The sequence below is a fragment of the Protomyctophum parallelum genome (assembly GCF_964188405.1).
Source record: "Protomyctophum parallelum genome assembly, chromosome: 17".
NCBI classification, from domain to species: domain Eukaryota; kingdom Metazoa; phylum Chordata; class Actinopteri; order Myctophiformes; family Myctophidae; genus Protomyctophum; species Protomyctophum parallelum.
The window spans coordinates 24,584,762-24,839,343 of record NC_139719.1 but is presented as its reverse complement, the minus strand read 5'-3'; the positions used below and the strand labels follow the sequence as shown (position 1 = coordinate 24,839,343).

The 254,582-nt window shown below is 42.6% G+C and overlaps 10 protein-coding genes across 15 annotated transcripts in view; 4 read left to right on the top strand and 6 right to left on the bottom strand.

Annotated features, from left to right (window-relative positions):
* Positions 1-13,675: 13,675 nt before the first annotated feature.
* Positions 13,676-39,386, bottom strand: eef2k (eukaryotic elongation factor 2 kinase). 3 transcript variants are annotated; one of them, XM_083787749.1, is made up of 19 exons: positions 39,098-39,386; positions 36,451-36,716; positions 35,332-35,385; positions 32,921-33,021; positions 29,976-30,036; positions 29,144-29,181; positions 25,916-26,087; positions 24,931-25,080; positions 24,586-24,718; positions 24,070-24,197; positions 23,750-23,960; positions 23,311-23,378; positions 22,459-22,536; positions 20,649-20,726; positions 18,965-19,096; positions 18,280-18,468; positions 16,282-16,406; positions 15,382-15,560; positions 13,676-14,928 (listed from the first exon to the last, which is right to left on the bottom strand). In XM_083787749.1, the coding sequence occupies exons 2-19, from the start codon at positions 36,691-36,693 to the stop codon at positions 14,813-14,815; spliced, it is 2,256 nt and encodes a 751-aa protein (XP_083643875.1). In that variant the 5' UTR covers positions 36,694-36,716; positions 39,098-39,386; the 3' UTR covers positions 13,676-14,812. The 3 variants fall into 3 exon arrangements, with proteins under 3 accessions (XP_083643875.1, XP_083643877.1, XP_083643876.1); XM_083787751.1 differs by lacking the exon at positions 20,649-20,726; XM_083787750.1 differs by lacking the exon at positions 35,332-35,385.
* A 4,857-nt stretch (positions 39,387-44,243) lies between these two features.
* On the bottom strand, positions 44,244-82,034 carry LOC310874221 (neurotrypsin-like). Its single transcript, XM_083786936.1, has 14 exons — positions 81,880-82,034; positions 75,624-75,666; positions 63,125-63,367; positions 61,606-61,744; positions 58,760-58,944; positions 57,426-57,573; positions 55,278-55,456; positions 54,581-54,722; positions 49,871-50,091; positions 48,115-48,256; positions 47,665-47,952; positions 46,398-46,520; positions 45,505-45,773; positions 44,244-45,064 (listed from the first exon to the last, which is right to left on the bottom strand). The coding sequence occupies exons 1-14, from the start codon at positions 81,949-81,951 to the stop codon at positions 44,355-44,357; spliced, it is 2,904 nt and encodes a 967-aa protein (XP_083643062.1). The 5' UTR covers positions 81,952-82,034; the 3' UTR covers positions 44,244-44,354.
* A 13,038-nt stretch (positions 82,035-95,072) lies between these two features.
* Positions 95,073-100,537, bottom strand: LOC310874662 (extracellular calcium-sensing receptor-like; the record flags this gene model as incomplete). The annotated part of the gene is made up of 6 exons (XM_083787523.1): positions 95,073-95,986; positions 96,085-96,208; positions 97,052-97,272; positions 97,569-97,758; positions 98,698-98,967; positions 100,358-100,537. 6 exons carry the CDS (start codon positions 100,535-100,537, stop codon positions 95,073-95,075), a joined length of 1,899 nt encoding a protein of 632 aa, XP_083643649.1.
* Positions 100,538-107,635: 7,098 nt separating this feature from the next.
* On the top strand, positions 107,636-119,322 carry LOC310874499 (cerebellar degeneration-related protein 2-like). The gene is made up of 6 exons (XM_083787320.1): positions 107,636-107,812; positions 108,785-108,897; positions 112,162-112,310; positions 112,783-112,947; positions 115,819-116,014; positions 116,984-119,322. The coding sequence occupies exons 1-6, from the start codon at positions 107,728-107,730 to the stop codon at positions 117,635-117,637; spliced, it is 1,362 nt and encodes a 453-aa protein (XP_083643446.1). The 5' UTR covers positions 107,636-107,727; the 3' UTR covers positions 117,638-119,322.
* A 7,410-nt stretch (positions 119,323-126,732) lies between these two features.
* Positions 126,733-149,097, bottom strand: polr3e (polymerase (RNA) III (DNA directed) polypeptide E). Its single transcript, XM_083787794.1, has 21 exons — positions 148,907-149,097; positions 146,895-146,997; positions 146,352-146,402; positions 145,980-146,057; positions 144,333-144,448; positions 144,131-144,213; positions 141,794-141,901; positions 141,547-141,596; positions 141,320-141,439; positions 140,931-141,016; positions 140,682-140,726; positions 140,378-140,469; positions 139,922-140,042; positions 139,114-139,195; positions 138,924-138,983; positions 138,648-138,805; positions 136,804-136,865; positions 135,677-136,179; positions 130,039-130,116; positions 129,694-129,819; positions 126,733-128,632 (listed from the first exon to the last, which is right to left on the bottom strand). The coding sequence occupies exons 2-21, from the start codon at positions 146,931-146,933 to the stop codon at positions 128,576-128,578; spliced, it is 2,115 nt and encodes a 704-aa protein (XP_083643920.1). The 5' UTR covers positions 146,934-146,997; positions 148,907-149,097; the 3' UTR covers positions 126,733-128,575.
* A 4,112-nt stretch (positions 149,098-153,209) lies between these two features.
* Positions 153,210-165,649, top strand: tap2t (transporter associated with antigen processing, subunit type t, teleost specific). Its single transcript, XM_083787812.1, has 12 exons — positions 153,210-153,416; positions 154,558-155,097; positions 155,322-155,436; positions 155,687-155,817; positions 156,290-156,495; positions 156,942-157,139; positions 159,115-159,243; positions 159,516-159,704; positions 160,545-160,718; positions 160,928-161,075; positions 164,153-164,289; positions 164,889-165,649. Exons 2-12 carry the CDS (start codon positions 154,560-154,562, stop codon positions 165,075-165,077), a joined length of 2,154 nt encoding a protein of 717 aa, XP_083643938.1. The 5' UTR covers positions 153,210-153,416; positions 154,558-154,559; the 3' UTR covers positions 165,078-165,649.
* A 257-nt stretch (positions 165,650-165,906) lies between these two features.
* On the top strand, positions 165,907-197,855 carry acsf2 (acyl-CoA synthetase family member 2). 2 transcript variants are annotated; one of them, XM_083788142.1, is made up of 16 exons: positions 165,907-166,031; positions 169,104-169,299; positions 172,604-172,732; positions 173,122-173,175; positions 173,461-173,579; positions 174,008-174,170; positions 175,877-175,972; positions 176,659-176,810; positions 178,613-178,704; positions 179,463-179,539; positions 190,848-190,955; positions 192,253-192,401; positions 193,328-193,469; positions 194,791-194,901; positions 195,282-195,350; positions 196,334-197,855. In XM_083788142.1, the coding sequence occupies exons 2-16, from the start codon at positions 169,204-169,206 to the stop codon at positions 196,382-196,384; spliced, it is 1,608 nt and encodes a 535-aa protein (XP_083644268.1). In that variant the 5' UTR covers positions 165,907-166,031; positions 169,104-169,203; the 3' UTR covers positions 196,385-197,855. The 2 variants fall into 2 exon arrangements, with proteins under 2 accessions (XP_083644268.1, XP_083644267.1); XM_083788141.1 differs by lacking the exon at positions 165,907-166,031 and adding an exon at positions 167,351-167,536.
* chad (chondroadherin) lies at positions 181,925-187,206 on the bottom strand. The gene is made up of 4 exons (XM_083788143.1): positions 186,209-187,206; positions 183,065-183,228; positions 182,760-182,905; positions 181,925-182,091 (listed from the first exon to the last, which is right to left on the bottom strand). Exons 1-3 carry the CDS (start codon positions 186,995-186,997, stop codon positions 182,764-182,766), a joined length of 1,095 nt encoding a protein of 364 aa, XP_083644269.1. The 5' UTR covers positions 186,998-187,206; the 3' UTR covers positions 181,925-182,091; positions 182,760-182,763.
* Positions 197,856-207,671: 9,816 nt separating the features above from the next.
* Positions 207,672-226,649, bottom strand: ndel1a (nudE neurodevelopment protein 1-like 1a). Of its 3 annotated transcripts, none has more exons than XM_083787869.1 (10): positions 226,550-226,649; positions 222,605-222,701; positions 217,763-217,916; positions 214,918-215,066; positions 214,221-214,357; positions 213,841-214,014; positions 212,740-212,834; positions 212,434-212,579; positions 211,555-211,592; positions 207,672-208,764 (listed from the first exon to the last, which is right to left on the bottom strand). In XM_083787869.1, the coding sequence occupies exons 1-10, from the start codon at positions 226,560-226,562 to the stop codon at positions 208,754-208,756; spliced, it is 1,014 nt and encodes a 337-aa protein (XP_083643995.1). In that variant the 5' UTR covers positions 226,563-226,649; the 3' UTR covers positions 207,672-208,753. The 3 variants fall into 3 exon arrangements, with proteins under 3 accessions (XP_083643995.1, XP_083643996.1, XP_083643994.1); XM_083787870.1 differs by having other exon boundaries at positions 211,555-211,589; XM_083787868.1 differs by lacking the exon at positions 211,555-211,592.
* Positions 226,650-248,543: 21,894 nt separating this feature from the next.
* tex47 (testis expressed 47) overlaps positions 248,544-254,582 on the top strand; it is a 10,703-nt gene continuing 4,664 nt past the window's right edge. Inside the window, exons 1-8 of the mRNA XM_083786670.1 lie at positions 248,544-248,658; positions 249,060-249,132; positions 250,552-250,655; positions 250,771-250,835; positions 251,243-251,321; positions 251,462-251,590; positions 251,861-252,008; positions 252,416-252,475. Coding sequence (XP_083642796.1) covers positions 248,569-248,658; positions 249,060-249,132; positions 250,552-250,655; positions 250,771-250,835; positions 251,243-251,321; positions 251,462-251,590; positions 251,861-252,008; positions 252,416-252,453 — 726 coding nt within the window. The 5' untranslated portion in view covers positions 248,544-248,568 and the 3' untranslated portion in view covers positions 252,454-252,475. The remainder of the gene's footprint in view (positions 248,659-249,059; positions 249,133-250,551; positions 250,656-250,770; positions 250,836-251,242; positions 251,322-251,461; positions 251,591-251,860; positions 252,009-252,415; positions 252,476-254,582) is intronic.

Below are 254,582 nucleotides of genomic sequence, written 5' to 3'. Positions count from 1 at the left end.
AAACCAAATGTAGGCTACTGTACATCCCTTAAGGGATGTATATTAGCCTACATTTGATTAAACTGAGGTTCATTTGGTTTCATTTTACACTCTCAAGAGTTAAATAATTGTTACAATTATTTAAAAATTCTTGTAAATGTTTCACAAGAAGTCTACACAATTAGAGAATGCAGAATATTCTTTATTTTGATCGTTTGCCTGTTTGCCTATCCCAGTTTTGGGCAGATTTCCACCCGACAGATGTAATGTAAAGATGATTATCCTGTGTTGTCAGTAAGGACTGTCAGTTGGATAAATAGGGGGCTATGCCATCTGTATATATCTGTTACATCATCACAATTGACAGAGGGACCAACAGCTGGTTAAGGAGCTTGAATGACAACAAGGAACAGTCGTCTACGGCTACTGTTGAGATTTCTTTCAACATGGCACTAAACTAAACTCGTAATTTGTATTGGACATGCATTGGACATGCATTAGACATAATAACCAGGACACATATCACACACACACACACACACACACACACACACACACACACACACACACACACACACACACACACACACACACACACACACACAACAGTGTGGGACTGTGGGTGTGTGAGGCAAATAAACCAAAGAAACATAAATCCCACAGTAAAAAAATAATCCACCCTGCTTGAAGTCACTCAAATGTGAATAGATGTGGATTGCCAGTTGCCACTATACACGCACATACCGTACATACTAAATTGGAAGGCGGCATGCTTTTATTACCCTGTACCTACTACCTACTGATGTTTCCCCTATACTGTACCAAAACAAAACATGGTACATTGCCTCCCCCATCTGTTCATCAGGCCAAACTGCATCACTTTTACAGGTTCTGTACAATAATGCTGCCATAATCTAATTTAAAATATATTTTCAAGAATTTTGGCTGTCGGTTATAAAAGCAGTATATTAGCATGTGAAAACTGGCCAAAGGATATTGACTATTTAATCTGTCATAATAATAGTTATTTCCTGTGGAGTTAAAGACCTCAATTTAGTAAAATCAACATACCTTAATTGTTTTGTTCATCAATGACGTTTCTCTGCATTTAGTTTGATCTGTCTGATGTCTGTGAATTTTAATTGAGAGTGAGAGAGAGTATTAAATAAAACCATTATATTCTATGCATGATATTACCAATCAATCATGAGCGAGAATACAATCAGAGAATTCACGAATAAGTCAGAGAATGTGTGATCTCTGTATACTGTGTAAGCATGATTCACTGTTGAGTTGTGTGATAACATTATTGTTATCAGAACAATCTCAGTTTTATTGTTTAAGGTGGGTTTATGGGTGGAAAAATTGAGCTAATTATTCATATTTATTTTATTTTCAAGCTCCCATCATTCTATAGTTTTCAGGAAAGGGAAAGAATGCATGCATAAAGTGAGTGGCAAATTGAGTGTCAAAGTGAGTTTAATGCAATCAGATAAAATCACAGGGTAAACATGCAGTAAAAAGGTCAGATAGTCAACTATTCCTGATATAGCTAGAGTGAAATATACACAGCACATACTGTATTCAGCAGTGATGATGTTGTGGTATATGGGTAAGATAATAGCAATATAATACAGCAATAGAATGAAGTGAAATGTATTAAGTCGTTATGCCAATTAATTCCTCCCCACATACTGTACATTTCTGTGTCACTGCTGTTGTATCCTCACATAATATGCACACATGAGGCGGTAACATACATACAGTTGTGGTCTGAGAAATTCAAGTTTAAGCATTAAGACATCTACTATATACTTCACTCTGTTCCTTTGACCAGCATCTCAGCTCTATTGGGTTCCTCCTTAGGACCAGACTGCAGGAACTGATTTGTAGACTGTTGAAATGTTGGAAAACAAAACACTTCTGCCTGTTTGAGTCTCATACTTCTTCACATATAAATATATGTCCTGTAGAACATCACATCGATACTTCCCGTGTAACCAATCATCATCCCAGTCAATAAAGGGGAAAGTTTTGTATTCTCTACGTGTTTCTTCTTCCTGTTCTGCGGCTTCACATATGAGCTTCCCTATGGGAATATATTTCCCATAGGGAGTTGACACTCCGCCAAACTGTGAAGACAACGATATGGTTTGGCCAATCAGGGAGGCAATGCATAACAATCATTTCTGCCTCTTTGTAGGACCTGCAGACTGACAGATACAGATATCCATTCCGGTTCTCTGAAACCGGTGGTCTGTGCGAACAGCAAGCGCTCTCACTGTCACATACTGCAGGGCCATCTCTACCGACCTAAGATAAACTAGTCTCCCTAGGCTTGCATTGAAATGTGGCTGGCTACGTGAGACTTGAGTCTTCTAGAGACCCTGGGAGAGTTAAGGGATAAAAGGGGAGTTCTGCTCATCTAAGGGTCCGGATGCTGTTCAGTAAGTCTGGTTTGAGAAGAGCAGGGCTCTTCACACCGGCAGCGTCGGTGTCGGGCTGCACGGCCGGATCCCAAGAGAACGTCAGCAGAGCTGCAGGGACCAAGTTACATTGAGCGAAGGCTACTTCTTCAGACTCTTGTAGCTTGTGGGCTCCAGAAGCAATGAGCTCAAAGGGCTGCCAGCCATCCACCAGGGACTCCCGTACAAAGCTAAACAGCGCCGGCATCCGGTCCCAGGCGTAAAAGGTTCCTTGCAGCAGATTCCCATCAGGTAGTCTGATTCTCAGGACAGTGTAATTGTATTTCCTTAACTCTCTCTGAATCTGCTTCTCTCTCATTGCCTTGGTACGCAGCATGGTGATCTTATCCACCAGCTCACTCCTCTCCTGCTGCTCCCTCTTGAGTTCCTCCGTGGTCAGGTTGTATAACTCGGGAGGCAGCTCGAAGCGTGCGGCGTCAGGAGGGGGTCTGAAGGCCTGAGGCCGTCTGTCCAGCTCTGACCGGCTCCCCTCTCCGGAGGCGATCCATCCTCTCCACCATGAGCTCCAGGGCGTCATCAGTCTGCTCTGGCAACACCAGGAACTCCTCGTCCTCCTCTTGTCCCTCCAGGGGCATCATAGTGCTCTGAAAGCCCAAGGCCTGCAGAAACTCTCTACACCCCTCAACACAGTAGACTTCTCTTCTATAGGGTGCTTGGACACATTCTCAACGTACTTGTTTATGATGTCCACAGCAGCCTTCACTTTGTCTCTGTGGTTGTTGAAGGTGTGTATCATCATAATAGAAGCCTCCACCTCATCCTGCTCAAATCTCTTCAAAATGGCCTCTTTGAGGCGTATTTCTCTGTCACTTTTAGTTAAAGTTGCTCCAGTAAGTGGACAGCTAAAGGTCAGTGGACAGGTAGAATACAGAGAGAGAAGAGCAAAGTCCTCCACTGGCACAATCCTTGCCAGGGCTGCTGTTCCTGCCACCCTCCGTGCCATGTCATCAGTGGGTGCACTTTCAATACTCTGCCCCACGTGCAGGGGTTTTGCATCTGAGAGCTTCTTCTCACGTCCCATAAATGTGGATATGACAATGACTTTATTAGGCTCTTCTCTCCTCTCATACTCATTCTCCTGTCTGTGCTCTCATTTATTTTCTTCCTCTCACTCTCTCCCATGGTCTATCATCTTATTTTTCTTCTTCACTCTCAATTATTTTTACCTCACCGCTATTTGAGCGGGCCATGCAACTTCTTCCTTTCCTCACCATTTCACTTAGTGTTGGTAGTTTATAGAAGAAGCACAGCAACAATAATTTGATCAAATCCTACATTCTTAATATATACCTTTGTCTGATGTCACAAACAACCCAAACCAATGCCACTAATAATGGAGATTTGCACATGCGCCGATTTGCACAGGCAGACATTGACATTTCATGACATTTTTGAGGGGCGGGGCGCTATAGCCCCTCCTATATACAGCTTTTGTCCCCAGACGTCTCAATATTTGCCATTGACAAAGAAAGGAGAAATTAGGTCAAATGTCCGCCAAATATGACGTAATTTTTTATGATGACAAGAGTGCCCCTCACTTCACACAGGTTCAAGTTTCAAGGTTCAAGGTTCAAGTTTATTTAGTGTCCCCGAAGGGCAAATTGGGTTGCAGCATAGACAGTACATTAAACAATGAATGAAACAGTACAGACAACAAACAGTTCACATAGCGGATACCAGAGTAAAAGGTGCACATAACCATTAAAGTGCAGGCGTTTAAAGTGCTATGTGCATAGACATAGGCACAAGATAATACAGTAAAAAGTAAAAGTGCTCATCATAAGGTTATATCCTCGATCTACGCACAGCAGCATTCAGTGTGTGAATAGAGACCGGGACAAAGGAATGTTTGTGCCTGTTTTTTGTGGCACAGGGGGCTCGCAAGCGAAGGCCGGATGGGAGAAGGATGTACTCTCCGTATAGTGGGTGAGCAGCATCAGATCGGATACACAGGGCTTTGTACCTGTTTCTTAAAGATCTGGTCTAGGCCGTTCATTTGTGAGCCAATGATTTTTGAGGCCACTTTTACAATTCTCCCTAGGGATTTTTTGTCTCTGATGCAGAGATTACCATACCAACAGATAATGGAGAAAGAAATGACGGACTCGATGTAGGCACTGTAAAACAGTTTCATCAGAGTCTTGTCGACATTGAACTTAGCCAATTTCCTTAGGCAGTTGTCATCAATAATTGTGCCTAGATACTTGTAGCTGGGCACAATATCTACAGTCTGTCCATTGACAACACTCTTCTGGGGGGATTGTGGGGAACGTCTAAAATCTATGCATATATGAAGTCGAATTATGTGGATTACAGATTACAGAGTTTCTTCCCAATTCGCGTCCCCATTTCATTTAGTGTTGGTAGTTGATAGTACGAAAAACACAAATCTTATGTAATCAGATCCTACGTTTCCTTAATACAGTATATATCTTGTCCACACACACAACCCAAACCATTGCCACTACCGACGCCGATTTGCACAGGGGCCGTTGCAGTCGAAACTGCTGCAGCAAACAAAAACAACACTGTCAGTGCCTCGCTCTCTTTATTTCTCTTGCTGTCTCTGTAAGGGCAAATTGTAAATAAATAGTGCTTAATTGATGTTTCTTGAAGATGGGGATCCCGAAATGCGAGAGACAGCAAGCTTTAGGTCATAACCTAAATCATCATAACCTTTATACAATTGAGGGGCAGGCCCTCATTTTCAATGTAGCCGAAATACAAAACACAAAATCAACAATATACATTAAATACAGCAATATCAAATATATGAATTGGAAAACAGAAAGTATTCAAAACTAAAATAACTGAATTAAAACAGTTACATTGTTGAACAAAAGTGCTAGAAATTATTTCCCTGAATTGACCTAGATCAGATTTTTAGGGACTTTTGGAAATGTTTCTACAACTAAAAACTAAAACAAGCAATACAGTATGATTTAGGGTTTTGCTAAGTTGAAATTGACAAGATGCTATACCAGAGACAACCATAGCAATCAGTATAGAGACGGAGCAATGTGTCTCCCCGCCTCCTCTCTCCCGCCCAACAATGGTCACTTCCGGCTGCCATGATGGTAGCATCCTACTGTACATATATGTATGGATAATAATATCGCTACGCAAATTTGCAGAATCAAGGCTTCAAAACAGATTACGTCATGGGTAAATCTGACGTCAGCATGACGGATATAAAAGCATCAGTCAGGCCAACACAAGTAGTTTCTCTACACGCTGATCCCAATTGTCTGGTAGCGAGCAGCGACTGCTACATCAAAGGGGGAAATGGCCGCCACCATGATTGACACAGAAGGAGCCCCAGCACCAAAGATTATCCCCTTCTTCCCAACATTTCAAAGTTATTTGGCCATGGGAGATCAGTTGTACCAAAAAGGGCACTATATCAAAGCTATAGAGAGCTATTCCATGGGATTAATTCTCAAGGCGGATGACAAGTACTGCCTCGCTGCACGATCTAAATGTTTCCTGAAGATGGGGGATCCCGAAAATGCTTTAAGAGACGCTGAGGCTTCTCTTAAAGAAGACAAGACATTTTACAAGGGATTATACTGCAAGGCAGAGGCAATGTTCGCCATGGGTGATTTTGAACATGCACTGGCGTATTACCACAGGGGAAGGAAACTGCGTCCAAATGTGGCAGATTTCAAACTCGGCATCCAGAAAGCAGAGGAACCGTTGGAAAGGAGTGTACAGGCAAAACCTTCTAGGGTTATTCATCATCTGAAGAGTGACAAAGAATATCTTGAGAAGTTACTTAGGGATCAAACCATAGTAAACGATAAGACGGGTGGTGGTAAGAAATTAAAGGAGGACGTTGTGAAATGCAAATCATATCTTGACACGCGCACCGAGTTTTGGAAACACCAGAGATGGAATAAGACCCGTCAAAAGCCACCTACAGTAACTCACTTTGAGAAAGCCGCAGACCATCGCGACACGTGGCGGAAAGAGAAAGAGGATCTGATTAAGCAAAGGCAGGTGTTAACTGGAAAGTTCCACGCTGCACAGCAGAAGATTAAATCTCTGGAGGAACAGCTTAAAGTGGCCGCAAACAAGATTGATAACTCTAATAACACCCTCACCACCATCCTGAGGGGCACCAGAATGGATCTGAGAACCAAAGAAAATCATTGGGAAAAGGAACATCAAACCATGAAAGAGGCCTTCTTAAAGGAGCTGCATCAGACGGAAGCGAGCAGGGACAAAGAAAGAAGGGAAATTCAGGGGAAAAAGCAGTCTTTGGTCAAGGAAAAGTATGATTATCATAGAAAACTGCACTTTACACGGCTGTCGATTAAAGATCTGCTGGAACAGAAGGAACAAGCAGATCATGTGGTCCGGGAGACAAAAAGCACCCTCCTCTACAACCTAGGTGAGCTGGAGAGAAAGTTCATCAGAGAGCTCCACCGGGGTGAGATGGTTACAACAGGACCAAAGGTTCTTAAACAGTGTTTTGCCAAACTTGACTTAAAAAGAACAAGACTAGGTGAAACCTACAAGTCTGTTACAGTTTAAGGACACTGCGATCTGTTTGTTTTTTTGTTATTTTGTGTGTAGTCGTGTAGTCATGTATTAGCCCTTTCTTGTGCACACCAACAATAGACAATGGAAGTGAATCGCTGGATATTTCTCAGATATTGTGAATATTTTTTAGAATTGAAAATGTTGAGATGACTGATGTCATAGGTGACTGAGAACCACACAGAATTCACCCTGTTTTTGACCCTGTTTAAGTTTTTTGTTAAACTGTGTCCCTTTTATGTCCATATATGGAGTTCTTTGTCAGGCATGCCCAAATATGGAGTCTATGCAGATGTCAGAACATGCCAGCTCCATATATGGAGATAGGGGTGATCAGGTGTGATCAATTGGCTAATTTTGGTCCTGTCCAGAGCCTGGGCAGAGAGGCCTTTTGTGGCGGTTCTTAACAACCATGGGTCCGACCGACTCAGGGCACTGCACTCCCTGTGGTGGTGTGGAACGAGTGTGTTGAATTTGAAGTCGGCGGGCGTCCTTGAGTTATGTGGATTACACACACACACACACACACACACACACACACACACACACACTTTTTAGATTACAGCATCTATAGATATTGTTCTTCTGATAAACTTAACCCGGACTTGTCACTCTGCTTCTAATAAGCTTGACATCGACGCATTTCCATACGACATGGCTCGGTTTCGGATACGATTCGTAGGAACTATTTTGGCTGCTCAGGAGGTGGTACTAAACCTTCTTCATTCTGGGAACCCAGATCTCAGAGGTTATACTTTCAAACGTTTTAAACTCTATCGCAGTTTGAGAAGTTATGGGTCTTTATCAAGAGCATACCAGCGGGTATTGGAACCATTTGGTTCCATTTTGGTGGATTTTATAGTATAGATTGGGGTCCCAGAGATAGAATATTATCATATTATTATCATATCGTCTGTGGCCTAAAGAACCTCTTACAGTAGACCAATGATCAGCATGAACAAAAAACAAACGCATATCAAGCCAATACCAACCAAATAAGTGTGGCAGAGATGTACTTTGGGAAGTGTTCCGTAATCAAATGAAGAATAAATATAATGTTTGAACTAAAATCTAAAGTTGTTCATTTGAAGTCCACACATCATATCGAACAATAATGTATAAATTGAATATATATGATGTTATGTGTGCGTGAACAAGAGAAAGGACTAACGGTGAGGAATGAGCATAGGTGGAAAAGGTGAAGGAATATAAATGCCTGGGGTTAACTATCCAAAGTAATGGGGGAGTTGGTGAATACAGACAGGATGGAGAAAGTGTCAGGAGTGACTTGTGACAGAAGGGTCCCGTTATAACGCACTTTTAAAAAGTAACTCTTCTAAGTTTTCTTAGACTTTAATATATCAAAAACCTTACATGTCAAACAAAAATAATCACACCCCTGTGAAGTGAGGGGTTCTCTTATCATCATACATCACATTCCGTGCTCAGCAAATCAAATCATGACAAATGGCATTCCAGTCAATCACTTTTGGCATCTTGACTTTTCTTCCCTCACTTTTATCTTCAATATCAGAGCCTTAGATACAGACATAGTTACACAAACTGCGTTCACTTCATGGGGCCAGTACAATGGCGGCTCTCCTACATAGACTTCTGTTGAGAATGCGGATAACCAACTGGGCAGAAATGCACTGGACTCAGGCAACAGCCCAGCTTGCCCAGCTTTAAATCCCTAAATAAAGGGATCTTAAATCCCTTTATTTTAGATTGTTTTGTAGTAATAGTACAACATAAACATTAAAGAGACTTTAGTTGTTACTGTACAATACTTTAAACAGTTGTCATGTTGCACACATGCTTAATTTGTGCCGCCCTCGTTGAAAACAATGCATTCCAACTCCAGCTTGTCTCAGTTCAGGCTGCATGAACAGCGCTCAAGCACTCGGTTTCTGCCCCCTCTATATCGTAACTCTTCTAATGGCTCTGTTCAATCAAATCATCGATATGGGGTGATCAGCCAATCACAAGGCAATGTTGGTGTTCACACAAAACACGGAATGGTTAACCTATTCTGTACCAACAGAATACATACTAATTTAGAAAAATGAAAAACAGGAACAAAGGGAATAGAGATTTAACTCACAACCTCACAAGTAACAAGTTCCTTTCATAGGATGCGGGTTGGGATTCATTCAGGTAATGTCAATGAAGCCACAGTAGGTTCTGTCCAGCTGACATTTTAGTAAGCACAGTAAAGCAGATGAGGATTTTAAAATGTGTAGGTAAATTGAATATTTAACCCCATTCAGTATTGACATAACTAGTACTATTTGATAGTATAAAAAGTTCTAACATGGCATCTGGCTGATCAAGCCTGTGTCCACCCATCATCACTCAACAGACTCTACTCCGTTAACTGTGAGATGAGATCTTATAAAAACAATCATTTAGCCAGTCTATTGGGCCCCATTTGTTGTTGTATCCTACCGTGAGTGTGCATGGTAGGATAGCTTCTTTGGGCTCAAAGAAGGCTCAAGATAATGTCAAACATCTTTGGTATCACTGGGTGCACCAGAAGAGAGCAGCTGCCTCGAGAGCTTGTAGATTGGCTATTTTTGGTGGTTTAACTACTAAGCCTATGAGCATGGAGATCTCTAGGCCTGTCCTTGTTTTCCCCTGGTATTCCCATGAGCCTAATATTGTTCCGTTGTTCCTTATTGTTCCGTTCCATTGTGGTGTCTGTGTGCTGCTGTCTAAACCTCACTTGTAATTGCAGCAGACACTTCTGTGAGTGTGCTGTCATTGTCTGTACCTAGGCCTACATTCAGTTTGATCTGGTTCACCTCCGCGTTGAGAGCAGCTATATCTTCACTTCCGTCATCTGCATCCAGGTCTATTGTGAATGTTGCGGTTTATATACTTCGTAGAAAAATATGTTTTGATTTTAAACCAAATGACGATGAGCTATATATGGCGACGCGTCGCGCTCTAACTAACATGGCTTACTGTAACCGGCTGCCCCGGCAGGGCCATTCCTTGGCACGGTTCGCCTCATACAGACCCATGCTGTGAAAAAAAGAATCTACAGAATATAATGGGAGACTAATGTAGCAGTCGGTACATACAGAATATACGGTTACACCTGGCACAAATAACAATATGTGCCATAAGAATCTTCTCAAGTCAAGTTATCTTTTCAGCTAGTCCTTGCAGCCACTGCCTGCTGGTCATCAGTTAGATCTTAATTTCCTACAAAAAAGTAATCTTCATCCTTTTGTCCCAGGCTACTGCAAAAAACCCCACTGTTGGCCTACATCACACAGAAAGAAATTGTAAAGAAATAACAAAAAAATAAAATAAAAGTTGTCTTGAGGGTGTCTCTACTTCCGTTTCTTCTTCTTTTTTTCCAGTTCTTCAGTCACGTCCTGGAGCTTGATCTGGAGGTTTTTGATTCTAGTGTCTTTTGCGTCCATTTCTTTAATGTATTTTGTGTCAGTTGTCCTCTGCTTTTGAAGAAAGTCTTCCTTTAGTTTTCTATTCTCTTCTATACTTTCCTCCAAGGCCTCTTTTCTTGCCTCGAGGGCCTCGTTCAGTTGCTTCAATTCATTCATTGTAGTTTCAAGCAATCTATTTTTTTTGCTTAGCTTTTGCGTTATAGAGTTACACCTTTCAGCCAGCGCGTTATTTTCCCGGACCAGTTTTTGTCCATGCTTCTTCCAGGTCTTGTCTTTCTCAGCCAACTCATCCCTGTAGCCATCATGCAATCTTTCCTTCTCCTCTTCCCAATTGGCTTCTTTGGACATCAATTTATTTGTGGTAATGTCCAGATTTGAAAGGATCCTGGCATTCTCTTCTCTAGTCTCCTTTAGGGCCTGTTGGCTTGAGGTGAGGGCTTTTTTCACGTCCTGGAACTCAGTCCTTAATGTGTCCAGTTTTTCCTCTGTGTCCTTAGCCTTCTGCACAGCTTTGTTAAACTTTTCCTGCAAAGCCTTGTTTTCTTTAGTTAGTTCCTTTCTCTCCTCTTCCTGTTCCTTGTCTCTCGCAGCCATCTCATTCCTGAAATACTGGAGTTCTGACATCACCTCCTTGAAGTGCTCTTCGAAATCTTCCCTGGTTCGCTTCTGATCATCCGTCATCGAGTTAAATATTTTCTCAAAGACACCTACAAGGTTCTCTTTCACTTCCTTGGTGGTCGGCTCCTTTGTTGCAGCTTCCAATTTTGACAAGACCTTTTCGTTCGGGAACGAATCTTTCACTTCCTGGAACATGCCCATTGCGTTGTTCATCATATCCTTCATGTATAGAATCAGCTCCTGTTTCTCCTCTTCCAATTTGCTATTCTCTGCGATGACCTGGTTAATATGCTGTGCTGATCCCCTGTAAGCTGTGCTGAGCTCCTGTGCCAAAGCCTGATTTTCTGCCATCAGCTGGCTCTCCTCGTCCAGTCCAGAGGTGCTGCTGGACAGCCCATCCGAAGACGACCTGGAGAATGGATTGAAGGGTGTGATCTGGTTTGACTCTGCTCCTCTGTCCTCCTGCGTCTCTGTCATCGGTGTCATCTCTGCTGCTGTTCCCTTGTAATCTTCTGGTTCATAGTTTCTCCAGTCAGCCATCTCTCCTAACTTGCGACCTGGTTCATAACTGGGCAGCATTCTAGAGAAGGACGGGTTCATTCCTCCATTGTAATCCGATCCACTGGCCCTCATCATGCTTATCTGCTGTGAGAGTTTGGCATTCCTCTCCGCCAGAACCTCATTGCTATACAACAAGGGGTTGATACCGATACCTTTAGAAGTCCACAGTGATCCTCTTTTTGACATTCCAGAATAGCCACTGACGGTCTTCCCATAAATCGATGTAAACTTGACACAACGGGCATCCCATATCTTTTTGTTCAAGCGCTGCTTCCTCTGATGGGAAACCACAAGTTGGGGATGCTGGGTCATCATTGTGGCATGCATGGACAAAACATGCAGGTTGTATCTTATATGAAGACCTCAAGAGCTTGTTGGTGACGTCAACACTCAAATTAGTTCAACGTCACTCTCACGGCTGTGCTGATTGGCTGTCACGTCCGGTGAAAGCTTGCCTCAGTTTATTAGGTCTGGCCGCATCCCAGTAATTCCCAAACCAGCTCAAAACCCTGTCCCGTCTCTGTACTGGTTAAGACATATGATGACAACCTATTCAGTCCACCCATGGCTTGCCAACTTAGCCAATGCCTTGTTTCAACCAATAATATGATCTGATGACTGGCTCCTGTTAAGCCCATAGCTCACTGTCCCTCTTCCATACGGAGCTGATTCCTTATGCAGAGACTAGAGGACGACGCTACTCTATTTAATCTACTTTAATCTGGCTGCTGGACAGTGCATTACAAAGGTTCTAATTTTAAGTAAGATTGCAGGATTTATCGATTTATTTTTGTGACATTTTTGAGCACAGAGGACTTTCCGACATACAGTCAAAGCATCACAGAGAATGAAAACACAAGAAAGCCTTTCAATGTATTACTTACGCAAGCAGAGCGTGCAAGTATGAAATTGAAGTGATTTGCCAAGTATTTTGGGGACCCTCTTACAATAACCTTTACGGCCTACAGGTTTGGAATCACTGCTAGTGCCACCCAAAAGTCAGACTTTCCACTTGCGTGTCAGATATCTCAAAAATCTAACTAACATGAAACTTGTCCATCCAACAGTTCGATCCAAAACAAGTTAAACAACACATCCTGTAAACAGCTTTGTGATCTTGTCCTGTAATTAAGCCTTGTTTTATGGAGGAACTAAGAAGGGAAACATAAATATGTTTAGATAACACAAGCACGTGGTCGTGGCAGTAGGACTAAATCTATTTTCCAAACACAGGTGTCTTCACTGCACCGGCGAAAGGTGTCTACCAATTCAATTTCTTCATTGTAGGTGAAGGAGCAAGTCATGCCACAGTAGCCTACTTGTTTAAAAACAGCCAGCATATAGTTGTTGCCTATGGACATCAACCTACCTATTTTGTTAACTCATCGAATGGAGCCTCACTTCTGCTGGAGGCAGGGGATGTAGTCTATGTGAAACTCAAGCATAATACATGGATACATGACAGCTATAATCACCATAGTTCTTTCAGTGGCCATCTGCTGTTTACAGTGTGAGTATCAACACCCATCCGCACTTTCAACACGGTCTGAGCTGCATTTGACATTTACCACTGTCCCTATTCTGGGCCAAACATCCAGTGAAAATAGTTGATCTAATGTAAACTTCGGCAGTTATCAGCAAAGATATTTGATGTTGAGGGACAGTATATACGAAAAAAACAAAAAACATGTACTGTAACGATACCTGTAGCCAGCAGACCGAAGAATTGCACCAGTATACTGGAGTCCTTCCATAAACTGATGTACCACAGTAGGTACATCTCTGCTGCTACTACTCCTGTTTAAATAAAAGCAACAAGTTAGTGCATGTATTATTATTTGTATATTTTAATGATTTTATTCTCATGTTCCGTTTCTTTTTTATGTATATGAACCCAACTCTGCCAATACATATTTGATATATAATCACAGATTAAGTTATGGCACTCTTTATTATACTATTAATTCATATTCATTACATGTATGCCCTTCCATAAAATAATTATTTCTCTAGTTTAATCCTTTATTTAAAATGTTTAGGAAGAAATCACAAATCAACACAATTTACCAAGACGATGGAATAAAAAGTTTATTTACACTTTCTAAATGTAGTAACATACAAACAAAACAATGAACCATTGTGTTTTTGATTCCTTAGATATTGTTATTTTTTTAGCACCAAAGCAGCATGTATGCAACATACAATTTAACCCAGGATTACACAGGCATACTGTATAGACAAAGAAACAGAGGCAAAAATATTAATTAATTCGTTTTTAGCCAGTGGACAATTTAATAGGCATATCTCGATTGCAAATCTTCCTACCTCAGAATGTTCTTCTTTTAACTTTTGTGTTTTTATTTTGCTATTTCAATGTCTCATGTGTTTGAACTGCCTTTTCTTTGTAAACCTCGATGTTCTTTTTGAGAAAGGTTTCAATCAATCAAACCGTGCCGTTTATTTTGTTCGAAATATACAAAATATATTAGAAATGTTGCTGCCATTCGATGTGAAGTAGATCTGCAATTTCCTGCTGTCTTTGTTACTCATCATATGACTAAGTTTATAGGCCCAACACCAAGTAATCTAAAGCCTGATTCTGAATGGTCTTCTTTGTCTTTCAAAGATACCCTTTTCATCATATGCTCTATTGCCCTACGCACCTGTCACCAGCCTTTTGAGGTGTGCATCGGCCTTTTTCTGCATATTAGAGATAACACACACGCACACGCAGACAGACAGACGCAGCAGCAGAATTTGGAACAACAACAAAATAAAAACATGTCATCAAAAATAATGTAAACGTAACATTCAGGGTGGAATCCTGAATCATTCAAACAAAGCCCTTTTTGACATATTGTCTGTCTGGCTCTACATTCCTTGCAATAATTAGCTACAAAAAGTCATCTCTGAAACTCGACAAATCTCAGAAGCAGGACTGGTAGCATCTCAGAAGCAGGACTAGTAGCAGGTAGAAGGAAGGCACTGGAGCATCTCAGACAGTTTGAGCCTTTTTTATTTAACAGGGTGAAAGCAACAAAATGACAACGTTTCGATGTATCCGTCACATCTTCGTCAGGTCATGTCAGGACCTGACGAAGATGTGACGGATACATCAAAACGTTATCTCAAACTGTCTGAGATGCTTCAGTGCCTTCCTTCTACGTGTATTTATATATTGTAATAAAAAGATATGTATCCAGTTTGTAGTTACTCCTCCTCCTCTACTAGTGCCCAGGCCTCTTCAGCTTTCATGTAGTACTGGTTGGCCAGGCGGCCTTTCATGGCCTCCATGGCCGCGTCGGCTGCCTCTGTAAACAGATCACCTGGAGGGAGGAGGAACACATGACATCATTCTAGGGGGAAATGTTCAAACTTATGCAAACCTTAGACATTTTCAGATAAAACAAAACAAAACAAAACGTTAAAGCTAAAGAATTGCTGTCACACAAGCTAACTACATGTCTCAATGCAATACTTTGGGTATTTTCTTGTGTGACAAAGTACTGATTAAAGCTGCCACGTCCCTGTGATACTTTGTGTGTCACTGTGTCACTAAGTCCTCCAGTGCCCCCTGCTGTGGTGCCAGGAGATTGCAGGGTAACTTCCTAAAAATCACACTATTTTGATTTCTCTTTAGAAGCGTTATAATATTGTAACCACAATGAAGCATGAAGTCAGAAATGAGCCCAGAACACCCCACGTTTTGATTCACGTTTGGCTTTGATTGACATTTTAATGCTGTACTAGTCTACTTAGGCCTATCTGTTTTTCCACACCTGCTTTCTGTGGGTCTGCAGTGATGCCGTGGCCTCCCTCCTGGAACATCTCTGCCAGCCTGGCCAGCAGCAGGTGGCGAGGCTCTCCCTGCATGCTGTCATACTCTCCCACCTCGTCGTCCTCTGTGGTGTTTAAACCCGTCTCGTACCAGTGCACCGCCTCCTCCCAGTCTCGCTTCCTGAGGACGAAGCAGGAAGACCTTCTGAGACACTTAAAAAGAAATCTAGATGTATTTAGTTGAACGTCAATTACACTTCTAACAGTGGTAGAGTGCAGGTGTTTGTTGGAACCGATGACCTGTCAAATAAACCAGTGCTATACACTTCGTTTTAGACATACCAATGAAGCCACACATTCAGTGTGGCTTCATTGGTATGTCTAAAACGAAACATACTATTCTGTATGCCAGTGGTTCTCAAACGTTTTGACTCAGGGTACCGCTGCCTGTAAATACCTTTTTCATCCACGGCAGCCCTTGAATTTCTTGAATCTTCTGCCATATTACCGTATGTAAATATAAAAATCTTTCCCCCTCAGATACAGTATGCCACAAGGAAAACGTGAGAGATTGTCTGTTTCCATTATAGCATAGACTGAAAATAACCACTTGAACGTTCTCCAAAAATAGACAAGCTTGTAGATCTGCTATTTTTGGAGTGAGATTTGGTGTAGATTGAAAAATAACTCACCAAGCACAGTGCAACTCGGAAGTGTAGAGGGACTAAGTGGTTAAACCGAAGTGTTACCGATACATTCCAAATATTATCGAAGTGTTCTGAGGCACCCTTGGACTTGTGTCACGGCACCCACTTTGAGAAACACTGCCGTATGCACTCAAAAGAAGGTTGAAAAGTGGAATACTGATTAGTAACTATGTAGCATGTTTGTTTGTCACTGACTTGTCGACAGGGAGACTGTCTCCGGTGTCAAAGGCTCTGGCCATCAGAATCATACTTTGTCGGTCCCCAGCCTGGGCAGCCTGCAACAAGTACTTGAAGCCCTTCATCCTCCGTCCCGCGTTGTCCTGTACACACATAAACAACAGGTGTGTGCATTAACATGAAGTGTATATATATAGAGACAACATGTGTGTGCATTAACATCAAGTGTATATACATAGAGACAACATGCGTGTGCATTAACATCAAGTGTATAGACAGTGACCGCCTTAGGGTTCGGGATGCCCAATTCATAACGTAATATGATTTTAATAATTAATACTTTTTTTTACAGCTGGCCTGCAAGCATTATGTAGGTGCTAGCATTTATTTAGGTGCCAATACAAAAAGTGCTGCCCCAACGACTTCTCCTTCCTCTGCAGCTTGGTTAAAATATAATTTTACTTCGTTTTGAAATTACCAGTACAACTGAATTAGGCTTTAACTGGCAGGCTGTCCATGAACACACGAAAACACATCACCGTCGGAAATTCACAGAAATTTATGTTGTTGAATTGTTGACGTTTGTGCCTTACTGCCTTTACTCATTCTACAGAACAGAAAGCTTGTTGGAAATGTCTCATCAAATGGAGTCTGTACGCCTGAAGATAACTGAAAACATGATGTCGGTCAGTGGGAGAGGAGATATGTTTTGGAGAAGCAGCAGCTTGGTGGGGGTGTTCCCCCACTAAAGTTGGTATTTTGGTTACCCGTCTAAAACACCTCCGTTACCCGTTTATTATGCATAGGTGTGGTTTGGGCGTTACACAATTAGACCAATCACCAGTCCACGTCCCATTGCCTTTAAGAGATCCCTTATGCGTTGCCCTATATTGCTTCATAGCCTCAGCCCGTTGCTGCCTTGAAGTCTCACTTGTTTTCCCAAATGTGTTTGACCAAAATAGCAATTTAGGGGAAAGCGTGCCAGCACACCCATGACCACACCTCTAGGCGCAAATACCGGTGTCGGCAAAAAAGATAGCAGGTGACGCTGGACGAAAATACCATTAAGGGACAGAGAAAGCTCCTATATTCGTAATTTTCGGGCAGCGGCTGAATTGCGGACCGCGTTGCGGGTAAAGTCGGAGACGAAATTGGAGCCCTATGTGTCCACGGTCGTAAACCTTTATGATTAACGTCTTGCTTGTGCATCTCCCTCTCGTTTGAAAGTGTCTGTGGGCTGTGGCATATTTTAACTTGTATTGATAGAAATCGTTTTAACAGTTTAAATCTGCATACAGGCACAACTCTCGAGTCTCGACAATTACGCAGGAACAACACCACTCCTGCATCCTGTCGCCCTTTCACAATAAAGTGTCTCCCATTTGCCTCCCAATGCTGCACATTTTACCCAGGTTATTAACAGGAAATAGGTGTAAGTTGTAACTTAACACAATCCCCGGCAAAAAACGTAACCTACGTTAATTGTGCCTATGACGCTCTGTTGCCTCCCACAATTTACAGTTGCGCAAATTTGTTCTAATATATGCAGTAACTACGAAAAAAACTAAACAAAAACAACAACTGATCAATGGGTTTGTGTTTCAACTGCTCAGTCAAATGTCGGCACTAATTGTATATCTGTTCTTGAGGTAATTAATATTTTCCCTTTAAAATCACGAAGGCTAATTTGACCGCTGGGATACACAAATAAGGAGGTAAGTCGGTGTTCAAAAATGTAGTTACTGCACTTTGGCTTTGTAGGGCAGTATAGCTTGCTACAGAAATGGAAATTCTAAAATAAAACGTGAAAAGATATTTTAAAATACATTATCGTGAACGGAAATGACGAACTGATGATAGCTTCCTGTCTTGGCTTTCGGGATATGTAGTTCCAGACTATATATATAGCATTCGGAGATTGTGGAATAGTGAGGTGGAGTGGTGAGTCTTCAGATTAAGATGGACATTTGGGAGTGAGACTCTGCAACGTGGATGGGACAAAACGGTACAGCTTACCTCCACCTCCATCTCTGGCAGTATGTGATGGGGCAGCTGCATGTAACACCTGCCCAGGGCTACGATGGCATCCAGCTCCCCACACATAGCAGCTCTCTCCAGATGGTACATGGCCGACTCCTGGTCCCACTGCTCGTCCTTCTCACAGAAGCGGCCCGCCTCGTGGTAACGCACCAACGCCAGGTGGACCTGGGAAACAGGTTTGAGGTTATTCTTTATCGTTACATCTTGAGAATAGGTACTTACTGTATGTACGTGGAGTAAGTGCATGATTTCTTTTTTTTTCTCCTTTTTTAAAACTTACTAACTTACTTGACAATAGTAATCATTTCTATAAAGATAGATGTCTCCCATATCTCCTTAGAAAACAGAAAATACATTTTCAGGCCAGGATACCAGTTTTATCCAATCACAAATTCTCTAGTATTCCAGTTCCAATTCCGTCTGTTTATCTTGTTTTTCACTTACAATTTCACACTTGTTTACCCTGTATTGAATATCCTGAAATGGATATTCAGACCTGAAAATGGTAAACATTAATTCTAGAGCTGGAGAGACCTCCGTTACTGACCAAACACTATAGTAATGATTGCTAATCGAAAAACAAACGCAATTGAATAAATTGATATAATAATTGCAAATGAACTCATGGGTAGTTTTATGATGTCAGCAGGCCCTCGCTCACCTTCCCCAGGACCGACTGGCCCAGCTTCTGCTGCAGCAGATTGCACAGTCTGGTCACCTCCACGTCCACACAGGACGAACGGTGGACATGAGACCGGGAAGAATGATAGAAATTCCACTTCTCCTCTGTCAGCTTCATCCCGAACACATTTAGAGCAGAGAGGACAACCACGGGACAGGGAAAGTCAGACTCACCACCCACGGATTAAAGATTAGAATCAACAGTCAAAACAGTCTTACTCACACTTCACACGAAGCGGATTAATACGACAACAAAGTCTATATGCAACAGTTTTTCTTTTCAGTTGAAAATATTACATATTTGTAATAATTTGCTTTTGTGTGGGTACTCCATCCAGTGTTTTAACCTCTTGAACTAGACTGGAATATTGGCTCTGTACTTGGTCTGCTCTATTTGCCCTCTACACCAAACGCCTTTGCCAAAAATAGCCGATCTACAAGGACACAGTTCTGTGACATGCAGTGAACTTCTAGATCAGAACTATTTTGGCAGAACCATTTGGTCCCCCCAGAATTGGGATGCTAGGGTTCAAGTGGTTAATTGAAATTGAAATGGTTAGGGTAGTGGTCCTCAAGTAGGGGTCAAGGGACCCTCAAAGTTCCTTTTTTGAAGGGGGTTCCAAATGGTCTGTAATTCTGAGAGTGTACAAATTCCATTCCATTTGTACACTCAAGAGTTATCGGGCTCTGTGAAATTAGAATGGTTTGAGAACCACTGGGTTAAGGTTAGGGTTGTCAAATGTGTCAGCCTTTAGCAGAGTACTGGAGGAGTACATGCCTGTTGGCATATGCCACACAATCATGTTTAAAAGCAGGAACAGGATCTTGGTGAGCAAGCAGTCATTATAGCTGATTATTGTCAACATGTTAATCAGGCCGTTTTTGTTGATCAAAACAGCCAAAACAGTGAGTAGAGTGATGAGGAGTGTTTGAGGTAGATGGTTTCAGGTTGCTGGGTAGACTTTAGTTTCTATGCAGATGAGAATGTAACCACTTAAAGCCGGGGGAAGTGTGATATATTTGTTTAAATAAATGCTTGCTAAAAGGTTAAAGCCATATTCTGTCATCACTGCTATAGAGTTGTTTAGTAAAAGCCTGTGGTCTCTCCGTCTCTCCTCCAGTTCTTTAGAAAACTGAAAATATCTTTTCAGGTCTGGATAACAATTTCATCCAATCATGAGAGATTTATCAGCTCCGATTTTAAGAATGTTCCAATTCAGTCTGCTTATTGTTTCATCACTTGTTAATCCAGTTCTCTCTCCTGATGGGATATCCTGACCTGAAAATTGTATTTTCTATTTACAAAATTGCTGTCACTGAACAAACACGCTGGACAGACAGGGAGACCGCTGTCACTGAACAAACACCATGGTAATGATTGCTATTGAAAAATAGGGATATTTAACACTTTGACTTACACCACCCTTAAGCCCAATTAGACACATTTTGGCCTGACATGACATGCCCAGAACAGACAGCAGGGTCGTTTTCATCTGCTCACTCAAAAATAACACCAACATAAAACTGCCAGGCACTACAGCACATAACAGTGGTGATCTATAGATCACATCACTGTATAGATTAGCGCATTATGACTGCACCACAACACACAGCACAGCCAGAGGCCCTGGTTGGTGGTTATGGGTCTCTGAGAACATATTCACCCTGTCCGTAGTGTCACAAGGAGAGTAACTCTGTAAAGTGACGATTGCATTAGATCTGCTGCGAGCAACCATCTTCCTCTATGTGAGGGAACAGAGAAAGGAAAGGAAAACAGTGGTTCTCAAACCAATGAGGGTGCCCAGTTTGCTATGCATTATTAAGCCATACTCCCAGCCACTCTGAGAGTGCACATATAACATCTGTACACTCTCAGAGTTGCAGACCCATAAGGGTCCATTTGGTTCCGAGTTATACATAATTTCACTGTGGATCCCCTTCAAGGATCCCTGGGCGTCCCTGGACCCACCTTTGAGAACCACTGGACTAAAAGAGGAGAATCTAGCTATGGGGAGAAACCAGTGATTGACAGACAAAGAAACCAAGGTTATTATAGTTAACTAAAATGGCTTGTTTGTAGTGTAGTGTAGTTGTTTTTTAGTGACTTAAAAAAAACGGCTAATCAACATCTAAGCTAAGGCTAGACTGATAAAAAACTTTATTTTTTAGACCAGTTATAGCCTGGTTTTAGATGGACGTCTAATACTATTGCTCAGTGGGTTATTTTCATCTTTGTCAATTTATTTCATACTTTGGGTGGACTCAAAACTGTAATAACCTTGGAAGAGAGAGAAAAAGACAGAGAAAGGGTGGCTTGATTAATGGTGATGATTATTTAGGGTGATGAAGGCACACTTCAGTCCTGATGGTTTACCAGTCTGACACTGTCCTCGTCCGACTCGGAATAGTGTCTGGTGAAGCGAGCACGGCCCTACATGACGATATACAACATACATTATCACTTATCAGACACCTAGTCTACAACATGCATCATCATCCAAAACCAGACTATAAAAACAAAATTCAGTCGTATGATTTCAGTTCAAATCTGCACGTTTTGTTTTGTTGTCGTCGTACTAAACCTATAGTATGTACAAACTGCCAACCAGTTGAAAGTCGCAGACTGACTCTTCCATCGCCACTAGGGGGCGCAAAAAGGCCCTGACTGCCAGTTTCTATACATTTTTTTATTTCATTTTTATCTTTTTTTTGCCCAACGTTATACACGTTTTAAAAAGGCGTTAATGGCGTTGTTGGCGCTGTGGGAGTTGATAAAAAATAAGTTAATTAAGTCCTTGGCAGACATTGAGTTTGTGCTTTTGTGACATTTATGAGGGTTTTACGGAAGATTCACCTGAACACATATTCTTTTGCTAGTCCAGTTCATATGCTCCCTGCCAAAAACCAATTTTTCCCCCCAATGGTGCTCACTGAACATCTTTTGACATCTTTTTGAGTTTTTTGTTTGTCCACTAGATGGCACCATTGGCTAGCACATGGTCAAGTCTCACTGGGGCTGGTACTGTAGCTGAGAAACCTGGTAGCAAAAGTCTCCTCGCCTTTTTTCACAACAGATCTTTTTCAGAAAGCACAACAAACGGCTCTCTCATTACCAATGATCCGGTGTGCGATCTTAATGAAGATGAATATTCTAAAGGTGAGTAAAATCACATGGAAGGCAATGGTGGCAAATGGAGAACAGGGGTCATTTGGCAGTGAATGTTAAATCTTAAAATAAAATGTTTACTGTCACTGTAGGGCTTGACCTTTCCCAGCCAGGTTCAAAGTGGAAGTGTTAAGGTTACAAGCCAAGAGAAAGACATGGAGATAGGCGCTATATACAGTAAAAACATGGAGAAAGGCACTACATACAGTAAATGGAGTCCATTTACTATCTAATCCCCAAAACTAGTCAGACTATAGTTTTAAGTTGAGACATATGGGAGGAAGGGCTGAATGCCATTATTTATTTACCCCATCAACATGGTCACTTTCATCTCCTTCACTTCTCCTCTCGCTGGGGTAGCCACTGTCTCCACCACTCTCTGACTCCTAAAGGGAAGAAAAGGAAATGTGAAAAACTTTTTTTTGTCTTCACCAGGTCAGGTAGGTTATTGTGGCCTCTTGTCCCTATGTTCTATAATAGGCCATTGTGAAAAGGGTGCCATTTCTTCTTATGCTTTTGATTCGCTATAACAGGCCAATATGAAAAGGGTGGGATTTATTCCTCTGTCTAGTAGGAATGTGTGTGCAAAATGTCATGTAAATTGCACTCTGTGTTCATGATTTAAGGCATTTTGTTCAAAACGGGACAATCCTGTAAACTTTGGAAGCCAATGTCAGCCAATTAGGATGGAATATGAAATACCGGACAGATCCATCTTCATCACATGACTATAGAGATACTGTGTAGCGAGTTGCAGGTTTTTCCTTGGCCTCTAGGGAATGTGCATGCAAAGTTTCACACAGATCGGTGCAGATGGCAGACGTTCGTCATTGGCATCCAGGGAGTGTACATATCTGTGCACAGTTTGGCATCGACCGGGTCAACGGTGCCGGAGATAAGCTGTACACAGATGGACGGACACATGGACGGACGGACAGAGTGCAAAACATACTCTCCTCCCCCAGGCCTTCGGCCTGGTGGAGACAAATATCAATATTCTTGTACATAGCAGATGTACATCTGCCATTTTGGAATATTCATGACAAATCTTGAAAGTGTGAGAACTGCTGATTTAGAAGGCATTTTTGTAGAATCGGCCTTGGGCTTTGATGTGGTTGGGAGAATGGGAGTATTCAGTGTAACAGGGTGTGCTGACTCACAAGGCTGTGTTCATTGGTGCTGTCACTGCGGTGTCTCTCATGTTCTCCTATGCTACTGCAAAACAAACCTGGGAGAGGAGACAGACACAGCACAACAGTAGAATAATTATAGGGCTGCAAGTAACGATTACTTTTTTGATTCATAAATATATGTTAAAAAATATATATATATATGAACACCGTTAACCACATAAGCATTATTTTATGCTTTGGTATTCAACCATAGTGACAACATTATAACAGTTTTGAAATGTTTCTAAACTTTTTGACTGTGATTACATGCACAAAATAGGGATCGATTAGTAACTCATTTTCCAAGGGCGTGACGGGGAGTCATCGCACTTTGAGAACCGGGTACAGGTATGGATCCAGGTATGACTTACCATAAGGGGACCTGCTGTAGGAGCCGGGTAGCGGTATGGATCCAGGTATGACTTACCATAAGGGGACCTGCTGTAGGAGCCGGGTACAGGTATGGATCCCGGTATGGAGATGTGAGGGGAGCAGGGGAAGGAGTCCCCTTCGCCGTCGTCCACAGAAGACGCCTCTGACAACGGGGACAACTGAGGCAGACGACTGCCTGAAATGGTTCGCGTACGAGGAGAGCCAACCACCTCCTCACATCCCCGAAGCACTGTCTTGGCTGACTTCTGTAGCATTGTTAGGGGGGGAGGGGGGAATAAAAAAATGGTACATTTAGCTTTTCATTTATATTTCAAATAGCGAAAATAGCAGTACTGTATGTGAACAGTTGCTGACCAGCAGTTGGTTAATGCTGTCCTGCTGGTCGGCCTCTGCAGGCGAGAGGTCAAAGGGCGTTAGGCCCATGACCTTACAGATCTTATTGCACATGTGGGACTGGAAGAACAGCGCCATGCCTCGCACACCTGAAAGATACAGAAATATCCCAGACCATTAGGGTTTCATGGACTGTGCTTCTGAATTCTGTATTTTGTTTCTAGTTTGACCCATTCTAATGCTCTTTAATCTCATAACGATGACTTAATTTATATCAATCGTGGCGACTGAGAACTTTAATCCATGCGAAGCTTCTCCGGCACAAACCAATTTTTTTTTATGAATGAACAGGAGAGATTGTTTATGTGGGATTTCTCATGTGAACTATGACCACCAGCGAATGGCCTATATTCACAAACACTGATTCACCCCATTTTTTATTTCAACAAGTCTGTCCATATTTCAATAAATGTTACTGAAAGACAAGAGAGAGAGAGAGAGAGAGAGAGAGAGAGAGAGAAATCAATAGAATTGTACCCAGATTTCCGTCTCCAAAGTCAGTTCCTTGTTCGGTGTGGATCTGTGGGTCGGTGTACAGGTCTCCTACACCCTGGATGTCTACCACAATGAGCTGATGACCTGAGCGCTCAAACGTGAAGTGACTGAACGCCTGGGACAGAGGGGGGGGGGGGGGGGGGGCAGGGCAGAGACAGCTTGTCAGCAGCCGTACTGACGGACACAAACAGGGAAGCAGTGGCTCAGGAAGTGGGTTAGTGTCGAAGTGTCCGTGAGCAAGACAAAATAAAAATAAAAAAGCTAAAATCGATTAGTTCGACTAATTGTTGCAGCCCTAAATGCTATTAATAAAATAACACTGCCTACCTGTGGGGTGAGGCGGATGTTTTCGTCTCTCACAAAGCCGGAGTTGGAGTTGTACTTGATGTACTTTCCCTCGATGTAGTGCTCCAGATGGAACATAGGCTTCTCAGGGCGGTCCTTCATCTCCACCACACACACCTGCATGATGTCCAACTGAAAACGAGCATTTAAGTGTTTCAACTATGTTTTATTTTCCTTTCTTTTTTTTTTTAAATGATGTGTTTACAAATGCACTGGTTCCCAAACATTGGGTCGGGACCCATTTGTGGGTTTTCAAAAAAACATTCCCAAAAAAGCTAAACTCATGAATTAAGAACAAAAATGCAAAAACAAAATGCTGGGGCGCCTGGAGGGGAAAGGAACTGGTTGGAATAACGTGTTCCATCCAGGCACTACGTCCAACCCGGGAAACTACCCCGTCAGGTGAAAATAAGTGGCTTGGATTCCTCATGCATAGAAGGAAGCATGAGGTCAGCTCTCTTTTTTTTTCTTTTTTTTTTTAAATTTTTATCCCACGATTTTGTAACCCAGTTTTCTTTTCACCCAGTGCCAATTATCTAATGTAATCCTGGGCGCTACACTTCCTCTGCCAACCTGGGGGGGCAGCGGACTGACCTCATGCCTCTTCTATGCATGAGGAGTCCAAGCTGCTTCTTTTCACCTGACAGATGGGAATTTCCCCGGCCGGACGTAGCGCGTTATTCCGACCATGTTTTTGTGAGGGTATCTACCCTAGGGGACACGGGGAGAACATGCAAACTCCACAAAGAAAGGCCCTATCGCCAACCCCCGCCTCAGCTCTCTTTTCTAATGTCAGGATTACATTAGAAAATCGAGGTGAAAAAATTGGGTCATAAACAATGGGTTACAAAAACGTGGGCATATATTTTCAGTGGGCTCTGATCCAGAAAATGTTGGGAAGCACTGGAATATTGCTACGGGCCTTTTATGGGGCCTACTGTCTGTCTGTGGCGTGATTGTATTATACCTGTTTAGGAGGCCTGTGGCGGTTGTATTCCTCCCCCCACAGCTTCGCTTCGTTCTGGAGTCTGACGTCTTCAAAGTACACATTTCTGTCCACTGGCTCCATGTAGCTCTTGGTCACATAGTTACAAGCCGACTTCCAGTCTCTGCTGTGGGAGAAATTGGACAGCTTCTTCCTGGAGAGACGCAAAAACAAAAAGACAAGACGTCACTATGGTGAGCGACCTGTGATGAGAGAACGACAAATCCTAGAGAGTCCTTTCAGATGGGCAGGAATGAATACTGTGAAACTCACTCCCAACTCACATCAGAGCTGCCCCAGCCCTCACCACGTTCAAAAGCACACTCAAAACCCACCTTTTTAGACTCACATTCCCTACATAAATCCCCTACCCACCCTTTTTACCATAGTTTTTTTTTTTTTTTTTAAACAATATATTTATTGAATTTTTCTTTTTTTTACAAACAGACAATACAACAAAACAATACATAATACAGACAATACAATACAATTACTAAAAAATATTAATTTCCCCAAATTGGGCTGAATCGAAAACTGGGTTGGATATCCAAAAGATAAAGTCTGACATCCTGCCAAACTTTAATCATGTTTTTAACAATAGGATTAGCTGTGTATTTTATCAGTTTTTTACTCGAATTAGAGTAAAGATATTCGGGCAGTGGGAGCTTCAAAGAGTATGATTCAATGTTCCTCTTTACCATAGGTTTTAACCTTTTTAACTCTTACAACTTCCTAATAAAGTTGTTTTTATTCAATTTATCCTGTAAAGCAACTTTGAGTACCTAGAAAAGCTCTATATAAATCGTATGAATTATTATTATTTATTAGCATATTTATTTGTCTCAAAGGTCAAAGCAGCCTTCATGATTTTGAGAGATGAACAATTACCTCATGATCAAATACAACTAGTACAATATCACATATACCAATGTGTGTGTGTGTGTGTGTGTGTGTGTGTGTGTGTGTGTGTGTGTGTGTGTGTGTGTGTGTGTGTGTGTGTGTGTGTGTGTGTGTGTGTGTGTGTGTGTGCGTGTATGGCCTAGGGTTGGACTAGGGTCATTTAGGTGACAGGCTATCTTTGTGTTCTGCATTTTGTCAGAAAGGAATGTTCTGTAGTGCTTTACATCCTGCTGGACTGCTTCAACTGGGGATAGACTAGACGGATGTCTGTACAATTTGTTTATATTTGTGTTAAATTTACTGTAAATGATTTATTGTAGAATATTGGGGCCCTGATTTTGGAGCCCTAGCCCACCTATTACAGATGATTTGACTGACATTTTAAGTCCAAACTTTCCAAATCAATTTGAAAAACAAACATAACTTTTTGAAAGATTAAAAAAGGGCATACTAGATAAGAATTGTGGGACAATTAACAATTAACTATATTAAAATATTTTACGTAAATTATACAACAATATGAATAAGCAAACGAGGAAATATAACATATCGTTGATGTCCAGAAGAAACCACTTAACTAAATGTTAGATTGTTTACTTTTGTGTTGGTTAGAAATAATATTGAACGAATGGAAAGTATTACAAAGAAAGTACCAATGGAAAGTTAGGTGTTTTCTTCCAGTCAGCAGCGATATTATATGGACTCAGGTTGCCTGAAGAAATTTGGCTTCAAAGCCTCTTTAAAAGCAACTTGGTATGCAGCGAAGACTGCAAGGCATGGAGAATGAACAGATCACTGGCTGTGAACTGAAGCTAATCTGCCCAGTTCGGAGGAGCTGTACACGCAGCACTGCCTCAGGAAATCACCCAACCCCAAAACCGCCTGTTCACCCAGCCAGCTGCCACCATCAAGGACAAACAGTACTCCAAAAACACACACCAGCAGTCTGGACAGCTGTTAATAAGTCACCTCAGGAGTTAGTTCTTATTAGTTTGACTTCCTTAGTTCTTATATGGGACAGACTTTGGGGCAACCAGCCAGTGCAACATTTGGAGGGTATTTCCTCTCCCATCGCTGGGGTGGACTTTGCCAACCTATACAGCAGCATACTCAAGTTTTATTGTTTCAATGAGGGTGTGGAAGAGAGAGTAGCAACAGAGTACTGTAGTGTACACTCACTGTACAGTATGCACACATACATACTCCTAACCAACTTTGGAAAATGTTCCAAAGTTGACAATACACAATATCGGCCAAACCACCTTTCACGCCCTTTTCAATAATGTTCAAAAATGGCAGATAAATATCGTTTAAACAGTTCAACATTATCTCCTATAATGAGATGCCCAGATTGAAAGTGGTAAAACAATATGGACACATCGGCTCGGCTGCACGGCTGCGTCAAAAAAGGCCAAATAATGGCCAAAATATTGTCCAGATCGATATACTGTAGTATGGAGGTCAGGTTTTAATATCCGGCCTGCAGTGTTCAGAAGGTTTAGTTTGCTGGGTTCATCATCTTTGTCTTCATGTGAGACTGAGCCGTCAGAGAGGCTGGCCTATACTCTCTGTGGGTCAGGGTCAGGGTGCATGCCTGAGCAGAGCATGCTGTGTGGAATGTATACAGTGGTGGGAAAAGTACTTAGATTGTTTTACTTCAGATTGTTGTACTTCCAGTATCAATACTGGAAAAAGTCCGGGATTCAAAATGCACTTGAGCAAAGTACACTATATATATTTAAATGGTTTTACTTTAAATATCTGTTTTTAAACAACAAATATGAAACAAATCTAAGAATTCCATGAATTAAGACATTTTAAATAGTGAAAATAGCTGATCTACAAGCTTGCAACACGGAGCGAAGCAAAATGTTGTGCAAACGTCTAATCTCTCTTTTGGTTCTCGACCTGAAATGTTTGGGAACCACTGGTGTATTACATCACACTGGTTCCCAACAAGAGGTCCGACCGTCCGGCGACCACCAGGGACCCAATTGGATCGTTATGGGTCTGTAACTCTGAGTGTACAAACGGACCCGTAACCCAGACTGGGGGCCTTCGAAATCGAAAAGATTATATAAAAGGATATCATTAGGTTAAGACAATAGCCTGTCAAAAAAGAATAATACCATGGCCCACTTTCAGTTCCTTACAGTCAGCGTGAGAGAAACATTGGGTTAAAAAAGGAGATATCGCTCCACATCATTGACATTGCATTGAGATTATAGCCGGAACATCAGGGCAATAGCCTCTGGCCTTTGGATATCATTAATTTCAATATTTTTAAGTAAAAACAGAGAAGGGACTTACGTTCTGAAACACTCCCTCATGGCTCCTTTCCCAAAGGGCTGTGGGAAACCAAACACAGACCAATTTAGTCCATTGAGTTTTTTTTATCCTCAGATAAAGTTGTCTTGTTTTTCTAGAAGCCTTCGGCTAGCCTGGCAATGGCCAGACTCATAACGTGGATTCACTCACGCTGGGGGACCGTGTGAGTGAATCCACGGTATGAGTCTGGCCAATGCCAGACTATCCTTTGGCCACCATACCTTGGAATAAGGCTGCACAATATATCGTTATCGTATCGAGGTATGAACATGTGCAATATCAGTATCGCAAAACGGCAACGGTATCGCAATATAGATATATCGTCCAAATCTAAAAACTCAGTTTTAGGCTGTGCCCCTCGGAAAATTAACCTCCGTTTCTCCCTCTTCACTTTACCTTATTTGTTTATTTAGACGGGACAATGCATATAAAATGCAATGTAAATACACCAGATTTAGCAATATGCACATTTTTATCCGCTAGTCCCCACATAAAAACATAAGTTACAAAGTACAGTACCTTACATTAGGAAACAAAGCATTTGAAAGCATACAGTGCGTACACACTACACAAGGGAAGTACAAAGGTGTATATAATTATATATTTCATGCTCCTGTTGCTCTGTGTGTGTGCCCTGGTCCAGTGCGTTAGCAAACTCACTAACTAACACACTTCCTTTAAATAATGTTTAATTTTCAATGTTGCAACACTTAAAATATAGAATATGACATTTTAACCGTAATATCGTATCGATATCACAATATTTGGCATAAATACCTAGATATGAAATGTTGTCCTTATCGTGCAGCCCTACCTTGGAAGACATCTTGATGTGAACCTCATCTTCAGACCACTCCCCAGTGATGGCATTGTACCTGAGAAGGACAACAGGAATTGATTGATTGTATACATTATAACAGTTTGCATGGACAAGCACTAAAAGGATGTATCCAAGAAAGCTATGGCTTGTTTCCATTGGGGTCCTCAATTAATTGAAGGGAAGGAAACCAAGTCAATGAAACATGAACTGGATGTATGCTGTTTGTTCTTTTAACCACTAAGACCTAATGCTGCGTTCACATGGGTTCAGGCAAGCAGTAGACGGCAAACAGCACCTCCTGCTGGACGGCACGGAACGGTAAAAAGATTCAATATTTTAACATTGATGCCGTCTGCAGTTACTGTCGCTGCCAAGCTGCCATGCCGTCCTGTTCCGTTTACCGTCCTGCTCCCATCCACTAACATGACTTCCGGTTTGCAGTCTACCGCTTGCCTGATCCCATTTGAATGCAGCATGAGGCCGATTCTAAAATGTTTTAAACTGTTTTGTAAAAAACTATACATATGTTGCTATATCAGTGGTTCTCAAACTTTTTTCATGTCAAGGACCCCCAAAATTGTATTTGGCCGATCTTTTTGAAAAAAAGATGGGGAAAATGGTAAATATATAAATGGAAAAGAGGAGAGTTAAGAAATAATATGAAGAGGTTAAAGGTGCCCCCTGTTGAAACATTTGCACAAATGCAGATCTGCAAGCTCGGATCACTGCACAAAGTGACATGCTACGAGCTTGTATATCTGCTATTTTTCAATAGCCAAAGTATAAACCCAGTGGTTCTCAAAGTGGGTGGGCTGGGGATCCACGGGGGGGGTCATCAAAGGGGTTCCAGTTTTAAAATAACCAATCTACAACCTCGAGGTATTTTTTTGTCACTGCAAATTGTCGTCTGCATTTATCCCGTCCTAACGACTACTAGCAGTGAGGAAGTGCCTTTAATACAGCACCCGGGGAGCAGTTTAGGGGTTATGTGTCTTGCTCGGGAACACTAGACCGGCGGGAACTTTCCTTTTCCCTTACGGCCTCTCTACCCATTCAGATACTATAGCCGCCCCCTGCCGACATGCACACACACCGTCTGTGTTTGTCTTCAGCCCCTCTCTGTCTACACTAGGCTCGGTCAGTTTCTAGGGTCCCACATGGGAACGTGGCTCCAAGGTAGATCTCTGACTTCATGTGTCATTTATGACTTTTGTCGTGTAAAAGACATATATGGCACGTGACTCCGATCAAAAGCCCTGCATTATAACAATTTAAGTTTATTATTAAAAAAAAAGTATAAAACATTATATGAAAAAAACAAACAATAGTGGAGTTACTTCTGTGGCCTACTGGCAGTGTACAGTGTACACAAGACATTAATAAGCACTGATCGGTCCAACGGTTTGCGAGTTTAGCTCCACACACTCTAATTATATAATCAAAACACATCTGTCAAGTAACTCTGAAGGCTGGTTGACTCTATAAGTGGATCATGTTTTACGTCACAGTGAAGACCCCATGACCCTGCTGTCTGTGCAACAAACAGCAACACAGCAATTTCAACTCTATTACATGGGAGCATTTAGAAAACGGGCCTGGCACAGCCTGGCTCCAACCCTGAATCGCTAGCCAAATCACCAAAAACATGTTCTGGAGTTAACAAAATGAAAATTTGAGAGTGTCAGGCTAGGCCTAGCAGGTATTCAGACTTGAATACCTAAGGTTATTTGACCCCAGGGGTCAACTGGGGACAGGGAGGAACTCCTTATATAGCACACTCTATAGTAGATTATCACAACAAAACAAAAAAAAGTGATATTTGAGTGAAATCACTGAATATAAAGATCTAATAAGGGTCCATCTGGTTACCAACTCTACATCATTTAGCTGGGGAGTGGGACCACCTGGAACCCCCTCAGGGACCACTGGTGGTCCTCGGACCATTGGTTGAAAACCACACACCATAATGTGTGGGATCAGTGTGTCAATGTCTGACTTGCCTCTGAGTTAATGATTATTGTCATTGCATAGGCAGGTGCCATTTTTCCCAGTCAAAACAAAAAGGTAGGGCCCGACCGATTGGTTTGGACCATATATCATTACACAACACAGGTCAGCTATTCTTGAGATTTTTGGAATAGGGTTTCCAAAACACACACACCACACACCACACACACTCCTAGTCTCTCCAGAACACTGTGTGTACTGTGTACCGGAACACTGTGTACCGGTGTCACTCTGACACTCTGTGAATCTCTTCATACAACAGGGAGCGCGGTGGAGGGGTGAAAACGGTATAGATACAGTACATTTACATGAGGAGGAGAACAACAGGCAGCACATTCCAAACCACATCTGCTCTGCGGTCTCGTCCAGTGGCTGTTATGTAAGAGCCACATGGACGCCCGCCCGGTGAGTCACTACACAAACAGGGAAAAGCGCTGGCTGTGCACAGGCAAGCAAAGGAATTCTCATCCCGTTTCATTCCTGATACTACTGTGCAGTAGTTTGACCATAACCGCTGGTTTCAAAACAGTGGGCCACGACTATTGTCTCCATTTTAAAAATAGGACATAATGTGTTTTTGTAAGTTTTGGTACCGGGAAGTGGGGACACATGAAAATGGATATTTTGGGTGTTGAGCCGAGTGAAAAGTGTTTGTTATGTTGCTAATCTTCTTTGTTCTTGTTAACTTAACAGTTTTGCTGCATAACCCACTTTCCATGCTATTTAATCCATGTTTCTCTCCTGCGTAATACGCTAAACCCGCTATTTGTTTAATTCACTGTTTTTTTTTATAATTGCCATTTTGATCACGTCATCACAACAAAACATGAGGTTACGTAGGTAACTCTGTATTTCGACTATTCGTGATATTTCTTCGGCCTAGATACGGCCGAAACCGAATAGGCCGAAAATGCATTTTTAGCCATTTTTACCTGTAGCGAGTGCATGCCTCCGTTTTATTCTCTTCCAGATGAAACTCTGTCCAGGGGTCAGGCATCGTCTTGGCCTTCTCAATGGCTGTTTTCCATCGTGCCTGTGAGTGACCACAGAGAAACATATCAGTCAACGGACCTCAGATCGGGAGCAGTGAGTAGCCTACTATAATCATGATTTGAATGAACTTTTGAACAAAAACAACAACAGGAAATTACAGCCTGCCTCATCTCTGAGGCGCATGCAGAAAAAAAGTGAAAAGTTTGATAACAGAAAGAGAAAATAGCAAACATGATTAAGAAGATTCAAAGAAAAAAATATGAAGAGATTGTGAAATAATACATGAGTATCAAGCTAGGGAGGAAGCTACACCCACAATGGCCACCAGGATTAGTTAATCTATTTATCGCGCATTGCCAAGGGTTTCCGCTTGCAAACCTTATTTTGAAGAGCTAAATATCCATAACCGGGTGTTACGATGACATAATGCTGTGTGTGTCTTGACCGGTTGTTGTCCTCTTTCTCTGTGCAGAAAAAACCTGACCGCAAGTATCACAGCGCCTGCTGTTGGCCGTTGAAAAACCTTGTTTTCACCAGAAACGACATTTGGATACAGGCCATTGAAAGCAGCACATAGAATGCAAGTGGATGCGCACGCATCTTCAAAATGGCCACGGCCACTGTCCCACTTACACTGTTATGCTAACGAGCGGCAGCTAACGCTTCGATCGGATCAAAACATCGACTAAAGTATATAAATCCTAGAAAACGTAGGCTACGGTTCTGACAGGGGCTGCCAGACAAAAGTCTACGCTTACTACGTTTATGGCGGGCTCTTAAGTTACACATCAGCTACACTCACTCAGGGTTTCTGCAAGTCAGATTTAAGACCAATTTCTATCAATAACAAAATATAGCACACAATGACATGTGGGCTCGATTTTGTCCCAATATTTAATTAACTATTTAATTAGTTAACCAAAAGGGTTGAAAACAATACAAACTTGCCCTATTTTTTAAATATGGCTTGGAATTAATTGTGGTACAGTATACGCAATATTTGGGAGTCAAACAAGGGCCTTCATTTCATAATAACAATAACAGGCGGTAGCTGAATTTGATTCCATCTAGTGCATGGACGCAGACCCAGATATTTCTAGGAACTAATCCTGATCCAAGTGTGACCTACAGTAGCACTAGTAACCTTACCCTAACCCTGCCCTTTATGCAGCACCACTACTCTCTCTGATGTGATTGGTTGCCTCTCCTACTTGAAATTCTAGTACAAGTTATTTTTAGAGGGAACTATTTACATGTGAGATACACGGAGGACGATGTGTGTGTTTTGGGGAGACAACTAGGACATCATCTCTGTTTGCTCAGATTTCACACGACAGTGTACAGTACAGTACAGTACGTGATCCTTCCATCCCTATCCCATGAAGAAACACCATCACTTCATCATCACATCTTGTGATCCAAACTTAGGGATGGGAATTATCGATTTATTCATTAATTGATAATGGCTACATTTTGATAACCTTATTGATTGATTAACCGGTTAATTGATAAGCGGCATTTTTGTTAAAAAAAAATATTTCATAAAAAGATTAAACTTTCCTTGGTAAAATCAAGGAAAGTGTGGTGTATATATGTTATTGAACAGATATGTCCCAGCTCCAGGTGATCATTCACTTCAAAGTTTCCATACCTAATTTTTCAAACAATCCCATCGGTCCCACCCTGCTCTTTTCCTCAGATCCATGAATACATTTAATTTAATTTAATATTTTCACTTTCTCCTACTGCTGCGCTGTCATGTCATTGTCCCTCCCTACAACACTACTGTTGTTGCACAACAGGCTTCACGTGGGTATTTTAAACTTTGATTATTAAACTGCCAAAAACGATATGGTACAGTAGGCCTACTATACAGTATAATGACAATTAACACATTTTTACAGCCATTTAATTAGTGCAGGACAGTTACAGGAGAAATAAAAACAGTGCGCTGCAAACAAAAGCTAAGGAAGTAAAGGGAAAAGAAATTACCAGAGAGGTTGAAAAAAAAGGAGGGAATTAATGTTAGCCTGGAAAAGAACTACAGCTAGCCAGAAGTATAGGAAGACAAGTACAGGAATAGTCTTGGTAGGCTGGACAACCCGTAGCCCTGCACTTCCGGTTAGACACTTTCGGCAGCAGTTCTTTTCCAGGCTTCATCTCCTCATGAGCTGGAGATCATAAGGTCGGAATGAGGTTAAATTAAAGGTAAAAGAAGGTGCGAAAAGGGGAAAAAATATGCTTAAAGGAATAAAGTGTTAAAAGGGAAAACAATGGTAGAAGGACAGAGGGCGGTGGAGGTGGTTATTGCTGAAGGCGGTCGGTAGATAGAATGTCGTTTGTAACATACCCGAGCTTGTTCAGATACGTTTGACCGAGGCTCCATCACTGTTTCAGTATCATTCTACGTAGAGGTAAAGAAACTGACTGTTTGTCAACATAACATTTGTGCTCCAGTATAAAAGTCGACATTGAATGCTTCACACAGGAAACATTTAATTTTTTTTACATTGTTCATGGTCCCTACAAAAAAACAAGTAGTGTAGCCATTCCTTTTTTAAATGCCACACTGGTCAAATAATTAAGCAATATTACCGTGATTATTGGCACGACAGTGATGCCGTAGTCGAGTTCCGCAAGCATCACTGAAGTGCCAATAATCACGGTGAAGCACACCCTCGAGTGTAATTGTGCGATTATACAACAGTTACCAACAAAACAAAACACATAAAAATGAATTCATATTGTGGGGAAATTCACTATGTAAATAAAAATATATGTTTCAGCCTCCGTTTCCCTGTAAATAGAAGAGACATTAAATAGTCCCCATTGATTGAAAGTAGCTGTGCTCTGAGGCTCCGTCTCATCAACACAGCGGAGCTGTCAAAGCTGATGCAGTGGGAGGAATTCAAGATATGCTCCATCGTAAAACCGTGTCGCGTAGCCAAAATAACTGATCTACATGCTTACAACGCGTCGCGGTGGCGACACGTTGTGAACTTGTAGATCGGCTATTTTCGTTACCCAAGTAGTTGACTTTGCTGCTGTACGGACTTCATTCCTAGAGTTTTCTAAGTTATTGAGGTTTGACAATGCAACTGCAACATATCTCTCGCTGTTCTTCTCCTTCTCATCCTCTTCTTCCAACCATTCATCCACCAAATAAATCAAAATGAACAATATAATCAATTTCTGAACGGGGCAGGCTACTGGCTATTTGTTGTTTTTGGGTTTCCCTCCAGTAGGCTAGGACAGCACGACGCAGGCGCACAGCTGTTCCATATAATCAGGTGCGGACTGCAGTGCGGAGTAATTTATTTAATGTGATTAGGCCCAGGGCTGGGTGTTCCATCATGCTGGTTTGAAGCACAGGTAGCTATTTCAACCAATCGGATTGCTTTGTGATCCTTCGTCGGAAACTACCTGTTAATGTATAAATGACAATATCGACGTTGCAGCCGTGGCTCACCTGGAAAGTAAAGCTGCTCTTTGGGAGGGAGCTGGACAGGGACTTGGAGAGGACCAGTGACTTCAGATAATCACAGATCCCTTTGGAGGGGTCGCCGAGGATGGGACAGATGACGTAGTCTTCGTCGTCGTCCTCGCTGACAGAAACGCTCCGCGGCGTAGACACCACGGCGGTTCTGCGAGGAGCAGGGCGGGCCCGCTTGGTGCTGAGCTCCTCCATGTCGAACATCATCTCATGATCCATGTTGGCGGGGGGTTCTTGTGTCACTGCAGGAAGAGGAAGAATTGTGTGTCAGAATTATACTTTTCGACCTTCACTTTTACCGTATATAAACAATACGATATTTTGCATGAAATAACTTAAGAGTCAATGGGCTGTATTTTGCGTGTCTTAAGTACCAGGTCTTATTCCCTAACTTGAGTAAACTAAAGACCTGGAGGCGTGATCAATGCCATTTGGCTATTCTGAGTGGCCAAAGAGCATTGATCACGCCTCCAGGTCTTTAGTTTACTCAAGTTAGGGAATAAGACCTGGTACTTAAGACACGCAAAATACAGCCCATATGTCTTCGCTTAGACAAAACAGCTATCATTTTAGTACAGCTTGTCAACTACTGTAGTACAGCTTGTCCTAGTGATACGTCTGATCCCTGTGTTTGTTGACCGTGCTACCTTACCGGCGATCTGTGTACTCCTAATGTCATTAAAGCACAACCGTCAACAGACTCACCACCGCCGGCCCTTTATATAAGTGTCTCCGACTCCTCTTGCAAAGGCATAAATTACTGACTGAACCAGACTGAATCCATGACACATTCTGTACCAATCAGGATGTCTAGGCAAACGAAGCCGGAGTGTATTTCTAACATGTGAAGTATATTAATTAACACATGAGGTGGGGGATTGACTGTTGAGGGTATGCGCATGCATAAAGTCAGTGGTAAATCGAGCGGCAAAGTGAGTGACAATGTGAGTTTAATGTTGTTTAATGCAATCACATAAGACTTTTCTGTTTGGATGTATGGGCTGTCATGGCCGGAAAGTAGTTTTTTGCCACTCAGTAGGCGTTCTTACGTAACTTCCAGGTATGAGGATGATGACATGCGCATAACCTCTATGCGGCTTAAGTGGTGAACATGTCGGAAAAACATGTGTGTACTTGTACATGGCATGGTCATGGGTCTCACTCTAAGGCAGCTTTGTCAGAAGTAAGAACAATTTGTTGGAGGGGCTCCAAGAAAAAAAAACAGTGATTGATCATAACAATTAAACCAGGGCAGTATGGAGTGACACCTTCCAACATGTGGCACTAAGATTACACACATTGCACTCAACAATGGAAATAAGCTCTTGCTTATTTGCGTTTTAATATTTTTGATAGATTATACAAATATTATGTTCATGTATATTTATTTCTGTCAATAAAGACGTCGATCAAATCAATCAATCAATCAATCATATCCATCATGAGAGCTAGGATTTACCAAACAGTATAAAAAAATAAGTGGCTCTTAACCTTAGTCTAGTCTAGTACAGACCTTCAAAGGTCCACTTGGTTCCTATTCCTAAGTATCATTCACATAGCTGGGCATCCCCTGGAACCCCATCAAGGACCCCTGGGGGTCCCTGGACATCACATTGACCTCTTTTCCACCAGTTGGTTCCCAATGGGAACCGATTCAGTTATTTTTGGTTCTTAGTCCATGAGCCAGAGCCCCCAAATTGGAATGTTAATGAATTGAGCGTGCAAAACTATTCCTATATTAAATTGATTATAGGATCAATATCAGTAAATATATGATAACCCCTCAACAGTAGTAGCTTTTTCATATTTTCTATTTTTTTTGTGTGCATATTTTCCTAAATAAAGCCTCATTTGCATTATTTACAAATTAAAAATGTGTAATAATCATTGTCTTCGTGTAAGTAATTGCAACTTGGGAAGTTTCATGGTGATAGCAATCTAATATAGGTATGGTTTTGCCTACTCAATTCATAATTAATGTTCCAATTTTGGAGTTCTGGCTCATGGACTGAGAACCAAAAAGAACTGTGGTTCAGTTATTTTTGGAAAAGGGGTCATTGAGATGAGAACCATGTCATGCTTCTAGATATGAACGTGACAGACATGTGTCTGGCCTGGCTGCAGCTAAGGTGCAATAAGCCAAGGGAGGGGGTTGCCAGGAGACGAGGAGAGCCATACTGTAAGTAAATAAACATCAGTTTCAAGTTCATGAGGGTGTGGTTGGCACTAATATGCCAGAAGCATGGGCGGGTCTTAGAGGAATCATATCACCCAATAATACAAATATTTGTGTTCAAATCTCTGAAATTATTTGGTGGTCATATTATTAATAGGCAAATCGATTAGTGAACGCACGGTAAAAATGTCGAGTGATTAGTATTAAATTGTATATCTAAATGAACCATGAACAAACGTATATCTAAATAAAGTGTTATTATAATTGTGAAATGGAAATGTGCATGATGCACGTTCAAAGTTCAAACATATTTCAGAACATAAAGACTACCGCCGCCCCTGCATGATGAGTAAGTTCCAACTGCACAAGTAAGGCATGTCACTTACCGCTACCGGTATGTTATCCAATATGCAATAAACAAATAAAAGAACATCCAGTTCCACTCACCTTAACGTGACAGCTGTTGATTATTTTATTTATTTTCCGTTTTGCCTTTAGATGACGGAAGTATATAGTTTATGAGCTGCACTGTCTGCAGTACAACGTTTCCAAGCAAGTCCGAGGCACCCCGGTCCCCGTGGGTTCGATCCTCCCAGCAGAGCACAGAGGTTCAAGACAAGGCAGTCTGCAGTGCCAAGTGCCAACAAGCCACTGCACAAGCACACAACACGCCACGCACGCGTACGCACGGCACCATGAACGTATGATCACCCCGCACGTACCGTCTTCATTATACTCTAAGCTTCAGCCCCCCCGCAGTGTTTGGTTTTTTTGCAAATGTATAAAGCTAGAAAATATAAAACTTCCGGTGGACGTTGTATTCAAAATAAGAGTAAACCTACCCTCTAGTAAACTGAATCCATGTGACCATGTATTAGTCTAGAGAATGGAAAGGGGGGTCCACGTGCATATAGGGTGGATTTTTTTAAGCTGTTTTTTCCCTCGAGTTGATGGAAAGCCTGGTTGATTGATTGATTGAAATATTGATTAACAGTTTGCATAATTACAGTACATTTCAAGCACAAACTCAATACAAAGACTGTTAACTGTGAGTGGACGACCAAATTAAGCATTACACTTGTTTACAAGAGGGTCCACCATGTTCAATTCATCAAAACATTTAGAGACGTACAAATAGACACTTCTATATAGTCAAAGAACAGAACAGGAATTCATCATAAAGGAGGTAAAAAGGGAAAAGAAACATTTACAGTGAGGGGAAAGGGGGGGGATTCAGATTTGACGGGGGCCAGTTTCGAATTGCAGCCGCCCTTTGAGAGCGGTTTTGAAGGAGTCAAGGGATTTTCATGTCTTAATGACTTTTGTCATAGGGCGTTTCACATTTTGGTGGCATAGGAGCGAAAATAATTTACTCCCTTGTTTGTGCCGAATCTGGATTGTACATGGTTCGTTGGTGGGCAAGGTTAGGGTATATTTTAAGATTCTGCCAGATACCAAGAAAAAAAATGCCCCAATGGGTTCATTTGTAACCCTTTCTTACCCTAAATTTGCAAATGAAGAGACAAGAGAAAACAGCATAATTATTGACATAACAACCTACAAACAGGGACAAATTGTTTCCATAGACCCAAGGAAAAAAAAAAAAAAAAAGGTTATTATGAAGATTCAAGCAGTGGGAGGTCAAAAACACCCCAAAAATTTGCTGAAAACGTTCAGACTATACTTCTGTTTACTAAATTCTTAGGTGGATTTTGACGTTGCAACAGTTATTTTCTTAATCCTTGAAGGGTGTATTTTAAGATTCTGCCAGGTGCCAAGCTGAAATAATGTCCCATGTGGTTCATTTTTAAATCTTTCTTACACAATCCTACCTAAATCCAAAAATGGAAAAGCATAGTTCTATTGATATAAATTATAAACAATTAACAGATGTTTCCATACAATTAGGACCCAAGGAATAGGCTTATACTTTACATAGAAATGGTTACTATTAAGATTCAAGCACATCTTGACTCTATTACAGGACAAAAACACCAAAATAATTGCTGAAAACATTCAGATCACATCTGTGATGTGTATACTGCAAGGCAAGCTGAAATAATGTCCCATTGGGTTCCTTTTTAACCATTTCTTACACTAGGCTCTGGAACAGTGGGGGCTACTTGTAACAGAGTATTTCTATATTGCAATATTGATTACTATTTAAATAAATAAAAAAGCTTATACTTTTCCCACCACAGATTAAAAAAACAAAACAAAAAAACAATAGGATATCCGAGTATAGGCCTACTTCTACCAGTACACTATATGAGAGCACACAGAGACCAACAACACGGATCTGTTCTCACCAAGTATTATGCTTTAATACCATGATTTAGCATATTAACACTGAGGTACAACAGACTGGTCTAACACAGGTCAAGTAAGGCTTACATCACAGCAGTAAGTAAACACCCTCGCTCTCAAGCCACGGACACATTTACAGGTTTTAAATGAAATGTTTTGCATTTTAACCACATGAACCCATACATAGCGTCCGTCATTCTGGGCCTAACGTTCGGTGAAAATAGGATATCAGCAGATCTATTACAGTAAGCTCTTGCGTCACAAGATCGGCTATTTTTCGCACAGATGTAAGTGTAGAGGCTGGGGAAAAAGGACTTCATTAGGCCTATTCATACTCCAGTTTTAGGTGATGAGGGTCACCGTCACCGAAAACTGGAGTATGAATTGGCCGGACGGTATAGGCCCTACGCTTGACCGGGTTTAAGTAGTTAAAATGCCAAAAGTCAGCGAGGGGAAGGATAGCGACAGGCTGAGTTTATGTACAGGTATATAAAAACAGGCGTTCAGGGTTACACAATACAATGCACACACACACACACACACACACACACACACACACACACACACACACACACACACACACACACACACAAGTCCATTCAAGGCAGCCACAGAGAGACAGTATATAAAACCAACACCAGAGCCATTCTCATCCACACCTGCAGCTCTGGTTCAAATAGAACAATGTCGCCATCTACTGGTTAAGTCACATAATGTCCGTCTGGAGAACATAAATAACAGAACAAAGACATCATTTCACATTAAAAAGTTTGAACAATTTAGCTATCTATGTCAATCATACAACAAATGCATTACTGTACACGGACTAAACTAGTAACTAGTAACCAGAATACTGGATATCTATCTATTTTATTCATCTGACTAACTATCTAAAGCCATTCATTGGAATCATATTTAAAAAAAAGAATAAATAAATTGTGACCCCACCGCAGGCTTCCAATGGCTTTGAAAGAGGACAATTGTCTGGTCCAGTTTAATAACATACTGTAGCATTGATGAGATATGGTCGTTATCATAAGGAAGTTATCTAAATCAGTAGTTCAAAGTAAGGTCGAGGGACCCTCATGGTTCCTTGAGAGGGTTCCAAATGCACCCTTACGGGCCTGTAACTCTGAGAGTACACAAATTTAAATTTGGAACATTTGGTTCCATTTGTATACTCTCAGAGTTATGGGGGGCTTTGAAATGAAAAGGTTTGAGAACCACTGGTCTAAATGTCACAACAGCAATGCCCACCGGTAAAGGTATAGGTCCTATGAGGACATGAACCTCAAGAGACGAACCGCCGTGTTGTTGAAGGCTTGGATATAGTAGTATAGTTTTCCTATAGTAGGTATACATCACCCACGACTTCTGTTTCTATCAAAGCTGAACTAATGCACAAATGTTAGGAGTCGGATGCCATGCAATGAGGTACAGTAAGAAGAGATAAATGGCTACACTGATGGATGTTTGTCCCCTACGAACGGGCCTTTTCCCTCGGCAGCCATACTGACAAATACTAGTCTAATGGTAGTTCCTTCACTGTGTTACACTGGTAAAAATGCAAGTGAAGCAGTCTTTCCAGAAGGGATGCACCGATATGGAAATTATTGGCCGATGCTGAAGTAATAATTTAGCCGACGTCGATATTTGTTTATTTCGTTTTTGCCGTTAATTCCCCCTTTGGTGCCAGGAAGAATATATATTAGTTATAAGAAATAACTGTTCAGAATCTACAGGTTGGTAGGTTGCAGATGACCAACACACCAACATAGCAGATATTGACAAATAATGTCAAATATGGGCCGATACGATATGTATATATATCGGTGTATCCCTACTGTCCATTGAGCCAAACAGCAGCACCCTGACTCTGTTTGACCGGAACACAAGCTTTAATTAGTATCGTCGGAAACCTGTGAGGTAACCAACACACAACTGTGTCAACATGCTTGCCATGAGAAAGGCCTATTACAGCTATTATAACATCAGTTATTATCATAGCCCTTATTTCTAGACCCCAGCAGAATACTCATTATTTGTGGCATACATTAAAAGGTCTGTGATAATTTAAAGTCACCCCTCAAAAAAAAAAAATACTTACATACATATGTACATTTCTTTTGGCAAAATGTTATGCCAGCCAAAGCAATACTTGGATCGTTGTGAAAGTCCAACATCGTTGTGTTGAAATGTCTGACTATAAGACCCATTTTTAGGAAGAAGCCTTCCTTAGGTGCCCCCGCTAGTCCTCGCCCTCCCCACTCACATGAAAGCATCACACTGATTCACACATAATATACTGACAACGCAGTGAGCATGTCAGTGCCATCGGGCAGAAACCTTGTCATCTCCCCGTTTCATGTATTGCCCTATTTTATACTTATATGGAATTTAGGTACAGGCTGAAGTGCCCAGAGAGGTTCCAACACAAACATGATATTCAACCATCAGGTATGCGGCCAGGTTCAAGCCTGGCTCAGGGAGGAGGACGCCCCTGCCATGCATAGTCCAGGGTCACTCCCTGCCCTGGTGAGAAAGGGGCGAATCACCAGGCCAGGATGGCTCCCAGCTGAACACCCTACAGTGTCTTGCAAAAGTAGTGAAACTAGGCGATCTACACATAAGGTCACAACGCGCCGGCTATTTTGAAAAAACGTTTGAACATTTCTCAATACTCTCGCCATTTTTATTTCATTTGTCCAAAACAGCAATCATTTAGATTTAAAGTGATTACCGGTAAGTCCAATGAAAAGTAAAAATAACTACACTGGATCCATTGGAACCTGAAAAGAGTTTTGGTCATATACATTACAAGGTTTTTGCCCCACAGCGGTCGATACGCTCACATCGGCACTATCACCGGAGGAGAAGCAATCACAAATGTCTGGTGATGAGTTCACTTATAGGTAGAGTCGAGTTACAATGAGTTGAGATGTGAGTTGAAGTAAGCACAGACACCAGGACGGCCATAATTGGTGCTAGCTCATAATCACTGAGTGTAAAGGAGTCTCTGTCTTCTCCTTCCCATTGCGATCTTACTCTCTCCTCTCTAGCCAAATTCCAATACCCATATTTGTGTCTCCTCGCCGCCTCCTCAACATGGCAGCGTTACAGTGAAATTGGTGACCTGATGAAATTGGTGACCTGATGAAATTTGTGACCGTCTTGTGGAGGTCATTCACATAAGGTTAAAATCAGAACGTAATTCTGTACATGTTTGAGCGTGTCACCAATTTCACCGTAACACCACCATACTGGAGGACAGAGGTGGCGAGGAGACAACATTTGGAATTTGAATTTGGCCTCTGACGTTGAGCCCTGTCCCTTTTCTCCACCTCTTCCTTCATCAGAGTCACATGGCACAGATGGTAAGCCCATGGCACGACCTCAGTCAGACCAGGGCGTGCACGTCGGCAGCGTGAGGAGGACGTGTGTTCTTAGTGTGCACGTGTGGGTTATGGTTGTGCACGTGTTTCGCCCCGACCTCGTTGCCGTCGCCGGAATCTACGTGCTGCTGATCGTGCGTGTGTTTGAGCTTGCTGTGCACGTGGGGGTATTCATCTTTGACCTCGGCGCGCGCGCGCTCCTCCTCGCGCACATGCGTCAGGTCATTGTCGACGAGCATCACATCGTTGGCGTAAACCAGGTCGTCGTGAGCGCTCTCATGCTGGGTGTGAGAGCCCTCCTCCGGCGCGTCGCTGCGCGTCGCCTCCTGCGAAATGCGGAATGCATGCTCATTCCCTTGAATGCGCACGCTCGGCTCTTCTGCGCGAGCGTTGGCGGGTTCCTCTCCGGTGCTGCGTGTTTCAGCCACTTCCTGGATCCACCCACGGAACCTGCTGACTCGCGTGTAGAGTGCCGGGGAGGTGGGGTCGCCGCAGCCATAACCGCCGGCGACCACCCCGGTGAGGACCCAGCGCCCGCCCTCACCCTGGCACACCAGCCCGCCTCCGGAGTTGCCCTGACAGCCGTCGCCGTGGAGACGGCTGGTGTCCGGAGGGCTGCCGGCGCACAGTGTCCCATGACTGGAGTAGCTGTCGCCGTAGCGCTTCTTGCATTGCCATGATGACATGAGAGGGACCCAGGTGGCGAGCGTGGAATCTAAGAGGAAGAGATTGGAAAGGTGGGATATGAGATCAAGCTTTAAGGATCCACTGTGGTAAATTGTGTGTAAAATACATGATCAAGTCTAATAATAATAATTGTGACGCTTCATTTGGATCTCCAGGCTAAGACGTCAGTCATCTATGAAGTACATCTACTGTATGTAGTATGCCTCCAAATTCGTCAAGGTTTCAGCCCGATCGAATCAAGGTTTCAGCCTGATCATCTCCCATGTTAACTATAATTGAAGTATAAAAGAAATATGGAAAGTAATGCATGGAGGTACATACGTACATCGTAGGTACTTCTTTGTCCTAGTCGAAATCTGGCTCTGATTGTTCCAGCAGTTTATAGTTTAATAGTATAGTGGAAATAGAGAGAAGGAGAAAAGCTGCTGAACCACAGAGAACACGATGTTCAAGAATAAAATACAGTACCTGGACCTTCCCAGCCCGTGGTAACCGTGGCGACGCAAGAAGACGGGGCCTTCCCGCCCGCCGTGTCTGGCGTGGGGAGGCAGGCCGCGTTGGTGCTGGGGTCAAAGGTCAGACAGTGACCCTTGGTGCTGCTGGGCAGCTTCACCAGGGCCAGGTCGTGACCCCCGCTCTGGCCCTTGAACTTCCTGTGGACCACCACCTGCTCCGGGGTGACGCTTCTCCCCGACGCCCCGACGTGCACCACGTACCTGGAGGCATCACTGCCGAACCTGAGGAGACAGGTTGAGCACAGTATTGATTTTGACTGCAAATTTTGATTTCGTTTTAGTCATAGTTGTTTTGCATTCCTGAGGCAATAATAATAGTTTGCATGTTCTCCCCGTGTCACCTAGGGTAGGTAGGTACCCTAAACATGCAGTAATCCTCGTCTCTAAACTGCCTTCCCCTGGTCAGCCGAGGTGCCTGATGGAGGGGAAAGGAACTGTTTGGAATAACGTGTTCCTTCCACGCGCTACCAGGGAAACTCCCCCCTGTCAGGTGAAAAGAAGCAGCTTGGACTCCTCATGTAGTGAAGGCAGTACTGAGGTCAGTCCATTGCTCTCCCCAGGTTGGCGGAGGGAGTGTAGCGCCCAGGATTACATTAGATAATTGACACTGGGTGAAAGAATGGGGGTACAAAATCATGGGATAAAAATCTAGGAAAAAGGGAAGGGTGAGGGGCACCCTGTGACATGCCCCATGTCACAGGACAAAGTCCATAGAATTGGCTGCCACATGACGTCATGTCTGAAAGCCAGATGTTGGAGAGGGGCCCCTTAAAAATTATTTAGATTTCCCTGGATGATGTATTGTCTCCGAGGCGAGAGGGGAATCTAAGCACAGACAGCAAGTACCTGTTGAAGCAGTCAGCTGAGGTGAGGACCCAGCAGGGGCTGATGAGGGTCCCACTGCACAGAGGACCTCCATCTTCTGCCTGGGACTGAAGCCACACCGACACCTGCCACGGCCACCAGCTCCTGCAAGGGACAACACCACGTCTTAACCAGAGATGTACTCATACCATTTTTTCATTCCTGATACATTCCAAGAACTTGCGTATCGGTCGATACAGAGTATCGATCTGATACCTCATACCAGTGTGTAATAAAAAAATAATAACAAAAAACAAACAATCACACTCGTGTGAAGTGAGAGGCGCTCTTATACATCATCACATTCCGGCCAATCACTTTTGGCGTCCTCACTTTTCTGACCTCACTTTTTATCTTCTCTTTTGAAGTCCTCAGCCAATCAAATCATCGCTATGGGGTACACACGCACACACAAAGCTGGGCATGGGAGGGGCTAGCGCCCCTCAAAACAATTAGGACTGTGGTTCTCAAAGTGGGTTCCAGGGATCCTCATGGTTTCTTGATGGGGTTCCAAATGGACCCTTATTGTCTGATTGTCTGTAACTCTGAGTGTACAAATAGAACCAAATGGACCCGTTATGGGGGTCCTTGAAATGAAAAGGTTTGAGAAACATTGATCTAGGAATCAATTAAAATAATCCATTAATAAATGCTAAAGTGCAGCTACAAGTTAGTAAAATACAAAATAAAAACGTCTGCATTTCCGAGGCTGGTAAAATACTAATGTAAATAGTGCAGTAAGAGTATAATATAATCGTGCAACCACTGCAACATCAACTGAACCAATCAAAATATTACTGTAAATAAAATATATAATAATATATATATCAAAACGTTTAGAACAATTTATGTACCTATACATTGATATAAAAAAATAACACTAAGTCAGTCATGTAACATAATTTGATCCAATTTAATTAAATAGGATTAAACCTTAGATTTAGGCCAATTTACTTACTGACTTACTCCTGACTATGTCACAAAACCATTAGGCCAAACAAATTGCCTATTTTGACCAAAATACAGTGGTAGGTTGAGAACCACTGCCTTATATACAACACAGGGTACAAGTGTGACCTCTAGTGGCTGAATGTTCCTTTAAATGTTTAACATTTAAGTGTCAAAATGGACCAGGCCATTTGGACAGTTTATGTTTATTTAAATTATTTTATTTTATTTGGGTAGGGCCCAGGTGTTCCTGATATTAATTTGGGGTTCTTTGACATGAAAAGGTTTGAGAACCACTCACCTAAGCATGTCGTCACCTCCTTGGCTCTCCTTCTTGCTCCCTCCTTCCTCTGTGATCTTCCTCAGGCCGCAGGTCAGCTGGTGCGCCATGGCCGGCTCCAGTGGCCTGGTCTTCTCTGGGGTGACGTCGCACCTGACGCCGGCGTCCTGCCGGCGCCTGCAGCCCTGGAGACTCTGTCCCAGAGAGGGACACTCCCCGAGGAACTCCTCCTTGCCCGTGCAGCGCACCTGGTCCAGGTGGATGGGACCCTTGCCCTGGCCGAACCCCCCCGCTGCCACGGCCCCACCGCTGCAGCATTAGTAGTAGTGGATGAAGAGTTAGAGAAGGACGTTCTCTCTCTCTCACACGCGCATGCTCTCAGAGTAAAACAGCACGCGGGCACACAAACACACTCACACACTGTGACACACACACACACACACACACACACACACACACACACACACTGACCTGTGGCCCAGCTGTCGACACACCACGGCAGCGTTGAGGTTGTTCCAGCCAGAGTCACAGATGCTGCCCCAGTCTCCATGCAGGTAGACCTCCACACGGCCCTCCTTCCTGGTGCTGCCTCCGGCCAGACGCACCAGAGGACCTGGACAACACATCACAACACATCGGCATGGGACCGTTCACTCAACTCACCATAGCATTCCCATCGCAATACTACATGTAGGTTCACTTCAGATTTTTCGCAATTTCTTTTAAACACACAAAAAAAAAAAAAAAAAAAACATCTCTATTTTAGTACACTAAACCTACAGTTGATGTAGCACTTTGACCGTGATGGCACTGAAATGCCCGATTTATACTCGGCTGCAATGTGTGCCGAAAATAGCAGATCTACAAGCTCACAACGTCTCGTGTCGCACTGGGACACATGAGCTTATATATCGGCTATTTTCAGAGAGTGACACCTGCACACAATCGAGCATAAAATGACTTCATAAAATTACTTGGCATTTAGTTCTACTGGACCTCTTCTCCACTAGTCCCTCCATGATATTTTAGTCTATAGTTTTTATTTGTCGACGAAATTGTCAGTATATTTAGTCATAGTTTTAGTCCTCAGGCTTAGTTTTCATTTCGTTTTCGAAAGACAAAAAAAGGTAGTCGACGGAACATTTGTGTGTGTGTGTGTGTGTGTGTGTGTGTGTGTGTGCGTGTGTGTGTGTGTGCGTCTGTCCGGCGGGTTGAAATGCCACGTGTTGACAGCAGAGGAGAATAAAAGAATAAAGAGGTGTTTACAGTGTCTGTATCCCAGAGGTGTGTGCGGACAGTGACACACACTCTATTAGAATTAGAATGGAGAGCAGACCGCAGAGGACATTCACACCTTTCACTGGACATTTAGCTGTGTGACAGCAAACATATACGCGCCGCACACACACACACACACACACACACACACACACACACACACACACACACACACACACACACACACCAGATTTAAACCATTAGTTTCCGCCCTTGTGGCATTGTTGTCCTCCTCACAAAGGATGCATACACAGACAGACAAACATGAATATGGGCAAGGCAAAAACAATGAGTTGGAACACTATAAAAATTAAGCTGAAAAACTGTTTCTTAACTGGCTAGACACTCTACATAGCAATCATTAATATCATATCATTAATATCGGAATGTTTGTTTTAACCCAAAAATATCACTTTTAACTCCTATTTTATGTTTTATCATACATTGGTGTCATGCAAATAGCCAGTCTACAAGCTCTAAACGTGTCACTAACAGCTTGTAGTACGTTGGCTATTTTTTGTGTTTTTGTAAATCAATTGAATTGTTATTCAATAATAATACTAAAACCATTATTCATTCAATAATAATAATAAAATAATTAATTTTTGAGTGTAAAATGAAAATAAATGGTAAATGGTGCATTAATATAGCGCCTTTATCCAAGGCGCTTTACATAGATTGTGCATTACATTCACCCATTCATAAACAGATGGCAGAGGAAACCATGCAAGGCACAAGCCTGCACATCCGAAATAGGGGTTCAGAGACTTGCTCAAGGACACTTCAACACTAACTCTGGGGGAGCCCGGGTTCGAACTGGGAACCCCACGGTTCTTAGGTCTGAGAGGCCTCAAAGGTCTCAAATGCCGAATAATGAACCTGACATGAAACGGGTTGAAAACCACTGGATTAGTTTGATTAACCATCACACCCCCTTTCCCTCTCTTACCCGTGGAAGGTGCGATGACCGGCACCTCGTTGGTCTCGGGGCCGGCTCCTCCCCTGCAGCGCACGCCCACGTCCTCGGCGTGGGAGCAGTCTGTCCGGCCCCAGATGCCGTGGTGACAGTCCAGCAGGGAGGTCTCGGACCCCTCGCACTGGACGTCGTCCATCAGGATCAGGCCCACACCCTCGCCGAACGTACAGTCTGCCACCACCTCGGCGTGGCCCCTGCAAGATGTGAGTGAGTGAATACTTTTATTTTTGTATTATTTTAAGATGTTTTTGGGGCTTTTTCTGGCTTTATTTGATAGTGTGCTGTACAGTAAGTTGACAGGAGATGGGGAGTGACACGCAGCAAAGGTCATCTCGATCAGGAATCACCTGACGCGCTGTCAGGCTGGATTAGCAGCCTAGGTGTCCGGACGTCTACGCCAGCCGTCCGGGTCGATTGATTGAATACTTAAGCATACTTAATCGATACTTCCATTGTGGTCCTATAATATAATAATATTGTGAGATAAGATGAGATGAGATTAAATTTATTGTCAATGTACAGTACAAGTACAGCACAGCACAGCGAAAAGTATTTTCGCATCTCACCAATGGTGCAAACATTTCAGTAAGGAGGATACATTATTTACAGTAGTACAGTAGTAGCAGTAGCAGTAGTCATTTAAATAAATAAATAAATGATATGAGAGCAGAAGAAAAACATGATCTGTCCATATTGCAAGTAGCCCTTATTGCACATGGCCCAGTGCACAGTGTGCTAAACTAAGGTCCAGAGACCATGTTCCACAAGTCCAGTGGCCATATGACACAAGTCCACATAGTGTTTGTAGACTAGGATGAGTCCAGAGTCTCGGATACGACAGGGATGGTGGATGGGTTGGGGGGAGGGAAAGGAGTGGATGAGGAGTTTAGGTAGATGACAGTGGAGGGGAAGAAGCTGTTCCTAAGTCTGCTGGACTTGGAACAAAGGCTCCTAAAACGTCTCCCAGAGGGGAGGAGGGCAAACAGACTGTGGTTGGGGTGAGAGGGGTCCTTTATGATTTTGTGGGCCTTCCTCAGGCACCGACTGTCATACGTAGATGGCCTTAATGACAGGCAGAGATATTCCGGTGATGCGTTGGGCAGTTTTCACCACCCTTTGCAGTGCCTTCCGGTCAGAGGCTGTGCAGTTTCCGTACCAGACCGTGGTGCAGTATGTGAGGATGCTCTCGATGGCGCAGCGGTAGAAATTCCCTAGGATCTGAGGAGATTCCTCAGTCTCCTCAGAAAGAAGAGACGCTGTTGGGCCTTCTTGACCAGAGACCCGGTGTTGAGGGTCCAGGAGAGGTCCTCAGAGATGTGGACCACCAGGAATTTGAAGCTGGGGACCCGTTCGACCTCCGCTCCGTTGATATGAATGGGAGCGTGAGTGACAGCCCTAGTCCTCCTGAAGTCCACTATGAGCTCCTTGGTCTTCTTGGTGTTCAACGCCAGGTTGTTGTCGGCACACCACGACGCCAGATGCAGGATCTCCTCCCTGTAGGCCGTCTCATCGTTGTCTTTGATGAGACCCACCACCGTTGTGTCATCTGCAAATTTGATGATGGTGTTGGTGCCGTGCATAGGGGTGCAGTCGTGGGTGAAGAGGGAGTAGAGAAGGGGGCTCAGCACACAGCCTTGTGGGACACCAGTGCTCAGGGTTAGGGTGGAGGAGGTGAGGTTGCCTATCCTAACAGACTGAGGCCTGTCAGTGAGGAAGTCGAGGATCCAGTTGCAGATGGAGCGAGTGATGTCCAGGTCCTTGGTTGCCACAAGGTCACCAAGCTTAGTGATGAGTTTGGATGGGATGATGGTGTTGAATGCTGAACTGAGGTCGATGAACAGCATCCGAATGTGAGTGTTGCTCTTGTCCAGGTGAGTGAGGGCACAGTGTAGGGCGGAGGAGATGGCGTCATCAGTGCCCCTGTTCTCTCGATAGGCAAATTGATGACTGTCACACTTCATGATTGTAGAAGTGAGTGCGACAGGTCGAAAGTCGTTAAAACACTTCGCAGAGGAGTGTTTCGGCACAGGCACGATGGAGGTGGACTTAAAGCATGCAGTAGCTTGGGTTAGGGACAGGTTGAAAATGTCCGTGAGCACCTCCGTCAGCTGCTCAGCACAGCTCATAAGCACCCGACCCGGGATGCCGTCAGGCCCAGCTGCCGTGGGTTGGTCCTGCTCAGTGCGGCGTGTACATCCGTGGTGGAGAGAGTGAGGGGCTGTAGATCAGCAGGTAGGACAACCCTGGTGGGCGTCTCCCGGTTGTCTCTGTCGAAGCGGGCATAGAAGTGGTTGAGGTCGTTGGGGAGAGAAGGGTCGGTTGCAGGGGGGGCGTTGGAGGGTTTGTAGTCCGTTATGGCCTGGATGCCCTGCCACATGCGTCGGGGGTCGTTGGTGTTAAAATGATCCTCAACCTTGCGTTTGTGGCTCTGCTTGGCCTGCTTTATGGCCTTGTTCAGGTCAGCCCTGGCTGAGCAGTAGGCCTGCTTGTCACCTGATCTGAAGGCGGTGTCACGTGCCTTCAGCTGCAACCGGACCTCGCTGTTCATCAACGGCTTTTGGTTGGGAAAGATAATTATCCGTTTGGTGGTGGTGACACTGTCGATGTTGGAGCTGATGTGAGCCAGGACAGAGGATGTGTAGGAGTGAATGTCTATGTGGGAGTCTATGGTGGCCTGGGTGGCAAACAGGCTCCAGTCTGTGGGTTGTAACAGACGCTGTAGCTCCAAGTCTGCCCCATCAGGCCATATTTTCACAGATCTGGTCAAAGGCTTAATCCGTTTGATAAGTGGCGTGTATTTGGGGAGGAGGAACAAGGATGCTCTGTATGCTCTGTTGATGAATTGAATCCATATAGGAATGGACCACAATGGGAACAAGGACCCAGGACTTTAGGGCTGTATTTTGCGTGTCTTAAGTACCAGGTCTTATTCCCTAACTTGAGTAAACTAAAGACCTGGAGGTGTGGTCAATGCTCTTTGGCCACTCAGAATAGCCAAATGGCATTGATCACGCCTCCAGGTCTTTAGTTTACTCAAGTTAGGGAATAAGACCTGGTACTTAAGACACGCAAAATACAGCCCATTGTGTTATTCTTTTTTGTGTTTTCTGTTCTGTGGATTACAGTTTTGACTAATAAAGCATACAATGAATGAATGAATCAATCAATCAATCAATCAATCAATCAATCAATCAATCAATCAATCAACTAATTTGGTTGCTGTTGGGTCACAGGTGGTAACCATGCATGTCCCGTGTTGTGACTGTGAGCTTGTAGATTTTTCACTACTTTGAAGAAGGGCATTCATTTAAAAAACATTATATAAAAGAGTTAGAGAAATATGGAGACGTTTTCTGCCTGACAGCAAAGATGTATAGTTGGTGTAATCCACTGGTTATCAACAGGGACCAACGACCAACAGTCCAAATGGAGGCTTAAGGGTCGGTACAAATGGTACAAATGGGAGAGTTAGGGGTGCAACTAGGGTACCCTCTCAGAGTTAAAGTAACACTGAGGTTTTTACGGTGTAGATTGGGGTACCAGACTTAATTTCTTAGATTTAAAGATTAAAACGTTTTATCAAAAGGGCCTAATGCATATGAAACGGGGGTCCTTAAAACGAACAACCACTGGAACCACAGTCTACACTGTAAAATCCTCGACATTGTGAAACAGGTATGTAATCTACTTTCCTACATTGTTATCCTACACATGCCGACAGTGTCTGGTCTCTGGAACGCAAAGATGGTCACGACAACCAGAGCCCAACTGGTGCCAGATCTTTGGGTCCGATGCCAATACTCATTTTGGAGCGTCCCCTGATTACTGACTTTTTGACAGATAAGACTCCAATTTAGGATAGTTCTTAAATAAATTATTAGTCAACAGTCAATAGTTATAGGCAATTGTCAAATATCACATCTGTCGAATAGTGACATATACATTCATGCAGGGAGCAGTCTTTTCAGGTTGGTGGGGCATGCATTCTAATGTTGATTTCACAGTGAATGCTGGCTGTTGAAAGCTGTTGAGAGTTTACAAGAGATGTGCATGGGGAAAAGCATGAACAAATGACTAATCATCAAACAAAGTTTCAACTAAGATCAAACTGACTGTGCAGTATGAGGCAACAGTCCCAGAACATTATAGTATATCGGGTGGAACATTTTGTATTTTCACATGCACACACAGCACTCATGTCAGAGCACGCAGGGAGTGTGTGTGTGTGTGTTAGGGCTGCACGATATGGACAAAAATTCATATCACGATATATATGGCAGATATCTCGATATCGATACGATGACGATATATCGTGCAGCCCTAGCTGACACCGTCGTCGGGAGAGACTCCAGACCTGAATCGCCAGAACATATTTTCTTAATGGGCGTGGCTAGTGATGCAGGGCTGGAGCCAGGCTACAACAGGACAGAGGGACAAACGAGTGATGGTTTATTTTCCGAGGGGCACAGGCTAAAATATAGGGATGGCTTTAGAAGTGGACGATATATTGTCGATATAGACAATATATCGATATGTTGACGATATATCTATATCGCGATACCGTTGCCTTTTTGCGATACTGATATTGTGCATGTTCATACCTCGATAACGATATATTGTGCAGCCCTAGTGTGTGTGTGTGTGTGCGTGCGTGCGTGCGTGCGTGCGTGCGTGCGTGCTTGCCTGTAGCCCAGCTGTCTGCAGACCACCTGTGCGTGTTCCTGTGTCCAGTGGTCGTCACACACCGTCCCCCAGTCCCCGTTGTGGAGCACCTCCACACGGCCCTCCCACGGACTGTCCCCTCCCACCAGCCTGACCACGCCATCTTATTTAAAGAAAAACACACACACACACACACACATTCGCCAGGATTAAAGGTCTGGTGACATAATACGAAAAAATTGTTTTCTGACCTCAATTGCATCCAAAAAACCTGAACTTTGAACATTCAGTGGATTTTCTGTGGTCTGCGGTTTTCTGAATAATTAGGCTCAAACAAGTTCTCTGATCTGCCTGTGGACGGTGATGTCATGGTCCAAAATACTTAATACTTCCTAAGGATAATATGAGCATCAAAGCAATATTTTAAATACTTTGGCATTATGTCATCAACTAACGACGGGAGCAGTTCCTATTGAGTAAAATATTTTCTATTTATGAAAGATATTAAATATTGAAGGTGTTTTAATTTTTTAAATATTAGTTATAGAGGGAAAGTATAAAGTTTTAAGGCATATTTGTCTTATTAGCCAGGGATCCTTTTGACATGGATGCATTCGTACACTAGTGAGCTTGGGGTTAAAAATAGCAGTGTGTGTGTGTGTGTGTGTGTGTGTGTGTGTGTGTGTGTGTGTGTGTGTGCGTGCGTGCGTGCGTGTACCTGTGTACGGGCTGCAGGACGCCCCGGCGTCTTCCATGTGGTCGCAGTTGTGCTGCTCCCAGTCGCCATGGGGACACTGGTCCAGGGACAGCTCGTTGCCCGTGCACCTCACAGCATCCAGCATGATGGGCCCCGAACCCTGGCCGAAGTGGGCCCACGACCACGCCTTGGCCACGCCCCTGGAACCACACACACACACAGACCCCCGTTATCCCAGGCTCAGGAGGTAGAACGGAAGGTTCGCGGTTCGATCCCGGATGTGTTAGTGTCGAAGTGTTCCTGAGCAGTGAGCAGTGAGCACTGACACTGAACCGCTCCTGAACCACTTCTCCTCCTGATGAGCAGGTTCAAATCTTGCATGGTTTCCTCCGCCATCGGTGTGTGAATGGGTGAATGTACAGTAGTGCACATTGTAAAGAACTTTGGATTATCATTTATTTACCTGGCATTCTCATGAGTGATACCGCTGATATGTACTTATTGCGTGATGTATAGAAGGCAAAGAAAATAGCCGATCTACATGCCCACAATGTGTCGCAGATTGACAATTTTTGAGCAAACAACCTGCGGAAATAGCCATATCTATGAGCGTTGAGAGCTTGTAGATTTTTTTCACAGTGTAGCAGGATAAAAGGAGGGGACTATATTTTTTACTATATTTGAAGAGTGCACAAGAGTAACATTCTTTGCACGCACACACTCACACACACATGCACGCACGCAGAAGTCTTGCCCTACAGAATACATCTTTGTGCTTCTAGTTGTCAAAGCCATTATCACCTCTGTAGTGGTTTGAGAATAGCCACAGGATATCCATTATTCACAAGCTGTTCCCAGCTATCTCCTCGCATACACAAACACAGATGGCGAGGCTGGTCCTTTGGCATTTTGAGGAGATGAGACGCACAGAAACAGAGTTCATTCTGTTCGCAGTTCTAACGTTGAAGAAAATGCTTTCTGTCGGTATCTGAGATACTGTCTGTGGGGACGCCACTCTCTCAGCCAGGAGAGACGATCAACATTATGTTCTAATCTATTTTCTTTTTCAAATTTAGAGTAGACAATTATTTGTAGTCCTTTTATCTCCCAATGTAGTTGTTATAGCAATGAATCATCTCCACATATTTTTATGTTGTCACTGCTGCTTTATCCTACTGGCTCACCTGCCAGTGAGGAGCCCCCACCGGGAGGACGTAGCACCTCCATCCTACTCATCCAATTTTCCATTTTAGTTGCAGATTTAGATTCTAATTACAAACATGAACCAATTAAGTCCTATCTTATACTAGAGGTTCAGGCCATCTAGAGTTCGGACTGCTGTACACCTAAAACGCACCACCAATATGTCTGAGTCGGGAATGTTTCCCTGTACCCGTCAATCTGTGTCCCTTTTGTGCCCATATATATATTGCTTGTAAGTTGTAGATCTGCTATTTTCACTATTTTTGTGCAACACTAAATCGGGGCTTTTGTGGTTAATCATAGCGAGTGTACTGTCTATTCGTTGATATATAAAACACAAAGCAATCGATGGAATAATGACAAAGAAAATATTAGATGAAAAAAAAAGAAAAAGAAAAAAAAGAAAATATTAGATAGTTGCAGCCTAGTCTCACGAGCCAGACTGTTGCCTCCCACAACTTTCAAATGCTTCTGTCATATACAGTCTGGAGCAGGAAACCCCTGAAAATGATCCAGGGGTAAAGCGGATATGCCAAAATATAAAATATAAAATATAAAATATAAAATATAAAATATAAAATATAAAATATAAAATATAAAATATAAAATATAAAATATAAAATATAAAATATAAAATATATTTCCCCTTTAATTAAAAATATATATATATTTCCGTGAAAGGAAATGACGAACGCATGACCTCTTCCTTTCTCGGCTTACGGGAGGTGTAGTTCCAGACTCTCTCTCTCATTCAGAGATTTTGGAATAGTCGTATGGCCACGGGAGACTAGTTGCAGCCCTGCACTGGCTCCCTCCACACGTCCGCCACCCTCTGTGACGGCTCAAAATATCTGCCATCTGGGGCAGGTAGGCTATTTTGAGCCAATCCACCACCACACACACATATGTCTGCTCAGTTGGAGGTGTGAGCCAGCCAATCCCGTCCCTGCATGCATCCATGCTCACCCGAAGCCCAGCTGTCTGCAGACCACCTCTGCATCCCTGTCGTCCCATTGGTCGTCACAGACCGAGCCCCATCTGCCTCGGTGGAACACCTCCACGCGCCCCTCAAAGTCCTCCTCCCCGCCCACCAGTCGCAGTGGGGGGGCGCTGCCTAAGAGAGGAAATGAAACAGACAGTGTTGGTTGAAACAGCCGTGCTTTAAACACCTAATCAAAACATAGAAATCAGCTCTCCCAGCTTTGTGGTCGTAGTGGCTTCATCTGTCATTAAAAAATTAAGATTTTTAGCGAATATCTTAGTTTTAAGGGTAACTGTTGTAAAATTGCAATATTACACTCGAGGGTGGAAACTTTGTATGTCCAAAACGGTTCCTTTTTATTATTGTAACAAAAACAAAAAAACATTTATGGTGAAAAAAGCTGAACAGTGGTGTGCTTGTGGAATGTGGATCGGCAATTCTCACTACTTTTGTGCGACACTCCTGTATGCCAAACTAGGACACAAAAAAACATACATATGGAGATATGGAGATACAAGGTTTCTGGCCGACAGCAATGCAGACACACATGCAGAGATTCTGCACATTTATACCATACAGTATATATTTAAATAAAATATCTTTGCTGACCTCTCCGTATTTCATAATTTTATGTTTTTTTTCTGCACTTTGACACCAATAAATAGTGTTAACAAGAGCTTGTGAATACATAATAAGTACAGTGGAAATACAAAATGTTCTGTCTCTCCTGCGTCTTATAGATTGCAAAGTTCACTTCACGGTTGCATCACAATATGTTTTATATTACTCGCTGTCTCTCACAAACCTTGTATCTCCACATTTCAACTTTTTAACATATACCGGTATACAGTATATATATATATATATATATATATATATATATATATATATATATATATATATATATATAAAAATACACCGTTATATATTTCCCACACAAGTTAATGTCTTGTTTTCTCTTACAAAAGTGTCACCCAATATTATCAAAAACAGCTTGATCTACAAGATCTCCGCATTGAGATGTTAGCTTACATACATCTGCTATTTTTGGAAACATTTTGTGAACGTTGTTATGTGTGTCTGTGGGTTTTAAATATTCATAAGAGCTTGGGACTAAATAATAACTATATTGGATCCATTCGACACCCGACAGCAATGACATTCTCTCATCTCATCTCATCTCATCTCATCTCATCTCATCACACCCCCCCCCCCCCCCCCCCTCTCTCTCTCTCTCTCTCTCTCTGTATATCATTCTCCCAGGTTTGTGTGTGTAGTACTGTAGTAGTATAGGTGTGTGGGGGGGGGTCACACTGACCTTCTGGCGGCGGTGCGCACTCCACTCCCGCCTCGTTGCCATGGTTGCAGTCTCCGGTGACGAACGTCCTACTCCGACACTGGCTCAGGGAGCCCTCGTCGCCGCGGCAACCCAGGCGCTCGTAGTGGAAGAGGCCATGCAGGCCCGAGCCCGACTGAGAGTGCTGCAGTGCCGTTCCCACCTCACTGCCAAGGAGACCAACACATCATCATACAGTATGGAGACCAACACATCATCATACAGTATGGAGACCAACACATCATCATACAGTATGGAGACCAACACATCATCATACAGTATGGAGACCAACACATCATCATACAGTATAGGAGACCAACACATCATCATACAGTATGGAGACCAACACATCATCATACAGTATGGTGCATCACTGCCAAGGAGACCAACACATCATCATACAGTATGGTGCATCACTGCCAAGGAGACCAACACATCATCATACAGTATGGAGACCAACACATCATCATACAGTATGGAGACCAACACATCATCATACAGTATGGAGACCAACACATCATCATACAGTATGGAGACCAACACATCATCATACAGTATGGAGACCAACACATCATCATACAGTATGGTGCATTGAGTTCTCAGAGACCAACACATCATCATACAGTATGGTGCATTGAGTTCTCAGAGACCAACACATCATCATACAGTATGGTGCATTGAGTTCTCAGAGACCAACACATCATCATACAGTATGGTGCATTGAGTTCTCAGAGACCAACACATCATCATACAGTATGGTGCATTGAGTTCTCAAATTATGCTCCAACACGAACCCGATACCATCTCGCCCCTGGATTTTTCCGCCGACCTCACGCCGACCGCTCGGTCCGACGGTTCTTGAATTATTTATTTTGTTTTACTAAGAATAAGGTTAGAAATAAGTTTAGGGTTAGGCATAGTTTTATTGAGGTTAAGTTTAGGTATAGGGTTAGGTTTAGGCATAGTTTTACTGAGGTTAAGGTTAGGAATAAGGTTAGGTTTAACCGTTTAAGCATCATTTGCTCTTTTTTACTAAATTACTAATACTACTTTAGGAATATCAGGCCGCGCAGTTCCGCCGGCTGTACGCCCGGGGCGAGTTGGTAAAGGGGCGAGTCGTTTGGTATTCCACGACCCTACCCGTAACCCGACCCAACGTTTTCGGGCCAGGCTGAGCCTCCGGCCTCCCAGTAAGACCCAGTTAGGGCCGGGCCTTAATTTTCAGGCCTGTTGAGAACTCTAGTGTATTGCTGTCAGGAAATACACTAGAGTATTTGCATGGTTTTGTTTATTCAGAAATCAATGCCCTACTAACTTCATCATACAAGACTGTCGCACAAAAGTTGTGAAAATAGCAGGTCGACACAACTGTGAGCTTGTCGATCTAATTTGAATCAGGTAGAATTTATCTTAAGAAGAGGAACGGTCATACAATGTTTCCGCCCCAGACACAGACAATGTGGGTGTTCCAGCTCTCTAATAAGTAGAAAATACATTTTGGTTGCCAAATTCAGTCAATCAGGAGAGAGTACGTATTACACATTCATCGGCTTCAATTTCATGGTGTTCCACTCCATTTTGTCTGCTCATTCACTTTGTGTCATCACTTGTTTATCCTGTATGATTTCTGCCTCATGGTTCCCCATCTGAAAATGAATTTTCTGTTTACTAAAGCGCTGGAGAGATGGAGAGACCACTGTTACTGAACAAACACTATACTGTAGCAATGATTAGAACTAGAATATTGAGCCATGTAACATGTACTCTAACCTTTAACTCCAAGAGTGCATAAATGGAACCAAATGGACCGTAAAGGTCCATCTGGTTCCATTTGTAGTCTGTATCGATACGTGTATTGACAAGCAGTGGTGGAAAGTAACCAAGTACATTTACTCGAGTACTGTACTTAAGTAAATTTTTTAGGTATTTGTACTTTGCTTGAGTATTTTCAATTTCCAATGCTTTTACTTCTACTCCACTACATCTCAGATCCACATATCGTACCTTTATACCCCACTACAATTATTTCAAAACCTTGGTTACATTGTAGATTTGTATTATTATTACAAAACATGCATTACCCACTTCAGCCCTATATACATTGTTGGCTATAGCCGATCTATCATATATCTTGTAGATCTGCTATTTTCAAAAGATTTGTATACATTTGAAAACTTGCACATTTTGAATTCTGGACATTTACTTCTAACAGAGTAATTCTATATTGCAGTATTGCTACTTTTACTTAAGTAAAACATTTGGGTACTTTTTCTACCACTGTCGACAAACATGATCATACGATACTGTATATTGCAGTACCGATTTGTCTAGCACAGCCCTATGACACATGCATAATCTATTGTCCCAGTTCAGTGCATATTAGAACGGGCACAATACATGTGTTTCTTTATTTTTTATTACATTTTATCCCACGATTCTGCAACCCCTTTTTTCACCAAGTGTCAATTATCTAATGTAATCCTGGGCTCTACACTTCCTCTGCCAACCTGGGGAGGGCAGCGGACTGACCTCATGCTTCTTTCTATGCATGAGGAGTCCAAGCTGCATCTTTTCACCTGACAGAGGCGAGCTTTCCCCGACCAGACGTAGCGCGTGGAAGGAACACGTAAATTCCAACCAGTTCCTTTCCCCTCCATCAGGCGCCCCAGCTGGCCAGGGGCCAGTTTAGATACCAGGAATCGGATTACTGCATGTCTTTTGTAAGGGTACCTACCCTAGGGGACATGGGGAGAACATGCAAACTCCACACAGAAAGTCCCTTTCGTTTAATGCGTTTCTTTTTGATGGTTTCTCCATACTGTACGTACCCCAGACCCAGCTGTCTGCAGATCACACTGGCGTCTCTGTCTGTCCAGTGAGAGTCGCACACCGCCCCCCACTGGCCATTCAGGTATACTTCCACACGCCCGCTGCCAGTCGACGAGCCGCCAACCAGTCGCGCTGCACCTGTGACCACATCAGAGACAATACAGTACAACTCAGAGCACACAGACTTTATTGCATATACAGTTTGCAAACTGTATTGTAGCAAGTACAATTAAATAAGCAGGCAATGATAAAAGCATAACAAAAAAAGCCTTGATGTCTTGATTCCATATTTTTTGTTTATGTTTCCATTATAACCAGAACCACCACAGAGGGCAGAGGTAAGTCATAAAAAATGTAAAGAACAAAAGAAAAGATTGTAGATCAGCTATCTTCGCTTTTTCATGTTTAAGTTATGAGTTCTGCATTCCCTGAGAAGGACCCAACTTAGGTTCTGAGAAGCTCATCTGAAACGGGGCCACAGTGTATGGAAAACAAATGCACATTCCGTGAAATACGTTTCACGGTGCAGCAACGATTCGCTTAACCTAGAAGTAGCGGATTCACTGAAGAAATCAATTTTGACACAGAAACTACACAACATGAAATATTTAATGCAGCACTGCAGTGTGCAAACATGATGTACATACAGTACAGTAATTGATATATAAGACCCATTCATAATGCAACAGCACCTTGCATAGGACTAAACCAGACAGTATGCTGGTAGACAGTTACAGGTACAGTATGATGGTAGACAGTGGATAGTCCTGACTGTCACTGATGGTGGCTCAGTGGAATCGTAGCCCAGAAAAGTGTGACTCACACCCAAACAGAACCCCATTAATACATCCAAACTCTAACAGCTAGAGCAGTGGTTCTCCAAACAGTGTTCTGAGGCACGATGGTGTGCTGTGTGAGACAAGTCCAGCTGTGTCTTAGGATTTTGTGACAACCACACATTATTATTGCGATATACAACAATGCAAAAAGTTGTGAATTATCTTTTCAATGACCTCTGAAAAAGCGTGAGTCTCGCGAGGCGTCGTGAGCTTGTAGATTTAGCTATTTTCACAATTGCCTCTTTCTTACAGTATATAATTTGGTAAATGTTTGACCAGTTTTTATAGTATAGTAGTAATAGTATAGGTTGGGGCACCTGCTGGAGTCCTTCATTACACTAGTGGTCCAGACGCATGCCACATACAGTATAGGTTCTGGCCTGACACCATGTTGCGTGTTCGAGTACCGTTCATGACGACCTTTGCTGCATGTCTCTCCCTGTCTCTTCCTCCCTCTTTCCTGTCTGTCTTCACTGTAACTATCAATAAAAGGCACAACAAGCCAAAAACTAGGCTTATAAAAAAAAAAAAATAGTACTATAGGTTGTGGTCGATTACTTTTTATACAGTAATGGACTTTTTCTTTAATTTTTTTAGGTGTTGAAAAGGTCTTAAATGCCATTAAATTGTCACTTCACTGTCATCTGGGTGAATAATCGCCCTGACCATGTATGTTTACCTTGGTGACAGTCGCAGTAGGCCCACCCGATGGCCCCCGAGGTCTGCCTGAAGAAGCACCAGGGGTTGGACTCCCGGTCGGGGTTCCTGCAGTAGCTGTGGTCGCCCAGCCCTCTGCCAGGGTACTGCAGCACGTAGTCTGGGAACTCCGTCCACTTCAGACAGGGGGCGCCAGAGTCCGTCTGGGACACCGTCCCGTTGTAGTAGCCCAGCTCTGTGAAGCCCTCAGAGCAGGAGAGAGGGGCTGAGGTGGGAGAGACAGAAAGAACCAGAGCATAAGTGGATGTGGACAGAACAGGATGAGGGAAATGTTATATTTGGTGAGAGGGAAAGGCAGATTCACAAGGAGGAGGCAAAACTGAAGGGATTTTGGAGGTGGAGCATTAGATAGAGAGATGAGGAGGAGTGTGCTGTAGTTGCTGTTGTTGAAGAGCAAACAAAAAGGTAGGAGCGCACACCAAGAGTAGGGAGACAAACTTTAAAATAGAAAGGAGAGGTCGCACAACTCGTAGTCCCGATGCCAAAAATACTTTTATTGTTACCAACGTTTCGACAAACAAGTTGCCTTCTTCAGGGTATTTGTAGTTGCTGTTGTTCAAATAACATCGTCCCCTTGCTTTATTATTCTGTGAACACTTAAGGCTTATGTGGCTCTATGGCCCAGCAGGAGTCAGGACTCATGCATGTAATGCATTCACCTCACTGTCACTAATCCATATTCAAATTAATTTAACCTTACACAGTACTTCTTTGTACAACAGTGGATCAGGGATAGAGTGGCCGCTTGGGAACCAAAAGGTTTCCAGTACGATCCCAGAAAAGAAAAGAAAGAAAAGAAAACCATTATAGGGACAAAGGGTTATACACTGACTACTAGTCCATATCTAGACAACAATATCAGTTTCTTTAAAAAAAAATGTTTTACATGGAAATGACTAGAGAAACATTATCCATGATGGCTGAAAAAGAACCTGTCCATGAGTCCATCCATGTATGACTTATGAGTTACTTGTTGTACTTAACCCTCTAAGACCCGCATTAATTTCTACTTGCAAAAAAAATATTTCAACCTTACTACTACTTTGTATTACTAGGACTAAGACTAAAAAATATGTTAAAAAAAAATAAGTTTGATGAAAAATTTATAATAATTATATAATAATTAAATAATAATATAATAAATTAATAATTTACATTTGGGGTATATCTTTCACAATAATGAATAAAACATGTTCTAGACATTCTAATGATCACAAAAAAACATATATTACAAGTCCAGAAACTTTTAATTTGTGTGAATTTCAGCCTCTGTGGGGGGTATTTATATGCAAATATCATGACCAATGGCATTGAAATGGCATTGCAATGAACATCACTTATGACGTTTAGGTGAAAAAAGAACAGAAAAAAAAAAAAAAAGTAATTAATTAAAATATAACTTGTTGCTATAAAGCAACGCTGGGTCTTAGTGTATCGACTGTACTTGGTATAATATTGACCTACATGTACGTTGTATTCAAAACCAGCTATACATTGCAATGCTCTGAAGGCCTCTCTGCTGTTAACTGGTAAATGAAATCTACTAGTCCTTACCCGTTGTGAGATATTTGCCCCCCCTTGTGGCCGTGAAGGGTACTGCGCCTGGGTGCGTTTGTAATTGACTAATACATTAATTAATAATCATAAAAAAAGGGCTTCGTTACGCCCTCCATATGCATATGGTCAATGCCTGTGTGAAAAGTGGGAGCGATTGGTGCAGGCAGTAAGGAGTTACGGCACTGTTTCTGACAGACACACACACACACGGACACACACACATTCGGTTAATTATAGTATGATATGATATTGGTGAATGTAAGGATATGCATCATTGTATTTGTTTCTACAGAGCTTGGATGAGTATAACTTCTTCCACTCCTGACATCATGAAGCTTCTCAACTGTAAATCATTGAATGATGGGGTTGTGGCAGTTGTGCAAAGACAGATTTTAATTGTAATTGTATGTGAGAAATATTCATTCATAACAACAAATAGTATGTTTTTTCACCATCTGTTTTGCCCTGCCCTGATTTCAGTTGTTCGCACACACAAAAAATCGAACACATACATTTAGCTTTAGAGGAATGAGGAGGAAATTAACTGCTGACATTTAATGCAGCAACAACAAGATAAAAAACACATTCACCCATACACATAAGAGGATAATGGTGCCTTTCATAGCACAGATTAATAGAAAGAGTGTTGTATCTACTGTAAGTGTAATATACATAGTTTACAGGGAATGCACACAGGTACATTTGCAAACATGCGCACCTGCAACCACAGATGTACAGGCTCAAACATGTGTTTGTGCACACACACACACACACACACATTCTGAGGCCAAATGGCCATTAAGCTATGATTAATGGCAGAGGTGCATCAATAACCAGGAGCGGTCTTATCTCTTAAACACACACCCAGCTAGGCTGCCCTGGAACAACATTACCAATGCAGTGCTTCCCTCCAGTCCACCCTACACTCTCTCTCTCTCTCTCTCTTCTCTCTCTCTCTCTCTCTCTCTCTCTCTCTCTCTCTCTCTCTCTCTCTCCCCCTCTCTCTCTCTCCCCCTCTCTCTCTCTCCCCCTCTCTCCCTCTCTCCCTCTCTCCCTCTCTCCCTCTCTCCCTCTCTCCCTCTCTCTCCCTCTCCCTCTCCCTCTCCCTCTCCCTCACTGGTTCCAATCTGGAAGAAGTAGAATGCAAGAGCAGCTAAAGCACAGGAGAACAACAAATAAGGGTTTGAAACAAAGGTGCTGCCTGCTCTACACATGCTTTAAGGGACAGCTTTGAACCTGATAAATCTAAGAGACTCGTTTCACAACACGCAAGCTCATTAGAATTAGAGCCATAAAATCTTGATGTATTGTGTACTGATGTACTGTCTCTTTAAGAACATGAAACCATATTGGACATTGGACCTATAGACCGATTCCGTACCGGTTTCATGGTCGCAGCCTACGTATTTCCTGTAGGCGGACTCGACGTAGCTGCGGGGGTAAAACCCTCACCAGGCGCATCTCTTCCACTACAGTGAACGGCAGAGTGACTGATGTTAGTTTGCCTCAAACTTTACTCCTTTACCTGCTTTTTTACTAACACTAACATTACAAAGATGCCCAGAACATCGAGATGAACCTGTGTAGTTTATGGCTGCTCCAACAGTAGTGGCAACATAACAAATAAAATAAAACGGAATGTCTAATATCCACCGCGATGGCTGAGACCAGAGCCATTGAGTAATGGTTGAGACAAAGCAGTGAAGAATCCTGCAAGATACATAATTTCAGTCTTACCCAATACCCAATCTTTCTGTTTTATGAACACAAGGCTGCTGTATTTTATACCTCATACTAAGCATTTAAAGTATGAGGTATAAAGTACAGCAGCCTTGTGTTAATAAAACAGAAATATTTGGTATTGGGTAAGACTGGCGTTATGTATCTTTCACTGCTTTGTCTCAACCATTACTCAATGGCTCTGGTCTCCGCCATCGCGGTGGATATTAGACATTCCATTTTTATTTTATTTTTATGTTGCCACTACTGTTGGAGCAGCCATAAACTACAAAGGTTCATCTCGATGTTCTGGGCATCTTTGTAATGTTAGTGTTAGTAAAAAATCAGGTAAAGGAGTAAAGTTTGAGGCAAACTAACATCAGTCACTCTGCCGTTCACTGTAGTGGAAGAGGTGCGCCTGGTGAGGGTTTTGCTCCCGCAGCTATGTCGAGTCCGCCTACAGGAAATACGTAGGCTGCGACCATGAAACCGGTACGGAATCGGTCTATATGTTGGCACGATTGGATCAGAGACAGCAATTTGTTTGACTGCAGAGGGTGAACATGAAAGTAAAGTTGACAGTCACAAGTCACAGTAAAGTCTCCGTGTTGTTTCCTAAACAAGAAGAGGTAAGAGATCATAACTAAGCCAATTTTTTTTACATGTATTTGTATTTTGTGAGGTATTTATAACCCCTAAAATACATATTTTTATGGTTTACAAAAGATTACACATTATGTTAATGTACATAGCGAAGAAGTGCTTTCACCTATGACTCTTAAAGACTGGCAAGCGGACAATTCATTTTTCTAATTTTGTCTTGTTTGCTTCACTATAAAAAGATTTAGCCACAGTGTCATAGTTTTCAGTATTTGTCACAGTGTCATAATTTGCCAGAGGAAAAAAAGAGATGGTTCCTGAACGGCCCATGGGCCCAAAGGTCAGGGGAGAAGCTATGTGGACAAACATGCGATATATTGCCTCTGGCCACCAGGGTGTTGTCTTTCTTTTTCATTGTTGATTATAGCAAAAAAGAAATCACCTCTGTTTGAATGAGTGAGATCTTAAGGCAAAGTGTAGGTTAACAAACAACTATTTAGGTTCTGGTTTTGCTACCGTAGCTTATCTTATTATGGCAACCTAATGTAAGCTATAAGGCACTATTATGGCGCATGGAGACGAGATGAGGAATGCACATTTCTTGTTTATATACTGTAGCTGTTTATCCTGGACTATGTTAATGTGCCATTACGCCCTGACAACAATGTTTTGTATTGCATATTACAGATATGGCTACTTCCAGCTCCAGCCTCCTTTGTGAAGATCAGTTCCTGTGTTCCATTTGTCTTGGTGTGTTTGAGGATCCAGTGTCTACTCCATGTGGACACAACTTCTGTAAAGCCTGTATCACAGGCTACTGGGATACCAATGTTATCTATCAGTGCCCGCTCTGCAAGACAGCTTTTACGATTAGACCCGATCTCAGAGTCAATACTTTCATCTCAGAGCTCGCTGCCCAGTTCACGAGGTCTGTCAGAGTGACAGACAGCAGCAGCCCAGTCCAAACACTTTCCAAATCTGGAGAGGTGGTCTGTGACGTCTGCACAGACCCCAAGCTCAACGCCGTCAAGTCCTGTCTGGAGTGTCAGACCTCTTACTGTGGAACTCATCTAGAGCCACATCAGAGGGTTAAAGGTCTGCAGAAACACACACTGATTGACCCTGTGGAAAACCTGGGGGACAGCATGTGTCAGAAACACAACAGACTCCTGACACTGTTCTGTAGAGCTGAGCAAGGCACTCTGTGTGACATCTGCGTTGGGACACACAGTCAGGACCACGAGGTCGTTCCTGTCCAGGAAGAGTACGTCAAGAGAAGAGGTCTCAGCTGGGAAAGGTGGAGACTAAGGTGCAGTATATGATCCATGAGAGGCTGCAGAAGGTGCAAGAGTTCAAACACAAGGTGGAGCAAAGCCAAGAAGACCGTGAAAATGAGATTGCAGGAATCGTGCAGGAATTCTCCGCTCTGATGTTTGCCATTGAAGAAAGCCAGGGTGAACTTATTGGTGTGGTTGATGAAAAGCAAAAAGTAGCAGAGAAATGGGCTCAAGACCACGTTCAAGATCTGGAGCATGAAATCACTGAGCTACAGAGTCTGAGTAACCAGCTGAAGGAGCTGTTAGACACCAAGGACAACCTCCAACTCCTTCAGAACTTTCCATCCCAATCCATCCTCCCAAACACTAAGGACTGGTCTGCCATTATGGCCAGCAGCAAACTGGGAACTGAGTTTGTTCGAGAATTATTAAGAAGAAAAATTCCTCAACTGCAAACGACAGTTAATCAGATGACTAAGGAAATCAAGAATATCTGCGATATGCAGATTTTGAGTGATGCTGCTCTAAGGAGGATGCAACAGTATGCAGTGGATGTTGTTCTCGATCCTTCAACAGCATGCAGCCGGCTTGTCTTGTCTGATGATGGGAAACAAGTGAGATACAGTCCCACAATACGTTTTGCAAAAATTGTAACAAGCAAAACGTTTTTAAATAAATTAGCGGTTTTGGGAACAACAGGCTTCTCTTCAGGGAAGTTCTACTTTGAGGTGTCCGTGGGAACGAAGTTGGAATGGAGTATAGGAGTGGCCACTGAGTCTATTAACAGGATAGAGAATCTTCCTCGGCATCCTGACAGTGGACTCTGGGCTTTAACGTTCCTCTTTGATCGATATGAAGCCTTTCATCTCCCTAAAGTCAACGTGATCTCGAGGAAGGTGGAGAAGGTTGGGGTGTTTGTGGATTATGAGGAAGGCTACATCTCATTCTATGACGTGGAGGCCAGATGCCTCATTTATACTTTCACTGGCTGCCACTTCACTGAGAGAATCTACCCATACTTAAATCCCTGTGACAACGAATATGGTGCAAACCTAGCACCATTGGTCATCACGGCTGTCAGTCATACTGAGTGATTGGTGGGCGAATGAGGTAACAGGCCTCAACTTCATCATGAATTACAATTATTTAATCTAAAACAACTATTGCTCTTTAATAATAAAAAAAAAAAAAATTACTATATTTTATTTGGGTTGTAACTTGTTCCATCCACAATTTTTGATCAAAGCTTGGTTGGAAAAAAAGGCTGAAGAGGACACTAACCTAAATGTCTTCAGAAAACGTTATTTCTTTTGGGGAATAAATCAACGTTAGTTTAATCAATCTATAGCTTGTAGATAGAGTACCGTATGTTAATACAATAAAACTAATACATCTGCAGTGGTGAGGGTGAAAAAACAATGTTCTCAGATGAAACACTGCTACAGATACAAATACAATATGAAATACCAATCAATGTCTAAATAATGTAAACATGATCATTTTCATTAATTATATAAGTACAGTCTGTCCAATTAGCCAATCTGACTAGTCATTAACTGTATGGTGTCACAGAATGTTTTACTGTATTTCTATCAAAATGTAAATAAACCAGCTTAGATTTAAGAACTCAGATTGATTGATTTATACTGGTTTATATCTTTCCATGCTTCTCATGGTGTATCTCAGACACAATGACTGCTCATCATCATAAGCAGCCTTGAAGCAACACTCACGCACGCACGTGCACACACGTGCACACGTGCACACACGCACACACACACACACACACACACACACACACACAGACACAAAGCTGCACTCATCATCCTTAACACAACACTCTCCCCATTGCCATGACAACCTATTGTCATGGGAACACAGTCTCCCATCAGCAACAATGATTATTTGCACGCAGACACGCACGCACGCATGGCACCCACACACGCATGCCTCACTGGTTCCAATCTGAAATATAGCAGCCAAAGAACAGGTGGGAGAAAAGTAATGTCTAATCTTCTAGGCTCACGAGTGACATGTCACGAGTGACATGTCATAAGTTCAGAACGAGGAGTGGTGCTGGAAATGCGTCACATAATCACATTTAAGACCAGTGGTGGAAAAAGTACTCACATGTTTTACTTAGCCTAAGTAAAAGTATCAATACTGCTATGTAGAAATACTCTGTTACAAGTAAAAGTCTGGAATTTAAAATTTACTTGAGTAAAAGTACAAAAGTACTTTACTTTACTTTTATTAAATGTATGAAAATACTTGATTTTGCAGAATGTCCCATTTCAGAAGTTTTCAAATGTATAAAATGTAGCCTATAAACATGATCTACGAGGTCACAATGCGTCGCATTGTGAGCTTGTAGATTGGCTATTTTCAAATGGCCAGGCAAAATGTATATAGGGTTGAAGTAGTTAATGTACTGTTTTGTAATAATAATCAAAATCTACAAAGTAACTAGTAACATGTTTTCAAATAATTGTAGTGGAGTAAAATTACAATAATGTAATTTTACTCCACTACAATTATTTGAAAATTATTATGAAATATTATTAGAATTATTTGCCTCTGAGATGTATTGAGATGTATTGGAGTAGAAGTAAAAGTACTGAAAAGTGGAAATACTCCAGTAAAGTAGAAATACCTCAAAATTGTACTTTACTCGAGTACAGTACTCGAGTAAATGTATTTAGTTACTTTACACCACAGTTTAAGACGAATAAACATGGAAATGCAATACGAACCCATATACTGTACAGAGTGTACACACTCAGAGCTGTGCCAACACATCACTGCTTTTCCAGCTGTGAGATATAATCTGTGACTTTAGCTCTCGGTTTGCACTTTTGGGACACGACCGACAGGGTAATTTACTGTGTAGTCGCAGATACAAAATAAATAAATCAACTGGTGTCTTACATTTCTGCAACCACAGTAATCCACTTGTGAGTTCGTGCTTACTTGCTTGCTCATTATTGAATAAAGAATCACTTAAAATTGGCCCACCAACATGAGCGGCAACCTTGGAAAATATGAGTAATATGTTAGTATGCTGATGCACCCTGCAGCTAGGGCCGGATTATGAACACAAAAGTCCCTGTATACACCTAAACAAAGGCCCCCTCACTATTAGGCTATCACACTAAAGTAACTTAATCAAATGGCAGGTATGGAGAATTCAGCAGGTGTGGGGAATTTTCCACACACACTGGTGTCTCACGTGGCTCTGGTTCCCTTAAGACGGCGGGCCTCCTTCGCGGTCTAGTCCATAGAGATATATATTTAGAGCGAAAGGCACTTCTGCGTTGGCCACAGAAGCGGGCGTGGTTATAATAACAACCCGTGTAGGATTTAGAATGTTGCGTTTGCAACGCGTGTGTTGAATTTGAAGTCGGCGGGTCGGAACAGTCGAACAGTTCTCGAGATATCACTATCAATTTTGGCGTCTTCCGTCTCATCGCCATTGGGTGATCAGCCAATCATTATCACAAGGTAATGTTTGTGTTCATACATACACTCAAAGCTGGGCATAGGAGGGGCTATCACTAAAATATACAGTACATCTCACGTTTTATCATCACAAAGCTGCAATACAAAAATATGAATATTAGAATTGCTCTTAAAGAAGTTAAAGCACTCAGATATTAAATTGTGTAATTGGGTCACTCATGCTGCTTATAGAACTGCTGTGAAATGTTTAAAATTTTCTTTAGAATCAGATCATGGCTCATGCTGTACAGTAAGTCTACAGTCTGACCATTGGGTTTTAGCTAATCTGGCACTAGTTATGTCTATGTGTTATTTCTGTGTTATGCTGCTTCTGGGAAACTGACTCCAATGTAAAGTGAACGAGGGGGTTATAGACAATCTTGGCTCGCTCTGCTCTTTGTTTGTGAGTGGCATCGCAGAAGTGGTTGGCAGGCTAACAAACTATTTTCAGCCGGATAATCATGATACAGAGCTAGAATTATGATGTCTTGACTCAAGGTAACTGTAAACATCGGCAGCGACCGTAACTTCTTATAATGTTAATCATGGCAATAAAGCTGTTAATATAAGCCTAGAATCAAGCCATCCAGGATCCTGGTTAAAATAATTTATATAAATATTCTTGTAAATCTCTATGGGAAAAATGAATGGCCGATTTTTCTGTGGAACCAGAAAACCAAACCACGCCCCTCTGCTATGCACTATAGGTGGACTCGCCATAAGCAGCACTGAAGCCACACACATCAAGCTGCCAGCAATCATGATCAGACACACAACACTCTCCTCCTCATTGCCACGACAACCACACTCAGCCTATTGCCATGGGAACGCACAGTCTCCCTGCTCCCATAATCCATTTCTCAGCCAACAATGAGTATTTGACACGGTTCACACATGGAGACAAGCTGGATGGGGGGTGGGCGTGCGTGTGTGGCTGGCTGGTAGCCTCTTCTGCACTTCTGACTGTACTCCACACGCAACACACGCACGTGCACATGCACATGCACACGCAGTTGCACACATCTCACGCTCACTTCAAGGCGTGTTAAATGCTGTGCTAGATGTGCTAATATGAGAGTGTAGAGTCACTCATTTTACTACGAAAGAAATAAATGGAATGTGACAATATTACGCTTCTGTAAATATGTGTGTAATCTCATTTTGATCGTGTCTAGGGAATAGATGAAACAAATCATAGCAAAAGCGAGCTCTTGTTTAATTAACCCACACATCCCTAATTTGGGCCAAAAGTAAATTAATTACATTTCAGTAAATAGCTAAAATAACCGATCTACAAGCCCAAAAATACGTCACAGCGTGAGCTTGCAGATGGACGGCAGCGCTTTGTGTTTCCGTCTGCTATGCGTACAACGAATTACAATAGGCTATAAGAGATTAATTTCCGAAGCCATTAATGAATGCGTGTTTAATAGCTGGAGGCGCTCAAACTCATTTTACAGTAAACATGGCTTCAGGTGCTCTTCACCTGACCTGACATATTGCTTAATTATTGATCAATGGCAGCTTCGTAATCGTAGGTCAGCAGCACGTTCATTGTTGTAGGGCAGAAAGATCCTCGTATCTCGTATCAATATTTCAACTTTGTATGTTTTCTTTTCGTAAATTGATGCCCTGCTGCATCATACAAGCTGTGTAGCATAAACGTATTGAAAATAGCAGATCTACAAGCTCACAACATGTCACGATGCAACGTGCTGTGCTTTTAGATCAGCTCTTTTCACAATTTTGAAATGCTTTCCTTTTTTTTTTTAAGGAATGGTTTGGGGCACCAAACCACCAAAACACCCGACAGCGACGATTTGCGTGCGTGCGTGCGTGCGCGTTTCTTTTTTCTCCAGAAATAAGAGGGAAAATTATGAGCTGGCTCCTCCTGCTCAGCCCAACCCCCCATCATCATCATGGCCACCCGACTGGGGGACGGAAAGGGGAAATAAGAGGGAATGAGAGAGAGAGAGAGAGAGAGAGAGAGAGAGAGAGAGAGAGAGAGAGAGAGAGAGAGAGAGAGAGAGAGGGGGGGGGGGGGGGTGAACGGGGGGATGAGAGGGATTGGGACAGGAGGAGGTGATATAAGGGAATGAGGAGAGGTGACTGTGTGGAGTGGATTGTGGGTGTACAGTACATTATGTGAAATGTTTGAATAGAGGGATATCTACCAGAATGGACTCGGAGCCGGGGGGATGAAGCAGAGGATGAGACACTGTACATGGAGGCTGGAAGGAGAGAGTGAGTGATAGAGGTGAAGAGGAGGATGGTATTAGGCCCGACTGTATATCCGTATTATTTGACCTTTTTGACGACATACAGTAATTATGGGTCGACATAGTCACTTTCAAACTGGTATCCCTATTCTGGGCATAGGCTTAAGTTCCCCGATCTACAGTACAAGCTCACAGCGCGAGGTGACACATTGAGTTTGTAGATAAACTATTTTTGAGAAAATGTTAACAGGGCTTAAAGGTATAGGGTATGTGATATTATTTTTGTTCAAGCTAAAAGTTTTCTTTTTTGTTTTGTTTTGTTATAGCTCTATATTGTGATAGTAATCATTGCGAACGCAATGAGCCACTTACTATGACAGCAAGGGCTGAATGTCTGTGTGTGTGTCTGTCTGTCCCGCTGTTACACCACCCGCCCGCCACCAGAGGGCGCAGCTGTAGCACACACACACACACAGGGCGCAGCTGTAGCACACACACACACACACACACACACACAACCACACACACACGAGCTGCGTTCGCTTCCCGCGTTTGCGCGTCTTACTTGTTGCTATGGAGTGTTTGTTCAGTAACATGGATCTCTCCATCTCTCCAGCTCTTTAATAAACAGTAAAGTGCATTTTCAGGTGGGTTGCCAATTTCATCCAATCAGGAGAGTCAGCTTCAGTTTTAAATTGTTAAAACTATCTCTGCTCATTTCTTTGTGTCATCACTTTCAATTTCCTTTGTTCATCCTGTATCCTGTATGAGTTCTCTCTTCTGATTGGATGAAATTGGTATACCAAATGCACCAAATGCACTTTTCTGTTTACTAAAGAGCTGGAGAAAAACACTCTAGACTAGAGCAATGAGTTTAAATCGTGACAATTGACAATTGACAAGAAGATAAGAGAAGAAAACTAAAAGACAGAAAATACTGGCTTTGTAACAGAAATAATAATGAAAAATGTTTTTGTCTTTGTCTGGAAAATAAATGTGCGTTTTTTTTAAATCGTGAACCCAGTATCGTGATTCAAATCATATCGTGAGTTGAGTGAATCGTTACATGCCTACTTATTTTAACAAAGAGATATCACTTACCATACCTTTTCAAGCGGTTCAATAAAATAGAATTGCCTTTTTATTTAAACTAGAGCGGTGCCCATGGGGCCTCAACAGTGGTGCCCGTTGGGCACTGGCCTACTTGGAACGATGCAAGTTGAAAATGCTCCACCCAGATATGTCAGTGTCCCTTTTATGCCCATATATGGAGTTTTTTTGTGAGGCCTTTTTGGGGCAGAGACCTTTTTGGGCCGGTTCTGGACAACCGTGGGTCCGACCGACTCAACACCGGGCACTGCACCCCCTGCTGTGGCGTGTCGAATTTTAAGCCGGTGGGGCTAACGGTAACGGTTCTCGAGTTATGTGGATTATACACACACACAGACGTACATACAGACAGAGACTTGGTGCATTTATAGATAGATAGATAGAAGATAATATCAGTCAAAGCATCAGTAATTGATGGTCTATCGAAATTACAGTAGTATCATCAGACGTCTGGTAATGGCATCACCGTCTTGCCACCTACCTGAGCCCTGCACCTCGTTTAAGTAGCCATCATCAGCCACCGCCTGCAGAAACAGAGGAGAGAGAGAGAGAGAGAGAGAGAGAGGGAGGTCAGAATGCAAATTCAGAACCGTGTTCACAGTCAATCGCACAAAATATGAAAACTGACTTCACAAATTGCAGCCGGCTGCAGTTCTGTTACACAAAGGATAGAACGGTTTGTGACAGACTGCTCAACACGGCCTTGCAGTATTGTGCAGACTCTTAGGCTGCCAAAATAAAGTCTTGCGTCAGACGACATCTTTCACTTCATCCGAGCAGATTCTATATCTATTAGAGCAGTAGGTTCTCCAACTTCCTTTACCAATGTACCCTCGCTGCAGAGTATGGCCATCACCAGCACAAAACATTCTGCATTCTTTTTCCTTTTCACGGGTGCTCCCATTTTGTCCTTGTCAGTTGTACATACATAAGTGGCTGTACGTTGAAACCACTTATCCATTCTTTTTTTTCTTTCGACTTCCAGTCAAAACTCACTCAGGCCTTGTCGAAAATGGATACAGCAGGCAAGTTGTCAACTTGTATAACAGCAATAGGGTGCATTCAAAGATTTCATGATATAACCAATTTCACGAACATGGGATATATTGTTCATAACAAATACCAAACAAAAAAGACCCCTAGGAGTACCCCAAAATACCCATAGTGTTAAGTAGTACACCATTTTAGAAAACTGCATTAGAGCGTTCAGGTCCCTGTTGATCTCACATTTGGTTTAAGGACAGAGTATATGAAGTAACGTAAAATGATATATGCATCACAATTCATATCCTTTACCACTTAAACCCTTTATACGTCCCTGTTTTTGCCGAATGTTTCTAATTTTTCCAAAATGGTTGACTACTACGACATGCCCGGAATGCAGTTTCTGGTAACAGTAATAGACACATTTTGAGCAGCCCTGGCACCTTACATAATCTACACTAGTCTATATTATACACATTAAAGTGGAATACCGCTTAATTTATGAATGAATGTCTGTTATTCCTGGCACATCATCAAGCGACCAACTCTCCGCCAAAGTCAGAAACCAGATAACCGAGACTCGATCTTTGCAGATAGCATCGTCGAAACGTAAAAATATGAGCAGTATTCCATTTCGGCCCCATTTGTGAACGTATCTGTTAATGGTGTGGATCAATAATAATAGACTTCAGAGGCAGGGGAATTACCAAGGCGGGAACAGAGAGGAGAGACTCCACATGAAATGTGACTGAATGCTTTGTACAGAAAAAGAAAAAAAAACATGGATGCACGCTGACATGAGATGAGAAGCCCTTCTGATGATAATAGAAGACAGAAATGCAGTGGATCACACGTTTTCCAAAAATCAGGTCATATCTTTACACAGCAGGACACCTGATGGAGGAGGAGAGGACACATTCACATGCACACACACACGCACACGCACACGCACACGCACACACACACACACACACTCTCTCTCTCTCGCTGCTCTGTATCTCTCTCCCTCTCTCTATAGTCCATCTCTCTCTAGTCAGCAGCTCTCAGACATCCATCAACATACCGTATTGTGATAATACACGCTCTTCCCAGAAGGCACTGCCCAGGCTAATGATATTAGACCCACGAACAAGAGACTTGTGGTACCCAACATGAGTGTTGAAATCTCCACTCGCATCAAATCACACGGCTTGGTTAGTACACTAATCGGATGTGACGCTCTCCCCACCTGCGACCAGTAGTACACAGCTGTGCGCATGCACGCACGAACGCGTGTGCGCAAACACACACACACACACACACACGCACGTAGAACAGAGATGGAGAAGTGAGGATGAGAGAGAGAGAGACTACTAGGGCCTAATTTTAACTTTTTGTCTTACAACCGCGTTGAGCGCTCAACCATTAATGAGCCTTAACAGAATTACTTTTCCACTTCATTTGGTTGGTCAGAGGAAAACTGTAGCACTGCGGAAGTGTTTTTAACCATTTACTCCCCAGAGAGACCCAAGCCTTTTCATTTAAGCAAAGATAGCAGATCCATTCAAGCTTATGGATAGACTATTTCCACGATTCATGCTCCTTATAGGGGTAGATGTTTGTGTTCACATATCAAAATGCTGTAAAATATATAGAGTATACCCATATATACAAATAATTTGGATGAATTCTACATTAGATTTTCTTTCCCCTTCAAAAATGTTGACAAATGACACGAAACCCTAAATTGGAATTGATTACAGATTGATACTATACTGTACTGTATTATGTCGTGTCAGTAATGCACAGACTTTTAGGTATGTTGACTTGAATATAGTCTCTGTTGGACAGAAACCTTGTATCTTTCTCCATTTTTTTTTCAGTCGGACTTTCGGCCACCGTACGCTTCACTCTACTAGCATATCACTTAGCTGTTAGCGCGGCAGAAAGAATGCCTCATCTCTCCTAATACAGGGAGCTCTCCGTGGTTTTGATCTGATGGATATACTAGCGCTTCATTTCTGCTCCTCATCCGCCTCTCGTTCAAAATATTAACGCTTTTTGGATCATGTATCGTAAGTAAGTAAGTAAGGTAGCAAAATATTTCTCAGTTTTGTTTTTTAGACCGGTGCCCGGCTGTAGAGCACTGAGTCGGTAACGATGGAAGTTGGAGATCCATGCCCCACCCGGCTATGCAATACTCGTTGTACCAGTGTGTCAGAGTACCCGTTCCACCCATATATATGGAGTGTTGTGATGTCAGAACAGGCCAGCTCCATATATGGAGCCTGGGCAGGGGCCCTGTCCAGGCAGAGAACTTTTGTGGTGGTTCTGGACAACTGTGGGTCCGACCGACTCGACACCGGGCACTGCACTCCCTGTGGTGGTGTGGGTGATGTGTCGAATTTGAAAACGGTGGGACGAAAGGAGTTACGTACATTACAGATGTATGTACAGAAACTTGGTGCATTTATAATAACATCGATATTTTAAAAATCCACAATCGTTTTGATTGTGGATCCTGCAGGAAGAATTGCTGCTATAGTAACAGGCATCCAAACGAACAAATCATCTGTTTATTTGTCGTTATAACGTGTTGGGAGGGAAACACATCATTATCCCACACACCTGAATTCATTCACAAATTTCACACCTCTTTCAAGTCACTTTCAGACGCCCTCTAGCTTTGTCATGTTTGTCCCAGGGTTTTACCTTGATAAAAAATAGGCCTTTTCTGGTTCAAAGGAAGCTGAATTTTAAAATGAGGAAGAACATTTCTACAACTAGAGCACTAGGGTTCTCAACGTTCGGTCCAGGGACCTCCAGGGGACAGAAATGTTTAACAGATCTGTGACTACGAGACAGTGTACAAAATTGACCCAAATTGACCCGTTTCATTTGCACACCATAAAGGTTAACCCATTTAGACCTGAGGCCTATTCAAAAAACGTACGTTTTCTGAACAACTTCAAATGTCACACTGTCGGGTGGAAACCATGTCCAAAACTGTTACTTAAAATAGCAAAAGTAGCAGCTCTACAAGCTTGAAATGTGTCGCTTCGCAATGTGTCGCTTGCAACTTGCTATCAGGCTGGCAATGCAGCCTAGTGTGCCCGGACCACCACGCCTGCAGCCCGAGCCAACGTATCTTCTACTTGTTATGCTTTTGTGTGACGCTGTAGATTAGAATGATCAAGGAGCGTTAATATATGAAACAACACAGAAGGTTAGAATAGGTGCCCGACAGCAATGATACAACTAATGTGACATGGAAGCTGTTCCAGATTGAAAGGTATAACAACTTACAGTAGACAGTAGGTTACAACATACATGTCTAATAATCCAGATCCTGGTCCTTGAACTTGAAGGTGTTGAGAATCACTCAACTATACTGTAGCCTCTATTACACTGTAAAATCTTCAGTCCAGTTGGACCGCTGCAGTGGTCCCCAGACCACCACATTGATTGTACCACTGGTCTAATTAAACCCAGCCCCACATAATCACCGTCTTCCACTAATGACTTCTGTCCAGTTTCTCAACTCTGCTCCGTGTTCTGCGTCTTGAAGTCCAACGTTAGTCCCTCACATCACATCGTCCCAGATTTACGCAGCAAGAACTGATTTAGTGTAAATGAGGCTATTCTGATGATTAATTACAGCGTGGCTATAGAATTTAACCTGTGTGATCCCATTGGGTTTAAATAAATTATCATTGCTTTCCCTCTCAGCTCATTAAAAACCCAGATCTGGCAGATGTAGCCTAGATCTGTCTGTGCAGGAACAGAGATATAATGGGCTCATCAAATAATATTGCATTTGATACTATAATGAACCTAGTGGTTCTCACAGGGGCGTACGAGGGGTCCCCCACGGTTCCAGAGGGTCCCCAGCAAAAAGAGGAAAATTTTTTGAGGGGCGCTTAGTGTCTATTTTTGTCCTACACAAAGCAAATGGACATGTTACGTCATGATGATGTACGATGATAAGAGCGCCCCTCACTTCACACGGGTGTGATTTTTTTAAATATATTATACTGTTGAGACTGATAGGTTGTTGGTTTACCTATGATCCTAGATTACTATTTATATGCATGAATTACCTTGCTTACTGTACGTCGCTCTGGATTAGGAGCGTCTGCTAAATGCCTATAAATTGAAAAATGTTAATCGTTTAACACACATAAGCCCTATTTTTGTATTTTAGATTTAGAAAGAAATGCTGATCTACTGTACAGCCCACAATGCGCTGCATTGAAAAGCGTTGTGAGCTTTCAGGTCTGCTATTTTTTTTAATTGTTGGAAGAAATCTTGAAAGTTTTGTTGTCGCTGGCACAAAATCCTTTCAAATGGGGGTCTGCAAGCCTAATCTATAGGCTACATATTAATCTGGGGGTCCTTTGAGAAACTTGGCAATAACCAGGAAAATCATTATGGGCATAATTGCAGGTAAATAGCAACAAAGGTACAGTTATATGTCCAGGAAAAGCCTTTTTTAACCTGATAAAACTGGGAAAGCATCAGTGTCATTTATGTATTATGGTGTGTGTGTGTGTGTGTGTGTGTGTGTGTGTGTGTGTGTGTGTGTGTGTGTGTGTGTGTGTGTGTTTTTAAAGACAACATTTCTAACTCAAATCTTTGCTTTTGCCATAGAACAAATTATTTTGAGATGGTGCTGGTCCGTGGCCAAATGCATAGAATTGTGGGGGTCCTTCATATGAAAAGAACTGTAGACATTTTGTAGAATTGTCCTCAGGGAACAACATCTCACCAGCTATAGGGTGTGATCTGTGCTGGCTGGCTCATATATGGGCTAATCTATTGCATATTGTGCGAATAGGCTATACGATTTCATTTCCCCCCAGTGTGATGAGATTGCTGCGACAAAGGGCAATAGCCCATGTCAATGTACATTCACACGCCGCTGGGGGCGAATGAACGAAACAACTGGTACCTCGGCCCCGCCATGGTGTGTGTGTGTGTGTGTGTGTGTGTGTGTGTGTGTGTGTGTGTGTGTGTGTGTGTGTGTGTGTGTGTGTGTGTGTGTGTGTGTGTGTGTGTGTGTGTGTGTGTGTGTGTGTGTGTGTGTGTGTGTGTGTGTGTGTGTGTGTGTGTGTGTGTGTGTGTGTGTGTGTGTGTGTGTGTGTGTGTGTGTGTGTGTGTGTGTGTGTGTGTGTGCGACACACACACGCTCAGTTAAACAATGAGCTGGCAGCAACATGCAACATGAATGATCCCAATCCAATTCCCACTGTGGATGAATGGATCCTTTGAAAGTCTCGTAGCATAATAGATAAATGCACAATGTAATTTATGTCGCCTTTTTAAACGCCACACCTGAGCCATGCACGCTTTGTTGGAAACAATGTCTACAGATAAGCATCACTAAGGCAAAAAAAAGCCCCAAATTCATTGCCCTAAATTCTAGCAGCAGGCTCTCATCAATAATATAATTAGGCTGCCTTGTTGTCACGCTGCACGTGTCACATTAATGTCATGTTTTACAAAACGATTCACAGCTTTTACATGTCAATACACATTTTTTCTAGGCGCACCTTTGAAGCCGTGAGTACAGTTTCATCAAATACTAAATAGGCCAAGATAAAGGACAAAAATAAATCTCCATCATATAGGCTATTCTTTCTTTCTTTCTTTCTTTTTCTTCTGTTATGGCCCTGGGTTCCCTCCCTGGCATCAATCAAATGGGGTTCTCATCATCAGCATTATCATCATCAGATTCATCACCATGCTACAACCACTGTCTGTAGGCTACTCACCTCCGTCAACACCGGAACCCAGAGACAGGCAATCCCGATCAAACGCAGCATTTCACGGCCGGTCAAACTCATCCTGCCCGGAGAATCCGTGTCATCATATGCATAGCCCGGAGTAGACCACGCTCTCCTCTCCCATCGGTCACACAAACTGAAACTCTGCGAGTCTGCGTTGAGCCGCGGAACCGTCCTCCTCCCTCTCTCTCTCTCTCTCTCCGTGGGACTACTGTGGCGCAAAAACAAACCCTAGACCCATATGCCCTAGACGCGGCTCGGACAGGTTTTACGCGCGTGTATTTTACAGCAGCAGGGTGCGGCACTGAACGCAGGTCCGCAAGAAACCCACACCAATATAATGATGAGAATAATGGTTTAATAGCTCTGCAAAACCGCTAGGCTGCAAGTGCAAGCTGCAAGCATTCTCTCTGCTCTCTCTCTCTCTCTCTCTCTGTGCATTGTAAAATCCTGAGTGATAATGATGTCAGAAAAGAAGAACAGAATTACCGAAGCAATAATAGCCTACAATCCATTAGTGAAATGCAAATTAATATTAAATAAAATACAGTTAATTAGTTACCATCCAGGCAACCCGGCCCCCGCCTCTGGTGCTAAGCTAGAAACTAAGTGAAACTAATGTGAAGAATGAATGATTTTCAGCATGCTACAGTTTTTCACAACCTAATGGCATTCTCAAAACCGCACACACAAAACTGAAAACCTCACACAAAATGCTATTAAAACACTGACTCTCCTTTTCCATGATGACTCTCTGTGCCATCAAATCTCTTAACTGTTCCCAAAATGGAACTCGTGCTTTCATTTGGTACACACACAGCCATATTTTCAAATGACACACACATACCATTCATTGAGTAGGCTACACACAACTAAGCATTGGCTGCACACTACCAAGTAATAGTATTTACAGCACAATGGAGTGAAAACACAATCATAGAAATGGAACACACATGAATGACATGATTCTGGAGAATGAGCCATTTCTCATTTGTAAAATGACTCCGTGTAGGCTCATTTTTTCATAGTCAAACATAAAACAGCACAGAAATATGCAGCAAATATATATATATATATTTAAACTATAAACCAGCCTGCTCAAAGCCGGCTCTGTGGGTTCCGTTCATATACCTTGGCTCCAAGCTGAAAATAACTCAGGAAAGGATTCAGGAAAGGAGAATAAGGTGGAAGGAATAGAACAGAAAAATGTTCTAATGATGCCATCAACTGTGTATTTGGGTTGGACCCTCTGGCTCATGGTCAAACCATGATTGAGCACATGGTCAAACACAGTTGCCCGGATCTCATTCGATATGACCGTTCTCCTTTCTCCTCTTCCTCCTCCTCCTCCTCCTCTTCCTCTTCCTATCCCTCCTCCTCCTCCTTGTCCTCCTCTCCCTCCTCCTCCTTGTCCTCCTCTCCCTCCTCCTCCTTGTCCTCCTCTCTGTTATGATGCAATGTGAATTGAACCCATATGCAGAGTCACAGCAAACAAGGGCAGGTTTCAAAGTATTTAATGAAGAAAATGTCTTACACTGAAGTTGAACTCCGGAAAATCAAGGCACAAAATATACACTGGAACAGAACGCAGGAATCAGGAATATAACTCACTTCAGTGGAAATCAGGAAACACCGGAATGACAAATAGTCAACAGAGGAAAGACATGCATCGGCAACAACAAACTATGAACTGACAAAGGTGTTTTGCAATGAGTCCAGTCTTATAGGGGGAAGGTTGATTGAAGAATTGTTCACAGGTGGAATGACGAGGGAGTTGGAGGCAGGTGAGTGAATGGGACTGCAGAGTGGAAGGGGAAGTGGGAGTGGCCAGGGAGGAGACATGGTCTGTGGAGTGACAGATCATGACACTCTCCCTCCTCCTCCTTCTCTCTATACCTACTCCTCTACCTCGTCCTACTCTCACTCTTACCCCTCTCCTTCTCTGGTTGTCGATCTCTTCAAGGTTCTCCATTGTTCGCCCAACAAAACAGAGGCTCTCTAGTCCCTTTTATGCTGCAGTCCTGATTGCAAATTGGTCACATTCATTCATTCTCATTGATCTGAATGTTTGAAGATTTGAAGATGTTGAAGATTTGTGTGTTGTAGGTTGATGTTTTGAGATTTTGTGTGAGAAGTGTGTGCAACAACTGAACATTCTGTGTAGTGTTTCGACAACAAGGTAATGTTTAATTGACATCAGAGTGTAAAGAAGGAAAGTCAGAGTCTAATGCAGATAAGGGGGTGTGATAACTGTAATTGTCATTGAGTTTTTCTATGATCTTCAAACATACCACCTCATTTTCAATTAAAATTCTAGAATCGGCATGGCTTCATATAGATCAAACCAATTTTACTGTATGTATGAAGTGTGGGATCCTCTAAATCGAGATGGGACAAACACCCCATTGTAAAACCAGCCAACTGAGATTTGCAAGGGCATTCTCAGTTTCCACGGGAACAGGCCCAACAATGGATGGCGAGCTGAACTAGGCCAATTTCAACTTCAAAATTAGAATGCAGAAAAGAGAAATCACATTCTACAAAAAAAATCTATAAAAGCAACTGACCTCAACTTCTGCATTACAAAACCCACCACCGCGGAGGTTGTGTGCATCCCACCTTTGTCGAGCATCTACACAAACACAACTGGTCCGTGTTCGGGGGAAAGAAGCTGGGCACAGAGGGTGATAATAGTCACTACACGTAATCCTCCCTCTCAGCAGCCCGTGTTGGGCGGGAGGAGTAGGACGAAGGGTCTACGTCTTCCCGCGTGCGTGCGTGTGTGCATGCGTGCGTGTGGTTGAATCAATTGGCATAACAACTAAATTGGGGAGAAAAATAAAAACAAAGACCTTCATTACTAAGAGGAGAACATATAGAGGAGTTCCCTCTGTCAGCTGGTCCTGAGGCTGGTAGAGAGAACTATAGGCCCATTCCCAGAAAGGACGTAGTATATTTATTTATATATGTCTGCAATTGATCATATAGAGACTGCATGGCCAACACAGGCATACCTGGCTTCAACCAAAATAACTGGTTCTAGAACTGGTTCCATTCTAGATTCATGGATCCTTGGTGCTTTCTCACAATTTCAAAGGCAATTTCTTTTGGTTCCAGTTCCAAACCAACTTTTAGGGTTCTGAACCAATTCATTTTCAGTGGAAACATTATTAGCGAGGAAAATTGGTTCAACAACGGTGGGGAAAAAAAGGTCATAATAGATATCAGAAGTTCTTGTTCTCTGTGGCCTCTTTTCCACCGGGGTTAAACCGTTTCCCGTCTAATATCGGAACAGGAACCAAAAAATGGCCGCCGGTTCTGTGAAAGCACCAAAGGTTCCAAATTAAATTGTATGAAAGAAATATACCAGCTCAGATCGCATGAATAGTTATGAGACATTTCACCAATAATGTCATGCCCAAAACCAGGGATACCAGCCGGGTTGACAGTGGTTAACAGAAAGCTATAAACTATAAAAAATGAAACTAATATAAAAAAATGAATTTCGGGTTATCATTGTCAGCATTGTTGTAGTACATTGATGTGACACTGGATAAAATGTGTGTCTCCGTTTTCTACAGCGTAGCAGCTCCTGTTCATATAGCCTAAAGTTGCTGAGACAGGAGCAACGTCTTCAGAAAATACGAATGGTCAATATTGCCCTGGGCAGAAATGGGGTCTGACTACTGGGATGGTAAAAAGAAAATCCCTGAGGACATAAAGCTTTGATGAAAATCTGTGCTCCGTTTGTTGGCACAAATGCTCAAATGCATTGCATCAAAATGGGTATCGGGTCTTGGGGGACGAATGAGAATGTTATATTGCAGATCAAGTATTCAATATCAATACAAGAAATAGCCAACTGCCATGCTGTTTTCACTGCCTCGATCAGCAGTTCTCAAGAACAGACACACTGTGCTGTAGAGGGAGAAGTGGTCAGCTCAGCTATTTTGTGTGTTTGTTCATAAACCAACTGAATTAATTAAGCCTGTCCAAATAGAATTGCCCCCGGGGTTGCATGCCAGAACAAGACAGAGTCTGAAAGCTTCGCTAGCAGCCCCCTAGAGTCTGTGCTGCTCCTTACATCCGACTGGGAGTTGTGCCTGAATGGTGGCGCGATGGGGAAAGGTCATGGGGTCAATAAAATCAGTAGGGTTCATCCTGTTTGCAAAGTGGAAAGCTGCTAGAGGAAAGGCCATGGGGGTGATCGAAATCATCAGGGTTCATCCTTGCACAACACATGTGCGTGCTCAGCTAGTTTCATGGCAATCTTCCCATTAGACTTTGAGATTCAACACTGCAAATCAGACGTCCAACATTAGACATTAGATGACACAGCTAATTTCCATGTCCGTCCAGCCAGCACAGTGTTGGAGGTATCTTGTTTAGGACTAGGAGTGCATGTGTGTTGTTGGACGGACAGTGTGTGTTTTGCAGGGTGAGTGCATGTGTGCATGGCTGCCTTAGTGCATGCATATGTGTTATGTTTCCTCACTGTTCTAATCTTTGCAAACACAGACCCAAGGAAACAATTAAAAAACTTCAATAGCCCCTTTCATGGGCCTTCCTGTTCTGAAATGAGTCTGATGTTCTTAAATTTCCCAATCACACTATGCGTCTGTTCAATATTAAAGCTTGTCCCTGTGCTGCTATATACTACATACCCATGCAGGTCCCTGGAGCTGTGTAAAAGAGATTAGCTAAACTCATCTACTTCACAGTCAGAGTGTGTTATACCGACAAGCCCGGGGGCCAGAGATTAGTCCTGAAAATTAACAACCAAAAAGTTTCATTGTTTTCCAGCAGATTGCTTTGATGTGGTTTGCTATCTCCGTAACCCAAATACAACACCTCTTGTCCTCTCCTCTCCTCTCCTCTCCTCTCCTCTCCTCTCCTCTCCTCTCCTCTCCTCTTCGGCTCTATTTTACTCTTTTTCTGAGCCTGAATTCCTTTTCTGTCTTTAGAGTAAATGACTCACCTTGAGTGCCATAAAGTATATCATAAACTGAATGCCTTCATAGTCATATTCTGTCCACTGATGCACATCACAAGGACATGCACACAAGCAAGCAAGTCAGAGAGCCTGCCTGGGAAGCAGAGGGTCCCCGGTTCGATTGCAGCTATAGGCCCCAGGGAAGTGTCCCTGTGCAACTTGACAATTAAACCCTAACTGCTCCCCGAGTGACATACAGCTCACTGCTAGTAGTGATAGGATGGGTAAATGCAGAGGACAAATTCCATGCATGGGTAAATGTACAGTGGCAAAAACACCCCAGTGAGTGCATGGGGACCTCATGGGCAAGATATATGTATACGGTCGTTGTTTTATACTCTGGCTATTCCAAAATAGTGTTGCGATACAGCACGTTGTGAGTTTGTAAATCTGCTATTTTTTAAACATCTTTAAGAAAATCACATCCCCGTGAAGTGAGGGGCGCTCCTATCATCATACATCATCTCATTTTGGCCAATCACAATTTGCGTCCTCACTTTTGTCTTCAATGTTTGTGTTTACACAAACCAGGAAAGCTGGGCATAGGAGGGGCTAGCGTGGCTAGAGCCCCTCAAAAATGAAAGTTTTTTGTCCTGAACTCTTGTAACATTTCACATGTCACATAAATTCAGTTGTCATCTTACATGATCATGGTGAAAAGATGAGTTTTTTTAAACATTGTATCATGGTTAAAAAGATAATAACGTAAGTTGACAAATTAATTCATGAAGAAGTATTATACATTTTTTTATTGGATGATGTACGACGACAAGAGAGCACCTCACTTCACACGGGTGTGATTTTTTTTAAACACTTTATTTTAATTTTAACGGGTGTGATTTTTAACACACTTCTTCTGTTCTGTGGGTCCCTGGTGTAAATCCTTTAAATCCTTTCCTTGCGTGTGCGTGTGCGTGTGCGTGTGCGTGTGCGTGTGTGTGTGCGTGTGTGTGTGTGTGTGTGATGCCGGATGATGAGGGCCGACATCAATGCTGATTTTCGCAAGCTCCCCGTCGTCATAGCAACACTAAGGTTTTTTTTTTATGTGAGTGGTATTTAATTTCCATCCCTGACTCTTTGTTCAACAACCCTGAATAGAAAGGATGTGGGCAAACATGGACAAAACATAAACAAAACAAAGCAAGCCGTCAAACCTGGGTGAAAAAATGACCATACATATGGAAGAATTGTGAATAAATCTGAAGTAGTGAAGGCCGTGCTGGTGCTGCTGTCAGGATGGATGGCTGAGGACGCTTTGAAGGTGCTTTGAAGATTCAACTTATAAACAAGGACTTACGCTCACGCACGCACAGAAGATGGGATTTAGACCGTGCAACGTTTGTGTGTGCGGTTTGAGCTGTGATGTTCAAGTCTGCGTGTGTGTGTGCATGTGAAAGTTTTACACAGAGGTACTTCCAGTCCCGCTCAACACACACACACACACACACACACGCACACACACACTCTCTCTCTCCTCCTTGTCAAGAGCGGAAACCAATCCCCCAACGGCTAGCACAGTTGGTATGGTAACGGATGAGTAATGCCCCAAATCTCTCCTCATTTTAACGACTCATTACTGGCTGCTGCCGTCCCAGAATGTCACCGTGCCTGTCCTCTCCCCTGCCAGCACCACACACCATTACCGATACCATGCATGCATGCCTGCCTGCCTGCCTGCCTGCCTGCCTGCCTGCCTGCCTGCCTGCCTGCCTGCCTGCCAGCCTGCCAGCCTGACAGGCTGACAGGCTGCCTGCTGGCTGACTGGATGACTGACTGGGTGTCGCATGGAGAGGGAAAGATGTCCCTGCTGCAGGGTGGAAACATTGTATGTCCGAAAAACAGTTCCTTTTTATATTATCATTTTAAAATAGCGACAATAACCGATCTACAAGCTCACAGCGTGCGGTACATCTGCCATTTTTACTACTTTGGTGCATATAATCTTGTATGATGAAGTCAGGCTTTCATTTACAAAAGTTGAGATGTGGAGATAAGAGGTTTCTGCCCCGGCTGCAGCAATGATGTGTGAATGGGTTAGTTTAGCACAGCGGTGATCATCCACTGTTGTCTCTCCACTCACCTTCGCTGTTTCAATTTCCTGCATTTATCTATCTGACTTCCTCCTCTCTCTCTCTCTCTCTCTCTCTCTCTCTCTCTCTCAACACACTCAATGCACTTTTAGAAGATTCATTCACTGCAGTGGAGAAAATGTGATTCCCCCTATCCGCATTTGGGATACACTTGTAGGCCTAATCATCACAGATCGAGTTAGGGAGTGAGAGGGAGAGCTTATCCCAAGCTAACCTTTCTTATGTGGATATGTAGCCTAACTATTTCTGACAGCAAATGCACAATTCTTATGGTTTCTTAAGTTAGATGCAATGTATAACAGCTCAGTGTGTACACATTGTTTCTATTCCCTTTTATTTGTACATACATTATTTAGTTTTGATTGTAATTGTTCCACTTTTGCTTTGACAATGAAAATATATGTTTTCTCGTGGCAATAAAGCCAATTTGAATTGAATTGAGAGAGAAACAATGGGAACGAGAGAGGGAACGGATCCCCTTTCAATCTAACCCTAATTTATGACTAGGCCAGCGCCATACAAGTTGGAAATGTATGCCCCAACCCGATAAACCTGTTGTACTTATTGTTCAGACCACTCGTTGTACCCTTTATCTTAGTACGTACAGAAAGGATTCTTCCCTTGCAGGTTTGTAACTCTGAGACTGAGAGTGTAGACGCCATGGTTGAAACTTCATAATATCGTAGAGTTGGAAAAAAGAAAGAAAAAAGAAGATACAAGGGGTGGAAACCGTGCAATAAAAGCAAAACATCTTGTCGATAAGGAGGCATGTCAACAGGCTGACAGCACTGCAGAAGGATCACAGGCACCCATCTCTTTTCATTCATAAATGCATATTTGCTGTGAAAAGGAATTGTTATGCTGTCTGTCAACTTTGCAGACTGTCACTGACATACTGTGTAGAGCAAGGCTACAGGAACAGAGAGAGAGAGAGAGAAGCCACCATGCTTGTTAGAAATTGAATGCACATTGAAGGAAAGGAACTGCAGGAGTGTGAAGGATGCAGAGGCGAGCTAAATGACCTGCTTATACTTATATAGCTGCTCTGGATCTGAAATTCTTCTTGAAAATCAAGTTCAGACTGATTAATGCTGATGTGCTGTTGAGTTAGGCGTGTGTGTGCATGGCGTGTGGTGTGTGTGTGTGTGTGTGTGTGTGTGTGTGTGTGTGTGTGTGTGTGTGTGTGTGTGTGTGTGTGTGTGTGAGAGAGAGAGAGAGAGAGAGAGAGAGATAGGTTTTCCTCAAGCTATCCCCTCAATAATCACTGCATGAGAGTAAATGTCTTAATAAACTTTTGTTAGGCGCTTATCCAGAGTGCTTCGTGTGAACAATATAATCTATAGGTTCAGAGGAAACAGTGATGGATAAAATAGGCCAAATAAATACAAAACAGCCCAAAAACAAGCATTTCTGAAAAGCTGTGTTTTAAGAAACAATTTTAACAAAGATTATGCCATCGCTTTGATTGATTGATTGATTGATTCACTGTATCACAACTAACCACAAATCATACATGTTGGTTCGAAGTAAAAACACAATAAAGTCCAGCACTTATTTCCACTGTGGTCCTCTCACAAATAAACAAGATGACAAACCACGTCCGTGGCAGTTATAATAAATCAAATCACTTTGCATAACAAAAAACACACAATGACAATGCAAGGAAATAATAAAATAAAAAGTTAAAAACATGCTCACACAGGTAGAAACTCAAATGAGTTAATCCAAGCTAGTTATATATCCAAGCTCTTCCATTGATAGCGGCAGTGGCTCAGGGGTAGAGTGGCTGGAGGTTGCCAGTTTGAACCCAGGCTCCCCCAGAGTTAGTGTCAAAGTGTCCTTGAGCAAGACATTGAACCCAATTTCTCCTGATGTGCTGTTTGGTGCCTTGCATGGTTTCCGCTGCCATCGGTGTATGAATGTGTGTGTGAATGGGTGAATGTAGTGCACAATCTATGTAAAGCGCCTTGGATAAAGGCGCTATATAAATGCACCATTTACCATTTTATAGCACCTGCGTTTGTAAAAGACCACTTTCCAACATGACTTGTATAACATGTGACTTTCCTGTTCTACTCCGGATTTGAATCCGTGCTGAATTGTTTACCATTGGGCTTAAAGCCTGCCTGCTTGCTCAGGGAATAAAATTAATCTTGACCATCGGGTCAAAATGTGTGTCTAGGTAGGTGAGACGTGACATTTGACAGTAAATAAAACATCTACTGATGCACAAACTTGGACACGTCATCAGTGTTGTTACCTGGAGTCACTGGCCCTGGGTGTTTCAGGTCTCGCAAAACAGACGCCCCCCTCCAAGCGACCCGACCATGGCTGATCAGACCCGGGCCTGTGTCCAGGTGGCATGCTAATGCCTCCACTGTCTCTTGGGGGCCAAGACAGTCAGTGGAGAAGATGGCTGACATGATCTAAATGTCTCAATAGCAGACAAAATACAACCACCCAAATTGTATAAGTTATAACTGTACAGATTGGACAAAATTACATTACCTGACTCAGTAGTACAGCAATACCAGCACACGCCTCACTCATCCACTCAGCAACACACAGAGGTAATTACATTACCGGACTCAGTAGTACAGCAATAGACCACCAGCACCCGCCTCACTCATCCACTCAGCTAACACACAGAGGAATTCATGTGTCGCACTGGTTTAGAAAGTACAAGAAGGGAAGAAAGCTAGAGAGAGAGGTTAATGCTGTATACCCATCATCCTCCCCTGGGCGAGCAGCTTGCTGATCATTTATCATGAGTTGTGTGTGTGTGTGTGTGTGTGTGTGTGTGTGTGTGTGTGTGTGTGTGTGTGTGTGTGTGTGTGTGTGTGTGTGTGTGTGTGTGTGTGTGTGTGTGTGTGTGTGTGTGTGTGTGTGTGTGTGTGTGTGTGTGTGTGAACGAGCGTGCGCTGCTGGCACGGATGTGGCTCAAAGATAGCAGCAGCCACATTATGGGGGGAAGTGTTCGCTGCGTGTTTGTGTTTGAGCCTTTGCCAGATGGAGGATAAACATAATGCGGGGACAGGTGCGTGCGTGTGTGTGTTCGTGCGTGCGTGCATGTGCGTGCGTTGTACATCTTGGACAGTCATAAACTGTATTCACAATTGTTAATTATGTGCCAGTAATGAGACTTGGTCCTTGTGGGGTAGCATGACTTGTGCTAGAAGGCATCCTTGAATCATATTGTTCGGTTTTCTGTGAGATTTGCCGGGATCCGAATTCCACAGAATGCAAGTAGATCTAGCTAGGTTTAACACGCACATTGGTTTGTTTCTTGCTTCAATAATTTCCTTATTTTACGAATCAAACATGCTTTTTATAGGGTTTTTATTAATTCATTATTAAACATAAAACACATAATAACAACATTCACACGTTTGTTCAAACTTCCCCACACAGACTGATAATAGTACCCTGGATTTGTGACTTAGCACGCCCTTAAAGTCTATCACCTAACCCTGCTCTCATTTGGAGAAGTGTAGTTATATTGAAACATATTTATGGTATTCCTCTTTGCGAGGTTCCATTAAAAGTGTGCATGTGTGCGGTATTCCACTTTGTGTGGTTCCACTATGCTCACTTTGTAATGTGTGTGTGTGGTTCCACGTTTGTGTGGTGTTCCACCCACTAACCAGGTATGTGGTTTTAAATCTGCCATATCAAGATTTATTAATTGGAGAAAAGAAACACAACAGCACTTGGTTACAATCTAATTATCATATTACACATTAAAACATAGTTATGAATAATGCACATATCATATCATTATAATTACCGCTGGCCTTCTGCTGCTCCTGTCACGATGGTCTGGTGAATCTAAATTCAACCCTTGGCCAACAGTATACTTAAAGCAGGGAGTTGCTTTGGCAACCAATCAGATCGACAGGGGCAGTATTTCTGCCCCTGTCTTTAGCCAATGGCCATCCTGCTTGCCTCACTTGAGACAGCCTTTGCAACAGCTCCCATCACTTCCTGTCATGTGAGCTGCTGCTTATCTAGATCAAACTGTCTAGATTTACTGTTTATATTTATTATCTAGGCTTTACTAACCCAGTATAATATTGGTTACTTAGAACACATTTATCAATGAAAGGAATTAAAGAACCAGATTATGGCTCCTTCTTCCTACCTACATGTCCTGTTAGTAAGTTGAGACCCGGCCTGCCTGTGGAAGTCATAAAGCCCATTCTCACAGCCGGATCAGATAAGCAACCCTCAATGGAATGTGCCGGTCAGGGAGACCCATTTCAGTCCCTCCAGTTATCAGTGTGGAACAGTTGATCAATCATTTTGACCCACTATATATCTTTTACCACCAATTCTGATAATACTTTCCGTACATCCATATATAACTCGACACATATATTGAACCTCTGTAGTTTTTTGAGGTTAGTGGTTTGGGCATACAAATAATGTAATGTGCATGTTTGTGTTTGTTTGTGTGTGTGTTTGTGTGTGTGTGTGTGTGTGTGTGTGTGTGTGTGTGTGTGTGTGTGTGTGTGTGTGTGTGTGTGTGTGTGTGTGTGTGTGTGTGTGTGTGTGTGTGTGTGTGTCTCAGTAAGACAGCCCTCCCCCTATCCACAAGGGGGGGGCAGTGCACCAAAGCATTATGGGAATTGTAGTCCAGGAAGTAAGTGAGCCCAGTGTCCATGACATCAGAGACACTGGGCTCACTGATAAAATCTAAAATATCTAAAACCACAAATTACACACATAAAGACCCCCAGGAAAGTGTTCTAAATCTTCTAAACGTCATTAACATATATTATTTTGCAAAAAGGGTGAAATGTCCTGAGCGTCTGCTAAATGCCTAAATTGTAATGATAATGTATTGATAATGAATAGCCAACTTTGAGCGTTTGTCCCAACCTTAGAGTACTCTATACTCTAAGGTCCCAACACATTGAATGCCGTTGACAATGAATGGCCATCTTTGAGTGTTTGTGTAAATACAAACAGACAAAGGTGAGGACGCAAATTCTGATTGGCCGGAATGAGAAGATGTATGATGATGTACGATGATAAGAGTGCCCGCCCCTCACTTAATTCGCACGGGTGTGGTTTTTACTTGGTAGAAATACCTCCAAAACATATTGTCTTATATTAAAATGGCGGGGAAAGCAATGATTTACAGTCCCAGCAACGTGATATAATCCAAAACGTAGGCCCAGTTGCAGCCATTTTGAAAACTGGCGGTCATAGGCCATCTTGAAAATGTAGGAATTCTGCGTGGCCCGAGGTTGATCAATTAGGGTCATATATATGAAGGTCATCTGTGCCAAATGTCATGTTTGTATCACCAACTGAACTATCAATCAGTTCCGCCTGACTAAATTGTGCAGAATATGTTCCTATCTTCATATAAAAATTGCAGAATTCTTTCCTACTCAGTCTGTCTCATAGGAGGGCTGTGGTCAGTTTAGAAACCTGTCCACCAGTGACATCATTGTTAGGCAGATAAGATTCAAATTAAACTCTGCTATTTCATATGAACATTAGTGAGCACCAATTATATGGAGATAGAAAAGTGGTGAAGTGGTCCTTTCTGGATTTTAGAGCAGGTTGAACCTCACCAATACACGACACCGCCACCTTGTGGTCAAAGACGGTCCATGTAATTTCTTGTCTTTCAAGTTAGTCAGTCAGACAGCCAGTTAGTTAGTTACTTACTTACTTTATTGACACAATTGTATAAAACATTGAGTCCAATATTGGAAAGTCCAAGAATAAAAACATGAGCTTTCTGTTGCTCCAAAAGTGACAGGCAGGCATGTAGCATACACAGGGATGTTGGACCCTATGAATCTGGTGTCCAGTCCAGGTTTGCAAAAATCTTTGCTAATTTAGCATCTTTGAATATTTCATGCCTATACAATGTTGCTCTAAAATCACCAAACGTAGTCTTTAAGGCAGGGCAATGAACTTTTCACCAACTTTTCTTCATGATAGAAAATAGAGGTTAGAGTTTTTTTATTTTAATCTTGTAGAAAACTGAATCTATTACTATCAAAGTGATCAGATAGTGACCTCCGTATACACTCCGCACACAGAGCATTGTGTCATCATTATTGTTGAGTTTCTGCGTTCTATGACTTGGTGGCTCCGCGATCCATGATGGCCTTCTTAGTGTTTCGCTCAGGTTTCAAAATCATTATGTAACACTTTGGTCCAAATAGTGCCCCCAAAAGACCAAAACTAGATGCTAAAATAGCAAATACCTCCACTACATCTGCATATTTGCCTGGGGAGCTGATATATGCTGGGATGAAGGCTATCCACACGGCACAGAAGATCAACATGCTGAAAGTGATGAGCTTGGCTTCATTGAAGTTGCTTGGAAGATTCCTCGCTATGAATGCTAGGACGAAGCTGAGGAGTGCCAGTACACCAATATAACCGAGTAACACTGCAAAAACAACGGTTGATCCCACATCGCACTCATAGACGATTTTGTCACTTTGATATTGCGTGTTTTTATTAGGAGTTGGTGAGGCAGACACAAGCCAAGCTGTGCAAATTATTGCCTGGATAGAAGTGAGAACCAGTACTGTTCCTCTCTGCTGCATAGCACCAAAAAACTTCATAATGTCTGCACTCCCAGGGTTAGAGGACTTGAACACAGCCACAACCACCACAGTCTTTACCAGGATACACGAGACACACAGCACAAAGCTGATCCCAAACACTGCATGCCTCAACTGGCACGTCCAGAGTCTGGGACGGCCAATGAACAGAAGTGAGCACAGAAAACACAGTTTGATTGACACCAAAAGTTGGTAGCTGAGTTCTGAGTTGTTGGCACGTACCATAGGCGTGTGATGATGATGGATGAAGATTCCCAGGACAATGGCACAGGTGAGTGTGCCCAGCAATGAGATGGCTGTCAAGGAGATACCCAGGGCATCGTGGTAGGAGAGGAACTCAATGCTCTTTGGTACACAGTGGTCACGCTGGGGACTGGACCAGAAGTCCTCTGGACAAACGGTGCACTCTGTAGAGTCTGACAAATAAGAGAATATTAGGGACAAACAAGTACAAGTATCGGCCCTATGCCCTACGGACAGCCTACGGTACATACTGTACATAATGTAAACCTACCAGTCTCATTGCTGATCTCTCCCTCAGAACAAGCAATGCAGTCAAAGCAGCAGACGGGTTCTCCTTTCCTTCTGGCTGCACGGGTTCCAGGGTGACAGCTCTCACTGCACACTGACCGAGGAGGCTACAGAGGAGAGTAACAATGATCAGTTTCAGTCCAAACACAATTAGGCCTACATTCACATCATGAGTTCAACATAAGTTATTTTAGAATACAAAAGTGACCTTGTTGGTTTCAATTGAGTTCCAGACAATCCTGTCTTCATCAAGGATGAGTTCTTCACCTGCGGAGGCTGACTTCTTGTACACACCTACAATCTGAACCTTTGTGCTTTGTTCACCAGTGAGCCACGACCAGTTCATGATGTCACAGATTGGTGAGGCATCACTATTCCCATCGAATGATACTTCATCACCAAATGATGTGGTGAAATTAATCCTTTCCAGATAATACACAAACTACAAACGGAGATGAACCAAGAGACTTTTGTAGTTGACATAGTGATAGTGACAGGTACAGTTTCCTTGCAGTATTTACAATATGATTTATACCATACATAACCATTATTATTCCAAGTTAAATCCAACTAGAAACTCTGAGCCGATTCAACAAATGTGCTTCTAAATCGATTCAACGAATATCTTCTAAATCAATTCAACAAATGCCTAAAAACGTATGTTTATATGTCAGTCGTTCTCAAACTATTTCATGTCAAAGACCCCATAAATTGTATGGGGTAAATTGTATTTGGCTGCGGAACCCCATCTCAAAATATTTTGTTCCAGGGACCCCCAGAAGCAAAGATTCCTCCATCTGGCAAAGATTTGAGTTAAAAATGTTTGCTTTAAAAAACATAGATTTGCACAATTGATCATGATTTTTGAATAGCCAAAGTATAAAATAATATTTAAAGTGGTTACACAGATGCTTTCCCGGTTTTAATGGGTTTGTTATATTATATCGCACCTGCCATAGCTGTATTGCCTGCAAACTGGCACAGCTGTGCCCGGGGAAAGGCCCTCTTCCTGGCACACATTGCAACATGTCATGGAGGGCATGGGCCAGAGCATACACAGCCTTGTACACATTATAGTCTACCATGAGGTTCGACACGTCCAACAGGGTCGTTTCTGCTGTTCCTAGGTCCTCTTGTCCCGTACACACCCTTCCCCCAGCATCCACCCACTCTGATGGAAGGGGTGCAAATTTACAGTGAAATGTGTGCTCCCAAAACTGCCTCACCTGAAGAAACAAAAATATATACTGTACAATACATGGTAATGCTATGGACATTAGTTAAGTTGCTAGAAGAATAAAAAAAAACAGGGATTAAGGTGCAATTGCCAGCGCACACGCATAGTCCACCTAAGGTAAGGTACGCACACACGCACGCACACACACACACAGTACCTGTACAACAGAGGCAACAATAAAGACCAATTTGATAAGTGAAACAAAACACTCACTATGGTATTTTCGTTGCCGCTGTCAAGGTCATTGTCGGGATTTATTTTCAACATGAAGTCCTTGAGGCCCGGTATCTCCCCGCGACGGAGTGCGACACCCAGGGTGCCTCTCAGGTAGGGCATATAGCGAGCATTCAGGTCGTCTGAGTTCTCTATGAAATCCACAGCCGCTATCCACTGTACGCCACTCAGCTTCTGCTTCACCACCTGTTGATTGTGATCATCAACAACAACAATATCACAACTATAATAATAATAATAATAACCAGTAATACACCCTGAGGCAGACTGCTGGGCGAGTGCTGGCGCTTTGGGATAACATATTATATGGGGCGGTGGAAATACAGCACCGGAGCACACTCGCCTATTAGTTTGCATTGTACAGTGCACTCAGTGCGCTATTTCCGAACGTGCCAATGGAATGAATGCTGTACTGGCCATATATGGAGCGTGTCTTGAGTGTACACGGTTTGATGAGGTCAGATCAACATACTGTATGGAATGCCAGAACGGGTCAGCTCCATATGTGGAGATCTAAGTGTGGCAGTGGGGGCAGTGTCTTGAGTGTACAGGGTTTGATGAGGTGTCACGAGGCGTGATGTCACGAGGCATGGCCTGACTGACCGACTTCCATAGTAAACAATAATAATATGGCCCGGACGGCTAACTCAACCGTCTGGGCACCTATAGGCTGCTGAGCCAGCTTGACGGCATGCCGCGGGTTGGACTCCCGATCCCGACGGCCTTTGCCGCGTGTCTTCACCCCCCATCTCTCTCCCCATTTCCTGTCAAATTACTTTCAAACTATGAATAAAGACAGAAAAAGAAACAAAAAAAACAATAATAATATAATTTTCTGTAAACCATCAAGGTAAATTCAATCTAATACAATTATAACAATATACCATAGAATTTGATTATTTGCTTATTGTGCAGAGAAGAGTAAAAATACATAATAATAACTGATCATTTCATTTGAACCTAATACAGATAAAATGCCATTGTGATGAAACAAAATGCTTGCAATTAAATATACGCTAGCAAACTATATATTTGTTTTTAGGATGTCTTGACTTCAATATAACTATTTTCAGGTGTCTTATACCTATGACTTCCTGAGTGAACATGGATCATTATAACCCCAACCTCGTCCATGAGCCTAATCGTACGGATCCCGTATTCGAATATGACGACCACGCGAGCTGTGGATGCCTTCATCCTGGAAACGAGCCCCTGGAGTTCAGCCGGGTCACTGTCCCAGGGCAGAACCTCTGCGTACGCCAGGCAACCCCAACCAGACTGGGCCAGCTCGGACTGGAACATCTGGGCCGCGTCTCGGCCATAGGCATCGTAACTGTACAGAAATCCTGCCCAGGTCCACCCCAACCTTCTCATGATCTGGAGCATAGCTCGCACCTGATTGCATAAAATAATCGAGGTATAAGTGCTTGATCTAGAGATGAGTGGTTTTCAACATTTTTCATATCAAGGTCCATTATTTATTCTGCATTTGAGCCATGGACCACCATTGATGAGATTTAGCCCCTCAGACCCAAGACTTTATAGATAAGATGTTGTCCACAATTCCATGCTGTATTGATGTGGTATCACAGGAGAGATAACAGGCAAACATTGATCTTCTACATTCTTCTACATTCTCAAATTGAGTAGACTTCTTAAGTAATAATTAATTCAGATATACAGATGTTTAAGTAGCAATAATTTAACTATTGAGAGTAAAATTAAACCTGTTTCATTTTACACTCTCTATCTACTGTAGATAATCAGTAATGCTGATGTAATGTCAACATTACGTTTAATTACGACACCACATAAAAATGCAATATTTCCAGCCAATTTTGTTTGTTTGAAAAATAAAATAAAAATCACATAACATCACATCAGTAATGAGCATTTGACTCGGAGCAATAAACCCTTATCTCCCAGGCTCCCTCCACAGGCACAGTACAGAGTTTGAAGTAATGTAGAATTGTGTGCAGGATTTAGATGTGAGGCGACTTCATTTAATTGACAAGTTTTTAAACGAATATTGTATTTTAAACGAAAAGTCCTCAGTCACACTGACACACATACATACAGTATGCCAGTGTGCAAGGGATTTTCCTCCTGAGAGGCGATATGCTGAAATATCAATAACACTCAGTAGAGGGAGGTATTTGTCAAGTGTGTGTGGAATATATACTTGGAGGTTCACCTGTATGGTATTACTTATGATTGTTCTGAAGAAGGAAGGGTATTGATCCCGATCACTCAGACAGGAGCACAATGCATAGTGGCTTATCTGAAAAAGACACAAAACCAGTGTTCATTTTGACAGCAGATTTTGATTCAGTTTTAGTCCTAGTCTTTTAGTCCTAGTCATATTTTAGTGATCTGAAATGTTTTAGATGTAGTCGACTAAATATCATAAGATTTTATTTGACTAAATATCATAAGATTTTATTTTTAGACCACTAAATCTACAGTAGGTTTTGTCAACAAAAAATAATAAACCAGCTCAGTGGCTCGGCAAGGCTTACTTGATGGCGTTGTAATGCCTGATTTTACACTTGTTTACGTGCTGAAAATAGCTGATCTACAACATGCTCACAACATGTCACGTCGTGTGTGCGTGTACATGTAGGCTATGTGTATTTCAGAGCTTAGGTCCTTCCATGCCGTCAGTTCTGGGAAGAAACATGGTGTTTTATAGGTGATGGTGAAAGGAGGTTCAAGTAGTAAACTTACCAGGGGGACTCTGTACAAACCCAATACACTAGAGATGACAATAGAATTTGTTGAGCACCGGAGGAGAGCCGACACAGCGCTCATCCAAGCCAAACTGCTCCTCTTTCCCACTGGCCAATGCCAACGCTGCTCGGAATGAGACTCCCAGCGTGTAACACGTATCATAGATACTGTACCCCAGACTAACGTTGGGTAGCAGGCTGGGGTTTCCGTTGATCTCTGTAATGGCAAAAGCCATGATCTGGGCCCATCTGAATGCATCAACAAAGAAACTAACAGAAAGAAATGAGTGACGTTCCATTACTTTTGGTGAAATGTAGAATACAGGACATTTAGTGTTTCTACATAACGATATGGTATATACTTTTCCATATTACTGTCATGACTGTCTAGCAAAATAAGCAGGCGCACTGATATTGATTTGTGAATGTCTTTATTAATAAATAAGCGTTGAAATGCCAATTAAGTATGACCAAGGCCAGGCTGATTTGCAGGGCCTGTCACTCTGATCTGTGCAGTGCTCATCTGCAGCTGTTCACTTGACAGTGCAGTGAGTGACTGGCAGTGGCAGTGCAGTGATGTGACCTCAACTCAAGCTACAGACAGACACAGACACTGTCGGCTGGAGAAAAAAAAGAGTGAAACTTTGGATTACAGTAAAATGAATCGCAGAGAACATCCCTAATAACAACATCAACTCATTCTAGTACCAATACGTCACAAGAAAGTCCCTGCTGTTCTGTTGCTTGCTATTCTATTTGTGATACTCACCCATAGCAAACGGGGTCCGGTTGCTCAGAGGTGAAAGTCAGATCAGGGAATACAGAGGAGATGTGCATATTAAACAAGCCACCCAGAATCAAGTCCCCGGGCTTGTAGATTCTGTTGAGGTTAAACAATGCTTGTGAATCACAAGAGGAAGATGATGCAGAAGAAGACAAAGCAGAGAAGGAAAAGAACAATGTCAAGCATGGAAACAGGTGCATGACTAGAGAAGTCTTCATGACTGTGCTCCTCTCTCTGTCTAACCCCCTCCCCCTTCTCCACAGCTATTGTCCAGTTGTGTAGTTTTATACACAGTGCTGTGTGCCATCCCCTGCATGTGCCAACATGTGCCAACATGGCATTACGTAGTCACAACACCCTGCCCATCAAGAGGAACACGACCTCTCACTTTTCCAGATGTTCTGAGTAGGGACACAGGACTGACTGTGAATGAACTTGGTGTGGCAATGAGCAACAGAGACCAGTGGAAGCAGCTTGTGTCGCAGATCTCGAGGGCACTCGAAGGATGATGATGACAGTCTAGGTGAAGTTGGGCCCAAATACATGGTCCTCTATGGAGATATGGGTTTTTTTGGGCCCAATGACAGCGCCACAACAGGCCATTATATGAACTTTTAGGAACTCCCTCAAGGACCCCTAGGGGTCCCGGAGCCCACTTTGGAAACCACTGTCCTAATGAAACAGGGGCACTTGCATGGCAAGTTCAGTCTAATATGTTTCTATGGCTATTATTATCTGTTGTTTTTTGTAATCACTTTTTAGAATTGTCTAGCTTTTCCAGGACGAATTTGCAGAGTAAAAGTCAGAGCACCAAAGAATTTACTTTGCAAAAGTGATGACACACTGTCTGCTACCCTCCAAAATAATCTTATTTGAACTGAGGACCCCCCCCCCCCCCCCCACCCTGACGAGCACTTGGAATTGTACTGTAGGATTTGAGGCGTTACATTCAAATTTGTTTCACTCAGATCCACAGATAAATTAGACAATCTATTCTACAAGCAATATGGGGAGTTGGGGACCCCTACTCTGGGCCCGGCCCACAGTTTGAGAACCACGGCCACTAGAGGAACAGGTTGTTTGTGAGCTCCAGGACCTGGAAAATTACCAGTGGGTCTCAAAACACTGATGCAATCTGTCAGCTTACATTGCTAAAACTGAGAACAATAACAGATTAAAACAATAAAACTGCATTGTCGAACCAATCAAAGGCAGTGGGCGTATATCGTTGTGTTCTCAGAACGGTAGGCGCCGGCGGACACCTCTGATCGTCCCAGGTGGGTACCAATTAAACATATGAGCTTGCCAAGTGTTGGCAAAGGCAGGTGTGTGTTTACCACATCTGATGATAATGGCTCAGGGGCTATGCTCAGGGGTGATACAATAGTGGCCAACAGCTGCAATGATGGAAAATAATTCATTGTTACTGCTACCGTTTTTGTTACTGGTCAGGCCGCTACGTGGCCCTCACACCACTGTTAATTTTGACAGCAAATAAGTATGTAGTTTTAGTCATAATAGTCTTTTGAATACAATTCTTTTTCGTTTTTGCCACATTTTAGTCATCTGAAATGTTAGTCCCGCCAACCTCGGGTCGGTGGGACTTTCACCCTATAGTTTTAGACCGCGACAGTCACAGAGGGGCGCCGTCTTAGGTGAACTTGAGCCATGAGAGACACCACCGAGCGAGCTAAAGGTGCGCATTGCCGTGTCGAATGTTGCGAAGTTCGCTTGAGTCGACTCAGGGAACTCAGAGCTGCGACCCGATAATTATAGGCACAGAATAGTAAATCCCCCCGCTCCCGAACCCACTGGCGGCCCGTCTCACCCAATCACAAGCCACGGCGCCCCTTCCAGCCCCACCCACCTTGGGGTGGAAAACAGGGAGTCTGAGAGTGGCCCAACTGGGGGCCATGCTTGCTCAAAAATGGCCTGGGGAGCCTAGCCTAGCAAATGTATGATGTTTTTCATTTTTTCTCCCCATAATTTAATTCTCTGGATTAGCCATATTACATTTTATTCTAATAATTGTGTGTCAATGCTGTTACCTCATTAATGTTGATAATTAATGATCGCTCCTAACGCCATCAAATGTCCACGATTCCTCACATGATCCAGTCTCTGGTTGACATTGTGAACAAGATCAAGCACATGTCTCAGAGTGGGATCAAGAGAGACAGCACAGTCATCTCTGGTCAGGGTGGAGTCAGTGGGGCAGAGAAGCCCTTTGATTCCATGAATAACATTGTGGCCAACCTGCTGCTCAACATGACCAGGTAAGTATGGTACTAGCACAGGAATTACAGTATTTGTTGTGGGATTTGCTGACCTTACCTTGGTTATACTGTCATCATGGCGTATAGCCAAGGTTGTAACCCCGTGATTATTTTCCAATCAGCAGAGCTTGTAAACCAGCTATTTTCGCTGTGCCACATTGTCATACGATGAAGTAGAGAATGGACCTTACTGTAAGACAAGTGGTTTGTAAATACATCAAAGATGCGAGTATAATCCATTTCTAATGGATGCCTTGGCCTGGAGGAGAGGTCATCAGGTGGTCTTCAACCTTCTTAAAAAAGTCTCCTTGCACTTTGGTTTATGTTTTGCAATTTTCTAAACACCAGTCTTGACCCATAAAGACCTAAGGCCAATTCTAAAAATGTCTTCTAAGTCCTAACAGTTTTCTGAAAAAGCTGTTTCTACTGTATGTCAGTGGTTCTCAAACATTTTCATGTCAAATTTTGTTCCAGCGACCCCCAGAAGCAAGATTTGAGTTAAAATGTTCACTTTAATAATCTACATAAACTCAGCACAAAAAGATGCTGAAGATATGGGATCGCCGCTGGCTCCAGAATCTCATCCCGATATCTCACTGCATTGAGATTGCCTTCAATCATGACAAGTTCTGTCTTGCCTGTGAGAGATACTACCCCAGGTCCATACCATACCAAGGTGTTGTGAGAGATACTAGACTCATCACAGTAGTCCTCCCCGTAGTTCAGGGAGGATACAGACCAGGGGGAAGAGGGAGACGACATTCTCTCAGTGGTGGCCAGTGAGGGCCTTTGGCTGGGAGATGACTGTTAACCGCAGTTCAGCTGAGCCCTCTGAGAGGGGCAATGACTGATGTGGCTCCTGTCATGCAGAAAGGGGGCAAGGACCTTGTGGAGAGGATCACAGTTGCCTTGGACATTGCCCAGGAGGGGGCTCTGGGCAGACCGCCAGTGGTACTCATATTTAGTACCTTCAAGGAAGACATGGTGAGCTGAAAAATGGGTCTGAAAAAAGAGGCCGCTTCCATTTTACCCCTGATTTGGGGCTGCAGCCATAATGCCTTGGAGCTCAGGGCAGTGCACCTGGCTCTCCAGACTTTCCTCCTGTCCATAAGAGACAGACATGTGCTGGTGAGGACAGACAATGCCACAGTGTGGGGTGGTGGCCTACATCAACCGCCAGGGCGGGGTGGGATATCTCCCTGTTTTCACAGAGCATGGCAGGGAGGTTGCTCTTGCGGGCTCATGCACATATAGCTTCAGTGTTCATTCCTGAGGCTCACAACGCAACAGCGGACATATACTCTCGAGGGAAGGACTGCAAGAGGGGAACTGGCATTCTGTACCCTCAGGTGGTGCGGCAGCTTTGTTTGAGGTTTGTTGTGTGTGTTCAAGTTGTGCATTTCTTGGACAGTCATACACTGTATTCACACATTCACACAGTAAAATGATACTTGAGCCTTGTGGGGTAGCGTGTGTGTGTGTGTGTGTGTGTGTGTGTTTTTCCTGGTTGAACCTCACCAATACACGCAACGACACTACCACCTTGTGGTCAAAGACAGTATGTGTAGCCTAATATCAACTGCCAGTGCTTGACCCATAAACTGCCACACTGACTCACTTTTTCACGTCTCATCTCCTCTGGGCCCTTCTACTACAAGGGATGTTGGACCCATGATGGGAAGTAACTTTACTACTGTAAAGAGAAAATATGTGTACAAATGGAACTAAATTAACCCGTGGAATAGTCTACAGTACACTGTGGTGTCACTGTCAACAGCCTACACAGGTTGTTAACTTAAAGGTATATTCAGTGATTTCACTTAATTCAAATATCACTTATTTTTTTGTTTTGTTGTGATAATCCTCCCTACTATAGAGTGTGCTGGCCATATAAGGAGTTCCTCCCTGTCCCCAGTTAACCCCTGGGGGTCAAAAAACCTTAGGTTTCGTTTTTGACTCTCTATCCTGATTGGACGAAAGGCTGGGTCCCACAGCCAAAAACGAAACCTAAGGTTTTTTAAGTGAAATCACTGAATATACCTTTAAAACGGTGGAGGTGAACGGAACACTGTCCCTTGACTCCTTCAAAACCGCTCTCAAAGGGCATCTACGGACGGCTGCAATTCGAAACTGGCCACCGTAAAATCTGTTTTTTTCCCCCTTTTTACCTCCTCTATGATGATTTCCTATTTTGGCTATAGGCCTATAGAAGTGTATATTTGTACGTCTCTAAATGTTATGATGAATTGAAAATGGTGGACCCTATTGTAAACATGTGTAATGCTAGCTATGGTGTCGTCCACAGTTAACAGTTTTGTATTGAGTTGTGCTTCATGAAATGCGTGTACTGTAATTCTGCAAACTTTTAATAAATAGCCTACTTCAATCAATAAATCAATCAATCAATTCAGAATATATCAAGATTTTGTTAAATAGCAGATGGGATTGCTTTTATATTTTTTAAATGGTTAATTAAACTCGTTTTCAAATAGGCCTAATTGTAGTACAATTTGCCTCTGAGTACAGTACAAGTATTGAAAATTGGAAATCCTCAACTCCAACTCCAGTAAAGTAAAAGTAGGCTACCTCAGTCAAAACAGAGGGCTGTGAGGCCACTGCAATGCATTGAGTAAATGTATGTACTTACTGAGAATACTTTCCACCGCTGAGCTGCAGCAGAGTTCCACTACTGCGGAAGAAGACGTTGCAGCATGTTACCAAGGAGAGGACCAATCACAGAACATACGGTGGTAAGGTTGCACACTTTCATCATCAGCACAAGGGTAACCGGTCCGCTCCTGACTGGCGTTTACATCCAAACCGGCGACTTATCTAATGCTGTGACACCAGGGGTCGCTGTTTTGCGACCTTAGGTTAGTTTATTTTTCTTCTATTACTTATACACTTATTACATTTCAGCAAGGTCGATTCTGCAGAGTAGCCCAGGTCTCAGCAGGCATGTTCATTCATTTGTTCATTCATTTGGTTAGATCATTATTCATTAACATTGTAGAAAAATGGCAAACATCTGCCTTCAGCTGTCTAAATCATGCTGTTCTTTGCCATTTTAGTTTAATGTCTAGCACAGCACTTGAACATGAATTAATGTAGGCCAGCTAGGCCTATACTGATTACACTTGTCTGTATGTCTTTCTGTTCACAGATACAAATATGTGGTCAATGTGTAGGCCTATATGCATTATTGTCTTTTCTTTTTTCCCCCCAATAAAAATATCAACGATTCAATTTCTCCATTTCTAAATTTTCTAGTAGTGTCACCGACTCACCTGTGTTGGTATTTGGGTCCGGGTGGGGACAAGGTTCACTTACAGACAGACCTACAACAAATTCAGTCAGAAGATAATCAAATAGAATTGTGTAAACAGGTGAAAATATTCCAGTGAGGTCATGTTATAAAAGGCTGAAGGGCTATTTGTATTGTTTTCAGATGGACTATATGACAGGTCTAAGTCTAACGCAGGTTAACAGTAGGCTAATTAGTGTATTCTGTTACTAGTAATGCTCATGATATAGCAGACTTTGTGTCAGTTTACGTGAAATTGTTTTACATGATACGTGTTGTTGTTCTCCCATTTAACCCATTAAATCCAGGAAAGCATCTGTGTCATTGTACATTTTTGCTAGATATAGCACATTGATTGGCAATTCAAAAATAGGCCTATAGATAGCCTATGTAGATCTGCTATTTTAAGAATATCGTGAAAATTTGAATATGTGTAGGCTATTAAAGCAAATACATAGTGGCCAAATACATATGCATGGGCTATCATTTTTGGGACCTTGACATGAAAACACTTTGAGAACCACTGAAACATCTTATTCAATGAAAACACATTATGATGACATAGCCTCTCAGACCCAAAATTGTGTAGACTTAATTATTGTAGTATGCATCTATATGTTTAACAATAATTTAACTCTTGAGAGCGTAAAATGAAACCAAATGGACAAGGGTTCCATGTAAGTTTAACTCGGGAGTCGGGACCACCTGGAACCCCCTCAAGGACTACTGGTAGTCTGGTGGTCCCCGGACCATTGGTTGAAAACCACTTGGCTAGGGCTAGAATAGCCGGAATAGCGACCTCTAGAGACAGTATTCGCCAGGTCACCACCTTCGTTGCAACACCTCCCTCCACACAGAACGCCGGTTAGACCTCACTGCAAGGAGAGACGGACACTCACTCACTATACCCGGGGCAACAACAAGCAAGGGTGCACGCACAGCTCAATTAAATTGAATAAATAAAAAGAACATAAATGATAAACCGCTGTCACGGGAAGAAACTACTATAGGTCAGTAAACAGTTGAATGAGTTAACGTAGGGGCCAGTTTGACGGAGTGAAGATGCTTGCAGACATGATCGTGGAGGAGGAATTTGAAGTGAAGGAAGAGGAACCGTGGTACAGCAGGCAGCAGGACCTCGAACATGGTAGCTACATTTTCAATTTGTTTCTTTTGTTGTCTGTGCCCGGTTGGTTACTGGATGGCCTGCACACCTTGATCCACTACCATGATGATTCTGTAATAAGTCATGTTTTAAAACGTTTGTAATGAAACGGTGGAGGAATTATTCACCTATATGAAGGTATAATCCCTGGTCTGGAAAGGCAGGTGTCAGCAATTACATTCATATAGGCTACTGTATGCGGCAAAATTTAAAAGCCATGCCATACATGGGTTAATTGTCATTGTTTTTGCTCTTTTTATTGTATTTTATGTTATGCTTGTATTGATAGTGATACAATAGGCCTTTGGGCAATTTCAGCCGAATTGACAAGTGTGGCCAGCAACAGTGAATTTGTCTCTAAATCAGACTTGAATCTCTCAATTGTGTCATTTTCACATACCCTGTCCAGCAGTCAGATTCTAAAACAAATTCCTTGCTGTGAGTGTGTGTGCCTCTAGCCCTGTAATGGACCAGAGCTATAGTGTGCCTCCAACAGCTTGATAAAACAGAGAGTAGAGGTGCTCTATTTACTCTATTGAAAACAAGCTGTAACAAACAAACAAACAATAGCAGAAACATTGTTGACACTAATGTTTGCCCAAGGCAGAGCAAAGCCCTGGTGTGTTCACTGCCTGGATTTAGAAGGCTACAGCCTTCTTCAATTATTGGCCCCAATAATCTCCATCAGTGAGATTAAACATTGACCAATTATTAAATATAATTTATATTTAAATTAATTATCAGTTGAAACATGTTGGCAGTTGCCTTTTTAATTGAATAAAGGCTATCCCTCCTTTACCTTTGAGTGCCCGGATCGTCAGTTTTTTTCTCTTTTTTTCTATAGGCTAAAAGAATAATTAAAAAAACTCATCAATATAATAATCGCTAATAAAATAATGTTTTTGTGGGTGGTGGATTGGGTTCATGTCCTCTCTCTCTCTCTCGCTCCTTCAGACCTGCACCTGGCAGCAGAGCTGGGAAAGACCCTTCTGGAGCGCAACAGGGAGCTGGAGCAGGGCCTACAGCAGATGTACTCCACCAACCGTGAGCAACTGCAGGAGATCGAGGTACACGCTCAAAAATAGACCCGTTGTCTGTCCCTCTGACTATTATTAATCTACCATTTTTTTCATACAGAGTACGAGTACAAGTACTTAATTTTTAGTACTCGCCGATACCGAGTACCGATATGAGTACTTTTATTTTTGTTGAGTAACCACTTATTTTACCTCCTTTATCTTATAGATGCAATTGGGATCTCCGATCTACAGTAGTCAGTTGTCATTTATGCTTGTAGATCGGCTGTTTTCGGTGATTTGCTGCAGTGTTGGGTCAGACTTGCTCCTGTTGCCTAGTGTCAATTGGATGTTTTGGTACTCGGGTCAAAGTATCGGGGCCGGTACCGAGTACTTGAGGGTGGTATCGGCCCGAGTAACCGATTCCCGTATCGGTACAACTCTAATAGTTAGAGCCGAGATAATGAAGATGGTTACATAATGCTGGACATGACATAATGGCAATAATGCAACATAGAAGGATCTGTTTTTAGTCACAGTCGGTGTACAAGTTTAACAGTATGCCTCTGTATTCTTTAGCCACCATTCACCGGTATCACTATGCTGGCACCCTACGAAGCAGAACCTCATCTCGGAGCTACAATATGTAGCCGAGGGAGAGGTTCCGATCGGAGCTAGTTATCCATCAGCACTACAGCGCGGCACCAAGTAATATTCAGCAACTCCAGAGATTCACATTTTTGCTAGAATCGTGCAGCACTACCACAAATCTTGAAATAATTTTACATTTATTAACACAAATCTGCTCTTCTGGGGGTTCCTAGCACAACACATTTTCAGATGGGGGTTCATGGTCAAATACATATCATTTTGGGGGTCCTTGGCAAGTTGGCAGGCACAAAAACATTTGCAAACGACTGATTTAGAAGGCATTTGTAGAATTGTCCTCAGGTCTTAATGGGTTAAAGCTTCAAGAAGTGTTTTTCCTTGACCTTTATTGACTCTGCAGTCTGCTTGTTTGCAAGACCTTATCCATTCTCGCCTGTTTAATCGCAGCTGTTGATTGTGTGCCAATGTCAAGAGGTTCCCTAACGCACCCTAGTCTCCTCATAGGTAATTGTAACCCCAAATGTCACTTTCATCTTGTGGAGTAGATAAAGAAATGGCATCTATAGGCAGGTTTTCAAATCTAACCTTTGACCAAAACATCAATACAAGGCCATATTTTGTACCAAGATTATAGATTGTATCAACTTTTTCCATTGTCACACAATGTGCTGCTGATTGTACTTAACAACACAATCGGCACAGCATTCTAGCAGGAGCTGCTCTCATCTCATCTGACTTCAGTGTCGTGAGTAGGGTCAGCACAGCAGGGTGCCTGGTGCTAAATCCTCCCTCATGTCACCCAAGAGAGAGCAGAGTAATTACTTAAAGGACTGACCGCAGTGGATCAGCGGCCTAAAGCACGGCATGCTTGAATCGAGCTCATGAGATAAGATACTGTAAAACCTTTCTTTGGATATGTGGTTGTTGATAGCTGCCAGAATCAGCAGAATAAAGGCAGGAATATGATATAAACAAAAGTCTCAAATTACAAAAAACATAGAAATATGAACGCTGAAAGTGAATTCAGTATCTACTCATCAAATGCACTTTCTCTGTCATTTAGTTTGACACTGAAAATGTTTTTTTCATGATAACAATAATGTTAGGTCTGTTTAGAGCCGTCACTCAAATACCGTAATTGCGTGCGATTACAATTTAATTGAGTTTCTGTCATCGAACACTGGAATTTCTGTTTGGCTTTTCGCCTTTTAGGCTTCGTAAACACAAGTTGCACAAGGCAGATATGACACATTACATACATATTTAATTACTTTATGCTACATAAATAGCCGATCTACATGTCACATTGCGACATGTTTTGAGCTTGTAGATGCTATTTCCACTATTCTTTTAAACGTATGAACATGGAGATGATTATGCAAAATGTTCGATTATGTAATACTTGTGACAGGCCTAGGTCTGTTATCATTTTGCAAAGTTGTTCAGTGCGTCTGCCGTCTGTGGCTGTTCGAACAGGCAAATAAGACGAAGTGAAGGTTCAATGTGTCCTCGCTGCTTTAGCTGATAAGATTAAGTGCTCTCAGAGGGGAGAAAGGTAGCAAGACATTGCAGAGAGAAACACACAGAGGTGCATGCTTGCGCAATTTGAACAGGACACCGTTCATTGTGTTGGTCTGTGTGAGGCCGTACACACTATTGAAACAAAATCGCTCTCTCTGTTCCGGGGGGAGAGGGGAGGCAGAGCAGCTCGCAATTCATTTTCAATGGGAGTCACTGGGTTTCACAGAGCAGCTCTGCTCCATGGCTGTGTTCTGCCCTCCTCGCCCCCCATGGAGCAGAGCTGCTCTGTGAAACCCAGTGACTCCCATTGAAAATGAACTGCGAGCTGCTCTGCCCCCCCCCCCCCCCTCTCCCCCCGGAACAGAGAGAGTGATTTCGTTTCAATAGTGTGTCAGGCGCCTGACTCTCTCCAAGCAGCTCTTGAAAGCTGAAAGCTGTTTGAGACATTCAGATCTTGATGAGAATGACCTGCCCTTATGGTTGTCCTGGTGAGGTTCTACATTCCTGAGAAGTCACACTTCCAAATGCAGAGGTTGCAAGAGTAGCTAGCGAGGGCTTCTGACAGGGTGGCAGACAGACAATGTTAATAGATAAATATGCTGCTGGTTATACATTGGGTCAAGACTTCAGAGCAAGGGTCGGCAAATAAGATTGGCATCAAGCCAATTATTTTATAATAAAAATCTTACAGATGGGTGTTCTTTTTTGTCTGTGAGTCAACTGTATGAAGTTCATTCCTACATTCCCCTCTAATTAGACCCCCCCCCCCCTCCCCTTTTATAATGTGAAAGGATGTCACAAGATTTGCCACTGCTGCAACTGACAATTGAAAGATGTTTTCTTCCATAGTGCATGGCATTCACGGTCTAAAAAGGTGAATCTAAACGAGCCAAAAACATAATCCATTAATTTGGCAGAGCTTTCATCTTCCCCAACAGCGACAAGTAGCTAGACCTACACAGAGTAAGACACGCTTTGATCTCGCTGCAAAGCGGGGTGCTATGGGCTATAGTTCCAAACATTGGAACTATCCCATTGAGATAGAATGAGCACTTCCGCATTCCATTGTTACAATGGGAGTCAACGCTAGTGTCGCCACTGTCCTACTAGATTACTCTGGGCTAACTATCAAACTTCCTCTCCTTCCTGTTTCATTTACCCCACTGTCTGTCTGTGTCTCTCTAGTATCTCACTAAGCAGGTGGACTTGCTGAGGCAGGTGAATGACCAGCATGCCAAGGTGTACGAGCAGCTGGACGTGTCCTCCAGGGAGCTGGAGCAGAGCAACCGCAAGCTGAGTCAAGACAACAGGGTCGCCCAACAGAAGATTCAGGGGTAAGGCAGTGTGAACCACCATAATAAAACACAAGCCGGCCCTACCAACACTATACTTTCCTATTCGGCAAATGCAATATGACAGGCCACTGGAATGGTCAACATTTAACTCTGATTTCTCATGTGACAATTTACACTTTAGGTCCAATTTTGATAAAAAGGAGTGCTGCTTTTTTTTTTTTTTTACACAATCTCAATTCCAAATCGAAAAGCATTTTGAAGAAATGCTGAAATATTTTTAACCGAGTTGTAGTTATGTTCCGAGTTCAGAAAACACTTTTATCCCCTTTCTCACATGAACAAAAGAGATGCCGAAAATCTCAAATAAACAGACGCTTCTCTATGACCTCTTGGCTTGCACATCTACTCCAAAATCAAATTGAATTTGATTCCTGCATTTCTTATCTGGATGCGTTAAAAACTGATGTTCTGTGTGTCTGGTTGACCTGGATGACGTCATGTGTGCACGCAGTCTGACGGAGACGGTGGATGGACTGCAGAACCAGGTGGGGAAGTTGCAGCGTCAGATGGAGAAACTGAAGACAAGCCCCTCTCAGTCACAGAAACACAAAGAGCTCTGGAGACCCCACAGCACCCACAGTGTGTCCTGCCTGAAAGAGCTGCAGAAAAAACACAGGTGAGGAGAGAAACTCAAATCTTACCCCAAAAATACCGGTGTGGCCCATGCTATAATTTAAAGGAACATCACATTGTGTAAATCATTCTCAGAAACATCACAGCTTAACTTAACCACCGAAGCCTGTCGTATGCGTTGTCAGCTTGTGGATCTGTTATTTTTGACAGGTTACAATTGGTTAAAGGCATAGTGTGACTTTAACATGACTTTGTTCAAAGTACAGTATATTGTTCAAAGTGCAGTGTAATGGGCCAATGCTGTGGTGTTTGCAAAGTCACTTATAACTTCTTCTACTTCTAATGTTTGCTTCATACATTCCACACTGAAGGGATACTGGGGGGGGGGATTTCTTTGTTTTACTGAAGGAATATCTTTCTAGTAGTAGTGCACTAAATGTTCTACATTTGTTATGTTAGCAGTGTTAATTCACCTCAAATGTGACATTCTTTCAAACCGGCCTCATGCTGATTACAGGCTGTTCTGAAGAAAATCTACCCCAAATCATGTTAGGGAGAAGTAGGTGGAAAGAGGAAGTGTTGTTAAACAGGTTAACAACACCCACAAAACACTCAGCCTACTCCAATGGTTCTTAAACATTTTGATGTCAGGACCCCCAAAATTATATGTAACTACAGTCATGTACGCCTGTTTGAGTCAGGGACTTCCATTAGAGAAGATTTGTCAACTTTTTTTACGATCTAAGATATATCATGTTGTGTGAATGAATGGTGAACAAAAGATGCTCAAAAAGAAAGACACTGCTCCATTAGTGTAACTGCAAATGGTTGAAATGCAAACATGTACACATAGTGTACAAGTGTCTGCCTGCCTGGGAATCAGAAGGTTAATGGTTCAATCCCAGACTAGTCTTCCTGTGCTGAGGTCAAAGTGTCCTTGAGCAAGACACTGAACCCCTAACTGCTCCTTATGAGCAGGTTGGTGCCTTGCATGGTTTTCTCTGCCATCTGTGTGTGAATGGGTGACTGTAATGCACATTGTAAAGCACTGGATAAATGTACCATAAAATACATTTACCACGCACGCACAAGCACTTACAGTGTGAGTAGACATATAGTTAATTTCCTGCCAGTAGCAGGAGGTGGAATCTTTCTTCTCCTGAGAGTCTGTGTTCAGTCTCTGTGGGTAATCCAGTTAGTGCTGCAGTACTCTTATCCTTGGCAGAGCACGGAAGTCCCAAAGGCCAAAACAGCCTCATGACCTCCGTGCCCCATGCCACTGACCTGGATGTGGCTGGAAGCTTAAGGTCATAGTCCAAGATACTATCACTCACTGTGGCTCTGACCTGAACCTTCACCTAGATGCTAATCTCCACAGGACACCTTATATTGTCGTTGGTTCTCCTCACTGAAATATTTTCTATCACAATTTTAATAGTATAAGGATTCAGGTCAAGTGTCTGGGTTTTTTTGTCCCCCTGTTGGTGTGAGCTTGAGGGGGGGAAAAGCAGAAGTACAGACTGGAGGAAGTGTTCAATGCCATTTCTGCCTCATGTGAAGGACTTTGAGTTGTCTTCCTGTATGAAATGTGAAATGCAAATTAACTTCCCTTACTGGCATGAGTAAACACAAATAATGCATCTTAACCCATTACTTAAGACCTGAGGCCGATTCTGCAAATATATTGTTTCGGAAAAAACGTATGCTGCTATACAGTGGTGCTCAAACTGTTTCATATCAAGGACCATCCAAAATTATATTTGGCCGCCGTATTTGGATGGCAAGAGGCAAGAGGCCATTGACTCAGTTAAAAAGGTTTACAACTGCTGTAATACCATTATGGACTGCTCAATATCTCCTATGTTCTAAATGTCAAACAGATCTAGGCAGTTACTATCACTATTGTGAATGTAAGTGGATATCCAGGTTTTGGGATCAGGTGGCACGTGAGCTAAACGATATTCTTAAGGTGAAAATAAATCTGGGAGCTTTCTTACTGGGAAAAAGAGATGAATTTGACTCCCCTACAATTTAAACTACTTGATAAACTTCCTCTATCACCTCGGAAATGCAATTTGATCAATTGGATTAAGCATGAACCTCCCCCACAAGAGATTATGTGCCGTGTATAGTGGCAACAAAGCTTCCTTTCGGAAGGACTGGGCCCCATAGCTAGATTATTTTCCCGGATCCTTCTAGAAGCTCAATGGGGGAGAAAAAATAACCTGGGAATTTTGAATGAATACTCATGTGGTTGTGCTTGGGGATCAGGTAGTTTGAATGAATACTCATGTGGTTGTGTTTGGGGATCCGGTAGTTTTTGAATGAATACTCATGTGGTTGTGCTTGGGGATCAGGTAGTTTGAATGAATACTCATGTGGTTGTGTTTGGGGATCCGGTAGTTTTTGAATGAATACTCATGTGGTTGTGCTTGGGGATCAGGTAGTTTGAATGAATACTCATGTGGTTGTGTTTGGGGTTCAGGTTTTTTGTCGCTTTCTTCTCTATTGTATTGAACTATGGATGATGGTGAAGATGAACTGGAGGACCCCCCCGCCCTCCCCTCTTTTTTTGTTTTCCTGTTTGTTCTGTTCTGTTTGTTCTGTTCCGTTTGGTTATGCCAGGTTTGTAAAAGTATAATAGTCTTTGTCTCGTTTGTGAATTAAAACAAGACAATCAATAACCACATGTATTTGGCCGCCGACCCACATCTCAATATATTTTGGTCAGATCCACGGACCCCCCCCAAGCTGATAGTGTGGCGCTATTTTGGAATAGCCAAAGTATAAAATCTAAAATGACACAGATGCTTTCCTGGTTTTAATGGCAGACGGTGCTCAGCAGTGTCATTAGCCGTGTGGTTTTCCTGTTGTCCTCTCTCAACGCTAACTCAGGTACTCTTGATTTTGACAGCGACGACCCCCGCGGGCCCCCCAAAGTCTCGTGGCGTGAGGAGGAGCAGGCGTCTCTCCGGCGCTCCCTCCGCTCCCTGCAGACCCAGCTGGCGAGTGAGCGCGCTCATAGGGAGGCGGCGGAGCGCGAGGCGGACATGCTGGCCAGCGAGAACGCAGGTCTGGAACAGCAGCTGCAAATTATGGAGGGCTGTCAGGTAGGTTCAAAATGTCCCCTGGGCATGGGTGTGAGTGCAAAGAAATTCAGTTACATTAATCTGAGACCATAATTAGTTTGTACTCGGAACTACAATTGTCAGTGACATGAAAGTCCAGACATGCACAAGACAGCACATCCAGTGGTTCTCAGTTTTATTTCAAGGACTGCCATACATCTGAGAGTGTATAAATGGACTCTCACGGGTTTATTTGGTTCCATTCGTAGACTCTGTAAGGGTTCATTTGGAACCCCCTCAAGGAACGCTGAGGGTCCCTCGACCCCACTTTGAGAACCACTGGGTTAACACATTCTCCTCAATGAAAGGTCAGGGAAGGAACCTATTTCTCTCCAGATATTTCTCCATTTTTATAAGACTTTTGTTCTGACAAACAATACATTTTGTTTAATTATTATGTTCAGTTATATCATGCCTGTCTGTCTGACCAGTCAGTGGCCTTGTGGTTAGAGTGTCCGCCCTGAAACTGGGAGGTCGGGGATCGATCCCCGGCCGGGTCATACCAAAGACTAAATATGGGACCCAATGTCTCCCTGCTTGGCACTCGGCATCAATGGGTTGGATTGGGGGGTCAAATCAACTAATCAAATGATTAGCTCACTTCTCCTTGGCTGTGGCTCACCGCTCAAACAAATTTCACTGCGGTAACGTGTGTGACGAATCGTACGACTTTGACTTTGACTTGTACCTGCCAAAAGGCTAGACAGGTACGCAGATGTTTCATTGACTTTTGATCCAGATATTCCTCATTATAATGTAATATAATAACCTTATCAGCAGCAAGGATGAGTACAGTGTGATTTCACATCGTACCCATCATCACTGCATGGAAACAGTCCAGCTAGAGTTTGATACCTGAGTCATTCTTGGCCTTGTCCACGTGGCATGGCTGTGTTCCTTATGACCAACACGCTGCACTTCCTAAACCTTGATCGCTTTCTTTCTTTCCAGGCTAGATTAGTCGAGCTGGAGTCCGAAGCTGGCGAGCTGCGCCAACTCTGGCGTGCGGAATCCTGCTCTGAAGGCACTGGGCGCGGCGGGCCTCACTCCATGCCCCCCGACTGTGTGTTCCTCCACTCCGAGGACGAGAGCACGATGGAGGAGGAGTCAGAGGTAGAGGAGGACGACGACGAAAGCCCGGGAATCCCGCTGCATTATTGTGATGGCGATGGTTTCACCGGTCGTCAGAAAAGCGACGTCCCCGACTACAGGCTCCATGAGCGCGCGTGCATGCGTCGCTCCGAGGTGGTAAAGTACCGCGGGATCTCGCTGCTCAACGAGGTGGATGCTCAGTACAGCGCCCTGCAGGCCAAGTACGACGAGCTCCTGAGGCGATGCCGGCAGGGAGAGCAGGACCAGGAGCCCCAGGAGAACCAGAGTCACAAGGCGGTCCAGACCGCCCGTCCCCCAGGGTCCCTGTCCCTCGGCCGGGCCGTGGGGACGGACAGCGAGGACATCATGGAGGACGACTTCCACCAGCCCGAGTACAAGACACTCTTCAAAGAGATCTTCACATGCATTCAGAAAACCAAAGAGGACCTGAGTGAAAACAGGGGGAAGTCCGCAGCCGATGATGGCACAAAGGATCACACCTTTGTGTGTTAATTAAGAAAAAAAAGCAACAAAAAAAAGAGAGGAATAGAAAAAAAGGCCAGACATTGTTTTGTAATTAAAAGAAGCAAGAGGTCCTGAGCTGAAGCCATTCAGAACTTTGACCTCAAATTGCCACCAAAGGAGCAAGCTTGTGAAATAGAAATGTAGACTTTAGAAGTCAAGTCAAGTGTCCTGGAGCCTAGCGTTAGCCTACTGTATTGTATGTTAGACCTGATTTCTGCTTAGTTGCATGCCGGAGTCGCGCATCAAAAACGGGCAGCCTACACACTCACAGCCCCGTGCGAGGCATTGCGAGCATATGTGCCTAGTTTCTGTGCACGACGCGATGCGCTACCACGTCTAAATCACACATTTATTGCCTAGAAACGGTGTCATCCCCACAAGGGCTTCCAATCGAATTAGAGTGACACAGGAACAATAAGAAGGCAAACACCAGCAGCTCATATTATGTCCAATATAGCTCATTTTGCACAGAAACAGCAGTGCCTGATGCCCTCTTGACTGTACTATCACTCTATACCTCACTCACAACAACCAACGCCCTGCCAAACCTATTTAAATACTTTCCATGGAATAGCACTTTTACATCTTAGTAATTTATAAGATGCTTTGTTTTTGTCTTGTCTTGTTTTTTACTTGGCTCATTTGATCAAATGTGCAGTTTATGCAACATTTTTCTAACTGGAACAAAAAGTAGCCATGTGATTGTCTCACCTGAATATTGTTTATGATCAAACCAGTTTCAAGAATGACCAGTAGCTTACTGGTAGCTTTAACCACTTGTATTTCACCCAAAAAGTAACTTATTGTCTATCATTTACACACCAAATGAAGCTTTGAATTCATGGCGATGTTTTTGTTTTTGAGCATTCCTGAGCCAATAATTTGATAACCGGTGGAGTCAGTAGGGGACTCAAAGTCTGCTACTGACCGATTAAATTTGACCCATTATTATTGGCTCAGGAATGCGACAAAGAATCTCCATGAATTCGAGGCTTCATGGGGTGATTTGTGGAGTAGCTTTCGCAAGAAATAGCCAATCGACAGCTAAAGCTTTCCCCACGATAACAGAAAACAGAAAATACACTGGTATAGAGCCCTGAGGGACTCCGCTCAACCACATAGGGTTTAAGTGGTTAAACAATCCGACTCATTTACAATGGAAGATTGTTTTCTTTTTTTTCTCATCACCAGAACCTTGTTATTTGTGGTGCTCTGGGCTGGCAGAACCTGCTTGATGTTTCCATAAACGACATTGTGTAGCCTTGCAGTAATAAGTCTTCTGGGTAACACTTGCTATGCATCCCAGCCCATGTCTCTATAATGCATTATATAAGCATACTTATAATGCATTATAATCTGCTTAGTTATAACACTGCATAATTATAGTTTTAAGAACTCATACATACTCATAGTGCTTTATAACAATAATCATAACTCATTATAAAGCCTTCTATAATGATTTATTTAAGGTTGAGTGTTATAATACCAAATTTCTGGACACTCACTTTTTTGTTGTTGCAATGATCATAGTGTGTTAATTATCATAGTTGTAATACCTTTTATAATAATGTTCTGATGTATTATGATCTCTGTAGAATAGAAAAGCGAGCACTCTGTCTGTATATGCAGTTTGGCAGGTGCACAGCTCACGAAGATTCACAGTAAGAAAGACATAGCCAGCACTCCAAAGTCCTTTCATTCATATTAAGGCGCATGGCCAAACACGGCACACATGGATGTGTTTCGGCATCAAGCCTTCTTCAGCGTGTATATATCTTACACAATGAAGAAGGCTTGACACCGAAACGCGTCCGTCTTTGTACTTGTGGTTGCTTATACCTGTAATCTTTGTGTTATAAGCCTTGCCTTTATACTAGGCCTCAAGTCTTTATAGAATGCATTAAAATGTGTATGTGTATGAGTTCTTGTAAGTATAACTATACATTAATATAAGCAATATAATTAATTAATCTATTGTATTATAGACATGGAATGCATAGCAAGTTTTACCGTCTTCTATACTTGAAGCATGTTTCTTTTTCTTAAGAAAGATGGCTTGAATAGTTTGCGAGCAGATTAGTTTGGTATTATGACTGAAAGTTGTATTACGGTTAAATTAGGGCTCACCAAAAATGTAACTGTGAACCTGAGTATGCTTTGAAATAATGTAACTTGACCACAGCTATAGGGTTGGGATCCAGTACCAGAGGAACTGTAGGATCCGGATCCATCATCCAGGAACCGGAATCTGTTCCATCACATTTGGTTCCATTTGTAGATTTTGTACACTCTCGAAGTTACAGACGTGTTAGGGTCCATTTGGAATCTAGGAATCGTTAAATGGAACCCCCAAGAGGAAATCATTAAAATCCTAAAGGGGCCTAACCACAGCCCACTAATATGTGATTTTAGTGGACCCAAATATGTAATTAGTTGTTGCAACGCTGCCTATCTTATACATGCTCCCTGGTTTTTGCTTGATAATATTGCGTACATAGTTTGTAGATATTGCTGTAAAATCACTTTGAGATGCACTTTAGAAGTTGCACAGGGATTATCGATGCTTTGGTGACACTTTATGTTGCGGTTCTATGTACAGTTCTACGGCCTTATACTTCAAAGGTCTATAAGCCCTACCTGTCGCACTGCGACACGTAACCTTGTAGATCGGCTATTTTTGGCACGTGACGCCTGCGTGCAACAAAGTATAAATCGGGCGTTTGGACTGTGACATGCTAGTTGTTTTCTAGACCAAAATGGCCACGTGTGTGCAGTATGTGTATGTATGTACAGTATGTTTATTACTGGTATACTCTGTTTAATGCAGACATGTGAATGTGTTTTAAATGTTGTTTTTTTGTTCACGTTCATTTATATCTGTTGTTGATGCATAAAATCTGTGAGGCAAAATGTGTCCGTTGCCTTTAAAAAAAATATTTAGAAATCAAATTATTGGTTCCCAATCAGGGTGATACTTGTCCCAAGTGAAATAATGACAGTACCAGTAACACATTATGAAATAAGTAAGACATTGAAAAAGTACTTGAGCAAAAATGACCAATTTATTAAAGGTCTCTAGTATGGATGGTAAAATATGGTCAGTGACTTTTGAGTGGTGCAACCACTCCTTACACCAGCAATGTCCGTGTACCTGTGTACCTGTGTGTAGTCATGAGCACGAGTGGTGTGCGCATGCGTGAAATTGGAACGACACAGAAGAAATTGGTGTGTGTAGTGCCGTGCATGAACGCGGTGGTGCAACCACTCCTACGTGCTCATGAGTGAAATTGGAACGATAGCCCTGGACCCTCATTGACTTTAATAACGTCAGCTGTAAGTGCTTGAGGGTGAGAGGCTGCAAGGGCTCCAAATTGTTGTGAAAGAAATGGGACAGCACTTTGAAGATGAGTCCGCCATTCATGACACTTTGCATCATTTCATAAAAACTGTCCTTATTCACAGCCAGTGCCTACCTCTACCTACATGCTTGGCCTATTTATACATGTCTATCACGTCTATTTTAGTATTTAGGCTGATCGTTTTATAGTCCAGGCATTCTAGCTCATTTTGGACCTAAAATCAAAAGTAATTGTAACAAAAGATTTTTTTTCACAGACCATTTCTATGAGGTCTCCAGAACAACATACTAAAAGTCCCAAGAAATCCCAGTTGGGGAAATATGTTTCATTGGCATCAATACAAGATGTCCACCAATAAGATATTCTCAAAAGAATGCATGGCCAATTACCAATATTGGAATAAATTCCTTACCAATAAGTAATTGAAACTGTTTTTTTTCACAGACCATTTCTATGAAGTCTCCAGAACAACATATTAAAAGTCCCAAGAAGTCGTAGTTGTAGAAATATGTTAAATTGGCATCAATCCAAAATGGCCACTAACTGGGACTATTATCAGGAAAAAATGCCATATACCAAGAGGTCATAATTTCCTTCTTCACAGACCATTTCTATGAAGTCATCAGAACACCATACTAAAAGTCCTAGGAAATCCTAGCTGTGGAAATATGTTTAATTGGCGTCAATCCATGCAGGATGTCTGCCAATTAGTGGCTCAGCAGCAGAGGCTCAGAGGTAGTGTGGCCGAATGGGAACCGCAAGTTTCCCAGTTCGAACCTGGGCTCCCCCAGAGTTAGTGACAAAGTGTCCTTGAGCAAGACGCTGAACCCCTGATTGCATCTGCAGGTTGGTGCCTTGCATGGTTCCCTCCACCATCTGTGTGTGAATTGGTGAATGTAATGCACAATCTATGTAAAACGCCTATGTAAAACGCGCTAATATTTACCCAAATTATGACGGGCACAATTTTCATTCGTCTGAGATTTCAATTGACTTCCAAATATATTTTGAGCTGAGGATATTCAGATACAATACTGTGTATTTTAGCCATTTTGAACCAATATAACTGAAGGCTGTTATTATCATGTTCTATCTAGACTATAGAACACGCTGCCATCAGTAGGCCTATACACGGTCATCATTTTGTTTAGCACTTTGTTCGTTATAAGCTAACAAGCCAAATGGGCATTACATTTATAACTAACATTAATGTTAGATTAATGTTAGATTAATAATGTTAGATTAATAATCGTTATCATTTTTCCAGAAACACAAACAATTTAGTTGCCACTCACCTATTAATTACTTTCCAAAACTGAAACTAAATAAGAATAGTTACAATATAATGATAATAATAATAGTAATAATAGTAATAATAATAATAATACTCAGTTCTATTGACTTCAAAGGCATTTGACTCGAGACGACATACCAAAGTAGTCCTGACAGACTGTTGTCCGCACAGACTAGACTAGACTATGCGGACAACATCAGCCTGCTCTCCGACAACGTGGAACAAGCACACCTTTTTTCCAACAGTACTCCTACAGATGTTGTCCAAAAAACATGCAAATGACATCAAAAACAGCCGATCTACGAGGTCATGCTGCAAAACTGTGTGCACCAAAAACAGCCGATCTACAAGATCACGCTGCTATAGGAGGTTATCACCTATAACATCTCACCAGAACATCCACCTCTGACAACAACAGGAGGCACTGTGCTGAAGGAAGTCAAGGACTTCAAGTAACTGGGCTCATGGGTCAACTGAACGGAGCAAGATCTGAAAGTGAGGAAGGCACTTGCATGGAGGTCCCTGAACGGCATGGTCAGTGTATGGATCTCCCTCCAACCTCCCCTGTGAGATCAAACTCAGCTTCTTCTATGCAACGGTGGAGTCTGTTCCTCTATGGCAGTGAATGCTGGACCCTGAAGCCAACCCTGCAGAAGTCTCTAGACGGGTGCTACACCAGAATGGACCCTGAAGCCAACCCTGCAGAAGGTTCTAGACGGGTGCTACACCAGAATGGACCCTGAAGCCAACCCTGCAGAAGGTTCTAGACGGGTGCTACACCAGAATGGACCCTGAAGCCAACCCTGCAGAAGGTTTTAGACGGGTGCTACACCAGAATGGACCCTGAAGCCAACCCTGCAGAAGGTTTTAGACGGGTGCTACACCAGAATGGACCCTGAAGCCAACCCTGCAGAAGGTTTTAGACGGGTGCTACACCAGAATGGACCCTGAAGCCAACCCTGCAGAAGGTTCTAGACGGGTGCTACACCAGAATGGACCCTGAAGCCAACCCTCCAGAAGGTTCTAGACGGGTGCTACACCAGAATGGACCCTGAAGCCAACCCTGCAGAAGGTTTTAGACGGGTGCTACACCAGAATGGACCCTGAAGCCAACCCTGCAGAAGGTTTTAGACGGGTGCTACACCAGAATGGACCCTGAAGCCAACCCTCCAGAAGGTTCTAGGCGGGTGCTACACCAGAATGGACCCTGAAGCCAACCCTCCAGAAGGTTCTAGACGGGTGCTACACCAGAATGGACCCTGAAGTCAACCCTGCAGAAGTCTCTCAACATGTTACCAACAAGATTCTGTAGCCAGTCGACTAAAGAGCCATGGCCCAATGGGCGAGTAGTAACGCAGCACTGTATAGCCTACAGTTGTCCGCCCCACCTGGAAGCGCGTCCACGCGTGCCAGCCAGGAGCTAGGCTCGACTGACTGGGGGACCTCCACCCCAGGGAGACTGACAGAGCTGCCGACTACTATAAAGGTCTGTGTCGCCTGCGGGAACATACTTGTAGAGGTTAACCATACACACCGCTGCCACCAATGTAGCCACGGCCGGGGCGGGAGATGAACCCGGGTTCCCCATTCCACAGGCACATACGTTACCAGTCATGGACGAATGAGCCATGGCCCAATGGGCGAATAGTAACACAGCACTGTATAGCCTACAATTCAGTATGAGGGGATACCACCCTGAGCCAGACAATGTCAGCCAGGAGAATGAGACTATACCTGTAGCAGGACATTGGCATCAAGAACTGCCAGCCAGCAAATTGGTGCTGTGGGAACCAATACACAGGCATTGATCACAAGGACGTCCCACACTAACATATGTGGATGTACAAAATAACTACTCAGGAGCGCAAAGTACCAACACCGGGACAATGGAGTCTGAGGAGATGTTCCCCGGTTCCCCCGTTAGTCTAGTCTCTAGACTTGATAGCACTTTAGTTGGTAGGTGGTATAGTTGCCAGGTTCTAATTTGTTTCCAATTTTATACAGAGGATTTACTCTCGGCAGCTTGAATTCTTGTAGGACTCTGACTAATACATTTGTAATATAGTTCGTCAACCAACAATTGGTATGGTGAAAAACATTGCACAAATAACTATGAGCTGTATCCAATTAAACTGCAACCCATTTTGTATTAACCACTCTGTCCCAAAATAAATCACTTAAAATCATTCAAATGTATGCCATTTTATAATAATGTGGTGGCTATTTTGGATTGATGCCGAGTAAATGATGTGTGGTGAAAGAAATCCTGTTACAATTAGCATTTGGCCAGGAATTTATTCTAATATTGGCAATTTTTCTTATAATAGTCTCAATTGGTGGACATCTTGGATTAATGCAATTAAACATATTTCCGCAACCGGAATTTCTTGGGACTTTTAGTATGTTGTTCTAGACACCTCTAAGAAATGATGTGTGGTGAAAAAAATCCTGTTACAATTACCTCTTGGCCAGGAATTTATTCTAAGAATGGCAATATTTCTGATAATGGTGTCAATTGGCAGACATCATGGATTGATGCCAATTAAACATATGTCTGCAACTAGGATTACTTAGGACTTTTAGTATGGTGTTCTGGAGACTTCATAGAAATGGTCTGTGCAGAAAAAAATCTGTTAAAATTACCTGATGGTCAAAAATGTATTCCAAGATTGGCCAAATAAGCCCAATTGGCGGCCATTTTGGATTAATGCAATTAAACATATTTCCCCAACTGGGATTTCTTGGGACTTTTAGTATGTTGTTCTGGAGACCTCATAGAAATGGTCTGTGAAGAAAAATCTTTTGTTACAATTACTTTTGATTGAAACGCTATTTTGCCTGGACTATTATTATTAGTTTCATAAATACATTTTATGATAGGGGTTGTAATATTCATTTATAATAATATTCATTATAAATTGCATTTCCATATTATTTTACTTTGCTCATTAGTCATTTCTCATGTTTCCTTTATTATTATTATTGTTAATAATATATTAAATATATAGCCTATGCTTCCATTCCGTCTCCCTTTGAGAACACTGAGAAAGCAATATTGTGTTTGTTGACATTCTAACCGCGATACATAACTAATTTGCATACTTAAATGATTGACGTTCAGAGGAGCCCCCTCATTCCCCTGGTAACGCTATGAACTGTGGGCAAAGGGCACATAAAGGGGCGGGGCTGAGCCCTCACTGATTTACCGATTTCAAATGGGACATCCCTCAAGCCCTCGTAGACTTCACATGAACGCGCAGCTAAGGCAGTGAGGGCTCAATGAGTCAGCAAGGGAGTGGATTGGGATTGGGCCCTAGTCTTACCAGTAGGGCCGAGTGCTTCAACGTTGGAGAGCCTCACGGGGGCTTGGGTACTACCAACAGGTACAAGTGGCGCTGTTGAGCTACAAACAGAGAGAGAGAGAGAGAGAGAGAGTGTTGCACTGTTATGATGTATATGTATGTATATTATGTATATGTGAGGTATATATTATGATTTTGGGTGTGACAGTACAGTACAGTACAGGGATCCCTTGGGGACCCCCACACGGTAACTCGTGTCATTTCTCAACAATTTCGGACGCGGGGTGGCTCGCCGGAACCGGGCTGCCCCCCTGGGTGCGTTTCTGGGGGTCTGGATGTTCCGGGGACCACCACATGGTAACTCTGTCATTTCTGGATCGTTTCGGACTTCCGGGGACCCCCACACGGAGTTGCACCACTCACTTCACACAAGTGTGATTTTTATGTTTATGTAAGGTATATCACCTAACATTAAAGTTTAGGACTTTTGGGGTTATTTTATTGACATTTGCCTAACAAAAACAGCAAAGTTAATGACAAAAAGGGCCCTAAAAATGGTGTAAAGGTCTTTTCAAATTACATGAAACCAACATGATTACATCTAAACAACCTTATAGGCCTTCATTCATATTTTCATGGGAATTTAAAAGGTTCCTATTCCAACTAAAAAGTTAAAAAAATTGCTCCCACTTCCCCGTTTACTGAACCACGGAAAGACCAGCTTTTAAGGTTTAATATACATGTAACCTCGTCTGACCAGGCTTTCCTCAGTATCTGTGAAAGCCTGCTTTCTATTCAGAATTTACCAGTGTGAGTGACCCAGTCTAAAGCCCATATCCAGTAATTTGCACACATAGTCACACTGTAGGCTTCATGCATGCACCGTTTTGTTCAAAATCCAGACCATATCAGCAATTTGCTAAGCGAAGTTAGCGACCCCACTGTATCCTTAATTCATATTAAGGATACAGTGGGGCTGGGGCCTCAATGAAGGTTCATATTGCGGGGCATTAACTTGGAACCCCAACGACGCTCTACAGAGTCCTGCATCCTCAGGTTTTATGGTTCAGCATAAAATATGATATTAGACACAATTGTTTTGTTTTTCAAATAGGTTTTTATTGACCGTCAAATGCATCTGTCAAATGACATTCGGACACAGCAAGCAATCCTACAAAGATTACTTCAATATAATTCACATTGTCATGTTTCACCCAGGTATTATCAAACGTGACACATCCAACTGAATGTGATCCTCCATCTGGTTAACGGTTACGGTGGTGTTTGGACTTTGGAGTCAGCAGCGACAGAGGGGAAATTGTATGATTGCCATCAACTTTTAGTTCACTCAGCTATTAGAATACATTAACTGCATTTCCATAAATTGTCAGAGAAGCTCTTAGAAAATTGGCATCATAACATTATAACCAAGTGGGTTTCCATCAAGTTCAGTTATGTGCCGTGAAGCTCTGTGTTTTCAGGTTTTAATTCCAAATCCGGTGTAGCAATGTGTTGGAACGGAAACTAGGGATGCAACTATGGATTATATTCTTAGTGATTATTCTATCGATTACAATTAAATAATCGAGAAGCCTATATTTGGTTTTAATTTGTTATACATCATTGAATTTATTTGAAAAATATATATATTTTAAATAATATACAATTAGTCTGAGTAACCACTTAAGCCTCATTTTATAATTCGTGGTACAGTGTGGTGTCGTGCAAAAATATAATCCGTTGAATGTATTAATTTGTTCAATTGTTGCATCTCTAAAGAGAACCTTAAACCTGAGCTCTGTGGCACATCACTGAATAACCCTTTGCTCATACTGCAGCAGCATAATCAGACATTTAAACAATATCTGTCTTTTCTACATGGAATCAAATAACTTTTTGTTCAAATACAACTTAACAGGCTTGTTAAGCCTTTTATATAACTAAAATATATGGCCATTGTGTAAATGCATTCAACCTCAGAACCTGCAATGTCTTTGCATGGTGACGAGGGGTGGTGTCGACGTACAATATCGCAACCTTACTTAAAAGATTTACCACCCCTCCCCCCCCAAAAAAAGGAAATTAAGTTAGCTTCTTTTGTAACGTGCTTTATCCGTAAGGCCTCGATCGATGTGACATAGTTATGGATGACAGGATGCATTCCAATGAAATGTATGCTTTATTCGTTCAAAAGGCCACACATTAGGCAAAAACAAATCTAATTAATTTGAATCTTGAATAGCTAGCTTCAGTTTAACGAAATTTTGCAATAAAAAAAACACGGTATTTGAGGTCACAGATTCAAAACGCAAACCATTTACATAAGTGGTTCTCAAAGTGGGGTCCAGGGACCCTCAGGGTTCAGGAGGTTCCAAATGGACCCTTACAGGTCTCCAACTCTGAGAGTGCACAATTAACTCTTGAGTGTACAAATGGAACCAAATGGACCCGTAAAGGGTGCAGTCACACCGAACTTGATTCTGCCTTTGTGGTGGATTCTGCCAATGCTTTGGGAACGGAGCGGTTTGCCATTTAGTGGATTTCCGCAAAAAAAGAAAAGATCCATTCCCATTGAAAAGCATCGAGAGAAACCACCGCATAGGAAGAATCAAAGATTGGTGTGACCGTTCCCTAAGGGTCCATTTGAAATTAAATAAATTGAGAAAGAAACAAAATAAAAAAAACAAAAAGGTTTCGTCAGGGTTTCCATTCCCATCCACCATGCTCACGTCACAGCGCGCGTCTTCTGTGCACAGCAGATGTCCCACATCTTTGTCCTCCAGTCCCTTCTCCAGAGAGCGCCGGGGAGGGAGAAGCTGTGATTGGCTCGTCTCGGGCCGCAGTGTCCCTACCTCGCAGAGCCCTCTCGCGCTTCGACTGGAAGGAAAAGTGTTTTGGATCGGGTCGCCTATGTGCGACCCGCAGAGATGTGGGGTAGGTTCAGGGTGGGAGGAACGTGGTTCTCTCAGTGTCAGGACTGCATCGTTCCTTTCAGGTACCACATTCCTCCAGTAACAGTGCAGCACTCCTGGCAGGAAAACAGGACAGCGTGGCGTGGTTAGGATTAGAGATGCCCCGTTTACTTTTTCTTTTTTTGCCTCCCGATCCGATTCCTAATTCCTATCATTAACCCATTTAGGTCCGATGTCGAAATTAAAAAAATGTCTTCTAAATTCTGACAGTTTTCTGAAATACTGTTACTGTTAAATAATGTTTCTATGTCGGTGGTTCTCAAACTAATTCATGTCAAGGACCCCCAGAATTATCTGTATTTGGCCGCCGACCCGCCATCTGAAAATCCAGGGACACCCCCAGAAGCAAAGATTGGAGTTAAAAACGTTCGCTCTGAAAGAATATATATTCAAAGACTTGTGCCGCATTTTCACGATTTTTCAAAAATAGCAGACCTACAAGCTTGTAGCTCGGCACTCTGTGCCGCACTATGAGCTTGTAGATCTGCTATTTTTCAGCAGCCCAAAATGCGTTAAGTATCTGTTGATACCGATTTTTCCCGATCATATATTTTTATAGAACACACATGCCATATCACAATAGTACAATATCCCAAATCACAGACAATATCCAGTCTAATCTCATGATATGGATATAATATTGATACTAGGGATGTCCCGGTCAAAAATAATTGCTCCAGATCCGATCATTTGAAAATGACGTGATCGGCCCTGATTTCCAACATCGTAATGCCTGATTTTATACTTGGTTACATGCCGAGAATAGCCAATCTACCAGCACATTGTGAGCTTGTAGATCTGCTATTTTCAGAGCACAACACCCAAGTTGACCCGAGAGCAACATCAAAGCGCAACCAAACAAAAACCAAACCAACATAACATTTTAGTCTAGTTTCTATTTGTTGACGAAATTGTCAATACAGCCTAGTTTTTATTTAGCTTTCATCAGTGAAAAAAGGTAGTCGACAGACATTTTTCGTCAATAGTTTCAGTCAACACTGGACAGCACGGCATGGTTAGAATAGTGAAACAAACAATTAAATATGCACAATTATTTGAGTGACAATGAATTGTCGAGTAAAATGTCATAATGGTGACTGCCCTATGCTGGTCTCACCTTGAGCAATCTGTCTGTGTCTGCCTTCGTGGTGTCTTCTCCGAAGTCCTGGGCCAGTCTGTTCTGGACCACGTTCCTCCTGACCCGGTAGTTTTTGGAGAACAGTTCGTACAGCAGCCGTCGGTGCTGAAGGAGGAAACACATAGCAAGCAAAGACAACAGAACAGATATAGTTCATTTTTTGTGTCTCATAATGCCAAAATCACTGGTTTGGGCTGCATGCATTATCAGAGCATATTTACTGTTGTTGGATCAATGAAACCAACCGTAGTAGGATGATGATTTTGGGATAGTTAATAAATCGTCTACCTCCATTTTCAAGTGTTATTATTCCATGCTGCTTACCTTATCGAAGGTCTCTCCACTCTCCCACAGAGCAAACACTTTCTGCTCATCGGGGGCGAGAGATGTCTGAGCAGGAAACTGGAAGGAGAAATGGATGAAACCAAAAATAAAACCAAGGTTAGAACATAAGAACTTGACAGTTGGAACATTTAATCCCTTGGCCACCTGTGGTCAATCCACATGGGACGAGTAGGTTTGGGTTTCGGAACTGGATCCGACATGAGGAACCATTTGGAAAACGTTTTCCGGAACCGGTTTATCACACCGTCAGAGCTGGTATGTGGACTTAACGACGCGTCTGCTATACAATTGCAATACCAGTGGACCAATGGAACCGAAAGGACCCTTACGGGTCCATTTATACACTTTCAGAGTAACAGACCAAATTCCAAAGGATCCCATCCCTAGGGAAAAGTGAATGACTTGTTTTGTTCTAGCAAACCCTAACAGGGAGCTTATGGCAATTGTCCACATTAGAAACTGGTTGCACTGGACCAGTGATTGACTAATACATTAATATAAAACAGGGGGAAGTATAAAAGAGAAGGCTTTCATTCTCACAAGGCTAAAAACACATCTTTAAATCAAATTAAAGCATAATAGACTGGCTATTCTGGGAAGCAACTACAGCAAACCATTATTAGTCAATCTAATCTCGTGCCGGGCTAGTACAGACAGACCCAGTCAAAACAGACCTAACCAGGAAGACCAAACACTCAACACCAGGTGTCTTCAATGTTTTTCAGGCCAAGGACCCCTTAGCTGAGCAGGGACCCCCAGTGAATATTGTATAGAATTATGTTGCAGATTACCGGTACACTCTCAGACATTATCCTTTCTATTAGGATAGATTCACGTTTAAATGTATTTTCAGATATTTAACCACATAGACCCTCTATACTTAAGTTATATATATACAGTATGGCTCTGTACTTGGATTGCTCTTTTTTCACTCTACCAGCCTACACGTTAAGAGACATAAACAGTGGATAGAAACGGTTCTATGGACAGATGGGCATCGCCCTCACAATTAGATAGCAAGTGTTAAGCTTAAGTCGTAGTACTACTGGGTACCTAAGCTGTTTATAAGCCTCCTCAAGCGTAACCTACTTCTGTCTGCCAATAAGATGCTGCGTAATAGACCTGGCATCAGGTCAACACCCATCCCCCCTCCCCTTTTAACATCCTCTAGCTTCCAGGACACAGACAGACGGAGGTAAGAGCGAAGACCTATGACTTGAAGCTCCGCACTGCAGCAGCCCTGCCTGCTTAGGAAAACAGGAGGGTGTGTCACACAGAGCATTGTCCCCGGGCCAACAACACGCGCTACCGTTATGTACAGTCTACAGCACTGGTTCCCAGACACTGGGTCACTGGGACCCATTTGTGCGTCGCAGACACATTTTTATGGGTCCTTATTTTTGAGTGGTGCAACCACTCCTACAACCAGCAATGTCCGTGTCTACCTATGTGTCTACCTATGTGGCCATGAGCACGAGTATATGCCTATTAGTAGTAGTAGTAGGGGCGCTGTGCCAGAAACAGAGAGAGAGATAGTGCTGCTCTGTTGCCTGCTAGAGAGAGAGAGAGAGAGGAGGAGGAGGGGGGGGGGGGGTGAGAGGGGAGTTGCAACACTCAGTTCACACAGGTGTGATTTTTTGTTTGTTTCCGGCATACTTTTATTTTTATTTATTTTTATTATAATTTCTAAACATTTAAAAAAAATACATTAAAAAAAAGAAAAAATCATGAAGAAATTAAAGAAAAATCTATGAAAATAGAAAACAAATGTCAAGTAGCGAAAAGAGCCAATCTACAAGCTTGCAATGCAGCGTGAAGCGACACATAGGAAGAATCTGCTATGCTCACTAGTTTGGGTCTCGGGCAGCTTGTAGATCTGCTATGTTCGCTGGTTTGGGTCCCGGCCGGGAAAACGTCCAATTTCTCTTTTGGGTCACGAGCCAAAATGTTTGTGAACCACTGTACTACACTACAGTATACACCACTGTCCCTAGTGTAGTACACCACTGGTTTTACTTTATTTTCCACTTCAGGCTGCATTCAGCAACATTGTCATGTTTGCATCCCTGCTCAGAAATACACCAGCTGTTTTCCAAAGAGCCGCGTCATGCTTGAAGGCCTCATCATTGATGACCCCATTACTGTTTTTAAGAAGATGCAGCAGCGTCGTAAAATGTCAATACTAAAGCGGTGAGGTTGTACGACTAGAAAATAATGGCAACCAACATGTACCCTTTAACACAGCACCAGCGTTAAGAAAAGCCCTCCCTTCAATGTGTCCTGAGAAATAAACACGGGTTTGAAAACTGGCACCCAGAGAACGCAATAACACTCATGTCGGTGGTATTGTAGTTCGAGCACAGGGATCATTCAGACCATAGTTACCTGCCTGCTACAACGATAAGACAGGCTGTACCAAAACAATAGCTATCAGGCCTAAATTCTTCCTCAGTTCACCAATTCCGGTGTGCACCCGCACGCAACAAAGTATAACACAGGCTTTACTGCCTGCCAAGGACTCTGAGTATAGCCATCACAAGTCAAGAGACCGTTAATGTCGTTATTCTGTTTGTGAAAGACGATAGTCAGGTTCAAGGTGGATTGCCAGTGGGAAAGAGATATAACACCCCCCCCCCCCCCCCCCCCCTTCGCTCAGGTAATTTCAGCTGCACGGGACATAAGCCGGGGTCGTCAAATTCAAACAAAGGCCACCGATATCAATACCACTCTCATTCACTGAAACAGAAGAACATTCCATTCAATTGTTTCCTGTAGAGAAGGCCGTTTATCTGAATCCATATTAAGTGTGAAAGTCCAGGATAAAGTTACTACTGTATCGTTACTATCGTACCATGAAACCTGGATATATCAGATGACAGCTGAAGTTATGCGAATGCCACAATGCTAGTGTTACACGCCAACAGGTGATATGTTGCATCATAAACGGGACAAGTCCTCAGGACACAACGCCACAATCAATGGCGTTTCTCCCCCCCACAAAACACTTGTTTCCATTCAGTATTTAAGTCCGACGTCATTTTGTAGTGCTACGTTACGTCCGGGTCCAAGTGGCACCAGCTCCCGTCCGCATCCCATTGTAAATACAATATCTAAACGCGTGAATCTTTTTAAATTGACGTTATTTTTCAGAAAGGAAGCCATAGAGGGTTAAAATGGGTCTTAATGCTTCCAACTCGAGTAGAATTATTAATGTTTTGTACAAGTGTCCATGACAACAAAAATATATGATGTGGAGACAATAAAGACTATTATCATCATTATTATTGAAGGTGGCAACAGTCCATTTGCTCGGTAAAATATTTCGGGGGATATTTACAATGTGTGCAGGCTTGAGTATGTTGAATCTAGTTTGCATTAATGAGAATTTAGTTGACACAATCAAATAAAATGGCGATAGTATTCCATGTGGGGCAGACGGCCTGTCACAGCCAGATTTTGGAAAGCAGCGCAGCTGTGTTGTTGCGAGGAAAGCGGTAAAATGAGACTTTCGTGGTTGTTTTCGTCTCAGATTTAGTCCGACGGAGCGTCACAGTATAACTCCATGGGGACACAAAAGCGACACAAAAGTAGGACCCGGAAGTATCTCAGGAGGGGGCGCTCACGTCACAGCTAAAATACTGAATTACAAGAAGGGACAAGGGCTTGCACCACACACAATACAACGCTCAGCCAGCAGAACGGGAAGGAGCATAGCGTCTAGGCCTGTCACAATTAGACATAATCACAGTTATTCTAGACAATCATTTTAATTTAAAAATAAATGCATAATTTAATATATTAATAAAATAAAATAGTGGAAATAATGGCAGCTCTACAAGCTCAAAACATGTAACGATGCGATGGGTTTTGAGGCTATTTCCACAATTATTATTTAAGTACATTAGTATTTAGTACTAGTAAGTAATTATGTTAAATCCGTCTTCCCTGTGCAAGTTGTGTTTACAAAGGCTAAAATAGATTCTAAACAGAAATGTAATTTTTATTCAGAATCTTTTAATTATTTATTCAATAACTAGAGCGGTGCCAGTGGAGCCCCCACTGGCCTACTTGGAACGATGCAAGTTGGAAATGCATGCACCACCCAGTTATTATGTCCGACTGTCCGTCTCCCTTTTATGCCCATGAATGGCGTTCTTTGTAAGGCATGCCAAAATATGGAGTCTATGCAGGTGTCAGAATTATGTCAAAACAGGCCAGCTCCATATATGGATTTGAGTCAAGTAAAATGTCATAATCATGACAGCCCTAACAAGATCTACCGCAACTTAATACGTTATGTACAAAAGAAAAAAAACAGAGTTTAGAGAACCCTGGCAAAGAAAATAACAGAGCTGGTGAATTTACCACATGACATTCACATCTGCCGATTAAGTCCCAGCTTGGGTTTTTTTTGTAAATGAATGCCCTACTTCATCTTACGAGAGTGTCACACTAAAGTAGAGAAATCTACAAGATCACAATGTGCAACGCTTTGCGAGCTTTTAGATAGGAATAAGGATAAGGAATGGGTTTTGGACATACAAAACAATCTAAATAGGTAGTCACAGCTAGAAAAAGTGCACCTCGGAGCACAGGTCTCCAACAGGCTAGGTAAGTAATTGTGGCCTCCTGGTGGCGCTATAATAGGCAAATGTGAAAAGGGTGCCATTTCTCAAAATATTCGTCAGAAAATGGCTAAAAATGCATTTTCGGCCTATTCGGTTTCGGACCGAATAGGCAGAAAATATATCACCGAATAGTGTACGCAATTAATGCATTCAAAAGAGCTGAATAAATGTTGTATGGACCCATAATAGTGATTATTATTTAAGTTACGTTACAACTTTAAGGTACGGCCGTGACAGCAATGGTAGGAAAAAAGAAATATAATATTACTCATATTCGGCCAACTGTTTCCTATATTCGGTTTCAGCCAAGAATTTCCCTTTCAGTGCATCCCTAAAAGAAATGCATTTTGCAAACATCGCGTGTGCGCACACACACTTTTGTCAATCCTCCCAGCCATGCATTATCATCTCTCCTAATCCATACAGTCTCTTTCTTGGCAACCGAAACCGAACAACAGCTCAACATAAAGAACTTTAAACACTTAAAAGCTACAATCCTTCCTGAACTCAAACAAGTGAAATGTTATGCCTGTTGATACAACACAACATACTGTAACTAGTACATCTGCAGTGGTTGGAGCCTTGGAGGTATTCTCCCTACTCTTCCACTGAGACATTTACACCCTGGTGTCAGCCAGGTATTTCACATTTCACAATTTTTCAATGCCAAAAACTAAATTAAATAGTCAGTTGGGTGGAAACCTCATATGTCCAAAACTGTTACTTCTCAGGATTCAAATAAATTCAAATAAAATAGCAAAAGTACAAGCTCAAGATGTTTCGAGGCGAGCTTGCAGATCTGCCACGTTTGATACTTTTGTGTGACGCTGTAGTGTGATGAAGTAGGCCAGTAATTTACAGAAGAACACAAAAATACGTAAATAAGAGGTTTCTGCCCGACAGCAATGAAATCACAACCATTTGTACGAAAAACGTAAAATGCCAAATGAAACGTCACGACGGCGACAGGCAGACAGTCCTATACTCACAGGCACCAGGATCTGTCGGCACTGGCTGAGCAGCACGGCGTCCTGCAGCAGGCGGTCGGAGACGGCGTGGAACGCCGTGTGTCCTCCGGGCTGCATGGAGGCCAGGTGCAGGTTGAACAGCCTCTTCAGCTCGCACAGCGTCAGCACCACGTGCTTCCTGAAAGTCTTGGACACAAAGTCCAGCAGTTCGGGGGGAGGGGAGGTGACGGGGCTCCCCGCGCCGCTCCCGTTAGTGGTGCGGTGGTCCAAGGCGGAGGAGGAGGTGGGGGAGACGGAGCTGGGGTAACCGTTGGCCTCTCCGTTGAGAAAGGGGGAGGGGGAGGTGTCCATGAGTTCGCTCTCGCCGTCGCTGACCGGTTCCTGTTTGACCCGGACTTCGCCGACTGGTCCGCCGGCGCCGCCCTGTCTTTTGGCGTTCAGGTCCTTCTGGAGCAACGGGAGGTTTTCCCGCGCGCGCTCCTGGGCAGTCTTCAGACGCTGCTCCCCGCTGAGGTACAGAGGATCTGCGGGGGGGAAACACAAACAAAACAGACGTAGGCTTCAGACTTCCTGCAAGGTCAATTTTTTTTGTAAAAAGGAGTAGTTCACCCAACACTATCAATTAAAGGAGTAGTTCACCCAACACTATCAATTACACACCCCATGAAGCCTTGAATTCATGGAGCTTAATTATTGAGCTCCCCACAGCTTTGTAAAATGTAGCCCAAACCTTGCTCAGTCAGTCAGTCAGTAAGACGACCACGGGCTTATTAGAAAATAATTCTGAGGCATAAAAGAAAGAAACTGCCCGAGCACACAACCACATGGTGAAGACAACATTAAGAAAGAACTTAAGACAGACATTATGAAAGATTAGACGTGGCAGAGGGGATAGTTGATGAAATGAGAGATTGTATTCTAAATCAACGATAGTCAGGCAGCCAACACAGCACTAAGCTTATCTAGAAGCCAGGGAAATAAGACTAAGAGAGTCAAGGATTTACAGAATACAAGAATACAAAGTGGGAATATGGCAGTGTTCCTGAATAACTTGTTGATACCCCGATCCATAGATGTTACAGAATCTCTGGCAGCCTTCATTAAAAATCCATAATTTTACAGAGCACCAGTTATGGCTCAATTTATACCTGGCTGTGATGCATTCTTTGGCATGAAGTCCTCTTTAGAGACATTGAAGACCTTTTCCAACCTGAGGAGAGGGAAACAATTTAAGATTCATAGAGATTGATTAAGGTCGCTAGAGCAACTTCGCCAGAGCAACTTGTAAGAAACAGCATGAATGATCCTAGTCAACAAGAGACAGGGTAAATAGTCTCTACAAGTAAAGTAGAGTGCAAAGAAAACCTATTTAGTGCTGCAAATAAACCAGGATGTAAGTGCTGTTATTAAAATGTTAACTTTAAAAATAGCTAAAATATAAAAGTTCATGGTCATAAGCTCATAAAGCATAATTCATAGTAATTTCATGATGTGTACAATAAATATGTGGTTCATAATTGATTTCATATAAGGTTAAAAATGTAAAACATGTGATGATAACTTTCTGAGGCAGAACCAAGTTCTCTGTCTGTCAAGTAGCAACACTGGACAATAATTGACTGATTGAGGCATGATTGCCTGGCATTGCACACAGGTGCTACAAACCGTGTCTCACTCATTCAGACTCTGGTCTACAAGGAAGCAGTACACTTGCAGCAGTGTAGTACGTTTGCACTGCTAAAGTTATAAAGAACAGAAATTAAGGCGAAATGGTCAGAGACATTCTAAGGACTCACGCAAGCATCAAGAACCTCTTTCCACGACAAGCGGCCAACGAGGTATTATTATGTTTAGATTAGCATTTTGTTGCGTTGTTTTGATGGACACGTTCACCTGCGCTTTGCGCATTTCCTTGTGTTTGTTTGATCAATATTTGTATCATGACGCACTTCGCTGATTGTTTATGTGCTTATTATTTTTGTGTGAACATAGTTCTCACGGCATGGAACAGCTGGGATGAGAAGAATGCCCAATAAATGCCCGTTCATAAAGAACCGCCTGTGTCGTCAATGTTGGGGGGAGAGCTACACAGGATAACAGATGAATAGCAATCAAATCCATTCTCCACAGATAACTCTCTCTACCATGATGCTTCCTAACAAACAAACATCCTGGTCTCTGCCAGAGTCATGTTAGATACACCATTTAGTCCAGGGGTTCCCAAACCGCTCGAGACCCCAAACATTAGCCACAAAATACACAAGCTACAAGAGGTTTTCACAATGTCTTAAAGGTATATTTATGGAATTTGTTTTATATTTGGAATTTGTTATATCTTCCGAAATATGTTTTGAGGGGCGCAATCCCCTCCTATTACCAGCTTTTAGTGTATGTTCACAAACGTTGTCCTACACAAACAATAAATTCCCATTGACAATGGAAAGTTTAACGTCATAGTGTCTATATTACGTCATGATGTACGATGATAAGAGCGCCCCTCACTTCACACGGTCCTTGAAATCAAAAGGTTTGAGAACCAATGACCAGTGGTTTTCAGGCCTTTTCATTTAGTCGGCATTTGAGCCATGGACCACCATTTGATGAGCTTTGGCCTCTCTACCCAAAGTCTCAAAACATAGAACATTTTGTTCTGGTTGGATAAGATTCAATTCCATGCTGTATTCTATTGATGTGGTACCATTAGGAGAGATGACAGGCAAACGATCAAAATAACAATTCTTCTACATTCTCTAACTGTGTAGACTTCTTGTAAATTAAGTCATCCAGATGTTTAACAAGTATTTAATTCTTGAGAACAATTCATTCTACACTCTCAAGAGTTAAATATCTCTAAGGGTCCATTTGGTTACCAACTCTCCATCATTTAGATGGGGACAACCTGGAATCCCTTCCAAGGATCGCCGGTTGAAAACCATTGCCCCAGAGTCTGCCGACCCAGTGTTTGGGGGAAAGACTGCACTCCTCGACCTACTTGCTCTGGATTCCCAGCCACAGCATGTGCTGCCTGTGGGCCACATCCGGGTGCTTCTTGATGAACTCTGCGTCGCTAGGCAACAGGAACTCCCATCCCCGGTTGACGCGAGGCACCGCCATCTGCTCCAGGAACTCCTTCACGTCCTCGGGAGGAAGCTGAGAGGGACACGCAGGGAAGGAAGGAATAAGTTGTCGTCACTTTAGTGGAAACATAACCAGTGGCAGGTTTACTTTCAACGGTTCATTAAAAAAATAATCTCCAATCCATTCTTACTTTGATGACGGCAGCGATCTCCTTCCTCATTACAGATCGTTCCAGAGTGAACCTCCACATCTATGGACAGGAAAGACACACAATCACTGAAATACTGGCTACTACACAGTCTAATCCGGAGTGTTCAATTTAACTCTGAGAGTGTACAAATGGAATCAAATGCACCCGTGGTTCCATTCGTCAGGCTCACCACAAAATCCCGGCCTCGACACAGAACTTCGGCAGGTACCCCACTGTGTGGACTGCAGGTGTTTTTAGGATACAGCACATCACTGGAGGGAAAAAACAAACCAGCTTACTAATCCAGTGGTTCCCAAACTTTTTCATGTCAAGGACCCCCAAATTGACACTAATTAGCCCGCGGACCCCCATTTGAAAAGATATACCAGGGACCCCCATGAGAGAAGAGTTGTACGGCTTTAGCAGTGATTCTCAACCCGTTTAATTTCAAGGACCCCCAGTTTGATATGCAATAGGCTACGGACCCCCATTCAATGGCATTTCCATCTCTGAGACTCCAATTTATATTGTAAAATCAATGTTAATTTAACTCCGAGTGTACAAATGGAACCAAATGGACTCTCTCAGAGTTACAGACCCATAAGGGTCCATTCTATGTCAATGGTGCTCAACCTTTTTCATGTCAAGGACCCCCACCTGAAAATATGTTTTTCCAGGGACCCCCCCCAGAAGCAAATTTATTTAAAAGAAATAGCAGATCTACGAGCTTGTAGCGCGGCAACTTGTAGATCTGCTATTTTTCCATAGCTAAAATATAACATAATAATCCTTAAAAACACCAAAAGAGGTTCCCGTCCTGAATGGGTTAATAACATTGAAAATAGGTATAACTCCAATGTTTTATAATCGGCACATTCATAATGTGTAAATAAAGAAAGTCTCATCAGACACACAGTCACATTCATGTTCTTTTTGTGAATGTGAGAAGAGGCTCTCTGTGTGTTTGACCGCATCATGTGTGCTTGCTTGGTTCTCACCTCTTCACCACCCAGTTTCCCTGAACCAGCAGTGCCACCTGCTGGATGCAGCGCAGTACTGAGGTGGAGTCAGTGCCCGAGGCCAGTAGACCCATGAGGTTGGCGAATGGCATCACTTTGACTAGACGCCAGAAAACATGAGAAAGTAATTTATTATCAAACGACTAGGGCTGCAAACTATCCATTATTTTCGTAGCGATGATTCTATCCATTACAATTGCTTTTTTTTTTGGCATGCATTTATCAACAAAGTCTAAGTCTAAACGAGACTGAATTGGTCAGCATCAAGGATAAATGTCGGACTCTAATTATGTTTGAAATAGCAACGTAATTAACCTGGATTATGCGTTTTAGTTTTCTCTGTTGCTACACTTACAATATCAAACAAGTGTTTGTAAATTAACTGTTCTATTGGCATTTCTATTTAATTTACAGTTTATCACATCTATACCATACCATTCTTCATGAGTCTCTTGACTTGATCTGCCAGAGGTAGTGTTCGGAGCTGAGCCATGGAGAAGACGTTGCTGGGTCCAACAGGGACCACCCTGAAATGGCAAGTAAAGAAGGAACATCAGGGATAAAGGCTCCATTCATGTCATACAGTATCTTGCTCTAGTTCATACTTTGTCATACAATTGTGTTGCACAGTGAAAATAGCTGATCTACAAGCTCACAACACGTTGTGATGCGTCACCTTGTGAGCTTGTAGATCTCACATAGTGTTTAAACAATCCCTACAGGAATAAGGAATACTTACACTTTCTCCTCTGCCACCGGAGGCATAAGCACTGCCAGATACTCCCTGTAGAAAGCCAAGAGAAATGGATCAGAAATGGGGAGGGAGGGGGAGAGAGGGATAGAAGCAAATGAGTACAATAGTGTTCAGTTACAGGGGTCTCTGTCTTTCCAGCTCCCTAATCAACCTCATACCCAAAATAAGGATACCAGGTGGCTGAATGTGGTTAAAGGCGGACATGTGACATTCAGAATGACTCTTTGTACGTACTTTGACGTTTGTACCAGCTCAGAGTTCTCTGCCCCGTCCATGGCCTGGCAGAACAGATACTGTCTCTCATGCTCCGACCGCCCATCCTGAAACACAACAACTATGACAGCTGAGATTGGATCATTTTGATCAATCAAATAATTAATCTATTATGGCTCGAGTATGGAAATTCAGCGAGGCAAGTACATTCCCTAACGGCTCCTTTATGAATGAACTGTACATACAATCGAGGCTGGTAAACCATCCCGGTCGCACCTACCCAGCGCTTGGGGGCCAGACTGGTCTGCAGAAGATGCATGATAATGGGAATTCAAACGGCCAGGATGGTTTACCAGGCTACATACATAATGATCAGTGGTGAACAGGAACATAAATATGAATTAAGTTACCCTGACACCATGGTAGCGCAGGTGAGCCCAGGGTTCTTCTGCTTGCTTCTTCTGGAGGAATTCGTAGGACTGGGTCCTCCTCTGTCTGGCCTGCTCCGACTCGGGACGAGAAAACCTCACCTGGAGAGAGAACGGAGGGAGAAGGGTGAGGGACCAGGGGCAACGTGGTACTGTAAAATATAGAGCCTTAAATACGGCATGTAAATGTTATGGGTTCAAAATCCTACAGTAATGGCCTTGACTTCATCCTCAGCCTCATCCTGAGACGAGTCTCCACCTAGAGATGGGGTCAAAACAAATAAATATAAATTAAATGTAATGTTTGTGTTTGGGTTACACACACCAAAAGCTGGACATAGGTGGGGCTGTCGCCCCTCAAAAACCAAGTCTATGTTGAAATGCTGGCTTGGGAAATCAATGCTCCACAAATCCGTCTACGATGCTCTCTCTCTGAGATGATGTCAACCAACACACCTTTGTTGGCGGCCTCCCTCTCCCTGTGCTTGCAGTCAGCCTTGTCCAGGTAGGAGAAGCTGGGTCTCATCTGAAGGATTCCCTGCAGAGGCGTGATGTGGAGCTCTCCTGTTGACAGCAAAGCGTCAAAATCCGACACTAGCTTGTTATAATCCCTTTAACCACTTATGCCTGACACCGTTATTTCTGACACCTTTCCCCTATAAATAAAGGCCCAGCGTTAATGCAGTTAAAGCAATGTTGGCGCAATGTTTTATACAGGGGGCTTGATAGCCAATTAGTTTTACCAATGTCTCCAAAAATACAGAAATTGAATCGCCATTCGCCAAGATTCCATGGCTCTGAGAGGAACAGAAGGCTATCAACCCCTATATGTAACGTTGCGGAAATATCACTTTAAAAAGCATCGGTGATGTAAAAGAAATTAATGTAATCATCCATGCTGGCACAATTAGGTCAAAAAGTGTATTGATGGGGCGCCCGCTGGCCAAGTGGTCCAGGCGCATGCCACATATAGGCTCTGGCCTGACGCGTGTTCGAGTCCCGTTCATGACGAACTTTGCTGCGTGTCTCTCCCCTTCTCTCTGTCCCTCTTTCCAGTCCATCTTCACTTGATACCATCAATAAAAGGCAGAAAAGCCAAAAAGAAATCAAAAGAAAAAAGAAAAGTGTATCGATACCTGCCAACTGTCCAGATAAACAAAATTACACTTTTATAGTGACGGTACACATATTTGTCTCCACCAGGCCGAAGGCATGGGGAGAGAGTATGTTTTGCACTCCGTCCGTCCATCCTTCCGTCTGTGAACAGCTAATCTCCGGCACCGTTAACCCGGTCGATGCCAAATTTTGCACGGACACACTCCCTGGATGCCAACGATGAACCTCTGCCCCAGAATTTCCAGAATGGCCTGATATAGCGCCACCAGGAGGCTGCTTTGTGCAAAACAAGTTTTTGGACAGTACACCTACAGATTTTGTCCAAACATCACGCAAATTCGTACACAGACTCTCTAGAGCCATTCAACGAAACGGGTCTTTCAGATTTCTCAGACTCCATCCTGATTGGCTAAGATTGGCTTCCAAAGTTCGCAGGAGTGCTCAGTTTCAAACAAAATGCTGCAAATCATGAACACATGGTGTGATTTCCGTCAAATTGTGCACGCACATTCCCACTAGGCAGAGGAAGAAATGCCACATGAACATTTTCAACTCAGCCTCATGGTGGCGCTATAACTGGCCGAAAGGTGTTTTTACTTCTAACTGCATGGATCTGTGGATAACTTGGCATGCCAAATCCCTAGAGGCCAAGGAAAAACCTTTGCTGGGAATTTTTCACATATGCTCTTTATAGCGCCACCAGGAGGCCGACATATGTAAAACACATTTTCTAATATTACTCCAAATTTCACGCAAATCAGTACACATGCTCTCCATAGTCATGTGATCAAGACAGGTTTGTTTGATTTCTCATAATCCACCTTCATTGGCTACGATTTGCTTCTAAACTTTTCAGGAGTAGCCCGCTTTGTACAAATGACCACAACTACTCAACGCAGCGTCCGATTGTGGTGAAACTGTGCGTGCATATTCCCACTAGGCTTTGGCAAAGGCCACTTGACAGTTTTCAAATCAGCCTCATGGTGTCGCTACAACAGGCCAAGCTGCGTCACACACACACACACACACACGGGCTCGATAAGAACCCAGCTCGATAAGCCTGATCTATAAGGTGCTCGTTATCAATAAAGATTTACGAGATCCATCCCTAGTCTTAATAGGTTAATGTAACGGCTCTTTCTTGCCACTTATTTACAATAGGGCTTTCACTTCTAGTGATTTTTGAGTGGTGCAACCACTCCAAGGAACAGCAATGTCCGTGTCCGCCTATGTGTTCACATTATGCATGTATTAATGAGCACCATAATGAGTACCAGTAGGGGCGCTGTTTGCCAGAAACAGAGAGAGAGAGACAGTGCTGCACTGTTGCCTGCTAATGAGAGAGAGAGAGAGAGAGAGAGAGAGAGAGAGAGAGAGGAGGAGGGGGGGGGGGGGACCGAGTTGCACCACTCGGTTCACACAGGTGTGATCTTTACTTACTTCCTAGGCCTACTTATTGTGTACAAAGAAAAAGGAACAAAAGAAAGGGGGGGGGGGGGGGCTGGGGTTATAATAGTTGTATTTTAAAAAACTGTGTACATTGGTGACCAACTATAATCTAGCTGATCTTGAGGCCTACAAACACTATTTTTAGTACCAACCAACTAGTACCAACAAGGTCGACAAGTGGATTTACTAGTCGACTAGTTGCCCTAGTTCACAACAGCTGTACTGTACCTTTGCGGAAGACTGCAGCTGCATATCTGGAGGTGTTAGTGGTGGCCTGAATGGAGGTGAACGTCTGTTTGTCCATCATCTTCCTGCAGGGAAACATATGTTCAGTCAGTCCTTTGCATTGTAAATCCAGCCAGCTCAACGGTGGCACGGAGATGTATTTCTTAGCAGTGCGAGTGCAGCGCGTCTCTCACAGCAAACGTACACAGAGTAGGTGTTGGACTCATCGTAAGTAGTGCCGTCCACATTGAGAGAGATCTGTTCTCCTTTGCTGCGGCAGTAGTTGGGGCTCATTGTGTTGATAGCCATCTCCAATTCAACCTGCACAATTGGGACATGACGACAGTTACACACAAGAAAATAGTACATGGAAAATTCTTCCTAATTCAAAGATGTTAGCGACAGAATGCGTTCATTTATGTGCTAAAAGAGAAACTTTGAGACATGTTTCACGGTGCTATGTCTATTTTGGATGATCAAAATCGAATCAACGAAACAACCATTTGACATAACTCGCCAATATGTGGAGTCACATCATGGCATGCCCAAACACAGCCCAAACCACTAGCACAGTCAATGGCTCCGGTTACATGAGGGCTTTTTCATTCAGAATGAAAACTTCTGAATTAATGAATTCAGAAGTAATGTTTTTTGCTGCGTGTTTACATGGGAAAGGTCATTCCGAATGAGTGTTTACATGAGTCCACAATTGTTTCAATAGGATTTAAAAATGGAATAAACTGGTCAGTTACATCAGATCTAAGTTTAAATCAGATTGGCCATTTTCATTCCGATTTAAATTTTTGTAGGTTTACATGACAACTTTTAATAGGATTTAACTTTTATTCTGAATGAAAAGGGGATTTAACTGTCCATGTAAATGTAGCCAGTGTCATTTATTCTGCTTCAAAAACATCAATAGCAGATGTCTGAAAGGGGAGGCCTGGTCAGGGGTGAAGCCTAAAATAGTCCAAACCAACCATCAAACAACATCAGCAGGGCTCACAGGGGCAAGGGTCGAGAGTGATCCCCTCCATCTGAGCACCATCACTTCACTGATGGGTTGTACCCTCTTTTGCCTTACATTCCATTATCATCAAACTATGATTTAATCATATGAACCATAGCATCCCTATTCTGGGCAAGTCATCATAGGCAAATATTCAACTAAATGTATGAACAATTTCTGCGAAATGGATGACAAGGGTACTTCGGTATGGTACTTGAAATATTATACATTGCCACTTGCCAGCCGGTATTCTTCCCCCAGTCGAACACACCAGCCCATTATTATTTTCTTCATAATCAATATACTACATTTTATGCACTGCGGTACTCAAGATTGGCAGGTATGAGAAGCTCTGTGTGGAACCAACACAAAATTGAATGAAAACAAGGTCAAATGCAAACTGTGTGACACCAAGGTGGCCTACCAAAAACCAACAACAATGCACACATTTGAAGACCATCAGTCCATTACTAGCTTCAGTGATATTCAAAGAAGATCTGCCAGTGGATTTTTCCCAATTTGATTTTGGTCAGTCATACATGTTTAAAGCAAGTATGCCCCTACTCCCAGCGGTACCTCTTTCAAGTCTCAGCGCACACGCACACACACACACACACACACACACACACACACACACACACACACACACACACACACACACACACACACACACACACACACACACACACACACACACACACACACACACACACACACACACACACACACACACACACACACACAGATTAATTGATAATGTGTATTTTTGGATTAAGGGGAGGCAGGTGGGTTTGAGGACCCCACCTACCTGAATCGACAGTGATGTGGTGTAGGTGGCGTTACCTTTTGCTGCTTGGGTTTGATCTTGGCAGATAGGTGATTGACATCATCATAGGTCATAGTTGATGGTCTGACTGGGTACTGTGTGGAGAACACAAATAAAGTATTAATGACTCTTACAGAAGTTGAACATCACACAACAAATCCCTCTGGATCAATGTCGGATCAATTCAGATTTTTAGAGGGTTGGGGCCTGGGGGGCATGTTGTCAACATTTTTTTTTTTAAAGTAAAGTGAGGGGCGCTCTTATCATTGTCCACATATGATGTAAATTCTCCATTCATTGTCAATGGCATTTAATGTTTGTTAGGGCAAGAATCTACACTATAGCTGAATATAGGAGGGGCTAGCACCCCTCAAAAAATATAAACATACCTGGAAGAGATAGAGCTTTTCTGCAAGGCTTTTGGCTAAATAGACATCAATCTGAAGACAGAGACAAAGTTGACTCAAGATTAGTTTTTCACATCCAAAGCAAAAAGTGTTTATGATGATGACCATTGACCACACTTGACCAGTCTTAATACCGAGCGTCAAAACCAACTACTTCCATCCATCCATCTTCAACCGCTTATCCGTAGTCGGGTTAACTACTTCCATGTCAACTAAAATTAACTAAAGGGCAATGTGATGTCTGTTTTCCAGTAGTGAATATAATCATTTAGCAGTCAACGTTGTTTTGAGAGTAATACGCTTTTATTATACTTATATTACAGTATACTCGTTACAACCACAGCCAGAATGAAGCCGTGTCTACAGTAACTGATTAGATAAGATTTGATTTAAACATAGTTGTGTTTGTGGTCATGTCATGCACCAAAAAGATCAGATCTACAAGCTCAGTTTGCGTGACACACCCCACTCAATCAAGTACTGTATAATTCAAGCATAAAATACATTTCAAACTGGTGGTGCTACCTCTTCTACAATGGGGTCATCATCCTCCCCGCTTGCCATACTGGAGGACACAGAGTGAGGGGATGGAAGAGATGTCGATGGCAATCAGCCGCAGAGACCCAACCTAGACCCACAAAAAGAAAACATAGAATACATACAGGATTTAGGACCCGTCAGGAGGTTAACCACTTATAGAGGCTCAGGGCCACAAATAGGTTTGGGATCCAGACATTGAGGAACCTAAATCGGTTCCATCACATTTGGTTTCCAGAACCGGTTTTAATCACACCGTTAGCCCTCCAAGCAGAACCCAATGGTACTGAAGTTTCTGACATTTTTTAGACCCAGTCCATGGGGTCCTGTTGCACTACTACCATGCCACATGGGACGCACCCATTTTAAAACATAAACAACATGTTTCGCGGCTCCCCGCGCTCTATGACGATATTATTCAGTGTGAGGCTTTCTGAATATGTGAAGTATAAGTATCCATACATGCCGCTGCGAATATCTCCTGTGGCGCGGAAGCCGTTAAGTATTTTTAATCTATGTTTGCCCGATTTGGAAGCTTGGATTAATCTCTTCCTTCCTTGTTTATTGACACCTCATTGTACCGCCTATCTGGCTAGCTAGTGGCGCTATAGCTATGACAGAGCAGATCAGAGGCAGGGACGTAGCCGCACAAGCCAACCGCACACCGGGAGGCGGTACAATAAACGGTAAACAAACAAGAAGAAATAAAGCGACCAAATCGGTCAAACAAAGATTAAAAATACTTAGCGGCTTCCGCGCCACAGGAGATATTCGCAGCGGGATGTATAGCTACTTAAAGTTCCCGAATTCAGAATAACTCAAGTAAAATAATGCCGTCTTTTGGCGCAGATCCTATTTTAGAGAGAATTTCTACATCCGTGTCCAGGGATTTCCATACGAAAATACAGTAGTGAGCAGGGACCCTACGTAAAACTCATCAAAATTTCAGAAAAGCTTTACGTAGGGTCCCGAGAGGGGCTAATCACACCGTCAGAGCTGGATTTCACAATCTGCTGCTGTACAATGACAATATCCAGTGGACCACCATAACTCTGACAGTGTACAAATGGAACCAAATGGACCCAATGATTCCATTTGTAAATGCTCAAGAGTTAGACCTGTCGGGGACCATTTGGAACTGAGAACTCCCTATATTGCCAGCAAGAATCATTAAATTAACCGTTAAGTAATTAGAGGAAATTCTTAAGGACCCGGAATCTTACACCCTCAAGTCAAACACAAGGTTGAACCAAACAAAGATCAGCTAAAATCCTGGGTCAGTAAAGTCCCATCCTTATGACACATTAGCTGACTAAGGAAGGTAAACGTTCAGTAGACCAACACTACAGTCAGACAAAATCATGTGGTAAAGGTAATTGTACACAAACTACAGACACCAAGTGTATTATAGCCAGAGATTACAATCTGACAGGTAAAGGTATGATGCAAGAGCATGGAAATTGCTTGGACCAGAGTTATATTAAACATTACATGTCAGCCAGCAGCATACGACGCTTGCATTTAGCTCGTTTGCGATCATTAGGTGCATTTCAAGCATACATGGACACAGACCTCTTTAGGTTGATACAGACATCTTTAGGTTTATCTACAGCACATTACAGCTGACACTGCCTGGAGGCTGGTACCCGTCAGTTTGTTAGCTTCCACGCTAGCGATGAAGCTCCCTCTCAGGCCCTAAGCTGTCCTACAAATGAAACCTCAAATTGTATTTTACGTCCTGAACAATTGGCAACAACGTGGGCTGCACGGATCCAAAGCGGCCCATTCCTCGTGCCAATAACGCTAAGATGCAGTGTACATTGAGGCAGCTAGGCTATCTAGCCAGACAGGCGGCTAAGCTAGCTAAACATTAGCGTGCTGCTTGGACGTGCCAGTCATAATAATAGAAGTCGTTCAAGCAGGAGGGCCGTGGTGGGTTTTCACTCAGCTAGCTTGTGTTCGCACTGTCTCCGACAGCATTGTTTTGATGTGGTTCTCACCTGCACACTTCACAGCGGGACTTCTTTTGCTATCTCATTCGTGTTGTGGAGTTTATTTGATGCAGGGCTGCTGTGGTACTGCAGTACTGTATTGTACTGTCTCTCTCTCTCTGCTAGTATAAAGTAACTGCTGATGTTAGTTGTACCATGTTGACTCTCACACACACACGTGGGGAGGAGCTGCCAGTGCCCCACAATGCACCGCGAAACTATATCACTATTCTTGCCTGCATACTCGTTTAGAAATTAGAAACTTCAATTGCAAAGGTTTATTATTTGTTTAGATTGTGAATGGAGTGTGAGGTGATGAATCAGCGTGTTGTAGGACTCCCGAGCGGAATGCGCAAAACGTATGGCAGCGGTGGGATTCGAACCCACGCCTCCGAAGAGACTGGAGCCTTAATCCAGCGCCTTAGACCGCTCGGCCACGCTACCTACATGCATATCTATAGTAGCACAATAGCACAAATAACTCATACAGGAGATCCCAACGTGTTATGGGTTTGTAGCTCTGCTATTTTCACAATTTGGGGTAGTTTTTTATTTTTAGCCTGGGCTAGCCTGATCCGCGGAACGCGGCGATGTATTTATCGATTCTCAATTTTCAATTTAACGAGAGTCTAAGGTCTCATGCCCCATGATGAGGAGCTCGAAACCCGCTGCCTCCGAGTTTGATTGATTGAAATATTTATTAACAGTTTGTAGAATTTACAGTACATTTTAAGCACAAACTCAATACAAAGACTGTCAACTGTGAGTGGACGACCCAATTAAGCATTACACTTGTTTACAACAGGGTCCACATTGTTCAATTCATCAAAACATTTAAAGACATACAAACATTTAGAGACATACAAATAGACATTTCTATGTAGCTAAAGAACAGAACAGGAATTCATCATATGGGAAGCAAAAAAGGGAAAAGATACAATATACAGTGAGGGAAAATGGGGTGGGGGGGATTCAGATTTTACAGAGGCCAGTTTCGAATTGCAGCCATCCGTAGGTGCCCTTTGAGAGCGGTTTTGAAGGAGTCAAGGGATTCACATGTCTTAATGACTGTTGGTAGGGCGTTCCACATTTTGGTGGCATAGGAGCGAAAATAATTTAGTCCCTTGTTTTTGCCGAATCTGGGTTGTACATGGTTTGTTGCACTCCCTCTGGTGTTGTGGGTGTGGACTTCGTTAGGAAGTATTTAGACAGGTACACATGCATATCTTGGTGGTGTATCGAATCTTGTGGACCAGACCCATTGCAAGATGCTGTACTCTGTCGTCGACCCTAAGCCATCCCAGCCTGTCAAAGTGGGCAGGGGTGAGGTGGGTTCGGGGGGTGAGGCCAAGTAGGAGCCTGACCAGTTTGTTTTGGGAGGTCTGGAGCCTTGTTTTAAGGGCAAGTATACAAATGCTAAATCTAAGGCGCTTACCCTGCTGCCCCACCTGTCCGGTTTATGTGCGCAATGCGTTTATAACCAGTCCGTAGTTTTCAATTAAAATTGTTTCAATCCATTCTGTCTCGGCTGCGCAACCCTGACCACCAGGGGCGCTGTTGCGCAGTTGCAATCGAGAACAGATCCAAGATGGATGACAGATTCCAAGACAGAATGGTTAAAACAGTTTTTAATTGAAAACTACGGATATACGAGTTATAAACGCATTGCGCACATAAACCGGACAAGTGGGGCAGCAGGGTAAGCACCTTATATTTAGCATTTGTACATGTTCAGAGTAGCTACGGAGGCAGCGGGTTTTGGGCTCCTCACCATGGGCATGAGACCTTAGACTCTTTGAGATTGAAAATGTCAGAATCGATAAATATCGAATATTTTACAATATTTGCTATCTGAAAGAGGAAGTTGCAAGTAGGCCTATACTGTAGCTTTTAGAGGCAGCTTGCAAAGCATTGTCAGTCAGGCCACACATACATAATTATAAAGTTATTTGTTAGGGGGGGACAAATATGTTTCTCACTTGCTTTGAAGCTTACTACTGCTAAGCTTCAAATACATAATGCTCCAGAAAGTATTTTTTATTGTCACATCACAGTTTTACTGTTAGTTTTAAGTAAAAAAAAAAAGTGTGTGAAATTCGTTTTTGTGCATATATAATTAGTTCCCATCGTGTTTAATATATTTCCCCCAAAAGGTCGACAGTGAAAGTTTGCTGTCACTGAAAGATTCTCAAATGATCAATTATATTATTAGTAGGCCTACATTAAATATGGAGAAATGTTTTAAGTGGGTAAAATTGTAGAAACACGACTTATTTTTAGATGCACAGAATAAGCCTCAGAAAAACTGGTCGAATTCAAAACATTTACTGAAAGTAATGCACAAACAAACGTCTGCACTTTAATGTGCTTTGCCTCTACTCTGAAAGCAGCAGCAGGTGATACTTGGATGTAGAATAGATTGCTTTCTAATGGAATTCTGTTAAAATTCCACAATACCAAAAGATATAGAAAAGATTCCACGCAGGCGCCGCTCGTCTTCTTACTAGCCTACTACGATCTACGACGGCAACATTCGACAAGATCCCGTGGTAAGATTGTGTTACATTACCCTCTAGTGTGTGGCTGTAGAAAGTACACCCCAGCCAGTACGGTTTTGTACAGAGAGCAGTTAGGGGGGTTTAATCGTTTATGAATAGTAGGCCTACGTGTCTTTATCAGGAACATTTCGACAAATTGCTGAGGTCTGGAATCGAACCTACTATGGCCGCTCCACAAAGCCAAAATTCAGCCCTTGTGCCGTGACATTGTATTCGCAATGCCGTGACCCGGATTCGAACCGGGGTTGCTGCGGCCACAACGCAGAGTACTAACCACTATACGATCACGGCGCGCTACCGGGGCTTGTTCTGTCGGCCCTGCTAATTGTACTACAGTAGCTCTGGTCCATAGCTCTAATGCGTTGCATTTAGCGCATTAGAGCTATGACTACAGGGACACTTCTTCGTATTAGAGCTATGGACCAGAGCTAGGACTACAGGGACACAGACACACGAGACAAGACATTGCTGGGTTCTGGGGTTCTTCTGACCCGCATGCAGCACACAGACATGCCCCACAAAGCCAAAAGTCAGCCCTTATGCCGTGACATTGTATTCGCAATGCCGTGACCCGGATTCGAACCGGGGTTGCTGCGGCCACAACGCAGAGTACTAACCACTATACGATCACGGCGAACTACCGGGGCTTGTTCTGTCGGCCCTGCTAATTGTAAATAACATTATTTTTGTTGCTGGATTCAATTATTTGACCTGATTCTTATGATTTACCTGCTCTGTATAGAAAATGCCTTTTATTGTACTTTATTATTATTAATAATGTTAGAACACTCCCTAGTATAGTTGTAGAAAGTACACCCAAGCAGAGCTATAATTCTTTTGACACCTCAGTTTTTAGCTTCAGCCAGCTGAGTGCTGCTCACAGAAATGTATGGACTACAGTCACTACAGGGACACTTCTTCGAGACAAGATATTGTGGGTTCTGTGACACGCATGCAGCACACCACCCGATGTAGTATGCATCCACCGTCCACCCATCGAATGCACAGGAATTACTATAAATGTCTCCATCGTATGGGCCCAGACTGCGTGATGCCCCAGGGCCACAAAGCCAAAAGTCAGCCCTTGTGCCGTGACATTGTATTCGCAATGCCGTGACCCGGATTCGAACCGGGGTTGCTGCGGCCACAACGCAGAGTACTAACCACTATACGATCACGGCGAACTACCGGGGCTGGTTCACGACTCAATCATTTTTGCTATGTAAAAGGCACCTTGTCACGCCCAAAATATATATTTGGCTGCAGAGTAGACCCCATTTCAAACATTTAGTGCCAATTTGCCAAAGACCCCCAGAAGCTAAGATTTGAGTTAAAAACATTGTTTTGTCAAGTCAAGACGTGAACAAGTGTTCACGATTTTTAGTAGGCTAGTAGAAGGTCAGTGCAGCACGAATTAAGTGACATGCTATGAGCTTGTAAATTATCTGCTATTTTTGAATAGCCAGCGTATACAATATATAGTTAAAGTGGTTAACATTATCCAATGCCATGCCAGTGCCAGCGGTAGCAAGACCACTCGCCCTTGGCGAGAAGTCCGGTATTCGTGCCAGCCACCTATAGCAGTGTTCCGTTAGCAAATATTACCTACTACCAAATGTAAGAAAGACTACATTTCCAAATTATTCAGTTTACTAGAGGAGAGGGTACTCTTATTTTTAAGAGATCGTCCACCGGAAGTCTTATATTTGCCAAAATTGCTCACTAGACAGTGCCAACAGAACGTATTACTCTATGGTATTACCCCAGCGCATGGACTTATTAAAATACGTCTATAATGAATTATACAGGTAGACGTCTTCGATGGAATCAGACCGTTTTTTGTTGGGTGTTCTTCTTACTGTTTCCAATTGGGAAAACTGCCTTATCGATAGGGGGGAAACTGGGAAAGTGAAAGTAAAAGTAAAAAGCGTCCTCCAAGCAAGGTCTAAAGTGAGACAACGGTAAGCCTGGGATCAAAATATGGTCTTTAACAAAAATAACAACGTTTCATAGTTTATTAAGTTGTGATGGTATAGTTTATATCTATATAATCAGGCAGGAGCAGAGGCAGAGCGCAACACAACATTTATGAATTGTTTCGCAGACTGTATGTAAATAACAAACAAACATTCGTGTTCTACTAGGATTCATTTCTCGTAGCAACTTGCAATGGTCTAGCCTACTCTACTTCTCTCTACTAAGATTCGCCTACCCATGTACAGTGTACGTGTACCTGTCAAAATACTTCCTTAAGATTTGGCTCAAACAAGGGGTTAAACAAAACTAATTTCGCTCCTATGCCATTAAATATGGAACGCCCTACCAACAGCCATTAAGAAATGTGAATCCCTAGCCTTCTTCAAATCCACTCTCAAAAAGCACTTATGGGTGGCTCATGGCTGCAATTCGAAACTGGCCACTGTAAAAAAATAAGGAAAAGTCCCCCCTCTATTTTTTAGGGGTTCCAATCCATGTCCAGCTTTTAGCAAATTTTAAATTGTAACACAATTTTTGTCTGAACACAAACATTAAATCCCATTGAAAATGAATGGACAATTTTGAGTGTTTGTGTAAACACAAACATTGCTGTAACACGAACATTGTAGTGTATAATGTACTGCAGTGTATATTTGCACGTCTCTGAATGTTATGATGAATTGAAAACGGTGGACCCTCTTGTAAACAAGTGTAATGCTTTATGCATGGTGTCGTCTACTGTCCACTGTCGTTTTTGTATTGAGTTGTGCTTGAAATGTACTGTTAATAAATACTTTAATCAATCAATCACATTGATGACGAAGGTGAGAATGCAAATTGTGATTGGACGGATGTGATTCTTTTCTATAGGCCTACTGTACACGAAGTCCCAAACTCCCTTTTTTCTAACTGTTTTTGTTGTTGTTTTTTTCATTGTATATTTGTATTGATTGATGTAATAAGATATTATAGGTGGGCAACAGTATATCTTTAAATGTTTTGATGAATTGAGAATGGTGGTTTCATCCTCTTAGCAGTTTTTGTATTGAGTCACCTGTACCTTCCTTGGACTGTACCCATTCTGCAATCTGTTAATGACATTTTCAATCAATCACTACATTTTAGGGATGGAACGCTGGAGGGAAATCATGGCCGCCTTGGCCGGAGAGAACAGGTGTGTGTTTGTTGTCCTCCTGTGTGACTCTGTGTTGTGGCTGTCTCTGTGGCTCTGTGACTGCTCCACTTCAGGAGGACTGCTGGGTCTTTGGGCCTATGCGGCTGTGAGATGGACAATTCTCTACTCTTTAGCCTGGATGTTGACTGATGGGAAGCCCCAGTGTGCACTCAACAGGTGGGTTGCTCTTCTCTGCCTGCTGCCGCCGGCGTTTGAAAGTGGACGGACATTCATGGATCCTCAGCCTCATGCAGTGCCCTTGTGGAGGGGAGGTGGACTTATCCCAGAACCCAGTACGGTGATCTTGTCCACAATATTGTATGTGGTCGCCTGGGTTTGGGAAGTGGACTTCCTCAGTGGTGGTGGAGGGGCGAAAGGAGATGTTAAAAAAGTCGATGCCAGGAAGGTGCTGACGAGAGTGGTGACGTTTTTCAGACCAGACGTCCCTCATCTGACGCTAGCGTTTTCTTTCCTCATCGGTGCAGTCATCTGTGAGTATGCATCACAAAACTAGTAGGCTACATCATCATGTTATGAGTATATACTAGTGTACAGTAGTGCAGTGTCAGACTAGTGCGTGTCGGACTGTTAGTACGTCAGACCAAAGATATGCATCCATCCATTTCCTTGTTGGGTAATGTATGATGGCAGAGATAAAACTGAATGTGTTAAGACTGTCAAAACAATCTGTTAACCTCCGATTATCTGTTTACAGGTGATACATTCATCCCATTTTACCAGGGGAGAGTTATTGATATGCTGAGCGGTCAACACCTTCACACAAGCTTCACTCAGGAAATCGTTCATCTGTCACTTTTCTCAATTGGAAGGTGATCAACTGATCATACAATAGTGTTTTTCTCTCACTAGTCTCTCCCTTGCTCTCTTGCACCAAACAACTTGTACAAAACGCCTATGGTATCATGATTTCCACACACATAGAATTTAATCCTGCTTTTTTACTTCACTTTGCTTTCTCCAGCTATAATTATGCTTATCTTATTAGTATATTATCAAAAGCATTTAGGTGAATGGAACTTTGGAAAGATATCTCACTTTGAATTCTTCCCTATATCCCAGTATGCTGTGCTCTGGGCTGAGAGGAAGCATGTTCATGGTGACCCTGTCCAGGCTGAACAGGCGAATGAAACAGAACCTGTTCCATAGTTTACTGCAACAGGAGTTACATTTCTTCGAGGACAACAAGCCCGGTGAGACGCTGTAACAACTCGCAACTCACAACTCTGACAATCATTAACTTTCAGAGACAGGCACAGGGATATCAACACACACAAAACAAAATGTTGGTACAGTGGAAGTGGAAATTACTCAAAGAAATTGTTTTTATGACGTTAAATCATCATCTTATATGTTTCCTGTTTTCTTCTGCCTCGCGTAGGAATCAGTAGCAGGTATTGGATAGAGCCGAGCAGGGCAACATAGGCAGATAATAAATTTCCCACTCTTTGTGGGAATCGGGAAGTTTCCAACTTGAAGCTTCCTACTTCTTTCAAGATTTTGAGTTCAGAGCAAAATGGACATAATTTGTTGGGCTGATTTCACAGCAAATAATGAATTCACCATTATTGTTAATGGAATGTTACTTTTCCATTGTACCGTGTGTGTGTGTGTGTGTGTGTGTGTGTGTGTGTCTGATATCATACCCACACAAAACACCTGCAGGAGAACTGTCATCCCGCCTCAGTTCTGACGTGGACAGGATGGGCCGTGCCGTAGCGCTCAATTCCAACGCGCTTGTCCGTGGCCTGGTGAAAGCCAGCCTCATGCTGGTACTGATGCTGAGCCTGTCCTGGGAGCTCACAGTGCTCACCTGTATAGAGATGCCTCTCTTGGCCCTTATACAGAAAAAATACATCACCTACAGCCAGGTAGGTAGTGGTACCATGAAATATTTCCATGGAAGCGATTTATCAAATCACTCTTAAATGCATTCATGCAAACATTGTGTGATTTATCAGCATTTATATATATATATATATATATATATATATGTGTGTGTGTGTGTGTGTGTGTGTGGGGGGGGGGGGGGGGGGGGGATTTCACTGCATGTACTGTGCATAAATTGCAAAAGCATGTCCTTAAAAGTATTAGCATCATACTAAATATGACGCTATATGTATATGTTGTGAGACATGGCCAAAGCTTTTCCGGGGGTCTCCCTGGCCTATACCTCGTAGTGCAGAATGATCTATTATATGGCTGAGAGAGGAAACACCATGGAACTAATGGCTAATTTGAATCCATGATGTATGATGCAGTTTCCATATTGTTGATGGACTTACAGTATGTCTCCATGTGTTCTTCATACTAATAGGAGGTCAAGGAAAAGGTGCAAGAAAGTCAGGCTAAGAACGCAGAGTTGGCTAAACAAACTATTGAGGGAATCAGAGTTGTCCGCAGCTTCAAGGGAGAGAAAGTTGAAGTGAAGAGGTATAATGTTGCACTGGAGGAGATGTGTAATATCAAGAGACAAAAACACATCACCAGTGCAGTCTACCGTCTGATTCGGAGGGTAAGAGGACATACAGTATATGTGACAAAGATGAATCATGGTGCTTTGTTTGGTCCATCCAAACAAAGCTTTAACTATCAAATTAACTGTACTACTGCATCTTTCTTTATTTTTTTATATGGTGATTTTTAGTGTGGTTTTGCTATTGTTCCCAGTTTAGGGCAAGAAAACACAATAATGTTTTGGTTCCGGTTTTGAACCAACTTTTAGGGTTCTGAATCAATTTATTTTCAGTGGAAACACTCTGATCTGGTTCAAAATTAGCCGGGAAAAAATAACGGAACCAGTTCAACTCACTGAAAATGAATGATAATTATCACATGTACTCGCCAACCGTTATGTTTATTTACCCATTTAGATTAACCTATTAATGTCAAATAAGTGAATTATCACAGTTTCATCTGTCTGACCATCTGTTGACATTTGCCATTTGTGATTTGGTGCTTAACTGAACTGAGTTCAGGAGGTTTATCTTTTTCACTTTGCATTTCAAGGAATACACTACTAGGGTTATCAATCTATCTATAATCCATCAAAAATGTAATTCTCACATTTTGCATATTATAATTATCAATCAATGTACCTATACTACTGTATACCAGGGATACTGAAATAGCTGAACCTTGTGGGCCACATTACAATAATATATATATTATACAATGACAACATTAATGATGCTTGATAACTTCTCTATTTTATTTACTTTATTTCTGTATAATGCAAGACAAATGCAATGTGCATTCTGGCTTGGCCTTCCATTTCTATTCTGTCAATGACACAATTTGTAATCAAAGTAGCCTAATTTGCTACATTTACTCTTTTGAATAATTCTGGTAATGGCTCTCTGTACTCTGTAGGCAAAAAAAACGGGCCAGTCAAAATTGCAGCCTGAGTTTGAGTATCACTGCTAAGGTCTATATAGCCTCGGTACCAGGCTTTCATTTTTGTTGGTGCAAAAATTGAAAGCCTGGAGGAACGCATTGGCCGCTCTGGTCTAAAAGTGGGAGTCAACCCTTCCGGGTGGGCGTCGCTCCAAATTATGTGACATAGCGCTGCACTAGGGGGGAGAGGAGGGGCCGGGGGTGACGGACAGATCGATGAGATCCAATCAGGGCGTGCGCAAATCTCAGCCGCGACCCGCCCCTCTAGACCAGAAACCTAACACGTAATAGCTCAGGCTAAGGTCTATACTACAGACTGTAGCATGTGGTTGTTGTGTCCACTAGAGGGCATTCCAACCAAAATAATAATATTAATAAATTGTGACAATAGTCAATTTCTAACCACATAAACTATTGTTTTGTTGTAACAAACATGTAGAATGTCCAACAGGTGATTCTTTATTGCCAAGAAATATTTAAGGCTTAGGCATAAAATGAGGCATAAATTAGATGGATTCATTGCCCATTGTGTTTTAATGAGCACAAATCTGCACTCCAACTTGATTTAAACTATTATGAAGTAACTTCTATAAGAAACGTGTAGAATATTTAAAACAGGTTATCAATTTTCACGCCACATTTTCTGAATCTAATGCAGAGCATTATTTATTAAATATAATCCCATTCCCAGCAATGGAGAAAACACTTTCTGCTCCAACCAAGCCTGCGATGCTCAAATAGTGCCATGCTAGCTGGGAACAATAGGGATACTTAGGCTGCTGTGGGTGGGTAGTAGGTACTAGTGGGGTCTCGCTTCTTGTTGTAGAACATAAGCATAACATCTTCAATTGCCGTACAATTTCCTGCAGTGTACGCACATTAAATATTTATCAAAATATATTATTAATCACACGTGATGCATTTGTTTTCGTATGCAGGTGGACCAGGATGAGGACAAGATTTGCTAGTGTCGTCACTCAACACATTTATGAATATAAATAAATAACTTAGTAAATACACATTCAAAGGGCAATTTGAGCATTCAAAATTCGGATTAGTTTTTCCTATGGCTCTTGTCTCTGTGTGCCTTCCAGATGGTGAGCCTGGGCATAAAGGTGCTGATGCTGTTCTATGGACGTAATCTGCTGGCCTCTGGTCAACTCAGCATTGGGAGCCTGCTGACCTTTTTCCTCTACCAGAAACCTATGACAGCCAATATGAGGGTGAGTTCTGTTGGACACTCACAGAAGAGAGGTGTGTGTGTGTGTGTGTGTGTGTGTGTGTGTGTGTGTGTGTGTGTGTGTGTGTGTGTGTGTGTGTGTGTGTGTGTGTGTGTGTGTGTGTGTGTGTGTGTGGAATGAATGAATGAATGCAGTATTCACAGATGTTTTACATTGCACAATGACGTATTGATGGAACAGACAAAACGTGTTGTGGTATCTGTGGACAATGCTTTAGTTTAAGTCTAAATATTGTTTGTCTTCTGATCTTCCAGGAGATTTTATATGGCATTGGAGAAACAATGAGCACAGTAGGCGTCATAAGCAAGGTGCTAAACTATCTGGACCGAAAACCACAGTGTAAGGAAGCAGGAGAGCTGGCTCCGGAGAAGCTGGAGGGACGAGTTACTTTTCAGAACGTCAGCTTCGCCTACCCATCAACGCCCGATAAACCAGCACTCAAGGTTAGAGACTGTTCACTGTATCTGCCCCATTAGAAACTGCTTTTAGTTCATATATAATGTCCATGCATACGTATTCTAATTTCTGTGTTTGTTTTTTCTGTTTATTTGTAAAAAATCCAAATAAAGTACTGATCAATAAAAAAAATGAAGAAAAGGCTTTTAGGTTAGTTGTTGAAGACTGACATCCAAGCAAAATGACAGAATATTTATGATTATTTAGAAATGTAATTATTAGGCAACTAGGCATACACTTTTGTATGGCCTATGGCTATGCAGTTATTGCAGTATTATCATAGTGTTAAAATTCTCAGTCGCCACGAATGATTTCAGTCTTTTGGCATGTTGCGCAGCAAAAATAGCTTATTCTATGAGCTCTCAATGTACTTACAGCTTGTAGATGTGCTATTTTTGGGTATTATTTTATCATTAGAGCATTTTAAGTGATAAAACTAGCAATACGTTTAGAAGCATCTTCCATCCAATCTTAACCGTCTTGGATATGTCGTATAAAACCAAAAGTTAAAGCCTCAGTCTGTGATTTCTTCACCTGGTTGGCAGTAAGTAGAACAGCAGGAACAACGCTACTAAAACTTGATCATTTTACACATTGTGTTAACAGTTTAGGAAACGGTGTTAGTGTGGCGGGCTCCTTTACAAATCACACATTAGGACTTGGTCAAACATTTTCAGTCGTGAGATTTCTATTTTGCTTTAATTCATGCACTTGTACTAAGCAACTCACCTAGAACGTTACATGTCAAGTTAACGGCATTACGAATCTCAGTCCTCCTTATAATGAAAAAATATGCACAAAATCCACATTAACCTGTTTTCTACCAGTCTGTGTCGATGGAGCTGTGTCCAGGGAAGATCACAGCTCTTGTGGGCCCCTCTGGTGGTGGGAAGACATCCTGTGTCAGCCTGCTGAACAGACTGTATGACCCTCAGGAGGGGGAGATCCTGTTGGATGGACGGCCCCTTCACCACTACAAGCACAAATACCTACATCAAAAGGTATAGTTGTATGGCTGGCTGTATGGAAAAGGGATGATCACCAATGCCACTGACAACATGGTAAAAACATAATAAATAACTTGCACCTGTGACCATACCTCCCCTTCCAGAATCAACACAATTCTCTTGTAAATGAATAAACGTGCTTGTGATGAATCACTGCTTCTGCTGCTGTTTTCCAACAATCTCTTTCACCTCTCGGATGGCAGGTGGCCCTGGTCTCCCAGGACCCTGAGCTGTTCTCTGGCTCAGTGAGCTACAACATAAAGTACGGCTTGAGGGACTGTACAGAGGAGAAGGTGAAAGAGGCTGCGAGGAGGGCAAAGGTTGAGGCCTTCAACTCTCAACTGGATGCAGGTAACAGAGTTTCCCATGATCATGTGCGAATGTTTCCAGTGCTCCCATAACCCACACAGTTTATCCTTGGAAATTATTTCACTTCTGAGTTCCAAGAAAATGATTAATTCCTGGCTGCACACACACACACGACATAATCTCGGCATTGATTTATTTAGGTTGTTGTAAAAAAACGCCCTTTTAACACATTCCGTGCGTTATAGCCTAATATAACATGCCACAGGTTATTGTTTAATTACCTTTGGAGCATACGCCCAAGTATTTGCGCCTTTGATCCATGAAAATCCCCCTGAAAATAGTCCCATGGTTTGTTGCCTAGCCGAAAAATAATCCACCGTCGTGATGTGGAAGAACAACAAACAGTAATGGCGAATCTGAATGGATCCAAGTGTAAAACCCTGTTCACTTGCATTGAACTCATTTACCCAGAAGCCCTTGCAAGCCAGTGTATAGGTCGATTTCCGGTTACGTCATAACGCGTCGGCCTCGTCACGTTGTCCACGACAAAGCTGTTTTGTCATTACAAAACGGCGAATTAAACATTTGTATTAAACATTAATACAAATGGCGGGTTTAGTGTATTACGCAGGGAAAGACAATGGAATGCGTGTGTGTATAGTGGATTACGCAGGGAAGCTGTTAATACATGAATAAAGAGCATTCACATAATTACTGTACCCTCAAATTAAATGTACAGTACTACACATATATTTGGCTGTACCTCTAGTTTGAGGGGTGGTAAACTGGTAGCCTGGCTAAAGCCAGACGCGAATCAGCCGTTGGCAAAACAATTTTATGACAGTGTGATATTAGTCTGGTTTATCAGCCAGGCTAGTAAACTGGTGCACTTAGCCGATAAATACCCAGTATTGCTGTGGATATAATGTTCCTGATGTGAGTGTGTGTCACGATTATTCTGCAAGTTAATGGCCATGACAGCCATAACCGGCTAACAAATTCACCCCTCATCCCGTTTATTTAAAGAACCATATAGACTGCTCATATCACAGACGAAAAATAAATGGCAAAATATAATTCGTCAAAATACAGACTTTGTTGATGGGTTTCCCCTTTTCATTAGGCTAGCTGTACCGCTGGGTGTCAACTTTGCAAACCCATCAGTGCCATTCACTACCAGTACCCATTCACTGCCAATGAACATTACTAGTTGAGGACCACCGCACAGGAGAGCTGTTGTAGTCTTATGAGGATTTGGTGATTGATGACTGCAGCTTTTTAGAATAAGAAACAATTGAGGGGCACGGTGGCACAGTTGGTAGTGCTGTCGCCTCACAGCTTGAAGGTCCTGGGTTCGATTCCCGCTGGGGACGCTGTGGGCACTGGCGGCGTGTTCCCTCCTCCGCGTCATCAGTGCCCATACCCGAGGCGGGGGTTGGCGATAGGGCCTTTTTTATTTTTTTATATAACTTTGTTTATTGGTTTTTTTCACAGAAGCATTATTGAGATAGAGTTTGAAAAAGAATAATTAACATTAACAGCTTCTCTTAAATAAACCCCACAAGTATGACATAAAAGAGTAAACACATTGAATTTTCACCCCAAAGAAAAAGGACAACAGAAAACAAGACAAACAAACCTTAAAGGTATATTCAGTGATTTCACTTAATTCAAATATCACTTATTTTTTTGTTTTGTTGTGATAATCCTCCCTACTATAGAGTGTGCTGGCCATATAAGGAGTTCCTCCCTGTCCCCAGTTAACCCCTGGGGGTCAAAAAACCTTAGGTTTCGTTTTTGACTCTCTATCAGTCTATCCTGATAGGTACATGATACATCCATAATCCAATCCAATACAATCCATACAATCCAATCACAGTATAAGCTACTTTTAAAACAAAAGTCCAGCAGACCTCACTCATCCCCAAGCAGAGACGGATTCAAATTCTGAATGAATTGAAAGAATGGACCCCATATCCTCCCAAACCTATCGGAAGAACCATTCAAGGAGTGTCTAATCTTCTCCAGTTTTACACAGTACAAGGTGTCCCTAACCCAATGAGTGTGAGAAGGGGAAGTGGGCGATTTCCAGTTGGTCAGAATTAGTCTCCTCGCTAACAAAGTGACAAAGGCCAAAACATCCCTCTCTGGTTTGGAGAGCGACGGTATTGAGGGAAAAACACCAAACAGGGCCCCCAAAGGTGTGGGCTCCACTCTTTGCCCGACTATCTTTGATAAGGAATTGAAGATATCGGTCCAATATTTGTGTAGAGAAGGGCAGAGCCAGAACGTATGGATGAGGTCTGCGGGAGCCTGCCGACATCTATCACACTCAGGAGACACATCGTTATATATTCTAGACAACCTGGCCTTGGTGTAGTAGAGCGATAGGGCCTTTCTGTGTGGAGTTTGCATGTTCTCCCCGTGTCCCCTAGGGTAGATACCCTCACAAAAACATGCCGTAATCCTGGTCTCTAAAACTACCTCCCCCTGGCCAGCCGGGGCGCCTGATGGAGGGGAAAGGAACTGGTCGGAATAACGTGTCCCTTCCACGTGCTACGTCCGGCCGGGGAAATTCCCCTCTGTCAGGTGAAAAGAAGCAGCTTGGACTCCTCATGTATAGAAGGAGGCATGAGGTCAGTCCGCTGCCCCCCCAGGTTGGCAGAAGAAGTGTAGCGCCCAGGATTACATTAGATAATTGGCACTGGGTGAAAAGAAAAACTGGGTTACAAAATCGTGGGATAAAAAAATAAAAGAATAAGAAACAATTTATAGTCCTGTACGGGGCATATCGTACATACAAGGAATGTTTGAAAGGGTGACAACTGTTAATGGTTCACAGGGGTTGACATTAAGGTCTCAGACAGAGGCAAGTACAGGTCATGTTCTACTTGCCCACAGGTCATGCCCACTTGCCCGAAAAGTAAACCTTTATTTAAAGTTTTATTTACCTACCAGGGGCAGGTGGGCAACCCTTAATGCCTGGTTCACTTCAGATGGAATAAACAGAATTTATGTTTTATGATGATGGCAAGTGACATTTCTGTTCCAAATGTTTGCTGGGTGTAAGGACAAACAACTGTAAGACAAAGAGCTACATCCCATGTGTTTGTGTGTAGATGTAGGGGAACGTGGTGGCAGCCTTGCTGCTGGACAGAAGCAGTGTATAGCCTTCGCCAGAGCTCTGGTCCGACAACCTCAAGTCATCATCCTGGATGAGGCTACTAGCAACCTGGACGTTGACATACAGAATTCCGTATGTAGAAAAGTCTCAGAGTGTAGTGAAAGCATATGAGATAAAATATATTGTGTTATATTTGTGAAAATGTGTTTTAACACCAAACCATATTTTGGAATCTCATTTTTTGAGGGGCGCTAGCCCCTCCTATATTTAGCTATAGTGTAGATTTTTGTCTTACACAAACATTACATTCACATTGACAATGAATGGAGAATTCACGTCATACAGTATGTGGACGAGAAAATTGGCTATTTTTGTCCTACACAAAGTTTAAATTCCCATTCACAATGAATGGAGAATTTACGTCATATGTAGACGAGCAAATCGCCTATTTTTGTCCTACACAAAAATTTATTCCCATTGACAATTAATTGATGATGTATGATGATAAGAGCACCCCTTTTTATTGTGAATTACAATTGAAAATACTTTATTATTATTATTATTATGGTTATGGGATATGACAGTAAAATTTACCAATTAGGTTGGAGCCAATTACTTCAGACTGGCTGAAAGTACACTTGCAATGTTAATAAGTATAACATAAGATATGGGCTTCTTTCGTTAAAGATACTAGTTTACAGTATTGACAAAAGACCACTCTTGTGTTTTAGGTGGTACAGGAGATTATGGCTTGTGGCCAAACAGTGTTGGTGGTTGCCCATCAGCTGAAGACTGTGGAGCACTGGGCACATCACATCATCTTTATGGAGAATGGAAGAATTGCGGAGCAGGGCACACATCAAGAGCTAATGGCCAACAAAAATCGCTACTATCGTTTGAAAGAGGGACTATTCAGTTAAGGACATACTGTGTAATATTAAATTTAGTAATCCGTTTTAGCGACACCCCTTGTCATTACTGCGTTGGTCTATAGAGCGCCGAAGTCCTGACGTCACTCGCTCATCCCCTGGTTCTGCCTGGTTCACAGAAGTAATTTCTCTATAGAGAATAACATGGGGTCATCTTAAAAGCGTTGTGGTCCAAAAATAAACAAGCTGTCTCTGCGTTATTGTCAGGAAGGTGTCTCTGTATCGTTTATGACAGTCAGTCAGTCATATTTGATACAGTCTGTTTCTAGCGAAAATGTAACTAATTCAGCACCAGTAACATTAGCGATCTAAAATACCCCTATGGGGATTACAATGCAAAAGTACATGAACCCATGTACTGTATTTGCGCCATCTACCAATATTGACGTCAGACTTCGGTGCTCTATACCAGGCTCATGAGGAAGTGACAAATTCCCTGCAGTTCACTGGATGTTCACTGGATTACCACTAGTAATCATCGTCATAAATACTTTATGCTTTCAATTTCTACTTTTTTTTACTGTGTAACCTTTTCAATAAAACAAAAGTTCAATTTGATATAATTATTGACTGGTGAAAGTTTCACAACACCCACTCCATGAATTTCACCCCTAAAGCCTAAAAATATGTTCTATTGAAACTAAGTGCATAGGGATTCTCCCCTCAGAGGGGGGAGAAACAAGGAAAATCGGGGTCTACCTTCCCCATCGGGTGTCCAGAGAAGAGGGCTCTCCTTCGGGCTCGAGTGGCCGCACCTCGGCCTCTCGGAGCACCTGGAAGTCCCGTCCCAGCCCAGGAGGTTTCCTGACCCCGTCCTGTTTAATTCTCTCCACTGCCAATGTCCAACTTTTCCCAGCCCGTATTTAGGAACCAGAGCAGTCTGCCAGGCCGGCTGGGGAGTTGAGACCCGAGGAGGTGGCCTGGCGTCGGGCTGCCGGACTAGAGGTAATAGATTTTATTTATTTATATTGAACTCATTGATGATTTTTTTAAATTTTTCGTTTAAAAAGGTTTTTCTGGTGAAAACCGATGAAATAATCCAGAGGTTTTCAAAAGGTATTGTATGTGGTCCCTGACCATGCATTTAGTAATGTAGGAAATTTTAATTAGACAAGTTGAGAAACAGTGAAAATGAAAGTGAAAATGACCTGGCAATGTATGATGAGTGACACGTTAATGTTGTAATTTACTGGAAAGTCGGATGTGAAGAACTTGTACGCAGTTGTATGGAAAGTGTACGCCCCATACACTACAGGATTGACTGGTTGAGTCACCATTATTAGTAAATAGTGTACTTGCCAGCCCATAGAGCCCCATTGTGAACCCGTTTTTTTTAACCCGTTTTTTTTAAACCAAGGTTTTATGTTAGAAATGTTGAGTGTGGGTGGTGCAACCTCTCCTATAGCTATAGCAACCACTCCTATAGATAGCTACTGTATGTGTGTCCCTGGGTCCCATGGGTCTGTCGGAGCACGAAAATAGCAAAAGTTTACGTCATCTTGTCCCCAACACAAACATTTAATGCCATTAACAATAAAGATATTTTTTAGAGTTTGTTTTGACACTGTTTGTTTTATATCACCATTACATCACCTAATCAACATGAGTTACACTTTAATATATTAGCGCCCCTCACTTCACACGGGTGTGATTTCATAGTTCATAGATACTAATAAGTCATTAGTTTGATTGTCAAGTGTTTGCTTATAATAAATGACTTAATAATAATCACCGACACAGGTGTAATAGGAATGACAGGGCACACCACTCTCCGTTGGTTGTTTTACTGTAGCAAAGACAGTGCACAGCACAAGGGTGAATACATGCAGGCATATAGCTTTCTCTTGAGCCTGTCTCTCTCAGTCCAAGCATGAACTGACTTGTTTATACACGTCAGTGTTTATATACACATACAATGTTGCAGTAACAAACAAGAGATATAATAAAATAATGAATGAATTAAATGCCAACAAAATAAAATACAGTCACTAACAATAACGATTATGTAACCAAGTAACCGATTAACACAAATACAATACATACAATTCACTTGTACATTTTGAACGAGTTGAACATACCTGTAGCAAAGACACAAGGGTGAATACATGCAGGCATACAGCTTTCTCTTGAGTCATCCATTCCTCCATCTGAGGAATGGATTCGAGTTCAAGTGAGGCGTAGCGTCGCCACCTACAGGAAACTGCTCTGTACTGAAAAGTAATTTAAGAACACTTGAAAGCCTCCTCCTCCTCCCTCGGTCTGCTTCTGCTACAACTTGCATTCCCAGACGCTCGCGGTTGCAGTGGCCACTCGGCTAAAATTAAAACAATGATTTCGAGAATTGCATTTCGCTCGCAATCTCTGCGAACAAATAATATTTTTTCCAGGAGAGCCCAAGCTCTGCTGCACCGACCATTGAAACATCCCGGCTTACTTACCCAAGGAAGTTGGTGAGTTGCATGATCGATTATTGTTGTTGTTTAACTTATTTAGCTGTATCAGTTGTCCACTGAATCAGTTGTCCACTGAATCAGTTGTCCACTGATTCATTCATGATATTCAGAACAGATAATGTAGTGGCGTAGGAACTTTCGCGAGGAAAGGAAGCCAAATAACTAAAGGCATTTAAAACCCACACTGTACTTACAATTTGTTTGACCTAGATATTATATAATATGTAATGTCTGGCCTTAAACCAATACTCACTAATTAGGCTACTCATTATAACGGCAGTTACACGGCACGTATAGCCTACAGCCCAAATGCAAAGAAAGAGTGGAAAAACATCTAGCAGCTAACATACTTCATGGCATAGTAAAACAATTAAATCTCTGTCCATTTGTTGTGACCTCCTTTCGCCGACATTGATGGCCATTGTTTGAATAATTCCCGGTGGCTTGCGCAGCGCAGTTTGTTCAAAAGTGGAAACATGGTTTTACTTTTATTTGATGTCCTGTTTTATTGAACTGTATAGGTTTCACGAGCACGATCTGACACTGTACGTTTTTGTGGTGATCAATAACACAAAACCTGAGCAGTTTTCCATAACTCCGCCAGGAGGAGGAGGCATGCTTAACTCCCAGCATCTTTCTCTGTGTGGGCCAGCCTGCCAGGCATCAGCCATGTGTTGACAATGTTCTGGCATGGAGCAATGGAGGGAATGTGACGTGGAAATCCTTGTTGCCAATAATGTATGGCCCTGCCCTAGTCCAATATATTTTTGCAGAAATTGAAACCACACCAAAACGTCAGGTTGGGACAAAACAGTTTTTAAGGTAGACCACACCAATGCAACTCATTGCAACTCAATGAGTTTGCTATACCGTTTGCTTTATTTTATAGCCTTTTTTTTGGCTGATTGGGGACTCTTCTTCTTTTCCTTCTTATTCAAAACAATTGGATTCAGTTCTAAAAGAAGCTGACAAAACTGATTAGTGATTGTGTTGGGGGGGAATCATTCTCATGATTATCTTGTTTCTTCTGGAGATTGTATGCATCAGCTTCTCTAATTGGCCAACCCAAACTGTTCGGCTTCATGGACTGGTTTGCGCGGTTAGGCCAGTACTATCTGCAAGTCCCTGATTGGCTTATCAGATTGGCCGGGCACCGCTCCTCCTACCAGTCCTTGACCTGAACCACCAACCCTTTGGTTCACTGACACTCAAAATTGTCCATTCATTGTCAATGGCATTTAATGTTTGTGTTAGGAAGTTTGTTTGCACACACACTAAGGTGCAATGGTTGCACTTAGAACTCTCACATTGCTTAAACTAGTGCACAAATGCATGTCACAAGTCTCTCGAGACCAATCTGAGAACCCATCGGCAAAACTTGAATTTAATGCGAGTCAACAGTCTGACTCGAGACAGACTGTTGACTTGCGTCCATGAAAGGAAAAGAGGTAGCTGTGTTTCCTTTGTTTTGCCGATGCGTTCTAATACCAACAGCATTGCTTCCAGGTTTTACTTGGATTTCATTGCTAATGACCTCTCTCCCATCTCCCTGGTTCCTTTTCAGTGCCATTCATGTGGACAGTCCACCCGTCATACCAACTCTGACCACCAGCTACGCCCATGGCACGTCCTCCAAGTCTTTGCTTCACAGCACAATAGGAGAGATGCTGCAGTCCACTGTTGAGCGTATTCCTGACACAGAAGCCATGGCCTTTCTACAGGATGGAGTCAGAAAAACCTTCTCACAGTTTCAGCAGGACGTGAGTGGCACAGCTTACGTTTTTTAAAAGAGAAAAAGACTATTACAATTTACAATTTAGGCATTTAGCAGACGCTCTTAATCCAGAGCGATTTACAATAATCAGGAACAAAAGCATGGGAATACATCACAAAAGCATTTATCATAAAACATGCGTAAGTTAAGAAAGTAACAGTGGAATATCTATATTATGAGACTATACATATAAGCTATATATATACTACTATGCTATACAGTACATATGTACTATGGCGTGCTATGACTATATACAATGCAATTATAGTGCCGTCTACATAACATGCTATAAGTCTGTATCAGATGCTATCTAAGTCTACAGAAATGCTATCTAAGGGGGTAGGGTAAGTGCTATGGGCCATGATGGAGTCTAAAAAGGTGGGTTTTCAGACTACGGCGGACTATTGTTCCCTTAAGTGCAATTTATTAGTCCCTCCAATCGGCCAAGATACGGCCAAGATACAGAAGTGAAATAGAAAATAACTCAAAAGTTTCGCCAGCACCATAGAATACATTGCCTTAGTAACATTGCCACAAAATGAACAACATGTTTGTTAGGTTGCAGCTTTAGAAATGTAAACTATTGCTGAGACATTGCCTATATCCCCTTTTTCTTTGCAATATTTTGTAGTTTATTCATTATGAATTTAGCCCCACCACCACCTTCTCCACATGTATAATGATTTCCCCTTGTTTTAAACAACTGTGTCCACCACCTTCTACACATGTACGTACATGTGTTAAACAACAGTGTCCAGCCAGGCCTCGAGGGAGCATTCCAATCCTGCACCCCTATCCCACCTAACCAAACAGCCCCTGACTTCACATGTTGCACTCATTCATTTAGCAAATTGTTTACTGACCATTTACATTGTCATTTGAAAAATAAATAAATAATAATGTTAAAGTTTGCTCAATAATTTGAATACATTTAATAATTCACTCCTTCCTTCTGGCTTATCAATATAATGGACGGACAGTGGAGGTGGACAATGATGATTGTATAGTCTTTTTCCTTTCTTGGCACATACTGGAAACTAGGTTAAAAGTGAATGTCATGTGATGATATGATGATTACCCCAGTGCAACCTGAGTGTGACAGCAGACAGTTTAAAGTGCATCAGATAAAACCTTCACGAGATGCAGTGATCCCAGAGGGTAAATTCCTTCTCTATTATTTCACCCATTCTATGTAAGTAAGTAAGTAAAGTTTATTTATAGAGCACCTTTCACAGCCAATTACAGTCACAAAGTGATTTAACAACAATAAAATTAAAACAAGTCAATAGTCAATAAAACAAGTCAATAACTAAATCACTAATAAAGTAAGACAAAATAGAAAAAGTAGAGTAAAAATAAAGCAATCAACATTTAACCAGGCCGGCTATGGAAAGGCCTGTTTAAAAAGGTGACTTTTCAACAGTCCTTTGAAAATGTCCACAGAATCCACAGTTCTTAGGTGGAGTGGGAGCTCATTCCATAGCCTAGGGGCAAAACCTGCAAAGTCTCGATTGCCTTTGGTTATTCGTCTGAGGAATAGTGCAGTGCAGTGCAGTGCGGCGCTGCTCCAAGTGAGTGCACAGGAACCAGTTGGGGATTCAGTGTCTTGCTCAAGGACACCTTTGACAACAGGCTCTGAATGATAACAGATGCCTATGGTCAGAACTCAGAACTGAGGTGGACAAGATGTGCCCATGGTCATGGAATGATTTGCAAAACTCAACCTTGAGCACATTATCTCCTTGCCGGACTTTAAAAGGCACACACACAAACACACACACACATCACGTCGCACGCACAGATTTATTTAAAGATACAGATACATTTAAATGTTATAATTTTAGTTTGTGTATCTATTACTTGTTGTTTCTTTGGCCCTGTTTTGGCTAGGTATCAATCTCACTCTTGAGTTCCTGGTTAGATTTAGATCCATTTTCTTCATCAGGGCAGGAACACTGTCCTTAAAGCTGCAATCCATAAGTTTTATGTTCTATCCAACATTCAAACCCGGCTCTCCTGCATGGGAGGAGATATTGCACAGGGTCCACATATTGCGCTTATGAGCTTGAGGCAGTGTTACTTATCAACAATCTGACACCAGGCTCTACATTTCTCAATGGAAGAGATAAGGCTCATACATAGTTTGGATTTTCGGTGGTTAGGTGACCACCGAACTACAACATGACGTCACGCGCCGCGGTGAAGAGCAAACCACCGCCACCGCTCCAGCCCTTCGCTCTGTTTTTACTTACCACCGCTCAACGTTATTTCAGCAACGGTGGTCAGCTCACCACCGGAGCGGTGGTCACCTTACCACCGAAAATCCAGACTATGAATAGGCCTTAAGGCGACAACCTCCAACCACTGCAGAGTTGCAACTAGTTTTACATTTCATTGATTGATTACTTTTTTTACAAGCTTATTAAAACTCTCCGATTGCCCAGGGTTATTAAATCCATTAAATCATAGCGCCCGGCGATTTATAGTAGCGGAGCACTTTTACTGAGGGACCGGATGTTATCCCGGATGTGGCTGTAGCCAAAACACTAGAGCCGATCGACAACAACGGGAGCTATGATTAAATCTATCATGACTAGCGACGGGACAGCGGTGGGCCCTCTAAGACATGATCTTTTCTTAGAATTGGACGGGATGATATCAATACCCTCGGTCTTTTTGATAAAACTTCGTCCTGGGCGCTGGGTGTTACTAAGTGAAAGGACGGTGAACTTCGTCCTGGGCGTTGAAAAGCAAAACACAAAATGCCCCATGGGCTTGTTTCCATTGTGGTCATTTGTACGCAATTCATCAGTAATGCATATACAACAATACAATACAATACAAAACATACTACAAAAGAAAACATAATGTAATAAAGCTGTAATAAAGTAGAAGCATAAATATTTACAGAGAAAGCAGGGGGCAGAGGTCAGGGGATACTAGTAAAATAATGGTTTATTTATTATTAGATTACTTGGATTGCAGCTTTGTTGTGTTTGTTTTGATGTTTTGGTAACTCATGTCATATGTAACCTGTGACTGACATGGAGACTGTAACTTAATAATACAGTTGTTGTCAAAAGAGTGATATTATAAATCGGTCGACCTTGTTGAGGTGTACATTCTTTGAACTTGTGTGTTTACAGATTCCAAAAGCAAACATTAAAAGTACATTGAGATGTATAGAGCATTGTAATGCTGTAATAATCATCCTGTAACGTAACCATGTTAAATTAAGAGGTGTTCATCTGTAGACCCTTTAAATAAACACTGACGGATTTCCATGCTAGGTGGACCAGGCTGCTGCAGGCCTGTTGGGGATCGGGCTGAAGAGAGGGGACAGATTAGGCATGTGGGGACCCAATAAATATGAATGGATCCTGTTCCAGTTTGCCACAGCCAAAGCTGGCATTATTCTGGTAAGTGCAGTTATTACATCATCTAGCACTGTAACCTTGAATCACATTTTAAATTGCTGGTGTCTTGTAGCATAATGGGTGTGTCTGTGGAAAATTGCCCTTGTGCAAGAAATGAGGAAGAAATGAAGAGTGCAAGTCAGGGGAAAACATGCCAGTATTTACTGTGTGTGTGTGTTCTGTCTTTATGTTGAGTAGAACTAGTACGGGGTGGGGTGATTCCAGGCCTCTCTGTGTGTAGGCTACCAGGTTAATTGTGTGCATACATACCGCATTATATGCAATATAATATCTATGTAATATGTATGTATTTGCGATATGGGGGCATGTAAGATACTACAGGCTTGACCACAAACCTCTTATTTCATTGCTTTACCGCGTCCACTAAATAGGTTTCTGTGAATCCAGCTTACCAGTTGCAGGAGGTGGAGTTTGCATTGCGAAAGGTGAGTTGGTTTAATGTGACCTGGCTAAATGGTCAGACCGGTCTGATCATTATGTCATTTGATCATTATGTAATTTAACCACTTTCAACCTGGTGTTCTTATTATGGGCATGTCATTATACTGTAGATGAAAATGTTCAAAAATAGAGAAACTAAATGACGCGATGTGAGCTTATAAATTATCTGTTTTTTAATAAATGTATTTTAAGTAACATACAATGATTTTATTTCTTTATAAATAGCTATTGGTTTGTTGTACACATGGACTTTGTTCCTTTTCTTGCAGGTGGGATGTAACGCAATAGTGTGCCCAACACAATTTAAGACCCAAAAATACTGTGACATGCTGCGACATATATGCCCAGAGATTGAGACTTCCAGCCCAGGAGCAATCAAGAGCGCCAGGTACAGTATAGTCCCAAGTGGTTTCTTCTTAGTTCACCATAATCATATTGTGGGCCTCACTTACCAACATTATACGTTAAAACAGTTTGAAAGGGGTGTCTGGTCCTAGCCAGTTGCTGACTGTAATTATTCTTTATGCTTTTTAAGAGTCGTGAGGATCCGAGTTTGACTCTTTAAATGAAGCATAAAAGGCCAAAAGAAAAAACTTATTTCCAATAGTTATTTTAACATTTGTATTATTCCAAGTTGACACAATTATCCAACATAGTACATACTGTACATACCGGCCACCATACAGTGGCAATTAAATAACACTAATCTGGCATAAAGGAGATACTATTTTACAGAGCGATAGAACAAGTCTTGACAGCACATGACCCTGCTTAGTACCTCACTTGCACTGAACTTGTTTACACTGTTTCCTTTAGGCTGCCAGAGCTTCGAACTGTGATCGTCACTGATAGCAGACAGCCAGGAATGTACCACTTGGAGGATGTAATGCAGGCAGCAAGCAGCCAGTATGTGCAGCAGCTTCACCTTCTGCAGAAGAAGCTGTCCTTTGATGACCCCATAAACATTCAGTTTACTTCGGTAACGTTTAAGTTCCATGACCATAACATAACTTAACGGAGAGTTGCTGAACCATTTCCACGTTATATAGACTACTGACCCGGGTGACCCCACCCCTGGCCAAGTAATCACAGCACTCTAGCAATCCACCCAAGATGCTCCCCATAATGAAATCCATCAGCTCTTCAGGCAATCAAGACGGCTTCCCCAATAACAGCATCTGCATAGCTAAACACAAGCATTTTAGATTCATATGTCACAGCATAAATACCATAAATGTGTATTGTTGATCATGAATACAATGAACGTATGTTGTTGAACATCATCATAAATTACTCGAGTCTGACAGTCTGCTCTGTCACACCACCACTCGCAGAACAAAAGTTTAAATGTAATGGAGTGCCACACAATGGTCTCTATGCACACACGCTATTTTGGGAAGAACTTGGGTCCCTTCCCTACTTCCTTCATAGGTGTTACCGATAATACTCTGGCTCTGTTCCATTCTGGTCAAACAGAGACGGGGTGCTGCTATTGTGCATGTTGGCTCACTGGAAACACTTTGCCACACCAGTGGGTCTCAAAGTGTCCTTGAGTGGGTTCCAAATGGCCCCATATGGGTCTGTAACTGTGAGAGTGTACACATTTGCACACTCTCATTATGGGGGTCCTTGAAATTAAATTGAAAAGCACTGCACACTAAATGGAACAGAGTCTTAATTAGTATGATGGTATCATCGGTAACACCTGTGAAGGAAGTAGGGAAGCGACCCGGAAGTAGGAAGAGTTCTAATCTGTGTGCATTGAGGCATTTGGCGTTGGCATCTACAGACGCCGTCACTCTCGATAAGAGTGTCTGATAAATGTGTGGTACAGGTTTTCCCTGTGGTACAAGTTGTCACATATTTCCTCATTGCTGTTGAAACATTAAGAAACATTTTACATTGTTGCCTGCTGCACCTGGCATTATATCTGCTCTACATTGCCAACAGGGTTTATTTTATTCTGCTGTGTGTGCAACACTGAACCATGAAAGGCCCTGACACACTGACACAGGTTCCGCCACCTGTTAACATTAGAATAACGATCATATACATATTCTCATTCTCCACAATAATCATTTTAACTGTATTGCTCTGATCCGGGTGAAATAAGGGACGTACCAAAACGCACACAAGCACACATACAAGTACACACACAAGCACGCATGCACACACACTGGGAGTGTACCTCCGTCGTTCTATTCACTCTCTTCTCTTTCTCTCTTGCTCTCTGTTATTTCTGCAATCCCTTCATTCTGACAATCAGCAAAGCGCTCTTGAAATTGAATTTAGGTAGGCTGCTTTTGTACGTCATTCTCCTCATCTATATTTTTGCCGTGTAAATCAATGGTCAAACTTTACACACTGTCAAGTTTGAATTAATCAATTCCTTGTTGAAATATACATCAAGTTTTGGTAGTCTGTGCCGTGCATCAATGTCCCAAGATAGATCAAATTCGTCTTTCAGAACAAAAGACGTATCGATTTTTGATATGTCCACTTGACACCTCCAGTGTGGCTAGAGCAGTTGTAAACGATAATACGAGCGCCTCATGATTTCAGTCTGTCAGGGTCTTAATTGTTTATTGGGGTTCTCCAAGTACTGGCCGCCATGAAAAAATCCATTGTGAGCCAAATAATGTGGTTGTAAGAGACAAGTTATTAAAACATAATTTCTGTCACCAGGGCACAACCGGGGCCCCAAAAGGTGCCACTCTGTCGCATCATAACATTATCAACAATGCCTACTTTGTTGGCCTGCGAGTGGGCTATAACTGGAGGGTGAGTATAAATGTACTGTAAAGATTACTCTGAACCTTTCTGTATTATTGGCAGCTATAAAAGAAATATCCTTAAGGTGGAGGTAGATTCTTTATTTTGACATAGAAGAATGGAACCAAGTGGTTCCATTTGTACGCTACGCTGAAGGTTACAGACCTCTTTATGGGTCCATTTAGTTCCAAACCAATCCAATCGTAAAAAAATTAAGGAAAAACAGCGGCGACAAACTGTTGACGCCGCGTCAACAGTCTGTATTGAGAGAAGAGTTCCTAGTGCTCCTAGGTGTCCGTCACGGACACCTAGGAGGACAGTCCGTGAACCCCACATTGAGATTGAATCACCTGCCCTTCATTATCTCTAAATGTACCACACTACCCCAAAACACACTCTGAGATGGTGCATCTCAAGGCCTTGAAATAAACGGGTAGAAAAAAGGCACTGAGCTACATGGCATTTAGCCTCGGAAACCCAGACGTTTTTGTTTCCACATAGCATTTGGATCATAGGACACGATTCCATTGAAGGCCAGAATTAGTGAGGGTGGCCTGTTGCACTTTCACTGCTGGGGGACAAAGCCGTGTTGGACTCATCAACTGATGTACTGTAGTACATGTGCGGTATCGTAAGCTAGGCATTACAATCCACTCTGTATGTCCCTCTTATGATACTGTCTGTTTCTCTTCCAGCCCCATACTCGTGCCTGTCTCCCTGTGCCCATGTACCACTGTTTTGGCTCCGTGGGAGGTGGTATGTGTATGGCCGTGCACGGGATCTCCCTGGTCTTCCCCTCGGCTGGCTACGATGGGCGGAGCAACCTGGCAGCTCTAGATAGTGAAAGGTAATCAATCTATTTATTTTTAACCTCCTGAACCCAAGCTAAAATCAGTGTCCCGCACATTCCGTGTTGACACAGCTGTGAGGATTCTCTGACCAATCGGTACTCTCAAGCTTTACCATCTAGTCCTAGTACAGCACCAAAAGAGTGGGGCCAGATTTGTACCTCGCTCGGCTCTCAAAAGACCGGGTCCTTGTATATGGAAACGACTGCAAATGCAGGCAGTGCGGTACACGTCCTGGTATATGGAAACTCAACTGGAGTTGAGCAAAGGAGAGTTACAGTAAGTGTATGTTCGAAAAGACAGCGAAGGAAGGAGGTCAAATGACAGTACTGTGAGAAGGTGAGGAATTGCGTTCAGCAAATGACTCATCTGTCTAGAAGGGGCTTCAATAAGTCGCCAAGCGAGAGTTTGTTGCCAACTACAAGACCAAAACCTTCCATGCTATGGATGACGTCAGACTGGCAAATTACCTCAATATTAGTATATGGATATATGTCAGAACCTGTTTTGACAATCCATATGTTGATCCTTCCCCATCCATCCTTCCTCTTCAATGTCTCCCTTTTGACTGATACCTGTCCATTTAGTTAGTTAGTTAGTTTATTTTTATTTTGGTCATTTGTTATACATTAGCCTGCAACTTATTCAACAAGGTGACTATTTGGCCGAAAATGTTAGGGCTGAAGCCACCTTATCACAAAAATAAATAGAAATAGAATAGAAGTACACAGTTTATGAATATACAAAGAAAATGAGCTTCAAATATTACATTTCAGAGCTAAACCAAACAAACAAACAAAAAAACGGAGAAGAAAAAGAAAATCAAAAAAGAAAAGGAAAACATGTTTGCATTAATTGCTACATTCAACATATTTTAGAAATTATTATACTAGTTATTTATAATGATGGTAGTACCAACATTAATAATAATAATAACAATATACTATATTATATAATATACAATATATAATATACATTACTATTAATTTATTGCTATATACCTATCAATGACCTTTTTAAACTCTAGACGGGCTTGCCCCAAAGTTATTTGTGCAGCCGCGCCTGGCAGCCGGCGAAAACTAGATTTCTCAACAGGCCCGAAAATGAAGGCTCGGCCCTACCAGGGCCCTACCTGTGCCCTCATCAAACCCTGTACACTCAAGACACTGCCACCGCTGTCACCCTTAGATCTCCATATATGGAGCCGACCTGTTCTGACATTCCATATGTTGATCTGACCTCATCAAACCCTGTACACACAAGACATGCTCAATATATGGCTAATGCACGGCTGCACGTGACCTCACCCTTGCTTCTCGCCCCCAGGCGTTTTAACGTGTTTGTGTGGCTAATGTGTACCGTAACAATTGGCACATGGTGGTATTGAAAGAATATTTTTAAACATGTTTGTTCGTTTCCAGATTTAGCTTTTTTATGACCCCATCGTACCTGCTCTATGGTACTTGTATCATCATTTGAAAAGCACCATCTAGACATAATGTCTAAATGCTATCTGGATCAACCGCCTTGAAAGTATGCCAAACAAAAGTATGCCAAACAAAAACCAGCTTGACCTGTTAAAGCTGTTAAAAGGTTTCACCTAAAAGATATACATCTTTCAGGTGAAAAGATGTTTTGTTTCTTGATGACAAAGTCATATGATTTGTCATTTTCAGTTTCTTCTACCACCAACATAGATAATGTACTCCCACACAGCATATCTCTGAGATTGAGAGTTAAATGAATAGCCTACTCTTACTGCAGATGGATTCTGTTCATGTGTCCTCTCTTAACGTCACAGGTGCACCTTCCTCTATGGTACTCCTACCATGTTTGTCGACATGCTTAATCAGCCAGACCTCAAGAAGTTTGACTTGTCATCAGTAAGTGCCGGTGAGTGTGACAGCTGTAAACTGCTTTCTTTCTCCGATACCTCTTGAGGTCATGCCCGTAAAGCTTGCAAAAATCCACTGCAAGCCGGCCTCCAGGTGGTCCCCAAAACTAGGCTCCGAACCTGGAACGACAGGGCTTTCCCTGTGGCTGCCCCTTCCCTCTGGAATGCACTCCCCAAACCCCACAAACCTGCCCTGAAAGTTAAATCGGAAAGGCAATTGACCTATAGCAAAACCCCTCCCCAAACTGCTATGGTCCAATCACAGCTAAGCATAACATGGGTTAGACAAACCTCTCCACCAATAGTTTTCCTATATGATAAAAAAAAGAAATGTCACGAGTGTTCGAGTGCATATGGCAGGCCTTGTTGACGAATTTGGAAGAGATTTTGAAGGTCTGGTTCCAAAAATTAACCAGTATTGTGAGTGTCTAAGTGGGAGAGGCCGGGGCTTAGCTATAGGTGAATTCTGATCTTATTTGCTTATCGGCGTTGTTTTTTTCCCCCCTGGCCGCACGCACGCACACACACACACACACACACACACACACACACACACACACACACACACACACACACACACACACACACACACACACACACACACACACTTTGAGTACTATTATTATTCAAGCAGTTCCAGTTTTCAAATGAAAATCTGTTATCTTCTATGACACCACCATGGTGGTACAACACATTTTCTGGCTTCTCAGAATGTGAAAATAATTCCATTGTTCTGCTCATTGTTTGTGTGATGTAGCTATCATGGCCGGTGCCCCCTGCCCTCCTGAAGTCGTGGGGAACGTAATCACTCACATGGGCATCCCAGGCATCACAGTGAGTACAGCACTCACTTTGGAAAATGTTGACAGTAGCTTGCAGTTCTCGGTAATGCAATGAAGCCGTTTGTACAGCAGAGGGAGACATACACTTAGGGATTAAACCCAAAAGTCAATCTTTATATGAACCAAACAAGGCTCAGTTTTGTAGAGATTTATTGGATATGAGCAATTATCACTTCCATCCAAAAGTCAGAGAAATGTTCAATATACATGATATACTTATGTGTGCGAGTCAACACTTGATGTGTGTTGCCACAGAAGGACAATTGCACATACAAACCACCTTGCTGTTTTCACCTTTCATTGTTTCAGGTTTAAAGACATGGCATATTTTCCTCCTTCTCAACCTAACTCTTGTCTACTGTATAAACAATAATGGCAATAAACAACAATTGGCTTAAATACAAGGAAACAGGTCAGTGGGAAGGTGAAATGTACTCTGAGAAATATAGCACTGGAAAAGAAAAAACGTAGCAATTTGGGACTTTGACCATTTTTCATTGCTACTTGGTAACTTTGATCCACCCCACATCTCTATCGCCCCGATGTCTCATTAGCTTCTCTTGGAAAGGGTCCTCGGCTGCAGTGTCACATCACTTGGTTTTCTTTGAGGGGGTTCCAGGCGACCCCAGCGAAATGAGAAACAGTTTAAACACTTAAGGCCCTGCTCTATTTGTCGGCTATTTCTTAAAATGTTGACAAAATCCTTTTCAAATGGGAGTCTGTGACCATATACATATCAATTTGGGGGTCCTTGAGATGAAAATGAGAAATGCAAGACAGAGAACAGAGAGGTAACATCATTTTTTGCTTCATTGTATGGCCGTGTCAAGCAGCACGGCCGTACGGACCTATATGGAAGTACAGATTAACCGTTACAAATTACAACAATAAATACAAATGACAGTGTGAGGAGTTGTATTATGTAGGATTATGACGTTGCTGTCGGGAAGAAACAACCCAACTCCATTTGAGGTTTTAGATTCCCCCCCCCCCATAAATCAATGCTATTGAACACCCTTTACGTCTGTGTGATTGGTTAAACAAATATTAAACCAATGAAAATATTAAACGGCGCTTAGGAAAACCTCTTAATTCCATTGGACCCTCAAGCTGTCTGTTAAAGCAGCTAACTCCACCACCTCTTCCCCTCTCATGCAAGTAATATTGACAATATATAAAGTCACAATACTACCTCAATGTTGGTATTCAATACCAACTTTGATGAGGCAGTATTGCATTGTTTAAAAAATACAAGGTTTTCTTCATTTCCTGAAAAATGTCTATTTTTCATTTCCTGAAAAATGAATATTTTGGAGTTACGTGGTTTGTTCCCGACAGCAGAGATACAGTAAGTATCTTGGCAATGCAAGGGCATCCGAGAGTTTACAAATGTAACCAAATGGACCTGTAAAACACTCTCAGGGGCAGTGCATTACCATGGTACCATCCGGAGGGTCCTCCCGCTGTAAAGTCGCTGTCAAAAGGTGCAGAGAACAAACATATGGGCAACTACCCGCTCAACGGCTGTGGGATGCTTGTCAAATTCCTCATCGGTTTAGAGAAGGGGTTGAAAGGGGAGTGTGTGTGCGTGTGTGTGTGAACTTGCTCCTACTTAGACAAGTTGTGTCTAGGCTAAAGGCACCTCAATGAGTGCCATGGAGGAATGACTGGGTGCGGTGCAGGTTTTACTTACAATCGTACACTTTTGGGCCTTAAAAAAAACATGAGATTTCACTCATTAACACAACTTTGAGCAGAGAGGGAAGATCTACCTGTGAAGTCTGTGATGGATTGAAAATGTGGGCACATTGATTCAGCCCGCCATGATGGCAAATGCATGGGGACCTCTGGTTTAGAAGAATAAATGAAACGTCAATATAAAGTAGCTAAATACGGTGTATAGCCACCATGAGCTGTCACATGGCTCACCGACGAAACTTAATACTGAAACATTTTACATGTTATTCAGGGGACACCATTCATCCACTTTAATATTCCATTGTTTGTTTTGGCATTTTCCTGTATTGAGAGATGGAAAAATGCATCCTCGGGCACTGCTCCAGTATCTTTCTGGTGTGTTCAAAAACAGTCCATCTGGTTTAAATCGTTTTCATTCTGTAACGACTCGTGCCCTGCAGGTGGGTACATTGTTAGACTGGAAGCATACTCCCCCAGCATAAGAAATGCTTAGCCAAAGGATGATGCTTTCAATAACCTTCTGTATATTTCCCACTACAATTCCCCTCATTCATACAGGTGCATTATTTATTTGTGTTTTAGTCTGAAGGTTCTTTCTTCATCTTGTTTACAAGTTTCTCTCAAGTCTTTGGTCATTTATTAAGGCACTCTTTTATACTTACGCGTGAGTTGTGTCATGCATGAGCATTTGTGTGTGTGCGCGTATGTGTTTGGGTTCATTTGCACTCGTGACGATATGTGGCAGATGAATAGACGGAGCTTAGAAGTAGTGTTGGTTTATAGCGTCGCCTTCTTTGCACATGTTGACGACGGGGACCCGGACTACAGGCCTCTCCTCGGCATCTCCTGCGGAAACACACAAAGTCAGCAGCCAAGTCAAACAGTCTGCCCTCCAGCTGGAAGACCCTGTGACCTGGACCCAGCTCACTGGACCCCAGGGCCGGCACGGAAAAGTTCAGACGGGGACAGAGTGAGGCAGGAACACAGAGTTCTGCGGGTAGGATGAGGGGAAGGGAGAGGAATGGAAAATAAAATGATGGCAAGGCCGGTCGGTTATGAAGCCTCTCCAAAACCACCTTCTTCCTCAAAGTGGTGATGGTCTGAATCCAGCGTCCTATTGTGAAAGGGTCCGGCCTAAAAACCCGTAGCAATTATCATGGGAGTTCATCTGGAGCAAAACGAAATTGGCTGTGATAAAGGCCACAGGTCCCGCGACATATACTCAAAGATAGTCATTACTGAGGGCTGCCCCAGGAGATGCGGTCAACATAATCATCAAGCAATTTAGCAAAGGTTGATGTCAAGCTTCTTGCAGGATCTGAAAGGTTTTCATTCCAAAATCTAAAACTATTGCTTGAGTCAGTATCTTAATTGTGTAAATTATCAAATTCACACAAATGCATGTTAATGCATTTGTGTGAATTGGATAAAATTGGATTTAATGTCATTACAGTTATGTCAGTGTCTAGCAAAGAGTCATTCGTTGGAGAAGGTTGAATGTTTGGAAAAAATACCTGTTCAATGGCGTGTACCCTTCTTGGATCGCTTAGTTTTGACTTTGCAGCCACTGAAGGCAGTGCTGTCTCGGACCTGTTTGCCTCTGTGTTGAGATGGCGAGGCACACAGTGCATCAGGGCGATGGCGGCTGGTGTCCATCCACCTGTGGATGGGGGAAATAAAATGTCTTAAAGAATAAAAAAGTCTGAGAATAAAAACAAACCTAAATCGGCTCTCGTAAAATAAAGCCTTGAACTGCTGGCTCCATATTGATGGATCACACTACATACTTACTTACTTACCACATGGATGAGACACCTACCTTCGTAGAGGGGCAAGTTGGCATGTGCAGCTCCAAAGGTTGTTGGAGAGGGTGAGATTGGTGATGGTACCAAACTCTAGGCTTTTCGGAAGCGACCTCAGCTTGTTGTTGTCCAGGTGCAACGACTTGACTGCTGTCACACCAGTGAATGCACCATCAGAGAACTGGAGCAGGGAACAGCAATATGATAGTTATTTCCACCTCAAAGCCTTCATTTATTCAACTATAAAACTATTTGTTTTACAACCACTCAGAAAGCATAGTACATAATCAAATTCCCAGAAAGTGTACACATTTTATAAACCATATTGTGGCTTGCGATTAGATCGATGTATTTTTGACTGTGCATAGCTCTAAGGATGGTGGTTGTCTGTTGGTTGGTTGAACTATCTGTCTGACTTTGGTCCAGTCCCAATTTAAACAACATATTATTGTTGTCATGCAGAAGCCTTGTATTTATTTATTTACCATTTTTTCCCCCTTTGGTAGATGAATGCCCTACTTTGTTGTCTCGCAAAAAAATGGTGATATACCTGTACAAGCGTCACAGTTGCAGGACATACTATAACCTTATTTATGTAGTATACTCTAACCAGGTAAGCCCCCGGGCGTTTTTCTTTCCTTTTATTTTTGTCTTCTACGTTTGTCTTTTGAAGTTCAGCACCTGCCTTCAAATGATATGTGGATGTGTGTGACCTTCCTTCATCCTCAAGCCACCGGTGCACCCCAGCTTTTAAGACACTTTAGTCTTGCTCCGGCACTGCATTTTGTTTCGTTGAAAAGTCATTGCTTTCACGTTTCCCGGGGAATCTCTTCTGGACTTAAAAGCATCCTCTCATGCCCGTTTATGCAATGTAAACTTGGCGCCTGTCCCACCCCTCTTCTCTTGCCTGAACTTCATAGGTGTCTGTGAGGCTGCTAAAAACGTCACAATGGTGCTAGATTAGCTGATGTTCATCGTTCGTTCAACTTTGGCCTCTTCAGGAGGAAGAGGAAGGGAGATTCTGCTGACATAGGCCTGGCATGAGAAAGAGGCCAGGCTTTGACCGACTGTCTTATGTAAGCTTATAGGAGAGATGAGGCTGTTGAAGTGACATTTTTGGAAATTTCCACTGCAGAGCGATGAGAACACAGAAGTGGAGGGTCTGGTAATTTGAAGCAATGGAAGATGGATGACGCCCAGCATGGCCAGGTTGTTTTTGCCCTCTCTCTCCTCCTCTATTTCTCTCTCGTCAAGCCGCTTCACTGCCAGGAAGGCTTGCAAAGGGCCCATTTGTCTATTCACTTGGGGAGATGGCAAGCTAAAAATACTCCTCTTCATAGGCCATGGAACACCCTGCCTCTTGTTTACCTGTCTCCTAACCCTTCCTGACCTGTTTACAGGACCCTCCTACCGAGAGGAGAAAACACACCAAGCTGAAAATAACACTTGTGTAATAATTAGGCTGGGACATGCTTGGCCAAGAGCCAGCAAACAAAAACACCCTAAAAATACCCACATTTGCCTGGAAAAAGGGACTTAATCTCTCCTTTTAGACGCTTGCTTTACACAGTCACAGCGTGAGAAGTTTGTTATTTTACAATTTTATCCTCTGGGATACCTCCATACCGTGCCATGGGTACACTCAAATATTGGATGAACCTCAAGTATGAAGTAAATGTACAGTCTGGAATGTCTGAAGAGCAGCTTCTTTGGTGCAGCACGTGGCATGCACTCACTGTATACTGTCATTATAAAGCTGTGCAAGGCTTGGATAGACAGAAGGACTCCTACTCTTACTGTATGTGTGCAAACAAAACGTCTGTCTCATGTCCAAGACTAAGTATCGCTTTAGATGCTTGAAATTCTTAAGCTTCATTTATGCTTTGGCCAAAAAAAAGTATTGTGTGCTGGAATAAGTAGACACTATTTTAGGAATATTTCAGTATTTTTGTTGTGACACTTCTTTTTCACTGAAGCGTAGATCAGGCTTCAATCTACACAGCTTTTCATTGTTCGATATTTCAACCTGTCCCTATTTTGGGCATGTCATTATTGGTGAATCTTTGTTTAGATATTGAGCTTTTAGATGAGCTATTTTTGCCACATGACACCATCGGATGATGAAGTATAAAATGGGACTAAGTGCTGTTTTGTTGTAACGGCATGTTGTGCATAGCAAGTCACATTGCCTGGAGATGTATGTTTCTCACAGTGATGGATTATATAGTCACTGGGCATTGTTCACATTTTAATTAATATAGGTACTGTAGTGCTCTCTACAAACTTTATGGGAATGAATTCCATGTGTGGTTTGCCAGCTACCGCCAAAGATCCTGCACCGTGAAGACTAGCACTAAACACATGAGACCTGCTTTGGTTGCCATATGCACCTAGTGTTTGGATGCATGCATTATTGGGGTGCAGTGAGACGGATGGAGTGGAAGGACCAGTGCACTGACCGTCCACTCAGTAAATATACTTTCAGTCTTCAGCACCACATCAACTTTACAGGTTATGTAATCCATAATCCTGGCTGGTTCCTAATATATTATGTTGTCGTTTAACACCTGGCTCCAGGCATATACATAGAACCGTGGCCCTGGGGTTAGAAACTTTTCTTTTGGCTGCCAATAAGGCGGAGTTGACCATTAGTGAGCCAAGCCAATATGTGTAAACTATGCTGAAGAAATATGGTAAATAGAGGCAAGTCAAATGCAAACGAAACAAATACCAAGGCAATGATACAAAGACCATTTCACAAGATGAATTGATAATAGTGGCTTTGATATAATTATTTATGAAAATATAGACGCATAGAGTAGACAAAATATAGTATACCACTATGTTTTACTTACCTTGGTATAGTCTTGCTGACTGCGTATAACATTTATATCTCAATGCTTGTTAAATATATTTTTTATATATGAGAGGAGTACTTAATTTAGCGTAGCTTGCAAGTAACCTCACCACTTATTTCGTTTTTCATACAAATAAAGGAAAGGGGGGGGGGGGGGGGGGTCTATTGAAAGCTTTTTTTTTTTCCAACACCTTGCTATAACAATCTGAGGCCCCATATCTAGTGACTTCCATGGGACCAAAAATATTCTATCTAAAATCAATATTTTCACACTGTCCATATGCACAGAGAGTCGGACACCAACCTTCTCCAGCCCCATGTTGTCCAGGTGTAGTTTCTCCATGTAGCGTCCAAAGCTCTGGAAGGCGATGTCTGGGATGGTCCTCATGGGGTTCCTGCCCAGTGTGAGCTCCTCCACCACCCTGAGCTTGCTCATAGCGGTGATGGGATAGGTGGACAGCTTGTTCCTGTCCAGGTGCAGTATGGCCAGGTTCTCCACGTCGTCCGTAGAGCCCGGGTGCAGGGTGCTCAGCTCATTGCCGCTCATGTGCAGCCAGCGCAGGTTTTTGGCTCCGGTGAAGGTGCCCGGTCGCAGCTCGTGGAGCTTGTTGTCGTTGAGCTGCAGAATGAAGAGGTTGCTCATGGGCGAGAAGATGCCCTTGGGCAGGTCGCTGATGTGGTTCCCGTCCAGGTAGAGATAGGTGAGGTCGGCCAAGTCCTCAAAGGCGCCGGGCTTGATGCTGCTGATCTCGTTGTTGGACAGGTAGAGGTAGACGAGCTTCTTCAGTCCCTTGAAGGCCTGGGCGCCGATCTCGCGGATCTGGCAGTGCTGGAGGTGCAGCGAGATGAGCCCCTTGCTCTCGCTGAAGGAGCCTGTGCGCAGGTTGCCCAGGTTGTTCCGCTGCAGGTTCAGCAGACGGGTGACTTCTGACACCTGCGGTATCTTTTTCAGCCCCACGTTGTCACATATGACGTGCTGGAGGTCACCGTGGCAGTGGCACAGACTGGGGCACTGGCCCGGGGCTCCCCATACTGCGGCGGGGCCCAGAACCGAGAGGCACGTCCCCAGCATCAGCAGACTCGCACACCGCATGCTGACTGTTAGTACACCTGCTAGGTTCTAGTGTGTCGGTCTGTCTACCGGTCCCTCAGCAGTCGACGGGCACTCCCCAGCTGGACGACTCTGAAAAAATGTCTCGTAGGAAAGGAAACCTTAAGAAGAGTAAAGGGGAAAAGCCAAGAGGTGAGCTGGTGTGTGTGTGTGAGAGACCGAGAGAGAGGGAGTGAGAGCTGGGTGTGTGACTGTGAGAAAAGGAGGGCAGTGCAGAGAGACATTCACTTTGGGTTTGTGAGAGAACGGCAAGTCAACAGGACACGGCACTATTTATAACATTTATTTGAGGTAAAAAAAAAATGAGGAGGGCTCGCCAGGGTGTTGCGTTGAGAGGCTTTGCCAGTGGAAGTCAAGTATCTGTGGGAGTTAACCCTGCATTGGGCTGGAAGTCAAGTTGGGATCAGGTGTTTTCAGTGGCGACTGGTGCTTTTTTTCACAGTATGTTGAACAGAAGCTGGTCATTGCCATTGTAAATGGACAGACTGTGGATGGTATATGCTCATATCCTTATGTCTGCAGGATGCTCATGCAGACACATGGTGTGTGTGTGTGTGTGTGTGTGTGTGTGTGTGTGTGTGTGTGTGTGTGTGTGTGTGTGTGTGTGTGTGTGTGTGTGTGTGCTACACATGTAAACTACTTGTGTTCATATTTGGAAGCCTCGGTAATGTCCACAAATCAGTCGTGAGGGGCCTGCAGATTGCAGGCATGCCCAAGCCGAGAGCTAAGGCATCGGCAAAATTCTGTTCAGTGTCTGCAATAATTGGCAGTCGCCATATATGGAGAAGGCGATGCTTTCTGTACCCGTGATCTGTATCTGAAGCACTATTGTTTGTGTTCAAGAAATTTCTTGTAAAATGTGAATACAAATAAAGATGTTAAATGTGTGTGTGTGGGATGTGGGATGTGTGTGTGTGTGTGTGTGTGTGTGGGTGTGTCTGATGTGCGGTGATATTGAATTGTCGTGGGTTTCAGGATGTCCGGAGGATTTATATTTTTTCGGTCTTTGTCATAAGCGGTCAAAGCCGGCAATTACCGGCCGGACACACACACACACACACACACACACACACACACACACACACACAGATGGTTGGAATATATACTGTATATGCCATGTATATATACAGAATGTCATCTTAATATTCAATTGTGTTTGGTTGGGTGAGGTGTTATAAGGTTACAGTCGATGTGTGCAGTGTCCCAGACATCTACTGTTTTTCAGTCTGCGGTGGCAGGAAAAGGAGCCATTCCTGTGTAGGTGTTTTATAACCTATAATAGGCACCAGATGGTTGTCAAGCTGGGAAACAATGTTTCAAGTCACAACAATGAGGAGTTTTTAAGATGCCGAGGTTCATTCCTGGGCTCTTTTGAAAAGGAGCATGATGTTATATAATGGCTTTTTGTGGTCAATCCTGGTGGGTGTTGCCATTGAATGTCAACAGCTGAGACATTATTATTTTTCAAGGTCTGCTGCGCCCGTAGGGTATGAGTCAAGGTCTGCTCCTGTAGGGTATGATGTGTGATGAAAAGTAAAGGTTATATCTGTGGGGGGGGGGGGGGGGCTTCGTGGAAATAGACAAATCTGTGAGACCACAGATTATATATACCGGTATATATTATATATATACACACACACACACACACACACACACACACAATATAAAGAATAAATTGTTGAAATAGCTGACCTACAAGCTCACAACGTGTCGCGGAATATTGTGAGCTTGTAGATCTGCTATTAACGCACATTTTTGATGTATGCACATTTTTCAACATGGAAACAAAATGACAATTTTGCTAAATTATTGCAATTGTGTCAAATAATCGCGATCAGGTTATTATGTAATAATTATGACGGGTCCTGAGATGGACTAGCTTAATTTGAATGGCTGCATTATCTGCATGAGTCTCAGTGGACCCACCCAGGAAAAATGGAATCTAGAGTTTACACAACAAATCTAACGTTTTATTGGCAATGTCGTCTCTCTCCGGGTTGTCCAGTTGAACATTCTCACCGTCCCCACCCTCCGATCTGGGAGTCACGACCTCTGCTTCACTTCCAAACACTGAGTCTGCACATCCAAGGACTGCTGTGCGTTTCCCATCGTGGGCTTTCACTCGTGTGGCAGCAGATTTGTCTCCCTGGCTCTTCACATTTTGGGTCATGTCATGGAGCTTTCAAGCCGTCACTCATACATATAGACACACAGACGCTCTCATAGACTGCTAGCCTCATGCAGGGCCACGTCATATTAAATAAACCTGTATGTCTGTCAATTGCTGGTCAATTGCTTATTTACTCGCTTGCCAACAAGAATGGGTCTAGAGACCCAGCTAGCAGCACCTAGACACCATGCTGCTCCTTACACCCAACCAGAACCTTTTGCTGAGGTGTAGCAGTATAGACGGTCACGGGCTCACCAAAATCAGTAGGGTTCATCCTGCAATCTTCCTTTTACTATAGGTGGCAGTAGTAGAGGAATGGCAATTTGGGGTTGCTCAAATTGTTATGGTTCCTCCTTCATGGAGAAAGAATTCTCCCCAGCAAAGTTTCATCACAATGTACCCTTTCAATTTGGAGATATCTTGTGTGCAAGTTAAGAATGGTAAAGCCCCAAAGTTCCTTGCAGATTATGCAGTTGAAGTGGACGGAGAGAGAGAGAGAGACAGGGAACTGTGTAATTTTGGATCCATCAAACAAAGGGGAATTTAGGGATTGAAAATGAAAACGGGTCATGTTTTTCAGGTACGGTTAACCCCCAGAGCCCCTGAGCCAATAATCTTTTGGGGGTGCACATAAAAATTGTTTTTTTGTCATATTTTTTTACCCAAATTTAACACAATCAACGGCCAATGAAGGGCCTTGTCAGCACCTCAAACCAATACCGTGCTGTCCAGTTACTCCGAAGGGCCCCTGAGAGCCAACTGCCAGGGGCACCTGGGCACCACGGCTAATTTGGCCCTGATGCTTTTGAAGTCTTCTTTCATTAGACAATTAAATCCAATGAGTTGATTATATCAATTTTAGCCTTATGGTTAAAACCATAGACTGTAAAAAAAATATGGACAAAGTGTTCCCCGGGTCTAACATGGACGTGAAATGAAGCCTGTAATTCCTTGCACTGTAAAGGGCAGTCCATACTATCTACGACCATCAAACTTTTCGTCGGAAAGCTCCGGTACAACTACAACATGACGTCACTCGCAACTTCTGAAACGCATTCCTCAGAATTTTTGTTCTGAAAGCTGCACTCCCATATGATGTGACTCTCCGAACTCTACTTCGGAGAAGAAATTAATGTCTGATCTTTCCGACGAAAAGTTCGGTGGTCGGAGAGAGTATGGACTGCCCTTAAGTCGCCATATTTCTAGATCTGTTGGCCATTGGCTGGCCCAGACAACGAGGCTCTTACTCTTACTCTCTTACTCTTTGTTGGTTTTTATTTTGACTGAACGGGGGTGGCTCCTGATCATAGACTGTAACTGTAGCCACGCCCCTCAAAACATATGCGACTTTATGGTAATTATTTTAATAAATGGGACCATAATTTTTCAAAAAGAATATTATGACATGAGAAATGAGACTTTAAACTAGTGACTGTGAAGCAGAAAGTATTCATGACCATGTTTATTAAGGTAATACAGTCTAGGTGAAGTTGGGCCCAAATACATGGGCCTCTATGGATCTATGGGTTTTTTTGGGCCCAATGACAGCGCCACAACAGGCCATTATATGAACTTTCAGGAAGTCCTGATTTCCTTAGTGGCTTCACGAAATATCTGTCTGACTTCCCCCCTGGTTAAAACGTGCCTTTTTCTGACTGACAGATTGGCTATGGGACCACAGAGAACAGCCCTGTGACATTCTGTGCCGACCCCAGTGACAACATGGAGAGAAAGTCTGAGACAGCTGGCTATATCATGAACCACATAGAGGTACAGTACTGTATGTGTGTCTCTCATCCCAATTATGCCTCACTATAAGCCTACTTTCCACAATCCTTTCACTGTTTAGACTTTACATCCAGTATTGAACATGGCGGACAGCATCGGCATGAAAACCTGCTGAAAATCATGAAAATCGCATGAAAATCTGCTGCTATATACTGTAACTGTAAAACATATTTTTAAGCCTCACTGTTACCTTTTTAATTAATAAAATGTAATTTTGTTCAATCTGTAATACAATATAACTTGGGGTGGTTGTTGGGGATGTCCCGATCACGTATTTTTGCTCCCGATCTGATTTGATTTTGCCGATACCAATTTTTACCGATCCGATCTCTATATTTTCATAGAACAGTCTCTAATATCATGATATGGGCGTCTGCAGACACAGACTTAGAAGTGGAGCTGCATGTGGATGTACTGTAAATATCCATGCATAGCCACATAAAACTTTAGCTCAGCTGAAAGAAATATCACATTAATCATAATTTGTTTTAATAATAATCCGATAATGTCCTCCTGATTCCGATCTTTTGAAAATCATGTGATTGGCCTCGCTTTTCGATCACGTGATCGGATCGGGACAACTCTAGTGGTTGTATTTTGTGTCCCTGCTCGTGTAAAAGGTCATGTCTCACCTAGACAGTAAAAAAGAAAGCAGGGGCTCGCAACTCACTTTAAGATGCTCCAAACTTTATTTAGCGACAGGCAGGCAAAAAATACTACGTTTTGTATACTATAGACGCGATAACAGGACATGACATCTTATACATTGTGTGAACAAAAGGCTATTAGCCCCATCTGGGGTGACACCAATACATGCATGTGATAGAACATGATTAACATCTCAATTCTGATTGTATACACATGATTCACATGATTAGAGGCAATGCCAAAAAAAAATTACAACCTGATTTGACGATTATATAAAAATAGAGAAAAGTAGAAACATATTGTCAAACATTTTGACAATATTGAGAGCAGCAAGTACAGTAGAAAATAGCCCTAAGGGCTACCAAGCCAGTAGACACAGGATCTGACACGAATTTTGACCTGATGATCAAGATCTATAGATTTATCGATTTATAGAGGTGATGGTGTATGCGCACCCACTCTAGCCCTGGTGCTGGACAAACTGTTATACAGGAAGAAAGAACGGAGTCCGCAACACTGGTTAATAATAATACTCGACTCCACTAGTTTATTGCTTGAGCGTTTTGATCTGGTTGGAGCTTCTTTGCATTGCAAAAAGAATAATACTCTTTACTAATTGATTGCTCCCTAGGCTAAAATAGTCAATCAAAGTGGAGAGATTGTTCCTCTGGGGATGTCGGGGGAGTTGATGATCAGAGGACATTGTGTCATGATGGGCTACTGGAATGATGAAGCCAAGACCAAAGAATGCATGACTGAAGAACGCTGGTACAAGACTGGGTACGTTGAATTCAGTGTGTGTGTGTGTGTGTGTGTGTGTGTGTGTGTGTGTGTGTGTGTGTGTGTGTGTGTGTGTGTGTGTGTAAAGAACGCTGGTACAAGACTGGGTACGTTCAATTCAATGTGTGTGGGTGTGTAAAGAACACTGGTACAAGACTGGGTAGGCCTACGTTGAATTCATAACTGAAGAATGCTGGTACAAGACTAGGTATGTTGAATTCAAATGACACTGCTGTATGTGACTCTGGTACAAGACTGGGTACGTTGAATTCAAATGACACTGCTGTATGTGACTCTGGGACCATTGTGAATGTTTCTTGTACCCTGAATACAGCTGAGTCAGGGTGCTGCTATTGTGCATGTTTGCTCACTGGAAACACAATGCTACACGGAGTTCCTTGAAATTAAAAAGTTTGAGAACCACTCCGGACACTAAATGGAACAGAGCCTTAATTAGTTTAAGGAAGTAGGGAAGCGGCCTGGAAGCAAGGAAGCTTAGAGACGGAATGGACATGGTCACGTGACTGGGCCATGACAATTTCATGAGCCAAACTACACCCAGAAGTTTGGCAGATTATATGACAAAGGTCTCAATTGTTCAGAAATAATGTTTATTATGAGCTGGTCCAGCCAGCTCACTTCACTGCCATGTATTCAGGAACTTCCGGTGTGAGTTTTGGCTCCCATGACAGTGTCATGGCGCAGCCCAGTCACGTGACCATTTCCTTTCCTTCTCTAAGCTTCCTTGCCCGGAAGAAGGAAGAGTTATTCTGTGTGCATATAGCCCACTGCCCATAATGTCACGGAACCCTACCTCCAGCTCTTACAAACTAATTGAAACAAATTATAAAAACTATTTTTACACTACAATTGACCTCGTGTTTCTGTGGTTACTGTCTTTCTAAAATGTGTTGTGGTTGTCATAGGGATATTGCCACCATGGATGAGTACAGCTACTGTCGTATTGTGGGCCGGATCAAGGACATGATCATCAGAGGAGGAGAGAACATTTACCCAGCTGAGATAGAACAGTTCCTACACACTCACCCCAAAATCAAAGAGGCACAGGTAAACCAGCTGAGATAGATGGATAAATCCCTACACACACATCCACAAGTCACTTCAAAGACTGTCGACAACTACACATCATGATCAAGAAAGGCGAGCTATTTGCTTTGATAGGGGAATTAAAGGTCGTGGTTGGCTAAAACACGTACCATAAGATACAACTTTTCACAGAATATTATATAGAGGGTATGCGCATGCTTAAAGTGAATGGCACATTAAGTGGCAAATCAACATGCAAAGTGAGTTTAACATCGTTTAACGTTGTTTAATGCAATCAGATAGGACTTCTCTGTTTGGATGTATGGGCTATCAAGGCCAGAAAGTTGTTTTTTGCCACTCCGTAGGCATTCCTGCATAACTTCCGGGTTTGATGATGTCACGCGCATACCCTCTATTCTGTATACTATAGCCTATAGACCGATTCCGTACCGGTTTCATGGTCGCAGCCTACGTATTTCCTGTAGGCGGACTCGACGTAGCTGCGGGGGTAAAACCCTCACCAGGCGCATCTCTTCCACTACAGTGAACGGCAGAGTGACTGATGTTAGTTTGCCTCAAACTTTACTCCTTTACCTGCTTTTTTACTAACACTAACATTACAAAGATGCCCAGAACATCGAGATGAACCTGTGTAGTTTATGGCTGCTCCAACAGTAGTGGCAACATAACAAATAAAATAAAACGGAATGTCTAATATCCACCGCGATGGCTGAGACCAGAGCCATTGAGTAATGGTTGAGACAAAGCAGTAAAGAATCCTGCAAGATACATAATTTCAGTCTTACCCAATACCCAATCTTTCTGTTTTATGAACACAAGGCTGCTGTATTTTATACCTCATACTAAGCATTTAAAGTATGAGGTATAAAGTACAGCAGCCTTGTGTTAATAAAACATAAATATTTGGTATTGGGTAAGACTGGCGTTATGTATCTTTCACTGCTTTGTCTCAACCATTACTCAATGGCTCTGGTCTCCGCCATCGCGGTGGATATTAGACATTCCGTTTTTATTTTATTTTTATGTTGCCTCTACTGTTGGAGCAGCCATAAACTACAAAGGTTCATCTCGATGTTCTGGGCATCTTTGTAATGTTAGTGTTAGTAAAAAATCAGGTAAAGGAGTAAAGTTTGAGGCAAACTAACATCAGTCACTCTGCCGTTCACTGTAGTGGAAGAGGTGCGCCTGGTGAGGGTTTTGCTCCCGCAGCTATGTCGAGTCCGCCTACAGGAAATACGTAGGCTGCGACCATGAAACCGGTACGGAATCGGTCTATTGGGAGATACCATGTTGTTCTATCGATGCCATCTCTGTTCCTCAGGTGGTTGGAGTGAAGGACCAGCGAATGGGAGAAGAGGTGTGTGCCTGTATCAAGCTTGTAGAGGGAGAGAAATGCACAGCAGAAGAACTCGTAGCTTACTGCAAGGGCCAGGTAAGACGAAAGTAGTTCTCACAATCCCCTGGTTAATCCTGTAAATCAAGGAACACAGAACTGCACTCTGATTCAGATTGTATGTGAATTTGTATGCTAATGGTGAGAAGGATATGGCGTTTTCTTATTTAATTACGTGTAAGGTAAGAATAAAATATTTCTTGGAATGCAGTTCAGTATTTAGGTTTGGGGTTAGGACTTAGAGGATTGGATGATTCAGTATTCTCTTTGAGTAGAAACAAAATAGTTTAGGCATATCTATGCTTATTGATATACTTTCTCAGCATAACCCTCTTAAATATCTTCATATAGCTACCAACATTTTGCTACTTGTACCTGTATGAGTAACATTGTTTTGATTCTTGATTTCTTCCCGGCAGATAACCCATTACAAGATTCCTCGCTACATATTGTTTGTGGACAGCTACCCGCTAACAGTTACTGGAAAGGTAACCTCCCAAATAATTAAAATAATATGAGTAATGGATTGAATTTATGTAGTAGCTTTACGTCAAAAACAATGAAGAAACAACCGAACAAAACAACTAACTATTTGCCATATTAAGCCTGAGAGAATAGGTGTATTTTCAAGGTAGGAGTTGGAGCATGGCAAATCTCCATTGGGAGAGTTCCACAGGGTGGGGGCTGCCTGTCACACTGAAGGCTCTGTCCCCAAAGGTTTGCTTGGCGCTTGCTTGTTTTGTGGGATAGAGAGGAGGACCAAGCCTGTGGCATTCAGTCCTTGTCTAAAATGAACTAAAATTATACATGATAAAACACAATTTAGGTATTTAATAACCCCCCCCCCCCCCTATGCTAAAATGACGTGCTACTGCTAGCAATGTGGTTTCAACCAGTTTTAATTAGCAGCTGTCTCTGTGATTAATTAGGCTGAGGAGAGGTCCAGGACATAAACCTTTACCTCCTCTGTGGTCCTTGTCTCTCTCTCTCCTGTGACGCTGTTTAAAATCACTCAGACGTGGTGCTGGACTTGAACCAGCCCACCCTGAATACTCTAAATGCTGTTGACCAGTCTGTACTGTAACTAGATGGAATCAGAGGGTAGCAGGGGTCACAAAACACTGCCATCATGTGGTTAATCAGAGAAACCAGCTTGTTTCTCACTCATTGAATTAAACCTACTTTTAGTTGTGCATGTACAATATAACAGCACTATTATTGACTTTTTGTGGTTTAGCATATTATTCATAACAATATTTGAATGCATATATATTTTTTATATATATTACTATTACGAAGCAAATTCAGAGATTTCAGTGTTAATGAGAACATTGTGATAAATGGCAGCGCCGCCGCAATCAGTTAATCTTAACCCATATGCAAGCTGAGGGACAAATATTTTCATATTGTTTAATGTTTCAAGTTGTTAAGTTTGCTTGTTTATTGTATTCTTCTTTCCACTTCTCCCCAGATTCAAAAGCACATACTAAGTGAACAGGCTCAGAAGTTGCTTGGAATTTGAAGGCGGCCAACTGCCTTTACTTATTTTCTGTCGTAAAGTTAAGTTACAAATTACAATGTCTGATGTTCTTGGCCAAAGTCGACTCGTGACAGAGTTCATTGCCCACATTGCTTCTACATGGTTCTCATCCACCCAAAATAATTGAGTGCCTTCAAGGAGGGTTTTTTTTTTGTGCCACCTGCCAAGTGGGAAAGGTACAACCATTTGCACTCGTGTATTTTTGTATACTTTTATGCATTTTATGCCTTGTGTGAAAATTCGGAATTGCTTTTGTCTTTTATATGAAATGTGACAAACAAATAAACGTGCCTTGCCCTGAGATTTTTTTATTGACCATAGCCACACACAGCAGTCCTTCAGCTGTGGGCAGTATATAGTATGTGGCAAAATATCCAACCCCAGTACAAAGTAAAACATTACTCGACAACAAACTGTTGCTTAGTCTGTGTATATAGTCTGGTATATGTAAAGTACTTGAGTTACTTTACTGGAGTACTTGCTTTAAAGCACAGTTTCTATTCAATAGGCTATATTGCTGTATTGGAATTCTGTATAATGAAAATGTACAATGAAAAACGTGTACAAAAACAACCTCACAAGTTGCACCGTGATGCACTGAGCTTGTAGATTGGCTATTATTTTCATATTTACATTAAACTCTGTTGTTAATGGCATTAAATGTTTTAGTTGGTGACAAAACAAATATTAAACTCTGTCCAATGGCATTTTTAATGTTTGTCTAGACAAGACAAACATTAAACCTGTATATAGGAGGGGCTGCCTAGAGCCCCTCACAAATAGGGCTTCCTTGATAAATTCATAATGCATTTTGTCGGTTTGGTTATGGTTATGCTGATAACTCCTTATGCACGTGATTCTATAACTTTGTGCCAATTAAAGACTGTAGGCATATTAGTTGATGACTCTGGTATGTATAGCCAATAGCTGCCTCAAATGTTGTCGCATGTGACCAGCCAATCCAATATCGCTCCATAAGCCTGCGGTCCGAGGTTAATATTACTGTAACCTGCTGTTTTTACATTTTTGTAGAGGAATGAGCCACTGTTTTAGTGTGTTTAACAGTCAAATTGAATGTTTTGCAAAATACTATTTTGTACAAGACCTGGATAACCTCTATACTGACTACTTTTAATTCAATTCGTATGTCTGTCAAGAATATTTTCATCTAGTCCAACAGGAATGAATGAAAACCATTTCATGGCTAAAACAAATAAATGAAATAAATCATGTACCACATTATTAAAGCCAGGCATGTCCGATTCTGTTTTTATTGGAATACCGAGGTAGTTCAACTTCATTCTGCCATTGATCTGGGTGGCGGGTGGACCTCTGTTACGCCATGCAGACAAAGCTGTTAAGAATTTCGCCTTGGGTCTGAACAGGATAAATGTGCTGGGCCCCTGTCCATGTAAACGTAGCCTATCGGATGTCATCCACAGTCTAGACCTCAAGGACTCTACCCAAAAATAATTTGTATGAGGAGCCCAGAACAATAAAAACAGTGCTCTTGGACCATGGTTTCTTCTTCTCAATCGAGGTATTTGGGATTACTGTGTGATTAGGAATTCATTTTAGGCATTTGACACTTAACGAACGACTTACAAGTGTGAGATCAGAGTAAGCATAAACTCTAGTCAATAAACAAGGTAAATATGCCTTTTAAAAGAGCACCACTACTCGGGTCACTCGGGTGCTATTGTTTTAACGCATTAACAGTAGGCTACGGAAATGTTGCTTCTGTTTGTAGAGGAGACTGAATATGTGTGAACGAGGTGCGAGGGCTGTAAACAAGGAGAACAAGCAAGGGGTTTGGCGGGCCCCCCTTGTGGGTGCCAAAGAACCCCGTTTGGAGGTTGTCACACTTTGCCTCAGTGCATGTAGCCTCTGTCCCAGGCTTACTCATCTGCGAAAAGAAAAGGTGCAGGTAGTTTGCCAAAAGGCACAGGTTGAAGCCAGTTGAAAAATAGTCCTTGGATGATGCAGAGATTACGTGTTTTTTTATTCACCTTTTTACATAGACCAATGATAAAAACTTAACTTAAACGCCCAATGCATTCTCAATGGCAATAGCACAAACTTCGGCATGCTATAGTCATAGATACTTTCACCACCATGCTCTCTGAGAATCTCATCAGCTTTCCATTGTTCTTCTGGGTGTTTTTCTCCAAAATGTGGTCCACAGTGAAGAGTAGGAACTCAGCTAGACTTGAACACAAAACATGTGGCTCACATAGACAGCAGCTTATCAAAGAGTGCCACCATGCTCTCTGAGGATCTCCTCGTCTTTCCAGTGTTCTTCTGGATGTTATTCTCCAAAACATGCTGCAGAGTGTAGGAGGAAAGTAGGAGGAACTCCGCTGGATTTGAACTCACAACCTCTGGCTTAAATGGATGTCTTCTTAAAAAGGGTGCCACTGAGCCCTCTGTGAAGTTTTAAGTTCTTCTTGGTGTCACTTTTCAAATGGGGCCTTGGGACCATGTACAGAGCATGTTAATGGTGTTTGCTGTGCATCAAATGTGTCTTTTATTGCTTTTAAGTCTTATCATGGATTTTAATCACATAATACAGAGGAGAAACCATCACAGAACACAGACAGCCTGGTAGCTAAGTGGCTGTCCACATGATCCAGATGTTGTGGGTTAAAATCTCGATCTGGTCTGGCGTTTACTCTGAAACTTTACTTTGAAGAAAGAAGAAGCGCCCGGAAATCTCACTTAGTCAGGCTAAGGTATAGTGATGGTGTAGTTGGTAAAGAAAAGTTTAAGTTAAATAACTCAGAAACTACAAAACATTTCAAAGTAAAACGTTCCAGCATGTGTCTCCACAGTAAGCTGAATAATAAAAAGTTTGAATGGAGTTTCTAGGTGAAAGTGATTTTTTGACGTGCCAAAATCTGCCATTGCCAGACAACAATCTCTTAATGCTATATAGAGTCTGGAACTACGCCTCCCGAAATCCGAGGAAGGAAGCTGCCATTTCCGTTCACGAAAGTATATTTTACCCCTGCCAGACGCTACACGGCTCATCTCAGATCTATCGTGGAGAGTTAGGTTCCAAACAGGGTATACTGTTGATCCTGTAAAACTATCTGTGATGACTGTCTGCTGGGGTGCATAGCCTACTTAGTTTAGACTAGTGTTTGGTTAAGGTTAGGTTTAGGTGTGCTGCCCCGTGGGAGATTAGTGTTAATCATGTTAAAAGTCTCAAATTTGAAAGCACTATATTTCTAAAACTATGACACCTTTCAAAGATTCCTTTTCAGGCAAACATGTGCACCGTAAGATGAACCTAAGTAGGCTAGAATGGGGTTGGTAGGTTTAAGTATGTAGGACTAGTAGCATGCCAAAGTTTGTGCTATTGCCATATAGAGAATGCATTGGGCGTTTAAGTTAAATATCTCAGAAACTACAAAACATTTCAAAGCAAAACGTTCCAGCATGTGTCTCCACAGTAAGCTGAATAATAAAAAGTGTGAATGGAGTTTCTAGGTGAAAGTGATTTTTTGACGTGCCAAAATCTGCCATTGAGCCCCATGTTAAAAGTCTCAAATTTGAAAGCACTATATTTCTAAAACTATGACACCTTTCAAAGATTCCTTTTCAGGCAAACATGTCCACCGTAAGATGAACCTAAGTAGGCTAGAATGGGGTTGGTAGGTTTAAGTATGTAGGACTAGTAGCATGCCAAAGTTTGTGCTATTGCCATAGAGAATGCATTGGGCGTTTAAGTTAAATATCTCAGAAACTACAAAACATTTCAAAGCAAAACGTTCCAGCATGTGTCTCCACAGTAAGCTGAATAATAAAAAGTGTGAATGGAGTTTCTAGGTGAAAGTGATTTTTTGATGTGCCAAAATCTGCCATTGAGCCCCATGTTAAAAGTCTCAAATTTGAAAGCACTATATTTCTAAAACTATGACACCTTTCAAAGATTCCTTTTCAGGCAAACATGTCCACCGTAAGATGAACCTAAGTAGGCTAGAATGGGGTTGGTAGGTTTAAGTATGTAGGACTAGTAGCATGCCAAAGTTTGTGCTATTGCCATAGAGAATGCATTGGGCGTTTAAGTTAAATATCTCAGAAACTACAAAACATTTCAAAGCAAAACGTTCCAGCATGTGTCTCCACAGTAAGCTGAATAATAAAAAGTGTGAATGGAGTTTCTAGGTGAAAGTGATTTTTTGACGTGCCAAAATCTGCCATTGAGCCCCATGTTAAAAGTCTCAAATTTGAAAGCACTATATTTCTAAAACTATGACACCTTTCAAAGATTCCTTTTCAGGCAAACATGTCCACCGTAAGATGAACCTAAGTAGGCTAGAATGGGGTTGGTAGGTTTAAGTATGTAGGACTAGTAGCATGCCAAAGTTTGTGCTATTGCCATAGAGAATGCATTGGGCGTTTAAGTTAAATATCTCAGAAACTACAAAACATTTCAAAGCAAAACGTTCCAGCATGTGTCTCCACAGTAAGCTGAATAATAAAAAGTGTGAATGGAGTTTCTAGGTGAAAGTGATTTTTTGACGTGCCAAAATCTGCCATTGAGCCCCATGTTAAAAGTCTCAAATTTGAAAGCACTATATTTCTAAAACTATGACACCTTTCAAAGTTTCCTTTTCAGGCAAACATGTCCACCGTAAGATGAACCTAAGTAGGCTAGAATGGGGTTGGTAGGTTTAAGTATGTAGGACTAGTAGCATGCCAAAGTTTGTGCTATTGCCATAGAGAATGCATTGGGCGTTTAAGTTAAATATCTCAGAAACTACAAAACATTTCAAAGCAAAACGTTCCAGCATGTGTCTCCACAGTAAGCTGAATAATAAAAAGTGTGAATGGAGTTTCTAGGTGAAAGTGATTTTTTGACGTGCCAAAATCTGCCATTGAGCCCCATGTTAAAAGTCTCAAATTTGAAAGCACTATATTTCTAAAACTATGACACCTTTCAAAGATTCCTTTTCAGGCAAACATGTCCACCGTAAGATGAACCTAAGTAGGCTAGAATGGGGTTGGTAGGTTTAAGTATGTAGGACTAGTAGCATGCCAAAGTTTGTGCTATTGCCATAGAGAATGCATTGGGCGTTTAAGTTAAATATCTCAGAAACTACAAAACATTTCAAAGCAAAACGTTCCAGCATGTGTCTCCACAGTAAGCTGAATAATAAAAAGTGTGAATGGAGTTTCTAGGTGAAAGTGATTTTTTGACGTGCCAAAATCTGCCATTGAGCCCCATGTTAAAAGTCTCAAATTTGAAAGCACTATATTTCTAAAACTATGACACCTTTCAAAGATTCCTTTTCAGGCAAACATGTCCACCGTAAGATGAACCTAAGTAGGCTAGAATGGGGTTGGTAGGTTTAAGTATGTAGGACTAGTAGCATGCCAAAGTTTGTGCTATTGCCATAGAGAATGCATTGGGCGTTTAAGTTAAATATCTCAGAAACTACAAAACATTTCAAAGCAAAACGTTCCAGCATGTGTCTCCACAGTAAGCTGAATAATAAAAAGTGTGAATGGAGTTTCTAGGTGAAAGTGATTTTTTGACGTGCCAAAATCTGCCATTGAGCCCCATGTTAAAAGTCTCAAATTTGAAAGCACTATATTTCTAAAACTATGACACCTTTCAAAGATTCCTTTTCAGGCAAACATGTCCACCGTAAGATGAACCTAAGTAGGCTAGAATGGGGTTGGTAGGTTTAAGTATGTAGGACTAGTAGCATGCCAAAGTTTGTGCTATTGCCATAGAGAATGCATTGGGCGTTTAAGTTAAATATCTCAGAAACTACAAAACATTTCAAAGCAAAACGTTCCAGCATGTGTCTCCACAGTAAGCTGAATAATAAAAAGTGTGAATGGAGTTTCTAGGTGAAAGTGATTTTTTGACGTGCCAAAATCTGCCATTGAGCCCCATGTTAAAAGTCTCAAATTTGAAAGCACTATATTTCTAAAACTATGACACCTTTCAAAGTTTCCTTTTCAGGCAAACATGTCCACCGTAAGATGAACCTAAGTAGGCTAGAATGGGGTTGGTAGGTTTAAGTATGTAGGACTAGTAGCATGCCAAAGTTTGTGCTATTGCCATAGAGAATGCATTGGGCGTTTAAGTTAAATATCTCAGAAACTACAAAACATTTCAAAGCAAAACGTTCCAGCATGTGTCTCCACAGTAAGCTGAATAATAAAAAGTGTGAATGGAGTTTCTAGGTGAAAGTGATTTTTTGACGTGCCAAAATCTGCCATTGAGCCCCATGTTAAAAGTCTCAAATTTGAAAGCACTATATTTCTAAAACTATGACACCTTTCAAAGATTCCTTTTCAGGCAAACATGTCCACCGTAAGATGAACCTAAGTAGGCTAGAATGGGGTTGGTAGGTTTAAGTATGTAGGACTAGTAGCATGCCAAAGTTTGTGCTATTGCCATAGAGAATGCATTGGGCGTTTAAGTTAAATATCTCAGAAACTACAAAACATTTCAAAGCAAAACGTTCCAGCATGTGTCTCCACAGTAAGCTGAATAATAAAAAGTGTGAATGGAGTTTCTAGGTGAAAGTGATTTTTTGACGTGCCAAAATCTGCCATTGAGCCCCATGTTAAAAGTCTCAAATTTGAAAGCACTATATTTCTAAAACTATGACACCTTTCAAAGATTCCTTTTCAGGCAAACATGTCCACCGTAAGATGAACCTAAGTAGGCTAGAATGGGGTTGGTAGGTTTAAGTATGTAGGACTAGTAGCATGCCAAAGTTTGTGCTATTGCCATAGAGAATGCATTGGGCGTTTAAGTTAAATATCTCAGAAACTACAAAATATTTCAAAGCAAAACGTTCCAGCATGTGTCTCCACAGTAAGCTGAATAATAAAAAGTGTGAATGGAGTTTCTAGGTGAAAGTGATTTTTTGACGTGCCAAAATCTGCCATTGAGCCCCATGTTAAAAGTCTCAAATTTGAAAGCACTATATTTCTAAAACTATGACACCTTTCAAAGATTCCTTTTCAGGCAAACATGTCCACCATAAGATGAACCTAAGTAGGCTAGAATGGGGTTGGTAGGTTTAAGTATGTAGGACTAGTAGCATGCCAAAGTTTGTGCTATTGCCATAGAGAATGCATTGGGCGTTTAAGTTAAATATCTCAGAAACTACAAAACATTTCAAAGCAAAACGTTCCAGCATGTGTCTCCACAGTAAGCTGAATAATAAAAAGTGTGAATGGAGTTTCTAGGTGAAAGTGATTTTTTGACGTGCCAAAATCTGCCATTGAGCCCCATGTTAAAAGTCTCAAATTTGAAAGCACTATATTTCTAAAACTATGACACCTTTCAAAGATTCCTTTTCAGGCAAACATGTCCACCGTAAGATGAACCTAAGTAGGCTAGAATGGGGTTGGTAGGTTTAAGTATGTAGGACTAGTAGCATGCCAAAGTTTGTGCTATTGCCATAGAGAATGCATTGGGCGTTTAAGTTAAATATCTCAGAAACTACAAAACATTTCAAAGCAAAACGTTCCAGCATGTGTCTCCACAGTAAGCTGAATAATAAAAAGTGTGAATGGAGTTTCTAGGTGAAAGTGATTTTTTGACGTGCCAAAATCTGCCATTGAGCCCCATGTTAAAAGTCTCAAATTTGAAAGCACTATATTTCTAAAACTATGACACCTTTCAAAGATTCCTTTTCAGGCAAACATGTCCACCGTAAGATGAACCTAAGTAGGCTAGAATGGGGTTGGTAGGTTTAAGTATGTAGGACTAGTAGCATGCCAAAGTTTGTGCTATTGCCATAGAGAATGCATTGGGCGTTTAAGTTAAATATCTCAGAAACTACAAAACATTTCAAAGCAAAACGTTCCAGCATGTGTCTCCACAGTAAGCTGAATAATAAAAAGTGTGAATGGAGTTTCTAGGTGAAAGTGATTTTTTGACGTGCCAAAATCTGCCATTGAGCCCCATGTTAAAAGTCTCAAATTTGAAAGCACTATATTTCTAAAACTATGACACCTTTCAAAGATTCCTTTTCAGGCAAACATGTCCACCGTAAGATGAACCTAAGTAGGCTAGAATGGGGTTGGTAGGTTTAAGTATGTAGGACTAGTAGCATGCCAAAGTTTGTGCTATTGCCATAGAGAATGCATTGGGCGTTTAAGTTAAATATCTCAGAAACTACAAAACATTTCAAAGCAAAACGTTCCAGCATGTGTCTCCACAGTAAGCTGAATAATAAAAAGTGTGAATGGAGTTTCTAGGTGAAAGTGATTTTTTGACGTGCCAAAATCTGCCATTGAGCCCCATGTTAAAAGTCTCAAATTTGAAAGCACTATATTTCTAAAACTATGACACCTTTCAAAGATTCCTTTTCAGGCAAACATGTCCACCGTAAGATGAACCTAAGTAGGCTAGAATGGGGTTGGTAGGTTTAAGTATGTAGGACTAGTAGCATGCCAAAGTTTGTGCTATTGCCATAGAGAATGCATTGGGCGTTTAAGTTAAATATCTCAGAAACTACAAAACATTTCAAAGCAAAACGTTCCAGCATGTGTCTCCACAGTAAGCTGAATAATAAAAAGTGTGAATGGAGTTTCTAGGTGAAAGTGATTTTTTGACGTGCCAAAATCTGCCATTGAGCCCCATGTTAAAAGTCTCAAATTTGAAAGCACTATATTTCTAAAACTATGACACCTTTCAAAGATTCCTTTTCAGGCAAACATGTCCACCGTAAGATGAACCTAAGTAGGCTAGAATGGGGTTCCGAAATAGTAGCATGCCAAAGTTTGTGCTATTGCCATAGAGAATGCATTGGACGTATAAGTTAAATAACTCAGAAACTACAAAACATTTAAAAGTAAAACGTTCCAGCATGTGTCTCCACAGTAAGCTGAATAATAAAAAGTTTGAATGGAGTTTCTAGGTGAAAGTCATTTTTTGACGTGCCAAAATCTGCCATTGAGCCCCATGCCAAAGCACCAGCGCTCGCCCAGCAGTCTGCCGTCACCGTCACCCAGGCAGATGTGCAGTGCACGTGACCAAACTTCTCGCCCTCAGGGCGTCTTACTGGTATAGTCTGATTGGCAAGATGGTCTACTGTTATTTATCTTTCTATTCCCACAACAATATAGTCTACAGAAAAATATGGCATATACATGTGTATACATTTTACACACCCACACATATAAAAAAATATATAAATATATATATATATATATATATATATATATATACACACACACACACACACACACACACACACACACACACACACACACACTCACACACACACACACACACACACACACACACACACACACACACACACACACACACACACACACACACATACCTCGTTGTAAAGGTGACTAATCAACGATTAAAATGATGTAAAACACAATACCAATTGGTATTATTAAAGTGGAGAAATAATGGACCAAAGTTAAGTTTCCGGTCCCTCACGGATCACCGCCCTCACGGAGCACGGCCCGCTCACGGAGCACGTCTCGTCTGCGAGACTGCAGCTGGGTGCTATTGGACCTTGAACTCTCAAATCATTAAAAGTTCTTCTGAACATGCACTGTTACAAATTTAAGTGTAGCCTCGGCCGGGAGTCGAACCCTGGACCTCGTGTCAACAAGGCACGTACGTTACCAGTTCACTACTACAGAACCAGGCCCGTTAAGAAATCCAACACAGTCACAGAGTGACCAGACAGATTTATTTCACTGTCAGGTTTAAAAATAAAATATATTTAATATAAATGTTTATTTAGAGTAGACGTCTTTCATTAATCACTTACCTATTGAACCAGCAATCATCATCACCACAAACTGAATGTTCATAAAAGTATGTTTGGGACTAGCCCCATATGTGCCCTCTCCCTACGCTCATTCTGTTATGAAGATATAGCTGTATGTAATCTAATTTATTCATTCTGTCACTGAGGAAATCTCTTACATTTCCTGCACAAAAGCACCGGCGGCGTGAGCGGCCGTCCATACGCCGTTACTACGCTGTCCAAGAGAGAGACGGCGTATCAACGTCGTGTGCACGGCGTGTCGACGTAGTTCATTTTCAGTTCACTTTCAACTGTCTGAAAACACAAAAATAGTCCAAAAAAGTCCGCCGGCGTGAGCGGACGTTGATACGCCGTTGATACGCCGTCCAGAGAGAGGTCGGCGTATCAACGTCATATGGGTGGCGTGTCGGCGTAGTTCATTTTCAACTTATTTTTGCTATGATTGATTCTTTTATTTTCGTGTCCTGCACACAAAGTGCCCAACCCCCATGGGTTTATAAGACACATTTGCATTTAATTATATTCATAATACATTAAATTAGAGTGAGCTGACTGCTGTGTTGGTGTTGGACGTTGTGTGGCTATAATTGTAATATAATATAATTGTATTGTATTATAATTATAATTATATTATAATTGTAATAATATAATTGGCTAAAAAATACATCATATTAACTTCTTTGTGCAATGTTGAATTTATACTTTGCTCGTGCACTTTACTAGAAATATATAGCCTATAATTCAAAGTTCTCCAGAATTGAACTAGAAGACATGGGAATCTGGGACTTGAACATGGAACCTCTGTGTTGAGAGCCTGATCATCAGACCAGTAGGCCTACACCATCTCTCATAGTTGTTATAGTGTTCTTTTGTATTTTAGTCTTCAGTTAGGTAAAGTTTCCACCACTGCATACATCCTAACATCCATGCAGCTGACCTCACCATTGGTGGATGTGATCCTGGTAGTGGATCGTTAGGCATTCCGTATTTTAGATAAGATTTAACTTAAACCTTGAACTCTCAAAATCATTAAAAGTTCTTCCTATTGAGTTCAGAATCATTAACAGTGGTCTGGGTCTCCCGTCTCCATTCACAGTTAACAGTTTTTGTATTGAGTTGTACTTGAAATGTACTGTTATTCTGCAAACTGTTAATAAATCAATCAATCAGTTCTACATTGCAGTAAAACATTTGAGTGCCTTTCCCACCACTGTTCTTGTACTTCCAAAACTAGTCACTAAGGGGCAGTGTTGACTACAAGAATGCCACCGATCAAAGAACAGCTAGGGGGAAAGAGTCCTACATTTAATTCAAAGCTTCCTGATGCACAGGTCGCAGATGCTATCAAGTATGAATACACAACACATTAGAATGCTATGCAACTGAACCACTGTTGCTATAAAAAAAATAAAAAAAATTGTATTATCTACACACAAAATGGTTCATTTTCTCAATTAAAAGCCTTGATTTAACAAGAAACAGACATGATCAAATATTTATAGTTTAATGGATGCAATCAAATTTATTTGAACATGCCAGAAAATGAAATCTTGACAAACAGGCAATATTGCACATTAATTAAACTTAAATTGTGAAAATACAGGGTTTGCACAAGGTCAAAGTATACCTGCTTGTAACGTACAGTACTGAACACAGGTTTTATGAAATCTAAAAACAAAAATCCAACATTTGAGCTTCTATCAACAATAAAAGCATCAAACCACACTGAACACTGACCACAGCACGCATGTACCTATAAATAATGATCAATATGACCAATACTGTACACGTCATATATGGTTCAACAGAGCACAGCTAATATTTACTTTCCCTTTCATAGCCGTTTTGGACACAGCTATAAATAAATCAGTATGACAGTTATTAACTGTAAAAAATAAAAATAAATAAAATAAAAAACAAATAAAATAATATACTGAAGGCAAACTGTGCCCTTATAAAAAGAAAAAAATACTAAGAACTAATTACAGTTGCATAAAGTTTCTGTCTTTGGACAATATGTTGCATGTTGTAACTTGTAACAATTTCAGTGACTAAGCAGGACATGTCATGTCAGTTGAGTGTGCCTTCTTGATACATGAAGACAATATATAGCACGTTTAAATATATACACCGTACAGACGGGGACCTAGGTTTGGAGCATGACCAAAGCACAAGAATTGTGTGTGTGTGTGTGTGTGTGTGTGTGTGTGTGTGTGTGTGTGTGTGTGTGTGCAGAGAGAGAGAGAGAGAGAGAGAGAGAGAGAGAGATAGAGAGACTGGGAGAGAGAGAGAGAGAGACTGACAGAGAGAGAGAGAGAGAGAGAGAGAGACAGAGACAGCGACTGAATGTGCAGTGATGGCAACGAGGCCCCCTGTTATAACTACGTCAGTGTTGTATATTACTAGCCATCAGCTTGTAGCGTCTTTGACGGAGGCTTGGTTGTCCATGACATACTGTATGCTCTTGCTTCATACTTGGGCCTGGTGGGGATACTGTCACACTGTAGTGAGGGGCACTAAGAGACAGAGGGGGGTGCGGTCACAGCTGTCAGACTGCCAGGTTCCAGGCCGTTCACTGCCCTGCTGTAACAACAAAACAACAAAAACAACAAAAACAGGGACACAAGGCAAGGTTACTAGTTGATTGAGCCAGCCAGAATCGCTGTTACTACGAAGCAAATGAGCTCATGTGACTCATGAACTGGTCTCTGGAGTATTACCATACTCACAACATACCAATTAAATTAAAATTAAAATCTTGTCAAAACGTATTAAAGCAATGCTACAGGACTCAGAGCCACTAATGAATACGGATTAAACGTGAATTAACAGATGTGATTATAGGAAGGGAAAATCAACACGACATGCCAGCCAGGAATCGTTTTTCTTGTTTTTTAAACCGTCACCTGCCCCAACTGCCAGGCAGCGCCTCTGCTAAACAACCCACAGGAGCCATTATAATAGTCCATGTAAATGTCGTCCCCATCAGGCACATGGCCACTTTCCAGTGGCTGCTGCCAACATATAGGGCGACGCGTTGACCTGAGAAAGCCAGCAGGTCACTTGTCAATCTGTCCACATTAATCCCCCCCTTACAGGGTAGCCGCGCACACATGCTGTGCTGACATCAGTGGATCTCGTGCAATGTGGAAGAAACGTTTGGCCATGGCTACAAACAGCCTCGGCTGCCTGGAGAGCTTGAGTGGCAAGTTACTTTAACCCATTTAGACCCGAGGACGATTCTACAAATGTCTTCTAAATCCTGACAGTTTTCTGAAAAAACCCATGTTTCTATGTCAGTGGTTCTCAAACATTTTCATGTCAAGGCAGTGATGTAAATAGGTTTTCAATGTAATGAGTCCCGAGATGTTAGGAGTCATATATTGCATTTTTACAAATTGCAGCATTTAACTCCCATTTAATTTTATATGGTGTATATATAATGTGGTAATATTCATGTAGAAAACGAAATTATTATAATAACTAAAGCTAGCAAAATAAACTATAATAAAAAACAGTACAGTAGTGCATCCCGTGGATGCAGAGGTCGTTGTTTTATTGCGTCCCTTAACTATAAACAGTGTTTAAGGATGCAAAATGCACCCAGTTTTAATCTCTGTCAAGGATTATATGTAATTGGCTGCAGACCCCCATCTGAAATTGTTCCAGGGACCCCCCAGAAGCAAAGATTTTAGTTAAAAAGTTCACTGTGAAAGAATATATATTCAAAGAGTTGCACTACATTTTCACGATTTTTCAAAAATAGCAGACCTACAAGCGTAGTGCGGACTGTGCGGCGCTACGAGCCTGTAGATCTGGTATTTTTCCAATAGCTAAAGTATAACATAATGCTTAAAACACCAAAAGGGGTTCCCGCCCAAAATGGGTCAAATATGGGAATCACAATCACAACATCATCACGGATGTATGCCGTACCCCCTACATCCAATGAAGCCTGCTACTGGATTTCTAGATCCGAATAAATATGTTCAACCCAACACCTTTTCTGCATTGCAATGAGAGAATGCCCTTGTGTGTCTGTACCCTGCACCTGCATGCTCAGCCCTCACACAGCAGAAACACTAGCTGGGACTGGGAAGGGAGCTGGTGGCAAATACAATGGACGATATTAGAGTGACACAGCACAAACAGCCCAGATGACTTTTGATACATTTGTGACAGATCCACTTACTATATTGCTTTCTTTATAATATATCCATAATATATTGAACTTAGTATTGAAAAACCAAGACCTCTAGAAATAAACTTTCCAAAAACATAATGAACAGGGTGGGCTACCTACTGTATACTTAGGCCAGTTGCAATGCAGAAGCAACACACGCCACACGGCGAGCAGACAGACAAAAGGAATGAGATGGTATTATATTAGGTTAGATTAGTGCTAACAAAGCAGTATAGCAGAACTCCCCAAAACCATCACCACCACCTCCACCACCAGGGACTGGTTAGTGGCCAACGTTGCATCTAGCCTGCAGTGATTCTATCTATCGGTGTATGTGAGACAGGAGCCTGGTTAAAGTAGCGGCTGCATGCATGTATAATGCGTCATTCACAATGGCAATACAGTTCCCAAAGACCCACCCCCGCCTGCCTGTGATCGGCCCCCCCTCCTACTAGTAAGAATTAGTAGGGTGCCCGCAACTTGGTCGCCTGCTGGTCTAATCATTAAGCCCTAACCACACCAAAGGGTCAAGACGGTTTTAGGTTTGTCCCTGCGGTGTGTGATATGTCTTGTTGCACGTTGACCCATGGAATTCAATGGCCCAAACCACACCAAAGGGTCAAGAAGGTTTTAGCGTTAACTCCTTGCATGGTGACCCTTTGGTGTGGTTAGGGCTTAATACTCGGAAACCACACCTCCCGGGTTCAGATACCGCTCTAGTTCGGACTAGTTTCTTTTTTTTTGCTGATAAAGTATAGTTTTAGTCCACGACAGAGAGGCGCCGTCTACAGTATCTAGCGAACTTGATCTGCGAGAGACACCACAGAGCGAGCTAAAGCGCGCAAGTTGCCGTGTCGAATGTTTCGAAGTTCGCTAGAGCTGACTCAGTTCGAGTTGCAACCCGATATGGACAGAATAGCAAATCCTCATCCCCCAGAGTCCCGCAAGTAGGGAAAGTCGCGAGGGGGCCTTCACCATATACTGGTACTGTTTCCATTCTCGCGAATGTGACACATGACTAGAGGCAAAGCCGTCCCGAGTGCGTCACAGACGTTCGGTAGGCCAATCAGAGGCAGGCGGGGACGGGTCTTTGCGAAACAGTATTGCAGTTTTGAATGACACGTATTGTACAAGTTATAATCACCCCCCCCCCACACACAGGTAATAACGGGAGGAGGAACTGAGATTACCCAGAATCAAGGCAGGGAATATCACCCTCTCTCTCCTGCTGGGGAAAAACAAACAAACAAACAAACAAACAAACACAAACAAAACAAAACATACAGAGGTCTGAGACACTCCACATCTCCTCCGTCAGTGTCAAAGGCCATAACTGTCCCATTGCCTATGGTCACAAAAACATACTGTATCCATCCATGCTCAAACATTGTGCAGTGCAGTTAGTTGAATAAAATGGCAGGGCTACTACCGACTAGTCACATTACGTTGCAGCGTTCAGAGTATGGGTTTTATGCCATTCAGACTATGGGTTTTATGGGAAATTCTCCCACTGGCTAAGGAAGCAGCCAATCATGAAAAGGTGTCTACTACGGTCGCTACTAGAGGTAGTAGTGAATGTAGGCCAAGATGCTTTTCAAGCACCTCAAATAATAGCAGAAATGCAATACAGTGAGGGCATGAATAACAACAAGGACTTTAAAAGCTCAACTAAAAGCAAAAGTGTAGAAGTAGGTCTTGAGCTGGGCTTTAAATATGTCTACAAAGGCTGCCTGTCAAAATGTATAGTGGGAGTTTGTTCCACGCCGTCAGCACGTAGAAGCAGAAAGCTTCTACGGGCTGATGCCAAACAAAGTTCGATGCCAAACAAAGTTTGGCATCGACCAGGTTAACGGTGCCGGAGATTAGCTGTACACGGATGGATGGACGGACAGACGGACACACGGACGGAGTGCAAAACATACTCTCCTCATGCCTTCGGCCTGGAGGAGACAATAAATCAAGTGTTGGTTCTCATTTGTCACACATGACTAAGACATGAGTCAGTGTTTGCAGAAATGGAGCAGGTGTGGGTCGGTGGCTGCGTGGGACAAGGCTTCAGTTTTACTCACGCTTTATCGAAATACGATGTGTGGAGCGACTGGGAGAACTTAGCCGTGTTTGCATTGATCGCGTTTCCATTGTCGAGGGCGTACGTCCTCCTGGCCTTCTGGTCTTTGGCGAAGTTCCTGCAAGCAGCGAGCTTGGACTCCAGAGCCTGCAGGGGGATGAAGAAGACGCAAAGACAAGAGACAGTAAGACTCTCCCGCCATGTTGGGAAAGCAACTTAGGCTTTTGATAAAGCAGGAGAGACATTAGTGGCAGGGTCGGCGTCAATACCGAACATGAGAGGCAGAGGCTCAGATGGAGTGACTCACCCCTACTTTCCGGAGTAGATCACTGACAATGTTAAGGGCCGATATTCTGGCAGAGGGAGTCAGCGGCGAGTTGTTGCTGCAGCCGTTTGATAGCACTGGGGTGGAAAGTAGAATGACAGTCATTCCGATATGGCTCATTGGCAGGTGATGAGCTCACACTCGCAAATAAAGTTCAGAGGAGTAAGGCAATCGATGGAACCACTTTATGGGAAATGCATCGGCATTCCTTCTTAGTATGCTACAGGCAATAGCCTGAAGTGATTTAAGTTTAAGGGATGTAAAAGGGGGCTCCCACTTCGAATGCTATCAATACATTGAAAGGGACAAAAATCATGTTTAATCAGAGCATCGATTGATCTTAGTAGCCGTCTACTGACCTACCAAGATCTCAGTAGCTGCATTCTGTGCGTTGATCACGGCTACTGTTTTGACAGCAACGACGTGCGTTTTCAACTGACTTACGTGGCCGGTTAAGACTGATATGAGGTTAGGGGACTTACGTGACCGGTTAAGACTGATATGAGGTTAGGGGATTTACATGGCCGGTTAAGACTGATATGAGGTTAGGGGACTTACGTGGCCCGTTAAGACCGATATGAGGTTAGGGGACTTACGTGGCCGGTTAAGACTGATATGATGTTAGGGGATTTACGTGGCCGGTTAAGACTGATATGAGATTAGGGGATTTACGTGGCCGGTTAAGACTGATATGAGGTTAGGGGACTTACGTGGCCGGTTAAAACTGAGGTTAGGGTTAGATTTATTGTTAGGGTTAGTTATGTCGGACAATGCACGTTGTCACTGTCAACTGTAGCCGTGATCAATAGAATGCAGCATACTGAGATCTTGGTAGGTCAGTAGACAGCTACTGAGAGCCTTCAATGCTCTGACTAAATGTGATGTTTTGTCCCTTTCAATGCATTGATAGCATTCGAAACGGGTGAAGGGGGACAGCTTACAAAGATAAGGAAGCATGAGTTCAAGTCCGTTGGCGGAGGGTGTGTAGAGCCCAGGATCACATTAAATAATTGACACAGGGGTGAAAAATGGGTTACAAAAAAATGGGATAAAGATTATATATATATTTAAAAAGAAAGATACCTGTAGGGTTGGCAAAGGCGTTGTCCAGACCCTTGCCCAGTGGCGTGGCAGGGAGGGACAGGGAGGCCTGCACGGCTGTGTCCATCTTCTCATTGTCCTGAGTGGGCGAACTTGGAGCGGACAACCTTATGTCTGTCTGCCTTGACTCTCGCACATTGAGCTCCTGACGGAGGTCTGTTAACGAATAAGCAGGACAACATTTCTCATGATAAATGCAGTATCTGGCAGATTAAGAAAACATGCATTTAACCCAGAATTAGGCTTCAGTGGGGACACAAATGACAACAAATCATACATGAGAAAGCAGTACTGTAGTTGAAAAAGCTGTAACACATGCAAATGAGTGGCTTGGCGTTTAAAAAAATGCGGTGAATATTCACCTCTGGCCTCGTCCTTGAATCTCTGCACAGAGACCAGCAGAGACTCCTTCTCATCTAGCTCGCTCTCCAGGAAAGCGTTCCTCTCTATGGCCTGGTTCAGACGTTGCTCAAAGTCCTCCAGAGACACGATGGTAGCCCTGCGCAAAATAAGTCATGGAAGAGCTGTAGAACTGGGCATGATCATTTCAAATCAATAGCACGAGAGAAAGCACAATATCGTGAAAAGAACATAGAATGAATCAACATGTATCAACACACACACACACAGAATGAATCAACATGTATCAACACACACACACACACACACACACACACACACACACACACCATCTGCCAATTAATGATCATGACAACAAATTAGTATCTCAGGCATCTTTAGCAGCAACATTGATTTAAATCCAATTATAACAAACACATCCATTTGAGCCACCTGCTCCCAGTAATTAGAACAGACTTTTGGTTCATCTGAATAGAGTGCGCAAGGAAGCATCAGATTATGTCATGAGTAGTAGGGCTTCTGAAGAATTACGTGTCATGAGTGCTAGAACGGAATGTCATCAGGTGAATGGATTGAGTATACGAACGATCAAACAAAAATGGATACACACACAAACAAGACATACACAGCGGAAACCATCACTGCATCTAAACAAACGGTGCGGGGGATTAACTTGTGTCTCCTGGAGCTCCCACTGACCTTTTGGCTCTCTCGAGGTCATCGTTGGACTGCTCTAGCTCTCGGACATATTTGTGGAGCTGGTCCTTGATGTTGCGGGTCTGGCCAAGGTCATCCTCCAGGATGGACACCTGCTTGTAGCTCTGAAGATACTGTTGTTCCAGTTTCTCCTGGAGGGGATGTATGGGGGGTGCATGGATTAAACGCTGAATACATTTCCCAAACAAATGTAAACTTATGATTTAGTAAAATGGTTCCTGACGCCATACTGCCAACCAGGTGAAGACATCACAGACTGAGGCTTTAACGTTTGCTTTTATGAAATATCCGAGGCCCCTTAGGGATTTATGGAAGATACGCTTCTGACCATATTGCACTTAAAATGCTCTAATCTTTAAAATAAATAACTTTTAAAGTTGTGCAGTCAAGGTGTCTGCATGCATCTGCATTGAGAGCTTGTAGACAGGTCATTTTCGCTCTGTGCCATGCTTCCATAGACCATAGAAGACATGTTGGCTGCTATTGAATCCAAATCAGTCGTGGCGACTGAGAACGTTAATCCATGGGGGTGTTCGCCTGTGACCGTTTGCAACTTTGCATGTAAAATCAACCTCCCCAAACAGACTGAAATGTTATTATCCATCCAGTTTTCAGAGACTCTTCTGTTTCTACCATTCTCAGGCTAGGCTGGGAATATTGATGCGTGACCTATATTCCCACCAGCCCAGGCCCAATCAGCTCAATAGATATGCCTGTGTTGTCTGACCTATATGTGCTGTTGCTGTCGCGTCAGAATCAATTACCACCAGGAGACAGTACGTTTGCCCTGGAGTGTCATTCAGAGGATTTCTTTATTAACATGGCGGCAATATCTATTAACCACTTATGGCATGTTCAGAAGGTTTAAAAATAAATAGCTGCTCTACAAGCTTATCAAGGCATCACACGATGCAATGCGTTGTGAGCTTGATGATCTGCAATCTGTTTTTGGAATGACATTATAGCCACACATTGAACAGAGATGCCAGGGTTAAACACAAGAAGGCTGCATGTGAGTGCGTCATTAACTGTAAATGCAGAGTAAATCTGGACTGGACAGTCAATTATTGTGCACGGAGAGAGATTGTATATTCTGGTGATGCAAAGGCATAAATGTCACGTGGGCATGAGTAACCAACAGGACATTTTAGTTTTGTGTGAACTGTGCAGTCTACCATTTGCCCTGAATAACCAAGCAGATGAAATAGCTGGTGCACAATTGCACATCTGATCATCGCAGGTGGCTTGGTTCTCATGGCTGGAAACGTAATGCAAACACAGGCACAGAGACGCGTTACAAGTAACCCACCCCCCATGTGCTAATTATGGAGCGAGAGCACGCACGTAACAGAGGCGCTGTGTGATACATTATGTATGAGTTTCGTACAAAGTGAACACAGCTGGAATAATCAGGCCATTACTGGCACAGAACAGCTAGGTGCCAAATGCTGCTCGGCAGGGAAAACATATACTCTTGCTTCAGGAAGTGAGATTACCATTTTGATTACGGTCCATATGAATTCCTAATTCGGAGCCATGGCCATCTCCAGTACTCATCGGGATTGACGATTTACGTGATATACGTCATGTCAGAATCAGACATAGGGCAGAACACTGGGATTGTATGTCAGAGTATGTATTGTAACTATGTATTTGTATGTATTTTCTGGGGTACAGTATTTTGTCCATGGGCCTGCTCTCTCTGCTATGGCCCTTCATAATCCAACTGTATGGGCTCCTCAGCTAAATAAATTAAAAAGGACACACAAACAAAACCACCCAAGGGAGCAGTGGTTACAATGCGATTACTCTTCTGCAGGAGACTGAACTGCAAAGATTCTTGAGTGCTATGAAAAAAGAAACTTTAATAATTTAAGTCAAGGGTATGGATGAAGACACACTGTACAGTGTACACGCTGGTTAAGTTGGAAGCGTAGCCATTGAAACCCTATATAGTACACACTGTACTTCATTGTACGTCAATAGTAATACCGTAATAGCTGATCTACAAGCTCCGAAAGAATGCATCGCAGTGCGACGCATTGTGCATTACAATGTATGCTTCAGTGTCGCACACCAACGGCCAGACACTGCCACTCGTCAGTCGAATTGTCTTCCTAAAAAACTATTTGACGCAATGCCAGGAGTCAGGATCAAACCAGGAACCGTTCCGATACAGACTGCTCCGTCTCCAGAGCTGCAGCTGCCACCCTTCAAATCGTACGGCACAGGACGCATTAACTGGCAGCTCTGGACTATCTCAATTGGATTTTGTTCACAATAATTGAATGAGTCAGACCACATCAGGATATCTACAGGTTCTGGATGACCATGCAGGGATGCTATGGGCATATTCAGGAAGAGTAGCAGCTTCTCATCTCAGAGCACTAAAGTCATGCTCTTCACCAAAAAAGACATTTGCACTGATAAGACTGTTTGCACAGGTGGTACGATTCACTTACGTCGCGATTCGATACGATATCGATACCTAGGGTGCCGATTCAATTTATATTGTGATTCGATTCGATATTGCGATTTTAAATGGGTTTTTTTGTGGCTTTCACCTTTATTATATATTTTTTAAGGAGGGACAGTAGGCTGAAAGGAAATGGGGAGAGAGATGGGGGGGAAGACATGCAGTAAAGGCCATCGGGATCGGGAGTCGAACCCGCGGCACACTGCCAGACTGGATTGCCAGCCAAGGTGCCTGGACCACTGAGCCATGGCCCAGGCCATTTATTGCCTGGGCCATATATATATATATATATAACCTATATAAACAAATGTAATTATTCCTCAGTCTAAAAACGTCCTTCCGAAGCCACACCTTGATGGAATCCAGCTCGTTCTTGAGCCTGTGGTTCTCAGAGTGCAGGTCCCTCATGCGGTGCTCCGACTGGCTGAGCTGAGTCTCCAGCTCTGCCTCCAGCTCCCTGCTGCCCTCCTGGAACTCCACCAGCTCCTCCTGGGCCTCCTGGTAGCTGTTGGAAAGAGAACATTAAGACATCAAGCTGGACATAAAGAGGGCAGTATACAAACGGTTGGCAAGTACCAACTATGTCACCACAAGGAAAGGAGGACAGCACATTGGGAAAGCAGCCTAGTGATGGTTATTTTTTTATTTTATTTTTCACTCCTTATTTGACACTACCTAAATACTATAGAAAGTCTCAAAGTAGCATTCATGACTCCAATGCTGCATGACTCCATAGCATAGCTATGCAGGGAAAACTAATAGTTTAAAGGGTGATGTAGCTCTGCTAAATGAGATTGTCTGTTAGGATGTTTGTCACGTTATTATCCATCCATACCCATCTTTACCACATAAGAAGAAAACCACAAAATATGAACTGTTAAGTAGATCAATAAAGCTTCTCAGATGGATAATTACTTCTGTACTGCAGTAACCTTATTTCTCATCTCATTATTTACAATCTAATGAATATATTTCTAGTCCTGTTAGAACAATCACTATAATGTATATGTCTAGGCATATTCCTTAAGGTTCACTTTTTGTAATCGCAAAAGGTTCATCAAATTGAGCATCTTAACTGGAGGTGTATTATACCGTGTATACCACCATATAGACCACCATATTAGTCCACTAAGTACTGTACATATTGTACAATCAACCACAAAAAAAGAAAAACACACAAAAAAGGCGAGCAGATATTCTGAACCAAGAACCAAAAAAGAACGCCTCAAACATGTTTTAATGTTTGTATGTTACGCTCATTCACCTTGTTAAAACGTGAGGTTTTGGCATTCAATAGGTTCTCCATTATATACCTTTATTGAAAGGATAAACCCCTTGAGATGTCTCATCTCATTTTAGAGGGGGTTCTCAACACAAATGAACAGTACATACAATACATACAGTACACAAACAATACAACAGAACATCCATTATACGTATACACACACAGAACAAAAGCTCTCCCAAAGATAGCCACTACCACCCCATCGATTCAACCCATAAATAACAGAGTTCTTGTGGAAGAAATAGCATACTCAAAGCACAATAAAACCATGAAAATGAGCAGAGTACATATATGCGGTACCAACATGCAGATGTAATAATAATAAGCAGAGTCTACATGCATGTTGGAAAAAGAGGCAGCACTTAGTTTGTTGTGAGAAGACACCGCAGTCCAAGAGAGATTAGAGATTAACGAGATTAGAAGCATGAGCACGGTGTTAAAAGATGAATGAAAATCGATTCTTTAACTACATTGAAAGAAGTGATAGATCTAAGCGAACTTGGTAATTCGTTCCAATCAGATGGTGCTTTAAATTTGAATGCACGGCGACCACTTTCCTTTATTATCCTGGTGGGAAGCATAAAGTAGGGATGATCAGTATACCTTAGGCTTAGGTTGTATGATGGTGTGTACGGAACAAGCAATCGTTTCAGATACTGAGGATAATTAAACGAGCAGATATTCTGAACCAACAACCAAAAAACAAAGACGCCTCAAACATTTTAATGTTTGTATGTTACGCTCATTCACCTTGTTAAAACGTGAGGTTTTGGCATTCAATAGGTTCTCCATTACAAAAACAGTGTGCCACGGTGCCACCACCATTCACAGTGGCTATAAGGGAGAGCAGACTCACTGGTTGTTATGCAACTTGTCGGTTGAGTCAGCCATGGAAGAACACACAGACAGAAGCATCTAAAAATGGCAGCTGGTATGCTAGTAGTGCTGGCATGTGACCGGAGGTGCTGGGGGTGGGGGGCATGGAGCCAGGGTGGTCAGAAACACTATTTCCCCCGATGCTCAACACTGGTGTAAAATAACTAAGTACATTTGCTTAAGTACTGAACTTAAGTACAGTTTTGAGGTATTTGTACTTGTACTTGAGTATGTCACATTTTCCGTACATTTACCACTACATCTCAGAGGCAAATATTGTACTTTTACTTCACTACAATTATTTGACAAATTTAGTTACTTTGTAGATACATTAAAACCACTTCAGCTCTACACACATTTCAGCCATTTGAAAATAATATATATATAATATTTAAAATATTTTCAAAATATTTTTATACATTTGAAAACTTGAAATGGGACATTCTTGCATAATGAGTAGCCCACTTTTACTTTTGGTACTCTAAAGTACATTTTGCAGTACACTTCTACTACCGGACTTTTACTTGTTTTACTTGAGTATTTCTATGTTGCAGTATTGATGAATGCAGAGCCTATTCTGAACTTTGAACTGGTTTTTACTTGGCTGAACCTGGGCAGATATATCCCTTTGTTCTCAGCAAAACATAGAACCCTCTCCTCTTATATCAGCCGCGATAGACTAAAAGAAATCCGGTTTGACAATGGATTAGTTTGTAGGAAATACGCATGCTCCGTTTTGTGACAAAAAAGAGCATACATACATGTACCGCATTTTTCCTGCATTCATGTCTTCCCTCCATGCAAATGTCTTGGCCGAAAATAAATTATCTATGAACTCATAACACATTGCAACTTGTATATCTGCTATTTTTGCAGACAGTTGCTCCATATTAGAGACACTAGGGATCAAGTGGGTAAGCAGCCCCACCGGTGTTTTAAAATGATAATTATTTATTTTATTCTCTCCCTCTTCAATTTTCCCTCTTGTTAACCAGAATGCTTGCTCGCTTAATAATTTCATAATAGTCTTACATAGAAATTCCTATGTTCTCTTCAAGTCTCATCTCATACACGAAACCCACACATGTCTAAAAACGAATCGGTAAAACAAAAATTACAGTGTGAACTTGAAGTTGCAATCCAATACTGCAATGCTGTCAGGGTCAACAAAGTACCTCATTCATACCCCACACACACACAAAGGATGTGACCCTTATCTTCACTGACTATCAAAGAGCCAACTACCGGTAGGTGAAAAGCAAAGCGAATTTCCTGACTGGGTGTGTCTGTTGTCCACCGAGACCTTTCGTGACTATCACGTACTGCAACAGGAAAATGCAGAGTACAGCTAATTTTATCCAGGCTTAAGAGTGTTGTTCATTATCTTTAGCTACAACAATAGTGGGAACCCTATGACATCAAGTTGCATAAACCCATTCATAGACATGCGGGCAGAGACACAAAGGCATGAAAGCCTCTTTCTTATGTTCAACATGCAATGGGATCCATTCCTTTAAACAAGGTTTTCAAGGAAACTCTGTATCATAATAGAGCTCTTTCACAAGGTCGAACATGATCTGCTACGACTGATCTTTTATCGAAAGCGAGTGAGAACGTCAGGTTGACGACGATTTGTTATTTAAGTAAAAGTATCAATACTGCAACTGTCTGCATTAGTGCAATATACTGTAGAAATACTCCGTTACAAGTAAATGTCCGGAATTCAAAATGTACTTTTTTGAAAAATGTATCAAAAGTAAAAGTACTCAATGTCTTATTTCAAGTTTTCAAATGTATAAAAATCTTTTGAAAATAGCAGATATACAAGTGCTCGCATCGCAGCGCATTGTGACTGTGAGCTTGGCCGAAATGTATAGGGCTGAAGTGGTTAATGTATGTTTTGTGATAATCTACAAAATAACCAGTAAGTAAAGTTTTCAAATAAATGTAGTGGAGTAAAAGTACAATATTTGGATCCGAGATGTAGTTGAGTAGAAATAAAAGTATTGGAAATTGGAAATACTCAAATAAAGTACAAATACCTCAAAATTGTACTTAAGTAAATGTACATTTCCACCACTAACGAAAGCCAGACGAGACAGGTGAGTCTCCGCTGAGGCTCCCAGGTGTGGATGTTACGTTTTTAACTTTCTTTTTAGCAAAAGGCCGATGCACACCTCAGAAGGCTAGTGACAGGTGCGTAGGGCAATAGAGCATACCGGTACTTAAAAAGGGTATCTTTGAAAAACAAAGAAAGGGTCCCGCACACTGTCAGACACTGTTCAGAACCTGTATTGGATCGACCCTTTATTGGGTCGACTAGACCTTCATCAGGACAGACAATCGATTGTCTGTCCTGATGAAGGTCTAATCGACCGAAACGTCGACCCAATAAAGAGCAACATTTTGGCAAGTGTCTGACAGTGTTTTTTGTGAATTACCAGAGAGCTGAAAGCAAGTCAAGTCATCCCTATACAGTATGTGTCAGTATGTCTATGGGACTGTCTATATTAGTGGTCTGGCCTGGAAACCAGATGAATCTGCCATTGCAAAAAAGAAAAGCCCTCAGCACATTTGGTCTGGCACTGCTCAGTTGTGATTGGATTTCACTCCCTCCGAAGTAGTGACAGACCAAACAGGGCCCGGTATGCAGATATGAGGCTTTTTTTTGGAATGCGCTCCATGGAAATGCAGGTTCCAAACTGGCCGCATCATAATAGAATTATTTTAATGAACAATGTGACAATTACATTTCAATATTGAGTTATGTAAAATCTCTGTAGATATGTTCAGATATGTGTTGAATTGTGTAATTGAGGTATATTAAGTTAGGAGAAAATGTGTTAACGGTTAACTAAAATAAATATGATATTTAATTAATATTAACCAGCTCTGTTCTACATATCGCAGGCCTATGCAGCCAAACACATGAGACAAATCCCTGTCCAACTATCGTGCTTGGCAAGAAAGGTATGCTGATGACATGGCATGTAGCCTAATGGAGAGTGCATCATTTGTGCCTGTTAACGTACCTTGTCTTGTACTTGAGGGTAAGTGTCTTCCAGAAGTCAATTTCCTCATCTTTTGAGGAGAATTTTGGTATTATGTCTGTCTCCATGACAAACAAATCTGCGAAAACGAAATACATAAGGACATCATCACACATCACAGTCAACATCCTTCATCCAGGGCTGCTACTGGGTCTCACAACCACTAATGCAAACCTTTCGAGTTAGGAGGCTAAATTCATTTTTAAGCCCCGATTTATAGTTACTGCCAGTAACAAGACGAGGGGGTGTGTGGATAACACCAACCCTCATCAAGTCAGGGGAAACAGAACAGATCAATGACTTAACCCCGTCGAGGGGAATTAATCAAAGTTGCCTCATCCCACAGATGCCTACAGCCAAATACACCCAGGCGTTTATACATTAAAAAATCACACCCGTGTGAACTGAGTGGTGCAGCCCCCCCCCCCCCCCCCTCTCTCTCTCTCTCTCATTAGCAGGCATTGCAGCACTATCCCTCTCTCTGTTTCTGGCGCCCCCTACCCTATAGTCATATACTCGTGCTCATGGCCACATAGGCGCATACGGACATTGCTGGTTGTAGGAGTGGTTGCATCACTCAAAAAAGTGCATTATCAATTCTTCAAACAGAGATTGGAATTGGAATTGGCACAGCCTGACCAAAGCACTCCTTAATGTTCTTTAAAAACAATGGTGGGATGGATTGATAAATTATGACATGAAAGTTTCACAACGACCTCTTATCTATCCATCTCTGAGAGATTTTCCCTAATTTGACAGAACACACACACACACACACACATACCTCTTAAGTCCCTGCCATCATTGCACTTTTTTCATATATTATAAAATCAAAGATATTTAAGATTTCCCATTTTCTGTCATGAAAATTAACATCATGGTGGCGAGTGATACCCCATTTAAACACCCAGGCTTTAAGCAACCTTGCACATTCTGCGGGACAACAGCATAAGTAACTCATTTACCCTAGATCCCCTTTGTCAATGTAGGCCTATCTCTCATACTGCTGTATCTCTGTGTCCTAGATAATAAAAGTGAACTGAGGATTTAAAAAAAGAAGTGTCAGTCCTCCTATTATTTCCCAGAGGTAATGGTGTAGCAAGGAGTCCAATCCATCACAGGGACTCATAATTAGAGAGAGAAGGGTGTCTGTAGGTAAATCCTTACATACATACCAAAACAGTTCTGAGCGGCAGAGTGAAATGGGAATACACCCAATATCTAAATATAGGTCCAGTTCACTGATTATGAATGCTGTTGTCACACCAGCCTGCAGACAAAATAAAACAGCTACAGGCTGGGCTGTGGGAATCCTGTACTGTACAATGACAACATTTAATTCAACCACATGAATAATTGTATAAGAAAAGTGTCCTTTTAGAGCTGTCGCATTGCACATTGCTGCTTTCTGTTTCCCTTTTGTAGCCTAATCTAATGCTTGATTTAAATTGAAAAGTATTTTATTAAGTTACAGTATTTAGACACATTGAATTACCGGTAGTATTACAGTATTTATTGGCTATGTGAGAGTGAACTTCAACCAATACGAGTTTTTGGGGTAAAGGAAAGGAAAGGAAAGGAAAGGAAAGGAAAGGAAAGGAAAGGAAAGGAAAGGAAAGGAAATTAAGGATAGTTTAAGTTTACTAAGCAAGTCCACAGTAAGAGGATATTTATTAGTGCGTCTGTCTGGCCACCCATTAGTCTTTAAATAGGACAACAAGCAGTGGAATCCGGTTTGGTATAATTCCAACAACTCCATCAGGCCTTTTGGAAATTGACACAAAAGGCAACTAGATCTGGCTGAAACTCACAAACTCGAGATTGGCACTATGAATGGTGCTTGCATGCTATCAGGCATCAGATAACAGTACAACACGGTCTTGACTCAACAACACAGAACCTTTTCAGAAAGAGGGCTAAGAACTTGGAGAGTCGCAATTAATGAGAATAATGACTGACCAGTACATGTTTAAAAAAGCCGGAAAGATCTATATATAATTATGTCACTCGCTATTTTCAGCGAGTGACATATTGAGAGACTTCTGTTATGAACAGTTGTGCTGTCCTACTCAAGAAGCAAGTAATACTGAGCTGTAGCATCCACTTACAGACACATTGGTGCCCAGTTGCCATGCCATAAAAAACATTTGGTCACAGCCAACAAGTGGTATGCTTTGACAAATGCTGAACTGCCTAGATACAGCATATTTAATATAAACACAAACCAATTCAATATGAACACAGACACCACAGCAAAAAATTAAAAAGCCTTCTCACAAAATGTCATCTCACACAGTCACAGGCACAGCCTTCCATGGAGATACAACAAGCCTACTAACTCAAGAGCCTGCCTTACAGTATAAGAGATTGCAGTATGTTTCATTGGATTAACAGGATCTCCTCACTGGTCACCAAAAATACCTTTAAGACCCTTATGCAAGGATCATCGACTATGCATGCACCTCATGGTACCACAGCACCTCAAAGGCTCTTAAAACAAGGCTCCAGACATCCCAAAACAAACTGGTCAGGCTACTACTTTGCCTTACTCCCAGAACCCACCACACCCCTGCCCATTTTGATAGACTGGAATGGCTTAGGGGTTGACGACAGAGTACAGCAACTTGCAATGGGCCTGGTCTATAAGATTCCCTACACCACTAAGATACCCATACTGTACCTGTCAAAATACTTCCTTAATGTCAAAAGTCCAAACTCAAAACACCAGAGGCAGTTCAACAAACCACGTGCAACCCAGATTCGACTGGAACAAGGGGTTACATTCATTTAGCTCCTATGCCATTAAATGTGGAACACCCTACCAAAAATGTGAATCCCTAGACTCCTTCACAACCACTCTCAAAGAGCCCTAAGGGGCGGCTGCAATTCGAAACTGGCCCCTATTTTTCCATACTGTACACGTTATTTTCCTTTTTTGTGTATAGTGTATATTTGTGTAAGTGTATAGTTATACATATTTAAATATTCTGATGAATTGAAAATAGAGGACCCTGATGCAAACAAGTCTTGGTGCTTTTTCAGGTTTTATCCTTTATCCTTATCCTAATCAATCTTTAAAGCAATTCTCCCATTTGTTTGCCTTAAATTGGTTTTGTATTGAAACATACCATTTCCTTCACACAACTGGGTTTGTTTGATTGATTGATTGAATACTAAACCGTTTGTAAACAGTACAGTGGAACGATTGTACAATGATTGTTAAAAGAGAGAACACAAAAAGTCCCGGGGGCTTAATTGTTTCCAGACCCGGGTATTAAATTGATCAAGGGTGATATTAAATAATATGTGAGATATACTGGATCGAGTTTGTATACCTTCTCAATGGCTATTCTATTCAAGTAATGAAAATTGTGTGTTATGTCTGTGTGTACAGTACAGTACACTAAGATCTCGTCTGAGAGCATTAGGTCCAGAAACTGATGGATGAGCCACTATAAACATCGCATGAGATAGATTACTCTAGTAGTCTACAGGATGATCTCATATACTGTACTGTACACATCCACATTTCCAGGAAAATACCGACAGTATCACGACGAATGTCACATGATAAATGACAAGCAATATCTATAGCCCACCTGACACAAGCATCACCCACCATGATAACCCAAGCAGGACGACAATGAATGTTGTCGTTGCGTGTATAAAAGAATAGTCATGAAACAGAATGAAATGCGGACATAAGCATGTCAAAATAATTACACCAAGACGAAACGAATGAACAAACAGGCTATCTGCTACTGTGACAGACAGGATCAGCTGTCAAAAATGGGTGTGTAAAAAAAACTCAAAACAAGCGCCCCAACGCAACGCGGTTATCTGCTAAACGGGCTAAATTGTATTAGAAACGGTAAGAAATATCACAAAACGTCTCGCCTATGATTATATAACCTAAACATTGAGTACCTGAACATCTCATTCGCTGCCTCGTCCAAAGCGGTGATGTTTTTCAGTCCATTCCGTCTGACCGCTTGATGTTGGATGTCAGGTGAAGAATACAGCTGAGGGTTCTCTGTTCTCAGTGTCTGTCGACTCAAGATCCCATAGGCGAAAGGGAACCTCGCGCTGTGATTGGCCACTTCGTTGTGAAGACAACCAGACGGACCGTCCCACATCGCACGAGGGTGCTCCTTGTAAAAAATAAATAAAAATGCGGATCTACAAGCTAAAAACGCTCACTTTGCGACCCGCTGTTGGCTTGTAGATCAGCACTTAAAACTAATTAAGGTCCAAAGACAGTACACAGTACACAAAACTAAGGTCCAGTGAGTCAGTGACAGTACACTAGCCACTCCAGGCAGCGTCTAGTGAGCTAATCTAGTGAGCTAATTTAAGACTTCCGGTGGACGATCTCTTCAAAATAAGAGTACCCTCTAGAGTATTGAAAAAAAGTTTAATTTGCACATTAAAACTACAAATTAAGCATTTAAATGATGCTATAAGACACACATTATGTTTCTGTGTAAGAATAAGTAATTAAATCCTTATAATAATAATAATAAAGTTATCTAAATGGATAAATGCTATTCACTGGAGTGCATGGACTTTATAAAGTGGACACTGGACAAAAGACGGCTCCGCAAGGCAACTATCTGGACATACCCACGCGTTCGGGGAGATGTCCTATACCACACCCCACTCTCCGCTAAGCGGGAGAGGTGTAAAATTCACAGTAGCAGACCTTCTACTGGGGTCAAGGCTGACAAAAAGTACCGTTTCCGGACCCAGAATGGACACTGGACAAAAGACGGCTCCGCGAGGCAACTATCTGGACATACCCACGCGTTCGGGGAGATGTCCTGTACCACACCCCACTCTCCGCTAAGCGGGAGAGGTGTAAAATTCACAGCAGCAGACCTTCTACTGTGGTCAACGCTGAAAAAAGTACCGTTTCCGGACCCAGAATGGACACTGGACAAAGAGGCCTCCGCGAGGCAACTATCTGGACATACCCACACGTTCGGGGAGATGTCCTCTACCACACCACACTCTCCGCTAAGCGGGAGAGGTGTAAAATTCACAGCAGCAGACCTTCTACTGGGGTCAATGCTGACAAAAAGTACCGTTTCCGGACCCAGAATGGACACTGGACAAAGAGGCCTCCGCGAGGCAACTATCTGGACATACCCACACGTTCGGGGAGATGTCCTCTACCACACCACACTCTCCGCTAAGCGGGAGAGGTGTAAAATTCACAGCAGCAGACCTTCTACTGGGGTCAAGGCTGACAAAAAGTACCGTTTCCGGACCCAGAATGGACACTGGACAAAAGACGGCTCCGCGAGGCAACTATCTGGACATACCCACGCGTTCGGGGAGATGTCCTGTACCACACCCCACTCTCCGCTAAGCGGGAGAGGTGTAAAATTCACAGCAGCAGACCTTCTACTGTGGTCAACGCTGAAAAAAGTACCGTTTCCGGACCCAGAATGGACACTGGACAAAGAGGCCTCCGCGAGGCAACTATCTGGACATACCCACGCGTTCGGGGAGATGTCCTCTACCACACCACACTCTCCGCTAAGCGGGAGAGGTGTAAAATTCACAGCAGCAGACCTTCTACTGGGGTCAATGCTGACAAAAAGTACCGTTTCCGGACCCAGAATGGACACTGGACAAAGAGGCCTCCGCGAGGCAACTATCTGGACATACCCACGTGTTCGGGGAGATGTCCTCTACCACACCCCACTCTCCGCTAAGCGAGAGAGGTGTAAAATTCACAGCAGCAGACCTTCTACTGGGGTCAACGCTCAAAAAAGTGCTGTGCCTTGGGGCATTGACATGAAATCACTTTCTCTACGCAAGCTAAGTCAGGTCAAGGAGTTACCTCTAGCTTTGGAATGGGTGTCACTTGTGTGCGTTGATTGCATCTGTCTGTGCATTTATGCATTTGTTTGTCCTGACGAAACTTGATTATTTCTCGACTGTTTATTTTCTCGTATGACACGACATAGAAACTACTTGTGACTACTGTCTTTGTGTGCTGTCGAGCGGATGTTCTTTGCATCAGCTCAAAGGTATAGCCTGCTGTGTCATTCGATTCATTTGTCCAGATATGCCATTTATGATCTTTAAGGATGTACAATGACGCATATGGTGGCCTGTCGAAAAATACACACATACTGGTCAAAGCATACTCATTTTGGTGGTACAGACAGGATAAATTGAACGTTTTTGGAATTTTTGTGCCAGCTCTTAACAGGAGAAGTAAGGTCTGTGGGCTGTTAATTACTTCATATGTTGATAAGCTCTTTTCCTGCTGACATGTTTCACATTGTTCAGATTGAGCAGGTAATATTTGTGCAATAGTGTCTAAGATGCCTTTTTGTGACACGTCAAGTGGCTGCACTATGAATTGTGACATGTTCTTTGTAGATGGTAAGGCCTTGTCACCACATTGAGTACAACTATACAGACTAAGACTTTTCAGGCAAAGCAGGTCATCTCCAAGGAAAGGAGACCGAAGTGTGTATTCTACAAATCTATTTAATATGGTGCATACTTCTGTCCTAGAACATTTCTGAGACACTAATGACACTGATGTGTTGGCTAGATTGAATTTCTCAAGTTTCCGTCTAAATGTTGAGTCCTGCGCTGCTGCTTCTTCAAGCCGTGTGTGACATTTTTTGATAGCAGATGTCTGTTGTAGAAATGTTAGAATTGGTAATGGTATAGCTTCACACATATTGTCATTTAGACTTTCATTGCATAAAACCACATCATCATCATCTTCTTCCAAATTGTCCTCCGTTATTGTTCTGTTAATTGCTTTCAACTGTCCAGGCACAGAATGTACAGATGTCTGTATGTTTTGCTTGAACAACTGTGTGGACACCACACATACTCAACCAAACTACTAGTTTGTGTATAAAATCTAATGGGTCATTGTGCATTCCTAAGGCCAAGTAAGATGCTATTCACTAGTTGTTGAGTGACACCACAGATTGTTTTGCAATCAAATGTGTGACCTGGATTTTGAAAAAACGCTTGAATGAGAGCTGCTAAATTCCCCGGCATAGATGACAACTGAACCATCGAAGTAGGTGTCAATGGTTTCAATTTATCTTGTACTACTTGTAGATGCAGTATACCCACGCGTTCGGGGAGATGTCCTGTACCACACCCCACTCTCCGCTAAGTGGGAGAGGTGTAAAATTCACGGCAGCAGACCTTCTACTGAGGTCAACGCTCAAAAAAGTGCTGTGCCTTGGGGCATTGACAATTATTTAATTAACGAATTAAATAACCTTATTTTATTCTGAAGGCAACCGGATGTCTTAAATTAGCTAGCTCTCAGACAGGAAGTTCTAAATTAGCTCATAAGACGGAGCCAAATATCTGTCTGAGAGTGGAGCCTGCCTGGCAAATGACATGGGGGGTCCTTTTTGTGGGCTTGGCCGAAAGTGGGCGTTACCAAAAGGTGGGCGTGGCCATGGCCGCCAGAAGTCTGTCAGATTTTGACAGCTTCAAATTAGTGTTAAACATAATATAACCCAATTGACTCCAGTCCTCTCTGTTTAATATATCTATAATGAAACTATATAAACTATGCATATACCATGAAGTGCTATGACTACTAGCTCTGGTCCATAGCTCTAATGCGTTTCATTTAGAGCTATGTTACTCTAAACTTCCCCGCTCGCATGAATGCAGACCAGCCTCTACTCTTTGGCGTAAATAAAAAGAACGTTTTTGCTACACATAAAAACAAAGGCGAGTTGTGTCATTAGAAAGCCTACTTTGGTAATTGGTTCTAGTTCTAGTGAACAGAAATAATAAATAAATAGACTTGGTAACCTAACTGTAGGGAGTGCAAACACATTAAAGAACCTGGGGGTTATCATCTATGAAAAGGCAACACAATGAGCAGAAAATAAAAATGAACCATGTAAATACAACAAATTGAGCAGAGCACTGCAGGGAGTTGAACCCCATTCCGGTAAACCAGAAGTACCACAACCAGTGCCTTGGTTTTTGTTTTGTTTTACGAGGTCCATTCGTTGAAATGTAAATTTTGCATTGCAACGGTAAAGTAATTTCACAATTGACATTGTAGGCAATAATTAATAACGGTATGGCACCAGGCCAAAGCCATGGGGATAGAGTATGTTTTGCACTCTGAGTGAGTGTGTGTGTGTGTGTGTGTCCGTCAGTTTGTTAACAGCTAATCTCCAGCACCATTAACCCGGTCGATGCCAAATTTTGCACACACACTCCCTGGATGCCAACGATGAACCTCTGTCCCAAATTTTCCAGAACGGCCTGTATAGCACCACACATTTTTGTATGCCCTCCGAGACTATGGACTATAGCCTTTCGCTTTTCCGCGATTTAACCTTTTTTCAAATCGTGAACAATGATGAAGAATCGCGCACTATAGCATGCCACTTAATGACCTTGGGGTCATCAAGGTCATTGATATTGATCAATAACCTTGAGCAGTATAAATGACCTTCAATAAGACTAGTAAATGACCTTGACCAGTATAAATGACCTTGACAAGTACAAATGACCTTGACCAGTATAAATGACCGTGACCAGTATATGACTGACCAGTATAAATTACCTTCATGAGACTAGTAAATGACCTTGACCAGTATAAATGACCTTTAGAAGACTAGTAAATGATCTTCACCAGTATAAATGACCTTTAGAAGACTAGTAAATGATCTTCACCAGTATAAATGACCTTGACCAGTATGCGGTCCGTGACCATGGACTATAGCCTTTTGCTTTTCCTTGATTTTCACCTTTAAAAAATCCTCAACAATGATGAAGAATCGCACACTATAGCGCGCCGCTCAATGACCTGAGACCATGGACCAATGAATGAAATACAACACATTGAGCAGGGCACTGCAGGGAGTTGAACCCCGTTCCGGTAAACCAGAAGTCTGACACCAGTGCCTTAGTTTTTGTGTTGTTGTTCATTTAAAGGTCCAGGTGTGCATACGCATGTGCCCCTGTGTGTGTAGGTGCATGTGTGCATGTGTGTGCACGCTTCAATGACCACTGTTGGACCCAATGGCGATCAAGGACCTCAGGGAGCCACCCATAATTCACAACGGTCACAGCGAACTCTGTTGCATCACAACTGGTGGCCAACAGTCGTAACCAACACCGCCACGACCCACAGGAGAATACCATCGCACAGTGGTATCAGACCAACCACAATCAGACAGCCCTCAAACCAAACCCTTCGACCTAGAAGAACTCAAAACTGCAATGGGAAAGTTGAAACCCGGAAAAGCAGCAGGGATTGATGACATACTGGCAGAAATTATACAGCACCTGGAACCTAACGCAAAGACCTGGCTCGTGGGGATGCTGAACACATGCATGGCACAGAAAACCATCCCTTCTGTCTGGAGAAAAGCCAAAGTGGTTGCAATCCCCAAACCTGGCAAAGACCCATCATCCTCAAAGAGCTACCGACCCATTTCCCTCCTCTGCATCACCTACAAGAGAGGCTGCTACTCCAACGCCTCATACCACTCATAGACACCAAGCTGACTAAAGACCAAGCTGGTTTCCGTCCCGTCCTGTGCTGGACAGAGCTCAACCTCACCCAACACATTGAGGATGGGTTTGAGGGAAAACAAATAACTGGAGCAGCAACTGGAGGGCGAAGCAAGCACGCAGGCAGCTTGTGCCTGCCTGCGTGCCTGCCTGCCTTCCTCATGTGGAAGCTGCATAGTTGAGTTTGTGTGTGTGTTTCTTTTTCTGTCTTTCTTTCTTAGGACGAAGATCAAGGTAGACGCCGTTGGAAGGCTCAACACAAGCCGATGCCCCTAGAGATCCATCTCAAAGCTTCCCTCAGGGAGTCCAGCAAGCCAGCTAGCCAGCAAGCCCGCCCAGTCAGCCAACGCAGCCAGCCAGCTCCGCCAGTCAGCCAGTGTAGAAAGTCAGGCTGCCAAGCCAGCGCACATCAGCCCTTGCAGTCAACCATTGTAGCCATACCAGCCTTGCTCAGTCAGCTCAGCCAGGCCTCTCTCGAGGCCTGGCTCTCTGTCTGCCTGGCCCGGTCTGCCCCGCCCTGCCTTGCAGCAACAGAACCAGCCTTGCTGGCAAGCCAGCCAGCTCAGAATACGAGCTCAGCAAGCCAGCGCAGCTGGCAAGCACGCAGTTAGTCTAAACCAGTTTCAGACTGGCAGGCCAAGGCAGACAGACAGGAAGACCGAGGCGCCTAGGCAGGCAGACAGGCCAGGAAGGCAACAAAGTGCAGGCAGGGGGACTGTCCGGCCTAAGGCTGCGCTGCAAGGGTTGGAGCCTGGCCAGCTCCTGCTGGTCTAGACTGAGTGGCTGTGGCTGCACAGTAAGGCTGCGGTAACCTAGTCTGGGCTTGCTGCTGCACTGGCTTGCTCAGCTCGCATTCTGAGCTGGCTGGCTTTCCAGAAAGGCTGGTTCTGTTGCTGCAAGGCAGGGCAGGGCAGACCGGGCCAGGCAGACAGAGAGCCAGGCCTCAAGAGAGGCCTGGCTGAGCTGACTGAGCAAGGCTGGTATGGCTGCAATGGCTGACTGCAAGGGCTGATATGCTCTGGCTTGGCAGCCTGACTTTCTACACTGGCTGACTGGCGGAGCTGACTGGCTGCGTTGGCTGACTGGGCAGGCTTGCTGGCTAGCTGGCTTGCTGTGCTCCCTGAGGGAAGCTTTGGGATGGATCTCTAGGGGCATCGGCTAGTGTTGAGCCTTCCTATGGCGTCTACCTTGATCTCCGTCCTAAGAAAGAAAGACAGAAAAAGAAAGACACACAAACCCAACTATGCAGCTTCCACCTGAGGAACCGAGACGCGAGAAAAGAACTGAGCGTCACTTGGGATGGTCACAAACTCTCCAACCATACCCACCCCATGTATCTTGGAGTTACACTGGACAGGACACTCTTCTTCAAAAAAACACCTGGAGAACACAAAAGCCACGGTCAACACCCACAATAACATCCTGTGAAAACTAGTGAACTCCCAAGTGGGGCGCAGACCCACAAACAATCCGTGCAACTGCCATGGCCCTGTCTTTCTCTACAGCAGAGTATTCCTGCTCAAGCTGGAGCCGATCACGTCACACCAAATTGGTCGACACAGCCCTAAATGACACCTGTCGCATCATCACGGGATGGGTCAAGAAAACACCTGTCCCGTCCGTGCCTTTATGCGCTAGCCGGCACCTCCCCCCGCAAATCAGACGACTGTGTAACGCTCAAGATGAATGGAAAACACAGGAGATAGACAGTGAAGTCTGGAATGAAATGATAGAGAACACCTCACACACACAGTTTCCTTTCGTGGCTGTTTACATTCGAGGGTCGCCGGTCCTCTCAAACGGAACAGTTTAACGTCATGCCCAGGACGAAAAGATATAGAGAACACCATAATGACAAATGACAAATAACAGCAGGAAGGCATGGGCCACAATCCAACGTCTTGGCAAAGACCACACCACCCATAATTCACAACGGTCACAGCAAATTCTGTTGCATCACAACTAGTGTAGGTATTGGATGGAGCCCGCACACCACAGGTATAAGAAAGACGTGATGCAGAGGAGGGAAATGGGTCGGTAGCTCTTCGGGGATAATGGGTCTTTGCCAGGTTTAGGGATTGCAACCACTTTGGCCTTTTTCCAGACAGAAGGGGTGGTTTTCTGTGCTGTGCATGTGTTCAGCATCCCCACAAGCCAGGGCCTTGAGTTAGGTCCCAGGTGCTGTATCATTTCTGCCAGTAGGTCGACATCAATCCCTGCTGCTTTTCCGGGTTTCAACTTTCCCATTGCAGTTTCAAGTTCTTCTAGGTCGAAGGGTTTGGTTTGAGTGATGGCTGATTATGGTTGGTCTGATACCACTGTGCGATGGTATTCTATGTGGGTCGGTGGCGGTGTTGGTTACAACTGTTGGCCACCAGTTGTGACCAAGACCGCCACCAACCCACAGGAGAATACCATCGCACAGTGGTATCAGACCAACCACAATCAGCCAGCCTTCAAACCAAACCCTTCGACCTAGAAGAACGTGAAACTGCAATGGGAAAGTTGAAACCCGGAAAAGCAGCAGGGATTGATGACCTACTAGCAGAAATGATACAGCACCTGGGACCTAACGGAAAGACCTGGCTTGTGGGGATGCTGAACACATGCATAGCACAGAAAACCATCCCTTCTGTCTGGAAAAAGGCCAAAGTGGTTGCAATCCCTAAACCTGGCAAAGACCCATTATCCCAAAAGAGCTACCGACCCATTTCCCTCCTCTGCATCACCTACAAGCCTATCCCGTCACACCAAATTGGTCGACACAGCCCTAAATGACACCTGTGGCATCATCATAGGATGCATCAAGACAACACCTGACCCTGTCCCAACACCTGTTTACATTCGAGGGTCGCCGGTCCTCTCGAACTGAACAGTTTAACGTCATGCCCAGGACGAAAAGATATAGAGAACACCAACATGACAAATAACAGCAGGAAGGCATGGGCCACAATCCACCGTCTTGGCAAAGACCACACCACCCATAATTCACAACGGTCACAGCAAACTCTATTGCATCACAACTGGTGTAGTTATTGGATGGAGCCCGCACACCACCAAAAAAAAGAAAAACAACATACTATAGTATGCCCTCCGTGACCATGGACTTTAGCCTTTCGCTTTTCTGCAATTTAACCTTTTTTCAAATCCTCAACAATGATGAAGAATCGCGCACTATAGCGTGCCACTTAATGACCTTGACCAATATCAATGACCTTGAGCAGTATAAATTACCTTCAATAAGACTAGTAAATGACCTTGACCAGTATAAATGACCTTGACAAGTACAAATGACCTTGACCAGTATAAATGACCTTCACCAGTAGAAATGACCGTGACCAGTATATGACTGACCAGTATAAATTACCTTCATGAGACTAGTAATTGACCTTGACCAGTATAAATGACCTTTAGAAGACTAGTAAATGATCTTCACCAGTATAAATGACCTTTAGAAGACTAGTAAATGATCTTCACCAGTATAAATGACCTTGACCAGTATGCGGTCCGTGACCATGGACTATAGCCTTTTGCTTTTCCTTGATTTTCACCTTTAAAAAATCCTCAACAATGATGAAGAATCGCACACTATAGCGCGCCGCTCAATGACCTGAGACCATGGACCAATGAATGAAATACAACACATTGAGCAGGGCACTGCAGGGAGTTGAACCCCGTTCCGGTAAACCAGAAGTCCGACACCAGTGCCTTAGTTTTTGTGTTGTTGTTCATTTAAAGGTCCAGGTGTGCATACGCATGTGCCCCTGTGTGTGTAGGTGCATGTGTGCATGTGTGTGCACGCTTCAATGACCACTGTTGGACCCAATGGCGATCAAGGACCTCAGGGAGCCACCCATAATTCACAACGGTCACAGCGAACTCTGTTGCATCACAACTGGTGGCCAACAGTCGTAACCAACACCGCCACGACCCACAGGAGAATACCATCGCACAGTGGTATCAGACCAACCACAATCAGCCAGCCCTCAAACCAAACCCTTCGACCTAGAAGAACTCAAAACTGCAATGGGAAAGTTGAAACCCGGAAAAGCAGCAGGGATTGATGACATACTGGCAGAAATTATACAGCACCTGGAACCTAACGCAAAGACCTGGCTCGTGGGGATGCTGAACACATGCATGGCACAGAAAACCATCCCTTCTGTCTGGAGAAAAGCCAAAGTGGTTGCAATCCCCAAACCTGGCAAAGACCCATCATCCTCAAAGAGCTACCGACCCATTTCCCTCCTCTGCATCACCTACAAGAGAGGCTGCTACTCCAACGCCTCATACCACTCATAGACACCAAGCTGACTAAAGACCAAGCTGGTTTCCGTCCCGTCCTGTGCTGGACAGAGCTCAACCTCACCCAACACATTGAGGATGGGTTTGAGGGAAAACAAATAACTGGAGCAGCAACTGGAGGGCGAAGCAAGCACGCAGGCAGCTTGTGCCTGCCTGCGTGCCTGCCTGCCTTCCTCATGTGGAAGCTGCATAGTTGAGTTTGTGTGTGTGTTTCTTTTTCTGTCTTTCTTTCTTAGGACGAAGATCAAGGTAGACGCCGTTGGAAGGCTCAACACAAGCCGATGCCCCTAGAGATCCATCCCAAAGCTTCCCTCAGGGAGTCCAGCAAGCCAGCTAGCCAGCAAGCCCGCCCAGTCAGCCAACGCAGCCAGCCAGCTCCGCCAGTCAGCCAGTGTAGAAAGTCAGGCTGCCAAGCCAGCGCACATCAGCCCTTGCAGTCAACCATTGTAGCCATACCAGCCTTGCTCAGTCAGCTCAGCCAGGCCTCTCTCGAGGCCTGGCTCTCTGTCTGCCTGGCCCGGTCTGCCCCGCCCTGCCTTGCAGCAACAGAACCAGCCTTGCTGGCAAGCCAGCCAGCTCAGAATACGAGCTCAGCAAGCCAGCGCAGCTGGCAAGCACGCAGTTAGTCTAAACCAGTTTCAGACTGGCAGGCCAAGGCAGACAGACAGGAAGACCGAGGCGCCTAGGCAGGCAGACAGGCCAGGAAGGCAACAAAGTGCAGGCAGGGGGACTGTCCGGCCTAAGGCTGCGCTGCAAGGGTTGGAGCCTGGCCAGCTCCTGCTGGTCTAGACTGAGTGGCTGTGGCTGCACAGTAAGGCTGCGGTAACCTAGTCTGGGCTTGCTGCTGCACTGGCTTGCTCAGCTCGCATTCTGAGCTGGCTGGCTTTCCAGAAAGGCTGGTTCTGTTGCTGCAAGGCAGGGCAGGGCAGACCGGGCCAGGCAGACAGAGAGCCAGGCCTCGAGAGAGGCCTGGCTGAGCTGACTGAGCAAGGCTGGTATGGCTGCAATGGCTGACTGCAAGGGCTGATATGCTCTGGCTTGGCAGCCTGACTTTCTACACTGGCTGACTGGCGGAGCTGACTGGCTGCGTTGGCTGACTGGGCAGGCTTGCTGGCTAGCTGGCTTGCTGTGCTCCCTGAGGGAAGCTTTGGGATGGATCTCTAGGGGCATCGGCTAGTGTTGAGCCTTCCTATGGCGTCTACCTTGATCTCCGTCCTAAGAAAGAAAGACAGAAAAAGAAAGACACACAAACCCAACTATGCAGCTTCCACCTGAGGAACCGAGACGCGAGAAAAGAACTGAGCGTCACTTGGGATGGTCACAAACTCTCCAACCATACCCACCCCATGTATCTTGGAGTTACACTGGACAGGACACTCTTCTTCAAAAAAACACCTGGAGAACACAAAAGCCACGGTCAACACCCACAATAACATCCTGTGAAAACTAGTGAACTCCCAAGTGGGGCGCAGACCCACAAACAATCCGTGCAACTGCCATGGCCCTGTCTTTCTCTACAGCAGAGTATGCCTGCTCAAGCTGGAGCCGATCACGTCACACCAAATTGGTCGACACAGCCCTAAATGACACCTGTCGCATCATCACGGGATGGGTCAAGACAACACCTGTCCCGTCCGTGCCTTTATGCGCTAGCCGGCACCTCCCCCCGCACATCAGACGACTGTGTAACGCTCAAGATGAATGGAAAACACAGGAGATAGACAGTGAAGTCTGGAATGAAATGATAGAGAACACCTCACACACACAGTTTCCTTTCGTGGCCGTTTACATTCGAGGGTCGCCGGTCCTCTCGAACGGAACAGTTTAACGTCATGCCCAGGACGAAAAGATATAGAGAACACCATAATGACAAATAACAGCAGGAAGGCATGGGCCACAATCCACCGTCTTGGCAAAGACCACACCACCCATAATTCACAACGGTCACAGCAAACTCTGTTGCATCACAACTGGTGTAGGTATTGGATGGAGCCCGCACACCACAGGTATAAGAAAGACGTGATGCAGAGGAGGGAAATGGGTCGGTAGCTCTTCGGGGATAATGGGTCTTTGCCAGGTTTAGGGATTGCAACTACTCCAGCCTTTTTCCAAACAGAAGGGATGGTTTTCTGTGCTATGCATGTGTTCAGCATCCCCACAAGCCAGGTCCTTGCGATAGGTCCCAGGTGCTGTATCATTTCTGCAAGTATGCCATCAATCCCTGCTGCTTTTCCGGGTTTCAACTTTCCCATTGCAGTTTCACGTTCTTCTAAGTCGAAGGGTTTGGTTTGAGGGCTGGCTGATTGTGGTTGGTCTGATACCACTGTGCGATGGTATTCTATGTGGGTCGGTGGCGGTGTTGGTTACAACTGTTGGCCACCAGTTGTGACCAAGACCGCCACCGACCCACAGGAGAATACCATCGCACAGTGGTATCAGACCAACCACAATCAGCCAGCCCTCAAACCAAACCCTTCGACCTAGAAGAACTTGAAACTGCAATGGGAAAGTTGAAACCCGGAAAAGCAGCAGGGATTGATGACCTACTGGCAGAAATGTTACAGCACCTGGGACCCAACGCAAAGACCTGGCTTGTGGGGATGCTGAACACATGCATAGCACAGAAAACCATCCCTTCTGTCTGGGAAAAGGCCAAAGTGGTTGCAATCCCTAAACCTGGCAAAGACCCATTATCCACAAAGAGCTACCGACCCATTTCCCTCTGCATCACCTACAAGGCTATATGAGAAGCTGCTACTCCAACGCCTTGTTGCCACTCATAGATACCAAGCTGACTAAAGACCAAGCTGGTTTCCGTCCCAGCCGCTCCTGTGCTGGACAGAGCTCAACCTCACCCAACACATTGATGGGTTTGAGGGGAAACAAATAACTGGAGCAGCATTCAGAGATCTCTCTGCTGCCTACGACACTGTCCAACACCGCACAATGGTCAGGAAAAGCCTCCTCAACAACAGGCGCTTCTATGTCCAGTTAAATGACCAGAAGAGTAAATGGAAAGCCCAAAAGAACGGCCTCCAACAAGGTAGCGTGCTCGCCCCCCTCCTTTTCAATATCTACACAAACGACCAGCCACTACCCAATGCCTAATGCCAGCGTTTCATCTACGCCGACAACCTCTGCATTACGACCCAACAAGCAGACTTCCAGAAGATTGAGTCTGTCCTTGAAAGTGCCCTCCAAGAAATGTCAAGCTACTACAATACAACCACCTGAAACCCAACCTATAGAGAACACCTCACACACACATAATTTCCTTTCGTGGCCGTTTACATTCGAGGGTCGCTGGTCCTCTCGAACGGAACAGTTTAACGTCATGCCCAGGACGAAAAGATATAGAGAACACCAACATGTCAAATAACAGCAGGAAGGCATGGGCCACAATCCACCGTCTTGGCAAAAACCACACCACCCATAATTCACAACGGTCACAGCAAACTCTGTTGCATCACAACTGGTGTAGGTATTGGATGGAGCCCGCACACCACAGGTATAAGAAAGACGTTCTTTGTTGAAATACTGACAGCGTTTCGATCCATTTGATCTTCATCAGGTCATGTGTACACAAAACATACACTTTTATACTAAGGGAGTGCCCCCATTAAACAATCAAAATACCACATTTTGGTGCCCCTCCCATCACTGCAGGTGTGACACGTCAACCCTGAGTGAGTAGGTGGGGACCCAGACATATTGATGTAAATATAGTCTGTTCAGAAATTGTAGTGCCTCTCATAGAGCTTGTAGGTGATGCAGAGGAGGGAAATGGGTCGGTAGCTCTTCGGGGATAATGGGTCTTTGCCAGGTTTAGGGATTGCAACTACTCCAGCCTTTTTCCAAACAGAAGGGATGGTTTTCTGTGCTATGCATGTGTTCAGCATCCCCACAAGCCAGGTCCTTGCGATAGGTCCCAGGTGCTGTATCATTTCTGCCAGTATGCCATCAATCCCTGCTGCTTTTCCGGGTTTCAACTTTCCCATTGCAGTTTCACGTTCTTCTAAGTCGAAGGGTTTGGTTTGAGGGCTGGCTGATTGTGGTTGGTCTGATACCACTGTGCGATGGTATTCTATGTGGGTCGGTGGCGGTGTTGGTTACAACTGTTGGCCACCAGTTGTGACCAAGACCGCCACCGACCCACAGGAGAATACCATCGCACAGTGGTATCAGACCAACCACAATCAGCCAGCCCTCAAACCAAACCCTTCGACCTAGAAGAACTTGAAACTGCAATGGGAAAGTTGAAACCCGGAAAAGCAGCAGGGATTGATGACCTACTGGCAGAAATGTTACAGCACCTGGGACCCAACGCAAAGACCTGGCTTGTGGGGATGCTGAACACATGCATAGCACAGAAAACCATCCCTTCTGTCTGGGAAAAGGCCAAAGTGGTTGCAATCCCTAAACCTGGCAAAGACCCATTATCCACAAAGAGCTACCGACCCATTTCCCTCTGCATCACCTACAAGGCTATATGAGAAGCTGCTACTCCAACGCCTTGTTGCCACTCATAGATACCAAGCTGACTAAAGACCAAGCTGGTTTCCGTCCCAGCCGCTCCTGTGCTGGACAGAGCTCAACCTCACCCAACACATTGAGGATGGGTTTGAGGGGAAACAAATAACTGGAGCAGCATTCAGAGATCTCTCTGCTGCCTACGACACTGTCCAACACCGCACAATGGTCAGGAAAAGCCTCCTCAACAACAGGCGCTTCTATGTCCAGTTAAATGACCAGAGGAGTAAATGGAAAGCCCAAAAGAACGGCCTCCAACAAGGTAGCGTGCTCGCCCCCCTCCTTTTCAATATCTACACAAACGACCAGCCACTACCCAATGCCTAATGCCAGCGTTTCATCTACGCCGACAACCTCTGCATTACGACGCAACAAGCAGACTTCCAGAAGATTGAGTCTGTCCTTGAAAGTGCCCTCCAAGAAATGTCAAGCTACTACAATACAACCACCTGAAACCCAACCTATAGAGAACACCTCACACACACATAATTTCCTTTCGTGGCCGTTTACATTCGAGGGTCGCTGGTCCTCTCGAACGGAACAGTTTAACGTCATGCCCAGGACGAAAAGATATAGAGAACACCAACATGTCAAATAACAGCAGGAAGGCATGGGCCACAATCCACCGTCTTGGCAAAAACCACACCACCCATAATTCACAACGGTCACAGCAAACTCTGTTGCATCACAACTGGTGTAGGTATTGGATGGAGCCCGCACACCACAGGTATAAGAAAGACGTTCTTTGTTGAAATACTGACAGCGTTTCGATCCATTTGATCTTCATCAGGTCATGTGTACACAAAACATACACTTTTATACTAAGGGAGTGCCCCCATTAAACAATCAAAATACCACATTTTGGTGCCCCTCCCATCACTGCAGGTGTGACACGTCAACCCTGAGTGAGTAGGTGGGGACCCAGACATATTGATGTAAATATAGTCTGTTCAGAAATTGTAGTGCCTCTCATAGAGCTTGTAGGTGATGCAGAGGAGGGAAATGGGTCGGTAGCTCTTCGGGGATAATGGGTCTTTGCCAGGTTTAGGGATTGCAACTACTCCAGCCTTTTTCCAAACAGAAGGGATGGTTTTCTGTGCTATGCATGTGTTCAGCATCCCCACAAGCCAGGTCCTTGCGATAGGTCCCAGGTGCTGTATCATTTCTGCCAGTATGCCATCAATCCCTGCTGCTTTTCCGGGTTTCAACTTTCCCATTGCAGTTTCACGTTCTTCTAAGTCGAAGGGTTTGGTTTGAGGGCTGGCTGATTGTGGTTGGTCTGATACCACTGTGCGATGGTATTCTATGTGGGTCGGTGGCGGTGTTGGTTACAACTGTTGGCCACCAGTTGTGACCAAGACCGCCACCGACCCACAGGAGAATACCATCGCACAGTGGTATCAGACCAACCACAATCAGCCAGCCCTCAAACCAAACCCTTCGACCTAGAAGAACTTGAAACGGCAATGGGAAAGTTGAAACCCGGAAAAGCAGCAGGGATTGATGACCTACTGGCAGAAATGTTACAGCACCTGGGACCCAATGCAAAGACCTGGCTTGTGGGGATGCTGAACACATGCATAGCACAGAAAACCATCCCTTCTGTCTGGGAAAAGGCCAAAGTGGTTGCAATCCCTAAACCTGGCAAAGACCCATTATCCACAAAGAGCTACCGACCCATTTCCCTCTGCATCACCTACAAGGCTATATGAGAAGCTGCTACTCCAACGCCTTGTTGCCACTCATAGATACCAAGCTGACTAAAGACCAAGCTGGTTTCCGTCCCAGCCGCTCCTGTGCTGGACAGAGCTCAACCTCACCCAACACATTGAGGATGGGTTTGAGGGGAAACAAATAACTGGAGCAGCATTCAGAGATCTCTCTGCTGCCTACGACACTGTCCAACACCGCACAATGGTCAGGAAAAGCCTCCTCAACAACAGGCGCTTCTATGTTCAGTTAAATGACCAGAGGAGTAAATGGAAAGCCGAAAAGAACGGCCTCCCACAAGGTAGCGCGCTCGCCCCCCTCCTTTTCAATATCTAAACAAACGACCAGCCACTTGAAACCCAACCCATCAAAAACCCAACTATGCAGCTTCCACCTGAGGAACCGAGACGCAAAAAAAGAACTGAGCATCACAAACTCTCAAACCATACCCACCCCATGTAACTTGGAGTTACACTGGACAGTTTAACGTCATGCCCAGGACGAAAAGTTATAGAGAACACCAACATGACAAACCCTACACTTAAACCCTCTATATTTAATAAAAAACAATTCTGGACAGGAATCCTGTATTGCAGGGGTGCCCAAAAGGTACATCGTGATCTACCAGTAATCACAAAGGCTGTGCAGGTAGACCATATGGCATGCCCCTGTATATAATCTATCACTTGAATTAAGGTGACTTGACACCAGCTCAAATGTTGCACACAAACATCAGTAGCAAAAGTACAAAGTTATTGTGACAGTAATAATTGCTATAGTGTGTGTTCAGTAACAGGAATATTCCTGTCTCTCCAGCTCTTTAATAAATAGAAAAGGGTTTAATCAGGAGTTGTAGTAGCCACAGGATAATCTAAGCGGTGGATATTGCTCTTTTCTTCATGTCTTTATGTATGTAAATTGTCTTGTTGTTTGTGTTATGTCAAATGCGTGTATATGTGTTCTGCATATACTTGGCTGCTGTGTTGCAAGTTACTGAACACACACTATAGCAATGATTACTGTCACACTATAGAGCTATTTAACACTGTTACTGAACACACACTATAGCAATGATTACTGTCACAATATAGAGCTATTTAACACTGTTACTGAACACACACACTATAGCAATGATTACTGTCACAATATAGAGCTATTTAACACTGTTACTGAACACACACACTATAGCAATGATTACTGTCACAATATAGAGCTATTTAACACTGTTACTGAACACACACTATAGCAATGATTACTGTCACACTATAGAGCTATTTAACACTGTTACTGAACACACACTATAGCAATGATTACTGTCACAATACAGAGCAATTTAATTTAGGTAACCAAATTGACCCCAATAGTAGATCTTTACACTCTCAATAGTTCAATTGTTGTTAAGCATCTGCTTAATTTCCAAAAAAAACTACACAATTAGAGAATGTAGAAGATTGCTACTTTTGATCCTTTGATTATATAATGCTGATTGTAGCATAGTGGTTAGTGACTGAGCTTTGTTAACATGAGTGCCCGGGATCGTTTCCCACCAATTTCAAAGAATGTTTGTTGCTTCGTGCCAATTTTCACAGAACGTTTGTCCTTTTACCTACCAAACAATACTATTTTCACCTCTAGTCGATTATTTATTCAGCGTTTGAGCCACGGACCACCATTTGAGGCCATCTAGTCTCTCAGACCCATTTGAGCCACTGACCACCATTGTGAGAGTCTATTAATGTGAAATGGTGGTCCGTGGCTCAAACATGTTATCACTTTTGAAGTTACTTGTTGTGTTTAGATATGTAAATACTACTCTTTAAAGCCGTGTTTCGGTAGTCGAGTGGGTACTGTCGATGGTTAGTAAACATTGAGGCCGGGCATAGTTGTTTATAAACCTTCGACACTAACCATTCGGCTACTGAAACACTGTTTTACAGTTTCGTACAAACATCATATATAAACATCATAACAAGTAACTTCAAGTGATAGACGTTTGAACACACAAACAACAACAGCGTTAAGTATTAAATAACATTTAATCACTTACTTGCTCCGAAGACGGACCCGCGATGGTGACGTGGCACGTTCCAAACAAACACTGACCAAACCTACCTCCACGCGTCTCTTCCGTATTTGAGGGCGGCGGCACTTCCTTCCGGTGTGAGGCCACGCCCGCGAGATTTAACCGCGAATCTATTGTAGTCCTCTTACGTTACATCCGGGTCCCTTGGTCCCATCCTCTTCTAATGCAAAATAGCTACATATGAACGCGTGAATCTTTTTTTTTTTTTTTACAATAACGTTATTTGTCAGAAAGGAAGCCATTGAGGGTTAAAATGGGTCTTAATGCTTCCAACTCATATAACTGTCACCAACAACACTTTTAATGATATTACATGAAGCAGACAGCCCTGTGATGAAACCTTTAGCATTACACTGTGGTTAATAGGTTTTTATTCACAATGGAATGTTATTGTACTCTTAATATATCATGGTGTAGCACAGCACAGTAGATTCATATTTCAATCGATCTGGGATGTTAAAATTGTGCAAAACTCTGTTCAATGAATGGCCTCTTCTGCTACATTAAACATTACTAAACATTAAACGTTACTTATACCTGTTATTGAGACTCCTATAGAGCATGTTGACATGGATAGCTTGGTTAGTAGTATCTCTGTTAGTTAATGCAGTTTGATTGATTAAATTAATAGCCTATTTTATTAGACAAAAATGTAGAACAGTAGTGTCATAGAGTGGAAAATGCCATTTGGTTTAATGTCACAGAATGCAGTGCCACGTAGAGCAGCATGATAAATGGTTAACTTTATAGTGTGTTCAAAAATGGCAGATCTGCAAGTTCAGTGTCTTGAATGAGATGTGCTGTGAGTTTGCATATCTGCTATTGTCCAGCATAGGACCGTTGCACAGTTAAGTGAAGTATAAACAAGGCTTTAGGATTTATAAGTCGTTTTTAGAATATAATAGAATATTCACTCCAGTGAATAGCATTTATCCATTTAGATAACTTTTTGATGTTATTTAATTACTTATTTTTACACAGAAACATAATGTGTGTCTTTACAATAACTGTAATGTAATAATAATAATACTAATAATGTAATGTAATAATTATTAATTAAATAACCTTATTTTATTCTGAAGGCAACCGGATGTCTTATATTAGCTAGCTCTCAGACAGGAAGTTCTAAATTAGCCCAAAAGACGGAGCCTACACTCCACACACCCAGCAGCACACACACAGTCACAGAATGTTGAAGTTTGGCATCATCTAGTGGTCACTCACTGGTCATACAGTAAACAGTTTGATACAAAAAAGTACATATAATTAACAAAATAGCTCATTGGTCAAATTTTTTGTTTTTATTCTCGATATAGGGACGGACAAAGGCAAAGCAATTACAAACTGTTAAGAGAAACGCTGCATATGCATGTTACAATGTAACATTTGGTAGTAATGGTATAATATATTGGAAAACCATGTTAAATAGTTTTTGCAAATTTTCTACACAATATCGATCATTTACTACAACCACCATGTTATTATTAGACCTACTCAGGCAATTTATCCGCCTGTGGCATGCGCTTGTTCAAGACATTGTTGTTGTTGCTAGGTAACAAACCCAAACAGTGTAAACACCCCTAGCTGTCAATCATGGCTTCCAGATCGCACAAAGCTGATAACGGGCCTTTAGAATATTGGAACCAGACATTTCAAGAGCAAGTGTCACTGTTTGAAGAGTCTAACCGGACAATGAGAAAGGTTTGTGTTTCTTGCTGACCAGGCAGAACTGCATGATTTTCAGGCGTTGCATGAAGTGGCATTAGGACAGGCTACAATTTCAATTCAAAGGAGCTGTATTGGCATGAGAAAGCGTACGTTTACATTGCCAAAGCAAGTGTCAAAATACAATAAAACATTTGAAAATGGGGAGTAGCCTATATAGGCTACAGTTGGAGGGGGGTAGCCTACAACATTTTTGTAAACAGAGCTATATGTCACATTGCAATATATGGTTATACAGGGTATAAAGCTTTTTTGAAACAAATAGCAGCTTTGCTTTTGCAGTCACTTTGTGACAAATTGCAGCATAATGTGCCAGTGGATTTCACATACATCATAATTGTAGCCTATGTGAAATGCACTGCCACATGAATGAAAAATGATGTGTGGTGGTGGGCATTGGTGGAAGCCTGGAAGGCTAGTGGAAGGCCAACATTTAATAGTGTTGCAGATGAAATAAGGATATATATATATATATATATATATATATATATATATATATATATATATATATATATATATATATATATACTATAACAATTGGTGAATTGAACAGATTGACAAATAATATAAGAAAGAGGAGAAATTAATCTGTCAAACTGAATGCCTATATATAGCAGGGATGTCAAACTCAAATACACAGTGGGCCAAAATAAAGAAATTGGTACAAGTCGAGGGCCGGAATGTGTTTCAACACACGGGCCATTTTTGGGGAGAGGGGTAGCTGAAAGTTGACCACAAGTGATATACTTTCACTGCTGATCAATAGTGAAGAGAAGACGCACGCTTGCACTTGCGGGCCCTCGATACGTGACAATGCACTCGCAGTGCATTCACTGCATTGTGGGACTTTTAGAATTATGGTGGTCCGTGCAATATACCAGAGGGCCAGTTCTAATACTAATTAAATATCATCCCGCGGACCAAAGATAATTCATTCACGGGCCTGATTTGGCCCCCGGGCCTTGAGTTTGACATAATTGCTATAGCTTAACGCCCATTCCAAGTCCTTATACTGCTTATCATGCAGGATGGGGGGATCCCCAGTTCAAATATAATTATTTTAGGGGGGGGGGGGGGGGGTCACAGCCAAAAAAGGTTGAGAACCACTGCTCTAGATTAAGAGTCCACCAAGGCTGGAGTTTCATTGAGCCATCCTCCCTGGTCCCTTCCCACTTAAAGGGATATTTCACTTTCAAAAAAACTTTTGGTCATTTTATCGTCTACTCAGGCTTGTGTGAACACCCCAGACCGTTTTTAAGTTACTTGATCCGGTATTTAGAATTTAGATATTTGATATTCCTTTTTGCTGCAGCGCCCCCTTCCTATACACACCCATTATAACTGCAAAATCCATTTTAACTATGATAGATTCATCGAAAACACCCAACCTTTTTTCTGGTGACTGATATTGTCCTTCTAATACGTGAGGGGGCCGTGACTGTTTTCATTTATATTTAATAATTCTCTTGGAAAATATCCTCCTGCAGGAGGAGGCCGGAGGAGACCAAAACATCAAAAATAATTATTAAAAATAAATGAAAACAGTAAATGAAAAAACACAGCCCCGTCACGTATTAGAAGGACAATATCAGTGAACAGAAAAAAACGTCTGGGGTGTTCACATAAGCCTGAGTAAACGATAAAATGACCAAAAGTTTTTTTTTAATTGAAATATCCCTATAATATCAGTGGTGTAAGGTAACTATATAGCCTACAAACATGTACTCAAGTAATGTATTTAAGTACAATATTATATTGCAGTATTGGTACTTTTACTTAAGTAGCCTACTTTTTCCACCACTGCTTAATATGTTCTTCCTCCGCCCACCTACCAACATCACCTATCCAAGTCTGTCTGGGGACAACTGTGTCCTGTTGTTTATCTGCAGCACAGAGTGGGAGGCTTGGTTTTATAGCACCATGGGGAAACAATGGCAGGTATCCAGGATATAAGCTTTTATGAAAGAGGTAAACACAAGTCTAGTGAGGGAGGGCTGTCGGACAATGCTGTTCCTATAATCACTCGCTCAAAGAGGGAGAAAGAGTCGGGGAAATGGAGAAAAGCAGAGAGAAGGAACCTGGGACTAGCTTATTTCACCAGCTTATGGCACAGAGGAAGCTATTGTATGCAGAGGAAGAGCCGGTTTGTATGATTTTCAAGCAAAGCAAACAGCAGCAAGTTCAAATGTTGTGTTATACTCATTTATTTTCATAATTTGTTGCATCTCTGTGTGACAAACCTTATTCTGAGACTCGAGTAATACCTATATATCAATCAGAAAATAATCCAAACAGACAGTTACTGGCATTTTGACAAATAGTATAAGTGGTGTTAGGTGTAATATTATAGGACTGTAATCATGTTAATATACCGGTAATCAGTGTGTGTGTGTGTGTGTGTGTGTGTGTGTGTGTGTGTGTGTGTGTGTGTGTGTACCACAGAACATGGTGATTTAACCAACATGCACTGTTATTCTTCATACTTAATTCCTGTCCTCCCACTTGACAGGGCCTCTCGTAACCATTCTCTCTCTGTCTTTGCAGAAATTCCTGTTACATCGACTGATAGTCGTGGCAGACCTCCCGCAGCAAATCACTACAAGGACAGAATTGGGAGGTCAGCAGGTCGCCACTGCAATTGAGTGTGACACCATAATAAATCCCATGTAATAATCCAGGACATTGTTGAAGGGACTATAAAATATGATTCTTTGATGATAACACATCCATACACACACAGACGCACGCATGCACGCACGCATGCACACATGCTATGGGGCAGCAGTGGCTCAGGGGTAATGTGACCGGATGGGCAACCGCAAGGTTCCCAGTTCGAACCCGGGCTCCCCCAGAGTTAGTGTCGAAGTGTCTGACCCCCTAATTCAGGGGTTTTCAACTGATTGTGAACCAGGGACCACCACCCTGACTTATATCAACCTGGGGACCACTATTGTGTTGGGTGGGGATATGGGCTAAGATTAGTGCTTTTGTAAGTTAACACTTGCTATGCATCCCATGTGTATACATCCCACTGTTTCTCAACCGTTGACTACTACTGGTAAAATGTCCTAATCAGGGGCGGCCTTAAGGATCGGGAGGCCCCGTTCATGACGTCATACTTTTAATAATTAATCATAAATAAATAAAAACGTCAGCGCTGCTAGTGCAGTGAGTGCACACACTGGGAAGTGGGAACAATTACAACCAAACAACACACTATACTTATTACTACTACTACTATTTTTTTTTTTGGGAGGCCCCTGGAGACTCGAGGCCCGTTTCAATTGAAACGATTGAAACATTATATAAGGCCGCCACTGGTCCTAATAATAATGACTCAACCAGACAATCCGGTGCACTTCCCCCTTCTTGAGATTCTAACTCTTTTTCTGTTGAATTTCTTGAACTCCAACTTGTCAGTAAATGACTACATGGATGGACTCATCATAGGTCACCAGGTCATTCAGTTCACGGTTTCTCAACTAGTGGAAAGAACATTTAAAACAAATCAACAAATCCTACATTACTAAATGCATGGTCAGGGACCACATGCAATACCTCCACGGACCACCAGTGGTCCACGGACCACCTGTTGAAAACCCATGCCCTAATTGCTCCCAATGTGCAGGTTGGTGCCTTGCATGGTTTCCTCTGGCATCGGTGTGTGAATGGGTGAATTTAATGCACAATCTCTGTAAAGTGCCTTGGATAAAGGCACTATATAAATGCACCATTTACCATTCATACTTGGCTTACTCCATTTCTCCCCTGTGAGCTTGTAGATCGGCTATTTTCAACAAATGGTCGTCCCCAGAATAGGGATGCTTTCATCTTGTGTACATTAAACATTACTAACAAGAACATTATTGTTGTTTGGCTTCTTCAGATATTGGAGCAGCATAAGTAATACGTAATTCAAATGAAAAAAGCAAATAAAAAAGACAGCAGGCTAATGAGAACTGAATAGAGAAGCCTCTCATTTACTCTGAAGTTACCCGTTTAACTGATAACTGAGTGATTGCATATTTCTGTGCAGCACATTATGAGGAGCTGAACCTTCACTTGCAGAGGCAACACCAAGGAGACAGTATCACAGGCTTGCTTTTGATTTACCCATCATGTATACTCCATGTCGTTGAGGTATGTTTGGACCAGATATACCTACTTAAAGATATTTTTCTATGACAAATGTTAATAGTTCATTATACGAGATCTCAGCCTTAAAACTCATTGATTTGATTCTCTTAACTTTTAGTCCTCCAGTGATGTGCTGCTTTCACTGCTACGGAACCTGAGTGAGAAACAGCAACAGGCAGACTGGTAAAGCTATGCCCTTGTATTGACCTGACTTATCTGACGTGTAATAGGTGTCAGGAGTAGTGAAAATGATTTATGATGATGTATACCTGTATGGTGTCTTGAAACCACAGGTAACATTGGCTGCAGAATTGTGGTTTGAACTTTAACACTGACCATTGAAGCCATTCATGACTACTGAATATTTCCTGAGTGCAGATATGCCCTACAGTGTAGGGCATATGTGTGTAGGGCCTACACAGTGCGAGTCAGTGTGACAGTGACACTCAATTACACATTTTCCTTGAAGCAACGTCTTCTAAAGTCTGCACCTGTTTGAAAAGTGCAAGCACAAGATGGAAAAATATTTCCCAAAGTTTTGATGTTGAGCATGCCGTGCTCAATTCAATTCTATCCCCATCCTATTGTAGTACCTTGGTGGAGGCTCCCAGGATTCTGCTCATGGCACACGACCTCCCAAGCCGACTGTTCCAACAATGGAGCTACAAGGTGTCATTTATATCTTTTTAGTCTTCCATTACCGTGTTTTTGTGAAACATCTAAAATGTCTTTTATATGAATTAATAATATCCTTATCATAATTACATGTAATAATTTAGTTTGATTGACTGACTGATTGATCATTGAAGGTTCTGGACATGGAGACTATGACACTTGGGGCCGACTCTGAGGGTGAGGAGAAAAGCACAGAGAGTCTGGTGTGCTCAGTTCATTCCTTGCTCTGCAAGCTAGGCAAACACCCCGAAATAGCCAAGAAGGTGTGTTTCTTTACCCATAGGAGCCATATTGTTCCAGCAGCTTGCTTCTCTTCTGTGCTTCATAATATTCTGTATTATAAATAATAAAGATAAAAAAATATTTTCATATTCTAAACGCTTTGTAATCTTTCATTTTTGTAGCACATTTCTTACCATCACGGCTATAATAAACCTCACAGATACTCTTTAATATAGCCAGGAAAATAAAGAAAATAAATCAGATCTATGTTGCAAAACATTAAAAATATATTATTTTCAATCATTGCCAAGTCTCTTCCAGGGTCGGTGCTTGACGAGGTCCCAGAACTGATTGTGCCTCAAGAGGACGTGTTGCAGCTGTTGGCCAGAGCAGAGCCTCTCAGCCCACAACAATACCTGCATATGTACCACACACCACTCAACATCCACATGGACTCTGGTAAGGCTTTGAGTGTTAATATAAAGCACTACAGACAAAATCTTTCTGTTATTGTTACAACATGAGAAGAGCTCTTAATAAGATAAGACAATGATGCATATCAGTAGGGCTTCATTGACCTGCTCAACATACATGGTTATTTATTAGCTATTTATTTATTTATTTTTTTGTTCATTTATTGTTAATTACATTTGATTGATACTCCACATATTGGACAATACTACAGGCATTTACTTAGATATGGTTAAATATAAATTTTTAATAAATGTTATTTAAGATTTACTCCGAAAGCCAGCAGCTTTCGGAGTACATTTGTATAGTCATATCAGTGCACAAAAAGGGCAAAGAGAATTACATTACTCCAATTTACACTGAACTATACATTGTGTTATTTGGATTGCTTCAAGGACATGTGTTTGGAAGCGGCTGTCCAAACACAGTTTAACAGCGTGGCTATACGATTAAAGGTAAGTATCTGTCAGCACAGCAGCATGTATCACTTAATAATCCATACTTTATACATCCTTTAATCCATGTGCATGAAATCTGAAAGTAAAATGTATCACCTTTAATTTATATCTCATGATACCTATACTATGTTTCACTGCATGATACAATGTCGGTTGTTTCATGCTCTGACAAGCATCTCAACATTGTTTACAGTACAGTACACTACAGCAGTGGTTCCCAAACTTTTTAGCCTGTGACAGAAAAGAGAAATTCGATGTTTTTCGGGGCCCAAAGTAGTGAAACTTCGTCCCTTCGTAGATCGGCTATTTTCTCTAATATATATTTTTTTATCCCACGATTTTGTAACCCATTTTTCACCCCTGTGTCAATCATCTAATCTGTGATCCTGGGCTCTACACACCCTCCACCAACCTAGTCCCCATATATGGGGGACAAGGGGAGAGCAACGGACTTGAACTCATGCTTCCTTCATGCCTGAGTGTCCAAGTTGCTCCTTTACCTGACAGGGGGGAGTTTCCCTGGTTGGACGTAGCGCGTGGAAGCCAGGAACACGTTATTCCAACCAGTTCCTTTCCCCTCCATCAGGCGCCCCGGCTGGCCAGGGGGAGGCAGTTTAGTGACCAGGATTACTGCATGTTTTTTGTGAGGGTACCTACCCTAGGGGACACGGGGAGAACATGCAAACTCCACACAGAAAGGCCCTTTCAGATCGGCTATTTTCACTACTCTTTAACATTTGTTTTCTAATTTATGGAATTTCTTTGGTTTTTCCTTTTATTTCATCATGAAATTACTGGGGGGAGGGAAGAACATTCCATTTGTTTTTAATGCATGAAATATTGTGCTTTTTTGGCGAAAGTATTTTTTTTAATGTTTTGAAATAATAATATTTAAGAACTAAATGTAGGAAACAAAAAATAAAGGGACCTATAAACAATGTGTCCGCAACACACATATGGGTCCCGAACCAGTGCACTGTCTGACTTACTGATTAAAAACAGAATGTAAGCCAAGTCTCTGCAGAATGGCCTCCCTCCACCAATGCACCTAGAATATGACTGATTTCAGCTTAGTTTATGCTCCATCACACAATGGTGTTGCTTGCCAAAAAGAACTAAACTACAAGCTATTAAACAACATGCCACATTATAGCTTCACAGCAAAGAGTAATCTCTTAGTTAGGAGATACCATCAGATAATTTCTGACTTGAAAGTTCTAATACATGGCCACTGTTTTCTGTTTGATTACAGGCTCCACCTGGACTGTCTCTGTATTGTCCACGATCCCCAGAATTTGTCACGTTGATGTACATTTCAGTTGATGGTTATGTCATAGTTATGCAATTGTAACAAACAATATAATCCACATTGAAAGATAAAATCTCTATTGTATTGGAATTGTAGAAAACCAACATTCGAAACAGATTAGTTTCGGCCTTTACATCAACCTGATAATGTCTGATGTCAAGATCGCTGTTTTGCAAAGTGTGAACAAGGACATTGTCAGTTTAAAAACAGGAAGGGAGGATACAGTTTTCACATTCAACCACTGCATTAAAGTATGAGTATATAGAGGTAATGTTGGGAATTTGCTAGTCCTAGTTTCTTATGTTGACTTTACAACCTTGTAAGAAAACCATATTTCACCCTTACCACCATTACAGACATGTTAGTTGTGAGGTTTCGCCCCTGTGAATCTGAATGTGCCTTTTAAGATGCTCTTTCTGTACAAATGTTTTAGCACACACACTGCAGCCATGAGCTCTTTCCCCTTCATGAACACCCATGTGTTTTGTCAACGAGCCGCTTGCGCTGAATCTCTTGCCACAAACATTGCACAAGTATGGCTTCTCTCCCGTATGAGTCCTCATATGAATTTTCAGAGCTCCGCTTTTGTAGAACTTTTTCCCACATACACTGCAGCTATGAGTTGACTGTCCTGTATGGATCATTGTGTGGGTTTTCAGAGTGCCTCGCTGTCTGAAGCCTTTGCCGCATACACTGCAAAGAAATGGTTTCTCTCCAGTGTGAATTCTCATATGAGCCATCATGTATTCTTTAAAGCTGAAGCCCTGGCCACAGATGCTGCAAACATATGGTTTC

Bases quoted from the DNA above. Each gene is read 5' to 3' on its own strand.
- acsf2 (XM_083788141.1), top strand. From the start codon at position 167,415: ATGATTTCGAGAATTGCATTTCGCTCGCAATCTCTGCGAACAAATAAT. The intron at 172,733-173,121 runs GTAAGTGCAGTT...TCCACTAAATAG, and splicing joins CCAAAGCTGGCATTATTCTG to GTTTCTGTGAATCCAGCTTA. The intron at 195,351-196,333 runs GTAACCTCCCAA...ACTTCTCCCCAG, and splicing joins CGCTAACAGTTACTGGAAAG to ATTCAAAAGCACATACTAAG.
- chad (XM_083788143.1), bottom strand. From the start codon at position 186,997: ATGCGGTGTGCGAGTCTGCTGATGCTGGGGACGTGCCTCTCGGTTCTG. The intron at 183,229-186,208 runs GTTGGTGTCCGA...TCCCTGCTCCAG, and splicing joins ACAACATGGGGCTGGAGAAG to TTCTCTGATGGTGCATTCAC. The intron at 182,906-183,064 runs GTAGGTGTCTCA...CCCCATCCACAG, and splicing joins CAACTTGCCCCTCTACGAAG to GTGGATGGACACCAGCCGCC.
- ndel1a (XM_083787868.1), bottom strand. The intron at 212,835-213,840 runs GTATCTTTCTTT...TTTCCACCCCAG, and splicing joins CGCCTTTGCCAACCCTACAG to TGCTATCAAACGGCTGCAGC. The intron at 208,765-212,433 runs GTGAGTAAAACT...TTGTTGTTACAG, and splicing joins ACATCGTATTTCGATAAAGC to CAGGGCAGTGAACGGCCTGG.
- tap2t (XM_083787812.1), top strand. From the start codon at position 154,560: ATGGAACGCTGGAGGGAAATCATGGCCGCCTTGGCCGGAGAGAACAGG. The intron at 155,437-155,686 runs GTGATCAACTGA...CCTATATCCCAG, and splicing joins TCACTTTTCTCAATTGGAAG to TATGCTGTGCTCTGGGCTGA. The intron at 157,140-159,114 runs GTAAGAGGACAT...TGTGCCTTCCAG, and splicing joins TCTACCGTCTGATTCGGAGG to ATGGTGAGCCTGGGCATAAA.
- LOC310874499 (XM_083787320.1), top strand. From the start codon at position 107,728: ATGCTTGCAGACATGATCGTGGAGGAGGAATTTGAAGTGAAGGAAGAG. The intron at 108,898-112,161 runs GTACACGCTCAA...GTGTCTCTCTAG, and splicing joins AGCAACTGCAGGAGATCGAG to TATCTCACTAAGCAGGTGGA. The intron at 112,311-112,782 runs GTAAGGCAGTGT...GTGTGCACGCAG, and splicing joins GCCCAACAGAAGATTCAGGG to TCTGACGGAGACGGTGGATG.
- polr3e (XM_083787794.1), bottom strand. From the start codon at position 146,933: ATGGCAAGCGGGGAGGATGATGACCCCATTGTAGAAGAG. The intron at 144,449-145,979 runs GTAACGCCACCT...CCAATTGTGCAG, and splicing joins TCAAACCCAAGCAGCAAAAG to GTTGAATTGGAGATGGCTAT. The intron at 130,117-135,676 runs GTGAGTATAGGA...TTCTCCTTCCAG, and splicing joins GCCGACAGATCCTGGTGCCT to TTTCCTGCTCAGACATCTCT.
- LOC310874221 (XM_083786936.1), bottom strand. From the start codon at position 81,951: ATGAGTTTGACCGGCCGTGAAATGCTGCGTTTGATCGGGATTGCCTGT. The intron at 63,368-75,623 runs GTAGGTGGCAAG...CTCCCACCTCAG, and splicing joins AAACGAGGTGCAGGGCTCAG to CCCCTCTCTCCTGCTCTGAG. The intron at 57,574-58,759 runs GTCAGTGTGACC...TTCCTCTCTTAG, and splicing joins GTGCGCACCGCCGCCAGAAG to GCAGCGCCCCCCCACTGCGA.
- eef2k (XM_083787749.1), bottom strand. From the start codon at position 36,693: ATGGATCATGAGATGATGTTCGACATGGAGGAGCTCAGCACCAAGCGG. The intron at 24,719-24,930 runs GTAGGCAGTGTT...CCTCTGTCCCAG, and splicing joins ACATCCGCCTCACCCCACAG to GCGTTCAGTCACTTCACGTT. The intron at 23,961-24,069 runs GTCAGCAACTGT...ACAATGCTACAG, and splicing joins ACAGCATTAACCAACTGCTG to AAGTCAGCCAAGACAGTGCT.